We start from the raw sequence: 288358 nt of genomic DNA, 5'->3' as shown, positions 1-288358 counted from the left end.
GATAATAACATGTGGCCTTCTGTAGACAAGTTAAAAAGGGCTCTGAATAAAATCTATTGAAAATAACTTGTAAAATAGGTTTCTTCTAGCCTAAAAAGAAGTAGAAAAAATTTAACTGACACAGCATATACTTTAAGTCTACATATTCAATTATAAGAATAAAAATTTAATTGAAATTTCAATTTACTTTAAAATTAAAATCTCATTTTTGAGACAGAAGAAAATATTTCTAGTTATGTTGATTTATCATTGAATTGTGAATGATAAATTATATTTATCATTGAATTAAGAGTGGTACTGAGTGTACCAAATGTTGTTTTTTTTTTTAATGATCTGTTGAAGGATGGGAATCACTTCTCTCCCTCTATAATCTGAGCAATCTGCTGCTCTGGGAAGCCCATTCTGAAAGCTAAGGAAGTGAGAGACCAAGATCCAAATTACTTATCAAGTGTAAATCACATATCTGGCAAGATGGCACTAAAAATGCCTGCTGAGCTATTGAGTCAGCTGTCAGAAAATAGTGATGTTGGAAACATTAGCACTTGAGTCTCCATTGCAGTTCTGTGCTACTTTCTGCAGAAATAAAGACTGGCCTGAATCATTCCCTTAGCATATCCTTCCTCCAGACCTTCTGCAAAGGGACACAGAAATATAAAGGGAAAATACAGAGTAACATTATAACAGATTGTTAAACCATGTTTACAGGTTAACCAGATAATAAGGCAGCCAGAAAACAGAATGCATTTATACTGTGCTGATAAAGAAAATAACAGTAAATTACAGTGATTTCAAATAATCATAGTTGACATCTTCCAAGGATATACATTAATTCTCTAATAGGGAAGAATACTTTCTTTTCTTATAAAAAATTATGCATGATATTTCGAAATGTATTTGAGCCATAAATTTGACCTTTTTTGGTTATTTGTTATAAACATAAAATATTTTTTGTTGTTGTTCTTTTTAGATATACATGACAATAGAGTGTATTCTGACATACTATGAATACATGGAATATAACTTACTCAAAGTAGGAAACTATTCTTGTGATTGTACATGATGTGAAATTACCTTGGTTGTGTAACTTGATATAACTGTTATATCAAATTAATTCTACTCTCTCTCCTATTCTCTTTCCCCTCCCTTCCCTTCACTCCCCATTGTCTAATCCAATGGAAACAATAACAATTGCTGTAGGGCTGAGGATGTGGCTCAAGCAGTAACATGCTCACCTAGTGTAGCGCTGGGTTTGATCCTCAGCACCACATAAAAATAAAATAAAGATGTTGTGTCCACCGAAAACTGAAAAATAAATATTAAAAGAAAAATTCTCTCTCGAAAAAAGAACAGTCGTTGGAGGTTAACACAATTAATATTTCATGAATCCAAAGTATAACTTTGCCATTCAAAGGATGAGTGCAAACTTATTTCTTTTTATGTACTTTTGTTGCTCATCATATAACAACACAGTTGTTATGGTATATATCTGAAGAATCCCCAAAAAGCTCATGTGTGAGACAATGCAAGAAAGTTAAGAGGCAACTGATTAGTTTATGGGGGTATGACCCCAGTGGATTAACTAGATGGTAATAGTAGACAGGTAGGTTGTGACTGAATCACTAAGGCTATGCCTTTGAGGTTTATATTTTGTCCCTGGTGAGTACAGCTCTCTTTGTTTTCCTAATTGCCATGTGCTGAGGTCCCTTCTTCCTCCAAGCCCTTTTACCATGATGCTCAGCTTTACCTTGAGCCCAGAGCAATGGATTCAAGAATCTGTGGACTAGAACTTCTAAAATCATGAGACAAATTAAACTTTTCTTCCTCTATGCTGTTCTTGTCAGGTATTTTGGTCACAGAGACACAAGGCTGACTAATTCAAAAGTTATTTAATTTCTAACATTTATAGATTATTTCTTGACAATAGCACATAGTTAAACAGTTCAGGATTTTAGTGACAATCCAGTTGAGTAATTCAGTTAAAGCAAGATTACACTTATTGTCTAAAAGACAGTAGATGTATAATTGAAATTGTTTAGACAGAAAATTTAGAAATACCTGCATTCAAATGTTTGTTCAACTATTATTTGACTACAAGTTATTTTACAGAAGACTTTATTATCTCACTCATAAATTTAGTATTATTTTGTAGATATATGTGAGAACTAAAAGAAATTATAAGTTTGTGGCACATGGCACTTACTCATTATACTCTGTAGCTATAAATATTGTGTATTTGAAATATGAAAACATGAAAGTAGGTGTCATGGTAAGAGGGCTAACAGATTTAGATTGGATTGCTGCTATAAGAGTACCACAATGTAATACAACATAAGGTTATTATCTCCCCCATTCTACATATCTGAGTTTGAAGACAGATCTCATTGGAATAGATCATGGAATAAGCAGAATGTATTTTTGTTATGGTTTAGATTTTTTAATGTTCACAGAAAAGCTCAAGTGTTAGACATTTTGGAAATGTTCATAGATGATATGATTATAAGAACTGAAACTTATTCAGTGGATTAGTCCAGTTGATGGGTTAATAATTTGAAGGAACTACTCAGTACTAACTCTAGGTGAGTGAGACTTGGCCAAAGGAAGTAGGTCACTAGGGATGTGGCCTGAACTCTCTCTATGGTCCCTTCTCTTTCTCTCTCTGCTTCCTGACTCTTATGCACTGAAGAGCTTTCCTCTACCATTCCCATCCACCATGGAATTTTTCCACAACTCAGGCTCAGAGCAACAAAGTGAGCCAACCATTAACTGAAACCTCTAAAACATTGAGCCAAATAAAACTTTTCCTCCTCTAAGTTGTTTGGTTCAGCATTTTGGTCACATCAATGAAAAGCAAGTGAACACAATTCCTTTCTAGGGGAGAATATCTTTTTTTGTTTTTTTGGCTTTTCTTGCTACTAGTGGCTGCCCACATTTCTTGGTTCAAGGCCTCTTTCCTCCATCTTCAAAGTCAGCAATATCAGCTTCATCTTCTTTCATATTGCCATCTTTATGGTTCTCACTTCTACCTTCCTCTTCTAATATTAAAGATCCTTGTGAATATATTAGGTCCCACCCAGATAATTCAGGATAATTTTGTCATTTTTAAGATGGGCTGATTAGCAACCTTACTTCCATCTGAAACCTTAACTTCCCTTTGTAATGTAATGCATATAATCCGTCAGTAAGATTAGAATGTGAACATCTCTAGGGGACATTATTCTTCCTACCAAGATGGTGACAGATAAAAGCAATGGTTAGGTTTTGCAAATACAATTTAAGTCAGATATGTGATTCCAGTAGTCATACTGATTTTTTATGTTGTCTGGACTATTTCTGAGAAAAGCAGACTTGGTAATGGCCTGAATTCTTGCAAAATTAAATTCCTGATCTCTTATTTTCATGCTTGAATCATGATTTCATTTTCTAATGATGCCTCTATATTAACCACTCATCAATAATGGACGAATTATAAACATATATGCCCACCTAAAATGTATGTATGTCCTTTCATAGTGCAAATCAATATCAATTTCACTTTGGGGCTTTCACAGGATCAAAAAGAGAAAAGGTATATAGCTTTTCTCCTTCACTTTTTTTGACCTTAATAAAGTCTTAGAGACAAAAAAATTTATTTGATTTGTGTATTTATGACACAGAGTAAAGGATAAAGTAAAAATCAATCAATCATTCTTCTAAGAATTAAAATCTTAAATTTTAATTGTCATTAAAGACATTTAAGACCATCCTTTTAATACCCTAAATAATTTTCATTTATATTGGCATGGTTTATAAAAATACCTGATAACAAGAAGAAGTATTGGTCACAAATTTTGAAAACCAGACAATTTAGAGGATATTATAAACATAGGAATATTCAATTAGATCTGGGATGTGTTCCCAAAGCAACTTCGGGTAAAGAATAACCAGCCATTGTTCTTACTATATATCCACTGCAAACAACACCATAGACTCAGTGAATAGCTTTTTGGCAACTGACTGGTCATAGTAAAGAGATATCTTCTAGATACATTCATTTCTTGCCTAAACTTTACAAGCCTAATGCAGAAATTGGTCAAATTCAGGAACTCAATCTTGAGATTCCTTATCGTCTGAAAGATTTTACTGAGAAGACCAATGACATGTGGAGAATTTGTTACTGAGAAACAACAACAACAAAAACCTCCCTGAAATATATATGATTTTTTTAACCATTAAAAGCTGAACAATTGAGATGAATGATGTATTAAAGCTATCATTGTACTATCCAGATTAATTTTATTTAATGAGCAACAAGTTGGGTTGTATATTTGCTTTCTGAGCTGGTAGCTAAGCAATTGTTCTCAGATTCTTATAGGATCCTTTGGGGAAAAAAAAGATTAATGTCTTTAACTTACCAAGGGTAAATGGTTAAATGGCTTGTAGTTTTCTTTCCTTCCTTTTTAACCTTCCTTTCTTCCTCCGCTCCCCCTCCTTCCCTTCCCTTTCCTTTTCCCTTCTCTCCCCTTCCCTCCTTCCCTCCCTCCCCTCCTTCCTTTCTTCCTTCCTTTGTTTCTTTCTTTTTTTTCTTCCTTTCCTCTTTTCTTCTATCTTTCTTCTCTCTCTTCCTCCTTGCCTCCTTCCCTCCATGCCCTTCCTCCCTCCTTCCCTCCCTCACTTCCCCCTCTTTCTTTTTCTTGTTGTTATATCCCTTCTCTAGTTTTGGTATCAGCAAAATGCTGGTTTTGCTAAATTAGTTTTGAATATCACTTCCCCTTGATTTTTTTTCAATAATTTGAGATAAATTAGTATCATTTCTTCTTTAAGAATTTGGTAGAATTCAGTAGTGAAGTAGTGAAACCATCTATTCCTGGGTCTTACCTATTGAAAGGAAAGTGACCACAACACTCAGAGCAACCAAAAGATCTTTATTGCAGCAGTGCAACAGAGAGAAAAGAAAGAAGAAAAGAGAGAGAGAGAGTGAGAAAGAGAGAGAGGAAGTGCATGCAGGAGAGACAGAGAAAGCAAGAGAGATAGCAAGAGAGAGGGAGCAAGAGAGAGAGAGAGCAAGAGAGAGGGCAAGAGAGAGGGGGGCCTGGCAGGAGGGAGTTTTTATAGCCCAAATCTAATGGGGCCTCTGGGTCTGCAAGCTGCCTTGTTGGCCCAAGGGGGGTTGAGTGCTCAGCCTTGAGCAGGACTTGACACAAACAGGTGATAAAGGACCAGATAGAGGGGGGTTTGAGTGCATGGGCTATCTTGCAGCCAACATCTGTTCAGCCTGCCCTGCAGACAACAGAGTTCAGCCTGCTCTGCACCCAACACCTATATTGGGAGACTTTCTATTATGTATATAACCTTGTTATTCTTTATTTTTCTATTCATGTTTTCTATTTTTTATGACCCAATCATAGGAAGCTTTGTCCAGGAATTTATTCATTTATTCGATATTTTCAATTTGTATGATATATGGCTGCTCAAATAATCTTTATGATCTTTTATACATTTCTGTCATTTTTTGGTAATGTTTCCTATTTCAACTCTGATTTCATTTATTTCTGTCTTCTATCTTTTGTTACATAGCTAAATTTGGGACTTCCATAAATTTTGTTCTAGTTAAAGTTCTACTGATTTTCTTTAATTTTTCAGAAATCAAACTTTTGCTCTATTGATATTTTCTATAATTATTTTAATCTAAATATTTATGTTTTGATCTTTTTTAATTATTTTTCTTTTTTTCTATTAATTTAGGATTTGATTCATCCTTGGTTTTCTAGTCCTTTAGTGTGTCACTAATATTGTTTATTTGAAATATTCTATACTTTTGATGTAGGGATTTATTGCTATAAACTTTACTCCTAGTAAAAGACAGAAAAATAACAAATGCTGTTAATGATGTAAAGGTGAATGATTATATCCCATTGTAGGAATTTTAGTTAGTACATCACTGTGTAAAAAAGTAAAAACTATGTATGTTTCTCAAGAAACTGAAAATAGAAATACCATGTGATCCAACAATAACACAAATGGGTATACATCTGAAGAAAAGGAAATCTATATATCAAAGAAATACCTACACTTTCATATTTATAACATCCCTATTCACAGAAGCCAATCTAAGTGTCCACAAACAGATGGATAAGTAATATATGATATATATGCATATATATGTGATATATTACTCAGTCATAAATATGAACAGATTTTTGTCTGCAGGAAAATGGATGTCATTATATTAAGTGAAATAAGCCAGGCATGGAAAGGAAATACTACACATCTCACTTATTTACAAAAATTAAAATAGATAATCTCATAGAAGTAGAGACCAGGTTTTCAAAAGTTGGGAATAGTAGCAGAAAGAGAGAGAGATAGGAATATTTTGGTAACACGTATGATATTATACTAACATAGCAAGAATACTTTCTAATTTTGTAATAGCATGTTAGAATGACTGCAGTAAAAACTAATTTTTATATATTTCAAAATATCTAGAGGATTATTTTGAATGTTTTCAACATGAAGAAATTATAAATATGTGAGGTGTTAGATATTATCTTGATGTAAGTACATATTTTATAAATGTATTAAAATATCACAAATCCTGTGAATATTTATAATTATTATGGGTTGATTAAAAATAGAATAAAAAAGTAAATAGTCACATGAATCACTCTTGACTTCTTGTTAACTTACTTATTTTGATTTCATAGCTATAAGGAGGATTCTACATTATTGATAAGTTCCCAAAAGTTATAGTATCCTTGTCCCCTTTGACACTGAAGTTGTTCTCATATAAATCAGTATAAATTTTGAAAAAAAGTTTTAGTAAGGCTGTGCTCTTTCCCTCATGGATGCTTGTCTTTAGTCCTCTGTTGCTTGATCATATGAGCTCAGAATGACCAACCTCTGTCTTGTCCATCTAACAAATTGTAATAGACTATAGTGTAGTTTTTTTTTTTTTTTTTTTTTTTTTTTTTTTTTTAGTGGATGAGATAACAGGATGAAGTATACCTCACAACTTGGCCTGATGCCTGCAAGTATTAGGTACATAGTTGGAAGAGTTTTATATCTCTCTACAGTGAGCCAGAGTTACTTTTCCCACGCTCTCATCTCTGATATTGATACCCTCTCATCTCTGATATTTCATGAACTCAAGGATATAGATGAAAGAAATTAAAGGCATAAAAATAGGAAAAGAAGAACATAATTATCACTATTTGCCATTGACATGATTGTATACCTAGAAGACCCAAAAGGGTCTACAAAGAAACTACTAGAGCTAATAAGTGAATTCAGCAAAGTGGCAGGATATAAAATCAACATGCATAAATCAAAGGCATTTCTGTATATCAGCAATAAATCTTCTGAAATGGAAATGAGGAAAAACACCCCATTCACAATATCCTCAAAAAAATAAAATACTTGGGAACCAACCTAACAAAAGAGGTGAAAGATTTATACAATGAAAACCACAGAACCCTGAAGAGAGAAATAGAAGAAGATCTTAGGAGATGGAAAAATATACCCTGTTTATGGGTAGGCAGAACTAACATCATCAAAATGACGATTTTACCAAAAGTCCTCTATAGGTTTAATGCAATAACAATCAAAATCCCAACAGTATTTCTGGTAGAAATAGATAAAGCAATCATGAAATTCATATGAAAAAATAAAAGACCCAGAATAGCAAAAGCAATTCTAAGCAGGAAGAGTGAATCAGGCGGTATAGTGATACCAGACTTCAAACTATACTACAGAGCAATAGTAACAAAAACAGCATGGTACTGGTGCCAAAACAGGCGGTTGGACCAATGATACAGAATAAAGGACACAGAGACCAAGACACAAAATTACAATTATCTCACATTTGATAAAGGGGCTAAAAGCATGCAATGGAGAAAGGATAGCATCTTCAACAAATGGTGCTGGGAAAAACTGGAAATCCACATGCAACAAAATGAATCTGAATCCCTTTCTCTCACCATGCACAAAAGTTAACTCAAAATGGATCAAGGTGCTTGATATCAAAACAGAGACTCTGCGTCTGATAGAAGAAAAAGTTGGCTCCAATTTACATATTGTGGGGTCGGGCTTCAAATTCCTTAATAGGACACCCATAGCACAAGAATTAAAAACAAGAATCAACAAATGGGACTTACTCAAACTAAAAAGTTTTCTCTCAGCAAGAGAAACAATAAGAGAGGTAAATAGGGAGCCTACGTCCTAGGAACAAATCTTTACTCCTCACACTTCAGAAAGAGCCCTAATATCCAGAGTATACAAAGAACTCAAAAAATTAAACAATAAGAAAACAAATAACCCAATCAACAAATGGGCCAAGGACCTGAACAGACACTTCTCAGAGGAGGACATACAATCAATCAACAAGTACATGAAAAAATGCTCACCATCTCTAGAAGAGAAATGCAAAACAAAACCACCCTAAGATACCATCTCACTCCAGTAAGATTGGCAGCCATTATGAAGTCAAACAACAAAAAGTGCTGGCGAGGATGTGGGGAAAAGGGTACTCTTGTACATTGCTGGTGAGACTGCAAATTGGTGCGGCCAATCTGGAAAGCACTATGGAGATTCCTGGGAAAGCTGGGAATGGAACCACCATTTGACCCAGCTATTGCCCCTGGGACTATTCCCTTAAGACCTTAAAAGAGCATACTATAGGGATACTGATACATCGATGTTCATAGCAGCATAATTCACAATAGCTAGATGGTGGAACCAACCTAGATGCCTTTCAATAGATGAATGGATTAAAAAAATGTGGCATTTATACACAATAGATTATTACTCAGCACTAAAAAATTACAAAATCATGGCATTTGAAGGGAAATGGATGGCATTAGAGCAGATTATGCAAAGGGAAGCTAGCCAATCCCTAAAAAACAAATGCCAAATGTCTTCTTTGATATAAGGAGGGCAACTAAGAACAGAGCAGGGAGGAAGAGCATGAGAAGAAGATCACCATTAAACAGGGACTAAATGGGGGAGGAAAAGGGAGAGAGAAGGTAAATTGCATGGTAAAGGAAGAAGACCCTCATTGTTATACAAAGTTACATATAAGAGGAAGTGAAGGGAAAGGGGAAAAAACAAGAGAGAGAAATGAATTACAGTAGATGGGGTAGAGAGAGAATATGGGAGGGGAGGGGAGGAGAGGGGGGATAGTAGAGGATAGGAAAGGGAGCAGAATACAACAGACAATAGTATGGCAGTATGTAAAAACGTGGATGTGTAACAGATGTGATTCTGCAATCTGTATATGGGCTAAAAATTGGAGTTTATAATCCACTTGAATCAAATGTATGAAATATGATATGTCAAGAGCTTTGTAATGTTTTGAACGACTAATAAAAATAAATAAATAAATAAATAAATAAATAAATAAATAAATAAATAAATAAATAAATAAATTTTTGAAACCTGTTCTGTTTCTAAGGGGACACTGGAACTGAGTACAGGCTGTTCCAGATAGGCTCTCCCTATCTCAGAATGTTACATGCTCAGAACATTCAACAATCATTACTGAGAAAAATAAATGAGAAAAGAAAGATAAGAGACTAGATCCAAGTACACTTAGAGAATTGTTTTGAAGGAAGATGTAAGAAAAGGAAGTCTAGAGGTAATCATATGAGCTTTGAACCTGTACTGTCAATATTTGGGCCCCAATTTTGCAACCTACTAATTATATGACCTTAGGAAAGTTGCTCACATTTTTTGCATAGATGGGGATTATGACTCTTATAGTTTAGATCTTAAATGTCCCCTAAATGGTATGTGTTGAAGGCTTGGTTGCCTGTCTACAGTGCTATTTGAAGGTAGTGCATACTTAGGAAGTGGAACCAAGGGGCATGAAGTTCAGACATTGAGGCTATATCATCAAAGGGACAGTAGGACTCCTATGCCTTCCTCTGCAACTAACAGGATATGAGCAGCTTTGCCCTGTCACAGATTTCCCCCATGACATTCTTTTTTGCCACAGTCACAAAGCAAGGTGGCCACGTGATTATGAACTGAACACTCTGAAACCATGAGACAAAATAAATCTTTCTTCCTATTAAGTTTCTTTACTTAGTATAAAGTTTCTTTGACACAGGGATATATGACTATCACAATGTCAAAAAAACTTTCTGATCTTAAAGGGTGACTATGATAATTATTAAATTTTAGAAAAAGTCCATGAGCACCTGCCATATCATCTCATCTTTAAACCAATAGTAGTTATTATCAGAGGACGCTAGTTAAATGAGTACTGTTGTTTTTGAAATTTATACATCCCCGATATAATCTATTTGTTCCCCTGAACTCTGATTCTCATAATACCTGGGTTTGTTTATTTCTGTTTTTTTTTTAACTTTTTTTGGGTAAGAGTTCTATTTAATCACATCTATTACACAAAAGCAAAATCTCCTTTTTCTCAACACAGTGACTAAGATGCATTTAATACAGACAGTCCACTATGCCAAGCAAGCATAAGCATAAAAAGATTCCATATTCAGATAAACACTTTTATTTCTATGTCCATCAGAAGAGCTGTCTTTGATTTGAAATATACCTTATTTCATTTTATGACTCTGTGTCTTAAACCAATTACTTCTCTAAAGTGGCATGATCAATTTTCCTTTGACCACATTGGTCTTCTTCCAGATTCAAAGATATTTAAAGTCATGCCCTCCTTGCTCAATTTTAAAATTAAATGTATTCAGAGCTGAGGCTAAGAACAGAATTATATTATGTGACGGATCAATTTCTATTTCCAGGAAATTACCATAATTTCACAAGTTTAATTCTTTCTGTGAAGTTTGCAAACAGAAAAAGTACATGAAAGGACTTAAGCATAAAACCTTTTCTCACCTGTTTTACAAAGTACAGACTTCTGCCTGCCTCAGCTGGATTCATTTTGCAGGTGATAGGATATATTTTTCATAAGATAATGATTTCTGTAATCTCTGTTTATACCAAATTAAAATATTAGAAATCTGTTAGAATTTACTAAAGACAAATCATTCTGAAAATTGTTATTGACCATAGCTTTATGTGCTGGTATGTGATTAGACCATAAATCAACATAATAAAGGCTATATATGACAAACCACAGCTAAAATCAGGCTGAAAGAAAAAGTTGAATGCATTTTCTTTACAGTCCTCTATAAGGATGTCCACTCTCACAGATGTCATTTAATTACTAGAACTTCAGCCAGAGCAATTGGGCAAGAGAAGGAACTAAAAGATAGAAGTAGACAGGAAAGAAACTAGATGATATGATCCTATGCATAGAAGAACCTAAATATTCCAAGAAAAGACTTTAAGAGGGGCTGGGGATGTGGCTCAAGTGGTAGCGCACTCACCTGGCATGCGTGCAGCCCAGGTTCGATCCTCAGCACCACATACAAGCAAAAGATGTTGTGTCCGTCGATAACTAAAAAAGAAATATTAAAAAAACCTCTCTCTCCCTTTAAAAAAAAGACTTCAAGAAATTGTAGATTTAGTAAAGAATTTGGTTTTCCAATTTATTCTTTACATTTGGAAAATTTTCTGATATTATATTATTGAATAGATTTTTCATTCCTTTAGTTTGGATTTCTATGCCTTCCTCTATCCCAATAACTCTTAAATTTGGTCTTTTCATGCTATCCCGTTAAAATTTAACTTTTAATTTGGTTTATTGTTTCTTCCATTTCAAGTATTTCTCTTTGGTGTTTTAGAACCTCTATCTCCCAATTGAAGTAATTGTTTGCTTCCTGTATTCATTTATGTAGCTCTTTGTCAAAATGATATTTTTTTCCCACCTGTATTTGCTCCCTTATATCATCCTTTAATTCATAGATCATTTTAATTATATACATCTTGAACTCTTTCTCTGTCATTTCTTCTGCTGTGCTGGCCATGAAATCTAGAAATGTGATTCTTGATTTGTTTGGGGCACTTCCTGCCCTTGTCTATTCATGTTGCTTGTGTGTCTTCTAGCACTGTGGATCTGTGTCATTACTGTTTTTACCTATAGGCTTATAGTGCCCCTGTAGGGTTCCAATTCCTCTCCTTTGAGCAGCAGGACAACATTAACTGATCCCAATATAAATAATATACAAACTTAAAAACAAAGAGTTGCTATTAAGATGTTTATGATTTGGTTATAGTGTACAGAAATGAATTCAGTTATTACTTACAATATAATCAGTAGGTCTGTAAAAGGATTTACAGTTTCTCATGGTGGACAAAGAACCAGGAGTGAGGTGTAGGATAATATACTGAGGAGGTAGGAAGTGAGGATATAGAGTTACTATATCTTAGGAAGTGTAAAAGAGAAATCTAAGGAAGAAGGGCAGTAGCAGGAGAATAGAGAGAAAATAATTTTGGATAGACAAGTGAGAGGGAAGTAGAGTACATAAAACAAACACACATATATTAAGAAAAACAAAATGTTAAAATAGTAATAATTGGGACTGGGGATGTGGCTCAAGTGGTAGCGTGCTTGCCTGGCATGCGTGCGGCCCAGGTTTGATCCTCAGCACCACATACAGACAAAGATGTTGTGTCTGTCAAATACTAAAAAATAAATATTAAAATTCTCTCTCTCTCTCTCCCTCTCTCTCACTCTTTCTTTTAAAAAAATTATACAACACAACTGTAATATATTATTCAGATGTCCCAGTCCTCAAAATTTTAACTTATACAAAGTACTAGGTGTATCATATGTTGGAGATGTGAGGGCAGGAGAATAGGGGAGGACAAGAAAAAAATTGAAGGAAGAAATAAGGATTTTTTTGTTTGGAGATCAGTATCTTTCCTGCTTCACTTCTCATCCAATAGGTGGAGTTCTTTGCTCTTAGCTGGCATCTCCACCCTCAGGATGGTGAAACTAACAAGGGGGTCATGGTGCTAGGTTAGTGGTTAGGGTTAGGGTTATGTCCTTGATCCACTTTGAGTTGAGTTTTATGCATGGTGAGAGATAGGGGCTTAATTTCATTTTGTTGCATATGGATTTCCAGTTTTTCCAGCACCATTTGTTGAAAAGTCTCTTTTCTCCAGTATATGTTTTTGGTGCCTTTGTCTAACATAAGATAATTGTATTCTAGTTGGTCTTTCTCTCTGTCCTCTATTCTGTACCATTGGTCTACCAGTCTATTTTGGTGAGAATACTATGCTGTTTTTGTTATTATTGTTTAAGGTCTGGTTATTATAGTTTAAGGTCTGGAATACTGATGCCACCTGCTTTACTCTTATTGCTAATGATTGCTTTAGCTATTCTGGGTCTCTCTTTCTCTTTTTTTTTTTCCCAGATGAGTTTTATAACTGCTTTTTCTATATCTATGAGGAATGTCATTGGGATTTTGATTGAAATTGCATTCAATCTGTATAGTGCTTTTGGTAATATGGTCATTTCGACAATATTAATTATTTATATCCAAGAGCAAGGGAGATCTTTTCATCTTGTAAGATCTTCTTTAATTTCTTTCTTTAGAATTTTCTACTTTTCATTGTAGAGGTCTTTCATGTCTTTCATTAAGTTGATTCCCAAGTATATTTTTTTAGGCTATTGTAAACAGGGTAGTTTTCCTCATTTCCTTTTCAGAGGATTTGTCACTGATATACAGAAATGCATTTAATTTATGGGTGTTGATTTTATATCCTACTACTTTTCTGACTTCATTCATTAGTTTTAAAAGTTTTCTGGTGGAATATTTTGGATTTTCTATGTAAAGAATCATATAATCAGCAAATAGTGCTAATTTGAGTTTTTCTTTTCCTATCTGTATTCCTTTAATTTCTTTCATGTGTCTAATTGCTCTGGCTAGTGTTTCAAACGCTATGTTAAATAGAAGTGAAGAAAGAGGACATAACTGTATTGTTTCAGTTTTTAGAAGGAATGCTTTAAATTTTTCTCCATTTAGAATGATGTGAGCCTGGGGAATATTACTCAGCATTAAAAGAGAATAAAATCATGGCATTTTCAGGTAAATGGATGGAGTTGGAAAATATAATGCTAAGTGAAGTTAGCCAATAAAAAAAACAGAAAACAAAAAAAAATGCTGAATGTTTTCTCTGATATAAGGATGCTGATTCATAATGAGAATTGGGGGGATTAGCATGAGAGAAAGAGGACAAAGGGGAGGGAGAAGAAGGGCAGGAATGGGGGTAGGAAAGACAGTGGGAGGAGAAGGACATCATTACCCTATGTATTTGTATGAAAACATGAATGGTGTGCCTCTACTTTGTGTACAACCAGAGATTATGAAAAATTGGGCTCTATTTGTGTAATATGAATTGAATTGCATTTTGTCAGTATATATAACAAATTAGAATAAATAAAATTAATTTTTTTAAAAATGAAAAATGCACTGGACCTCAGGAAAACATAAATCAAAACTCTAATATAATACCATTTCACTCCCTTATTATAATGACTATTGTCAAACAAAAGCAAAAACAACAACAATAACAAATGCTGGCAAACATGTGGAGAAAGGGTGCTCTAAATAATTGTTGGTAGAAATGTAAATTAATATAGCCACTCAGAAAAACAGTCTGGAGAGTCCTCAAAAATCTGAAAATCTATTTGATTCAGATATTCTATTTCTGGATACATATCCAAAGGAAACTAAATCAGCTTACATAAGACATACATGCAGTCCTTTGTTTATTAAAGATACATTCATAATAGCTAAAATGTGGAATCACTCAGATGCTCATTAACTGATGAACAATAACTAGATGGTCATTAACTGATAACATTGTATGTACTCTCTTACGTATGCAGTTTGCTCAGAATAATGTTTTTGAGACTGATCGATATTATGTTATTAATTCTATATTAATTTTTTCTATGCTGGTAATTGAGCCATGGCCCTTCACATGCTAGGCAAGTGCTCTATCAGTGAAGTACATATCCTGCCATATTATTGGTTAGTACTCCTTTAAAGGAATATGATGATATTTGTTTATCTATTCATTTCTTAAATTTGTTTGGAACTATGTGGTAGTCCCTCTTTCACTCTTGCTACTATATATTAAAATATACATAGCATAAGTACATAGCATATACACACACACACACATACACACACACACACACATATATATATATATATATATATATATATATATATATATATATATATAAAATGTATATATGTGTGCATATAAGTATATATTCTTTTCAGTGTACCTAAAGGTTTATCAGGTCTGTTGATTACAAAAACAAGTTTTGTTAACTTTTTAAATTATAAAATACATGTATAGGAAGGTACACAAATCTTTAAATATTTGATAAATATATTCATTAAAAACTTTTACAGATGAATATGCCCTGATAACCAACACCCTAGTTCAGACACAGAGGGTCACGAGCTATCAGAAACCACCATCTTATCATCTTTCATCCTATATTTAACCCAGAGTTAACCTCTCTACTCACTTCAATTAGTTTTGCCTATTTTGCAAACTCATATGAAAGTAATCATAAAATATAAGCCTGACTTCTTTATGTCAACATATTTGTGAGATTCATCCCTGTTATCATGCATAACAGTACTTGAATTACACAAAGGAAAGAAAAATAAGTCATTGAATGAAAATAGCCCTCAGGCTTTCTTTGTCCTTATAGAAAGTTCTTTCTCACTATTGTCCCACTCATTTTGTGTAAATATTCAGTTAAATTTTAACAATATATAGCATGAAGAATATTTTCTGGGCTTCCCTTAAAATACATTTATAGTCCTGGGCATATGGTTTATTCTCAGTAAAAATTTATTGAGCTGGCTAGAATGGTCAGGATTCTTTAGAATTTCACACTCAGTGAAGTAGAAAGAGTATGATGCCTGGTATTGCGGACCAGTATTGAGACTTTTCTAGTTACCAGCTCTTGACTTTAGATAAGTCACTTAATTTTTCTAAGCCTTACAGTTTTCTTCATAAATTTTACACAATACGACTTTCCTTACTGAGTTCACAAAGATACATTGGAATTAAAAAAAAAAAAAAAACATGTGAAAACATCCTTTGTCAACAGTAATCTAAAAAAATTCTATACAATATTTTATAGGATTTAGGTGCCAAAATGGGAAAATATAAATTTAGGAAAAATTAGAAGTTCCAGTATGCTGTTCATGTGACAGTTCAGGAAATAAAAGGCTATTATGAAATAATAGAAGCAATAAAACTCTTAGAAACAATTCAAGCATTAGAAATTTCTATTTCATTTTTATTTGTATATCATAATATTTTCTCATTTTGATGTAGAGCAAGCTTTTGATTTCATTAATTTTCTTTATTGTTTATTTCCAGAAAATTGTGTTCATTCTTACCATTATAAGTTTCATCTTTTTATTTGTGCAAATTTTCTCCTTTTTTTCTCTTTTATTAAGGGGAGTTGAGGTGGAAGCTTAGCACATTGACGTTAGACATGTTATCTTTTCTAATAAAGCATTTAAATATATTAATATCTAAATACTATTTGAACTATATCTTACATATTTTGATCTCCTGTTTCAATATTTTCCAATTTCCCTTAAGTTCTCTCCTTATCCATAAGTCTTATGGAACTATAATATTTAAATTCTAAATACTTAGGAAATTTCTAGATATCTTTTTTATTGTTTATATCTAATCAAGATATTTAATTTTTATGTGTTTTTTAATCTTTCCTTTGCTGACATATAAAAATCCAATTGTATTTTTGAAAAATATACTTTAAATACTGACACATGTATTTATCTTCTATCCAACAGCTTTACTAAAACATTTTTCTAGCAATCTTTCTTCAAAACTTAAGATTTTTGTGTGCATTTTAAGTTTTTATAAGTAAAGACAGTTTTATTTTACTTTTCTAATCTGCTTTAGTTTATATGTCATAGACCACATTTTATGTAGTTTCCATCCTTCTAAATTTGTGGTGGGTTTGTTTCTGGCCCCCTACATAACTTTTTGGGAGAATACATAACTTTTTGGGAGAACTTTCCATGTTTTCTTAAAAAGATATGTATTTGTTGTCATTGGTTGTTGTTGGGGTACTCTATAAATGTTGCTTGGGTCTTGGGATAAGAATAAAATTGTTCACATTTAGGTTACTTATAATTAATTTTCCTACATGTCTGGTCAATTACAGAAAAAGAGTGTTGTACTGTCCAACTCTAATTGTGGATATGTTAGTTTTTTCTTTCAGCTCCATCAAGTTTTGCTGCTTCATGAGCTTTGAATTTTTTTTCCATGTCTTATAAGTACCACATGCTGATTGGAGCTCCTTCCATGTCTAGGATGTAGGATTGTTATGTCGTCTTGAGGAATTAATGATTTAATGTCTCTGTTATCCCTCGTTATGCTTCTTTCCCTAAATTTGACTTTGTCTGATATTAATCTAATTCAACTTCTTTATGTTCAATGTTTGCATGTTATAATTTTTCCCTTGCCTTTACTATTATGTGTGTGTCAGTATTTAAAGTACATTTTTCCTTCTAAAGGTGCTCAATTCTACATTATCTCTCTCTCTCTCTCTCTCTCTCTCTCTCTCTCTCTCTCTCTCTCTCTCTCTCTGAAAACCGCTATAGAATAAACATTTACAGTTTTCTATTTTTTATAGTGTTATGACAAGTCCTTTACCATTGTTTCTTGTAGTTGAATTTCTACACATATATACACTTTTGTCTTCTGATTGTTGTGAATCTTGCACATTGTGTGTCTATACACATTGTCATCATCATGTTAATGACGATCTCCAGAATATGACTCCTTTTGATAATAGTGTTTTGCCCATTCAATAGCACTTTGAATTCTGTTGTAGGATTCCAAATGAAAAAACAGTTGCCTTTATATAAATGGCATTTATCATCAAGATGCATTTTTAAAAGCCTTAAAGGACTAAACATTTCTATCCTTACACTCCAAAATACGAGTCACAATATATATAAAAAGCTATGGTCTTTTAATAATGAAATATAAGTACAAGAGGTATACTATATCTTAAATATAATAGCACTATATTCAACACTGAATTACAAGTTGATGATGAAAATTTGATGGAATCAAATTCCAAATGGAAAACAATGTTGATTATGCATGCACTTGAATTTTTAAAGTAATGTTTTGCATGAATGATACTCAAATATATAACATAAAGTTTCTGTTATATTAACAACCTCATGGAACTCATATTAAAAATTTATAGAAGCAATTTTATGAAGACTTTTTGTGTAAAATGTTTATATCATTGCAATTAGATATGTCAGCATGTAAACATGACTTCCATATTTAAATTTTTCCTTTTTAACTGAGCTATTTATTTTATACAATAATGCTTAATATTTTCAAATTTGTATCTTAAATTATTATTTATTTATATTTTTCTTAATTCTAATAAAATTTTTTCAGGAATGTTTCCCTAAAACATGTTCAAAAATGCTATTAATTTATTTTTGATTCTTTCATTGTCTTTGTATTCTTCATTTTGATATAGTATCCTTTTAATTTTCTTTTTCTCATACTATGTATATTTTTTAATATAAGTTGGTTTCTTAACCTGCAATTGATTTCCAGTGTGTTTAGAAATAACCATTATATATATCTTTGAAATATATATATCTTTGAAATTTATAAAATAAATAAATAAACTTGTGTATTTATTTAATGTATTTTATGTATTTATTTAATGTATGCATGCACATATAAGCATATACAAATATATATTGATAGACATTGTTGATTATTTTTATTTATTATCTTTTTAAACATTAATCATTTATCTGTGTTGGGAATTGCAAAATTTTCTCAATCATTTTCAAATATATCATAGATTTTTTTAACCTATTTTTGCTTACCTTACTATGTCAAAGAAGAACCAGACATAATTTCTCCACTCTGTGTTTTGGTGCTCCTTAATATATATCTTTCCATTTCCCTTCTCCCTTTTGTTCCCAGTGTCTACTGATCACCATTATATTTCATTCTCCTACAAGACTAATTTTCTTGAGTTTTAAAAATTAGTGAGGACATATTTTTTCTTTCTTTCTGTATCAGACTTCTTTCACTTAACCTGGTGACTTTCAGTTCAAATCATGTTGCTGCAAATAAAATTATTTCCCTTTTTATGGATGAATAGTATTCCATTGTGTGCTTGTGTGTATCTGTGTATGTGCATACTTTTCTTTATTTATGCACCCATTGACTGATGAGAATCTGAATTCATTCCATATTTGTGTTAGTTAGCTTTCCATTGCTATGACTAAAATACCTGATATAAACAACTTAAATATAATTAATTAAATAACTTGATATAAATATATGTAGAAGAGGGAAGATTTGTTTTGGATTTCAGCCCATAATTGCCAAGGCACATAACTATGGGTCTAAGACATAGCACAAGGGCATATAAGAGGGAAGTTTCTCTTCTCATGGCATCCATGAAGAGATAAGAAAGGACTAGGGGCAAAAAAATGACCCTTCCAAGGCATTCCCCCAGTGATCAATTTCTCCAACCATGCCCTACTGCCTACAGTTTTAACTCCTCTCACTAGTTCATTCAGTAATCAATTGATTAACCCTTTGGTGAAGTCAGAGCCCTCATGATTCTATCACTTCATAAAAGTCTCACTTCTGAACATTGCTGCAGTGGAGACCAAGCCTTTAACACAAGTGACTTTGGGAGACATTTTACATTTACTAGATTCACACCATGTACATATTTTAGCTAATGCAAATAGTGCTGTGATTAACTTAGTAATGCAAGTTTCTTTCTGGGTAATGATTATATCTTCTTTGCATATATACACTGTAATGAAATTATTTGATCATATGATAGTATATTCAGATTTTTGAGGAATATCTATATGGGTTTCCATAATGGCTGTACTATTTTACATTCCCACAAATGATATATAAATCCCCCCCTTTTTTTTGCATTCTCACCAGCATATGCTATTTTTTTGTCTTTTTTCCCTATTAGTGTTTATTGATCATATATCATAGTGGTTTCATTGTGCAATCTTTATACATGCATATAATAGAATTTGATCAATTTCACTTCTAATTTCCTTCCCTTATCTTTCCCCCTTCCCTCCCCTAATTTTTCCCCTCTAAACTCTCTTCCTTCTCTGTTCATGAAAACCGTTTTTCCCCTTCTTCTAGCTTTCACATATGAAAGAAAAGAGGTAATACTTTGTCGTTCTGAGTCTGACATTGTGCTTAACACTATGATCTCCAGTTCCATCTATTGTCCTTCAAATGACATATTTTATTTTTCTTTATGGTTGAATGATGCTCCATTGTGAATATACACATTTCCTTTATCCTTGATCTATTAACAGTCACCTTGTCTGAGTATATAACTTGAAAATGTGAATTATGTCATAATGAACATGGAGAAGCTGGTATCTCTAAAGTATGCTGACCTTAATTATTTTGGCTGAATACCTTGGAGTGATAAAGCTATATTTGCTAAAGATTTCTTTATCATGTAATAGATAATCTATTTTGGAGAACATTATATAAACTGTTGAAAAAAGAGTGTGTTCAAAAAAGAGTGTTTTCAGATGGAATATTTTATAGGTATCTGTGAATTCCATTTGCTCTATAGCACAGTTTATACTGCATGATGATGATGATGATAGGTCTGGATTTTAATAGTGAGACTTGGGAATTTAAATCTATAACTATTACTATAATGGGACATATATGTCCCTTTATGTTGAGTAGTGTTCGCTTTATGAAATTAGTTGCACCAATGTTTGGGGCATAAATATTTCAATTGATGTATCTTCTTGTTTCATTATTTCTTTTTTCAATACTTAATGGCTTTCTTTGTCTCTTCTGACCAATAAGTTGCTTTGTCAAATACAAGAACAGCTATTTCTGTTCGCTTTTTGTTTTAATTTACGTGGAATATCATTTTACATCCTGTCACTTTTGGACTGTGAATGTCTTTGTTGCTGAGGTATCTTGTAGCCAACATACAGTTGGGTCTTGTTTTTTAATGTTGTCTGCCACTCTATATCTTTAATTTGAGAATGAATATCTTTTTATTCAGGGCTATAGTAGAAAGGCAAGTACTCATTCTTGCCATTTTGTTTTAATGCTAATGTTTGATTTGTTTCTAATTTTTATTTGCTTTGTTATTTTTCCAATGAGATTCTTTCCCACAATCTCTTCATTTTTTAAAATATAATTTTCTACATGTAGAATTCCTTTAAATATATTCTATAATGTTTGCTTAATGGTACTGAATGGCTTTACCTTATATTATCTTGGAAGTCTTTATTATCTTTCCAAATTTGAAGGATAGCTTTGCTGGATGTAGTATCCTTGGTTAGAAGTTATCTACTTTTGTTTTCTAATCATCAAGGTTTAGAGTTTAATCACTAGCTATTTTCTTTTAATTCTTGAAACACATTACGCCATACCTTCCTGATCTTTAGACTCTCTGTTGAGAAAATTGCTGCTCTTCTGATGGATTTGCCTTTTTACAAGATTTCTCAATTATTTCTTGTGGCTTTTTAATCTTTTCATTGCTTTGAATTTTTGGCATTTTTAATATAATATGTTACAGGGAAGTTCTTTTCTGGTCATGTCTATTTGGGGTTCTAAATGCCTGCAGTTCCTGCATAGTCTATTCTTAATTTCTTATTTTTTCCTTTATTCCTGTATGAATTTCCTGATTTATCCACCTTGTCTTTGAGCCTTGATATTTTTTTCTTATGCTTGACCTTGTCTATTGGTAAGGCATACACTGAGTTGTCTGTTTGACTTATCAAGCTGTTCTTTTCCATTTTTTTCCAGAAATTCTATCACTTTATTGAAATAGTTTCATATGTTTTCTCTTCATAATTTTATTCAGTTTATTTTAATTCAGTGATTATTTTAACAATCAACTTTTAAAATTCTTTGCCAATAATTTCCTCCACTTCAAAATCTATGGATTCATTTTGTGTGGCGTTATGAACTCTTGGCTGCACCACGTGGTCTTGTCTTCTTATGCTACCTGCATTTCTATGCTAAAATTTGTGCATTTGTTGGGATGACTGTCTCTTACACTGTTATATGAGGGTATTTTTAGTGAGCTTCTTTTTCTTTACTATGTGCTCCAAGTTGGTTGTATATTTCTACATCAAGAACACCTCAATGTATTCAATGTGTCATATTTAATCCCCAGCACCACTTGGACATGAAAGAAAAACAACCAGTAACAGTGGTTAACAAACCATATACCTACATAAAATAAAAACATTTTGATCATTTTCTTTTCTACTCTGTTAAACAAAGAAATGAAGGAAGTGATACAACAGACTGAAAAATTAGCTAATAGACAAAGGTCAAATTATCATTAATATGTAGAACATAAAAATGAAAAGGAAAGAAAAGGGGAAAATGTTATAAAAGGAAAGAAAGAAGAATAAATGAGGAGAGGAAAAAGCAGAAGGAATCAAAATTTAAAAAGCAGAAGAAAAAAATCAATTAACAAATGTAAAAAAATACCTAAAATTAGATAAAGTATGAAAACAAATAGTTATGGGAAATAAAACAAACCAACACAGAAAACAATACAAGAGAAGTAAAAAAAAACAAACATTAAAAAGACAATTTTTCCATTATTGAGGTATTTAAGATAAATAGACTTCTTTCAGGGACTTTCAGTTTTGAAATCTCCCAGATATCCCCACCCCATCTGGAAAATGTCTAAGCTTGAAGTGTCTCCTCTGAATGACTGTGAATATACAGTCAGAAACCAAACTATACTTTTTCCCACATCTACATCAGCATCCTTCTTCATCACACTGTGTTAAGCTCAGGTTCCAAAGGCTATTCCTGCAGTTCTCTCCTGGCCCTGCTCTGGTACGAACCCATCCAGGGCAGCTCTGGAAGCTCCTAACCGGCCTGAGAACTATTGAAAGCCCTGACATCATAGAGGGGTGGCCATGGGCCTAATCAAGTGGCCAAATCTCTCCCTAGTGCAGGTATCAGCTCTATGTTCCTGGGGGAATATTTTGATACATGGGGAGGAGTTCACAAAACCATTAACTCATCCTCCTTTGGTTTTAACTAATGTAGCTCTGGAAGCTCTAGGGCAAGACTACACACTGGAGGCCCCTGATATCACAGAAGGGATGGCAACTTGGTATTCCTAGTTGGTAGACAGGTACTTCTCTAATGTAGTAATTGGCTTTGTGTGCAACAGGGGAGTTTTTGGTGCCCATGGGGGGGAACTGTTTGTATGCGTGGTGAAGTGGTTCAAGTCATACTCCTGCTGCTAACAAGTAGTGGGTCTCTTCAGCCTTCAGCTCACAGCAATCACTGTGTATATTATTCAGTTGACTTGTTTCAAAGGTGTTTCCCTGTGGCAATATTTGCTGAGATCTCTAAGAGAAATGAAGAGGTAGGGATATATATCTTCCAAAGATGCAATCTGAAGCACAACTTCACCAAGATATATCCCACCATAGTTCTCCACTTACACGTTGAAAAAAGAGGAATATTTCTCATGCACCAGTCCTCTAAGCAGATCCATGATCAATGTTCAGACTGACCTTTTCTTCTGCATCTGATTCTGTAACAATTTTGTAGAATATGCCCTTTCTTTCCCTTTATACCATCCCAGCTAGTCTACTCTGGCACCACAGTTACAGGTATGTCTCTGATAAACTATTTTTTGCTCTCTATTCCAGCAACAGGAATCTCTGAGTCCAATTCTCTTTCTAATATTTAAGCCAAGAGAATTCCACTTGTTACCCATCTCACTGAGTAGCTCTCCAGCTGTTTTAATTCTAAATTGTGGAGGATCTAGGAAGCACTGCTTGATTCTACTCTGCCATCTTGAGAACCCTCTCAGCATTGTGTGTATGTCTGTGTGTGTGTGTGTGTGTGTGTGTGTGTGATTTTGATGATAGCTACTTTAGCCATGGAGAGAAGATATCTTCTCGTTTTAATTGAATTTCTCTGATTATTAGTAGGATTGAGCATTCTTTCCATGTACTTATTGGCCATTTGTCTTCTTTTAAGAAATGCCTGCTTAGTTCTTTTGCCCATTTTTAATTGTATTTGTATGTGTGTGTTCATCTTGACTTTCATATATATTCTGAATAATAATCCTTTATTTGGATTAGTAGTTTGAAAATATTTCTCCCACTTTCTAAGTTATCTCTTAATTTTCATGATTGTTTCCTTTGCTATGCAGAAACTTTTTAGTAATGTAATACCAATGAAAGGGTCCTAGTACAATACATTCCTCGCATTTACACAAAAAACTGATGTGGTTATAAACACAACTAATGTACTGCCAGTCATATAAAAGTGCAGCACTTGTAATTATGTGCAGTACAGAGTGCTTAATAATGATAAGAAATGGTTGTTACTAGTTTATATAGTATTTAAGATACTATGTTTTTATTGTTAGTTAGGAGTGTATTCTTTTTACTTATTTAAAAATAAAAGTTTACTATAAAACAGCCTCAGACTGTTTCTTTAGGAGGTGTTCTAGAAAAACTTGTATCATAGGGAATTAAAGCCCCCCAAATGCTATTTTCCCTGAAGATATTTATTTGGGAGAAGATGTACAAATAGAAGATTATGATACTTATTTTTCCAGTCCTTATATAGACCTAAGTGAATATTTGAGTTTGTGTCTTAGTTTTAAGCTGAGAAGTTTTTTAAGCTTTTTTTTAAGATTATTTACTTCACAAATATTATGATTTTTCCCAAACTGAATTTGGGTGGCAATCCTGCATTCAGCAAGATATCAGCTTCATTATCCCAACAGTATGTGTTTGTTTCATGTCTCTACATTACATGCTAGTAATTCTTTAAATATATCAAACATTCTTACTATTATTGTATTTGTTGTAATGATATGTGATATGAAATCTCTGACTTTACTTTTGTAATTATTTGGGGGCACTATAAATAATTACCATATAAAATAGTATAATTGATAGGCAAATGTTATATGTATTCTGACTACTCCACCAACCAACCAGTCTCCCATCTATCTCTTTCTTGAGCCTCCCTATTCACCAAAATAAAAAGCACGTCATTTAATAAACCTACAATAGCCTCTAAGTGTGCAAAAGAAAGGAAGAGTTGCATATCTCTCACTTTAGTTCAAATGATAGATATGATTAAGCTAAATGTGGAAGGCTTGCCCCAAAAAAGGAGAACCCCCAAACCAGGTCTTTTATGACTGTGAATATAAAGGAAAAGTTGAGGAAAATTAAAGGTGCAACTCAATTGAATACATGAAGTTTTTTAAAAAAAAGTTATGGAGAGCATTGACAGTGAATGGAAGTTCAGTGTCTGAAGTTGGGGTTTCTGATGACCTCATGGCTGTGGCATGCATGGTGCCTGGGAAAGTTTTTGCACAAAGATACAGGGTGCTTAGCTGCTGTGGTAATGCCCTCAATGTGGAGGCTGTGTGCTAGAGTCTAATCAGCCTTAACCTTGATCCCAGGCACACAGCTCCTGAGAATAAAGAAGCTTTCTTGATAACAGCCACAATGTTTCACCAGCTCCTTTACTCCTGAAGCTACCCCACTAACAGTAACTTTAAACAATGGACTTTCTTGAGAGCTACACAAAACTATTAACATTGCACATTACAACTGTAGAATGTAACTGAAGAATAAACTGTATAATGTTGTGAACTCTGTACCTTTCATGAGTACAAAGAATAATGCTTGCATAGTCTTTAGTCTGATAATGAGACATACAGAAATAAATATTGCTGGCATAATTCTTTAGAGCTGCTTCTCCATCAGAGAGCAGCACTCCAACTGACCCCAGCTGTTATCTTCAAAATCTTAGTCCATGAGTCTTTATTTTTCTTATCCCCCTTTGCCCCTTACCAAAACCTGCTAGGTTGGCCATGCTGGTCACAGCAAAAAGTGAAATAACCTTATTGATGACATGGAAAAAATTAAAAGATTGAACAGTATCAACATTTCTGTAAGTCAAAACCTAACCTAGAGCAATGCCTAGACCTCTTCAACTCCATCAAGTCTGAAAGAACTGAGAATACTGCAGACAAAAAGTTTGAAGGTTTCAGAGGTTAGCTTTGGGGGTTTAAGAAAACCATTACTGTCATAATAATGTGCAGGTACAGGTCAAGTAGCATATGCTAATGTAGAAGCTACAGCAAGTTATCCAGAAGTTCCAATTAAAATAATTGATGAAAGTGACTATAGTAAACAAGAGATTTTCAATATAGATGAAACAGTCTTTTATGGGAAAGAGATGACATATAGTACTTACATAGCTAGAGAGAAGTCAAAGCCTAGCTTTGACTCTTCGAAGGACAGTTTGATTACTGGTTAAGGGATAGTGAATCTGGTAACTTTAAGTTAAAACCAATGTTCATACCATTTGAAAATCCTATGCTTTTAAGAATCATACTAAAAATACTGTGCCTTTGTTCCATAAATGGAACAGCAGATCCTGGGTTATAGCACATCTATATAAAACATGGTTTCCTGAATTTTAAGCCCACTATTGAACAAACTTTGCAGAAAAAAAAGATTACTTTCAAAATATTATTGCTCATCAACAAAGTACCTGTCACCCAAGCATTCTGAAAGAGATTTACAATGGGGTGGATTTTCTTTTCATGTGTGCTGTTATGGTTAATCTGGATTGTCAACTTGATTATATTAAGAGATATCTAAGATTAAGGAACCTCTGGGTTTACCAATAAAGGTGTTTCCAGAAATTATTGATATGTGGTGTTAGCAGCAAACTGAGGTTGGAGACCTGCCCTTAATGGGGATGGTTAAGTCCAATAATTTGTGGGGCTGGATAGAACAATGGGTGGAAGAGTTTAGAAAGCCAACACATGTACAAGCTCCACTCTTCTTGAGTAGGTGCTTCAATAAGTGTTTTGATTGCACTGTGCTCATTTGAGGACATTAGACTCTAACTCCTTCACACTTCTAAAGTGGACTATGAGCAGCTGTTTCCAGGGAGCTTCCAGGCCTTCAGTCTTAGACTGGGGATCCATCATGGTTCCTCTTCTTCTGAGGATCTGGCTTCCTAGTCTGAGCAGGTGTTGGTTCCTCCAGCTCTCTAGCATACAGATGGCCATTGTGGGACAATCTAATAAATAATTCACCTTTTTGTAACCAATAGGAGATATACATACAGTTTGTCCTATTCCTTTAAAGAAACCTAATACACCTGCCAACATATCATCATTTTGGTCACTCATGAGTCAATGATTAATTTCAACTTTCAAGTTCTATCATTTAAGAAAAGCTTTTTCTAAGACTACAGCTGCCATAGATAGATAGGATTTCTCTAATGTATATGGGGGGAAAATGAAATCATTCTGAAAGGAATTCATCATTCTAGATGTCATTAAGAATATTTTTGATTTGTGGGATAAGGTTAAAATATCAACATTAATAGTAGTTTACAAGAAGTTGATTCTATCATGGATGAGTTTAAGGAATTCAAGATTTCAGTGCAGGAATTAACCACAGATGTGATGTAAATAGCAAGGGACCAGAATGAGAAACAGAGCCTAAAATTGTGACTAAATTGCTGCAATCTCACAATAAAAACTTGAATGCATTGGGAGTTGCTTGTTGTGGCTGGGCAAAAATAACTTAGATTATCAAGATGGAATCTGCTCCCAGTGAAGACGCTGTGGACGTTGGGGAAATTACAACAAAGGATTTTGAATATTAGGTAAACTTAGTTGGTAGAGCAGTAACCTGGTTTGAAGGAATTGACTGTAATTTAGAAAGAAGTTCTATTGTGAGTAAACTGCTACCCAACAGAATCTCATGTTACAGACATCTCTCTCTTGAGAGGCAGGGTCAATCAATGCAGAAACCTTCATTATTGTTTTATTGTAAGAAGTTGTTACAGTCTCCCTGTTATGGTTTGGATATTGGGTATTCCCCAAAAGTTCCTGTGTGAGAAAAGGCAGAAAAGTTTAGAGGTGAATTGATTGCGTTATGAGAACCTCAATCCAAGGAATGAATTGATCTCTTGATAAGGATTAACTGAGTGGTAACTAAAAGTAGGTAGGATGTGGTTAGAGGAGGTGGGTACTTGGGGGTTTGTCTTTGGGGTATGTATTTGGTGATCTGAGCTTAGGTTCTCTCTACTTCCTGATAATGTCCTGAGCCACTTTCATTTACCACACTCTTCCACCATAAAGTTCTGCCTCATCTCAATCCCCAGACAGAGGCCTCTGAAACCATGAGCCCCAAAATAAACTTTCCTCCTCTAAAATGTTTCTTGTTGTGTCTTTTGGTCATGGAAGCAAGAAAGCTCACAAAAACACTCCCCAACCTTCATCAACCACCACTCTGATGAGTCAGCGGCCATTAACACCAAGGCAAGACTCTCTGCCAGGAAAATAATTGCAATGCTCTGAGGGCCAGATAATTGTTGGCATCTTTTAGCCTAAGATATTTTTAATTAAGGTATATACACTTTTTTCCTAGACATATTGTTATTGTACAGCTAACAGAAAATGGCATGGCAAAAATCATAATTTTATATGCCCTGCAAAATAAAAACATTGGATACTTCATTTTATTATAATAAAAAACTTTATTTTTATAGTCTTCAATCAAACATAGAATATAGATAGGTCTGTATATTTATCTTCTCATTATGCAAAATAAGTACATAAGGGATAAATAAGAAGCTGAAGAAATGTGCTACCTATACTGGTTGGCTTGGAAAGGAGTAGAAAGCAAGCAATAATGGGGATATTGTAATACAAAAGTAGAGGAATATATACTTTTCTAAGTATACCTCTATGTTTATCTTTAAATGTTATAGTGCAGTGATTTTTCACTTAAATAACAGATAATTAAAAATAACCAGGATTGGTAGGGACAGTATATAAGCAGCAAAAAAATGTTCCTAACTAGATCAGAAATTAATATCATAATACTATCCCCACACTAAATAGGATGAGGAAGAAAATAATTAAGTCATTTTTGAAGAAAGTATTTCAACTAGAAGAGTCAAAAGAAAAAGGTGAACTTTATAAGATACCATACACAAGTTAGTAAATCATTTAGGGTTAAAGTATAACAACTCTACATTTTTTTATGATCAGTGATTCGTAGCTTTATTAAATCAAACATATACAGTTATGTTTATTTTTTAAATATTTAATTGATTTTATTTTTTTAAATACATGACATTGTAATGCATTACAATTTCTATTACACATATGCAGCACAATTTTTCATATCTCTGTATATAAAATATGTTCACACCAATTCATGTCTTTATACATGAACTTTAGATAATGATGTCTATCACATTCTACCATCATTGCTAACCCCATGCCCCCTCTTTTTCCCTCCCACCCTTCTGCGCTATCTAGAGGTCATCTATTCCTCCCATGCTCTTCCTTCCTACTCCATTATGGGTCAGTCACCTTATATCAGAAAAAACATTCGGCATTTATTTCTTTGGGGATTGGCTAACTTCACTTAGCATTATTTTCTCCAATGCCATCCACTACATGCTGTGTATGATTAAATGGAACACATAAGTGAATCTATTTTAGAAAAGGAAAACAAGTTTTCTTAAACTGGTATAGGATTAAAATCAGACATATCAATATGGAATCTTTGCTTATTTCATACATATGCACCCAGAAATTTAAATGGTAAAAATCAATCTAAAGGTATAGATGAATTTTCATAAACAAATATGTTTCCTACCTCTGGTGGAAGGTATCAGGAGGTAGGACTTCCCAATAGAAGGGAAAACAGTTATGTATATGCCATATTGACATTGCCTTCCATCTCTGTATGTAAATTTCTCTAGCAAAGGTACACAGGAATCAAATCTACAAGGCATCAGGCATATCAGGGCGATCTGCCTATCTTTAGATTTTACTGTAATTACATCATGACTGTATAGGGTAACATTCATTTACCAAAATGTGGAGGTTAGTTTTGTTGTTGTTGTTGTTGTTGTTGTTTTAGAGAGAGAGAGAGAGAGAGAGAGAGGGAGAGGGAGAGAGAGAGTTTTGAGGATCAAACCCAGTGCCCTGCACATGGTTAAACTAACCACCAGCTGGTGGTTAGTTTTTTTGTGCCAATGTTTGCATCATGTAGTACCCAAATAGCTGGTTAAATATTATTTCTGGCTTTTGCCTGTGAGAGTGTTTCCAGAAGAGATAAGCACTTGAATTAGTAGACTAAGAAGATAGCTCTCCCACATGTAGGTGTGCATGATCAAATCCATTGAGGACCTGAATAGAATAAAATGGTGGAGGAAAGACAAATTCACTCTATCTGGTTGACATGGGGCATCAGTCTTCTAACTATGTTGTTACTGGTTCTAATTAGGAACTGTTCACCAGATTTCCTAGATATCCAATATACAGATGGGACTTCTTGGTCACCATAATCATGAGATATTTTATAATAAATCATGTTAGCCATTAAGGAATACCTAGTGTTATATATGATTCCATGTTGCTAGATAACCCTTACAAATATATACAGGTATATATTCTTTAAATTTTTTAAGAGAAGACATTTTTTAATGTCTCAAAATATTCATGAGTCCATATCAATGAAAATTATAAATAAGTTTGGGAGCAGGAATAGCTCTACATTAGAGACAAATTCAAACTTTTTTAAATGTAGAAGGAATGAAGAAAACAAAATGACTATAAGCAAACACTTCAGTAATGACTGTTATAGAAATAAAAATCCACTGACAAATGTTAAATCATGGGGACATATTTGAAGGAAAAAAATTTACATGATTTTAAAGTATTTAAAACTATCACAAGTATCTACCTTATCAGTCACAAAGTGAAAAATGGTAATTTTATGTAGAGAAACTAAGCAAATAGAAGTCTATTCAAGTGATCAAAACTAGCAACACCAATAACAAGACATATCAATATGACCTGTCCCTAGTGTGATAAACCTAGAAAGACATAATTATTCCGAGGTATCCTGGCAAAACTTGTACACTCTGAATTCAGTCATGAACAAATATTAGAGAAGTCTAGATTGAGAGACATGCTACAAATTAAACGACCGATATTTAACCAATGAGAAGGAAAGATTGAAGAACTTAGTTTGGAAAAGACTAAGAGATACACAACTATATGGATGGAGTGTGCAATCCTAGATAGTTTCCTGGATCATAAAAGGTTAGTAGTAAAGAAAATGATGAAACTCTAATATAGACTTTAGTACAATAGTTTCATGCCAATGTTAATTTTATAGTTTTGATAACTAATAATTTCACAAGTTCTTAACATTAATGTAATCATGGTGAAGTGTATATGTGAATTTTCTGCACTTGTTTTGCAAAATTTGAATTAGAATTGCATTGCGATATAATAAGAAAAATAAAGAAAAGCAGAAGGAAATAAAATTATTTCGCTCTTACATAAATACATTTAAGTGAATAAAACTGCTGTTTGGGCTGGGATTGTAGCTCTGGAGAAGCACCTTCCTAGCACATGTAAGGCACTGAGTTCAATCCTCAGCACCATATGAAAATTAAATAAAGAAAGATATTGTGTCCATCTACAAGGAAAACAAAACAAAAACTGCTGCTCAATAGATCTCCTTCGGGTCATCAGGCCTTTTGATAGAGCAGCATGAGGTAAACTTGAATATGCTTTGTTTTATTTAACAAAGTCTCTATTCTCATCATAGTCACTCCATAGATATGTAAATGATAGATGTGAGATAGATAAAGTAAGCAAACAACTCTTTAATTGCTGACCAATTTTTAGAACAGACTTTCTCCCTCTTTTGCTCAATCCATTTGATCCCTGAACTCTTGATGATAAATCCAATCTTTTATTTAATCATGGTTTGAGGCAATTGAGCAAAATATCCTTAGAGACAAATTGAGTTCTAACAAATTTATAATAATGGTTTTCTTATCTTTTTCCAGTTATCAAAGAAGTAAAAACATAATTAAATATTTTTTTTAAAAAATGAATGAAATGGACTCTATCAGAGTAAGACATGGCAACAGTCAGTTTCATAATGCTTTCAGGGCCTTGATAACCAAATGCATGATGTTCCATTTTGCTTCAAGAAGATCACATCTTGAAATTGTCAGAAGAATTTCAATTTTGTCTCTCCAAAGTATTCTGCTTCAGCCCAGATCACATGGGTCTGACCACATATTCATGTGACATGGTTCTCTGGGGAATCTTCCAAGGGACAAGTAGAAGCAGAAGTTTATAAGCCTCTCTCTGCTGCTGTTTGCCATGGCGCTGTAGGATACAGGAAGCCATGCTGATTTTAAGCACATACATATGCTTAACTGCCACCAACTAACCAGGACTCCTAGAACCTCAAGTGACAAATGAAGTTTTTTAGCACAGCACACATCTCCTCACATGTTCATCTCTGAATGTCAATTTAGCAGGTGGTAATGATAAAGAAATTGATCTGGGCTCTTGAGATCTCAAGCACTGGATGGTCAATATAGTCTGAAGAAGGAGTAGCTGAAGATCTTAATGCAAAAGAGCCATCAAAGTTAAAGTTCAGGCTGCTTTGGGACCTAATCATTTTGTCATGGACCTGTGAGAGTTTTAACTGCATGTTCTCAGTAAGAAACAAGATTACCAAAGAATACAGAAAAATCTGATTGATGTCCCTTAATTTTAACTGCATCTGTTGTAACAATTTCACTCTATTTTAATTATTCAAAATCTTTCTAGCTGAAGTTCTTTTCAAGAAGCAAAACTAACAAAGCTATTGCATTGTTTTGAAGAGACACTCTCTTATAATCAATTAATTTAATAGCACTTGTGTATTTAATTTTTGTGATACATAATTTATATCATAATTCCAAGTAACTTATTTTACAATCGCTAGGCCTAACAAAATGACCTCTTAGAAGGCATTGCAAGTTTTTGTTCTGTTTTGTTTGTGTGTGTTTGTGTGTTTTGCCAAGAACAAATTTGTCATTAAAAATATTTTTCAAGTGGGGCAGGTGGCACATGCCTATAATTCCAATAACTCAGGATACTGAGCTAGGATGATTGTGAGTTCAAAGCCAAACTCACCAACTTAGTGAGGGCTTAAGCAACTTAGTTAGAAACTGTCTCAAAATTTAAAAAGTAAATATAAAAAGGACTGAAGACTTAGCTAATACACACACATGTGCACACACACACACATATATATAATTATATATATATATAATTATATATATAATATATAATACACATATGTATAATATACATATATGTATTTTTAATACACTATAAAAACTTTTAGTAACTTCTTTACATTAGTGTAATGTAAAATTAGTGTATTGGAATTTTATAACCTTTTAAAATTAAGTATCTACCAGAACCAATCAAATGCTTTCCATACATGGACTTATTTAATCCCACAGTGGTACCCAACTGCAGATCTACAGAGTATATATTTGCTCAAAGTTATACAGCTGGTCAGAATCAGAATCAACATCTTTTGCTACACTATCTCCTCTTTTTACCTTTCCCATGATTTCCTATCTACATATAAAAAGCTGTAAGACCTCTGGCTGAAACATTTTTTTTCCTAGACAAAAAATGCAAAGAGCAAACGAAAGGCAAACGAAATTATTTTTATGCCAACAATATCCTATATTCCTCCTTCCTCAATCAGTTTCTAGGACAAAATACCACTCCATTCCAGAGTGTTTGTTTGTGTTGGGAGATCCTTATATCACTATCATACTCTGAGGTTTCCCAGAGTCCAGAGGATTTGGTTGGTGAAAAAAGTGCTTACTGAAATCTAATTGAATCCTGCAAGTTACAGGCTTGCAGGTGACCATCTCTAAAAGTGTATACATTCTGGGCTAATGCTTCAAACTTCAGGAAGCAAGAGTAGGAAACAAAGAGCAGGCAAATTTTACCAGGCCATTGAACCCATTGCTTTCAATGAATAGTATCATTTCTCAAAAACTGTGTGTCGGAGAGGGGAAGGATTATTGAAGTCTACAGACTTTAGTCATAATAAGATGCAAATGACTCTTCCTTTGTTTAATGACATTCATTGCCTTTTCTTTAACAAACACCTATTGTTACCTATTTCTGCCATATGATTACTTGGGTAAGTTTCCTTTAAAAGGGTGTTTGATTCTAATAAATGTGCAAGTGGTAGATTAAAAAGCCTGATGTTGCAGTAAATAAATACTTCCTGGAGAATAAGCTGCCTTTATCTTTGCAACAAATGCATGTTTGCACATAAAGCTTCACTCAGTGGGGTTTCTGGCATCTGGAATAGTGTAGTTCATTTAATACAAAAGCACAGTTTACTGTCATGGAGGAGTTTACCCACCATGTGACTATAATCACTACATGATTCCGATTCCTTAAAATGGAAATAAGTACATATAATATACTGTGGTGGAATTTTCTGTGTAAATATAAATTCTCGATACTTTTTGGCTATTTCAAAGACAATCATGTGGAAGAAAAGCCAGCAGCTATGATGATAAAGGTAGAAGCACTTACAATAAAGAGGTGCTTAGATTGAATATGCAGGAGCTGAACTGATGATTTAAAATTTATCAGAACATGATACGAGTTCTCATTAACCACTCTGAGCTATTTGTGATAAATAAACTGGAGTAAATTTTGTCCATGTTGTGCTTCATCATGTTGCTTTAATTCCTGGCAAATCCTCCTTGATTGTTTTGCTTTGCAACATGTTTTATTAATGTCCCTGTTAACATTATCCACAATGCTAGTGGCAATGTAGACTTATTAAAAGGATTACATTTCCACTTTTAGCTTTTTACAGAAACTTAATATTTGGATTCTAAAATGATGTCTCTGTCTAAATTTGCAACTTTGACACCTTTATATAATCTGTCCCATGGAAAAAAATCAATCAGCTGAATTAAATTACTCTTTACAGGAAAAATGTATTATTAAATTCATGAGATCCCTATGTTATAAGAAACTATATATCATATCTATATCTCTCTGTACCGATATGTCACTTATAAGCAAACAAGAAAATAATAGACTGTATGCTCAGAAAATATTTAATGTCTTTGCCTCACATTATAACAATTTGATGACATGAGAATAATTAATCTTAAAGATTTGGGGACAAATTTTAACTTTACCACTAACAAACTTGGTAAATTTAGGTATTTATCTGTTTATTCATTTTTCTATTTTAAGCATCAGATTCTCTTATAAGATTAATATTAAGCTATCATGTACAGTAGTATCTATGGATTACAAAATGGCAGGAAAAATGTCTAGCACAGTGAACAGAAAATAATACTGCTTAAATAAGCTATGTCTTCTTTTCTCCCATTTTCTATGACTACATAGGATACATGTTTGTCACTATGAATACTTCTTAAATGGCTTTAAATCATTTACTAATCAGTTAGGTATATATAAATTGACCAATTTATTTGAATATGTTGTAAATGCATTTTTGCAAAAGAAATTTAGAAAAATGTAATTTTAACTTTCAATTTATCTCCCAACATCTAGCTCATAATTAATATGTATTGTCAGGAATTAAATAAGGTATAAAACCATAGTAAAAATATATAACATATATACTTACTCAACATAGACTGCATTATTTATTGTTATATACATATATTTCATAAGTTAAACAAGAGTTTTACTCAAGATGAGAAATATAAGAATGTTCATTGTGACATTTTTATTAACAGTGAAAAATTGAAAATAATCTAAATATGCCTACAAAAATAGTCACATAGAAAAGTAAAAAGAAATATTATGGAAGAAAACATATTTTTATAGTATGTAGAGAATAGAATCTATTTTCTGTCATGTTTTTGTTAATACTAAAGATGAAAATATGTATAGAAAATATGCATACATATATTAAATTAAAACAAATTGAAAACAGACTTTGGAGTTGGGAGGTGATTAAGAGCCACTTTATATTTCCATATTATTTATTTTTCTAATGCTTAAACCTTGTATTACATTGTTTATTGAAGTTTATATTAATACCCTATAAGAAAAAAAAACATGATTTTTCTGACTAAAAATAAATGAAATAATTTGAAAGCTTGTCAATTAAGGCAAACAACCAAGGTAATTTTATTACATATCTCTCAATTTTCTCATCTGACAAATGTCTAATCTACTTTATAGAATTGTAGAAATAATTTGAAATAATAAGTGAAACAAGACTGGGGCCCCAATTAAAATAAGTATATTCCCTGCATATATAACTATATGAAACTGGACTCTACTACTCTAAATAACTAAAAAGAACCAATAAAAAGATAAAAAGGAAAAAAAAAACAAGTGAGAGATCCTGTGCGATGTTTAGTCCCATCTTATAATTTGAAATCTGAAGACAGATTTGCTTTGAACCATTGATAAGATTATCTTGCCACCTCTAATTCAAGGAAGAAGACAGTGCAGTAAATGGCTCTCACAGAGATAAAGCATCCCCTTCCTCTACAGCCTGACCTAACTCCTTCAGAAACAGGCTGTCACCACCAGTCCGGACGGCAAAATAAATCTCTCCCACTTTCAGATGGAAAAGCTGATTCACCATATTGCTTGGAAATCTAAAGTGTAGAGTTCCATCTAACAGTGACCATCTGATTTTTCTTTGTTACTCAATTGCCTTATCACACAAATGTAAGACACATAAATATTCACATTGATGATCTTGAAAACTGGACAGTCATTCTGTGCCATATAGTTATATAGTAATTATAAAGTTCTCTATAAAAGCAGAGCTAGACAGTGAAGAGCTGTGTCAATGTAGGTTAGCACATTTCCAATGAATATTGCTTTATATCCATGCAAATGAAAAAATAAAACAGAGCTGATAGCTTCCTTAGTAGGTTTGTGGCAGATTGAGGCAGTTAGGACCTAATAAGTATGCATCACATTAGTTGTACTAATATTTGCTGCCCTTCACTCAAGAAAATTTCCATAATTATTATCACATATTTACATCATCAAATGAAGTTCACTATTTGCATTGTGATTTAAAACGCATACTGATTGTGATTTGATTAGTCATTAGCATACCAACTATGGAAAATCTGGGCTTTAGAAAGGTTGGAAGCTAGATTTCACTTTCCTCACACTGGATAATTTGTATCTTTTTTACACAAATGTACTCCTGATGACCTCCAATGTGTACATTTCTTGGATTTGTGTCTCCATCAGTGACAGTCTAGGTTAAGCCAATAAGATGTTCAACATTTTACTTCAATGCTCAGAGCAAAATCTTCCATATGTCATAATTTATACTTCAATGAAATCTCAATTATGATCAGGAAACCAATTATAGCTTCCTTGATAGGAGAATAAAACTTATAATATTTTCTAATGTACTAATATTTAGATGCATGCTATTATAATTGTATAGTTTGTTTTCTCAATTTTTCTTTTAGGAACTGGTAGGTATTGAAAACAGAATATTTCTTAGAAACTTGAGAAGAAATGAAAACCTAAATGTTTATTAAAATAAAATTGTATCTTAAAATTAAATTTAATATAGTGTACAATTTTTGAATTTTCTGCACACAGAATATTAGAGATAAAAAGGGAGAAAAATATATGTATTTATGCTTATATTTATATACAAATAGCTACAATTTATTAACACATAATTTTTAATATAGTACTATTACTATAACTTCTAAAATACCAACTCAAAGATCAGTAATAATTTTTTTTTCAAAACATGTACTATGTACTTGGCACCATCCAGGGACTCTAAATAGTATCGTTTTTAGCATGTCCTCAAAGAAACCTATGAAGTTACACACCTTATAATGAGAGAGGAAGCTGAGACTTAGAGATGTTACTTTAACTAGAAATATTTTTGAAATCTGATTCTAAGATCCTATTGGATACAAAAAACTACAAAACTATAGATATATATATGCAAAAAAATGATATATTGTGCAAGAGAATTCAAGCAAAATGTATAAGTACCAAAACAGCAGGCAGCTTTATCTGTTTTATTCACTGATTTATGCCAAATTCTTAGAGCTGTATCTCACAAATAAAAGATCCTCAATAAATATGCATGAAATTTAATTAAATCTCAAGAAAATAAGTTGGTATTCATCACATGTAGAGTTAAGGTGGGAGGTGGGAAGGGATTTGGAATGAGTTCTGAAGGCAGTTTTGAATATCTCCCTGGCAGGGACATGCTGTTAGTTCCTTCTAGTTAAATCTCCTGTCCACTGCAGGAGGTATAATTTTAAGGTGACCTTCCAAGCTCTCTTCGGACACTTTTCATGTAAAAGTTATCTTTGAAATTCCTAAAAGTAGTTGTATTTAGATCAGCATGGTTAGATCCAGAGTAAGAACATGTTAGATATAAGATACTATAGAATTTCAGTGTTCATGAACTTGGCAGGTTATAAGGTTGTGCTTGTGGCTGGTAGAAATTAAATTACTGGAGTGGAGGAGGTTAAGGAACTGTGAAGTGATTGAATTATACCATAGAGCATTAAACTTTGCAAGAGAAAAGGCAGGGGGTGAAAATGCAGACCAGGTGCTGAAATCACTGAGGACAGAGAAAGAATGTTTGGGTAGCTTGGTAAGGACAAAAAAAAAAAAAAAAACCCTGCCAAAATGCACTGAAGGAAACAAGAAGGTAAATTGAGTGTAGTCTGTCCACTTTCAAGGGAGAAAGAAATTTGCACATGACTTCTGTGGCTGTATATTTCTGGGGAGCATGTGAATTAGCTAGATGTAATACTTGGGAAAAATGAAAAAGGTAGAAATGATATTCAAGGAAAAGTCCAAGAATAACTTCCTTCAGCCTGTACATACTGCTTAAGTGCCTACATTATTCCAGTCTCTTTGCCAAGAGGAATGAATGTAGAAATGTTTCTATTCTCAAAATAACAAGTATTCCAAAGGGAACAGTTAAGAAGCATACAAAGGAACACATACAAACTACTTAATTGAAAATAGCGAAAGCAGGAAGAGGAAACAAGTGATATAGGAAATATGAGGGTATGGGATGGACATGTTGCAGTGGAAAGCGTAGAATTTGAAAGCATATATTCAAAAATTATCTTAATATTAGCCGCTTTCATTTTGTAGTTGGATTGCTAGTAGATGTAATTATAAAATTATTATCCAGTAAATACTTATAAGGCATAGGTGATCAACCATAACAATATGATTTTTTATAAAGTTAATCACCCCAGAACAATTTAATTGTCTGTGAGAGTGATGCATAAGAACGAGCTAGACTTGTAATATAATGAGGTCTTAGCTAAGGCACCCGATATGGACTTACATGCCATTTTTCACCAGAAACTTGAAATATTTTGTAAGGTTAGTATATAACTGGTGGGAATATTGTACCCATAGGTGATGATTAATGAGTATGTGAAAAAGAAGGGTCATGTATTGAGAGCTATCTCACCAGGTCAGTTCTAAGACTCTTGTGTTTTTCATATCAATGGTTGGGAAGATAATTTCACTCACCAGTTTAATGAGAACACTATCTGTTCTAATCTTGAAGACTGCCAATACTACAAGGTAGAAGAATGGAATTCAAGTGTTCTTGCTTAATTGGGGATTGGGCCATGAAAATTTAGTGACTTAACTCATAGGAACAGATCCTTCAATTTAGGGGCTGACTGCTAGTCACTTGAGTATAAGCATTAACACATTATCATAGGCCCAGACAAAAAAGACAAGGGAAGTCCTTTATTGTCCACCATATAGTACAATTGGAGTCACCTTAGTAAGGATACTACAATGCCCACTATGTCCTAATTGAAGCTCAGATTCCTTTTCTCCTCTTCCCCTTCCTCTTCCACCTCCACCTATTCTTCCTCCTACTTCTTTTTTAAAAAAAAGTCTATACAAACAGAGATATTCAAAAAATTACTAATTGGTAGAATATGAAAATTAAGGTCGGATTTTTTATTCTAAATAAAATGTTCGTATTCCCTTGCTTTATGTTTTGCAGTTAATAAGTTCAAGCAATATTTGTTAAATGAGTTAAGGATTTGAAAAAACAAACTTGAGGAACAATAGGTAAGGATTGAAGAGAAAATTCTTCATTTATATTCATTTATTCACTTAAATGGAACTATTGTGCTTTTATTATTTACCAGATATGTATTAGGCACTGGAATTACAGTAATGAGTGAGTCACTAAGTCTGCTCAGAGGAGCAAACAGCTCAGTTAAAAAAGAATAAAAAAGAAAGGAAAAATCAGTGAATGATATGGTAGAAATATTCTAAGAGCTGCATAGCAGGACATTATGGTACAAGAGAGAATGAGACATTCTATAAATTGAGACAGCATTGGTATTAGGAATGATCTAACTAATTTAAATTTGAGTAAACTGAAGTTTCAAAAATGAGTCTCTGTGTGTGTGTATGTGTGTGTGTGTGTGCACCTGAAGAATTTTGCTGAGGGATTTAAAGACAATCTCTTCTATATCTTTAGTAAACACTACAGAGATGTTGGCTGAAATGAAATTAAATGGAATTTAAGTTGGGCATCAGAGTTTCTCTCAGTATTTTAACATTGAAATGATATGTTTAGAGAATGTTGATATTTATTCTTGGAAGTTATTAAAAATAGATTTTGAGCATATAACTTTGCCCATTTTATTTATGAAGAAAAGTATTTAGGACCTGGAATTGGTATCTAAAGTCTCCTCTTGTTTTGGAATGAAATATGTTGTTTGAATTATGAATGAGAAAATGCATTTATTGAACATTTATTTAAAGTCTGGCGTGAATACAAATTTTTACACTTAGGATACTTATTTTAGTTTTCAAGTATTTTCAGTGGCTTAATCTCATGAAAGGTTATTTCTCTCTCATGTGACCCACTGTCTTTTGCAGGTTGTTAGGGGATGTTACTCATTGTGTTTATTTAAGGATCTAGGCAGAAAAAAAAAATTTCAAGGTCATGGCTAAGAAGACAACACAGTGAATTCAGCCCCAGTTTTTCTTCACACTTCACACTTCACTGCTGCTCATATTTTGAAGCAAGTCTCAAGGCCAAGCCTATTGTTAAAAAAAAAACCCACAGGTGAAAAGTACAGGCCTATGTCCAGAAATGAGAAATGGCAAGGCTGGAAATATTTGATGATCACAAATTTAGAATTCATATTCCTTGATTCCTGGTTTAAAGAAATACCTAAAAATAATCTGGATCAATTCTCCCCCTCCACCATCACTACTGGTACTTAAATTCAGGAGCACTCTACCATTGAGCTATGTCCCTAGCTCTTTTTAAATTTTTTCCAACTATTTTTTTTCTTCTTTACTTTGAGATAGGGCCTTTTTAAGTTGACAATGTTGGTCTTGAACTTGCAATCCTCTTGCCTCAGTCTCCCAAGTCTTTGGCATCACAGTTGTTTGCCAGTGTGCCTAGGAGATTAAAACATTTCTTGATCATAATCTTACACATTCATTTTTTTTCCTGAAAGTCAGGGTATAATAAAATCACCCAATGTTAACTAAGCAGTAGTGTTTACTTATATAGGTCCAACATTCCTTAATTCCACAAGTCTGGAGTGGTTAATTGAATCAGATTTTTTAATGAGGATAATTAGCCTCAAACTCAGAAGAGTGAGAAAAAAATGAAGAGAGAAAAAAAAAACAGCACACCATGAGAAGGAAGTAGATTTTGATTGAAGAAAAAGTACAAAAAAATACAAAACTTATATCCTAAAAATGTTTAATAAAGTAAAATTAAAATAAAGGAAATATATAGCCTTTGAAGAAGAAAGGAGAAGACCTTACAGTAGAGATGCTGTCACAGTCCAAGAGCATCAGAACAGGGGCAAGGAAGTAGAGGTGACCTTGAGCAGCCAATCTCTCTGGAGTGTGCCCCCGATGGGGAGTGTCCTGTCTGGACTGCTCTGCTTCTCCTTTCTCTTTGCACAGCTTCTGTTGCTGCCTCCTGAGATCTCTAGGAATCTCAGGAGGCCACAGAAGAAATGGAGAAAAGGAGGTGGAGGAAACAGAAGAGAAACAGGGAAGATGGTAGAGAATGGGAGGGAGCTCTAATCTGCCTGCCTTGCTGTTTTGGCAATGATTTCTTCTTCTTAATAAAATTGGGGGAGATAAGAAAACACCTTCATTGGAGCTGACGAATGGGTACAACTGGGTCTCTTGATGGTTTTTCAACTATCATCAATTGTTCATCATGCAACATCATCAAGATTATCTCACAACCCAGTAAATATAACCTTGTTAGAACAGGGGAGTAAGGAGTTGGAACTGACCAAGTGAAAAATAAAAGACTCTATAATTAAATTATTAATAGATACATAAATAATTCAGCTTTTAACTGGCAGGTCACAAAACAAGCTAGTTTGCAGGTAACACACCATATCTGTTCTTGACTCTTAAATCCATCAAGACCCCAAATATACTGACAATTAGATGATGACCTTGTTAGGAATTAAAAAGAGCAACCCATTGTTAAAAGGCAGAGAATAATTGCTTCTAACAACCTTAATTCTCTCATTCCTCATGTGCTTAAGTAAGCTTACGTAAAATTTAGCATAGAAAAAAAATTATTAAATATAATAAATTATATTTATTATATAGTATATGTTAACTAGAAATGTTATATGTTTTATGTACATGTGTTCTAATATACAAATATATATGTAAATGTATATTTTCTTAATCACATTTATATTTATATATAGATTGTCTTTGGAAAATCATAGTCATGCATACATTTTATAAACATATTAATATTTTCTGAATATCAGCTTATCCCAACAGTGAAGACACCTTCCTTGGACTATTTATCAAATTGCAGACAGAATAATCTTGCTGTATATATCTACAGTCACCCTATTGCACAGCAGCACACCAAATATTCTTGCTTCTCTCTATCTGTAACTTAGTACCCATTCATCTACCTTCTCCATGCTCATCACACTCTGTTCTCCCCAGCCTCTAAAAGCCATTGGTCTATTCTCAGCTTCTGTGAGACCAGCTATTTGGGTTTGGCATCTGAGGGAGACCATGCAGTACTTGTCTGTCTATGCCTGGCTTTACAAAGTTAATAACCTGTAGTGGAGAAAAGAGAGTCTGTTTGATAAATGTGCAGGGAAAATTGGATACCCACATGCAGAAGAATGTCTGTCTCTCAACAATTACAAAAATCAACTCAAAATGTATTAAATATTTAAATGTAAGACCTGAAACTACTGGAAGAAAACTTAGGAGGAAATATTTCTGGACATTGGAATGAGCAAGGATTTTTTTTTTATCAAGACTTCAAAAAAATGGGAAACAGAAGCAAAGCTAGACAAATAGGATTACATAAAGCAAATAATATTTAAATCAGGTTAAACATATCTATTTTCTTGAACATTCATGGTTTACTTATGGAGAAAACTTCAAAAATGCTGCCTTATAGCTTTTTGAAATGTATTGTTTTGTTATCTTAGTATCTAATATAATAGTCTTCAGTTCCATACAAATTGCTACACATGACAGAATTCCATTCTTTTCTATAGCTTAATATTATTCCATTGTGTGTATACACCCTATTTTCTTTATCCATTCTTACTTGATGGACACTTAGATTATTTCTCTGTATTGGCTATAGGGACTAGTACTGCAGTGAACACATGAGTGTAGATGTCTCTTAGACATAGTGATGTCATTTCCTTTGGATATATTCCCAGTGAGATTACCAGATTTCATGGTAGTTCCATCTTTACTTTTTGGAGGAAGCTCCATATTGTTTTCTGTAGTGGCTGACCCAGGGTTCCCACCAACACTTTGCAAGGATTCCCTTTCTCCATGTCTTCACTAATTCTTATTATCTTTACTCTTAGATAATAGCCATTTTTACTGGGGTGAAGTGATTCCTCACTGTAGTTTTGATTTGCATTTCCCTAGTGATTTGTTAGGTTGACCATTTTTCATATATTTGTTTTCTATTTGTATGTCTTCCTTGGGAAGTGTCTATTTAGATACATGGCCGACTTTATAATTGGGTTATTTTGAGTTATACTACTGAGTTTTTGGAGTTTCTTATAAGTTCTAGGTATCAACCCCTGGTTAAATACAGTTTCCAAATATTTTCTCCAAATCTGTAGGTTGTCTCTGCACCTCATTGACTGTTTCCAGTGCTGTGAAGAAGCTTTTGTTCTATGTAATCCCATTTGTCTACTTTTACTTTTGTTTCCCGTGCTTTAAGGGTCTTGTTAAAAATAAATAAATAATATTTTTTTAACCATTTCAATGTTCCATAATATTTCTTCTAAGTTTTATTGCAATAGTTTCAGGTCTCACATTTAAGCCTTCAATCCATTTTGAGTTGTTTTTTTTTTTAACTGGTGAAAGATGGGTATCTAGTTTTATTTTGCTGCATGTGGCTATACAATTTTCCCTGAACATTTATTGAAAAGGTTGTCCTTTTTCCAATACAGGTTTTTAGAATCTTTGTCAAAAATCAGTTGATTGTAAACTCGTAGGTGTATTTATAGGCTCTCAATTCAGTACCATTGGTGTCTGTATCTCTTTTGACAATAATACTATACTGTTTTGATTACTACAGCTTTCTAGTATGTTTGGTGTTCAGGTAATATAATACATCCTGCTTTGTTCTTTTTACTCAAGATGGCTTTGTCTATCAGAGTTTTATTTGTTGTCATTGCTGTTGCTGCCTTGTGGTTCTATGTAAACTATATGATTTTTCCCCACTTTTGTGGAGAACGTCATTGGTATTTGGATATGGATCACACTGGATCTACAAATTGCTTTGGGTTGTGTGAACATTTTAATGATATTGATTCTTCTAATCCATGAAAACACTACATTTTTTTTCACTTTTTTTTGTCTCATCTTCAATTTCTTTTATTAATGTTCTATAATTTACATTGTAGAGATTTTTCAGATCTGATAGTTTTATTCCTAGCCTTTTTTTTTTTGGTAACAATTACAAATGGTACAACATATATAGAATTGAATGTACTTATGTAGGAATACATGTGATTCATTAATTCTTACATCAAACAGTATTTTCAAAGACATTAATTGCAAGTAAATTTATAACACACTATGTTACAAAATAATTATAAGCAATCTTTTCTTCCTTACATTCTTATTCCCATTAAGTGACTTTTCATGTGGTAATATTTTATCTCCAATACTGTCTGGATTTTGTGGGAAGCAATTAAAATAATGGGAGTTAGGAAAACATGATTTATAGTTTCCCTAGTTTCAATCCTCTCCATTGATAATCAACTTAATATTTAGACATGATATCTGTGAAAAATATTTTAGTATATATGCATTTTTGAAAATGGAAAATATCATAGAGGCATTAAAAGTTGAAGAAATTACATAAAGTTTATATCTGAAATGATTTGTTTTCTGAAGAATATAATTATATGAAATTAGGATTGTTCTAGACAATGGAAACATACCATAGCTCTATGTATAGTCACTTATATGTTCCAGTTACAAGGATGGCCATGGACAAGAGTGACCACATAGCCACACAAAGAGAAAAGTCTCCTATTTTGTAGGTGAGGTTAATTTTTTTTACATACTTCACTTTTCTTAACTTTCAAAAATAAACATGCATACATTAGTATCCAACCCATATGTCCCCAGCCCCTCTAAATGTCAGTCTAGAAACAAAAACTGGTTCTTCATAGCTGTGACTCTGAATAATTGGCAAGAATCATCCTGACAGAAAATCCCTTAACCTATATACATTAGCATTTATATTCTTGGTGACATGACCCAAGAAATAAAAATTTAGGGGGTTAAAAGACTGAGTGACCCTGGATCCTGCTTCTAACAATTAAGAATTATAATGTGATATCCTCTAGAGATTTTCCTTGTGACCTATTACAAGTAGGTTAATTGTTTTATGCCTCAGTTTTCTTACTTATGAAATGTATGAAAATGAAAACAATCTCATGGGGCAAGGCTGTGGTTAGGTTTACGTGATGAAGTGTGATGTGCATGCTGAGTGAATCCTCATTACTTACATTATGGTCCAATTATGGTCAGGTTAGAAAAGTCTAGCCCATTTATGCATATGCAGAGGTACTGATTCACACCTCTAAAAATCAAAGTCAAAAACATTTTTCAATTGTTGATTTTAAAGAATAATTAAGCACTACAATTATCTAAAACATAGTTTTTAATGTTCTCCATTTTCATACACAAACAGGATATTAGCTAATAACACACAGGATATGAGTCTGACTTTAATTTGTAATAAATTTTTAATTTAGTTTAAATTTTATTCATAATATTTTTTGAAAATTGTATTTTTATTTTTATTGCAATATCTGCCACATGAATGTATTGATTTTGGTGCCAATACCTGTTTTTGTCACAATTTTGGTCATGCAAATTAGGTTTTCAAAATTCAGTACTCTTGTTATATTTTCCAATATACTTGGGCATCTATTACAATTTGAATTTTATATCTTCAAAGGAACTGGGGCATTTGGGGACTGAAAACTCTATGTTGCACTTGTTTTTTCTCATTCATTTTCAACTTATACCTTACGTAAAAGTCTCTTTTCATGTTGTCATTGAACAAAGGTAAATCTAATGCAGAATTTACATTTTGAAGCATGGCTAAATCATCTTTTACAGAATGGTTAAACTAAGGCCATTTATTTAAAAGACAAAAATGACTGTAAAGAGGAAAACTATATCACAAGTTGAATAAAATCCAGGAGTCCACTTGAAGATAAAATTATTATTTGCTGCCAGTTCAGAAAGGTTTTGATGTAGATCATATTTAAATTTTTATAGGAATTTAATGTTTACTGTTATCAGACAATTCAAAAAATGAGTGCATGTCCACAGTTTAATAAAGTGTATACTATTGATCATGTTGGTCTTAAATTAATAACTGGCTTGGAAGAATTAACCCACAATACATTGTTCCAGAATGTCTCAATCACCTGGTCCTCTCTGTTTTATTTAAAGATATTCACGAAGCATCAGTGTTTGCTGTGCTCTGCTTATTTATTTTCACTTATTTCCTTTAATTATTATTAGTTTATGTTTTGGGGATCTCTGTAGTTTTAGACATGGAAGGTTTAATTATTGCTGTATTGCTTTGGGTTTTAAATACAATAGTGAAATTCTTGGGTTAAAATTTATTCAGATAAAACAAAATTCCAAAGGGATATTATATGTACCCTAAAGTGACTGATTTATTCTGTTGCATGATGTTTAAGTGTCTTGTAACTTTTTTTTGTCTATTTGGTCAGCACTTTTCTTTTACTGTCCTCAAAGCACATGGAATAAAATGTAATTTAGAATTTCAAAGAGCATATTTACCATAGTGTTTGCTTTATTTTTCCCTATTCAAACTAAAATGAAAACATGCCAGGTCATTTTATTTTCAAATTAAATCCCCAAATAGCAAAGTTCTAAAGCTAGAAGTAATTGCTCAATTATCAAAACAAAATATAGTTGCAAGTTTTTACTAAGAAATCGATATTCAAAATGAACTCTAAAAAGAACAAATATGCTTATGGTCATCCATTTCACGCAAGAGTCCAGGTCTCAGATCCCAGGGGAAGGGACTTATTATGCATTGGGCTATAAGGCTTGCAATTACCAGATAAAAATAATACGCTTTCAGATCTCTCTTGCACTTGCTTGCTTGCTCTCTCTCTCTTAATATCTCTCTCTCTCTCTCTCTCTCTCTCTCTCTCTCTCTCTCTCTCTTTCTCTCTCCCCCAGTTCAAAACACATCTGACCTTGTGCATTATGGAAAGAGATATTCTACCTGCATCCATATCATCCTTTATGTTCTTCCTTCGTTTATTTGCAGGGGTAGGACACCTTGTTCTCAAATCTACTTCTTGGACTTTTAAGGAGTAGGTACTTTTTCCTATCTCTTAAATTTTCATGGGTTTTGCTTTATGAATCATTAACCATCTCACCTGTGACTCCAAATTCCCCACCTTATATTTCTTCCCTCTCATGAATTAAACAGCTCCACATTTTCATCACTCTCTTCCCCCCCAAAAAAGAATCAATTAAAAACTTGTCAGCTACAAGAGCTGCACCATCTTTCTCTTTCATAGCCAAGGTTCCAGACATTATTTTCTCTTATTATTTCCCCCTTTTCATTTCACATTCTTATTCCCATTATTTTTGAACTCATTATGACTTGGCTTTCAGTTCAGCTACTCAAAAAAAAAAAAGTACTTTTCAAAAATTTTATGTGTCTTCCAAGTTAATAAGTCTCAAGACCAGTTGGGGAGTCTTTCCATGGCATATGGTCCTGCTAGAGTACATCATATTACAACTATTAACATATATTCACCACTGGCTCTCATGACATCAGTGTCTCATGAAACCACTATCTCAATATTTTTCATGTACATTTCTAGACATTCTTTCTCAATTACTATTCTGGGCTCTTCTTCCACATGTCATTTTAGTTGGTGTCCACAAAATGTTCTCTTTTTGACTTAAATTTCTCCTCATCTGCCAAATTTTCCATAAGTGATTTATGAATATTTATATATTATAAATATATTATCTATATCCCATAACCTATTTCTTGAGTTTAAGAGCAGCATATGTATATGTGCATATGTGTGCAATTTGTGTACGTATATATACACAAACACACAAACACACATATATATCATATAGCTATAATTGAATTTCTTAAAAACAGCTCATCTTCAGAATGTCCCAAACTGAATCCATCACCCCTTTTCACTCTCACTGTCTTTTCTCTCTTTAATAATTTCCGTTGTCTGTGTTAATAAGTTGCCAAGAAGTTCATGTAGTAGTCATTGGGCATCAGGCTGCTTGTTTCCTCATCCTTTGCCCTGTAATACATAAGTCTAGTAGTCACATAAACTCGATTCCTCCCTAAGCCTATGACCATTTCCTTACCTCAGATCCTCCCACTCATGCCCCAATTAGCTCTGCAGGCATCTTTTAGATACTCTTCCTCTTGCCCACACTCTTCTTAAAAATCTTCTGTTGACATTTAATTGTTGAGTCTTTAACTACTAAATCATCTTCCTGAAAAGAAATGGAAAATATGGAATTGGAATCCAGTTGAAACATTGGGGCTGAAAGAAACAACCCTTATTGACAAGCACCCATAACAAGGAGTCACTTTCATTATATGATCTCATTTTAATCCTCAAGACATCCCAATGGACAAGATATTACGATTTTCACGTTTTGTATAAAAGGAAACTGAGGTGTAAAAATGTTCGTTTTCACAGCTATGAACACCATTTAATAAGTGAAAGGACTCAGGATTCTTGGAACTACATAGAATCATTGAAACCACCACAGGTAATACTTTTGTTTTCATGGTTAGATATAAGACAGCAAAAACTATTGTATTACACTGTGCTTTGAAATACAGCTGTGTTCAAGAAGGAGCAGAGAAAGGAATAGAGATGTAGAGGGACTAGAATAAAAACCACAAATAAATCATACAGGAAAAAATTTCTTTAGATAAGGATGTGGTCCATAATATTAAGGATTCTAAAATGGTGAATACACAAAGGCTATTTTTAAAGATTTTTCAATATCTCTTAAATAAAAATTGGTGGCATTTGAAATCATGGTATTTGTAGGCTTGTTAGTGTGGGAATAATTCTATAAACTCTGGGTAACAGCATTTTAATATTTTTGTCATAGTTGATTATCTGCCAAAACCAAATAAAACAATAAGATTACCAATATTTTCAACATGGCTCTTTAACAATAAAGTTTTTTATTTGCTACTAAAATAGAAAAAGTAAATAAGGAAAATAGAGAAGCTGTCTCATATTATTTTAATAGCTATTTCAATATGAATGGAATAAAATATAATAAAGAACACATGTTTGCTTGGTGCTAATGACAAAATGTTTTGCAGTTTTATAGATAAAGCAAAATGCATAATATGAACCAGATGCCAAAATAGTTTAGGATTAGTATCTGAAGACAAATATTTTAGAAAATATGTGGCAAGGTAGCCACACATTTGCTACTGGGAGTCTTCAATGAAAGTGTCTTATTTTAGACTTGGTTTCTCAAAATTAAATTGTGATCTGTCCTCAATATTCTATATTTTAAAAAATCCCATAGGAGAAGAAGCAGTTAAGCAAACTGGTTAACAACTCCAGTCCTGTAGGGTATTTTTAGCTTTATCATATCTTGACTGTTAACTTCTTGGAGCCTGAAATTTCTCATTTGATGAGAATGACAATAGTTAAAGCAACCTCACATGGTCATTGGGTTTAGACCAAGGTATTCCCTGCAAAGTACCTTCTCTAAAACTTGGTAAGTGCCCACTAAAAAGTAGCTAGTACTATTTTCATTTTTATTACTAATACTTCCAATTTTAGACTAATAATACACTTTTCAAAATTATTTTGCATTCAAATAGTTTTTTTTAGTTTTACTTAGTGTATACTAAATGTACATATTCATGGGATTCAGAGTGATATTTTTACACATGTACACAATGTGCATGACCAATTATATCTAGCCTGCCTTTATTTGCCCACCCTTCCCATCCACAGTCCCTTCCCACTTTCTATTAGTCACTATTCTGTATTCAGCTTCCATACATAAGAGAAAATATGTAGTATGTGTCTTTCTAAATCTGACTTATTCCACTTATTATAATATCCTCCAGTTCCATTCATTTTATTGTCAATGACCAGGATTTCATCCTTCTTTGTGGATAAATAATAGTACATTGTGTATATATGCCATATTTTCTTTATCCCTTTATATGTTGAGGGCTACCTAGGCTGTTTCTATATTTTAGCTATTGTGAATGTGTCATAGTAAACAAGGAAATGCAGGGATCTTTTAATGATATGGATATGTGCCCCAAAATGGGATAACTGGATCATATGATAGATCTAATTTTAATTTTTTAAAGAACATTCAACTGTTTTTCCTAAAGTCTGAATAAACTTACATTCCAAAGGCAGTCTTTTTCCCCCTATATACTTCCTAGCTTTTGTTATTTTTATTCATTTATGTATTTTCTTGAAAATATCAAGTTGCAAACTGGAGTGATGCAGTATCTTGATATAGCTTTTTATTTTGAATTTTCCTAATGGCTATTGATATTGAGCATTTTTTATATATCTTTTGGCCACTTGTATTATTTCTTTCAAAAAGTATTTAGATAATTGGCCCAATTTTTATTGGATTTCTTTTGCCATTGGTTGTTGTTAGAGTTCCTTACATATTCTGGATACAAACCTCTGTCAGATAAATAGTTGGCAAATATTTTCTGTCATTCTGTATGTGGTCACTTCGCTCCATTAATTATCTCCTTTGCTGGGTATAAGTTTTAAGTTTGATTTAATCTCTTTGTCCACTTCTGCTTTTGTGACTTGTATTTTGGGGATTTTATCAAAATAATCCATTACTTGTGCCAATGTCTTATAGTGTTGTCTTCTGATAGTTTCAGAATTTCAGGTTTTGCATTTAGGGCTTTGATGCATTTTTGAGGTGATATTTGTATGGTATAAGAAATTGCATGTGGCTCTCCAGTTTTCTAGCACCATTTATTGAAGAGGCTAATCTTTTTACAATGTATGTTTTTTGCGGCCCTTGTTGAGAAGCAGTTGACTATAGATACCTGTGTTTTTTCCGGGATACCTGTTCTGTTCCACTGGTCTATGAGTCTATCTCTAAGATACTACCATGCTGTTTTAATTACTGTGGCTTTTTTATATGTCTTAGAATCTGGTGATGTGATGCTTTATTTTTTGTGTTAAAGATTGCTTTGACTATTTTGATTCCTTTTGTTTTTCCATATAAATTTAGAATTGTTACTGCTTGTTCTGTGAAGAATGTCATTAGTATTTTGTTGGGGATTTCATTAAATCTATAGATTCCTTGGGTAACATGGAAATTTTACAAATATTAAAAACAATGAACATGAGAAAATTTGTGGATATTTTTGTATGTATATTTTTTTTCAATTTCTTTCATAACTGTTTTGTAATTTTCTTTGTAAAGGTATTTTGCTTCCTTGGCTAGAATTATTCCTTGGCATGTTATTTTGTAGCTATTTACAATGGAATTATTTTCATGATGGTTTATTCAGCATGTTAGCTATTAGTAAAAATGCTTATTGTTACATGTTGATTTTATATTCTGCAACTTTGCTGAATTCTTTTATCAGGTCCAAAATTTTTCTGATATAGTCTTTTTTTTTTTTTAATATATATATAGAGAATCATAATCTGCCATTGAGTCATTTATTTCCTCCCTTCTTGCTTACTTTTTATTTTTCATAATTTTCATGGCTAAAATGTCTACTATTTACAAAATAATATCAGTGAAAGTGTTTTGTAGTGAGCTGTCCCACAAAAGCTCACTTGTGAGACAATGCAAGAAGATTTGGAGGAGAAATGACTGGATTATGACTTTGACCCAATCAGAGAATTAATTCCTGATGGGATTAACTGAGTGGTAACTGAATGTAAGTTGGCTATGGCTGGAGAAAGTGGCTCATTGGCGGATGGCTATGGGGTTATATACTTTGTATCTGGAGAGTAGAGTTTCTCTCTCTCTCTGCTTCCCGTTGGTCATGTGAACGGCTTCCCTCTGCTGCCCTCTCTGGCCATGATATTCAGCTTCACTTTAAGCTCCAAAGAATGGAGCCAGCCTTCTATAGACTATGACCTCTGAAAGCATGAGTCCTATAATAAACTTTGCCTCCTCTATAGTTGTAGTGGTCTGGTCTTTTAGTCACAGAAGTGAAAAACCAGACTTTTACATGGACACACTTATATTGTCCCTGATCTTAGAGGCAGTGTTTATTCAGCATGACGCTGGCTGTGGGTTTGTCATGTGCAACTTTTAATATATTGAGGTTAAGATCCTTCTACACCAAATGTATACAGCTTTATTCATTAAAGGATGCTGAATTTTATCTAATGCTTTTTCTGTGTTTATTGACATATTTATATGATTTTCCTTATGCTGATTTGATATATTACATTTACTGATTTGTATATACTGACCCATTGTTACATCCAGGTATGAAACCTACTTGATCATGCTGGGTCATATTTCTTGATGTGCTGTTGAATTCAATATGCTTATATTTTGGTGAGAATTTTTTCATTTATGTTCATTATGGATATTGATCTACAGTTTTCTTTTTCTTTCCTTTTTTTCCTCTCTTGTGTCCTTGACTTGTTTGGTTTGCAGGGTAATACTGGCCTTATAGATGAGTTTGAAAGGGTTATCACTCATTCAGTTCTTTGAATCAGTGCAAGAACAATTGATCTTAGTTCCTCTTTACAGGGATGGTAAAATTCAGCAGTAAATCCATCTGTCCTGGCTTTTCCTTGTCGGAAGACATTTTATGTCCTTATGTTTCAATTTTGATAAGAAATCTATCCATTTCTTCAAGTTTTCCAATTACTTAGTGTACCAATTCTATAATAAGCCATGATTATCCTTTGGGTTTCTATGCCATGGGTTGTAAATTCTCTTTTGTCATCTCTAATTTTATGCATTTGAATCTCCTCTTTTTTTTCTTGATTAGTCTAGCTAAAGCCTGGTCCATTTTGTTTACTTTTCAAAATACAACTCTCCTTTTCACTGATTTTTTGTATTAGTGTGTGTGTGTTATATGGTGTGTTTGTGTGTGTGTGTGTGTGTGTGTGTGCGCGCACTCTGATATTTGTATTTCTTTCCTTCTACTAATTCTAGGCTTTGTTCTAATTTTCTATGTCTTTGAGACATCTTGCTAGATTATTTGAAATCTTTCTGTTCTCTTGAAGTAGGGGCTTTCTGCCATAAACTTTCCTCTTAGTTTGCTGAATGTATTCTTTTGAAATCATCATGTTTGTTACCTGGTTTGTTCATAGTTATTGTAATCCTACATGGAGACATGACGATAAGTTATCTCTACCACTTTTAAGGCGTGGTCTTCTTAGTAAGTTGCTGAAGATAAATTCAGGGCTCTCAGTTTGCTATTTAATGCTGGTTTCACTTCCCACTGGGCACCAAGGTGTTTTTCCTAGATATAATTGATGAATTTGGGCACAGTACACACTGCAGCCAAGATGAAGAGACCCACTGTCTCCACGAGTGATGCAGGGGTGCAGATACTCCAGAAGCTCAGGCAGGTGTAATACTGAGAGCAGCGGAAGTGGGTGCTAACTGTGTGACCAATCCTATGATGGTAATGGTGACCCCAGCCATGTGTTGGAGGTGTGTTTCCTCAACACTTTTGGCCCTGGAAAGTTTGCATCCTTAGCAACAATAAGGGGCCTACAGTGCCTTTCCTTAGACCAGGCAGTGGTATGTGTCCAGACACTGTATAGAGAGAGGTGGTCATGGAAGCCATAGAACCCACATTGTTGTGCTTTACTGCATGTGCTCAGATGTGTTACAAGGCTAGGGAGTAGTAGGATAGGGTGCTGGTGGGAAACACATGGGTGGGATTTCACTGGAAACTGCAGTATTTCTCTCAGCTCCTTTGCTTAGAACATAAATCTGGGGTACATCAGTGACTAAGCTTCAGGCATTCAGGCTTTGGTTAAAGCTATAGAGTTCCTCACAGACTGTCTCAGCAAGAATCTAGGGAGTGAGAAGCAGGAACCATGATATTGCCTCTGAGCCCCATTATACCTCCCCAGGCATGGTGGGTAAGAGAGAGGTGGTAGGAACCATGTGGGTACCAATATTCAGTTCTGGCTCTAGAGCTTGGTTTCAGAGAGCAAGCATACCAATCTCCTGTCTCTCATGGGTTGTACCCTCCATTCTATCCATGTTTCAACAATGAGTTCCTCCAATGCAGGGCACCCAGCTGGATTGAGTATAGGGGTCAGTCATTCTTCTGGATCAAGTGGGGTCTTAGAGGCAGTAAACCCCTGTTCCAGTGCAGTGGAATGTCAGTGGTATCCCAGAGGTGGGAATACAGAGGGATTTCTGACTCTTAGACAACATGAATTTAAACAGTAGCTCACTTTTCATGATGGCACCAAGCTAAGGCAGACTAGGAGTTTGCCATGAGGTGATTGATGTAAGTCCTTCACAACAGCAAAAATACTATGCAGATTTCAGGTTGCTCACCTATCTGGGTTGCAAGTTTGTGACTGAAAATTTCCAATAGCTAAGATTTTCCAATAGTTAGGACTGTCACAATAGAATGTTTTGGGTCTCTCCTGTTCAACCTTACCCCAGCAAGAGGTAGTTTGGTGTCCCATAATTATGGAGCTTGGGTAGCAGTTGCAGAAGTGTTTGTTATTTTAGGTCTCTGAGTCTTAATAAATTCTAGCCTCTCCCTTGCTGATTTCCATCATTCTCCCATGGTCATTCACAGTAAAATTCAGCTATATGGGCTGGGGATGTGACTTAAGCGGTAGCGTGCTTGCCTAGCATGCATGAGGCAGGGGTTTGATCCTCAGCACCACATACAAACAAAGATTTTGTGTCCACCAAAAACTAAAAAGTTGCCACAGCCCGGCTGCAGCAAAATAACCGGGGGGGGGGGGGTGGGTGACGAGCAACTTGTGTACGTTGATAGAGCAGGAATGGGAGCCGTTTATTGTAGAATAAGAGCAGTATTTATATATTCCACACAGCTTATCTAATTAACATAAACTAGATACAGCAGTCAACCAATAAGGAATCTCCACACTTAATGGCTAACTGGTGTTACTTCACAAACCACTCCCTCTGGCATTTTGCCAGGTGCCATCCAGACTTGTTTACAGACTCTAAAAAAAATAAATATTAAAATTCTCTCTCTTTCTCTCTCTCCCTCTCTTTAAAAAATTTAGCTATATACTTGTTACTTTGGTTGTTTATAGAGTAGGTAAGTGTCATCCTCATACTCTTTCAAAATTATCTACTTTTAATATGAGCGTTATTTCAGTCTCTCTCAGTATCAGTGTAACTGTTTGTATCTAACAAGTGTGTAAATTGTCTCTTTTAAGTTCCATGGCACTGAATCACTTTGAGTTTTCTTTAGATGAATGGAACTTACTTTAACAATATTTGAGATTTGAGGACGTACAGAAAACTAAGTGGCCTTGGAAGCCACCCTGGATCTAAAATGTCATTTCTTACAGTTTCTCCAACAACTTTAGCTCCATTGGTCACACGCCTACAACTTTAGCTCCATTGGTCTGACTGTACTGATTCAGTGGCATCTCTGCCCATCATTTCTGCAGAAACCATATTGTGTGCACTCTATGGAAATACTTCTGCCAATTCAATATGCTATTGTTGTGCCAAACCTGCTACACCTATACTGACTGGCTGACAGTAGATAAATTAATTTTAATTCAGTCTCACCTAGTAAAGGACAAACAGATTGATGGCTTGGCTAACACTCTCTGCCACAGTGTGTCCCTAGCATGTGGCTTTCTCCTCTTGGTCACCTATCTCTAGGCAATAATACCTCATAAATCAACTATGTAGTCAACAAAAGAAAATAGAATATGGCAAGATCACTATAGAGTTTGAGACTTCTCAAAGGGATTAATATAACTGGTAGGTGTGTTGCTTAGCATTCTGAAACTTAGAGGAAATATGTTGGGCATAATAAGGTTCTGTTTTTAACTTTTTGGCTTCTCTATGAAATTGTTCTGTTGTTTCAAAATGCACTATTTATATTTATAATGGGTTTCTCAAAGAATGTCATAACAGTCTGGTTTCTCTAGGGTACACTTGTTTTGGGACTGCTTTCCATGCTGTACCACAGGATGTCAGTTGTCAACTCAGGCAGCTGTTATTAGATGACCCTGTTCTTTCACCTAGCAAGGCCAGATGGGGCCATCAGATTCCATTACCCAAAGAGGATCACCTAGTTTAAGCTAGATACAGTTCAGTATCAAGAATTTCAAATTAGGAAGGAAAAAGAAATCTGCTCCAAGGTGCAACATGTCACTCTGGGTTCCTAAGTGGCTATGTTATATTGTTGTTTTGATGCACAATCAGGAAAATTAGTTTTTAAGTTGAACTTTGAGAGGAGGTAAATTGAAACAGATGCAAAGAGAGGTATAAAAGTTTCCAGTTAGTGTCTCCAAGTAGCTCCAGAGAACTAAATTGATATCTATAGTTCAGTTAAATAAAATTTTCTTGCATCATTATAATATATAACCCATAATGCTTAAGCTAGTGCCTCTAGTATCTGTAGCTATAATTTGAAAATTAGAGTTCTCACAACAGTACAATTTTTTTTTCTCACTGGCACAATCATGAGGCACTAAGATGGCATAAATTATATATTAACATTCCAAAAAATAAATGTTGCAATCTGCAGTTGTAAAAGAGGAAAACTTACTTTACTGATAAATTCTGGGAATAATATGGTTGGTATAACTTGTTACTGACAAGTATTTTTGTTTCATCATTTTATTGAAATGTTTTGTTTTAACATACATTCTTGGTGAAACATATAAATAAATAAATATTTAACTCTCAAGGACTTTGATAAAAAAGTATCAAATGTTATTATGTAAGATGGATGAATGGATAAAAAAATGTGGCATTTATACAATCATTGGAATTACTCAGCACTGAAAAATGACAAGATCATGGCACTTTCAGGGAAATGGATGGCATTAGAGCAGATTATGCAAAGTGAAGTTAGCCAATCCCAAAAAATCAAATGCTGAATGTCTTCTCTGATATAAGGGGGGGGGGGTGACTCAAAATGGGGTAGGGAGGAAGAGCATGGGAAGAAGTTACCTGTAGATAGGGAAGAGAGGTGGGAGGGAAAGAGAGGGAGAATAAGAATTGCATGGATGGTGGAAGGGGATCCTCATTGATATACAAAATATTTATATGAAGATGTGAGGGAAAAAAGAATAGTGTTAGGTAGAGAGAAGTTATGGGAGGGGAGAGGAGGGGATAGGAGATAGGAAGGATAGTAGAATGAAATAGACATAATTATTACTGTGTGTATATATGTGACTGCATGACCAATATGATACTGCAACCAGATACTCAGAAAAATGAGAAATTATATCCCATCTGATTCAAATGTATGATATGTCAAGGTCATTGTACTTCATGTGTAACTAATTAAAACAAATAAAAAATATATGGATAAAAGAATATATTAAAAAAAAATTCCACTCCTAAAAAAGAATATATGTTTAAACAATATAAGTCAAAATAAGTTTGTGCTAAATAATGGATATATGCATGAGTTTCTTTAGTTGAATATGAATTACTAAACCCAAATGCAGTATGAATGTATTTTCTTGCAATTTGCATTGTTTACTATATGCAATAATTTTTAAATTTCCTATAACTAATGTGGCATACATATATTTGCATTTTGGGAAACAAATGCATAGCAGGCCAGGTGGATAATACTTGTGTCTAATGACTACAATCTAGCCTCAATCATCCCCCAAATCATAATCTTGATGCCACTTTTAACTCCCACTAATAGCTGGTTTTGAACAGTAGTGGTTTAATTAGGAATGATCTATTATTGCTCTTTGGCTTTGGATGAGCCTTGAAAACCATGGAGGAGAACAAGAAACATTTGGAACAGAACTTCCCCATTAAACTAACCTAGCTAAATTCTGTCTAGATCAGAGCCCACAGGTCTGGGTCTCCCCCATTCCTTATGCATTTGTATACTTCCAAGGACAATGATGGTATTCACTGGGGCAGCTTACCTTGCACACCTCTGCTCAGCATGCCATTTATCCTCGTTTTGGAAAGCTAACCTCAAGCATGTTTTGCATGAATGCTTAAAAGAAGTAGAAATGCATGTCAGCCTTTAAAGCCATTGCTTGGAAATGATAAACTCTGCATCATTCTATTAATCAAACCTTCTCAAATAAGTCTTAAAGGGAGAGAGATTCTGCCTATAAGAAAAAAAAACTGCAACCATTTGACAGAGGGCAAGGAAAAAAATAAAGATTTAGAATTATTAATAAAAATATACCCTCAGCCTTTTCCATACCCACCTATATCAAATAGCAGTACAGAATTAGAATGTTGGAAGCCCTTCTCATGGTCTCCTTTAGTTATTCTTTTCACCTTCTTCTCAGTAACAAACCACCATCTTCAGTTCTACTGGCATAGATTTGTTTTCTAACCATTATAAAATTGAGTTGTGGAGGGCTGGGGGTTTGGCTCAGTGGAATAGAACTTGCCTAGCATGTGTGAGGCACTGGGTTTGATCCTTGGCACCACATAAAAATAAAATAAATACATTGTATCCATCTACAACTAAAACAAAAAATATTTTTATAAAATGGAGTGGTAGAGTATATGTTTTTCTGGAGAGGGCTATTGTTTTACCAGAATTCTAGAGAGATTTATGCATATTTTAGGTTGCACTACCGAGTTCCTTTCTGTTGGCTATTTAGTATCATATTTTTAGGGAAAAAGCCACTATTTGTTTGTTAACTATGTAATATTGATGAATAATTGGTTATTTTATATTTGGGACAGTTACAAATAGTGCGGTTATTAAAACATGGTTTAATCAACCATAAGTGTCTCTTTTGTGTATGTATTAATAGTGTATTTGCCACACTTTCAATTGCATCACATCTTCTCTAACAGTTTTAACAGTATTTTACATTTTAGTTATTATAGTGGGTATTCATTAAATTTCTTAAGCTGTATTTAATTTTTATGGTAAACAAATGATATAATTTTAAACTAAATTTCACTTGTTCAATGCTGGTACAAAGAAGGATAATTTATTTTTATGTACTGATAGTGAAGCTACTGATCTTTTAAATGCACTCATTAGGTTTACGTTCATATTCAGACTTAGTCATATATTTTACGTAGACAATTGTGTTATCTATCAATAATGACAGTTTACTACTATTTCTTCATTTTTACCAGTGTTATTTTTTTAATGCACTAACTAGTACCTCTAAGATAATGTTGACTACATTTAATACAGTGTTTCAAAGAAATGATACTTGAAGATATTTTTGCTCATTCGCAAACTGATGGGAAAAATATTTCATTATTTTACCAATATCTGTGATAAATGATGGTTTGGGATAGCTACCCTTTATTGATTAATTCCATTTCCTCCTGTTAGCTTATAAGTCCTGTTACCTTATAATGTCTATTTAGTGTTACCTTAGTGATTACAACATTGTTTGGGCTTACTAAAGCCCAATATAAAATAATAACATTACTACTTCTGTAAAATTATACACACTTTGTATTACTTTAACTTCATTTATTCTCTCCCAACTTTTGTGCTATGCCCATCATGCGATATGTACATTGCCATAATATTTTAATCATTGCTTCATATGATTAATATAAATTTATATTCATCTGTCTGTTTTAATTAGAATTACTTGCACCCTCTTGGCTGCTGTTTTTAAATGAGTCAAAACTTCAGGGAGAAAAATACAGCAAATGTCTAGAAAGAGTGTCTTCTGGAGGACATGGACTTTACTAATCTTGAGGATCATATTATAAACAATGACTTGCTGTCATGATAGCCTTCTGATGTGTGCCAACAGGCACAATTTTATGTATGTTTTTGCATCTTATCTAGCTGTTGTTTAGTCTTAATGAAAGATTTGTCTAAATCAAACTAAGCTCCCCTCTGCTAGAAGCACAAAAATATAATTTGTTTCTTACCTTTTAAGTTTCTAAAGAGTAAGAATTTCCAATTTCAGCAACACTGCAGACCAGAATCCATGAACTCTACCAAAATTGACAACATGATGGATTTAATGAGATGCCCTTCTAGCATGGAATTCTCTGATTACCAACACTTAGTAGAAGTGGATTCTCTCAAAGAGATTAGTGTAACATTGAACCAGATTTCAACAAAGTATTTTATTTTGTCTAATTTGATGATATTATAAGTTAATCTTCTTAGTATAAATCCTAGATGGTGATCATAAGGTTTACCAACTAAAATAATATAAATAAAATAACATATATTATTGTTGTTTTTGATGTTTTGTGAAACTTTGTTTATTTGGTTGTACTATAAAATAAATTGCTTATTTTTTTGTTGTTCTGTGTTATTATCAAACATTTGGAAAACACTCACCTGGCAAACACCTGTATATAACCCAGAGAAAAGTATAAGAATTATCAAATAGCATTGTGTATATTAGAAAAAATTATTAAAATATCTAAATGTTAAAAAAATGGTAAATAAGTTGTGGTATATCCTGGTAATGGAACAACACGCAGCAAAGAGAACCAGTGAATAATATCCAAATGAAATATTGTAAATTTTTTTTAAGATATATATATATATATATATATATATATATATATATATATAGAGAGAGAGAGAGAGAGAGAGAGAGAGAGAGAATTTTTTAATATATATTTTTTAGTTTTCAGTGAACACAACATCTTTATTTTATTTCTATGTGGTGCTGAGGATAGAACCTAGTGCCCCGCGCATGCAAGGCGAGTGCGTTACCACTTGAGCCACATCCCCAGCCCCCTGGAACATCATGAATTTAAGAGCATATTTCCTTTTCTAAATGTCTTTATTAATGCATTTTAATTATACATAGTAGTGGAGTTCATTTTGACATAATCATATACACATGCAATATAATTTGCCTTATTCCAGTGCCCAGCACTTCCTCTTTTCCTCCCCTCCTCTTCTGTCCTGTTTCCCTTCCTTTATGCTACTGTTCTTCCTTATATTTATTAATTTACTTTAAATTGGTGCTTAATAGATACACATGAAGTTTAAAGTCATTGTGATACATTCATACATGTGCATACCATAATTTCATTTTGTGGTTATTCCCTTTACCCATCCTGCCTTCGTCCTCCTATATCATCCTCTACATCATTCATCTTGCTCCTGTTTTCATGTCCCTCTTCCTTATTTTGCTCCAGCTTTCACATGCAAGAGAAAACACTAATCCTTGACTTTCTGAGTTTCGCATATTTCCCTTAGCAAGATGTTCTTCAGTTCCATCCATTTACCAGACAATGGCATAATTTCCTCCTTCTTTATGGCTCAAGAAAAAAAAAACCTCCATTGTGTACAGATGATATATATTCTTTATCCATTCATCTATTTATTGGTACCTGAGATGATACCATGACTTGGCTTCTGTGAATTGCATTGTTTAAATATTGATGGGCATCTATCACTATAGTATTATGACTTTAGTTGTTTTGGATAAACACCAAGCTGGGTCATATAAGTGTTTCCTTTCTTAGTATTTTGAAGAATTGCCACACTTCTTTCCAAAGTGTTTTTAATAATTGCAGTCCCACCAACTATATATGAGGGGTTCTTTTGCCCCATATCCTTGCCAGAATTTATTATTACTTGTATTATTGATGGTTGGCATTATAACTGGAGTGATAGGAAATTTTAATGTAGTTTTAATTGGCAACACCCTGATTTCTAGAGATGTGTAACATTTTTTCACCTTTGTATTGCCTATTTGCATTTCTTTTCTTCTCTCTCTCTCTCTCTCTCTCTCTCTCTCTCTCTCTCTTTCTCTCTCTCTCTCTCTTCTTTCTTTTTTTTGAGAAGTATTTATTCAGTTATTTTGCCATTTGTTGATTGAGTTATTTGTTTTAATTAATTAATTTAATTTTTGGTGCTAAGTATTTCAAGTTCTTTATGTCTACTGGATAATAATCCTGTGTCAGTGGAGCATTTGGAAAAGATATTCTCAAATTCTGTATGCTCTCTCCTCATGCTTTAGAATATATATTGTGACATTTCATTTAAATGCACTCAAACACATTCAAATCTAAACAAAATATTTAGTAAGAAAAAAATATGCAGTAAAACAATTATATGTAAGACAATTATAAGTAAAATTTTACAAGACTCAAAAGACCTGAATTTTCTCAGTTCATTGACTACTAGTAAAAAAACCTCATGTCTCTTAACACCAGCTACAACTACCTAATATGAGGCTGAAATTCAAAAATGCCATTTTGCTGATACTCAAGATTCTTCTTTTCTTATGCTGGGAATTGAAACCAGGATTTCATTCATGAGAGGTATGTGCTCTACCACTGGGCTATACCTTCAGCCCCACTGATGTCCAAATTTTAGATTCATCCAATGCAGTTGAATTTCAATTCATAGTTTTGTTCCATAGGAAACAGTCTTTATATATTTCTTCATGTTTCTGACTTGCGTATAAGGGTATGTAAACTTCAATATATACATAATATTTATATAAATAATGGAACATAGTTGTTGCAATAAGCACTAGGCATAAAAGGGAAATAAAATTAAGAAATTTTGAAGATACAAATGAAAAAGAAAGCCACATTAAATAATAATATCCTGGTGACTTATTGTTAATTTTAGAAAAAAGTCAGTAACTTTCCTAGTGCCATTTATTTTTCAAGAGAAGCAATAGCATTATTGGTGATATTTTACCCAAAATAATAAAATTAGTTACCATGATTATTCCTGATAAGGAGATTTATGTCAATTGAGTTTAAGTGTCTGTCATGATCTTTCAGTTATGACTCTGAACAACTGCACATTAACAAAATAAAATCAAGATTGTTCACGTCTGTTCATTCTGCATCCTGTGGATGGTCTGATGCTCTTTCATTTTGACAAATTCCTTAATTCCAGGCACTAAATTTTTCTCAAATAACAGCTTATGGTTACAGAATTGCTACCTAGTTAGACCAAAATCAGGAACCCAGCCAGTCAGAATAGATAGCATGTTAATTACTATATTACAGAGAAATAGATTTTTCTGTGGAAATTTTTACTTTAAGGTTCAGTCCTTTCCCATCTAATGAAAGAAATAGCACTGATTATGTTTCAAAGCACTTTGATGTTATATGGATTTATTAGACATCAAATAGCTTTTAAAGGAAATTAAGAAAATGATGAGTCAGCTTCAAAAGTTCAGTGTTTTGGTTCAACTGAGTACAATTACTCAGATTTGATAATTCATTATAAATGCCAGCCTCCATATCTCAGCTTTCTTCTAACTATTCAAATTTTATATTCATTCAACAGCTGTATTCAAGGTAAACTTGCCAAATGTTAATCATTTTCTATGCTGCTGGGTCCCAGTTGCTAGGAATGATGCTTCATTGTTTTTCTCTTCAATGGCATCATTAAAACTCGAGTCAGTTAATCATCAAAGGAATTACACAAACAACTTTTTCAATGCACCAAACATAACAAACTTCCCTATAGCATTCCTGGGAGTCTTTACTATGTTAATACGCATGTGCAATAGTAATAAGAAAAGATGAAGAATTTACCAAATTTATTTCCACATTGAACTTTTTCTTTTTGGAAGAACCTTATGGAAGCAATGCATTTCAAGATATATTTTGAAAAATGTTGATAAAATTAATTATTTGGAGAGAAAGAGAATCTAATTTATTTTGGAATATTGCATTTTTAGAGTGATATGACTAATTCCAACTTTATCAGTTCATAATTAGATTACGAAAAAGACCATTTTGAAAACCATAGGGGTAGTTGTGCTCAGGAGGACTCTATTCTGGTAGTGAAACTATATGAAGAAAAGGAGTGTCTGGAAAATAGAAATTGTGAATACTGAGGAACATCTTAGAGTCACAGCAAGGACCAGAACCAAAAGAGCAGAGGGGAGGAGAGCCTAACATGGAGTCAAGATGGCAGCAAATTGCCTCCAGACGTGCTGAGAAAGCCTTGTCAAGGTGACAGACATCAGGTTGGCCCCTCAAGAGACAGACAGGGTCTGAAACTTCCATGGAGATACAAGAATCAGAGACCAATCCTGGGCAAAGAACTTAACCAATGAGTCAGGCAAACCTTGTTCTGCCTTGGTACTGAGGTGGCAATATCACCTGATCAAAGAAATGCATATCTATTTTTGTTCTAAAATATAAATTACTTTCCAAAAGTGATTAACTGGGACCTGTAGGCAAATAGATGTGAGCTTAGCCACATCTTAAAGGATCTCAGAGAAGAATGTGACCACAGGTTAGTGCAAGAAAGGACATGGATAGGCGGACCTACAGTTCTTGGGATATGTACCATGCAGGTGAACTGTGACAGCAGATAAAACAAATGAGACAGAAGAGATTTAATAGTTGCTTCACTGTGCCACGTTTCCTCAACAGAAATGTTAATTTATTAATAAATAGATAATGAATACAATATTTGGTATAAATAAATTATTTTAGTTTGACATTAGCTAACAAATACTTTATGAATGAGAGATATCTATAATACTGATTATAAGCAAAAGTGAATTACCTATTCATTACAGCATTGCTGGCTTTAAAGAAAAATTATGAAGGTCTCTAGGACAAAGCAAAGCATAGGAACCAGGTGAGTTTAACCATTATTAAGACTGCCAGATCAACATTCACTCAAATGCAATAAGTGCACAATAGGCACAATACTGGGTTGTAGGAAGGAAATATTAAAATTTCTCCTCCTGTTTTTTATTTGTTTTATTTAAATAAAAAAGAGTGGAATTGGGCTGGACAGGGTGGCATGTGCTTATAATCTCAGTGAATTAGTAGGCTGAGACAAGAGGCTTACAAGTTTGAGGCCATACCCTCAGCAACTTAGCAAAACCCTGTCTCAAAATAATAAATAAAAAGGAGTGGGAATGTATCAGTGGTAAAGTACCACTGGGTTCAATCCTCAGTATCAAAAAAATAAAAATAAACATAAATTGCATTTCTCATTTTTCAAATATTTAATATTGTGTAGGTATTCAATGTTGAATAATGCTGTAAAGGTTAAATTTTATAATAGGAAACCACAAATTAGTTGACCAGTAGGAGCTGCAGATATACCAGTTGCTCTCATCCAAGATAGGGTAAGTGGCTGGAACTGCATTGGCTAGGATTTGGTGATAGAAGGGATCCCTAATCCAATGGAAATCCTGAAGCAATTAGTCAGGACACTCACTAACTGGTCTAATAAGGATTGTGGTAAAAATTATCACACAAGCCACTTAGCCTGTGTTTTCTTCTTTCCACTATATCCTGGCCATGCAATCTTTAGCAAGCTTCTATGACTCTATGACCTCATTATGAAACAAACATAAGTTAGCTAACTTTGAGGGCTGCTTTAAAGACAATGAGATCGGCAATCAAAATTGATTCCAGTTTTCTTTGAGAGTCTTTACAAAATTCTCATCTTATTTAAAAGGGTATTACCAAATTCTAATTTTTACTCACTGGCATATTTCTTTAATTCATATTTTTAGAAGAGAACAGTTTATCATTCTTGGAAACATATTTTGTTAGTGCAAAAGTATCTGATATGCAACAAATAAATAATCATTTGCACACAAAGAAATCAGAAGTCATTTAATGCTCATGATCATAAAAGCCTGAATGGGCCTGCTGTGCATATACAAATTCTGCTGTTCAGTTTTTCAGTGGTTTCAAATACAGCTTCTAAACAGAACCATACAACTTCCCTTATTTCTGTTTATTGCTTTTTCAATGTTGAATCTATGAAAAGTAGGGCATCAGTAACCATACATGCAGTTAAACACAATGTTGAATATGACTTTCTGTACCTTGCAACTGGCATTGTGTTTTGTTGGAGCAGGTGCCTCAAATATATTTATTTAAATTAAAAAATTATGAAGTCACTCAAAATAACTTCTGATCCACAAGGATTCCACCCAATTTTTATGCACCACCATTCTTATCTTTCCAAGGCTGTACCATTTAATCAAAACTCAATCTTTTTCCTGTTACCATGATGGTTTCCTTCAAATATTTTTCATGATTTTCTATATTTGTTTGTGTATTGGTACTTAATAATAGCATATATGTCTTCTTTCCCAGTCTTAGGGAGTTTTTAAAAGAGGTATTCTTTTTTTTTATTAGTTGCTCATGACAATACAATGATCTTGACATATCATACATTTGAATCAAATGGGGCATAATTTCTCATTTTTCCAAGTGTAAAAGAGCTATTCTTGAAGAGATATAACACACAAGTGACCAAAAATTTGAACTGATGGGAAGGTAAAAGCTACATATCAGAAATTAAGTAGATATGCTATGCATTATATAAAAGTTAACATTTCTGAAGTTAACATTTCTAAAGTTAGGTGGCTATTTCTGTGCCAATCACTAATTATGGTGTCTTTTTGTTAACTTCATGCTTAGATTTCATAATGGAGAAATAAGTTGGTTGTCCTTATAATTTTTATTTCTTTAGATTTAGTCAACTATCATATAGGTACTAGAATTTTATAGACACTAGATACTAGAGATGTGAGAGTTTTTAAAAGCAGAAAGTATACCTGGAGGTGATCTCTTTTGTAATGTCTGCATCTTTAAAATAACAACAAGAAAAAGCTGAGTCCCAGAATATTGATGTGATTTATCTGCCGTCCAGTCCATATATCTGGATTTCAAATTATGATCTCAGTATAGTACATTATTCCTGGCTGAACTTTTCTTTGCCCTCTAAGTATTTCTACACAAATATCCTACTCCATTTTGTTTTGTTTATTAAAAGATCTATCTTTGAATTAGATAGTAGAGAATACCTTTGACAGCATAAAATTATGATAAAACTTTAAGGATGATTTATAGTCTATGTATGGCAGGGGCATTCTTTGATTCATTTAGTGTCATCCAGAATATATCAACACTATGAAAGCAGGGAATAAAGTGCACAAAATAAGGTGCACTGCTTGATCTCTTTCAGAACTTCTTTATTGGCCATCTTTCACATAGCTTACTGTTTACTCTCTATGAAAATACTTGAATTGTGAATTGAAAATCAGAATAATCCTTCACATTGACAAATAATTCCTAGAGGCCTAGTGGTCACTTGATCCTTAAAAACCTTTCCTTCAACTGCCCTGTAAATAAATAGTCCATAGGGAAAGGGAAGTCAGTGGCTTTTTAAAGAGTTGTGAATTTTGTGGCTAGAATATTCCCTTTTACAATTTTGAAATGAACTAAATTACATAAGGCTTATTTAATTTGAAAAGTTGAATTCAATTGCTTTTCTTCACGATTCTACAAAATCAGTATTGAAATGAGGCTCTGTGGGGTTACATGCAATTTTGATAAAGGTCAACATAAAATGTGCAGTCTAACAACTCTATTAATTCTACTAATTTGATTGAAATACTATGTAGACTGCCTTAAATTAACAAATGTCCTGTGAAATAGACCAAAAGGCCATTTCCTAGGTTACACTGTAACATTTGCTTCCTGATGGTCATTTGTATTGTTACTCTTTGTGAATTTTTGCTAGATTTATTTATGGACAGTGATTTTCCATTTTCCATAGTCATCACCAATGAGACAGTAAATGCATACAAAGTGTATGCACTGTGAAAAACGTTAAAATAAGTTTTTAATCAATCCAGGTTCATTCTTAGAATGTCCTTGTTTAGCTTCATGCACCGCACCAAAATACATTAGTGTATTTCTTCATGATTTATGAGATAATCACAAGTGATGCCCCTCTTTCTGATAGAATTGCATTAAACATCTTAATTTCATAATTAATTTTGATCAGTTTGTTTACTCTAAGCATGAATAAAGGAAGAATTTACTGAATCTGTTAAGTCAGTGGTAGTGAATATAAAACACTTAACCATTCTAGTAAGATCAAAGTTTCAGTAGAGAATATTGGTAAATGGTAATAGTAAATTGGAAATACTCATTTTAAATTATTAATATCTATTATTACTACTTCCAGGTAAAGAAGTTGAAAATTCTGATACTACCAGATAAATACATTTCAAATATTTTGTTTACCAATGCCATGTCTTTTTTTTGTGTGTGTGTATGTGTGTGTGTATGTGTGTGTGTGTGTAATACTGGTGATTTAACCCAGGGGTACTCTATCACTATGCTACCTCCCTAGCTCCTTCTTATTTTTACTGAGACAGGGTTTTACTAGGTCACCAAGTCTGGCCCCCAACCTGTGATTCTCCTTCCTTCGCCTCCTAAGTAACTGGGATTGCAGGAGTGTGCCACCATGTGTGGCATACTAATGTCAATTTAGGTAATATATCTACATTATTGGCTATTTGCAGCCATTTTATTGTTTTATTGGAAATTCCATTTTGAATTGAAGAGTACACCCCCCTCACCCCCCCACATTTGCATTCTTAATTGGTGGTATCAAATGTTTTCATCTTAAAGTTACCCAAACCACCAGAAGAGAAAGAAAGGACTTCCCAGTACTGGATACATATACCATGAGCTTATTTAATCCATATAGCAATCTGACACAATTCCAAGCTTCTTTATAAAGAAAGTAACCAGAGAAGCCAATAGTTTGATCCTAAAAAATCTTTGTAAGTGAAATGTCATTTTATTTTTATAACAAGGTTTTAAATCTAATCCAATAATGTGTTGGGGATGACCAGCCATGAGTCAGGAATGAATGACTTAGCATTTTTCCAATTTAAATGTTGATAAGATTTTTGAGAGGCAAAAACTGCAATTTTAAGTTTTAGGAAGCTTTTGGTAAACACATTGTATGGCTTTTGGCTAAAAGTTTTGGTTGAATTTTAATGTTTTGGAGGACATCATAAACATCACAGTGATAGAACAACATTCTTTCAGAGTTCTGAAAAATGCCTCATCTAGGACTGCTGTGGATGTGACACATATTTTAACAAGTTCAGATAGAAGTAGCATAACACATTTATGACTAACAGTAACTCAGGGAAGCTAATCAGTTCCATATGCCCACTTCTTTTTTTGGCACTAGGGATTTAACCCAGGGGCACTTTACCACTGAACTACACTCTCAGTCCTTTTTATTTTTTACATTTTGAACAGGGTTTTGTTAAATTGTTGATGCTGGCTTTGAACTTGTGATTCTCCAATCTCAGCCTCCCAAGCACCACTGTGCCTGGCTGGTCCAGTTTTAAAAAATAACACAGTAGCCTTTAACTTTATAGAAGAGACTGGAATAAATACTAGAGTTGTAACGAGTATACAATGTTAAAATGTTAAAATGATTTGTGAGTACGTGGGAGTTAAAAAAAAAAAAAGAACAGAACAGTAAAACCCCAAACCAAAACTAAAATAATGATTCCTTCAAATATGTCACAGTTAGGTGTAAGAGTATATGAAGGGTTCATTTACAAAAAATATATCTGCAGATCTATTTGATTAGGTTTTGTCAAACACATTAAACTGAAATAACAAAGGATCACATGTATAGTTGTTATATGGAAGAAATTTCTTAAAAATCAATCAGTAAGAAATTAATAATGAAAGAAAGGAATTTAAATGACAGAAATGTCTTTTCTTCTGAAGAGTGTATTTAAAAATATAACTAAATTTATAACTCCAAAAACCTCAATTAGCAATAAAAATTGATCTCTATATCAGCAGTTCCCAAACAAAATCACCCTATGCATTGTTATCTATAAAAATATTAATCTTATTTTAAACAAAGACACTAACAAGCACTAATGCCAACAATGCAGTTGAGCAGATTATATTCTCCTGAGGGGAAAATACTAAAAATAGTCACAATACTGGAGCTTTTTCTTGCATGAACTCAGAAAAAAAAATAAATTAAAAAGAAAGATGTCAATTTAATTTGCCTTGAGGAGTCTGAATATGTTTGACACAACAAAAATTAGACATCTACTGGAAGAACTGGTCCTTGAATTGACAGAAAATCTGTCATCAGCAGGATGAATCGATTCCAGCAGGCAAGAGACTTTAAGGACACAGTTGAAAAGCCATCTGAAACATAGTGATGGATAGAGGGTTTGCAATGAAAAAATCACACCCTGATTCATGTAAAATATTTGTTTTATTTTTATCTTTCTCAAGAAAATTTGCCACTGGCAATTGCTTTATGTGGATACATCTAGTCTACCAGCCTGAGTTACTTTTGGAGTGTAAAATGTTTTGTCTTATTCCAGAAGGCATTAAGACTCACAAATAATATTAGCTATACCAAGTTAGCATAAAATATAACTTGAATATTTACAATTTAAAAATAAATGATAGCAACAAAGAAGTTTAACTTTACCATTGTCAAGTCTAACAAATGGAAGATTTTTTTTTCATGATTTCTTCATAGTAAAAATTCAAAAGGTTATGTATTATTACAATTTAGCAGTTGTATTAAAATGACTGCTTTTTGATACAATATTTCAGATTTCTTTTGTATATGTCATTTTAAATTTTGAGAATATTGAGCTGGGGGTATAGCTCAATGTTGGAATGTTTGCATAGTATGTGTGAGGCTCTGGGTTCTATCCCTAGAACAACAACAAAAAAAAAATGGGAAAAATATATGACAGTTGGGGACTCAAACTTATGTACTCTGTAGTCCCAAATATGCATCTTGAATTATTCTCTGAAATAATCAGTCACTCACTAAGTCAACAAATCTTTAAGGAGTACCTACAACATGCCATATATTGCTTCAAGTATTTCGTTAGGTACTGGACAACAAGTTGAGGGAAGTAAACAATACAGGCAATGTCCTAGTCCTCCTAAAGCAAATGAACTAGGGCAAAAACACAATTTTTAATACAGTGTCATGATGTTACTGTGAGAAAATTATGGAGAATGCATGAATTTAGCCGCCTTCCTTATCCCTGGCTTCACTTCCCACAGTATTAGTTACACAGTCAACCTTGGTTTGAAAATATTAAATGGAAATTTCCAAAATTAAATGGAAATTCTGTGTACTGTGATGAAATACTATGCTGTTCAGTCCTGTCCTGCTCAGGATGTGAGTCATCTCCTTGTCCAGTGTTTCCAACCCCTACCTGCCCACAGATCCATTAGCAGCCATCTTGGTTATAGAGTGACTGTCACAATATTCAAATGATTGTGTTCAAGTGACCTTTATTTTACTCAATACTGACCTCAAAGCTTGGGAGTAATAATGTAAAGGTGGCACTGTGGCATAAGGACAAACTAACTCTGGTAATTAGTGGCAATGCTACAGCCCACATAGGAAAATAAAGACAGTATATGTAGGGTTCAATATTACCCATGGATTCAGAGATCCACGGGGGATCTTGGAATATAACCCACAAGGATAAAGAGAGACCATGGTATATGAGAAGGGATCTAAATCAGATGTGGGTAGGATGCAGCTGGCAGCCAAACCATCACAGAGAAAGGTAGATCCAAAGTGCTCTCCCTATTCTTTTCCTCTAGGAAGAGGATTTATGAAAGAATGGGAAGAGACAGACAGTGTTTCCTTTGAGAAACTAAAGTGAATTTAAAAGACTATCATAAAGACTAAATGGGGCCAAGTCATGCAAAGACATTTAGACTACATTAAGGAATCTTTACTTTATTCTGAGGCTGAAAGAAAGTATTTGATAGATTTTTAAATAAGGGGATAAGAGTAATATTTTCATATTAGATCACACACACACACACACACACACACACACACACACACACACACACAGTAGTTACAGCTCCAGAAATAGATTTTTTTTAAAGGACTCACATCAGAAACAAGAAAGCTGATTAAGAGACTTTAGAAGAAACCCAAGTGAAAGGTTGGTTGTACAGATTATGACATGACAGTGGGGATGACAAGAAGTGATTTAGAGTACTTGAATTCTCTGTATAGTAATTGAAATTGCCAGGATTTTCTAAAAATGTTAATCTGAGTTGATAGAGTTAGTGAAAGAGACATCAGCAGGAGGGTAACAGCGTGGCCTGCAAAGAACACTGGGAAACATCAGCTAGGAGGAAAACAAAGTCTGGTGTCATATAAGTCAAATGAAAGATAGATTTTAAGAAATACATTTAAAGAGCAGGAACAGAGTTGTTGCTGGCTTGTGTGTCCTCACTATTTATCATTTGGTGTTGCCTGGGTGCATCATGAATAAACATTTGTGAAGCAAATGACTTAATTTAATAAACACTGTGACATGCAAGACAAAGATATCAGGTTGGGTGCTGGAAAGACAAAAAATACTTCCTACTTTCAAAACAGTTATAAATGCATAATAATACACAATGTGTGATAGCTAACATAAGGGTTTGATATAAGTGCAGATAAATAAAAATCCATGAAGAATATAAAGAGAAAGAAAGGAAACAGTGAATATTTCTTGTTCCACTTAAAAAAAAGTAAAACCAAGTAAAAAGACTTGAAAAGGGACTATTGCAAATTTCAAGTGGCCTGATTAAATTAGTTTCAGATTTGGCAAAGACTTTTAGAGGGGTAGTATTTGCTATTTTTAAAAATTTAACAATTTCCAGGCATACAATAATTATCACAAATTTTGAACTCATGCATATTGCATAACAATAAATAAGATTTGAACTCAGTTCTAGCAAGAAAAGTGATTATAAAATTGATCTCTCTCTCTTTGCCACAGAAGACATTAAAAAATTCCATGCACACTTAAAATTACTCCACAAATGAGTGCATTTCAAGGTTGTTTTAAAAAGCACTGTCAACTTATGTCATGTGCAAATGATAGAATGACTGTGGAATCTATGCTTTCCTTCTATAAGCAAGTTCTGTCAGGTGAGTATAATAAAATTGCTCCACTGCCTAGCAGTCACAGGTAAAAAGCTAATATGTCATGAGTAGTGATACTATGAGACTACTGCATGTCAGTGACATGATTTCAATGTCCTTTGTATTCCTGCCATCAAACTTTCAAAATCAGTGTTAACACAAAGCATTCAAAAAGATTCAAGTTAATGCAGAAGCTCTGCCATCTGCTACAGTCTGCAATATCAACCTGATAGCATCCATAAGTCAACACCAGAGTGAAAATGGTCCAGGGACATGACTTTATAAGGAATTTTTGTTTTACCAATTTAGGTAAGCCAAAGTCAAACAAAGGCAACTTAAAATTGTGTGAATGTGATGACTTCAATAGTCACCTAACCAACAGCAAATCTTGTAAGGCAGTGAATCATAGGTGGTGAAACAACTTAAAAATGTTACCTGTAACCATTGTGACTGGTCATTGTGGCCAGAGGTCCAGGCATTCACTTTGCCTTGCTTGTCCAGCCGAGCTTTCCTGGGTTCCCAAGTGAACATGTCCATGTTGAGCGTTCTGAAGATGCTGGAGGCAGTGATCTGATAGTCTTGTATGTGTCCTGATTTCATCCCCAGAGGCTCAGAACAGCCTGAAAGAAAATGATAAAGGCTCTGTGAGAAAAATTATTTGTTATCCTGTAGCTTTTCTGCACTCATTTTCGATAGGCAAGAGAAGATTAAACATAATGCTATTCATTCCTCCAAAGAGAGAGCATCTAAATTAAAAAAAAATGGGCCATAATCAGAAACAAATCTAGAACAAAATAGAAAAACAAGATAGCCAATTCAGGCTATTTTGTCTGAATATATTTTGGAAAAATTGGAAATAAGACAGACAATTTGAACTACTTTTGTGTGATAGATGATTTTGCAAAATGAAAACAATGCTGAAATGCTCTCTCCTGTCTCATTACTGGAAGCCTTGTGACTGTTCCCTGGTTTTCAACAGTTTCATTGTGTCTTTAAAAATGGGACATTTTCTCATAAAGTATATTTGGTTTTCTTTTATTTGTTTTCATAATACTGCAAATGAAAATTCCCCCAGTACAAAATCATTTCCACAAACTGTTCTACTGTTATATTCTGAACTGGACAGCATTTTGTTGTCTAAGAAATATTTCCTAATTGTCACCACTGATTCTTACTGTACCAATATGGTTTCTACCCCAAGACAGGAAACTCATGTTTACTCAATGTTTAGCTTGTACAATATGGAATATAAACTAGTAAATGAGATAACAAAAGAAGATAAGCAAATTCTAGAAAAAGCCATTACTAGACACATCTTTTTATAAGTGCTAACATTTTAATCATACCCAATAAATTTTACTGTTAGAATATTCTTGGAAGATTCTCAAATCTACCACATTTTCCAGATTGATATGGTACAAAATTTATGTTTCTCCACCAATTAAGAATGTTTTTGTGTATATACATATATGTATATATATATATATACATATATGTGTGTGTGTATATATATATATATATATATATATATATATATATATATATATATATACAAACATACATAATTTCCCAATCTCAAACTATGACTGACAAAATTTTATTAACAGAGTTTGTAATAGGAAGCATGATTCAATCATCTTTATCTAGTGACTGAGGCTTTCTTAAGTCAAATTGATATATTTTAGCCAACATATTCACAAAGTAAGTTTGACCAAGGAAGCAAAGATAAAAGAACTGACTTATTCAATCTGATACCTTCTTCGTATATTCTACTGTCCCCCAGTTATTGGCTGTGTGGTCTTGTATTTTTATTATTTAGTCGCTTTCAGTTTTGTCATCTATAAAATGGTGATAATAATAGAAACTACATCAAGAAGTGTTCTAAGAAATTAGTTAATAAACATGAAACTTATAACCATTACTGGCACACTTAGCATTTAGTAAGGGTTGGCTATTTTTACTATTTCCATAAAACTTATTCCAACAAAAAACAATGTTAAAAGTCTCCAAATATCAGTTTATTAATGAGTACTAATGATGATCCTGTGACTGACTGAAGTTGCTAGAACTAGGCCATTTTATGTCTAGGCGCTGAGAGATTGGTTTAGAATTCTTCATTGATAATTCTTAAGCACAACCAACTGTCTTCTGTCTTGGTCAATCTAGGTCACTTGTCTTCCTTGGGTCTCCTCCAATTTCGTCTTGACCTCCACTGCCTAGGAATGGCCTATCCTTCCCCACCATGACAAAAAATGGCATGGAGGGTTGTTATCTTTACAGGAGTCTTGCTGAGGAGGAATACATCCTGAGTCCTATGGTAAAGATAGCACTAATAACTAAAAGCAAAATTTGAGTGAGAAAAATATCATAACAACTCTCAAAATTTTTATAAAGTCTTAATACCCCTGTTGGCATAATGCTTATCTAGTTCTAAAGTAATTTGCATTGTCTGCTATAAAGATTTTGGTTAGATTTCTACGCACGCCCCCACCCCACCACTATTTTCTAAGTCTTTGTAAAATGTTAGTTGTCATAGATACAAGGGAAAAGAAAAGTAGTTGTTTTCTCCCCTTCTGTTATATAGAATACCAATTTAGGGATTATATAGAAAAAGAATGCCTTTGACTAATTCTTCTTAGTCATAAAATTAAATTCATACTCATTATATTGTATAGTTCTTAGCCAGGCTGAAATGCTGAGTAATTATTTGCTTAAAGAATAAGTAGTTGAGTTTCATTCCTCTAATTATGGTCTTGTCTATTTTATTCCAAACACATAAGTCATATCTCTTTCAGATAATTTAAAAGTTGTTATTTTCAAGGGTCTACAAAGAGATTAACTACTGATCTTCTTGACAGGGTTAAAGGTTGTATGACAATTTATTGCAAAAAAGCAAAAAACAACAACAACAACAAAAGGAATTTACAGCATTGCATTCCACTAACGAAAATAGTTTGGGTTTTTATGTGTATGTTTCCAAGTATTACAGCTAACTTCTCTGCCAATATACCCTCTATCACAAATTCCCATTTTGTATTATTTTCATGCACATAAAAATAATTAACTCTTTTGCCAGTGTGAACAGCAGCTGAGCAAATTAAGGTATTAACACAGAAACTGGTTATTTCTATAGTAAAATGCTCTAGTTTTTAAAAACAACTACTGCGAGGTATTATTCTCTGCATGCAAGTTAAAAATCAATTTAAAGAGTTGGAAAGTAGAGCATTACTTCTATTTCAGAAAACAAAATCTGTAAAGTGTCAGGTGTAACCTCTTGTCAAACTTGAAAGTAAAATATATTTACACCTTAAGGATGTATCCATGCCATGTACTAGAGACTGATCCTCATGAATCAGAAGACTGAAAAATTGGGGAAGGTGATGTTGAGCAACTAAAAATCACAGGGCTTATAGTGAACCTCATCATATTGAGGCTTCCCCCTGATTACTTTATGATGAATGGCTTAGGGATGGCACTGGCCTCTGGTGATATAGTGACATGCAACACAAACACTACACAGCAATGATTCAAAGATTTACTGACAGCCAATAAACTGACTGAAATTACCAAATAAGAAAAAAAAACTGTTAGAATAATTAATTGCACTAAAGCTGTGTATTGGTTGCTTCATAAAATATGCAGATACAGAATATGAAATGTAATTCTTAAAATAGATTCACTCATCTAGACTAATCAATCTAATTTCTTTAAATGCAATGGGCTAATTAAAAATTGTTCACATTTTAGTGCTGCTTTTTATTTGTTTAAAAATTATTCCCTAGCGTGGAGTGGTGGCTTACTCCTGTAATCCCAGCTACCGAGGAGGCTGAAGCAGGAAGATTGTGAGTTTGACATCATCCTGGGAATCTTATAGAGATGTCATCTCAAGATAAAATAAAAACATTCCCTTTCTGGTATCACAAATAAGACTAAAAAGTGAAATGGATATAAAGTATGCACTTTAATAGATCAATCAAACCGCACAGTTGTCTCTTTCCAAGGACTTAATTTCCTATTTTCTCAAAAGGTATTGTTTTAAGTTGATAAATATTTTTCCATATTTTTGAGGTTATGCTAAGAAGTGAACACACAAGAACTTCGAATTTTCTTCTCAGTTGCTTGAACAAAATAATTTGGTGCTTCTGTGGCAAAGTTGGGAAAAGTTTGAGGCTAGAAACATAAGAACAACCACTAAAAATATATAACAGTGAAATACCTCTAGAAGATTTTATATTTTGTTCAGAATCTATCTATAATGAAATAGGACCACTGTGAGATCTACGCATTAAGTCTTCATCTTTACGTCTAGTATGGATGTTCCCAGAGGACAAGAATTACTTAACTCTGAGTCCTTTGATAGATTATTCTCGAGCTGGATAACCACTATTTGTACAATAATCAGGTTGCTACCTAAGAATGATCCCAGAATAAATTTATAGTAGCAATCTTGGTATTGAAGTACTGTTCCCTAGGGAGGAATGATAAATTTACATGTTTCATAAAATCTAAAAGAAGAAAAAAGCACCAAGTTCTTATGGTAGGTAGACAACGACAAAGCTTACTTTCCTGTACCATATATCATATACTTAACTGCAATTTATGAGGTCACACAGATTCCATTTTATGCTGAACTCCTGTCACAAAACATAAATCACCGTTTCTACCCAAAACAATGAGATACATCCAAATTTGACAAGTTTCCCATGAGGATTATTTGTACTTTATTTGGCCACTCCACAAAATACATTACTATTTCTATACTAATTCTATTCTGTAACATGCTTTTGAACTTGTTTATTTTATGCATAAGTGGCAAGCTGATTGAAACATGCCCTGGACATTTTGAAGCAGAAATTAATTTCCATGGGTATTTGGAAAGCTATAGGTTAGTAGCAGACTACATACAAATGTGCTTTTTATTTTCTTTAAAGACAGTACAGAAAGAGACAATATGAGACTCACCAGATAGTTCACAGCCAAGAAGTTCCATTCGCAGAGTGCAGTGCCTTCGACAAACTTGGGGATAGAGTCTTACATACTGAGCTTTCATGGGGGGTGTGAACGAGTTAGCATAGGGTGTGTTGTTATCAACATTTCCACGGAACACCTGGGCAAAGACATAATACAGAATTTTAACTTATTAAATGCAGTAGCTTCTTTACTTATTTTCATATGCTGACCTTTACCCTCATTGCACATAATTCTTAAAAGATTATATTAAATATTTTTGGGCCTGGAGCATTTAAGAAGTACCTTACCATCAGTAGTGAATATAAATCCCATAGATAAAAAACTAATTAAAGCTATAAACCACTGTGGCCTATGGCATACTTTCTTAGGATGGTCTTATCAATATTAAGGCCAGCCCTTAGAACTGGGAGACTACTTCTCTCTTTTTTGAGAAATGGCACCTTCAATCATTCAACTTAATCTGGGTCTGTCTGTTCATTTTGCAACTCAGTACATTTTTTTGGAGTAAAGACTAGTTTCCAGTAGTGCTTCCTGATTACTTTGTCTTTCTAGTGCTATAATCAGATTTATGATGCTTAGGGTTTGACTGATAAAGATTACCTTTATCAACAAGTCCCAGATCACGGCAAAGAGGCTGACAATTCCTTATATGTATTCTCCAGTAAAAGCTACTTTCCTTTTAAAAATCAAGTAATTCCTTTATATCTCATTTTTTTTAGTATACATTTTATATAACCTGGCAAACAGAAAATCTTACTTAAATTCACTTGAGAGGGTAACTTTAAAAAAATTTCAAAAAATTTCTTAGATTTTAATCTAATGCATGATTTTAAAATGGGATGATTTGCAGTTCTGATATCTCTAATTTTAAAATTTTTGAGAAACAATTAATTTCAAAATTCTGAATATCATATTATATTGCATATTATATCCATTTCCTGTAGAATATTTTTAAAGTAGTAGATTTGATCCACAGTTATTTGATTAAAGATGCATACTGTCTGTAAAATCAGTAATGATGAAATTGAAAGTTGACTTCTGGGAAAGTAAAAGCTTTGCTAACTTTGCAAAAAGTATTGGTTGGAACTCTAGTTAAAATCTAAGAACATCTTAAATAACAACTTTGTAAGTTTATAACTTGAAGAAACTCCTGCTCTTTTCACTTCACTAGCCTAATTAAAAGCAAAAATCACCAGAAACATTTTCAACATAGGCTTCTCCTGAAGGCTCATTTGTGATATAATCATCAGTGATAGAAAATAGCATTTTAATTTTACTTATGTGGGTTAAGGAGTCAGTCTTACCATGTCTTCATTGGAGCCTTTCACTTTGTACATTGTCCAAGTCTTTCCATCATTACTGTAGGCAATTTTGTAGGATTTTATATACTCTGGGCTCCCAATCCTCTTGGCCCCTTGGGTAATCACACCAGTAACTCTCATTTTTCTTTGCAAATTTATCTGAGGAAACAAAAAAGTCAACAATAATCTCATTGCTTCCAGGCTATTCATATTTTGGGAATGGAACATTTTTATTTATCCGTATAGATTTATAAACTTATGAAAAACTAATATTTATCTTAATTTTTTTCAGATAAACATATAAAATAGGCACATATTAAGTTTAACTTCATAATTGCTTTCTATAATGGAATAATATTTTTTTAAAAAGCAAAACAATGCATGTGAGCAGGCTTCAAAAAGTATAATGTGCCCATAAATAAAAGATAGAAAACTTTTGGTTGGTTCTAATGTGCAGGTGTGTCTTAGCAAACTGAAAAATGGGAATATTTTCTTGTCAAAATATCAGAATCATTACTGCTAAAGTGTCTCAACTGACTTAAGTTTTGAGAAATATTCATTTAAAATAAAACATTCAAATCTCACTAAGATCTTTGAGTACTAGAATAAGGAAAGGTAAAAGCAATAATGATGATGAAACCAAACCCAAGTATCTTTGGCCTTTGCATTGCTACAGGGTAAATCTGTTGTGGGTTGTACAAATGGTCATGAGGGAACTATGATTTTTCATCAAATACTTGCTTTTTTCTTAATTTTATTATATGGAGACTTCCTAATTGGCATTTTCTATCCATTCCAAGTCAATTTTTAACAGTTTACAGCAGGAGAAATAAGTAACTAATAAAAATGTTAATGTTCTTTTAATATTTAAATAAGGATCTCTTTCTGATAGTTAAAATAAAATAATTAAATAATATAATGCAAAATATTTTATTTACATAGAGTAAACATCAAATTTTGTTTAATTCACTTTAGAGTGCATTTATACATTCTAAAATGTAAACAGTAAAACAGTCCTGTTTTAATATTCTTGATAAATTCTTTTTTTTTAGAGAGAGAGAGAGAGAGAGAGAGAGCGAGAGAGAGAGAGAGAGAGAATTTTTTAATATTTAGTTTTCAGTTCTCAGGGGACACAACATCTTTGTTTGTATGTGGTGCTGAGGATCGAATCCGGGCCGCATGCATGCCAGGCGAGAATGCTACCGCTTGAGCCACATCCCCAGCCCACTGATAAATTTTTATGAAGCATCCCTTTTGACCAACATAAACCAGGAAAATTTCAGTAGTTTACACTGTATTTTTAATAATTCAGAGACTATTTTCTGAGAAAGAAAAAATTTTAAAACAGGAAAATCCTTAGGTTCATGTAAGTGACCAAGGTTTTCCACTCCATGATCTGACTTCAAGAATCAGCATATGAATGCACATGATGAGACAGTCTCTCTCTAGTCACTGTTTCTGAGTGTTCTAAAGCCCCACCTTCTCCTTCTAGATGTCTTGAGGTCCTTCCCAACTGCTGTTCACAAGGAAGTTTTCAGTTCTACTCTTGGACAAAGTCTGATCATGATGAGTTAGAGTCCCAGCCTCTCAACTGCTAAGCTGAGTTTACTCCATTCATGCTTTCAACACAGATCTTATAAACAACCTTTTAAAACAGAGATTTCATATTTAAAATTCTGGGTATTTGTCTCTTTTTTTCTCCAAAAATGCTGTGTGCATTGACTCAGATACTCAGGTTCAATTTTCTCACTTCAATGTTCAGATATCAAAATGTTTATAGACATGAATATATTTTAAGTCCCATTCTTTTTTGGAAGCTCAAAAAGAGTATATTCTTCATTAAGGTATATATTACTAATTTAATATTTATCTGCATTTATCTCAGCTAACAGCTGATTTTGGAGTTTTATGTGTGAAATTTGGAAAAGGGAACCTCTGAGAGACACTTGTTTTAGTGAGTTAGGTAAAGTAGCACGTTGCTTTGGAAGAGCAACATTCTCTCAGTGTCTTATGAGTGATGTTATTTTTCTTTTGAATCTGAGACTCTTCAGAACCTAAACCTTCCCAACATGTACAACACAAGCAATGGGCACTCTGAATCACATTTCCTCCTATTTTGGAAGCCAAGTTCCATATTTCACATTGCTGAACATTCCTTTTTCAATTATCTTTTATCTCATTTCAATTATCTTGTTTATACCACTTGTAGACAGCCAAATTATCTTTGCTAGATTTTGGTTGATTAGCTATACACTAATTTTCTAAAGCTTAGACTGTAAAAATATAACAATAAAAAATCAAAACCTGATTTCATGTTTTTCTCTATGTCATTAGAAATTATATCTTAAAAGATTCATATTTGCTCTAATACTTAGAAGTACCAAGTACACATTTTAGAAACTTCAGGTAGTAAAGCATTACCCAATTTGAGTTGTCTCTACTTTAAGAATTTGTAATTAAATATCAGCACTATTTTCATTAAACACAAAATAAAAACAAAAAATTGATTCACAAAATACAGATTTTGGGATCACTAAGTTTTAGTAATTACTAGGTTTTGGACTATTGACTTCTTATGCATCCAGCACCATTAAGCCTGGATAATAAAGAATTTAAATAAAGAGGATAGAATTTCACCTTCATAATCATACTTAAGTTTAATGTCAGAAATCTAAGTTGCTTTAAAAAATAAACTAGGCCTTAGAGGAAGGTTATAACATGATTTTAGAAACATCTCCACTTCAACCACCTCCTGTAAGTGATCTCCTTTCATTATATTCCAACATCGTTTTTGATTGCTCACATAATAACAATGGCTAAAGGTAATCTTAGGTTTAGTCTACTTAACTGAACTGTATGAGACACTATGTTAAAGGTTTACTGGAAACTGCACTGGAAATGCCTATATTACTCAGTGGATGGATCTTGGATATAAAATAAAATACTTTCACTTATATACCTCATTTCAAAGAAATTATTGTTATACTGGATGGTAGGTACACTATGTAACCTTAAAATGATTCCTAAAATATTTTTTATCCCTTTATGGATATGAAGAAGAATCATTTAGATCTAGCATGCCTTAAACCTTTGCTTAGGCCAGGCAGAAACAGAAAGGACTGGGTATTTCCGATCGGTTTTGGCACTTCCTACCCAAGTAATCTTGGTCAATATGCCTATACCTCTTGAAGTTTAATTTCCTCATAAGAAGGTTTTAATAAAATTATTATATGTGAAGATTATATGATATACACATGGAAAAATTTAACAGTATCTGCCTTCCCCCAAACTCTTAGAACATTCAATTTTTGGTTTGATGTTCAGCATGTTGTTATTGTTGTTTTAATTAATCAAGCAGTGATTCCAGTGGTTCTTTACCACTGAGCCACATACCTAACCCTTTATATTTATTTATTTTTGAGACAAGGTCTCATTAAGTTGCAGAGGCTGGCTTTGAATTTGTGATCCTCCTGCTTTAGCCTCCAAGGCCGTGTTTTTTATTTGTAGTGATAAGAAACATTCTGGAAAGGTTTATCCATAAGGTTTTATAATCATAATAATGATATAAACAGAAATTTGTAAAAAAAATTCCAGAGCTACATACTGATATTCATTATGGTTATATAGGGCTACAGTAATCAAGTATGTGTATAAATCTGACCATTATCTTAAAAATAGTTAAGAGAAGGGAAAACTAATAGGTTCATGACCAAATAGCAAGTAACATGGACCAGTGTGCCTGCTCCCAAGAATCCTAGCACTAAGGACACTCCAATACAAGAAGTTGCTGAGAAGCTTTTGGGCTTTATTGAAGTGTACCACACACATGCATGTGAGTACACACACACACATACACACACACACCCCAAATTATGAGAAACATTTCATGTAACAGGGGCTCTTTAGATCCCCAGTGCACATCAGTGTATTTGGAGTCTATGAAGGCAAACTCTAAAGGTTGATCATGGAAATTAGACTTGAGAATTTCCTAGATGCACTTTTTCTCATTCTCACTTTGCCTATCTGGGCTGTACTCAGTTGCAAACAGTATGAAAAAGTGGTAAAACATGGAGCCAGGCTGGAATGGAAGCCTGTAGTTACCAGGAGATCCACTAGTTCTACCCTTTTCATCCCACATCCTTACTTTATGGACCTGGGAGGTGAAACAGTGATAGAGGTTCTTGTAACTTCTAGCTGTGTACAGGACTACCTGTAGAATCTAGTTTGGCTGTGAGAACTCTCAATGCCAAATAATCTACCTGCAGTAGCTCAAGCTAGGGTATGAGTTTTACCTCCGTTTTAGGTATACCACTAGCCAAGACATCAATATCAAACTCCTGGAAGAACGCAAGTCCCATGATCAAAAGGGGGAAAACAACAACAACAACACAGGACTAACCCTAGGAAAGCCTAATTTAATGGATCTGCCAGGTTAAAACCTTAAAACAACAAACAACATAATAAATTCTTAAAAAGAAAAAAAAAGATTTTGAAGCATAAGAGAAGAACAATTATATAAATGAGAACTAACTGAAGATATTAAGAATGAAAAATATGGTTGCTTAAATAAAGCTTCTTATGAGGTAGTTTAGCAGCAAAAGAGCAAAAAGACATAGCTGGAGAACAAACCAGGGAGCAGCAAGACAGCATAGAGGACCTTTTCCAGAAAGAAAGAAGATGATACTGAAATTGTCCATATTGGCAGATGATAGAACAATTTATATCAGGAGTTAAAGTTCTGAAATTTGGCTTAATATAGATTAAAATATAATGTATTCCAGCAAGTAACAACTGACAAAATAATATAAATAATTAAAATAGTGGAATATTGACATATGTAGAGATAGATGAACAGAAGAGAAAGTCAATAAATAGATCACAAAATGTAAAGAAATTTTATATATTAAATAAGTGACTTTAAAATCAATGTAGAAAATAAAGAGTATTAAACATCTGGGTTGGGAGAAATAGGTAGATGTCTTAAACAAAATTTAGATAATATCTGTTCCCTCGTCCCAGAATAAATTCCAGTTAAATTGAACACTTAGGTGGAAAAAAATGAAAATAAAGAAACCACAAAATTATCAGAGGAAAATATGGGATTTTAAATCTCTAAGGTAAAAATGGTTTTCTATTCATGACACAAAATTTAAAAATGTTGTTACATTAAACTAAAAAATTCCTTCAAGATAAAAGCTAAATAAAATCAATATACAAGTAATAATGAGGATTAATCTTTCATAAATCATAACAAAGAATTGATTAATTCAGTAAATTAGTAACTTTATATTTCAATAGATGAAACAAAAATAACTCAATAAGGTAATGGGCAAAGAATTTCATTAGGTGACATTAAATGAAATACATATACACATGAAAGAAACATGATCTCCTTCATAATATAAGTTAAATTTAATCTATTGAATCTGAATTGAATTATGATAAATATTATAATTCATCTATCCAAAGAAAAGATTAGAAAGTTTGATTACCCAGTGTTAGCAAGAATGTAGATAAACAAGTGCACTTAATGAATTTTTCTGACAGTATAAATGACACAGTCATTAGGAAGCACATTTGGTTACATGAAGCAAAACGAAAAGCATGCATTCTCTTTAACTCTGCAACTCTATTGTAGGAATGCAACCTACAAGTATAATCATAGCTACCTAAGTTGGCACAGGTTCCCAGTTGGTTCTGTAACACTTCATGTAATACAACACAATTTAAACAATTTACAATGTTATTAATAGAGATGTAAGTCATTGCAATATGGGAAAGTCCAGAAAATAGATATTATTCAGTTATGAAACACAAGAGCAAGAACAATGCAGGGAGAGAGTGAGGAAGGGATGGAAGAAAGAGACCAATAGACCCTAGCACACTAATAAGAGCAATGAGACTACAGTGCAGGACAGTGTTTCATATACTTCCCTAAAATTGAAATAATAAGATTCCCTACTTGACCAAGAACATCACAGGTCAAGTTTATAGGACAGTAACTCCTGGGGGAAGGTATTTGCAACATCAAAAATTGGCATGGGCTTATTATTTAGGAAATCATTTTTCTTAAACTTTGGACACAGAACTCCTTCCCTTCTGAAAAATTATTAAAAGTCCCCAGAGCAAATATGTATACATACATGATATTGTGAGATATTTACCATAGGTATTATATATTCACATGATATATATAAATGTTTTCTGATTTAGAAATTGAAACTAATAAATTTTAGAAATATTTATTAATCCATTTCAAAATAATAAACCAATTAAAAGTTATCATATACAGCCAATTTCTATAAAATTCTATTGTTAGAAAACAAAAACTTACTGAGAAGGAAAGGCTATTTTTTACATTTCTGCACATCTCATTCATATATGGTTTAGGAAAAGACAGGTTCTCATGTTTAATTCTGTAGTGAATACACTTTTATTTGCTGAAAAGAATCTAACTTTACACAGATTTGTAGCAGGAAAAGTATGGGTGTTTTAATATTATTTCTAGATAAATATGGATATTCTTTGTTACCATACCAAAACTTGAAAAGTTTGTTTCTTAATTATTTAATGCCTTTATTTATTTATTTATTTTTATGTGGTGCTGAGAATAGAACCCAGTGCCTCACACATGCTACACAAGTGCTCTACCACTAAGCCACAACCCAGCCCCTGTCATTTACTCTTTGAAATACACATGATGCTGCAAAAAAGAAGAGGGGGCTTTCATAGTAAAGTTCACACAATGTTGCAATAGCTTTTCCTGAGGATGATCATCACACACTCAGCAGAAGTGCTTTATGCATAATTCCCCTTTCATCACACAGAATATGAAAGACCTAATAAGGACTGGCATTTAATAACATTAACTATCATTACTGCTTCATCAAGGGCATTCTTAAACAAATTGGGTATTCTTTTCTTCACTCCCACATGGACATGATAGACACAATTCAATAACTAGTATGGTTTGGTGCCACCATTCAGATACTAAGACATAAGCAGTTTTATTCATCATTGCTGATGGCATCAGTACAAATGTTAGCACAGTGAAAATGGCAAAAACAGCCTTAGAAATATTATGGAAATAGCAATGATTTGTGAACCTCTTGAGTGGGTCCTTGGGACCCCCTACCTTTGCAAACTGTAGTTTTAATTGAGAACTACTGATATGAAATGTAAAAGGGTTATTATTTTGTAAATTATTCACACACACACACATGCATATACTTACCCACACACCTAACTTTTGAGAAAATCAATTTTTAAAAATGGAGTAAAAAGAAAGGATATTAAAAATTAAGTCAGAGAAAATTAAATGGTAATCACTATAAATTATAAGGAGATACTAACATATAGTCAATAGAATGACAAAACAAAAATATCAGACAATATCAAGTACTGGTAAAATATTCTGCTGTTGATGGTGGGAGTATAAACTGGTACAGTCATTCCCATCTGTTAGTTATTAACAAAATTAAGCATTCTCATTTCTGGGCATTTCTTCTCAAAAAATTTTTGCATAGATGTTTATAGAGAAATGCATACACATAATTATTTGAAAATATATTTTATATTTGCAAAAAGGAACAGAATAAGTAGATATCCCCAGAGAAAGAGAGAATTAAAATATAGAATGGTTTTGTGTGCATGGCATGTGTGTGTGTGTGTGTGAGTGTGTGTGTGTGTGTGCATGTATATATTTAAGAGCTCTTGCACAAGAACCAATATTCTCTAAAGACATGAAATCTTGGGGCTGGGGATGTGGCTCAAGTGGTAGCACGCTCGCCTGGCATGCTCGCGGCCCGGGTTCGATCCTCAGCACCACATACAAAAAAACAAAGATGTTGTGTCTGCCGATAACTAAAAAATAAATATTAAAATTCTCTCTCTCTCTCTCTCTCCCCCTCTCTCACTCTCTCTTTAAAGAAAAAAAGACATGAAATCTTGCCCTGAACTTACATTTGGATATCTAAAAAACATAAGAATATGTGAAAAAGTGTAGAATGAAATGCACACAATGGCACACATGTGCATTTTAAAACATATTGAAATATAAAATCATGTGTTTTCCAATAATTTGATAGTCCACATAAACACAGGGAAGGTGAAATAAAAGGGCACAGGTCAACTGTGCTAGACTGGTTTCCTATAAAGGTAAGAGGAGTGGGAAGAAAGTTGGGAACAGGTAACAATTTCATATTAAATGGGAAGATATCTTGCTCAGACTGATAATAATTATGTGCCTCGAAATAAAGAGGTGCATCCTCAGGTCAGTGCTGGCACATGATATGCTAAGGGGTGGGAGGAGGAGTCTTTAGTTCCTCTCATTTAGAACTCTATTCTTAAGGATAATGACTTAATATGGCCCTCCGATGCAAGTACAGGTACCTACCTACAAAAGAAATTTCCTAGCCTTGTTCACTGATATCAGATATTGTACATAAGCATTTCAAAAATACTTACATACTAACATAAAATTATTCATTCAAATTTAGGAAAAAAGTGAAATAAGTAACTAATTTTATGAATAGTTCTGTTTTTCTCTAACTTGACATTGTTGCTGAAAGTTGGGATATATTCAGTACAGTTAAGTGTATGTCTGACAGGTAGTTGGTGTGACTACAAATAATTCCAATATCTGTGTGTGGTGCTACACACCTGTAATCGCAGGCACTTGGGAAGCAGAGGCAGGAGGATTGCAAATTCAAGGGCAGCCGAGGCAATTTAGGAAGCTGCTGTATCAAAGTTTTTTAGAAAATGCTAAATAGACTGAGTTGTTGCTAAGTAGTCGAGCACCCTGGGTTCATTCCCCAGAGCTGAAATAAATAATTAACCAAAATACATACACACACACACACACAGAAATAATATGTAAAATGAAACTATACTTTCTAATTTTATATGGAAAAGGTTTTTAAATTCGGGTTTTTAAATTTTTTAATACTTAGGAATTGAAAGAGAAGTATTTCTTTTTCAAGAAATTCCAGGAATCACTGTCAGTTGAAGACCAATAAGAAAGGAAAAGAAATGCCTGATTCAGAATTTATTCTTTGGAGGAAAGTCAAGTTATAATCAAACACTCAGTGGTTATTTGCTTCTTTTCTTCATAAAAAGTATTTTGTAAGCTACTATTTGTTTAAAAAAATATGAATTTAAATAGAATGTTACATTAGAGCATTATGCAACTATATAGTATTCATATAATAATTGTAACTCCATAGCAATCATGATGCATATGAATATATTTTTAAAATATGTACAAAATCCAGGCAATTTGTTTAAATAGACTACTAAATGCCAGGAAATGGAGATTTTTTTAAAGTATTAATGTTTCTTTTTTAAGTTTGAGGTTGTGTATTACCCCATACATAATAAAGTATCAGATAAAGTAATACAATAATCTTCAAGATAGGATGAGTTTTAGTATATGTTCCATCATTAGAATTACCAAAAATATAACAGGCAATTTGCTATTACTGTAAGTAAGATATACACATATCATCAATGCTTAACCTAAAAGAAGAGTACATTGCATAAGGATAGAAAAAACCAAACTGTTAACTACCTTTAGATCAGTAAATAAATATTCCACTTGGACACCAGGTCTTTCTGTTGAGTTTAAATACTGTTTTTATATGAATGTTTTTAAAAATTTTGCATAATTAAAACACCTAAAATTATAAATCATTATCATTCAGGATACTTCCATCTTGATATAGAAAAAGTACACAACCCACAACACACACACACACACACACACACACACACACACACACACACTTGATTCCTATGACCCAAAACCCTTGTAGAAAAGGGTGGTTAATTGGGAGTTCATAACCATTTTGAATCTTATGTATGAAATATGATATGTCAAGAGCTTTATAATGTTTTGAATAATCAATAAAAAAAAAGAAAAAAAGAAAAAAAAAAGAAAAGGTTGGTTAAGAGAATCTTTTGTTCTCACCTTTGGTTTTTGACACGGACAAAAGCTCTAAATACCTCTGTAATTTCTTCAGTGATAGGAGCATCTGACACAAAATTCCTAAAACCCTTATAATTTCCTGAGTCTTTTGTCCTAAGGTATTCTTGGTGGGCTCCTGCTAGCCTTAGGATGAGAGCTAGTTGCCAGGGAAACCAATTAAATGTGATTAGAGGTTTGGAACTTTCTGCACCACTTTCCAACGTTCAGGGAGGAGCTGAAGATTGAGTTGACCACCAATGGCCTGTGATGTAATCAATTACGTTTGTATAATGAAGCCTCCAAAGAAACCTCAAAGGACAGGTTACAGGTTGCTGAAGGTCCTGGACAGTGGTGCACCAGAGAGAGCAAGGAAGCTTCAAGCCCCTTCTCTCATACCTCACCCAAATCGTCTCTTCATCTGGCTACACATCTGTATCCTTTTTTAATATCCTTTATAACAAACTGATAAACATGAGTGTCTCATTGAGTTCTGTGAGCCTTCTTATTAAGTTAATCAAAACCAAGGAGGGGTAGTGGAAACCTTGATTTATAGCCAGGTAACAGTACAATTTATTGCTTGCAGTTGGTGTCTGAAGAGGTTTTGACAGCATTTAACTTGTGGCATCCACATGACTCAGGTTAGCATGAGAATTTAGTTAAATTATAGAAGACCCAGTTGGTGTCTCCAGTGAGAAGAAATCCCCATACATATCAAAAAAACAGGAGATGGAGTGTTGTGTTGAGCATTAGAATAGGAAAAAGTTTTTCTACCTCAAATACATGTTTTCACCAGTCAGCATGAAAACAACCCTAGTGGGTGCCTTTGTTTAGCAGCTGGCAATGCGAACACACCTCAGGCAAAAAAAAAAAAAAAAAAAAAAAAAGGCAATCATTTGTTTTGTATGATGTGAGAAAACACTTGCGCTTCCAAGCCAATTGTAAATGGGACCCCTTATGACTCAGATTGCAAATAAGCTACTTCAGGGGTTAAAAAAATTATAAAGTTTCCACTTAAAATGATAAGTTAGGATTTAGGCACAGTGCTACACAACAGTAATCCCAACAATTCTGGAGGCTGAGGCAGGAAGATTGCAAATTCAAGGTTAACAGCAATTTAGTGAGGCCCTAGGCAAATTTAGCAAGATTCTGTCTCAAAATAAAAATAAAAATAAAAATATAAAAAGGTCTGGGGAATTTGGCTCTGTGGTTGAACAACCCTGGGCCAACCCTCCCAAAAAAGTTGTCAAAAAATTACAAAGAATCAAATTTCACTGTTCTGTTAGAAATCTGTTGCACCCCCAAACCCTGGTGCTCTCCACTTTTCCACACACTGGAGTATTCTTGGCCAGGTCCACTCTCCTTTGTTCTTGCCAGCTAAACTGTCCACTACCAAGAGTTAGTTCTGTTTTTACCAGTCTGTCCTGTTTTCTTTTTCTTTTTTTTAAATCTTAATATCTCGTGTTGTTATTCTAACAAGATAATTTAATTTAATTAAATGTTCAGTAGCCTCTCCATTCATTTTTATATTTATTATTTTGGTTACCCATAGACACTTGCAATCTCAAAACATAAATGGAAAATTCCAGAAATAAATAATTCATGAATCTTAAATAGTGTTTATTATAGTAATTATTGTAACTGCTCCATTTTATTATTTGTTATTGTTGTTAATATCTTATGGCACCTAAATTGTAAATTAAGTTTTATCAAAAGTATGTTTGAATAGGAACAAATCATGATACATGGGATCAATACTGTCCATGGTTTCAGGTATCTAATGAGAGTCTTGTAACATACCCTCTATGGACAAGGGAGGGAGCAACTGTAATTTAAAAAAAAATGTGAATAGGAAAGAAGAGGATTTTTTTTTTATGAAGACACATAAAACCTCTCTGAAAAATCTCAAAACAGCAAATTACTAAATACAATCTATAATATTGAGAATATGATTAACATCAAGGATTCTACACTGGAATAACTTCACCAATATGTTAAGAAAAGTAATAAACAATAAGGCATCAGTAATGCATTTGTTGGTGTGGTTTATCCAAGAATTATGACATGTAGTTTAAATACTTTTTATTTTAATCAAAGTTTTTATTAATTATCAAACGCTAGTTCTGAAACTCCAGATAAGAGGGGCTGCCCGTACCCTATACTGTCCCAAGCATGGATCAGTCTTCAACATGAGTTCAGTTAACTATCCTCTTTGAATAAAGATGGGAAGAGAACACACACATAAACATTAAAACCATCATCTCTTATGACTCCTTACATTTCGCAGAACTTCAAATTAAAGTGAAACACCCCCTTACTATATAGCATGAGGCAGAAAAAAGACCAGCAGGGGTGTACTTGGTTTGTTGTTCTAGAGTCTTGGCCAGGCATAGGTTTCCTCTGAATCTCCATCTGTTTTTTCGACTATACTATACTCATCTCTCTTGATTCTCACTGTTGTTAGAACTTCTTCACATGCTCCGTCATTTGAGAATGTGAACTCAGTGTGAATTGTGGCTACTTTAAATATTTCAGTTTGGATGCTAAGTTTGGAGGAATAGTATATATTAAGACAATCAACGGCCCTAATAAATAAGTTATATTATCTGAGTCACAGATTTGAGTTCATATGCTCTGAATTTTGAATTTTCTTTTTTTTTTTCTGGTTACCGCCTATGACCAGTGCAAAAACTAAGGAAATATTGGCTGTCAACACAAGCAGATTCAGAGAAATAAAGAAGAACTAAAAGGAGAAAAGCATCACTATTTTCTCTGCATAATAGACTATGAAGAACAAATTAGAAAATTTTGAGAACAAATAAGAATAAGAAGAAAATCATATAAGTGCATGAGTAGAAAAGAGAACCCCAATAAAATCACCTTAGAAACAATGAAAATAAGATTACCTTACTAGCATATATTTTTGAAATAAATAATTGGTGCTACTCAAAAGAAAATAAATCCCCTTGATGCACAAGTACAGGGCCAGTGAGTACTTTGAAAGAGAGAGGAAAGAGGAAGAATTTAAGGGACTTGGTCTTGTCAAATTGCTCAGGGTTCCATGCCAACAATCCATGTCCTTTGAGTGGATGTTTAGTGGACAACGTAAAGACGAATACCAAAAGAAATCATCACAAACCATTTCATCAAAAGAAATAAATGGAGTTTGAAAATGTTAAGTTTATCAATGTAAAAAATATTAAGAGAGATGTGAAGAGGTTCATTACTTCTAAGAGTCAGCCCAGGCAGGAGGGAGCGGAATCTCTCTGTAGGGTTCCTGTAAATATGGGCTTTTGCTTGGACCCTCTCACTGAGTGGTTTTCGAGTTAAAGTGACAGAGGACAGCACTTAGTGCATTGGAAAGGAAAAATAAACACACAATATCCTATTAGTCTGACTAGAATGTGTTACCCACTACCTCCTCCTCTGATTTTTCTTAATTCTATATATTGCTTTTATCATCCAAATAAAATCTATCAACAGAACAGTTTCTGAGTTTTACTATGAAAATACTTTAGACCTTTCCATGTGTGAAAATATTATTGGTAATGGCAACAAGTGTCCTGAAGTTCTAAATGCTGACTTGGGATCAATTAAACTTCAATACAGAAACAAATATCTCCTAATAAAAAGTTAAAAGGTACTTCTGGGAACCAGAAAACTGTGATGCTCTTCATTTTTATGCACTGAAGATAAAAGAAGTCTGCAAAGCAAAAATATCCTACCACAAAGGGTGGCAAGTTTTCTAGGATATTATTTTCTATTATTATGATATGAGTAAATGAACCAAAAAGGGAAAGAAGAAGACTGAATAGGAGGAAGGAATCTACAAAATACACTGTAACTATTACTAATAACTTCACATCCTACACTATGTTCTGGAATTGTTTTAATCTAAATGACTATACTCTTTTAACTGCTTCTCAAAATTAAAGGTAAGATAATACATGTTAGGACTTAAATGGCATTATTGATTTGTATGTATCAGTTCAGAAAAAAAAAAGCATAAAGGACTTACACTTCATGGTTTTTCTTGAGAACTTATGTTTCTGATTAAAAATTTGTATAAACAGGTGAAACTACTGCTTGGATATTTCTTCTTATTATTAAATTTTTAATTTAGACCTAAAGGTAATAGCTAGGAATGTTATTAACTGGGATAACCAGATTATCTAATTTTAGCATAATTTTTTAATTGATACACATTAAATATACCAAATGGTGGGTCTTATTTGGCATATTCATGCATACATAAAAATAAAAACATAATCTGATTGATCTTATTCTACAGTACTTCTCCACCCATCTCTCTGATGCCCTTCCTCTACCTTGCTTGTCTCCCTTCAATTTTCACAGCATACCCCCACCACATTTTATTTTGACTTTTTTTTTTTCTTCCTTTTGGGCTTTACCATATGAGCGTTAGCATAACATTTGTCTAACTCACTTGCATCATTCAAAATTATGGACTCCAGTTCATTCCATTTTCATGCAAATGACATAATTTCATTCTTCTTTATGACTGAATAAAGTTCCATTGTGTATATATATCACCTTTTCAGTGAGTACTTTGAAAGGGAGAGGAAAGAGGGAGTCCATTCATCTGTTAATGGAAACCTAAACTGATTCCACAACTTGTTAACTCTGAATTTTTCTGATAAACATGTATATGCATGTATTTTTTTAGTATAATGACCTTAATTCTTTTTGATAAATGCTGAAGAATGGCATAGCTGGATTATGTGCTAGTTCCATTTTACGCTTCTTGAGGACTATTCATACTGATTTTCATAGTGACTAAACTAATTTACATTCTAACCAACAGTGTGCAAGAGGTCCTTTCCTTAGGGTTTATTTGTATTCTTGATGATTGCCATTATAACGGGAGAGTGGTGGAATATCATTGTAGATTTTTACATGCATTTCCCTGATGCCTAAAGCCATGGAACAGTTTTTTTTCATGTAATTATTCATGCATACTTCTATTTCTGAGAAGTGTCTGTTCAACTAATTTGTCCACTTGTTGATTTGGTTACTTTTTAAATGCTGAGGGTTTTTTTTTTTAGTTCTTTGTATATTTAGGATATTGGTCTTTTGTGGAAGGAGTAGCTGGAAAAAATTTTCTCCCATATTGTTGATGGTCTCTTCAATTTGTTGTTTCCTTTGCTGTGCAGCTTTTTAATTTTTATGCTATCTTATTTATTGATTCTTTTTTTTTATTTCCTGAGCTGTAGATGTCCTCCTCAGGAATTCTTTGCCTGCATCAATGTCAAATATCAGAAACACAGAGATAATATTCCATAATATTTTAAAATGCCACCTGACAACACAGATTCAGTGCTGCTTATATTCAAGTTTCCCTGAAAGAAGTAAAAAAAGAATTTTTTTAAAAAAATCCTTCCAGGGCTGGGGATGTGGCTCAAGCGGTCGTGCGCTCGCCTGCCATGCGTGCGGCCCGGGTTCGATCCTCAGCACCACATACAAACAAAGATGTTGTGTCTGCCGAGAACTGAAAAATAAATATTAAAAAAAAAATTCTCTCTCTCTTTTTCTCTCTCTCTCTCTCTCCCCGTCTCCTCTTTCAAAAAAAAAAAAAATCCTTCCACCCACTTATGCATTTCTATAGTAAGGATTAATTGATTAATTTATAATTTCATTGTATTCATATAACCTTTTTGGGTATTGCACTTAAATATCTGATTATGTTTTATTAAAATGGAAGATAAAATATCCTAAATTGTTTTAACATTTTGAACAAATTTGTGAGCAAAACATACTGAAATTTGAAGCCACAGTTTTTCACAACAAAAGGACTTCAGGAACTGCACATATTTTGGGACCTCACATTGTTAGTGGTGAGAGAGACAATCCTGGTGCTATGAGAACACTGGAAGATGGGAAGCAAAGAGGCAAATGCCTAGAATCAGGGTCCCATTCTAACTCTCTGTAGGGTATGCAAAGAGGCCCTACCTTTGTTGGTGCTGAGCAAAATGATGAACACTAACACACTTGCCTGTCTAGATGGAGAGATATGAAAGAAGAAAAATTAGTGGTGCTATCTCTTACGGCAGAACAGATCACTGTAGTTAGAGCCAAATGCTTATGTTAGGAAAACCTAGGATTATAATTGGCTGTGCTATACACTAGCTAACATGACCCTAGACAAGTTTTTAAATATTTATGAGCTAGAATTTCTGCATCTGTATAATAGAAATAAGACGCTGTGTAACTCTTGAGGTTGTCTGGGTAATAAAGGTGATGATGTCCCTCAGGTGCCTACCATGATTTATCTCTCAAGGACTGTTTTCTATTATTACCATTCATTTCCAGGAAAGAATAAAACCAAGTTCCTCATTTACGAATATAGAATAAAAATGAGCAACAAAATAATTACGTGATTCTTTAATTCACACTGATCAGAACCTTTGGCTGTATACATTTTACTTTTCAAAGTGCTTTTATATAGATGATATATTATTTCACTTGTTCTTTTTATTAACCCTAAGAAACAAATTGGGTAATTCTGATCTCCTGTATGGCCCTCAGGGAAAGATGATGGAGAATATGGGTGATCTATATTCTCTTGGAAGTAAGGAGAAAAGAATAATAATAAAAATAGAGAAGAAAGAAAAAACAAACAGAAAAAATTTCTACTTTCCTGACATGTCACTCCTGTGCAACATGAACTCATTACTTCCTAATGTGGAAATAAAATATTTTTACCCATTTTCAAAGACATAGTTTAATCACTATCAAACAATTCTGTATAGTAAAATATTACATTTTTTGAAAATTTATGAATAATGTGATATTTGTCATAATTTTAATATGATTTTGCTGAACAGAAGTGGGCACCTCAAAAATCTTTTAAAAACTCAGATTGTATTTTAAATAGTTTTATTTCTACTTCCCCTAAGAAGAATAATATAATTTCATCTAACATTTTCTAAACCTCAAAGAACTAATTAATTTTAAATGAGAAAATATGTTCTTTCATTTTTATAATTTCATCAGAGTGTAACCAGAATTTATAAAACACATTATTTTTGATGATCAAAAAGTAACTCATACCACTAGATGTTTTTCGTATAAAATTATATCTATAATTCCATTTCACAGTTAATTTTATGAAAGGTGAACGTAAGTATTTATATGTTTTACATATTTACATTTAATCATATGACTCCAAAATTCTAAGATTCATATGATTTAAAAGTGATGTAAAAAAGTGATATAATAAGTGGTTGGTGGGTGATGTAGCTCAATACTGGAGTGGTTGTCTAGCATGTGTGAGGCTCTGGGTTCAATCCTCAGCATCACATAAAAAATAAATAAATAAAATAAAGGTATTGTGTCTATCTAAAACTAAAAATAGTGATATAACAAAATACTAAGATAATTTTATTAGGACATTCAAAATTATACAAATCAAATTACACTTGACCTTTTTAAAAAAATAAACTGAACTATAGATTCTCTAATTTTGGATAACTTCTCTGTGTTCAAATCTCCAATAATTTCTCTTTCCTACCAAACTTAAACACATACATCTTCCCCTTTGGATCACCAGTTTATGCAGGATCACCACAACTTATTTTTTCAGCTGCATCATTATATCACACATGTTTTGATTTATGCTCTGAATAATTCACTAAATATATTTAACTCATATGATATTTTTTGGATGTCTACAATCTATAAATACCATGATAAATGCAGAGCAAAATATAAAGACAAGAAAGATCTTTGTACTTGTCACACGTAATCTAAACAGGAAAATTCACACAAACAACAATCAAAGACATAAAGCAAAATATTATCAAGTTGTCAAGTGTTATCAAAAGGTCAAGTGTAATTTGATTTGTATAATTATCAATGATACCAAAAAAGGGGAAAAATGCCTTGCCATAGATATAAAGAAAAGATATTAATTAATAGTGACTGCAGACAGGAAGCCAAGATCTAAAAACATCAAGTTGCATAACTGAAGTTGCATGCCAACATTGATTGAATGGTCATTCCAGTGGGGTAAAAGAAAATTCAGAAAGTAGAGTGTATGTCAGGATGGGGCATTGTGAAGTGTATTATCAAGCTAGAAAGAAGGGCAATTTTTTTCTTTTGTTATGGTAAGTCATCTTGAAGAACCCACTCACCTATTCTGGCAGACTGAAAACACATCTGCAATATAAGTTTCATTTTAAATTAGACTTTGCACTTAACAATCTACACTTAATAATTGTTGTGACACTGCTGCAATCCTCTTCGGATCTGATATAAAACCTGCTATTTTGCAGACTCACTTGAGGTACAATTAATTTCAGATTCTAGTAACTGAAAACCCAAATTAACAGTGGCTTAAAATGTAAAAGAAGTTGCATCCTACCTTGTGAGTAAACATGTGAGTAGGCAGAAGGGGCCAATATACCAGGGCTCCAGATGCCTTCTAATTTATTTCCCACTGTATGTAACCTGATGTCATGGCCCAAGATGGAAGACTGAGTTCAGGGAAGGATAGAGAGATGGATGAAGAGAGGAAAAGAGGCCTCTGATTGCTGTGTCTCAGGAAAAGTTTCCCAAACCCACCATATGACTTTGTGTGTGTGCCTTTGGCCTTTTTGAAAATCCATTGACCATATCTATTGGAATGGGAGGTGGGGTAAAACATGCTTAGCTAATAATCCACTTACTATGGAAATAAGTTGAAAGGATATTGGGAGACAGTTAAAAGTCTTGGCTACAACTTTCAATAAATATTTGTTACATTGATGAGAATGTGCTTTATTAATTACTGGCCAATCTGTGACTATATATCCATTGTATAATCCTCACAACCACTCTAAGAGGCTGAACTAATGTTGTTGATGCTTTAAAGAAGCCCTACCTTAGAATAGTTCAATAACTTTGTTCAAGATGACAGTTAATGGCCAGCTGAATCCAGAACTACTGATCTTGAACATGATAGTGCTTTACAACAGAATAACAACTGCTTATGCAAATGTGATTCATCTGTATTATATTAAACACCAAGAGAACAGGTAATGTGGCTTATTTATCTTTGCACTATTTGTTAATTCATTTAATACATAGTGAGCAAATAAAATTTTCCTAAGTGTTAGGATACCAAAAATTATAATAGCATATATTTTTATTAATTAAAGTTTAGTCATTGGAATTGGTAAGAATACAAAGTAACCGCGACAAGTATTATGCATGAAAATAATAAGTTACAAGAACATATAAAAAAGGACCACATATAGTCCAGGGTTGTGGGGTGATTGGGAAGGCTTCCCTGAGGAAGTAGTGCCTAGACTTCCTCAGGAAGGAATGACTGGTATATGGGAAATGCTGAATAAATATGTCATATGAATAAGTGAATTTGTGAATGTAAATGGAGTTATGAATCATTCTGGAAGATTCTTTTTCCAAGCCTGGAAAAGTTTCCTTCTTCGAGTCTGCTCAAAGAAGTCCCCTATGGCTGGAACTCATAGAGTAAATTCTCTTTATTTTCCAGAGCATAACTGTTGATCGAATTAAATCAAGTGGCTTTTTCCCTCTCCAATGTCACAGAATTAAGTAGAATGTTTTCACATAAGATGATTTGAAATGTGTGGACATACAAAACCTGTTTATTGTACAAATAACTCTACAAGTAGCAACTCAACAAATAGTAGTTCACATATCACAGATTTGAAACTAAGAAAAGCATTCTAAACTATATTAGATAATGTACCCTTCTTTCACAGTTTGTGTACATCTTTCCAAATCTAGGCTAATGCACCTATGAAAGGAAAAGCTAAGATCCATTGGCAATTATATTAAAATGCCTGTCTTGTTTGTTCTGCGAGATAATCACATTTCGATTTAAGAGCTTCTTGAAAGCTGCCATTATGTTCAAATACCAGCTTAGGTTAGGATCCAGCTAGGAGAAATCTAAGATAGTCACATCTACTTCTAAAATTCAGTACTTTATCTCTTAATGGCACTAATGATAGTAATAAACTAAAGAGACCTGAGTTTAATATAGTTGTTTAAATCTGAGAAATGAAAATATAAGTCACATATTATAAACACAGGGAAAAATGCTTCAAAGCTATTGAAGCATTAAGTATATAATAGAAGCAACAAATCTGATAGTCCATTTGTGTAAAAAAAAAAGGAGAGCTTTATTATTTTTTCAAGAACCCGAATCATAACAAAATAAAGCAATCTATACTAACTACACCAATGTTAGGCTGAACAGCTACGATTTTAATTAAATATATCAATTCTGGTGAAAAAAGCAGCAGCAACAACATTAAAAACAAATACATGAGAAAACGTAACCAACATGTGATATAAAAATAAAATGCTCTGGAAAACAAACTAATGGAGAATGGATTCATTTATTCATAAAGTCAAAGTTCAGTTCATTTCTTCCTGAGTCCCACACCAAGGTCCCCTCCTCCCTACCCAGGTAAGCTGTCTAAAAAAAGATTTTGGTAGAAATGAAAACAAGAGAAAACTAAATTTTATCTTGGGATTCCCATTTATTCTTTTAAATATCTCTTTCAACTCTATCTCAGGGCTCCGGTGAAGCTCAGCTGGTAGAGCATTTGTCTAGCGTGAACCAGGCCCTTGGTTCAATCCTCAGTAGCAAACATAAACAAACAAACAAACAAACAGAAACCCAACAACAACAACAACAAAATCCCCCCAAAACTCTAACTGACATTACCCAAAGTCCCTTCCACTAGGTGTAGCCATGGGACACACAGAGGCCCTTGGCAAATAAGCAGAAGCAACATCTGGCAATGGTGCAGCATTGTAGTGTTATCTACTTTTAATCCACTTACACTCTATTCAAAGTATCATACTCACTTTTCCAACTTTATACTGAACACCATTATCAGGATTTTCTTCAACTGAATAAAAAAAGTGGGCCAACTCCTTCTCCAGAGATTTATATCTGTGTCAATGATACCACCATCATTACCTGGAGCTGTGTTTAATTTTTCTTAATTTTTCTCCTTCCTCTAACGCACAATTTAAGGAGTTGTTAATGCTGTACTCCCAAACCCTTTACCATTTCATCTTTATTTTATTTAATATCTGCCAATCTAATTCAAGACCTTCTTACATCTATCTACCTCTGGGCAAGTCAGGCTGGTTGGTAAGCTCCCCTCTCTCTACTAAAGTTCAATTCAACATTTATTCAATGAAAATTTACTGAATTCTTCTTAGTACTAGGCATTGTGTTGGGTACTCATAATACAGACCACTAACAAGTCATTTTCTTAAACTGACAGTGAATATGCTGCTAAAATCCCATCAGTAGCCATCCCAAAACAACCTTAGTTTCAGTCTGACCATCATGTGTTTTCACACTTTTGCAGATGTTTCTTTTTCCAGAGTTCTTCCTCCTCTTGCTCCTACTTATGCCCAGCTTTTCAGTATAGTAAAGCTTGTCCTTGATGGTCCTGGAGCTTTCTTCCCTCTTCCTTGTAACTTGTTCATCCTGTTGTCTGCCTGGAATAACTTCTTCCTTAATGCCATTCTTAAAGATGCTGAATATGCTAAATTCACCTTTAATAATTAAAATGTAAATGACTTTTCAGTGTTTTCATTATAGTCTGATCACATGGAAAATAGCAACTTCTCCTTTAAAGACTCCTAAGACACAACAGAATTTAGCAATGAAACATTCAAAGCCTAGTCTTTAATGGGGATGTAGATACTTTTACAATCCTTTTGCTTTTTAATTATGACTTAATTATTGAAGGCCTTGTGTTACAGACAAAAACCTTTTAGAAACAATTAAACATTGCCATTTTCACTTTTTGGAGGAATATGAATTTCTAACTAAGGATGACACAAATATAGGCAGGTAAATAACAAAATAGCACCAAGACAGCTCAGAAAGGTAGGTCTTGGATTTGTGATGTCTTGATGTCATTCACTCCCTTGAAATGTTTCACACTGCCAGATGTTAAGGCAAACACCTATAATCCCAGGGACTCTGGAGGTTGAGGCAGGCGAATCACAAAGCCAGCATCAGCAACTTAGAGTGGCCCTAAGCAATTTAGCAAGACCTTGTCTCAAAATAAAAGAGAAAAAGGGCTGAGAATATGACTGGGTGGTTAAGCACCAGTTGACGGTACATAGAAAATAAATAAATAAAGCTTCATACTGATATCTCATTTTGAAGAGCAATATGCTATTTTTCAATATCTTAGTTTATTTAATTAAATTTGCTTTTAATAATAAAAGAGAGACCCTCCAAGGTAAAGTGTGTCTCTTTTGCTATATTGTGAGCTTTATCAAGGCTATGATTATCACATTTTCTTATCAGGATCATTAACCTGATAAATTTCTTTGAGGTTTCAGCTTCACAGGTAATGAATGCCCAGAGTTACCACTCTTGACATACTAATTCAGAAACTCTGAGGATAAGGACCATGTTTAAAAAGCTCCTCAAGTAATTTTAATGTAAAGTTTAAGAACCATTGCTCCAGGCTAGAAGTGAACTACTTGTTTATGAACATGTATATATTTTATAGGATCGGACAGTTACTTTTACAAATTTTAAGAAAATTCAAGTCTCTTGCACACCCATTATATGCTAGCGTACAGTCCCCCCCAAAAGTATATGGGAACTACCAAAAGCTGTCAAAGAAAGGACATTGCAGAAGTTATAAATAGGGTAGAGATGGTCTCTCAGAACAGCTGCTAGAGTTGGAATCACAGCAGTGTAAAATAAATACCAGTTTAGTAAACTTAGCCAACTTATCTTTATATGTCCATTTTCCAAATCTGAATTATGGGGATAAGAATGATACTGATTCAATGTAATTTCAGTCAAAACAGCTGAATTGGTACATAGTGCTAAGCATTAGCTGTTAGGTCATAAAGCTAACATGCAATACGGTAGGCAACAAAGCTAATTTCTAAGCTAAGTATAGGAAAATATATGTCTTTTTTGACAATTAAATCTAACTACACTCATTAGTTTTAAAAAACAGCATACTCCTACAGATAGAAATAGTTTCAAATTAATTGCTGCCTCAAGAAAATAAAGCTTTCAGAATCAGGCCAGGTGGCTTGGTACTGGGTCACATTTTCAACACAAGGAGGTTTTCAGGGAGGCATTGGGGCAGAACAAATTAGTTCAGTGTCTACTGTGGAAATAAGGAATTCCTTCAGCCCAATCCAAATAGTAATCCTACTAGTTCCCAGAAGATAAACATGAAAAGACAATCAAACCTTTAGTTCAGACTGGCACTTTTCTCCTGCTTCTCAGCATTTCTCACCTCCAGGGACTTGAGGACAGGCTGTCAGTAAATCTACTGTGTTTCTGCAGGAGACACTATGCAGCTCTAATTGTTGCATTAGAGGCAGTGAGTGGGTGACTCTAATTCATTAGCCATGTCTCCCATAGGCAGGTCTCATAAGCAGATTTAATGCCTTAGGTTGAAGCTGGATTCAGAGTCACAGGGGAATACAGAAGAGTGCACTTAGATATATAGAAGAGTTGCAATAAGAAACACTGAATAACAGGAACTCAGAGTGCAATCTTTATTCCTGAGTGCCAGAAATGGGGCTATGTAGCCCAGAGGTTGCATAGCTGGTCCATGTAAAGAGACATGCAGAGGGAAACAGAGGAAATTTGCCATGAATACAGACAAGGTACATTGGAAATCCAGATTTTTTGGATTAAATTTTGGAATTTTTTTTTTTTTTCAGGGGGCGGGTAAAAGAAGAGAGTTGCTATATTCAGTTAATCTTTTTTTTTCCCCATTTCACTCCAACAGTATCATAAAAAAATAACTTGTAATATTCATGAAACAATGGAAACTAACTGAAACACAGGCATCTAAAACTCGAACTTTTGTAAATACAAGTCAATTTAGAAAAGCTTTTCTCATGGTTAAAGTATATAGCAATAATAATGAAAGAGTGTTTTATCTAAGCATAGTTTAGTGAATTATCAAAGACTTTAGTACAGGCAAAATATTGTGTTAAAGTAAGTCCCTATAAATCTATGTTCTGCATTTTATGAGTGATAATATAACATACGATTTGTTTGTCTTTGAAATTTTTGCAAGAGTAAAATTTCACTGAAAAGATACTACCATTTAAAAATATTAACTTTTTTTCTTGCCTTTATTTTATTTTTTTTTTTTTTTATGTACAGAGAATTGAACCCAGGGGTGCTTTACCACTGAGCTTCATCGCCATTTCCATTTATTTTTATATTTTTTTTCCAAATTTTAGACAAGATATAAGTTGCTGAAGTTGGCCTTGAAATTGTGATCTTCTTGCCTCAGTCTCCTGAGTCCCTGAGGTTATAGGCTTGCACATACCAGACTAAAAAAATTTTGAATTAAATTCATTTTAGAGGGAGAAGATACATTTATATTAACAATAGTACTGTCCAACAATTCTAAACTATTAGAAGCTAATATAGAAAATTTTAATAACATTTTAGGAATGAAACAAAGGGATAGGAGAAGGTGAACAGTGTGATGTCTTGTACACAGTCTGTGAGTAGCAGACGTCTTGACAAGCATTTTACAAATATTACACATTCCTGTCTAAGGTTACTTGTAAGAGTGTCTTGTAGTGATTAGGAGTCAAATGCAGGCCACTGGGATTTATAGAAGTGTGGTTCCTCTGTCCCTAGACAGGTGAGACATTCCCTGTGTTCAGATCATTATATTACATGTGGTATCAATGAATGTATACCAGCTGAACAGAGTGTCTGAATTCTTTGGCATTCAACTACTCAATACAGTATGATCGCCATGTGAAAACAATCCCCATCTTTTCCCTATTCCTTTGTATCACATTCCTTATTCTCTTAATAGTCGATTACATCTATCCAACATAGTTTTTATACAAGGTACTATTGTAATGAATTTAAATCAGGTTTAATCCTTACTATTAGTTGATTACAGGATAGGAGGCAAGGAAAAGGCAAACAATGACTGTGAAGATATTTTAGCTGCTATGATGGAAATATATAAATGAAAGAGTGAGAAAATAAGAATGTAGGCACTTCTATCTGTGGAGTTAAGAGACAGGAATTGCTTCCTATAGAAGGCAATAATGGGATGAACTCAGAGAAGATTAGCAGATGATCAGTACAGGAACCATGTGGTGCATGTGCCCAAGCATAGCAGCATAATAAGTCACATGAATTTGAGTAACAGCAAAAAATCCAGGTCAGTGAGGCCTCTGCTGCTGCAAGTCAGGAAGGAGGCAGCTCAGAGCAGAGGAAAGATTCCAGGGGCAGCTCCTTTTCTACTAAAGCACAATTGACATGCGGGTAATCATGCCCTGTAGCTCAAGGAATCTTGAGTTAAGATTCAAAACACATCTTTGAAGGCTGGTAAACAAGCAATATGAACTAGGATGGCATAACTGTGGTATGTGACTAGAAAATTCCAGAACAAATACATGATTTTTCAGTATAAAGACATCAAGTCATTTTTAATGCAAATGCTTTTTAATTAAACTAAAATGTTTGTTTTAAAAATGCATGACTATGGATGAAAATTCATTTCTAATAAAAAAAAACTTAAATGAAAATGGCAAATTTCCATTCAGGATCACAGTTTTTACAAAAAGATCATTAGAAGTAGCAATGTATTAAAGTCTAGATAAATTAGCCTTAGAGAGGCATTTATTATAACAGGACTACATTTGGGAAAGTAGTTTGTATTCAGGAAAAAAAGAATACATTCTAAAATATTTTTCAATTGAATGAGAAGATAATTTAGATGGATTAAATGCTAGGTGATGCTGGTTCTAGAACTAGAAAACAGCCGGAAAAATGAAAAAAAAAACAAACCACCTTTAATTCTGGACTTTACAAAAATTATTTGTGTACCTTGAGGAGCCCCAGGTATCTTTGAAAACCAAAAATTTTTCACACACATGTACAAACTTTTAAAATGAAACAGATGATTAGTCTATTTTTTGGTAGCATTATCAATCCCACTCTGAATGCTTAAAAAAAACCCAAATTATTATTTGTTAAATAACAACAAATTATTAAGTATTATTTTGATAAAAATGCAAAAGTCAGATGATTTTGCTTTTTAATATTTTAAATTTTGTAACAAAGAGAAATCCAAGAGTCATTTAGGAACTTTAACTGACTCAAAACAACCATAAAACTTTCTTGTGAATTGCTACCAAACCTGAATGCACTTCTGATAAAGATACATAGCTTGGGGATATCTCTCCCTGGTTTAGAGACTTCATTGAGCTGCCTATTTTCCACTGTTCTTCCTTATTTTACTTTACTGTTCTTTCCTCTCTGCTTCCTAGTAGTTATTGGTATTTGTGGTTGGAACAACAAAGTGCCCAGATCACCAAGCAGAGTGCTTTTTACTTTGTTTATCTTTTTACTCTAACTCAGGCAGTACAAATCCATTGAGACAGGTTTTTACAGTGTAGTCTGAGGATGACCTGGAGGAGATCTGGGGAGCAATCCAGAAATTTCTACTTTTATCAAGTGACCTATGATTTCTGTGCACATTAAATTTTAAGACTTAGCTATCTTTTCCCCTCACAAACTCTGTGGTTTATAGAAAAGGGACATATTAAGAGCATAGCCACATTTTCTTAAAAAAAATTGAGAAATAATTTAAAACAGATCATTCAAACCCTATTTTTCCAGTGATAAAATACTACCAACAAAACTAATAGTAAATTAACTTTCAAATTAAAGTTTGATATGTATTACACTATATTATACCTATCAAATATATCAGCATGCAATCATCTAGTTATGTAATATTATAATGGGAATTTTGCTCTTTGTATTCCATAAATATTATGTTACTCTAACTTTAAATTTAATAAAGTTTCCACTAAAATATTATGATTCAAATGGAATAGTTAGCAGACCATGTAAGACAAAGCCAAACATTGTTTATGGTTATTTTTGCCCTGTTCATTTTTCTGTTTCGTACATTCAGCATATCTGAAGGCACTATTTATTTTTTCTAGTGACTAGTAGAGGGTAGAGAAAAGAACACACATTCATTTGGTAAAATTTTGTTAAATGTATAACGAAATGGATGGCTAGGTAGTCAATGCATATGCAACCAAAATCACCTTAGAGGTTAAAAAGAAAAAAAATTTAAAATTGCAACATATTGTTATAAAAGAAAAACCTCACTATTAGAAAATAGATAATAGTCATCTTAGCTAACTGTACTTAGCAAAACACCCAAAAGTTTTCAGTAATCTTTGTATTTTTCATATGAGATAATTAAAGATATATTTATGTCATTGGGTAAGGTTGATATTTCAAATCCCTGGGTCAGAAATAGAAACTTACATTCTAGAAAGCTAATGAACTAATGTTTAATGTGGTCATTATTTAATAGTTGGAAATAAATCTCAGGGAGAAAATACAGTTCAGAAAAACTTTGAAAAAGAAAAAAGAAGTTTTGTATGACTGCATTTTCTCTACCAACTCTTTACACACAGAAACAACTTTGAGCATTACTATCAATAATCATATGTTGAGCATGTAAATTTAAAGTGGTAATTTCAATTTTCATTTTATCAACACAAAGAAGAAAATAAAGCTGAATACTGCTTAGTTAGTCAGTGTCAAACACCCGAAAGATTATAGGAATACTATGTTCATTACAAGTGAGTTTATATGAAGTTTGCAAATGTTTCATTTGAAAAACTAAATAGAGATAGAAGATTTAAGTGATAAGAGAAATTAATGATGAATGCTCCAATACTGAAAGTTTGGTACATGACTAGAATTCTGAATCTTTGAAATATGATTTTTCTTTTAAAAAATTGATGAAGTTTTTATTTTTAGGAAAATAACTAGGAAAATAAAAATTATTATTAAAGAATACAATAAAAACAATATTCCTTGAACATATCACTAAATAGTCATTGAGTAGCAATGACAAATTTTTAGTTTTTCATCCCACTATGTGTAATTTCTTCCTCTAATAAAATGTTTACATTTATTTTACTATTTTTCCTCTAAGAGTTCATTATCATCTTCAGAGAAAAAGCAAAATCATCATCATTGTTACCATTTTTGCCATCAACTCACAGCCCTTAAAAGGAAGTTTTTGTTCTGTTTACAATAATAAATTAAGTTAAACTACTTTTAGATTAAATGTCTCTGAGATGATCATTGTCTTATTTTCTTGAAATTATTTCCATATATTGTTTCTGGAATAAAGAAGACAATTACATACTTTGAAAGTCAGAATGATGTACTGTGTTATTGAACAATAAACCAAGGTGAGATAAAGTGAAAAATAAGGACATAAAATGTAAATTTTTTTTTAAATTCTATCATGAGTGTGATTCTGCAAATGCAGTTCAGAACTATCAACTAGATTCACTAGAAGTGTCTCTGGAATGATTATTTATTCTGTATCTCTTTTAATGCTGAATTGGGTTTTCAGTAGCCTATAATCAAAACTGTATATGGTTGGTGATTTAGCTCAGTGGTAGAGTGCTTGCCTAGACTAGGCAAGGTCTTTAGTATGTGTAAGGTTCATTCCCAGCACCAAAAAAAAAAAAAGAAAAGAAAAGAAAAAGAAAAAGGACAACAACAACAACAAAAAACCCTGTAGATGTGCCATTTTCTATATCTGGAATTCTCTTTGCACACATGGGTATAGATTGAAAAAGTCAGGTGCAATATAGGAAGAAACTTCTGAAATGCATGCAAAAAATTCATAAAGGACTTTAAGTAACTCTACATAGCTGCTTATATAAAATAATTTTATATATAAGGACACATACACATCATCATATACATATATGTGAACTACAAGCATTCCCAAGAAACTTCAACAAAAAAAGTTTATGAAGGAGATTTTGGTGCAGTTCCTAAAGTTTAGAAGTCTTGTTATTTTGTCAGGAATCAATTTTCCTTTCTATTAAAACAAACTGTAAAGCAAACTTCATGTTTTTTGCACTATTTATGTCACATCAGGGACTTCCATGTTTCTCTGACTCAAAATATGTAGTAGACAGAGAAACAGATAAGCCACCTAATCAAAACTCTGTAGCAGCTCCCCACTCCAGTGAAACAAAGCCAAAACCTTTTAGAATGATCCTGTGACAGAGCCAACTCACACTAAATTTGAACAAATCCCTCTAGCAACTTTTAGTTGTCATGAATTTCTACATGCTGCTCCCTGGACGCTCATGTAAGCCTTTGATCATGCTCTTTCCTGGTAATCTAATCTCTATTGAAAACACTTCCAAGGCCTTCCTCAAAAGCTGTCTTCCCCATGTATCTTTATAAAGATAATTAATTACTTCTTCCTCTGACCTCACATATATTGGATTTTTCTTCCCTTCAGCACATATCAATGACTAGTTAGACAGTTATAAAAAGAGAGTGTCAAGGTATTATCATAGCCTATATATTTTATATTTTTACATGTGGAGATACTTCTTAGAAACAGAAAAAAAAAAGACATTTTTTTTAAAAAATTCTTGTAGTTTAAGGTGCTGCTAATATAGTGTGGATGAGAAGGCATCCATCTTAAATATGACTTAAGATAGTGCACTTATACCCAAGAGTTCTAACACTTTGAATCCCCTGAACACACTTTCAAGTGGAACATGTACTTTTCCTTCATTTTTAGAGTCTGTAACCAATTTATGCCCTTAATTACATCACCCTTTCCTCTGACTATTAGGAAGAGTCATGATGAATTCCTTCTTGTTTTCTCTGAACAGTGACCCAGGTCATTTGGACAATCACTGCCTCCCACATCATTGTTACCTGAATCCATGGCCATCTGTCATTTTCTGCAGCTGTCCAGGCATTTATAAGTCCCTTCTTACTTAGACGTGCATAGTAGGGATACCACTTCTGGAGACCAAAAAGAGCTCTGTGGGTGGATGAAGCTGTGATTTGCTGATTTGATATGATGCCACCTTCAATTCCCAATGGGCCTGAGCATTCTGGGAACAAATCAGAAAAAAAATGCAAATGTATTAGAAATAATACATATGCAAAACATGGTTATGATTTGATAGGAAATATTTGAAAAGTAATTTTAATTTGTACATCCATGACATTTAAGTCCCAGTGGACTGATCTATATTGATTCCTATATTAAGGAAATAATTCTTGCTTCTCTTGAAGCTTTTTTTCCCTATGTTTTGGAAGTGGCCTCTAAATAGGCACTTTCTTTCTGTATTTCTATTCTGCTTGATGTACTGTTATCTTTTTGGTTGTTGATCACGTCAGCAAAAGCATAATGCTCTTAAAAGACGTATTTCTTGTCAATTATAAAAATAAAAAATGTAAGAGCCCCATCTCATATTTTATATTCTCAGAGATTCGTGTGCCTCATAAATCATAAGCCCTCAGCAAATATCTGTGCATCTATTATTTCCTGACCAGCATACAGCTGAGTTTTGGGTCAAAATGATTTTCGTACTAATAGCATATTTTCACTATTATAAGCTATTGACCTGAAATTTTACAACTATTCCAAGTTATCCTTTCACAAAAAGGCATTGTGTAAATTTATCAGTGTTTTGAAAGATTTGTTACCTATGATATATAATAAATTATAGAAGTACATAGAAAAAGTGTTTTATAATGAGAGAAGATGATACTGCAATATAAATGACAGTGTGTGTACTCATCAATAAATGAAGATGCTAAAATATTTATTTTTCCAATATATTTAGTTCAAAATCCACAACTCGATGTGAAAGTATCTGCATTTACAACTTAAATTGTAAAATTTTCTCTATAAATTTTTGCCTTGGAAATTTGTGAAAATTTCCTAATAAAAATTGACAACACTATAATTAAATAATAATAGATACAAATGATATTTTTGATGATATCAGATGTGTTTAATTCCTAAAATTAGAAATGGAAGTAAATTCACCTAAAAATCATATGTATATATTATATACAGTTGTATATATTATGAATGTTGGATTTCTTAATCATTTTAGAAAATTTCACTAATTTTAAATTTAATTTTAAAACTTCATTGTAAGATTACAATATAACTAAACTAATACCTGATTTTCTTAATTTTACCAACATTTTAAACCTTATATTCAAAATTTTGCCATATTAGATTTGAATAATAAATATGAGAATCTTATTATAGAAAATCTATGACAATGTTTTTGGAATTCCTGAAAATATAAAAAGAGTGCATTGCTATCATTATCAGCATATGGGTGTCAACTGGATGGGTGATTGCTACCAGCACACATTAATTACTACTAAAGCCCAACATTATTCAGTAATTCAATGTTTGTGATTAGATTGAGTTTGAAACTATAAAATGAAGAATTCCTATGTTGGATTATAATATTTTTAGAAGTAGGAAATATTTCTCATTGATAACCATATTTTCATTGCTATATGCTTCCTTTTCCATTCCATGTTTAATAGTAAGCAGCTTTAGGCACATTATCAACATTTCTCTAGAGACTTTGACACCTTTAAATGTTTTTTTTTTTAAGAAAAGGATGGAAGCATGTGGATAAGTAGTCATCACATTCAGTTTGCATTAATGAAGATGATTAATATAGTAAACATTGTATCTTTTGAAGTTGACAAGAAATAATGTATATGCTCTATCTAGATAACAAAGTCTGTTTCAAAAGACTTTAAAACATGTACTTAGAACTTTTCAACACTTTACACAGTACTCTCTATCATTTTGAAGTCATTAAGAAGTCATTCATTTTCAGAATTGTACTATTAGTTGCAGATAATACTCTGATTTTCACATTTCAAAATACTTAACACTAAAATCTCAAATATTGATTCGTCAGATTCTTGTTCTGCTTCCCATTTTAAACTTCAAGATCTTTATAGACTTCATAAAAGCCCTAAGAAACTTTCATGATGACACTCAATCTGATTTTAAAAACTGTAGGAGACTGACCTTTTAAGAATATTGCCATTAAAGGAGTCTCAAGGATCCTTGTCCTTGCTTTGTGCAATGTTTGGATAGAAAAATGTAGCAGGCAGGGAGGTCATTTATCATGGGCCATTTATTGTAGGTCACTAAATAGACTGGCAGAGCTACAGAGTCGGGCTTGATCAATTAAACTGCTTGATAGCCTTAGCAAGGACTCAGTGCCATCAGGCAATGTGCATCTGAAGACCTCCTGCTGAACTGGACATCTTCATTGAATTTGCAGCCAGTTGATAAGCAAAAGTAGATCTCAAACCACCATTATTCAGCAAGTCTACTTTGTCAATTCTCTTAACCTATCACCTACCTTTTATTATTGAACACATCAGCAAACCTACTGGCTGTGGGCTGTAGCATTATCATGGAATCCAAACACAAAGAAGTGACTTTTACAAATTTGCATGGTTTGTCTGCCATAAGGCTCCTCGTCTTTATAATGATCTCAATCATTAACATTCATTCATTTTAAAAACATTTAAAGGGCTGGGATTGTGGCTCAGTGGTAGAGCGCTTGCCTAGAATGTGGGAGGCACTGGGATCGATTCTCAGCACCACATAAAAATAAATAAATAAAATAAAGGTAGTGTGTCCAACTACAACAAAAAGAAATTTAAAAAAATTTGAAACATATACACTGACATGTTTTATTGATCTAGAGCTTTAACAGTGTATCACGTATTGTCCCATGAGGTTTCTCACTTCTTGTTAAATTTACAAGCACTAATGTCCCCAGTCCTGCATTCCATGTTGTAGTTGTTTTCCTTTAAACAAGCTATAACAATTCTAACTACATACTCTATCACCCACATACAGTCAGAAAAGCCCACCACAGAAAACACCACTGTGGCCGAGATTCTTGAATAAAGCCTGAGTCTGATGTATCAACTTCCTTATTGGCTAATGATCCTTGGTTATTTACTTTTTAACAATCTGGGTTATTTTTTTAAAGAGAGAGAGAGAGAGAGAGAGAATTTTAATATTTATTTTTTAGTTTTCGGTGGACACAACATCTTTGTTTTTATGTGGTGCTGAGGATTGAACCCGGGCCGCATGCATGCCAGGCGAGCGCGCTACCGCTTGAGCCACATCCCCAGCCCCAATCTGGGTTATAATAACACTTAATTCACCATTTGTGAGGAGGATAAAGATAAACTGGTTTTCCTTTGTAACTATAAATTACTTAAAAACAAGGAATATGGCTTTGTAAGTTCATTTTAAAGGACTTCAATTGAGGTGTTCCTGGCATTTTAGCCATTTCAGAGCAACACTGGGTTTATTTTACTGCTAAATGCTCATAGGCACAGTTTCTACTACACAGAAAGAGCTCAATAAATATGTGCTGAGCCTTGTTTTTGAGGCTTTTCTTTCTTACTTTTTTGGTAAGCAGTAAACTAATGTGCAAATTAAGCTTTATATTTACTTTACATTGGAAAGTTGTCACAACAGCATCTTTTCTTCACTAATCATGTGGACCACAATCAACTGGATGTCATCATAATAAAAGGTTCAAAATCTAATTTCCTTTTTGCCTGTGCTATCCACTTCCCCAGCGTCCTATTAAACCTAACAGTTATACAAACCAATGAAGGAGTTGCAATTCAGAGTGCGAATGATTATATACCTAAGAGTAAGTCACTTTAAAAAATCAACAATAAGATGCTTAAAAAGAAATAACATGGAATTATTCTTTGCCATTACTATCAATAACTGAAGGAAGGAATATGAACAAATGATTAATGATATAATTAATATCAAATGAGAACTCTGAAGTTTGAAAAGAGCATCCAAATGAGTTTCTCACATATCTTCAAAATAATACTTTCAGGAAAAAAAAGGTTATCAACCCTATTTCATAAATGAGGACACTTGTGGGGAGGTAAGTTAACAATGTCAAAGATAAGCCTGCAATTCAGATGAAGTGTTCATGATTCTTCAATGGTCGACTCTGATATAAGTCTGCTGTTACTATATTTGGGGGGAATCTCCTACTACTGGAAGAGGGTGGGAGAATTAATATGGAGGGAATATGAAGAATATCATGAATGGCATTCAGGATAAACAAAGCATTCACAGATTGGGATGTATTAAAACTGTCACAAAAGTAAATATGGAGGATCTATGGTGTTCTACACCCCTTGAGATGTTAAAAATTCACCTGAGACCATTATTGGCCTATGTATTGCCAATTTAAGTGTGAGTTACTGTTTCGAACTCTTTTTATGTGTCCAACCATCCATCAGTCTATTCATTCATCCATATTCCATTCATGTAATTCAGTTTTAAAAATACATATTTATTGAAAGTCTGCTATATAATAGGCACTTTCTAGGCAGTGGTGATACCAAGGGATAAATAAGACAGAAGTGTCTTTGTTGGCAAGGAATTCGTATTTTAGTTGGGAGACAAATTAAAAATACTTAAATAAACAAGAAAAGACCATTAAGTTGTAAGTACTATGAAAGGGGAAAAAAAATTTAAAGGAAGGTGGGTCAAGCAGTCATTGATGGCTTTCTTGAGAGGTGATATTAAATCTGATCTCTGAGTGGGAAGCGAAAGCTGCCTACTATGCTACATTTATAGTATTCATTTCCCCAAAGCACTTTCAGTTCAGTAGGGAAGACACCCAGAACAATAACTTTTTTTTTTTTTAAATAGGATATAGCCAATGATTGTGGATTGGTAGATGCACAGAGATCAATGTGAGAATGGAATGAAAATCAAGTCTTAGGTTCATGGAAAAAAAAATTTCAAAAAAGAACGGGGACTAGCAGAGTAGAGAAGAAACATAAAACAGATACAAGTGGGAAACAAGCTGGTATCATGGGGGTAGAGGTAGTTCAGTGTCATTAGACCAACATGGTTCTACAGTGGAAGTTCAGAAACAGTGTGAAGAAGCAGAGATAGTTTAGATGATTTTGCTGAAGAGATTGTTGATACCACTTAATTCTGTCACTTATGGAGAGTTTTTTGAAAGATTGTAATGATGGCCACATTACCATTTATTATAGATCATACTCACTGTACCATGAAAGGGAGAATTAAAAGGGAATAAACTATCACCCCAAACACATAGAAATAGCAGTTGTCTAGGTAAAAAAATGATGTGAGTATAAAAGAAGAGTAAGAGTTAAAAAAAATATTTAGGAAGTAAGAATAGGCAGTCCTAGTAATGATTAGTTATAGGGTAGAGGAAGGAAATGAAGTATGAGCTTCAAAAACTGCAGGCAGCTCAGAGAATGCGCCCTTTAATCGACATTGGTCAATTGGTGTGTCTAACAAATAATAACAGTGAACCTAATTCCTCCCTTAAAAATCTGTCAAGAGTCATTCTTATTGCTGGTTTGAACATTGTTCCATGAGTTTGTGATAACCACTACCCTGGGCCTGACAGGCTCTATCAACCAGGTTTCAGGGACAGGACTGAAAAGTGAAAATTGTTTCTGCTCTCAAGCTGCCCTCAGTATGTTCCTGACCTGCAACTTCCATTGCTCCATAAGATGGGAACCCCTTTGCAGGGAGGAATTATATTCCTCATTATCTCTAACATCAAACTTCAATTTTAGAAGGCTTTTAGAAAGTATCTGTAGAAGGAATTAATTAAAAAAATACAAATGTAAGCAAATGGTACAGATTACAGGTGACATCGTAACATTTTATATAATTCATTTTAAATTTTTTAAAAATCATTTTTCATCTGTACTCTCTAAAGAGTTCAAGGATACAGACGACTTCTATGGAAATTGTGCTGAAAAAGGGGAAGTGCATTTGTTTACTAATGAAAAACAATGAGACTGAGAGTGGAGTGGATCTATTTTTCAACTACCTGCCACATGGCATTACCAGGTATTTCTGAAATACCTCTTCTTTACTCCCACAGTGGACACAGTGGTAATTTGATCAGTGCTGAGTCCAACAGTGGAAGGCAGTAGTGGAATAGAGTGGCAGAACATAACAGTTCTATATTTGTTGGCTGTGAGATCATGTTTATGCACCTTTGGTATTGGCCTTGTTTCTGTCAGGTATGACAATAATCCTAAATTAATGAGTCCATTTAACATTGATTAGCAGAGGCTTTAGGCATCATTTACAGAGTCATTTAACAAAACTGCTTTATCTGAATTGTCTGGGTGGACTGGAAATGCCTTCTGACCTGAGACCTGCTGTTCAGACTAAAACTGAATGAACAATGTCACCTGGGAGGTTGGGCTGGAGCAGCTGGGCCAGCTGGTGCCAAGCCCCAAATGCCCTCCTCAAAGTAACTTTGCATGTGAATAAATTAGCTTCAGAGTGAAGTCCTTCCCACTCTGCAAACTCATTCTTTGGAGTGTGGCAAAAAATAGTGTCTGCATTTTATTGATCTTGCAGCTGACAAGTAAGCAGCGCCACAAGATGCCTCACATCTTGCTCCTGAGTGTGCTGATTAAGCCTTTCAAATAAGTAAGATGCATGGCTGAATCTGTAACAGGAATCCACTGCTTTCATTTGCTCTATCTCAGTATCCAGACATCTTCAGAATGAAACGATTTCAAATTAAAACCATGTAAGAAACAAATCTCCTTTAAACATCTCCAGTCCTCCCTTTCTCTGAGCATCTCATCTTCTTATGGGAGTGAGTCCTCTGCTGGTGTTTAGCATAGCGTGATAATTGTGCTGAACATGAAGATTGGTGAATGAATTACTGATGACCTCCAATACTGCAGAAATTAATACTGATTCAAATGTAAGCTTCCCTCTGTGTTGTCTAGATCATGCCTTGGCTTCATTTTCCTAATGTTTGTTTTGTGTGAGAGCAGTCTTCAGATCAAGTTTTACATTGGTAAGGGAGGATCAAGGCCACCATCTCTCACACTGTTCCCATAAAAGGAGTCCTGAAGATTTTTTTCTCATCTAAATCGTCATGCATTTGATCTGATTTCTCTCTAGGCAATTGTTTTTCTAGTGTGAGGAAGTTGTATTAGAAGAGGGTCAGGGATGGAATGATGACAGGAATTTAAAAAATTTTTAAATTTAAAAAATTTAAATTTAAAAAAAATCAGAAAGATTGATCTCAGGGAAAGGCCCTGAATGTTCCAGTGTAACTGGAATGGGGAGATGGTAAAGGAGGCTCTGGGATATAGAATGCAAATGTGAAGGTGAAGGCACACACAGCCTTCCCAGTTCCCACTCATTTACACATTTCTAGAGAGCATCCTCTTAGGTGTCAGCCTTTGGTCATAGCATTGAGCGTGATCTCCCTAAAAGAACCTGGAGTAGAAATCCAGATATTTGTTTCCCTCCATCCTGGAGACTACTTCTTTGTACCAGGGTACAAATTCAACACAGAGCCATAGCCAACTTGCTTAGGGAAAACTAGCAATTGAAAAGTTAGCAATGTTCTTCCAAAACATCCATTAAGCTTATTTGGATTGCACATAAAATGTATATGCACCTTAGGAAAAAAAAAGTCTATTTATTTATATCAAATGGGCTTCTCAGTTTAGATAAATGCTAATTTTCTTCATAAACATGAAGGCTTTTTTTCTGTAATATGTGGCCAGGAAAGCATTTCTGCCATTCTGTTGGAAATTGTGTTCTACTAATTTTCCATATTGGAAGTCTCAGAAGGTGTTCAGGTTAAAAAATGAGAAACAACTACTTGTGCATATTTTTTTTTTCTGTTAGATGACAAACTTCTTGAAGTTATTCCCTTTGCATCATTTGTTTCCAGAGCACTTAGAACAGTGTTCTACAAACTAGCAGTTTTCAGTATTATAGGTTAATGTAGATTAAAACAAATAACAGTATTTCGGAGTTACTTCTCTTCCTTATTTGAAACTGAATTAATCTTTTGAATATAAATATTATCACTCTAAGGATTTATCATACTTAAAAAAATCTTTTTTGGTATGCTGAAATACTTATAAACATGAGTCAATTCTTAGAGGTAGAGGAAATATCATGATTAAAATGAAAATTGCATTTATAATGTTACTAATTCAATTATCAGCAATCTAGCTACTTTCCTATAAAATGTGGTTATGCTTTTCTTCACACTTTGTTATCTCAATTCAATTATGAAACATTATCAGTTTAAATTAATTGATTTGAATTCAGGAAAAGTTAAATTTATGAATAAGCTAAATTACAATAGGAAATTATCCACTATTATTTCCCCAAGCTGACTTATAAGAATATTGCTGCAGAATATCAATGTTATTTAAGTAGTAGGGCCTTTGCATTCTAGTGTTCAAAGGCGATAATTCTTATTGAGATAATTCACAAAAGTCAACCCAATCTAATAAGATTATCATTCTACCACAGTGAACAGTGCTCCTGGAGGACAAGAGAAAAGAGTGTTTTAGTTTGCTTAAGATGCAATTTTTTTTTTCAAAAACAGAAGAGCATATGGGGTTTTCAAGTGCTAAGTGCACTTTTGCAGCCAGGCAAGATTTCAGTAACTTGTACTCAGGATTCCACTTAAACTGCACATCCATCTTCTACCAACTATGAAGATAACAACATGGTTTGATGAAACATTTGTCTGTATAGTCAAAAGCCTGCAATTCAAAACCAGTAGCTGTATATCTATTCTTGCTTTCTGACAAAACAGGAAAGAGCTAAAAAGGGGTTTAATGCCAAGGTAAAATGCTAAAGAAGGGATTCAGTTGCTTGAAGAAGCATGAACTGAATACCAAATGTAAATATTCAAGCATTGCTATGCAGAAGACTCCTTTTTGTGCTTTTAAGTTATTTATATCTTTTAAGATTTTTTGGCAAATGCATATCTGGGTAAATGATACAAGGCATTTCCTCTGATGTTTTGTTATAAAGCAATATTACTGGCATGTCAGACACTGATTTTTATTTTTGAGATAAATCATAGTTTCAAATTCAATTACCAGCTCTATCTATCCATCTTTTCCATACAATATTGTTATACTTTTCTTCACACAGGATGTCATGTCAGGGTGAGTTTGAATTCTCAGTGTTCCAGAGGTCAAAAGAAACCCAAGAGGTGAAACAAAAAGCCATTGCAGATGACAAGGTATAGCATAATGAGCCCTCTCTAATGTTAGAACGTGTTGAAAACTCATGGGACAAATGATGAAGAGCCAAATGGATCCTGAAAATGTGTAGAGGATGATTGGTTCATTTGAACTGTAAACACATGTATACTACATATTTCCTCTTAAAAATGTAAGGACATATTTGTTTAATTTAGAAGATAAACACAAAAAACTGTACAAAGAGAGAATTAAAATTTTCTCTTTCTCTCTTTCTCTGTTTCTTTTTTTGGGGGGCAGGGGGATGCTGAAGATTGAACTTAGGGCTTCACGTATATTAGGTGTTCACCCTTCCACTGAGCTATTTAACTAAACCCACAGCCTAAGGGACTCAATATTTTTGTAAATGATTTTTACATCTGCCCTTTAAGTCACAATCTGAGCTATTTATTGTTAATTAAAACATCTCTCTCTCTCTCTAATTATATTCAGGATTTTCAGAATAGAGCTGGAACATAAGATAAATTTTTGATAATATTAATTTTAGAAAATGAACATGCCTACAGACAAAAAATATCACAAATTTTCTGCATATTGTATTCATAAATGGCTTTTGTTGTCCTGAAAGGGATAATTCAGTATAGTATTCTGAATGATACTGAATGTAAAGCTGCTAACACAAAGGATATTTTAGTAGTTTTGTGGGAAAAACTTTCTAGGAGAATTTAATAGAATAACATATTAATTATGAATTTGTAGAAGTTGAGCCAGTTTTTCATACATTATCTCTCATTCAACAAAGACTCATACCAGATCTGTTTTACAATGTAAAGAATATGAAATATCCTAGAGAAATAGTAAATATGACTCTGGATTCTTTTTAAACTTATAAAGTATATTAAAATAAACCTTGATATTATGTCATGTCCAAGTTAAATGCTTATTTTTCTTGGAAAACATTTGCAGAAAAAAACAGTATCTAGAATTTGTATCAGCACTACTAAATAATATAGACAAGTAAAGCCATTTAAAAACCTCAAGTCTGTATTTACATTTTCAGTTGCTGAAATAAGTGTGAAATGTTAGCTATGTTGAATAAAATATACATAATGGAATAAATTGCTATTTTCTGACATATCATAATAGAATACATTACTCTATATAACTCAGCATAATTATTAAAAAGACAAACAATATGTTTCTTATAAATATATTAAATATAATACAGATGCAAATTTTTAAACTACAAATAGTCCTATGTATGCTCATCATGAAGTTGTAAGTTTTGAAAAAAATTAGTCAAAATTAGAATTCTATGCTTTTTAAAAACTTACAGAAAAGAGAACTTCATGTTTCTCTCACTTTGGAGTTACAGAAAATATGAGGTTCTCCAGAAGTTTGCATCTTGTAAATGTTGAATGAGCTCACCACCCTCATATGTTAATTTCTATCAGGATTCAAGAATCAGGTAAGACCATCAGCCTCAAACATAAGATATTGCATGTCATTAAACCAAAATGGAGATAGGAGAATTAATTTCACTTCTGAAATAATCTTGTATAACTGAAAATAATAGTGACTTGCTTTTCTTGGAAATATTTTTTTTGTAGTCAAGTGTTTAAAAATAGTAAACACAACTATTTTCTAATTTAATAATCACAAGGACACAGTAGGACATAGTGACTGTTTCTAATATAAAGAAAAGATAAATTGGATAAAATATACAGAACTAGAGAAATAAATTCTACTTTACATTAATAAGAAAATATTTAATCAGTTGAAAAATTTTCCTCAATTACCATTAACTGTGTGAACCATAAATTGCTCAGGCAGGGGGTAAGGACAACATATCCCTCACATCTTAGTAGCTTGAAAAATTATCAGTTCATTTTAATAAAAGTGGCAAAGATAAAAGAAATAATAGAAACATTCATTTTAAGTTTGGTTGTTTAAAGTGCATGACTTCATTAGATCATAAAATTTTCAAATGTAGGCAATATTTTACGAAATAACTAAGATAACAAGTATAATGTTATGCAACTTATTAAGTCTTAGCAAATTTTTAATTGTGTCAGTTCGTGGAAACTGCTCTTCATTTTAATTTTGGTTATGGGTGTGAAGGTAAATATAGTTCTAGAAGTCTCCACTTTGAATAGTACTGAACACAACCAACAAGATGCCCTGCTTCATTGAAGACTGAGTTATGAAATGAAGAATGTTTGGGTTTGAATTCCTATACCAACCCTTACTAGCTACGTGGGCTTGGGGAATTTGCTTAACGTTTCAGCAGTTTCAGATGAATCCAGTTTCCAAAATTTGCTGCACATTAGGATTACATAGGAGGCTTTTAAACATCCCAAGGCCAAGATGAATCTCAGACTGATTTAATCAAACTTCCTTGGAGTTGGAGCCAGATAACTTTATTTTTAAAAGGTCTGAATAATGCCAATAGAACACAAAGCATGTGAACTGTGGGGCTAATCATGAGTATTGCAGGGACTATAATATTCATCTCATAGGTTTTTTTCAACAAGTTATGAACAGCACAACATGACATTGACACACAATACATGATACCCAATGTGCCTAGCATGAATAGGAGCCCTGTTTATCTGTTACAAAACAAAAGTAAAAGATAAAAATTCATGGTTGGTAAAGTCTGACTTCTACCATAACTACCTGGAGCTAATGATTAAACAAATGCCACTGGTTTAGACAGGTTTTGCATGTATTCATTTCTTTTCAGAGGAAAATTGAAAAAAGAAATAGAACACCTATGCCCATTTCCCATGCAAAAAAAATGTCCTTTAATAAAAATTTAAGTATACACATAAGCAAACTTATTAATCCTGTACAGTTACTGAAAATGATTCAAAATATCATGTCACTTGCCATCTCCTTTATTCGTATCCATCATCAGATGTTTCTGTCACCAAAGCATTCAAGTTGTCAGATAAAACTCATTGCCTGGGGGAAATATAAGCTATGGCTCTTGTAATGAATGAAAATGAAATGATTCTCCATAGTGTATTGCCAGACTGACTGGAAATAAAAATAACTAATTAAATAACCTCCTTTTAAAATAGGTTTGTGTCTGGCAGGCCCTTTTCTTCACTGGGACACAAAATGGGGGTCTCCTCTAGAAAGCTCCTGTTAACCCTTTGACAAGCCAGCTTACAACTCTGAAAACATCTTTATGATCATGCTTTTCCCCCAGTTTAACATCTGAGCAATTTTATCTTTAGGATAAATGGAAATGAAACTTTAGCTGCTGGCAATTTTGTTGGAATAATCAAAGAAGTCTCATTTCCTCAAGTACATAACTGAGAAAAGTAACAAGACGTTTCTGCCCAAATGGAACCCCCTGGATCCCATATCTTCAGCATTGCCTTTTCTGTTTCATCCTGACTCATATGTCCAATTAACATGAGGAAAAAATGTTAATATTCATTCTATTTTAGGTTTCCAAGGGCATAAAGAGGATATATTGGGGAAAAATGATCATGCAAAACTCATTAGCACCCAACCGACTCTTTTCATGATCCAATTGGGAGACATAAGAAAACCATGCACACATACTGGTTTCTTAAGAATTGTCATGCAGAGAAAGTAAAGTGAAGAGACAGTTTCAGGGGAAAAAATAACTTTGTGATAAATTAAAAAAACACTTTGCACAGTGTTTGTTAGAAGAACATGGTTAAAACACAAGTAAATGTTAGGGTCTGTAAACAAGTCAAGATGGTGCCTGGCATTTTGCCAGAGGGAGTGGTTTGTGAAGTAACACCAGGGAGCCATTAAGTGTGGAGATTCCTTATTGGTTGACTGCTGTATCTAGTTTATGTTAATTGAGATAAGCTGTGTGGAATGTCCTACAATAAACTGTCCTACAATAAATGGCTGTCCTACAATAAAAGGCTCCCATTCCTGCTGTATCAATCTACACAAGTTGCTCGTCACCCCCTGGTTATTTTGCTGCAGCCGGACTGCGGCAAATAAACAAACGAACAAAACTTCAGAAAGTCAATAAAACATTCTTGTGGAGTGACTTCAGTCTGTGCTCTGGGTGCATATGTGCTGAGCAATCCTAAGAACATGGATGGAACCCTCCAATTTTCTTGTTTCTTTACTGTCTTTATATAGTTGCTAAAAGTTATAGATTAAATATTGATAAATGATCCACTAATTTATGTCTTTAAATTACTCCAAAATACCACAAATTAATGTTTTGAAATCGAGCTGTAAATAAATGTTACTGGTTAGTTATTAAATTCCATGTGTGCTTTAGCTATTTAAATGATTCTTTTTCTCATCTAGCTAGTACCGCCATACACAGTACCCATTGCTTGCATGAGCCTCTTTGTTTCTCAGCTAATTCCCTCACTGATCCTATACCTTGAGTTTAGAGTAAATCTTTAGAAAATCTGACTTTTTCACTCTTCTGTTAATATGTAGTTTTTCCTGGGTTCCCATTGCTCAGAGGGTAAAGGTTATCCTCCTGGATGTTGGAAACTTTCTTTCTAGCAATACCAAACTACACACCTTAGAACAGATTTTACTCACATGGCAGAAAAAGAAATACTTCTGGCAGTTCGTGTCTCTGACTTTTTCTTTCCTCTCCAATCTTCCTCCAAGCTTAACTAATTGTTACTATTCTAAGTACAAAAAGATCCTAAGCATACTTGTAATCACAGATAGAAGCACTTGGCATTTAAGTATAATTTGATGTGAATTTCATAATTTATTTACTTAATTAATTTTATTTAAGCCTATCTTTCACCTTTTCCAAACAATAATTATATCAGGATTTTGTTTGGTGAAACAATACATTTCCCACATCTTTCATGGCGACTGTCACCAACAGTGCTCCCAAACTTTATTGAGCCATTCAATTAAGGCTCAACATAATAAAAAGTATAATCCTCTGGGGTGGTTCTGTACCTGGAAATGCATACATTATCAATTCAAGCTCACTCACCCTTTTTTTATCTCTTTCAATATCTTTCACTCCTCCAACTGAGACAAGTAACAGCTAAATAAGCTGAATTCTTCTAGATGAACTTTCAATACATTTTCTCTGCTCTGTCATCCCCTATCCTGCATTGCCCCAAAGGTATGAATCTATTTTATCTCAGAGACCTCCCTGGAGATTACAAATGAAATCTATACAGAGAAAAACAAAATTGTTGGACATTTCAACATAACCTCATGAATAGTATTTTTATTCTCAGTTTTAATTGAGGCAACTGAGGCCCACCAAAAGTCAACACCCCCTCTACAGTCTCAGAACAAGGGTTTGGAGTCAGGCACATTCATTAGGAGTGGGTCATTACTAACAGTTTGATATGATGGGTTGGCATTCTTGGAGCAGCATATGCTTTAAGGAGTGCAGAGAAGCTACAAAAAGGGTGAATGGGATTCTTGGCCATCATGTTTATAAAGATGTAGACCAGTGGCTAGCTCATTGTGTTTCTGCTATGGCTTAGGGACTGAAGGATCAACATAGGCTGTCACTCCTTCACCTCTGACCAAATATTCCTGGAGCCTCTTCTCTGTACAAGGCAGAGTTAAAACTTTATACTTAGTCTTTTAATGTTAAATTCCTTTATACCTGGGAACCGCTTAGTAGGACCTAGTTTAAATTTAGCATTATTTTATAACTAGATATCCATAAAAAAAGAACTATGGTAAACTGCCTTGCCCAAGGATTTCCATTGCTTTCTTCTTCCTCTCTTTAGCTTTTTACCTTCTCACTATAAAAGATGAGTTTCATATGTCCTCTTATAAGAAAGCCGGTTATCATTGTGCATTCTTCTCTGTTTAACACATGCCTCAAGATAACTTGTGGAGGCAATCATTTTCAATGTTAACACATTTTAAATATGAAGTCAGCACCTGTGCAAAAATCATAACACTAGTCTAACTACGGATGAAAAGATAAAAGTTTATGTATAATTTTCAACATTACCTTATGGAGAATGTTGTGTATTAACCTAGAATTGTTTTTGAAGTTGTCATTTTTTTTTATTCTAGTATCTTTGTATTATAGGTACACAACAATCCATAGAATGAATAAGCAAAGGCCAGTTAAACATTCATGTGCACAGAACTTTGAATTTTCCCAAGATATTTTTCTTTTTCTATGATGTTCACTTTAATCTGGATTTAAGGTCCATTATCTGTGTTAACAAATTTAAAAGTAAATGTGAGTAAAATGAGTCAATTGATTATATTTACCCCCTAAATCTTGTAATCATTTTAAAAGTCAGTTTCTACTCTTAAGTCTTATAAGCATGACTAATTAATAACTTGAATTATTAACTGAAGCATAATTTTTATGGGTTTTAACTTCTATCATGTACTGTCTGGTTAAGGTAGAATACTAAAAAAAAATTCACTTCAGTCAGTAATAAAAGCAGCCTTGTTGAAAATATACTTGGCTAGCCAGCTCCTGAAATTTCAAAAACTGTATGTACTGTTATATTCTTGGGAGTAGAGAGGCTGTGACTCGAATGTAAAACAGTAGTTCCTTTTTACTTCTGTGTTGCTAAAAAGTGTCAGACTAATATTATAAATTTTCTAATATTTTTCTTTTAAAACTTCAGTTTAAATTTGGATTCAATGAATCTGGTTGTCTCTTCATATGTTTAAATAAATGACAGTCTGCTTCCATTTTTAAATCAATTAAAGTAGATGAAAGCAACTCTCTAGAGAATTGTTATTAAACTAAAAATATCTTAGTTACCCACTCAGCTGACCAAATTTGTCAAGTGTCCAATTTTTTCCATTTAGTTATTTTAGGTGTTGTGGAGTGGAGGACAGTAAATACATTGAAGAACAAGGCCTCTTCCTGAGCATGATGAGATCTGAAAGAGATCTGTGCTTCAGACAGAGGGGCACACACTGGGAAAGAAGGAGTGACTCAAGTCAATGTCATGTACATTGCTGTTGGTGGTATGTTGCAGGTGGTGGATTTAGCAGATTCCATTTCAAAAGGAAAGGAAATTAAAACATTAATTTTGTGTCTTCCAAGTGCTCTTTTAAAGGTATTTATTGCTTTTTTAATTAGAAAAAAAAGTTATAAGGAAAATATTAAAGGGCCATTCAAAACAAGGGTCCCTTAGCAATTCCCCAAGCGAAGCTCTCACACTTCATGAAGTAGAACAGAGATACTCACTAGAAATTACTGGGTGTGAACTCTACCTTAGGAAAAAAACTCCCCTCCCATTACACTCATTTATCAATTTCATTGAACAAAATTTTACATATTATTTTACAATATTTTCAGGATAGCAATGCCATCAATTACAGTATAAAAAATAGTTTTGCTTATTATGATTAGACTAAATAACAGAAGTTCATAGTTAATAGTTGTGTGGGGACTTTTATAGTGTTTTGCATAATGAACAAATTTACAGAAGCTTCCATGACAGAATCCACCTAACTACTCCAAAAGGTTAAATGTGTATAAACAGCTGGTATTTTCCCATACTGATGAAAGGAGTTGAGAAATACCAAACAAATTGTTTTCCTTCTCAGGTACACTTGTAGGATGACTGTTTTTCTTGTTTTATAAGTAAGATTTTCTAGTACAGTCTATAGAACTACTTATTGTGCATCACAAGAAGCAACTTCAAATTAAAATATTGTTATAAATGAGAAGTATCATTAAGTTAACTTCATCATTCATGCAGAGAAGGGAGTACGAAAATAAGGAGAAACAATAATTTTCTGAGACCATATGACCTAGACATGGGATCAAAGAGAGAAAGACAGAACTACACAGAACACCAAGTAGTGAACAAGACTTCTTCATAGTTCTGGTTCATGGTTCTGGCCATCTTTTTACCTAGGTAAATTGAGGGGCTCTTTTGGTAAAAGGCAAACTGAGTATGCTCAGCTTCATGGGCAGTGCATAGGGGCAAGGGATGAGGAGGGAGGAGAATTGGAGGTAGTTACTTAATTTGGCTCTTTCTCTTGTCTTTTAAATACAGGTTAGTGTTCACAGGGTAGGTACCTTAGAATACATCACATCTCCAGAGTTTAAAAACTTTTTAAATCTGTGCTCTTGACTAGAAGTAGAAATGGGTTCAATCATAAAACCTCGATCTTGTTAATAAAACTTCTGTGAACACAGTGACAAAAATGTGGCTTAACAATGTGGTCTTCTGCTGTTGAACCTTACATGTTTTTAACACATAGAACTAGAGAACAAAACTCAATAGACAGGCCAGGAATAAAGGTTAAATAAAATTTGCTCATTGATTGCTTTCATTTCTAAAAGTTTCAAGCATATTATAGGGGGAAAATCATATTTTCAGACAGATAAAGCATTAACTTGGGGTTATTAATCATTTCTATGGATGAAACTCTTTGTCAGTTTGGGGAAGCCTAGGGACCTATTTCAGAATAACACATTTAAATGAGTAAAATGAAATGTAAGGAAATACAAACAATTGAAATATTTTAAAATGTATGATATGTTAATATATGCATTTATCTACTAATGCATTAAATAAAAGGCAGATCTACTAGTGAAAAAATGTAAATTAAATTTTTAGATATTTGCAACAAATTACAGTATTTGTGATTTCTGTTTGTCATAGGTATTGCTAATTCTAAAGTTGTCATTGCCTATATTTGCAATTGATAGAAATTCTAAATTTTAGGCAGTCCTTAATAAAAACGAACGTTTTATTTTTGTTTTCTCATCACACAGCCACCTTCATCCTTCCATTGAGAGTCTTATACCTTGGTTGAAAATCTTGCATTGAACACTTAAAGATTAGGATTGAGAACACTCTTAAATCCTTGTAAAAAAGCACTCATGCTCTGTTAAACTAAAGACTATTAACAATGGTAAAATCCAGGAATAATTCTAGTGGAAAAGGAAATGGCATTATTAAGATTCTGCCAAGTAAATATAAAGAAATATTTATATTCCAAATAGTCATTTTATGAATGTTTAAAAAATTGTGTCTGTGAAAGTGTTCCAGAGAAAATATGAAATGAATTTCATTTTGAACAAACCACCATGATATCTCTGGATTCTCTGAGCTAAAAGTTGCAGTTTCCATTCCTTGGTGTTTTGTAGTTAGATAATAGTGCTGAGTATTTATAGGTTTCTTTATATAACTATAGTTCTTACCATTTTTTCTTGTCAGAATAGTTTATTTTCTGTCCATGCTCCTGTTTTCCTTGAATTTTAGTATTGGATTTACTGACTTTTCTCTGGCTGTACTCTTTTTATAGAACCATATTCCTCAAGTTCAATTTATTTTTAAGTTGGATACTTTATGTATCTATTCCCTTTAGAGCTCTAAAAAGAAAGTGTATTATCGACTAGATAAAGCTATTAAAGTAACTATTATGAAATTTATTTTTAGGACCTTGGTCACCTCTGTGGCTCTTTAGGGTTTAAGATATGCTCCAAGTAGCATGTACCATAACTTGGGAGGTATGGTCTGTGGTTTTCATTGCTTACTCTGCACCTGCTCAACATGAGCACTTGCAATCCGTCATATTTCTCCTCCACCCACTACAATTATGTAAGGACCATTAAGGGTTTGAGCCTCCAAATTAAGACATCTTTTTTTTTAGTCTCCATTTCCTGTCCAGCTCCTATTCCAGAAGCACCCTTTACCTTGCTTTCTCAGTCTTTATGCTCTATTTCTCAGATTACTGCTATTCTATTTTTTGAAACTTTGCAGATAAACAATGATTTTTATCTGATGTAAACTCTATTCTTAGCAATCTTCCACTCTTTTCATTTTTTTTTCTCTTGGCAATGCCACCCCATTTTGTCACTTTACCAGTCTCATCTGACTTTATCAAATCTGAATCTTCATCACCAAGGCATCCCTGAACTACCATCTGCATTTTAGTAATCATCAGCATTACCTCATCTGAGTATCTCCAATGCACCTATAATTCCACCAGCCTAAATAGGAAAGCAGTCTGTTGTGCCCTGATTCTTCAGTTGATGAAGACAGCTCTGATGATAAAACTCAAAATGTGGACTTGGCTCTTTGTCTTACATGCTGCTGGAAGCCATCACTTCCAAGTGTGCCAATTCAGTTGAAAACTGTGGGCAAGGGTCATGCCAGTTGTTGCTGTCACTGCCAAACTTAGCCCCAGGTTGCCAGTAAAATTTTATTGCAACCATTTGAAACCCTTGAGAGCTCAGGAAATCATGTCATCATTTGGAAAACTGTGCACATTCAGAGAAGATCAGGAACCATCTTTATCCTATCTGAGAAAGGCATTTATCTCTGCTGTTCTTGAATATTATAGAAGCAGAAATCACTGTGATTTGTGCTGTAATTTTTTCATTATAAAATATCTATTTCAGGCTCACATTGATGGTTGGATCCCAAATTTCACCTTACTATCCAAGAATGCTATGTTAGCATTTATAGGATAATTGTCTATCCCATAAATTTCACTTGAACCAAGTTCTGAGTGTCCATTTCTAGAATGACTTATTTTCTTTTTTCTTTCTGTTTTTCTTTTATAAACTGTAAAAACTTTAAGTTTCCCCATTTTCTGCAAGGGTGGGGACTGTGAAGATGTTTGAAAATATTGGTATTTTCAGTGAGAAAAATACAATAATTTTCAAGGATTCACTATAGTTCTAAATTTTATGAGCACTAAATCAAGTTATGCTATTCCCCAAATCCTTTCTCTGAGTACTTAATCTTTCTTTGAATTGGGAAACATTAGGGTACATTTTTTGAAAAAAACCAAGAGAATAAATTTAAGGTTAACTTACAGACATACATGTTTTAACATGCATTGGGAATGCTGATATAATTTGAAAATCAAGAATACATAAGAATGTCTTACTTATAAATTATTTTGCAATCAAATAAAAAAAAACTACCAGGTAATAAGAATCCTATTCAATTTGTTAGAGGTATTTAATAAATCCTAGAAAGTCTATTTGAACATTTTTTTCTGATATTTTCCTCTTTCTTTTATTACATTATCATTTTAAGGTACAGCAGGTGAACTTTCAAAACATGATATGTCTGCACAAAACTGTTGGGTAACATTTGAAAAGATATAGCCAGAGGCATCTGACTGAAGATGGAACTTATGTGTCAGACACAGAAAATCCAATTCAGTTTTGTCACCAAGTCAATTTTTTCTGTTTATTGTTGCAAAGGCTTCACCCTGCAGTAATGTAGGAATCATTTATTTTCTTGAGAACTACTGATACATTTGCACAGCATTGTTTTCAAACTTCCTGTCATACTCTTTAAAAGAATGTGAGAATTTGAAATAATTATATGTATTTGAGAATATACCCCTGTGATTATTTATATGTGTAGACCTGCATATTCATTGGTAGACTTGAAATATTATGTATCTTGGATTTAATATTTATATGCTTAGTGCTGAGTATACATCAACTCACAATTTTATTTTTTCTCTTATGTTCATAAAAGGTGGAAGCCTAGGAAAATAGTCCTTTTTCTATTATACTGGAGTGCCAGATTAATATTTTTTTTTATTTTTAATTTGTTCTTTTAGGTACACATGACAGTAGAGTGTATGTTGACATACTGTACATACATGGACTATCACTTATTCTAATTAGGATTCCATTCTTGAGGTTGTACACGATGTGGAGATTCACTGTGGCATATTTATATATGAACATAGAAAAGTTATGTCAAATTCGTTCTACTGTCTTTCCTATTCCTGTCCCTTCTCCCTTCCCTTCATTCCAGTTTGTCTAGTCCACTGAACTTCTTTTCTTCCATTCCCCACCCTTGTTATGTGTTAGTATTTGCATATCAGAGAGAACATTCAGTCTTTGGATTTTGGGGATTCGCTTATTTCTATATTATATGTTTCAAGGAAATAAAGCAATCTTAAAATAAACTAGGACATGTTTTCAAAGACATCATTACTAAAGAATTGCTTCTAAATTTCTAAAATATATCAAATATTAATTACCTGAAATAAAACAAGGATCAATGGTAAATGGTTATTTTTCTGTTTCTATTTGATTTCTTGCTATATTTCTCAGACAGTAACATTTACTGTTTGAGTTAAACTCTATTTAGTGTTTTACAAATCCTTTCTGGTTGTAAAATATGTAGTTTAAAATGTTAATTTTGGAGTGCATAAATATTGTTTTATCTTGATCTCCAAATGAAATTTCTTGACTCCATAATATTTAGACCTAAAAATTAGGTGATCCTTCCACAGATGCTATCACATGATGATTACAGATCATTCTTAACTCATCACTGAATTTTAGAATTCTCAAGGACAAGTAGGTTGTTTATCCCTGAGGATATTATCCTTCCCTTTGTAAAACTCTCATCTCCACCACCTCCCCCTTTGTTAAGGTACAGACTACACATTCTTCTGCTCTCAGTTCAAATGTCTCTTCTTTAAACCCTCAACCAAAACAGGTATCCCATCATAACTTTCTCTTCTCCTCTGCCTTCATGGCACTCATTAGATTTTATAATTAGGTATTATGTCACTCTTGCTCTTTTATTCCATTAATCTGTGTAATGCATGAGAATAGAAACTGGATGTAATCTAATGACATTTTTGCCCCAGCTTTAGACATGGTAGCTAAAGTTTGATATAAGTTGGTGAATGAATACATTCATTCACATGTGTCCTAAAAACCTTGTACATAGTTATGCTAAGAAAAGCTCAATACACATTTGTGGCTAGTTTATTTAATCACAGAGTTTGATATATTCACTTATGTGTGCTTCAATTTGCTTTTTCACTTCTTAATTAAAAAAAACTCTTGATTTAAAGCTATTTTATATCAGATTTTATTTTTAATTTATTTTAAATGACAAAATTATAAAATTATACATATTCATATAGGGTGCCATGTGCTGTTTCTATACATGTACACATCATGTAATATCTGAATAAAGCTAAGCATATCTCTCTTCCCATATTATCTTCCTGGAGAAAATTTTCAAGATCCTTTGTTTCTAGCTTTTTGAAGTATGCAGTTATTGTTATAATTGTTATCTACAGCCATTGTGCAAGAGGACACCAGAACTGTATTCTCTCTTCTAAATATAAGTTAGTACCAATTGATCAACTTCTTCTCTCCCTCCCTTCTCCTTCCTCTTGAAGCCTCTGGTAACAAACATTTTACTCTGCACTTATCTGAGATTAATATTCTTATACTCCACACATGTGAGATGGTGGGTCTCTATGCCTGGCTTATTTAACTGGCAAATTTCTTTCATATTTTGTTTTTGGGTCTATGTCCTACCTGGATAGAGAAGAGTAGGAAATTAGTGTTGTATTGTAAACTTCCATAAAAATTATTGTCAATTATGTATTCTCAGTTACAAAAGATAAGTGAGCTGTTTGACCATATAAAATATCTAAATTATACAAAAAGCAAATGTAGGGGTACACTGGTTTTAGCTTTTCACACAACTCCAAAATGTGTATTTACTTACCCATTAATTTACTTACAATATTTATTGACCTAGGTATTTTACATCTACTATTAATTTTAACCTGTTCATCAATACGAATCAAATTAAATTGTTAAGTTCGCTTACAGATAAGGAACCCGAGGAACAGAAAAGGCAACTAATTTGTTCAGGATATAAAGATACAAATAGAAAATTCATAGTTCTCTTTAAATGCCAAGACTGTGTTTTTCCCTCTAATGCTGCTGACACTCACCAAGACCACTCATCACGTGCAAGTGTTTTTAATATATGCAGTGTAATAAACAGTTTCCTTTTACCCTGTAAGAGACAGGATCATATCATACTTAGATCTGCAGGCTCTGCAGCTGCAATGACTGGGACTGAGGCCAAGCTCTGCAGTTTACTAGCCATGTGAACCTAAGCAAATTATTTAATCACTCAGTAGCTCAATTTTCTCTGTAAAATGGAACCAGTAATAAATAGCACCTATTCCAAAGACTGCTGAGAGGATTAAATGAATTAATATTTAAAGTACTTAGGACAATTCTTGGCACACAGTGAAGTCTAAAATTAAAATCAACATTATAATATGACAATTGGTGGCAAGACAGTCTAGCAATGTGTTTGCCATTACTTATAAATTCATCTTTATAAAGCAACAATTGCATTGAATATATACAATACATATCACATTATTTACTTATGTATTTTCATTGAATAAGCCTATACTTACATAAAGATATAAGGTAGTACACACTGACATTAAAAAGAATATATATACATGTATATATATTCTTTATATATATCACACACATATACTACACATATATGTGCATTTGTAAATACTTGTTCATTTTTATTATGCTTAAAGAGTTATGAGTGCTCAAAAATGAAGATAAGAAAATATTAATTTACAGTTTTCAAGAAAAGCATGAATATTTTTGATATTTTGAAACCTTACTTTGTTTTCAGTTGAAGATTTTAGTTTTTATTTTTAATAAAGCCCTCTGAACTCATCCAAGTCTTAATTCATTTTGGCATAATAGTTTGGCAATGCATTTTAAGAGCTCCCTTGGTAACTATCTTAATTTCCAGAAATAGTGTCAGTGATGAAAATGTATTTGAGTGCCATTCCTGAAATTTAATCATGTCACATTTAAGCAGCCAGGAGGGAATTGTATATGGCTATTGTGGGCCATATAGCCTGATAAATGAAAACAATTCTAGTTATTTTTAGATTAGTTAACTAATGAGCTATCAATTTCCATTGTACTTACTATGGTTTAACCACCACATGCTGTTAAACATACATGGCAAGGGGCCGGGTTGTGGCTCAGCAGCAGAGTGCTCACCTCGCAGGTGCGAGGAGTTGGGTTCTTTTCTCAGCATCACATAAAAATAAATAAAAATTAAGGTATTGTGCCCAACTACAACATATATACATATATACATATATATAAAACATACATGACAAGACATATCTGTTCTTATGAGAATACATTTCTCATTCCAGTCATCATTTTCCTTTCAAGCTGTTTATGGAAATGACTGTCTGGACACTTGAGCTTTAATCATTTAAAAGAATCAAGGGAGTCTAAATGAGGACTTTAATTAGAAGAATTGTTGTAATGCTGTAATAAATATGGTAGGAACACCTAAATGACTTTCACATATCAATCAATAGCAATTTCATTTAAAATGAAATATAAAACTGAAAGATAATTAAGATCTTTCAAAGGAGACGAGTAAATTATATAGGCCATATCTAAAAATCTGATGTGAACTTAAAGTTTCATTTCCTTAATACACCTATAAATGTAATTATTTACTAATTACTGGAACCTTTACCTGCAAATTTTATGGCAAAAATTAAAGGGTTAATTGTCAAATCAAAGAAAAGCAATTCAATTTGCATCAATATTCATTGAGTACAATGAATGCTAGAGTACCAATATGTATCAATGGTGTACCAAGTAAGTACCAAAGTGCTGAATTACATTTTATTATATTGCCAAAGGCAGTTTTATAATGCTGCTTTAAAAAGGAAAGTCAAATAAAAATAACTTGATAGTAGTTGAAGACACTGAGAAAAATAATATCTCATTCCTATTCTTAAGGAAATAAAAATGCTAGGTTCATTCATTCATGAGCAGATATTTTATTGAACACACACTATGTGCCAACACTCTTCTGGCAATTATAAAATCTCATGGAGCACAAACTCAATTGAGGGAATAATCAATAAACAACATATAAATCTGAAAATAATTGTTAGTGATTAATGTTAAGGAGAAAAAAAACAAAGCAGAAAGTGTGTTCCACTATGCTGAGGTCAAGAGGAAGGCTTCATTGAGTTTGGTGGTTTTTTTCTTTTTCTTTCTTCCTTTCTTTTTTTTCCCCAATTACCTGAAGGCAGGATGGGGATGTGTCACAATATCAAATACCGCAGGGGGGAAAAAAAGGAATGGGAAAAGAAATATTCTAGGGCAATAATACCCTAGGTATATGCTAGAAACAGCTAGGAGATCAGTGTGGCTACAGTTGTGCATAAGAGTGACCAGAAATGGTGTTGGAGAGAGAGGAGTGAGCAATGTTGGGTAGAGATGGGTCCTGTGAATCTCAGAAAAGAGGACTATAGCTTTTACTCTGCCTGACATCAGCAAAGTGAGAGACTGGGCTGTGAGTTGGTGCTTTCTCAACTATTTGTTTTTTTTGTTTTGTTTTTAAAGGTTGCTTCTAACAGCTGGATTGAGAATAGATTGGAAGGAGCACATGTAGAAGCAAGGAAATACTCCTTTAAGTAAATTTGCAAAATGAGGGTTCTTTATATCTTTGAAAAAACATTTTTTGTCACCTCCTTTGTTAATAATTTCCCTCCATGATTAAGAACACATTTCTTCCTGGCATCTGTGCTTGTGAGTGTGGACATATAAGCATGTGTGAAGGTGTGAGGAGCTTGTGGATCCCTGTAGAAGAGTGTGTGCCCCTATCAGAACTTCCTCCTGAGCCTCCTGCTCAGCATGCGATCCTAGCTTAAAACTCCCACCCTCTCCTCTTCTCACTCCCAAATGAGAGGGAGTAGATACAAGGCAGGGGAATAGGCAATGAGAGAGGTGAAGTCAGTCTTCATTTTTCACATAGTGCTCTCTCTTTAAATTTCATTTAAAATGTAATTACACTTTCCAGATTATAAAGGTAATATAGGAAAGTTTCAGAAAATTCAAAATACACCAACTGTAAGATGAAGACACAATTCAACTCTAAATATTAAATTGCTTCCTTTATGGAAAATTTTTTTTCATATTTTTGCCATTTGTTTCCTGCTGTTATGTTTAATTGTATGAACTGAAAGATATAATAAACTGAGGATAATTGATACTCCTCTTCTGTCTTTATTTTAAATGTTCCACAGTTTATTTTTGGCTTTTACTATTTTATAGTTATTATTATTATTATTGTTAATTATTATTTTATTTGGTACTTGGTATTGAACCAAGGTGAACTTAACCACTGAGCCACATCCCCAGCCATTTTAAAAAATATTTTACTAGAGACATGGTCTCACTGAGTTGCTAAGTGTCTTGCTAATGTGCTGAGGCTGGCTTTGAAATTGTGATCCTCCTGCCTTAGCCTCCCTAGCTGCTAGGATTACAGGCATATGCCTCCACGCCCAGATAATTATACTATTTTAAAGTCAGTTCTAGTCCTTTGCAGTTTCTTCTATTATTTACTATTTTTGAGGGTGTTGAAATGATTTCACAATGAATGATTTTAAAAATAAATCACAAATGTAAAATTCCACCAAAATAAATTGAACTTAAGCCATTGATAGAAATATGAAAGAAGTAAAGCAAAGAAATGGAGTACACAAGCCCAAGATTAAACTAACAACCGTTGGGTTTGAACACAAGAGCAGCCATGTTTTAGTACAGGTATCCTCTGACACTAAGTACCTAGCAGTTAGTCTTCCTTCTTTGTGACTTATCCCAAACAAATAGCTTCTCGGCCATTCTTACAGGTGTAAGCTGGTCAATAGTAACACTCTGGGAGTGATGCAAAACACAGATGAAAATTTATCAATTTTGCTGCAGGATGAAAGTTGTCACATTAGGTATAATCTATCTAATGTCAATTCCCAAGATCCTAACTTCAAGCAGCAAAGAGTTAGTGCCATCTGTAACATGAAGGTGCTTCTCTGTGGTGAATTTTCAATGTTCTCAATGTGTAGAACTAAATCTTCAGGTCAAGGAAGACAATTCACTATTGTGTCCATGTTCAAAGGAAAGTCTTAAATATAGTGTATAAATACAAAACCAAGTCAAAGAAAAATAGAATGTTTCACTAAACACAATATCAAAAACTGATTGGATGACACCAGGTACAAACTGATGGCAAGTAAATGGACAGCTGATTTCAAAATATGCTTTCCATAATCTATCAGTCATCTTTTTTCTCAAGGGCAGTTTCAGATTCAGTAACCTCAACAAAAGTCTCTTGTGACAGTATAAACAGGTTTTAGCTCTTGGTTTCAAGATCCAGCTCACACCAAGTCTTCTTTGATTTCAACATGTTGGCAGCCAGTTGTGTGTTTAGTTGATCTTTGGGCAGCAAAGGCATCTTTCCCTCTTTCCTGATGTTAGTGTTTATTTCATAAGCTCCACCTCCCCCAGCTATCAATTCTAAGCTCTACCCCAACTCCTTAATGCTCTACGGCTTGGTCTAGAATGTTCATATCTTCAGAGGCTAGTTCTTCTGAATCTGATTCAGAGAGCTAGGAATGGATCAACTCAGAGTGACAGTCGTCCCAAGGCAGTTCTCATGAGTCCATTAAAGAAAATGGGAAGGCCTCTCCCTCCAGTTGCTAACTGTCCAGTCTTCCTATGAATCAGAAGTGTGGCCTTAGCATGCCTGGATGAGCTAAGCCAGGTGCCATTTTAAGCTCTGCTTAGTTCCAGTGCTTCTCGGAAGATACTCTATTCTGGTCCCAGAACTATTTTTGCTACACGAATGTAATATAGTTCACTGACATTGGTTTGTTCATTCTTCACCATCTTAGTAAAGTGTTCATTTGTAGACATCATAGAGGTAGCTCTTTAGCACAATTATCAGCACTGACCAGGCAGCCATCTTCATTTTCCATGAAACAAAAAAAACAAAGGATCAAAGTTCTGTGCCTGGGGTTGGCCAAGAGCTGAATCTGCATCTGAGTTAATGAAGGTGGTCAGGTAAGTGCTCTATGGGAAGGTTGCTAGACTAGCTGCTTGGCTGGCTACTGGTCTCTGGTTGGATGGTCTATCTGTCCTCAAGGTGCCCTTTCATCCCTGTGGCTTTCCTCATCAACCCATGCTCATTATCCTTCTCCAATCATTTGGAGCCAAGAAAAATTTCCCCCTCAGTCCATCACTTTGTACCTGGTGTCTTCCAATCAGTTTTTTTTTTATATTGTTTAGTGAAACATTCTATTTCTCTTTGACTTGGTTTTGTATTTATACACTTTATTTAAGACTTTCCTTTGAATATGGACATGATAGTGAATTGTCTTTGATATTAATAACTTGACTATTTTAGTGTAATTTTTCAGGTTTGGATGATGGGTATGTAGCTTTTAGATGATCATTTGTTTGTACATATAACTCAAATAAATTGTTCAATATAATTCCCTATTTTTTTTTATAAAGACCATTTTGGAAGGGAAAGGAAGAAGGAGGAAGTGGGAAATGTGTGACAGTGTCCAAAGAGAGAAAAAGAGGGAGAGAAGTAATGGTTTTATTGTATGTTCATTTTGATCATCTGTATCCGAAGAAATATCTCAGGTCAGAGGAAAATGCACTGAATTGGGAATACAAAGCCTGCATTTTTATTAGTTCTGCTTCTACAACTAACTAATTGACTAATTGTGAAAGCTTGGACAAACCACATCACATATGTATCTAAGTTTCTACATCTGAATTCTTTATTCTGAGTTTGAATGATATTGTTGTGATGCTCAGATAGTATAATTCACATAAAATCTGTAGCATATGAAGTTTCCTAAGTATCCAACAATTATAAAGTGATATTATTAGTGCTCTTATTTACCTGTGTTTCTGCCTAATTTAAGTCCCACACCATTGATGATAGCCCTGTTACTTCTTTTAGCCTCCTTTTTTCTATTTTTAAGGAGATTAAAACTTTCTGCCTCTTTTTAAACATTTCACACAAATTATTGTCCTGACATTTGATAGACTATCTCAAAATGTGACTGTGTTAGGCTTCCAAGAAGACAAATAAATTAGATATAAAATCCTTGCTGATGTAAGGGAGGCCAACTAAATCCTTCTTTATCTCTACCTTTATTTGTGATAGAAGCTCTTTGGTTCCAATGTCTATCAAATCCAAAGTAACCACTCTGTTGGTACTGATCTAGGTTATACACACTTTCAAAATCAAAATGGGATTATTTGGAAAAACAGATTTGAGTATCTTCAGGACTGTTGCCATTCTTTTCTGACCACAATGCTACTTCTCTGCATACTGTGAACTGGAAAATATGTGTGTGCTAATAATATTATGTCAATAAATATGGAATGTACCATTTTGACCAATTATGCACTCTGAAAGGAATGGTATTGATTTTGGCCAGATTCCATAATAAATGAAGGATACATAAATAAAATCATTCATGTATGTGTATGTATATATCCACATATGCATATAAATGGATATACATATATAATATATATACACATGAAAATACTTACTATATTGACAATTTCTTCCCATAAATTCTCCTGGACACTCACAGGAATAGTTAGCAACAAGGTCCGTACATATACCACCATTTTTGCAAGGTTCAGCTTCACATTCATTTATATCTAAGGAAACAAGAATAAAGGAAGAGGGTTATTGGTAAAAAAAATGATTAGATATTAGAAAATTTTAGACATTTCAAATTAAAAAGTCTGAGTGATGCTATATCCTTTGGTGTTTGTACTTATACACGTCAGTGATACAAATTCTGCTTAAACCAACAGTTCATTAAAATCAAATTTAATCAAATTCAAATAGAATTGAAAAATCCAGATGAAGGATCAACAGAACTAAACCATTCTCAAATTCTAAAAATACGTATGATAGTTTGGGGAAATATTCAGTATATCCTTAGAATTAAATCAAACAAATTAACCCTCATGGAGAGATGAATTGGTTTTACTTATAAGATCTAGAAACCACCCCACAGCAACTGCCAATTAACACTGTCTCATTTCATCTTAATTCATTAAAATTCTAACTGACGGAGATGTTTTAGTTTTTAAATAGTTTGCCTTTGATGAATACGATGAGAATCAAATTAGAGTTAATCGCTAAAGCTCATTACATGCAAAGTATAATAAATGTAAATGATGATCACTTCCTAATCTCATTCAAGAGTTTCTAAAGTTAGGATGACTAAGGGGACTTACCTTTCATATACCATTATCACACATGATACAAAACTGTATGTAATAACATTCATCAAATTATACTAATTTCCATGCTAATTTTAGACAACAGAGAAAATGAATATGAATTGAATGCAAAAGGGAAAAATGACTAATTGAGTCAAATATCAATCACTGATATTTCCAAATAATTCCCTGTAGTACAACACAGGGTTCTGTAGAGCTAGTAAGGTAGGTGGAGAGCAGGCTGCTCTCTCATCTCTTTTTCCTCCTATCATCTACTCCAGTCAACTCCCTGTTGGTCCTGAATCTGATAACTCTGTTGCTGTTTTATGTTTAACCAGTTTAAGACATAAACAGTATTAGTTAGTAGTCCTCTAGGTATATGCCTTTCACCCTTCCCCTAGTCAGATGGCAAACTTTCCACATGCAGCTCCTGTACTCCCTGTTCTTTATACTCCAGAAATATTACACTCTACTTGAAGACCACTGGTGCCCATAAGTGTTTCCTGCTACACTTCTAGCAAAATAATAGAAATAGTGACATGTGCAACCTAAAAATATAGTTTAGATTTAATGTGCCTTCTGATCAACTATATTAAAAGGTGTATCTGAAGTCCTAGGTTATCACAGTTGCTTAAAGCAATTTGATCACTAAATTATCCCCTCAAGACCAAACAAGGAAACAAGTACCAATTTCTGTCTTCTAAACACTATCCCCTTCTGAAAATTGAGTTTGTCACATTCCCATTCATGGTGCACTATTGAAAGTGAGGTCTTATATTCCTTAAGCGACTCATGACTTTCTCTGAAGGCAGCTCTTTTTTGTTGTTGTTTTTAGGTGTCCCAAACTGAAAGCAGAGATAATTCATGACTATGTTGAAAATAATCTCAATAATTTCAGTATTCAGAAATGCAAAATACAATAAATGTAGGATCTGACAATGTCTAAAAAGAACTGTGTGCTGAAAATTATGACAAGCTCTCAAATATTTGATACTGAAACTCTCCTGAGAGAGAGGAGAGGGGAGGGAGGGAAGGAAAAGAGAGTAAAAAGAAGGGGAAAGAATGAACCTAAGTCATTTCTTCACTTTTCTAGCTGATGAAATGTTCAATTCTTCTTGTTATTATCAAAACTTCAGTTACTCTAAGTGGTATGAAAATCTCTGTGTTATTTATTTTGTTGAAATTCAATTTAAGACAATGGCAAAGTTTGCTTACTTTGGAACATGCCCACTATGCCTTTTCCTAGACCACATTTCCTGTAATTTGTTTTAGATAAAAACATGTTATGGCTGATAAATTAAATCTTCATTTCTCAGAAAAAGCATTTCCTTATTTTATGAAGCTATTCATAAAAAGGTTATTTGTTTACATATGCATATAGAAGAAACTGAGTACTGATGCCTGAAGAACACATAGGGAATATATCTTGATTTTCACCTTGAAGGAAAGTTTTAATCAGGATTAATAAGGACAAGTTGGACAGTGTGGTGTACTTCCAAGCAGGGAACTGGAATTGATGACAACTTTGAAGATCTGATGGTCGGTTTAGATACATGAATAGTCCACTTTGGAGCAGAGAATGTGAGGGGGAGTATTGACATCCCAAGTCTGAAGATGCAGGAAAGGGATCAAATTACAATGAACCCTTAGCTCCAGTGGAAGGAATTGCAGTTTGTCTTTTGGCACTGAAGAGGTGGAGCAGGATAGGAGGATATCCCCTTTATCCTCCTGCTTTAGAAGGACCCAGTGAGGCCATAGTGAGATAGACTTGAGAAATGAATAGAAGGCAGGAGAGAAACCTACACTAGATTTGGTGTTAATAGTACAAAATATGACTTAGTACTCAGGTAAAAAGCCCTAAGAAATTTCTCATTTTAAGAACAAAATACATCATGACCAAAATCAAATCCAACTCTTGCCCCTTTGAAATCTTAGTAGAACGAAGTTCCCTAGTCAATAATGTGAGAACAACCAAGAATTGTATGTACTGTTATTAATATGCAGACACAGTTGTTCTTCCCTAAATCATCCATGTCTTTACACAATAAATAGTGTTTAAAAATATGTGAATGTGCATCTAGGACAAATCAACCTTTGAACCTTTTAGCTATAGGTCCATAAGACAAATCTAGAGTCATCAACAAGCAAGTTATAATTAAGGAATTCTGGTTCCAAAAAAATCAAGCGTTAACACCTTTAGCCAGTGTTAACATGAGGTGGAGTGAATTGGAATTACATTTGCTGAAGTGGAAAGGCTTTATAGACATACTTAATTTATGTTAAAAAATAACCTCTTCATTGTTTAAATATTCACTTTGCAATGTTTATTTTTAAAACTCAAACTACTTAAATCTAAATTTATAAAATGTAAATGTTATTTTAAATGAATTATATATATTCTGTAGTTCAGTATCATATTTAGCAAAACATTTTTACATGTGCACATATCCAGTAACATGCGGGCTCAGAGAACATATGCAAATTACAGAGAGGCGTTTATATATTAGTATAATGCAATTCTTTCAGCAGTAAAGGCTATTCACACTGTGATTAACACTGCAAGCAATCTAAATGGAAAATGACCTCAATTTGTATAAATCATGCTTAATTAAAGTCTTATAAATGTTCACACACTATAATGTAATGAAATGAAAATTAAACATCTTCATAATAAATTGTACATATTTGTTTTTGTCACAGATCAAGTCATTATAATTTCCAGGAAAAAAGGGTCATATCTATTCTAAATATAGTGGAATACAGCAGAATATTTTTTAAATCTTAGAACAATTTCACACAGTAGTCCTATATTTAAGAATTTCTATATTTAATCAATCTTATAGCTCATTTGTAATAATAGTAATGATAGTCTTAAGGTCTGAAGGTCAATGGGTATACTTATTTCTTTGGAAGTTTACTTAATATACATCTGCATTCAGAAAATTATTTACTTATGCGTTGTCTTTGTTCTGGAATTTTGTCAAACCTAATATTGTGCAAATTATAGCCCAAAGTCATGACTTGCAACAGCAGACTGTCAAAAAAATTTTTTGAAGTCAAAATTGCATTGCTTGTTTCTTATTTGGGTCTTTGAAAAGCAAGGCATAATCTTTGCTATGGAAGACATTTTGCTTCTTTTCAGAGAATTATATTTAAATATGCATTTATCCCATTCTTCCTTAGACTGCATGATATCTAGACTAATTCTCTGGAGCCTCCTCTAGAAATTAAAACAATAATAATAATAATAATTAACCAATTAATCAGCTAATTAATTCATGACTTTTTCTCTAAGTCACCTTTGTACTAGGATCACAGCAGTTTTTATTCTTGGGTTATCATTGTCTTAATTCTTCCTTGAATTCCCTCAGAACTTTTTAGGTGGATGCTGAAATCCTAGTAGTTGAGGTACATTTCCTCTTTCAGCTTGGCTTACAATATTTTAAGTATTGAATACCTTTTACACTAGGATAGCTAAACCTCTGGGAACAGAAGTCCATTTATCCTTTCTGTCAGTCAATCTATCCTCTTATCACAGCCAAGTATGTACCAAGCCCCAACAGCATCAAGAAGTAATACTTTGAGTGTTATGGTTTAAACAAAGGTGTTCTCCCAAAAGCTTATGTTTAGCCAATTTTGAAAGAATTTTCAGAGGGAAATTATTGGTTATAAGAGTCATAAGCTAAGTAGTGGATTAATCCATTAATATGGATTTACTGTGTGGTATCCTTGGGCAGGCAGGGTGTAGCTGGAGGATGTCGGTCACTTGAGGCATGCCTTTGGTGTTAATATTTTGTCCCTGGTGATTGGAGCTATCTCTCTGCTTCCTTGTTCCCATATTCTGAGCTGCTTCCCTCTACCATGATGTTCTGCCTTGCCTTGGGCCCAGAGCTACGGAGTCAACCTTTTGTAGACTGAGAAATCTGAAACCATGAGGCAAAATAAACTTTTCCTCCTTTATCTTGGTCAGATTTTTGGTCACATAAATGAAAAAGCTGAGTAAAGCACTGAGATTTTGGCTTAGCACCTTGTTTTGATACTAAAAGGACACCACTGTAGCATGTTTTTGCTTTTTTTTTTTTTCCATTTTGCAAAGATATGATTTTTTGGTTTCCTTATTCTTTCTCTTGGGTTATCTTTCCCTGAAATATTGTTATTGACTGCTAATTAACTGGTGAAAGCTTATTTTCAAGGGTCTACTATTTTTGATCCTTAACAACACATCTTCCCTGAACTCCCCATTAGCTGTTAAATATTATCCAGACCTCCTGTGAGTGATTACCTTTAAAGTTTGACCTTTAATTTTTTTTTTACTTATCTAAAGCCTATGGTTTTTCATTTTCTCTTTTAAGTCTGAATGACTTTATGATGAATTTCTAGAATACTGTTCTTCCACTGTAATATAGAATGTAACTATGCCATAATCAGAATTACCTATAGAATTTCCCAGTCATTTCAGGGACAAGTTTAGTATATTTTTCATCTAATAAACTTGAATTTCCTTTTGATATAGCTTTGTTCTATGTTACCTGTCATTTATTTTTCAGTATCAAATTAAGATCAACATTCTCCAATCACATCAGTACACGTATAATATTTTTATAATGACTTGTTGGTAACTTTTACTTACTAAGAACAGTAAGGTAACAAAAGTTCCAAATCCAAGAGATATTCACCTATCACCTCTTTCAAACAAAAGAGCTGTATTCTCTGCCCATCTCTCTCTTGGCATCCTAGCACTTATTTTAATATCTCAATTTTGATGCAAATGCCTTTTCTATTTGTATCAAAGTGGTATCCATTCCAATTCTTTGGAATACTTTCACATAAAATTATTTTATTAAGGCTTAAGGCTTATTTGCTCATAATCAGATATTTGGCTGGTGAGATAAGACAGCTGTTCCAAGGTACTTGTAAAGCCAAAACCAGCTGAGAAGCAGGTTAAGGAAGGGATAACTGAGAGGGGTTGTGATGTCTCCATAATTGAAATATTTGATGACTTGAGGGCATTCCTAAATAAAAGCATACAATATAAGCAAAAAAAGAAAAAATCAAACAAAACAAGAAACCCAAATGCATCCTTCACTGAAAATTTTCATTAGAGTGCAAACTGTCTTCAGGGATGTGGGCATGCAGCATAATGACTTGTCCACAGTAAATATTTGTCGATTGGTAAGAATGAACCGGGAATACTGGAGATGCGTAGACCTAAGTACTATAACAAGGAGTTCACTGATTAAGATTGGGAAAGCAATTAGGGATCTAGCCTCTTTCTAAAGGCATTATATTAGGGAAATAATGGAAATTGAGTAATTTTTTTTTTCAATTGATGTGAACTGAGTGACTTCTCTTTTTGAAATCAGAAAAGTCACACAAAAAAATGTCAGAGAAATATTTCAAATGTCTTTCTTTTGTAATAATATGGCATCTCATGCATGATATAGCATGTGTTATGTATTTCAATATTTGTCTCAAGATGTAGCATACCTACATAATCAGAACTTCTGATTCTTGTGTGAAATGGAGGTAAACATGTTATTTTAAAAGGAGTTCAGGTGATGCTGAAGGATAAGCCAGGTTAGAAAATGTTGAAAAGAACTTCTTCTTCTTATGAAGTTTATTCTTGCACTCATCCATCAATTTATCTATCCATCTATCTAACCACCAGTCAGTCCTTCCATCCATCCATCCATCCATCCATCCATCCATCCATCCATCCTTCTTTGGTTCTGTGCTAGGTACTCAGAATGCAGCTAATGATTTATATGTCATGGTCCCTTATTTTTTTTACTACCTTATAGCTGACTAAATATAGAAGGGAATAAATAATTAGCTGCAGTGCAAAATGATAAGTGCTACACAGTAAAATGCAATCCCTCAAAACAACTCCAAATATTGGAAACTAAATTGGTTTTGCAGGCTAGGAAATGTTTAGTTTTGCAGTTTAGTAGAATTAGGAAAATTTTGGGGGGTATTCTCTTATACATACTATACTCTATGAATTATTTTTCTCCATGAACATGTGCTTCATTATTATTCATATCAGCAATCTGTAGGTCTAAGTGTGACTTCTCAATATCTCATTGTTCTTTGATCAAAGTATGAAAAGCATATATTCCCTGGTTCCCTACTTTTATTATGGTATATTATCACTTATTCATTTTTGCACTTTCTAGTGCCTTATCCAAAATAAATCCCTCCATCCTATCTGCTGAACCAAATTATTTCACTTGCTCCTCTTTCTAGTTTTAGCAGTCAACTTTGATTAACCATTCTGAATTTTTTATAGAGAATTATCACAAACCCATAACAGGATAGGTGTAATGGGATTCATATTGGAAGCAAAGCTCTGATTCATATAATCTGCCTTCATCCTTTCATTCACTCATTCAGTTATTAAAATTCTATGAGTACCATCTATGAATTGGGCACTAAAATACATAATTGGGTGCATCAGTGAATTGGAATGGTTCCTGTTCTAAGAGACAGCATTTCTACCCTTTTATTTAGGAAGGAGATAATTATAATGCTATATAGTGAAATATATGCCTTAGAGTATTAAGCACAAAATGTTCTGTGATTATAGCAGGGAACTTTGTCTACAGGAGATGTGGAAGATTGTTTGAAGGAGGTAATAACTGTGGATGGTGTTTAAAGAATGAGCTGGAGCTTTTTTTTAAGATTGTTAAATTAATAAAGAACATAAAAGCACACAATGTTTTCTGAAAGAACTGAACACCTTAAGTGTCTAGGGCATGTAATTTGACTGTGGGGAGGGGACATGGATTACAGGGGATCATGGTTACTAAGAAGATAGGAACCAGATTTCGGCTTTATAAATCAAGTTAAGAATTTTAAACTTTATTCCTGTGTACTGGGGAGTTAATAAAGAACTTAACAAATGTGGAATGGGGCATGATTTTATACAAATGTTTGTTTTAGAGAGCTCATTAATGTACTCTAGAATTACATTTTTTTGGCAACATTTTGGAAATGTATGCTGAGTCTATATAACTTGGGTTATGTATGATCTAGAGTGTTTGGATTTTTAAGGTGGTTTGGAAATTGCATATAGACTTCCTAATATTGAGGGTTGCTACATAAAGCAAATAAAAACAGAGGATACCCATGAAATATTTGTGATATGCTTACAAAAATTAGTATGAACTTGAAATTCACATTTACCTTGGCATCTTTTATTTTATTCAGGAACTTTATTTAAATTGTCAACTAGAATGTGATTTGCTCATGTTTTATTTCTTTTTCTTTCTATAAGCATTTTAATTTTTAGCATATGGTCATGTTTTCCATTTTGTATTTTCAGCAGACTCCAAGGAAAACCACCTACAGCAGAAAATCCTTCATAACAAAGAATTTTCCCTAGGCGCTTGCTCAAACTAAAATTTGTTGCTTGCATTCTGTAAAGAATTTCATAATCTTTTGAGTTTACCTCTATGGAATCTCTAATAATAACAGTATGGCCAAACAGCACTTCAAGATAAAAGCTGATTGATAACACTTAGCACAACCCCAGAGTTACAATTTCTGATCTACATACCAAACATTATGGTAAGCCTTTTATATGTATTAGTGCATGCTATGAACTAGTTACTGTTATTACAATTCTTTAGGAGATGAAGGAAGAAAGGGAAGAGAGACAGAATGGGAGAGGTTATTAGCTCCTTTTCCAGCAGGGGATTAATGTCCAGGATATGCAAAGAATCAAAAAATCTTAACACCAAAAAAGCAAATAACATAATCAATAAATGAACAAAAGAACTAAACAGATACTTCTCAAAAAAGAAAGAAAGAGAGAAATACAAACAGCTTGCAAATAGATGAAAAAATCTTCCAGATCCCTGGGAATCAGGGAAATGCAAATTAAAAACTACATTGAGATTTCATCTCACATCAGTTATAAAGGCAATCATTAAGAATACAAATAAAAATAAATGCTGTTGAGTATGTGGGGAAAAACACACTAATACATTGTTGGTGAGATTGCAAGTTGTTATAACCACTCTGGAAAGCAGTATGGAGATTCCTCAAAAAAGTAGAAATGGAAACACCATATAATCATGCTCTTCCACTCCTTGGTGTGTATCCTGAAGAACTCAAATTAACATACCATAGAAATACAGGTACACCAATATTTTTAATAGTGCAATTCATAATAACCAACTTATGCAAATGGCACAGGTACCTATTAACAGATAATGGATAAAGAAGAGACTCTGCATCTAATAGAAGAAAACATTGGCCCTAATCTCCATCTCATGGGGTCGGACTCCAAATTCCTTAATAGGACACCAATAGCACAAGAGTTAAAATCAAGAATCAACAAATGCGACATATTCAAGCTAAAAAGTTTTTTCTCAGCAAGAGAAATAATAAGTGAGATAAATAGGGAGCCGAAATCCTGGGAACATATTTTTACCCCTCACACTTCAGATAGAATGCTACAAAGAACTCAAAAAGTTAAACAACCAAAAAACAAATAACCCAATCAACAAATGGGCCAAAGATCTAAATAGACACTTCACAGAGGAGGATATGCAATCAATCAACAAGTACACACACACACAAAAAAAAATTCTCACCATCTCTAGCTATCAGAGAAATGCAAATTAAACCACTCTAAGACACCATCTCACTCCAGTAAGAAAGGCAGCCATTATGAAGTCAAACAACAAGTGCTGGCAAGGATGTGGAGAAAAAGGTACACTTGTACATTGCTGGTGGGACTGCAAACTGGTGCAGCCAATTTGAAGGGCAGTATGGAGATTCCTTGGAAAGCTTGGAATGAAACCACCATTTGACCCAGCTATTCCCCTTCTTAGACTATACCCAAAAGAACTAAAAAGAGCATACTACAGGGACATAGCTACATCAATGTTCATAGCAGCACAATTCACAATAGCTAGACTGTGGAACCAACCCAGATGCAATGGATCAAAAAAATGTGGCATTTATACACAATGGAATATTACTCAGCATTAAAAAATAACAAGACCATGGCATTTGCAGGGAAATGGATGGCACTAGAGCAGATCATGCTAAGCGAAGTTCGCCAATCCCTAAAAAACAAATGCCGAATGTCTTCTCTGATATAAGGGAGGTGACTCAAAGCAGAGTAGGAAGGAAGAGCATGAGAAGAAGACTACCATGAACCAAAGAAAAGAGGAGGGAGGGAAAGGGAGGGAGAAGAGGAATTGCACAGAAGACGGAAGGAGACACTCATGGGTCCACAAAATACATATATGATGGTGTGAGGGGGAAGGGAAGAAAAAAAGAGAGAGAGAGAGATAAGTGTCACAGTAGAATGAGTACAGAATAGTGATGGGAGGGGAGGGGAGGGGAGGGGGGATAGGGAGGGAAGCAGAATACAACTGACACTAGTATTGCTGTATGTATACACATGGATGTATAACCAATGTGATCCTGCAATCTGTACACGTGGAAAAATGAGAATTCATACCCTATTTGAATCAAATGTATGATATGTCAAGATCATTGTATTGTCTTGAGCAACTAATAAAAAAAAGAAAATGTGGCATGTATATACAACGGAGTTTCACTCAGACATAAAGAAGAATGAAATTATGTTATTTGCTGGTAAGTGGATGAAACTGGAGATCATCAAGCTCATTGAAATAAACCAGATTCAGAAAGTCAAGGGTCAATTATTTTTTCTCATATGCAGAAGCTAAACCAAAATAAGAGGGAAAAAAGAAGGGACCATCCTCATGAAAATAGATATCTGTGGAGTAAAGGAAGGGGATTGAGGGGGAGTGAGAAGGAATGGGAAGAGGGAGGAATTCTGGAATGAAACTGACTAAATTAGGCTATGTACATATATGAATAGGCTTCAGGGAATTTCATCCTTATGTATATCTGTACAACACTAATTTTTAAAACTATAAATAAATAGAAGGAAGATCAATAGAGTAGAGAAGAGGAATTTAGTAAGAGAAGGGAAAGAGGAAGTATGGGTGACTAAAGTGAAGCAAATTATAGTTTATGCTTGCATGATTATATGAAAAAAGAACTCCAAAATTATAATGCACTAATAAAGACATAAAAAAATACAAATATATTTCTCAGAGTAATACTGGTGATAAAACTGAGATCAAAACTCAGATCATTTGTCTCTAAAGTCTTTGCTATTCATCAGTGTGCTTCATGACCACCAGGTCAGACTAGCATTCCTTCTCCACCAGTACTTCACATTTGCCTTCAAGGTACTGCATGCTAAGGGGAACACATAAGGGACACTCCACCATCTTTTTTTCAAGTTATCATCATAACCTAACAATATTAGTATTTTTCTTCTAGGTCAAAGACTCCACTCCTCAAGTTTTAATTTGGAATACCCCCACCAAACACTTTATCATTCTTAATAATTTTCCTAAAATCTTGAGTGGACATTTGTTCTAACATTACTTTCCAAATCCACAACTGCTTTTCTATGTAGAAATGTATTTATTTGGCTATTACATTCTTTATTACATGCCTCTTAGTTTTATATTTAGATAAAAAGAATACATTTGTCTTGAAGTTTCCTTCTTTATAGGGGACAGGGATACATTTTATATCTATGTAATTAAACTAACTGTTTTTCCTGAGAGACAATCCACATAACATAAAAAAAATCTTTATTTGAAAGATAACATTCATACAGAAAAGTATACAAAATAATAAATTAAATGAATAATTATTAAGAGACAACCTGTGCAAAAAGTACCATAGTCAAGCACTAGAATCCTGCCAGAACATCACAAGTCCTCACACTCCCCTTCCATTCACAACTTCTCCTTCACCCTCACAAAGGTAACTGGTTTCCTGCATTTTATGGGGTTCACAGTTTTGCTCTTTGTATAGTTTACAGTTTTGCCACTTAAATATATATTCCTAAACAGCATCTTTAACTTTTACCTGTATTTGCATGTCACAGTTAAAAGGCAGCTAGCTATTCAGTATGTACTTTTCTCTTTGTGGCTTCCTTCCCATCCCTGTTGCAGGAGGCCATGGGTTCATTTCAATTGTTGTATAGTTTGGCACTATGAGAATAGACAACAGGAATTTTTCTTTTCTAATGTTAATGGTCTTTGTGTTTTTGGAAGTAAAATTATCAGAGAATATGCTTATAAATGTCTCTTGATGCACAAATGTAGTGAATTTTTCCTGGTTATACTGAGGAATGAAATGACTGAGAAATAAAGATGCATCTATTCCACTTTAGGAGAGAATGTCAAACTGGTTTTTAAAGGGGTTGCAACAATTTGCACTCCTATCAGCAATTTATTTTATAATGTTTTTGAAGATATGAGCTGTATGAAACCTGCAGGTAACCACTTATTTCATTTTACATGCATATTGTTAAGAAGAGAGGCATAACACCAACATACCTTCTAAATATACATTTTTACCAAGAGGGACTTTTAAGGGGATGCTTTCAAACCCTCAATTTGCCAAACTAAATTACAACTTTATTTTCAAGGACCTTGATATTTGTAAACATAGATAGAAACTTATACTAAAAATGTTGAACCAAAGAAAATTTGCAAGTGATGTTACATTTAAAGAATAGGCAGTCACTGATACACATACAGTCACATATTAATATACACAGAAAAATAATTTTCCTTAACCCTTGAATTAACTTCCTAAAAAGAATGCTATCAATCAACTCTCACATACAGATACATGAAGATTCAGAGAATATAGAAAAAGAATATGTCAGGTTTCCACATTTGATATCTTTAAAATTTTGTGTTAAAGCTATAATTAACTACAACAATGTTCCCAAGTGAAGAATTATATCATAATTTCAGGGCTACTGTGAAGAGTAAATAAGGTACTTGATGGTAAAAAAAAAAATCTTTTCAACTTTGAAGACTATAAAAAGAACTAACTATTCATATTATTATGAGTTAAACCATATTCATATCATTCCATAAAATGTTTCTTGATTATGTCACTGGAGGAAAATACAGATAAATTTCTTGTGAGGCTTTAACATACACGGAAAATTCTACTTTGGGAGTATTGTCAGAGTCAATCATGGGGAAAATTTTTATAAACACTGTATGTAAAAGTGGCTCTGCCTTAGAGTGGAATGACCAACAAAATTGTAAAGCCCATAGAAATTCAACCCACTGAATGGGATAATTCAAGAAACACTCTTGTCTCTTTTCAAAATGGTGACCTTTACTTAAAAAAAATAGCTCATCAGTTCTCCATAAATTCTGGCAGATAGACCTCTGAGAGCTATACCTGGTAGATATAAATTATGGCTGGTAAATATAGAAAAGACTGTTTTTGAAACTCTTAGGTATTTCAGTCCCCATAAAAGTGAAAGAGCTGGCTGGTTAGATTTCTCTCATTTCAGAATCTCATCTACATAATATTAGGATATTTTGTGGGTTCCTGATTCCTGGCAGAGATAGAGGCAATGAAACATCTGCCAGGGAAGAATCAGCTTCAAGCAACCAACTCATTACTCAGTGCCAAAAAGCACTGCTTACAAGCCATTGCTTCTTGTATTTTATTTTGTCTCCCATATTCATTCTTAAGCATGCCAAATTGGCTTATTTTCTTCATTAAAAGTGATAATGTTGAAATTTGAAAGAAGTCTGTTTTTGGCCAAGACACTGGTACCAGGGACCAAATTTTTCAGGTAGGTTGCTCCTGCCTGAAAAACAATGTGTGGGAGACAACAATGTTCAAGATTGTGGACATTAAGATGTAAAAGACCACCATAAACCAGGTGACTTCTATCACTTACTGTCCTGAGAGGGATTTCAGACTATGGGATTAGGAGGAAGAATCCAAGTGGAGCCTGGTTAACTACCTGGGCTAACGAGAATTGTGAATGTAAGTTAGTACTTCTACTGTGAAAATAGTATGGAGGTTCCTGAAATAAATAATAGTATTATTATATGACCCAGAAGTCCCACTACTGGTAAATATTCTAAAGAAACAAATTCAGTAGGTCAAAGAGAAACCTTCATTCCATGTTCATTACAGCACCATTCAGAAAAGCTAATGAATGGAAGCAACATAAATATCCATTGACTGATTAATGGATAAAGAAAATGTGATATATTATACACACACACACACATACATACATATACATACATACATGCACACTCATACCATAGAATACTAATCAATTATGAAAAAGCGTGAAATCATATTCATGTGACATCATGGATAGAACTGGAGATCACTGTGTTAAGTGTGTTAAGTAAAGTGAGTCAGATGTAGAAAATCAAGTACCACACTGGCTCACTCAAATGTGTAACCTAAAATCATTGAAATCATAAACGTTGACAGTAGCATAGTAGTTACCAGAAGCTAGAGAGAGAAGTGATAGGAATAGGCATAGATTGATGATGGATACTACGTTATAGTTAGACAGAAGTAAGAAATTCTGGTGTGCTGTTGTACAGTAGGGTGACTAAGATAACAATTATGTATTATCTATATTTCAAAAAGCTGGAAGAAAGGATTTTGAATCCTTTCACCGTACAAAAGAATGTTTGAGTAGATATGTTTACCCTGATTTAAACATTGCATGATTTATATATGTGTTGAAATATCAAATGATACTTATGATACACATGTGTATGAAACATCAAACATACTTACGATACCCTATAAGTATGTAAAAAAAAAAACCACTTATGTTTTAATGTATCAATTAAAAAAAATTTTGTAGTACTTGGGTTCAAACCTAGGGGCTTGTGTATGTTAGGCAAGCACTCTATCACAGAGTTATACCTGCCTCCAATATATTGAATTACAAAACAAGGGAGATGAGAAAGAGCTGTGAGTCTAAAGAGGTCACGGAGACTATGGTTTATAGGATAGAATAATGTTACAGGCAATGACTACCCAGAGAGAACCCACAGAGATCTGGGGGGCATGTCCTAACATTGGAGTGTCCGTCATTCATTTAGGAGAACACTCCTAAGCACTGGCTTTTGAGTGACCTATTGGTGAGAGACCCATCTGAATTGACCAGAGGGAACAAGAGTTGCAGCTCATTCTGGGTCAGGAAAATGACAGTTCCGCCACTCAGCCTGGAAAATCAACGAACATATGCAGTTGGGCAGAAGACAAGGAAGGGTCTTACTTCAGTAGTGGGAAATAATAAGACTTGGACTAAATCCCCTAATTGGTCCCACCTCAAACATCTAAAGCAAGACCAGAATGATCAAGCTGTTTCCATGTAAGGAAACTATATGAAACTACTAAATTGAAGAGAATATATAGGACCACAAGGCAGCCAGCACTCAACAAGGCAAATATCATGTCATGATCATTGAACCAAGATCAATAGGTATGCCAAAAATCAGAAGAAAATCTGTATGTTAGAATGAGCCAAAAAGAAAATTATAACTGTGTTTCAAATGTTGAAAGTGTTAGAGACATGGAAAATATAAAAGGAGAGCCAATTAAACTTGTAGAAATGAAATTACAATGCATAAAATAAAAAAAATATATTAGAAGGGAATAGTTTGGACACTTCAGAAGAAAAGATGTGTGAATTTTTAGGAATACCACTAGAAAATGCACAAAGTAAAACAGAGAGTGAAAAACAAAACAAAACTAGACAGAAAACCTGTGCATTGGTGAGTTGTAGAACACAGGCAGATGACCTAAAATAGACGTGACTGAAGATTCTGAGAGGGAGAAGGAAAAATATATTTTAATAGGTAATACCTAAAATTTTTCCAAATATGATGAAAATTTGCACTTGTAGATCAAAGAATCTTAACAAATGCTAAACACATGAAAAACACAGAACTACAGGAAGGTACATCATAATTTCAAAATATACAAAACTATTTCTCTAAATATATAAATAAATATGACTTTTCAATAAATGATGGGTATTTATATGTTAAAAAAAAAAAGAAATTTAAAGAAGTATCTTACCCTTCACAGAAAATTCACTCAAACTAGATTGTAAACCATAACACAAATCCTAAAACTGTTTCAAAAAATCTAGAAAAATCATAAAAGAATATCTGTTTGAACTCAGTTTGGGCAAATATTTTGTAGGTCCATTAAAAGTGTGAGTCAGTAAACACTGATAAACTGTACTTTGCCAAAATTATAAACTTGTGCTCTTTAAAATCAATTTTAAGTAAAACAATTTAAAGTGAATTCCAATTGCAATTTGGAAGAATATATTTGCAAATCAAATATCTAATAAAGCATTGTATCTCTAACATATACATAATTCTTACAGTTCAATAATGAGAAAACTACTGATCTGATTAAAATGGGGCAAAATATCTAAAAGTATGTATTTAAGAATGGTCAATAAGGCTGGGATTATAGCTCAGCGATACAGTGCTTATCTCGCACATGTGAAGCACTGGGTTCAATCCTCAGCACCACATAAAAATGAACAAAATAAATAAAGTAAAGATATTATGTTCATCTTAAAGTAATCTTTAAAAACAGAATGGTCAATAAACTTATGAAAAGATGATCAACATCATTTGTCATTAGAGTAATACAAATTAAAACCAAAATATCACTACACAACTATTACTATGGCTAAAATGCCCATATCCCTGCTGATGAGAAAAAGGAGAAATTTAACAGTTATGAACTGATGGTTTAATATAAAATAATACAATCAGTTTGGAAAATAACTTGACAGTTTCTCAAAATCTTACACATGTGTCTCTCCTTCAATCTAGCCCTTAAATCCACTCCTATGTCTTTACCCAGAACAAGCCAGAGTATGTCCACATAGACTTCTGCAGATATTCATAACAGCTTTATCTACATTAGCTAAAAGCTTGTTGTTCATCAATTAGTGAACGGACAAACCAGCTGTAGCACATTCATGAAAATGTGCACTATCTATCCATAAGAAGGAATAAACTATTGATACGAGCAACATCATTGCAGGAGTCTCAGAATAATTATGCTGAATGAAAGAAACCAGACAACAAGAATGTCATCTGATTCTATGTAAAATATCTAGAAATATAGCTAATCTGTAGTGACAGAACATAGATCAGTGGTGTGTGGGATGAAGTTACAGGGGCGGAAGGGAGGGATTACAATAGGGGCAAGAAAATGCTAAAGGTGAAGACAATATTAACTATTAAGGATGATAGTTTCACAGGAGCATATACAGGTCAAAACATATCACACTATATATTTTAAATATGTGTACTTTATCAATTTTACCTCAACAAGGCTGCTAAAGAAGGAATTTCTTGAGGATTCTTTTGATAATTCACATACTTACAAACTGTGAACACAGAACTACACACAAACAAACATGCCTATGCATGGTCACACATAGAACCGCAACCCACAGACAAAGCATAACAATAACTGACCCATAAAAATAATGAGGAATATCAGCCTTTTCAAAGTAACAACAGAGAGGGTTCCCCTCCACCAAGATAAATTTTAACTAGAAGTAAAACCATTCAGTCCAAATGAAATGAGGCAGGCTGTATAGGAAAGACTTCAATAAAGCATACTAATAGGAGGAGCTGTATTCATAAAAATGAAAAGATACCATTTTTTTTCAAGGCAGTTGTCCCACTGCTTTGCAGGTTACTTTCATCACTCAAGAAAAGATTTCCAAGAAGCTTTAAATGCAGATGAAGGAAAACATAACTGCTAGACTTTCTATTGCTTTTGTATTTTTGGTTTTAGATTGAATTTTTTTCTGGTAAGATTGACTACAAGAAATCTAAAGTACATTAAAGTATAACAGTGGCTAGTGAAACTTTTAAGTTTTCTGAGATAAGTTTATGAAATATATTGATGTGTATGTTTCCTGTGCTTTATGATTTATTTAAAAGACTTTAGTTTCCCTATAGGAACCATGAACTGATTTACTCTATGTCTCTTTGCTCCTATGAAAAGTACAACTTTCAAAAATATATATATCTGTGTAAGAGAAGACATTTATGATCAATTTCTCTTCATATACATTAAGATGGGACTCTCAATTCCATTAATTACTCACCATGTAACTTTACATTGGAAAAGTAAGCCTTGAGGGCAATGATTTCCATCATATCTAGTGAAACCTGATTAAAATAATTGGTTGTTTCCATAACAAGTGCTTTGGCAAATGCTCCTTCTTCTGTTAGTGAGGAATGGGTTTTATTAGAAACTTCATTGTTATAGAAAGCTACTACAAGATTAATGTATAAAAATGAAGTTTAGTTCCTTTTAATAAAATTCAATGACTTGTGAATTAGACTAAGTATCAGTAAAGACTAAGTGTAAGTATAGCCCCATCCACTTAATTTGGCTATTTAATTTGGTCCTGAGTATAATGATTTTAGTTTATGCGGCATCTTACTTCCCCACAGTTATTAAACTTTCTACTGTTGTTCAGAGGACAAAGAGAACTTAATGTAGTCACAAGTAAAAGAGCTACAGAGCCATCTTTAGAGATGATATTAATATTTTCCCAAAGTAGAATCCTTCCACAATGTACTGCAAAATTTAAAATCTTTGAGTTGACATGCAGTGATAGAGAAAACCTAAAAGTTTTTGATCAACTCATTTTACTAACTATGCAAATGGATTTTTAAAAAATCTGCAGGACAGTGTTCAGGTACTAAAACTGTACTAAATTCACATATTATGGAATTATAGAAATCATTATAGTTTTGTATAGTTAAGCATAAATTACATCTTATTTTCATCTGTTAAACACACATATATACACACATCCAGATCTACACACATATATATAAAATTCACATATACATATAAAATTCTGTTGAGTTTGTACTTATTTACCTCATGGCTTTTATTCTATTTAATTCATTATTTTCAATAGATAACTCACTATACAAATGAGAAAATAATCCCCCCAAACCCTTCCTGCTATTAACCCCACTAAAATCTTTGTTATATAAATATTTTAGTATTTGCACTGATCTCCTTTCCAACCTTAAATACGATAACATTTTTAAACTTACTGTTTGCTCATCAGCTTTAGACATTAAATCTGCTATGCTACCCTTCACATTTCTTTCTTGCCTCTAAAGCTGTATTGCTATTTATCATTTGTGTTTTTACAAGTTCTGTTTCATAAATGTATGTCAGTCTTAACTAAAGCTACAATCACAAACCCTCCATTCTTACTACAACAATATGTGTGTATTTATTTCTCAGACTTCTGAGAGTCATTGGGGCTGGTGGCCTGCAAACTAGTGCTTCACAGAGAAGCTGGTTCTCCTGAGGTCTGTGCTCAAGTCTCTGCCCTGTGGGATCATCTGTGAGGTCTAAGCTGAAGGGGCAGCAACTATCATTTGTACCTCCAATGTGACAATAACAGAAGTTCAAACAAGCAAGTGAAATATGGGTGACTTAAGTCGGCTTAGAAGTGACTCATTGTCTTTTGCTCCATTCAATGGCCAAATCATGACCTATCTCCAAACCCAAAGCCAAGGGGTGAAGAAATGCATTCCTCCTTCACAGGATAATTTCAAAGTTATATGACAAAGAATGTAGACATAATTTGGTGTGAAGAATTTGAGCAATAAAATCATCTGTACATTGATTCTTCAATAGTAGGGTTTATAACTGATTGCAAACATTAGCAAAAAAAAAAAAAGAATATTTACCATACTATGATTTAAAAATTATTCTTCATTGTAGAATAAAGTATAAAAAATGTCCTTGTTCTTCACCAATAATGTATCAAACTATTGAGGTTATTTTAGTATCACAGTCAAATGAACTTTCTTTTAACATATTTTCTTAATTGTATTCTCTTAATTATGACTCATTTACATATTTGGCTTTATACAGTTTTTATTGCTTTTCCTGGAACATCAAATTATTTTTTAATGAAAGAAGTACATGTTTCTGCACCATGTGATCATGATCTTTCCATATTTGAAGTGTATTAACAATCTCTGGAAGAGTTGCCTTGAACTCTTTGACTTCTTGCTCTGAGTTGAGCTGTAAGCTACATCCTGGCATGTCTTTTTCTCTTTCCCCTGGGTTTATTCTACTCTTCATTGATTCTAGATTTCTTCTTCTTACATCCTCTTTTCATATGCCTTAGGATATTTTCAGGTAATTTTCATGAAAAAAGCAAGGAAAAGGTCATTTTGAGCCTTTGTCTTAAAAACTGCCACCACATTTGCATGAAATTAGCCTTCTAATAGAAGTCTAAGTACAAATTCATGTATTCCCAGAAAGTAAATAGTACAAGAATTCATTTTCTTATCTTCTAGTGTACACAATTGCTACCTAGAATGTTTGAAGCCAATATAGTGTTTGCTTCAAGTTAATCTGTTACATCTTGTGATGGCATCAACTTGAATGGAGTAAGAGATAAACAAATAAATGGTAAATCATTATTTCTGAGTATATCTGGGATCAGGTTGGCAAAAGAAATTGGAACTTTAACAGTAGATGGAGTAAGGAAGAGCCCTTCTCTATGTGGGCAGGCAAAACCTAGTTGTTTGAGGGCCTGGAGAAGACGTTAAGTAGAGGAATGGTGAATTCTCTTTCTGCCTTCTTGAGCTGGAAGACCTTTATTCTTGTGCTTTGGAAATTAGGACTCCAAGTTCCCCAGCCTTCGGACTATGGGACTTGCACACCCTTCCCACCCAACTGATCCTAACCTTTTTGTCTTGGACTAATGGTGGCACTACTGAATTCCCTGGTTCTGAGGCTTTTGGACTAGAACTGAGCCATACAACTGGGATTCTCTGGAACCCTGAAAAACCTTATTTTCATAGGACCATGGAACTTCTCAGCCTCCCCATAATGATGTAAGCTAATTCCTCTAAAAAAATCCTGTCTATCTTATCTACTTATCTATGTAGATATGTCTTACTGATTATTTTCTCTCTGGAGAACAATAGCATTCATTTTTGGGGGGATTATGAGATTTTATCTACATACAGATTTCTTTTTAAAAAATTATTTGTTCTTTTTAGAGAGACATGATAGTAGAAGTAGAATTTGATATATTTATATAAACATGAGGTATAACTTATACTAATTAGGATTCCAGTCTTATAGCTAGACATGATGTGGAGATTCATTGTGATGTATTCATATATAGACATAGAAAAGTTATGTCAGATTCATTCCACTGTCTTTCCTAATCCTATTCCGCTCCTCTTCATTCCCCTCTGTCTAATCCATTGACTTCTAGTCTCACCCACTCCTTATTATATGTTAGTATCCACATATCAGAAGACCTTAGATTTGGGGGATTGGCTTATTTCACTTAGCATGATAGTCTCTAGATCCATCCATTTATGAGCAAATGTCAGAATTCTTTAGAATTTGTTTTAAAATGTCTTTTGTCATTCACTGTGTCTGCACTCATATATTTATTTCACACAAGGATTTAATTATTATTGCCTCCAATTTTTCTATTTTCTTATAAATAAAATATAGTTCTGTGTGGAATTTCTTAAATCAACAACCCATTGTTTATTAAGCATATAACTCATATTTTCCATTTATTTATATTTTCATCTAAGTTTTTAAGGTGTCTCTGAATTTTACTTCTTACTATACTAAAAAATTCCTCCAATCCAATTTTTCATATTCACGAACTCTTTTTCAAAGTGGCATATTTTTTGTTATATAAACATCCTATTTTCTTTATCTTTATAATTAAGATGTGTTGATGAGGTCTCTCTATTCCATGAACCATACTTTATTCCTCTTGCATCAAGTATTTTATGTATTCATTTTGGATTTTCTGTTTTGTGTAGTTTACCTTAAATGTCTGGTGAAGCTTAATTGTCTACTTATATATATATGAGAGAGGAGATTAAGAGATATTCTTATATTATTTCTCTTCTTCAATACTTTTACGGGTTTATTTTCACCAACAGGCTTCTCCCCTGTATTAGAAGATTGACTGCCAATGCTTAGTCCAGGACCCATAGGCAGAGTGCAGATATCAAGGCTCATCCCATCTTGCAAGAGAAGATTCTCTTAGTGTTTTCAAATTCCACATTTGGAACCCAAGCTCATTCCTAGGAAACCTTAATTTTTTTTAGACAGAACTATTATAGTTTTAATGGTGAAAATTGTGCTGTTTTGGGAGAGGGCATAGAGAGGGAAAGGAGGGGCAACCAGAGCAGCCATTTAAAGAAAGCTGTTAGTTGACTAACCTGATTTCTGTCAGGTCTCTTCTCTGAACTTAGCTAGGACCTGTTCTACTATGTGAAGAACAGCCTTGTCTCCATTTCAGCCTTTGCTGTGTCAGGGATGTAGGCTCTGGGTGGCCTTCTTTATTTATGACGTAATGGTCTCCCACACTCCTTCATCCAGGAAGATAAAGGTCCCTCTCACTGATTTTAGATCATTAAATATTATATTATCTTTATTTTATTTAGAATTCACTGTCACTTCAGTGAGCTTTCAGGGTAAAGAGATCAAAATACATATGTCCAATTTGGCTTATTAAACACACACATAACACATACACACACACACACACACACACAAAGAGAGAGAGAGAGAGAGAGAGAGACAGAGAGAGAGAGAGAGAGAGAGAGAGAGAGACAATTCACTGTTCATCCTATTTTCAAACATTTCAAACAATGAAACTAAAATGTTCACTATTTATTCCAAGTTTCCTAATGGAGAGCCTTTTTTAAGACTTCAAATTCAACCTCTTACCACATTCCCTCTAGGGAGGCTACCAGCTCATACAAACAATTTCTTCTGACTGCTCAGTAAAATTAAGAAGAGTGTATTTCCTGTGAGAGCAACAATCTTGGTCCTAAAGATTGTTAAGGAAAGCATCAAGAGAAGTTATTATGTTTTATATTTGGCATCCACTAGATAAAAATCTTTCTCTAGTATATATGCTTTTGAGACATCAGGCCAGAGTAGCATTGGCACATAGTATAGACAGAATGAGAAGGAGAGAGTAAATACTGGAGTTTCCTCCTTCTCCAGTATCATATTTATCAAAAATTTTTATGCCAGAAGTTAGTATCCATAATTTTTTAAGAAAATTTATTAGTAGAGAAAAATAGTTTCTTAAAAATATCAGAGACTATATCTTTCATTTTGTTTAAAGAGTATTTCTTTTACCTCTATTTTCACTTAAAGGTTACAAAAATCTCTATATAATATTTTAGCTTTTTCTTTAAAAAGAAGCAGGGGATTTACTCACATCATTGATTGTGAAAAAGTCTTACATATATTCCAGATGTGAAATGAGAAGCCCATTAAATAACATTCAAATCTTTCTAAAGAAACAAGATGGAGAAAAGGTTGGCGGTGGGTCATAGGATATAGAACCAAACTTTTCAAATTTTTTAAAAAAAATGTAAATTATACACATATAATGTTTGGCATTTTTGCAGATCAATTTTTAAAAACATAAATTCTGGTTCTATATTTTCTCAAAATCTATTTTTAGGCCCTTTTCGATCTGCCCACCATGTGCCCACAGAACTTAGTGTTCCTGATAATGATAGAGCTCCCAATCTGTCTGATCTTTGTAAAAAGTCTTTGGAGAGAATGATGGAGAAGAAAGTGATGAGGATTTTTAATCTTTCTGAATACTTTATGGCAAATTTGCTTTTCCCTTGTAATTATTTCTTATACAGATGTATTATGAATTTAAAAATAAGATCATATAGAAAGCTAAATGCATAATTTACTAAATGCATAAATATTCAAGAGATAATTAAAATATAGCAATACTTCAGCCTTAGAACATTGAATATTTTGGTTCCAATGAAAGGGGATGTTCTGAAAATTTCTAGACAATGATAGCTAGAATATATTACTGAATAAAGAAGTGTTTCTATAACAAAGCAGCATGCTGCATACAATTAAAGCATTAGAACAGCATACAGACAAAACTGTTAGGCACAACAAGCTTCATTGAATATGAGGAAAGACATAAAAGAAAACGTTTATAAAACCAGATGTCCTAATGATGAAAAATAAAAGTAAATTGAAATCTGACTGGTTTATAAATTTATCAATTATATTGGACAGAGTCAAGTAACATTTTGGCATTCTTATTTCACCACTCTCATCTAGCAATTCACAAGAATAGGCAATCTTCAGGGTCTTACAATGTACTTCTTAATTCTACAAGTGAACACTGCTCTGAGATTTTAAAGAATAATATCTGCACTAAAAGAAATTACAGTGAATAATGGGAAAATTTCCAATTACCACTAGCAAAATAGACATACATATCTAAATATGTCTACTTTTATTTTACAGACACTTTCCCTGGATTATGCTACAAAATAGAATACCTGGGAATGGAAAGGACATTCAGAATCTCAGAAGAGATATACATGCATTACTGAAGCATATTTTTAAAGTGTTTCTAGCATGCACAAGATATATTTATATCCCTCAATTGCAGGGGGAAATTGAATAGTTAAAAATAGAAGAACATATAAATATAAAAATCTTTCATTTAATGTCTTGAAACCCTCTATCTAAGATGCTTACAAAAATTCTCACTCAAAAAAATTGTATTTGTGATGAATTCTTTCATTTACCTTTATTTTTTGGAACTTTCAGGTTAGGGGATTCACTTTCATAATTCCATGCTTTTACATTTCAGTTCCATTCTCAACATATAGAGTATTGATCTAGTAATCATACTCCTTCAGATTTCTATTTTTTTATGTTCCCCCCAAACTCATTTATTACAAAATCCATAAAATCATTCCCTGTGGTGCCTATAAAAAAAGGAACAAACAGAACAATAAAATGAAACAATGTACATTTTTATTATGTTTTAATGATATCCTCATTGCCTGTACATGAAACCAAGTGGAAACATTTTGGCCACAGGCATCTCCAGAGATTCACTTTCTGCCATTCTGCAATACAAACTAATGGGTAGAAATTTCCATTAATAAAAATGTTGAAAGTCAGCTAGGTATTTATTTTAAATAAATAGTGAATTTTTGAGTTAACTCATCTTAAATTACTATAGGAGAGTAAGGGCAAAGACACAGCCATAGATATTTTTCCAAGGGCTTCAAATATCCCTTTGATTGAATCTTTATCTTTATGTTGTTTCAATAATCATAAGTAGAGTGCAACTTTGTAGGCATAAAATAGTGTCTTTAGGGTTAGATAGAAGCAGAGGAAAATGGTTAATATAAATATAATAAAACATCTGTTTATTGGTTACTTTTACAACTTCAAGCTTAAATCAGCTTCTATATTGTAAGTACATCTTTTCTTTCAAAAACTCTAAACGCCTTCTAGGTCCCACTAGTCATGCCCACAAAACACTTGTGCATACATCTCTATAATCTTAATTATGATATGCACTTCTAATAAATATATAGTTAAGTAGTTATAAACTATGTGAGTATTACATAAAAGATTGCTAATATATTGGATACATCACTGAATGTATATAGAAAATGCAAATCAATAACATATATCAACGTGTTATATATCATAATGAAAGTTTCAATATGAGGAGCCAATTTCTTATTGGAAACAATTAGTTTGACACACTTTGTCTCATAACATTTTGTTTAGCTCATAATACAAGAAACATTAGCTTCCATTTTCTTCTTTGCTTGCATTATTGGTATTTTCTCAACTTGACATTTCTGTGCAGAATTTTTAAGCCAATTGTGGATTTGGAGAGAGAACATTTTATTTTAAATAGATAATATAACTGCCACATTGTGCCTGGAGTGTTCTGCTTTGTAAAACTCCTGCTCTATCCTGAGCACCTCTGCACTGGTATATTTTGACAGGTAATCCAGACTAGGTGCATCCTTCATGTGATTAAATAACTTCTCACTTAGTGTATCTAATTTTTAACAATTCAAAAACATAAAAGTAAGTCCTCTTATTTTCTTCCTCTCATAGTCCTGTCTCTTACACTCTCCTGTAACACATGCAGCCCAACATGGAAACACTATAGCTCTATAAGTAAAGTATCTAGGGAAATGATGTAGGGATTTAAACTATGTCCTATTTATTTTGGACATAAAATGAAGCTCAGTTACTTACAGTTCCCAGATAATAATTAATGGTTGATAGAATTGCATATTCCATATTTCAATCCTAGATCTAAGGAAATACTCCTGATGTAAGGTAAGGGTAAAGGAGACATTTCTTTGTCTAGCTTCAGGGTGACTGCCTTTGTAAAGCCTAGGGATTTTTTATGACTAATTCTTTTCTCAGGTCCAGATATCTTGGATAGATGTAAGATCATAGGATCACAGGATGCCTGTAAGAAAATGAATCACCAGAGCAAACATAATGAACACTGTGTTCTTTGTGCACTAGATTTTCTCAGTCTATAAGACTTAAATCAAAACAAAAATCTTTCACCTAAGATTAGATATTTGTTTTTTTCTGATACTGAATCAAGTCTTGAAACAACTTTCCTGGTTTTTCTTGTTACTTTTAGGTAAGAAAAATACCTTTATCTGAGTTACAGTTAATAAACATTTGCATATATCTCACACCCTAAAACAAGTCTTGTCTTGGGCATGTAGAAATCCATGATTTCTAGTTTGGATCTTCTCCTCCTCAACTCAGGCCTGCTGAACAGTGGAAATGAAGTGGGCCAGAAGCAGAAGTAGGTTCTCTCCTAATAGGGGCAGATCTGGATGAAAATAGCAGCCATCTTACAAATCTACCTAATTAAAAGTTACAAATAAGATGAACAAATATTTAAAACATTTCCGAACATATGGAAGGCTGGGTTCAAATTTAGAACTCTCAGACATCTCAGGGTTCCATAAAATACAGTGGGGACTGTATTTTTAAAAATTCTCATCTCACACTTCTTTAAAAATATTCCAACCCAAATACCTAAGCTCTGCCTCCTCCATACAGAAAACTGAAGCCCCAGGTTTTGTCACCAAGATGAGCATTGTAGACACTAATGTCATGGTCATCCGTGGAGGACAGACATGGAGAAGAGGCCCATTTAGGACCTGGACCTATTTTCAGCATCATTTGACCAGAATATTCTGGCATCAGGAGTTCCTTGAGCATTGTCTCAAAGAGACCACAGATCTCTAAATGAGTATGACCCCCTATACCTGCAAACTCCTAGCCCCATAGAAGGGATGATGCTAGAGGAAGTCAGAGAAAAGTCTCCAATGTGAGACTCAGGGCAGAGTTCCCTCCAGGCAGTGACTTAGGAAGAAACTGGGAAGGAAGTTATGGACTAACTCTTTTAAACCCATCTAATCCTCTTCAAGACAATAGCAGTATTTTGATGTGTTCTATATCAGAGTAGATGAAATGAAAAATCTTGCTTGGTGGTTGGGTTGAAAGATAGTATTGGTAACCCCTTGGATTAAGAAGATATACAACTGTGTGCTTTTCTTCTCCTGGAAGCAAGTTTGAAGATTCTTGAATGCCATTTTAGCTCTGGGAATTCCTCATCTGTATCTGCCTTCACTCTTTTGGGACACCCCGTACATCCACCATGCACTATCCATCCCTCCTAAGATAATATAGCTGCTTGGTTTTGAGAGTCCCACATGGCCCACAGAAAATCCATCCACATTCTTTTCTTGTTACATTCTGGAACTTCAGCCCTGTCCCTAAACCTTTTCCTGTCCTTGCTCTGTATCAGCCACAGCTTCTTGTATTCAACCTCTCTAGGCAGGCATTTAATCACCAGTCTATATATAATTGACCTCAAGAAATCATAATAAATAACAAAAGGAAAACTCAGTTTTTAAATTTCATTCTGAACTCTTAGCCATCTTATTTTCCCTTTATTGCTAATTATGTACTTACCATCAATCATAGTTTAAATAAAATATTTGGAGAAAACAAGATGGTTTGCTTTCAAAATCCATCAAAGCTCTCGAATTTGTATTGAGAACGCTTGAGAAAAATTGGGCAAGAAATGTGAACTTCAAAGAATGCATCTACTGTCAAATGACAAAACCACATCATGTCCAAAGTCCCCGAGAAACAGGAAATGACCAGGAGGTTCATTTTAAATATACTCTCTGAGCCATTTGAGAATGGCAGGCCATAAACTACAGCAGATAGATAGGTGGCAATAAATATTTTTCTTCAATTCAACTACTCTGAAGAGAAAAGAAAAATACTATGTTCTCAGATAAAAACGTCCTCTATACTCTTACAAGAGTGCACTCAAGAGAATTTGAAATAAGTTTTATTTCTAAAACTCTCAGAGACAAATTAAAATTTATGACCTATTATTAAGAATTAAGCTATTTCAAGGAAAAAAGGCAAGTCCATGTTTGTTTAGTTTTTAGTGTAGAAGACTAGCAGTGGAAATATATACTAGATATCACAGATGGCTTCATAAATTTTTAAAAAGGCATCATTAGTCCAGGAAACTATCTAATCAGATTACCACTAGGACTAAACAATTCATTTATAGAATTTAGGGCAAAATTGATTGGAATGTGTGTCATCATTTATAGGAAAAGAAATGCGCATGTTAAATTACACAAATACATAATATATACGTGTGTGTGTGTGTGTGTGTGTGTGTGTGTGTGTGTGTATTCACATTTCATTGGGCTTTACTTAGATGAAGATACAAGAAAAAATGATTATTGGAGCCAAGGTTGTGGGCTCAGTGGTAAAATGCTTGCCTAGCATGTGTAAGGCCTTGAGTTAGATCTTCAGCACCACATAAAACAAATAAATAAAGGTATTGTCTCCATCTACAACTAAAAACAATTTTTTAAAATTGATTATCCATATTGAAAAATATCATCCATACTGTCATCAAAATAATACCTCATCCACTTCAAAATAGATTCCATTGCTTACTCCCTTCAAATATGGTGACTATTTTATATGTAGCTCCTTAGAAACTTGGAATAATTTCCTGCCTCTAAAAGGCTGCCTGGGACTTCTGCAGCTATCCATAGAGACATAACTTTATTGCTGTGCATACCTTGTTTTGCTATCATTATCAATTCAGAGCCAACTGGGAAGAATTGGGAATATTTATCTATTTTTGATGTATACTATGTTTTTCAACAAATCAATTGAAAAAGTTTGAAGTAAAATCTCTACATATTAAAATACTCAAAACTAAAAACAGACATCAAAAACCGCAGATTAAAATGGGAGCTATAGGAACCTAGGACAGGTTACTTATTAGATTTTAATGTTAAGCTTTTTTATGCCAGACAAAATAGCTTTTATAGGTCTCATTCCTAATAACACGGAATATTCCTGTACTTTAAAGTTGATAAATATGTGTGTCATTATGGTTAGATATGGAATTATCTCCAAAGGCTCATGTGTTGAAAGCTTGCTCCCCGTAGCAATGTTCAAAGGTAGGCTTTGGGGATGTGAGTAGATAATGAAGGCTCTTGTCACAAGAATTGATTAAATCCACTGAGGGATTCATAACTGAAGGGATTGTTGGGCTCCTCTCCTTGGGGACTATATCTTGTGCCTGCCCCCTTCCTCTCTGGTAGGTTTTTTTTCAGCTTGCTGAAAGCTACCATGAGCTGAGCAACTTTCCACCACCACATCCTTCCACCATAATGTTCTGTCTTGTTGCAGTCTATAGCAATAGATCAAATTGACCATAGATGAAAACCTCTGAAACCATGAGCCAGATAAATATTTTCTCTTTTAAGTCTCAGGTATTTTATCACATTGACAAAGAGGTAATACAATGTGCTACCTTATATTTAGTAAAAATGAAAAAATAGAATCCAGATAACAGATACCCTCACATTGATTCATTCAACAAATGCTTACAGTACATTGACCATGTGATAGAAACCTTGCTGAACATAAGGGATCATTTTGTATGTCACACAGCCATATAACCTGTTCAGTAAGGGCAAGCAAGCCCAGAGGTCTGGTCCAAGAGACCAGAAAATTGCAAAGATTTCCATGCAGTTCACCATTTTTTTTCTAGATTTCTATTTTAGTAGTCAAATAATAAGCAAGTATTTACTAAGCCCTACTACTCATTAATTTGTCAAATATATTTTCGTTACCTACTATATGCAAACAGTATTCTAGGTTATGATCATGAATCAAATATGAGTCAGGTAGAAATTGCCTTTAAGCTACCTGGGGTGATGAGAAATATACAAATAAATACAAAACAAGTTAGAAGGAAAAAGAATAAGTGTTGTATTAGGTAGAAATTAGGAGATTCTTTTTGCCTGATAATGAGTGGGAAGGGTAGAAGTGTTCATGGATGATCTGCATCTGACATTTGTATACAAGAGAAGAAGAGAAAGGGCTTTACCAGCACAAAAAGCACAAAATCAAAAGCAGTACCTGGGGAATCACAGAGTGTGGAGGGGGCATGGACAGTGGCATACATGGGTGAAGCATTTGGTATACAAACGGGGATGTGGAAATAAACTTGGAATGTTGGGTCAGTAATAGATTTTAGTAAGACATGAGGTTCAGAATATGAGATTCATCTGGTGCCTCTAACTATGCCTTTGCTATGAAAAATGCAAAGGACATAGATTTCATGATTTAAAATATACATGACTGGACAGTTGCAAGATGCTCGCATTGAATGCTTCCTGTACACCTTTCTTAATCTGACATATAGGGTCCTAAAAAGAAAGCAACTACATACTCAGTACAGCTGTGAGAAGGGGACATATTCAGAGCTGTCTGATATGAGGAAGAATCACCTCCGATATTCACCTTTCACATGCGACTGTGGGTTCAGAAGTGTAGTTCCTCTGCTGCATGCCCCTCTTAGGTGCCACTAGTCCTGACTTACAATATTGCTCTTGAAGGATTTACTGCCTGGCTACAAGAATGCAGCTCACAGGAGCCCTCAGTTCACTCTGTGGAGATGCAGCTTCCAGGCATAGACAACTGGGAAAAGGCAGCTGAAAATGGACTGAGGGTATACAAAGAAAAGTGACTCCAAGAAAAACAGTATGCTGACTGTACACCACACATGATGGAACAGATTCGAGCACCAAGAGTGGCATAGGATGTGTAGATAATCTTGATGGAAAGCATTGTTCATTGCTCCTTCTTCTCTCAGACAAAGGAAGTTGCTTCACAAAGAGCAATATTAACATGTCAACATAGTCACTATATCTCTGGGGACAGCCATAGCACTGACTGGATGCTGTAGTTACGTATGTATGGGTGATTCTTCCTCCTAGTGTGAATTTGTAATAAGACATGCATTTGTGCTGATACAAAGAAACCCTTTATTAGCCTTTAGTCTCACCTCTGCCTCCAACATGCTAATCACTCCTTTAACAATAACTCCCTCAACTTTTCATGTCTCTGTCTCAATTTTGTTTTCTGTCCTTTCTTCTTTATATAATGATTGAGCTCTCCCTCTGAGATTTCCACGCCACTCCTACTTCTATCTCTTTTAGGCAATTAAGTTAAATGATATTAAACTCATTTTCAAAATTATCCAACAATTACTTACCTATAATTCTTTATCAACTGGAGAACTCCTGTTACTCCTGAGAACCATCAATAAGCCAATTAACACTGACTATCTCCAGAAGAAGAAAGGCAATGTACACTGTTCCCAAACTCATTTGGCCCATTAGGTGAACTACTATTTTATTCTACATTAATTTCATAAGCTCTTAAAGGCACATATTATTTCTTAAAAGTATTTTTGTTGTTTTTGTCTTTCTCAGAGTCTATTACCATGGAAGGTAAAATGTTATCAGAAGATACATTTATGGAATTACTGTTTACCAGACTGATGATTCATTCATTCATTTATTTATCAAATATTTATGAGCTGGGTACTTTTAATCATTTTGAATATAGCAAAACATAAATGAAAAAAGTCTTGGCTATAGAAAGGAAGCTTATTTTCTACAGAGGAAAAAAAACAGTAAGAAATAAATGTATTATACGGCATCAGGTGAGAAATTCTAAAATAACGGAAGGTAGAAGAAGGGAAAGCAAAGTGAAGAAGGTGTTACAGAACTCCATTTCATTTGAGGCAGTCAGAAAATGTACCTCTGGAAATTTATCACTTGAGCCAAGATCTAAGAAGAAAATGAGCACATACTATGGTAATGTGTGTGTGTGTGTGTGTGTGTGTGTGTGTGTGTGTGTGTGCAAGGTCCCCAGACTGATATCAGGCTCAGTATGTTTGAGGACAGCAAGGGAACAGAGTGAATACAGTACAAGCAGCAGGAGGTAAGGTCAAGAGCAATGGACAGGAAAAGACATGATTTAGTCAGTTTCATTCCCCTGTTCCTCCCTTTTCTGTCCCTCTCTCCTTCCTCTCTACCCTCTTCCTTTACTCCACTGGTTGTTCTTCTATTTTCAAGAGTTCCCCTAGACACATAGTACCCAGCTCATAAATATTTGATGAATGAATGAATGAATGAATCATTAGTCTGGTAAACAGTAAGTCCATTAATGTATTATCTGATAACATTTTATGCCACATGGTAATAGACTCTGAGAAAGACAATAGCAACAAAAATACTTTTTCTCCTTATTTAGGGCTACCTTCTGCATATAAGAGAAAACATTCATCCCTAAACTCTTTGGAGCCTGGCTTCTTTCACTTAGCATTATGTTCTCTAGTTCTATTTAGTGAACAGCAAATGCCATAATTTCATTCTTCTTCATGACTGATTATAAAACTCCATGGTGTATATACAGCACATTTTCTTTGATTTTCATCTGCTTCTAATTTGTGTGTGTGCATGCGTGTGCATGTGTGTGTGTGTGTGTGTGTGTGTGTGTGTGTGTGTATGCGTGGTACTGGAAGAGACCACAGGGGTGCTTTACTAATTAATTCTTCTCCAGCCCATTTTATTTTTTATTTTGAGACAAGGACTCCCTAAGTCGCTCAGGCTAATAGTAAACTTGTAATCCTTCAGACACAGCTTCCCAAGTAGCTTGATTACAGGCATGTGCCACTGTACCCAGCTAGAAGATAATACTTTTTAAATCGAGGCATCTGATGTTCCTAACCTTTCTGCCATATAATTAGGTGAGATAAAAATCAGTGTTTATTTTAATGTCAATTTCTTCTACCATGATTAAAGTATTTTGAAAATCAATAATAGAAAAAATAATAAATTTATGAAAATACAGAATTTCTAATTATACAAAACACTTTCATATATTTTAAATTGCGTTGGCATAATGAACTAGAACCTAACTGGGAGAATGGCCCAGTTACTTATATTTGAAAGACAAGGAAAACAGGGCTTCAATCAGCACTTGTTGAAGTTCATATGACTTGTTAAGAGCATACAAGGAATCAAGGTTCAGGTCCCTTGCATTTTAGTTTTCAATTGTGTTAATAATCACACCTTCATTATCCAAATAAACTATTAACTTATTTAAAAAATGGCAGAAGTAGTTCCTTTACCACTAAATGGTTTTTGTTTTTTTTTCGGGTGGTCAGGTTGGTAAATTTTACATTAGAAGTATTCTAATTTAAGATGTACCTTAAAAATGACTGAAACCTCCTCACAGCAATGACTAATTTAAAGATGTATATGGTGCCTTAAAGTTCTCAAAAAACTTTAATTAGCCTAGGGTGCAATAGTGTTTTGCTCCCTGATAAGCTTCCTGAGTCTCAAATGTCAATTTGAGGTCTGAGGAAACTTCTTTGGCCATGTTACAAAATAATACCCCTGAATTACATGTCCCATCCTGATAAACACACATGGATACTAGATATTACATATTAATGCTTTATGTTCTTTAATTAAAATTTTCATTAGTTACACTCATATTCATTATAAAAATAATACAAAGAGATCCATGTACACTTTGCCAATTTTTGCAAGTGAATAATAAAAGTATAACCAAAATATTATTGACATTATTAAAAATATGGCAATATTATCCAGATGTAAAGAGTTTTACTTATTTGCATATGTAATTAGTTCTATACAATTTTATCATGTGCATACATTTGTGAATCTATCATGGCAGTATGCTGAACAGTTTCAGCACCACAAAGATACCTCATGTTGCCCTTTCATAAACCACACTCACCTTCCTCCCTTTCTATAATATCTGGAAACCACTAGAATATTCTCCATTTCTAAAACTTGGTCATCTCAAAAATGTTATAGAAGTGAAGTATTTAGTATACAGCCTCTTGAAATTGACTTTTTTTTTTCTTTTCACTCAGCTAATTTCCTGGAGATTTATCTAAGTTTTTATAAGTATCAATAAATAGTTCCTACCTTTCTATTTTGAGTAACAGGTATGCATGTACCAAAGTTTGTTTAACCAATTACCTGTTGAAGTACATCTAGGTCAATTCCAATTTTAAGCCATTACAAATAAAACTGTTATGGACATCCATGAACAGATATTTGGGTGAACTTAAACTTTTAGTTCTCTGAGATAAGTGCCCAGGAGTTTAATTGCTTGACTTTATGGTAAAGCAAGTGTTGCTATTTTTTTATTATAATTTTTCCCATTAGAATAAAAGCCCTGAAACAGCAGGGATTTGGTTGTTTTGGTTCAGTGCTGTAATCAACATACAGAACATTGCTTGGTTCAAAGTAGGCATTAATCCATACCTGCTGGATAAATAGGCTTCAGATCCATAAGGAGATTTATCCTTGTGTGCATAGATGCTTTCAGATCTAAGGAGAAATGAGTCTGCAAAATAGCTTTGGGGGAAGATGATAGATATAGGGATAAGAGGTATAGACATATTGCCTTCTGACCCTAACAAGCCTGGGGCATCTGCTTGTGCCCTGAATGATAGAGCAGCTCCAGCAAGAAGGTTGAGTTCATAAAAAGATTTGTGATGTTCTGAAAATAGCCAACACCAAGGAACACAGTAAGACCCAATGTGGCTAAAATGACTAGACTCCTGCTGCTTCTTCAGACCATGTACACTTTAGCTGGTGAGGTAATCATTTAGCTGGGGACAGAGTAGCTTGCCCCTGAGCAGTATGTTCCAGGAGGGGTCAATGGCAGAGCTAAGTACATGACACATATTCACCAAAAAGTAAGTTCTCAATAAATACTTCCTAAATGTGTGAATATATAATTTCCTGATGTGGCTGGGGGATACTCTAGGAAAGAATGAGGTCCCATGGGAGCTACAGGGAAGTTCAGAAGGTAGCAGCAAAGAGCAACAGTGATCAGAAAATCAATGTTAACATCACTGGGAGACTGTGTAAATTCAGATTAATCACATTATTTTTAAAAACTGCTTTTGTGGTTTTATTTGTGTTCCTTTAGAGAATCTTCATAAAACATGAGTGAACCCATTCTAGAAGCTCGAGCCTATTAGTATAAATATGCTCTCTTTATGAGTATAATCTTGTGGCAAAATTTTTAAAAGATATTTCTGTTCAGAGTTTATTATTTTGGAACAACCAGGTTTCTTTTAATAAGTAAAAGGATAAAAATGTTTTTCCTATTATCTAAAATAGCCATTTTAAAATATGAGTTTTATCAATATCAGAGTTTGTTTACATATTTGAGTAGTGTTTCTGTGCAAATATCTATTATCTATGTTGTCCAAGACCATGTTCTTTGTTGGCCTCTAGCCAAAAAAGGAAAATAAGAAAATAAAAATGTTTTGGAACTCTGGCTAATATAGATAGATTAAAGAATGATGAATTATAAGAAGAATAAGCTAACAACTTCTTCTGTCTTGATTCTTTCACTTAGTTAGGAATTCTTTCTGTAAGATGATTTGCATGATTTTAAACAAAGGTTAAATGTCACAATTCAATAAGGTTTTGAGAAGCTCATTCTGTGTGAGCTTTTAATTAAGTATACTAAATTTAGTTTCCCTTTGAGTGTATCTCTGCTTATTGGGCTTAGATTCTGCAATTCCTCACAAGATGGTTCTAGAACACTGATTTCCAGCTTTGGTTGCACATTAGAATCATCAGGGGAGGTTTTAAAACCCCTAATGCCTAAACCACACCCTGGACCAATTAAAAATCAGATTCTGGGGTAGAAGTCAGCCGTTACTATTTTTTATAGGTCCCCAGGCAGTTGTAATGTGCAGCCAAGGTTGAGAACCAGAGTTCTAGGAACATTTGTGTCACTTTTACTGGGGGACTTGTTAAATACACCTGGGTCCAAAACTAAGTCTATTAAACTGGAATCTCTGTGGATGAACAAAATAAATCTGTGTATTTCTTTGGACGTCCACATGATTCAATGTTTAGTGAGTTCCAGGACCTCTGGTTTATATACTTAAGGGGCCTCACACTGACCTGCAAAGTCATCAGTGAGCAGGAATATTTCAAATCTTGACCTCAGCTTTTGGGATTGGAAACAAGTCTATTTTGAAAGTCTTCTTGGAGATATTTATTTAACCAATGGAGTTACATAGTTTGCATGTATAAGTAATAACTCCAGGTAAAAGTTTTTACAAAATTTGGAAGTGAATTCTTTGTTAGGACAAATGGACTCTGTCGTGAAAAAGCTAAACTAAAGAAGCCAGGAAGATAAAAATTATTAAAAATTGATTTAAAAATAATAAGAATTATCTTTAATTAGGATGTTAAGAAAAATGTTTATAGAAAAGCATAAAGTTCTCTTTATCCCACAATACAGATTTTTTTTTCTTAAAAAAATAAAACATTTTTAAAGGAAAGAAAAATTCACAATCAATAGGAATCAGTATTAGATTGTAAAACATTAGACCATCAGGCATATCTAATTCTTCCAATTTTGTAAAGTATGTTTTGAAACACCTCATGTGACTCTAATGAACATTTTTTTAAGCAAGCAGGTTAAAGGGCTATTAAATCCAGTTTTTGCAGACATGTTATTTTGAGCATACAACACAGTAAGCTCTCAGTAAATGTCTATTGCATTGAATTATTAAATGAGAAACCTGTAGCACAGAAGCATTAAGTGCCAGCTGACCCTTCCTCTATAGATCAAGATAGAGCTGCATCAAAATCCAGGTCTTATCCAGAATCCTGCCCCTTACATTATGCCTCCTCCAGTATAATTAAGATACTTAAGGTTAATGGTCAGTCTTTAAGCCAATGGTCCTTACGTTTAGTGTACCTCAAGATCATATGGGTATTTTTAAGTCCTAAAGCATTAAATCCAAGGCATTGACCAAAGATTCCAATTCAACAGGGCTTAGGTAGACTATGAGTCTGCATGTTTAACAAGTATAAAGTATCAGAGAAAACACAAAATTGCCAAATATGCAATTAATCCTATTAACAATGATTATTGAAACAGCAAATATCATTATCTAATTCTAAGAAAAGTGGAAAAAATTTTTTTCACACAAGTGAAAAACTTCAAGGCCCCAGTAGATTTTTATTTGTTGAATGTATGAATCCATTAATCAATAACATAAATCTAAGACCAAACTGATTTACAGTATTTAGCAGAATAAAGAGGAAAGCCTTAGGTCTGTTTTCCTGACTACCTTTTATAATGAGGAAAAGGGCTAGTGAGAATTTTATCTTTCCTGAGCCAGTCTGATCACATGGACCACTTCTTTAAACCATTCCTTTTGCTTATAGGACTTGGTGGGCTCCTAGACCAGCTATTCTTCACCAAAAAATAGAAAATGACAATTTGTTCTTGAAGGAAATAATGGCTGTGAAGTTGTGCACTGACTGGGAGGGAAGAATGTATAGAGAGTCTGCAGTGGGAAGACAGGCAGAGTCCTGGGAATGAAGCAATAGTCCTTCTCTAAGGCATTAGAGTTGTTACTAGGCAACGAAGACAATATGATTACTTCTAGCATGCCCCAAATGCAGCTCCCAGTAGAAAGCTGCCTGCTTACAAATGCCTTTCAAATCTTAACCTCTGGACCATTTTGGTGCTCAATTTATTCTACAATGTATATCCTTAATTTATATACATACATACAGTGTGTATGTGTGTTTCAAATTATTCTATGGCATTTTCAAAACAAATACAATTTGATAAATCTATATGAGATCCCTAATGATTATTATAAAATTATTATAGAGTTATAATCTCATGCTATTTTTATTATGACTAATGTTGATGAGTATGTTGAAAAACAGGGACTCTCATTAATTGCCAGCAAGCAGGTAAAATGGTACAGTCCCCATAGGAGGCATTTTGGCAGTCTCTTATAAAACTGAAGGCACCTTCCCAGATATTGCTCTCCTAGGTATTACCCAAATAAATTGAAGACTTATGTTCACATAAAACCTTGCATGTGAATATTTATAGAAGCTTTATTTATCATTGCCAAAATTTGAAAGTAACCAAGGTATCCTACAAATGGTGAGTAAACTGTGATAAAACTATAGAATGAAATATTAAGTGTAAGAACTAATGAGCTACCAAGTCCTAGAAAGATAAGGAAGGACCTTAAATGCATATTGTTCAGTGAAAGCAATCAATGTGAAAAGGTTACATTCTGGGGGATTCTAATTATTTGAATTTCTGGAAAAGGAAAAACTATAGAGATAGTGAAAGATCAATGGCTGTCAAAGGTTGGGGCAGGGGAAGGAAAGCATAAATGGATAGAGTACAGGGGGTGGTTATGTCAATGAACCTATTTTGTGTGATTCTATAATGGAGAACACCTGAGCTTATCCATTTTTAAAATCCCAGGTAATTATAAAATAAAAAAGAAATCAACCTAATGTAAATTATGGGCTTTAGTTAATAATGTTGTATTAATACTTGCTTACAATTGTAATAAATGTATTGCAGTTCAATATGTTAATGCTAGGGGAAACTGTGTATGGATGTGAAAGAAAGCTAGATGGGAACCCTATATTTCATGCTCAGTTTTTCTATAAACTTTATACTAAAATAAAACTTATACCATTAAAAAATCCAAAAGGCATATGTAGATATTAATTATGGAAATAATTTTCCTAATTTGTAAAACATTGGTAACATAGTTGTTAAACTGAAATGATTACCTGTATATTCATCACTGGGTATCATAAAACTTAATTAAGTGTCTAACTATATTCTAGAATATTTAGTGAATATTCTATCACATAGAACTGATTTAGTAAGCATTCCCCCAATGTCTATCTGCAGGATTTTTTTCTATTCTTTTTCCAAATGAAATATTCATATTAAATTAATACATCTCTAATTTTTAGTAACTTTCAATGAAGTCTTGCCTTTCAAAAACCTTTAACATTTTGCTCTCATCTATTTTATGCAACTGAATTCAACAGTTGCTATCAGTGTAGGATATGATCATACTTAGCTATTCAAAACTTTGTATAGTAGTTCTCAAACTTTCTGATATGCAAGAGTCACCTGGGGATTGTTATGGAGTGCAGATTCTGATTCAGTTGACTTGAGGTGATGCTTGATAATCTGCATTTCTAAAAATCTCCTAGGGACATTCTGAGTAGCAAGGCTCTAGAGAATATCTCGGTCATGAAACTGTTACCAGTGTGAAAAATAAACCCAAACACATAGCAGTTCTTGCAGGGGATTAAAGAGTTGTATTTCTGTTTCTCCTACAGAAAGATTTCCAGAGCTACCAGCACTTCTTAATCTGCTTTCCCAATTTATAATCCTTTTCAATTTCATCTATAAAGTGGAAGGCTTGATAACCTTTATACAGTGAGTAAGCAACCCATTTAGTCATAATATTTTCCTGGTTCATGAGAACCAAAGGTCATCTATTTCTAGTTCAATTCCTCAATTTATGTGTCTTTGGTCACAGAAAGGTCAAATGACTAGCTCAAGGTCACTTATCCAATAACTTTAAAGGTCAGGTCTCAAATCTAGATTTCTGATTCCAAATCCAAATATAGTCTTCTTTCTTCCATTGACTCTTGCAACTAATAATGATGCAATCTACAGAATAGAGGCAGGTGATTTGACAATAAAATTCTAGTTCTGAATTGAATCTCTCAACCTCAGGTTTTCTACTGCAATACCTAAGATGAATTTAAGGTCTTGGGGAAGGGGTCAGTTGCAGAAAGGGGAGCAGTTATTTGGTCTCCAAAATAAGCTTTGAAATTTAATGAATTTTCAGTGTGATGCAAGGGTATAAGGCAAAAGACTGGGACATACAAAAGATGACTTGATTTTTTTTTTTCTGAGTTGCTTAGGGCATCATTAAGTGGCTGAGAGTAACTTTGATCCTCCTGCCTAAGCCTCCTGAGGTGTTGGGATTATAGGCATTTGCCACCACACCTGGCTGACTTGATATATTTGATGGAACTTCTAAGTGCTTAAAAACAACTGAAATGAAATGGAACTGCTCAAAATGAAGAAATTTAGGCCTAGAGATAATGAAAATAATTTTGTATTACTGTATAAATATTATTTGTCAGAACTAAGATATTGAGTTTTCCAATCTCTGGCTTAAAGGCAGGCCCCAACTTCATGCTGCCTTCAACAGTAGGTTGAGGAAAAAGAATGAATTAATGTGGAATACATGTGACATTAGGGGTCTATACATGCCTTCCAAATATAATCCTTCCAAACTCTAAGGATTTCTTCTAACAGTAAGAATCTGCTTGTATATACTCTCAGTTTCTAAAAAAGGAAATCAGAATAATTTGACCTTACATTTAAGGCCCATGTCTGAACACCAGAAAACAGTCCATCATGAAAATCTGGTTCCAGGTGGGTCTTCAGTGTGTATGTGTACAGGCTACTCTGAACTGAATTGAAGGAGGTGGGCAGATTGTCTCCTCTGGGCACAGCTCTGACACTGTATCTCAAGGCATTGTGATTAAGGATTGCCAATATTCTCTTCATTGGATTAAGTGAATATCTAGGCACCTGGGATGCTGGGTTCCCATCTTCAGAAATTCTACAAACTCTTGGACATGGGAAATGTCCAGAAAAGTACAAGATGCTCCCAAAGATTCAGGTTTGGGGGACCCTATGCTTGATGCTATTGGGTGGAAATCAGGCTCTGGCTGACATATCCAGATTTGCCTTACTTATTTTTAAAACCATCACTTAACTGTCACTCTGATATTCATGGCTCACATAATCCCTCTCTACTCTTCCCACCACCTCCCTCTGATCAATATCCAGTCCCTTCTCCAATACTCAGCTTGCATGTGACACCCCTATAAAAACTTTCCTTGAGAGCTTGCCTGCTGGGATCCTGTGGTAATCTGAAGTCCACACCACTCATTTGACATTTTTGTTCAGTTCTGCTTCTAAGAAGAAATCATCACAAATGAATTTATTTTGATGAAATTTCCAGGATAAATAAGATTAGAGATAAAAGAAAGAAGTGCAGATGGCATGCTTGTTGACTTTTCAAAGATTTACATGCTAAAATGACAATAAGAAAGAAGGAGATCCCTGTCTTATAGATAGGGCAGAGTGGACAGTGCTCTTTTCTGGGTATCATCTCTGAACTTAATCACCAGGATAATTCTGGGAAGCTTGAAAAATGTAGCTTTAATGTGAATGTGAAAGGGAGACAAATATCAGTTTTACAGGAACAGGAATATTTTGCAATTATGGTTGAACAATGATGAAAAGGGCAAACCAGGATATTACGAACCCCCCACATCCCTGGAAGGACTGCAACATAGTCGAGTCCTCAGCTGAGGACCTGGTGTATTCAGTGGGAGAGAAGCAGTATAGCCAAGTGCTAGGGCTCTTTGCTGCTCAAACTGCTCAAAGAATCTATGATTCTACTACAAACAAAGAATGGTAATGACTTGTACACTTTAGATCAATAATAATAAAAGCACAATGACTAGAAATAACTTACTGTGCTGACAGTGAATCCCATTAAATCCTCGGGGACATTTACAAACATAGCCTATGAAAGTGTCCCCTCTGTATGCTTCACTTATTTCACAGGTTCCTCCATTATGGCATGGATTCGGAATGCAGGGACCTGAAAGAAAAATAAATATCGCTGCATGATGCATATGCTTAAAAGTAGATCAACATTTTGCAATTAACAATTTTATAGAAAAAGTACTTTAGATATTAACATACAGGAAATGTACTGGTTGTGTAAACTCTGAAGACCTGGGTTGGAATTCTGGTTTTACCACATTATAGTCCATGTCACCTTGAAATTTATTTATTTTCTCTGTTGCCTCAGTTTACTCTTGTGTTAAATATTAATATTAATAATATTTATCTCAATGGGTTCTGTTACCAATGAAAAGAGTTCAGGTACATACAAAATATCAATGAAAGTCTTTACCACATATTAAGAACTCAAAAAATATAGCACTAAGTTAAATTTTCAAGGCATCTGAATTGTAGAATAGCTTTTGCATATTTAAAAATTAATATCAAATAGTAATTTTTTGAAGTTATGAACACTGAAGAGTTTTTGTCCTCTGTTATAGCATAAGACTGTAACCACAGAGACCAAGAAAAATTTTATAGACTACTTTTGAATTTAAGGTAGAACATGCCTCTGGAAAAGCATGTTTCTTGCCAACCTAAAAGGGGCAGTTAACCAAAAGTTGCACCTTTGGAGAAAAAGAGTTTAATCATCACTTAGGAGCTTTCAGGAAGTAACTTCAACAGAGTGACCAATACCTGTGGCAAGTGACAAGGTTGTGCTCAGATCTCCCTTGGAGAGAACCAGACTGCCAGCAATGTGGTTAGTTGACAGCAGCCAGGTACTGAATGGCAGGATCTGCTACAGTAGCATTCATTCCAGGTCACACTCCTTAGCTGAGCACCATGGGGCGTGTCAAGCTGGGCCAGTCCCACTAACCTAAGACCTTTCAAGTGCACATTTTGTACTCTGGAGTGCTCCACTAGTGAATCTGAGGTTTTCTTTGAACCCTGGGTGTCTGAGGGTTTTTCTACGCAATGCTCTTTCTTTCCTTTTTCTTTCTTCAGAAATGTCAGGGAATGTCACCATCTGAGTACTCTACCCTTTGTCCATTATAGACTTTCTCCCTGAGAATTTTTTTCTACTTATTCTGTATTATAGTCTGCTTTCTGGAGAATATTCTTTGATGACAGAATCCAGACTCGAGATTTTGAAGAAGGGTAGAGTCTAGTTGAGGAAAGAAAAATTCTCTCTGTGAGATAAAGAAAGACCAAACAACAAAAACAATGTTGTTTTTTTTTTTCCTACTTTTTTTCTTTTCTTATTTTTTTTTTAACCATGGAGACTAAAGCACATTTCAAAGTGAGAAAAAATATCATGTGTATGCATGAATGCATGAAGACAAATCCCAATATTATGTATGGTTGCAATGCATCAATAAAAATATATGGAAAAAAAGAGAAAATAAAGTTAAGGTGTACATATTAGCAAAGGAGAGTACATATACGAATGTACTGGTGAATTTTACCTTTATGTATATCTAGAAAGCATCAATTTCAAAACAGCAAATAAATAGAAGAAGACCAGAAGAATAGAAGAAGAACAGGGATGAGAAGGAGGGAAAGGAAGTATTGGACGCTGAAACAGAGCAAATTATATGGAATCGTGAATGTATGATATGTCAAAATGAACTCCGCTACTATGTATAACTATAATGTACTAATAAAACAAAAAAAAGCAAAGTAAGATTAATAAAAAACTAAGTGTCTATGAATAAAAAGTGGATTCCAGAGTCCTGAAGGAAGATGCACTGAGAAAAGGAGCTAATTCTTTCAATTGAGACAGGAAGGAAGGCACAGGGTTGGACACAAGAGGCCCCAACAGGGAGGACTAGTCAAGGAGTGCAAAAGTGAATGGCTACTTGAATATGGGTCTGTCGAGAGCCAGCCATGGGCTATGTATGTGAGCTATGCTCATTTGAGTGTATGAGGGAACTGGACTGATGTTGCTGCTCTGACTGGACTATGTGATATATGTGTCCTTTTCACTAGCTCTGCCTATAATCCCCACACAGCACCTGAGATGGGTGTGACTTTTCAAGATGACAGTCAAATTGCTGACAAGAAGACATCACCAAGCAAGACTCTACCCTCCAAAACCTGACCCTTGGCCCTATTAGAATAAAATGTTCTATTGAACAGCTCTCCCCAAATAAAACTGGGATTTGGGATATGCTTGCTCTCTCTTTTGCCTGCCTCTCTGGCCTCCCTTGTGAGAGCTGAGGTAGAGGAGCCATCTCTGAACCCCAAAATAGTTACTTTCTGTTTCTGTGTGGTTATTTAGTAGCCAGCCCAATTCACCTGGAGCGACCCTGACTGATTTATTCACATGTCATGACATGGGTCAAAGTCCTTTTTGGAACTATGGAGAGGTAATGAAATTTATTATCATCATTTTGCAATAGGACTTCAACAACAGGTAGCAAGTCCTTAGTCCTTAGCAATGTCACTCATTGCCCTGCCATTGGAGCAAAACTTCATGATTGTATTCCTTCGACCAGCAGCTTTATATCTGAAAGTATCTTTGATGATCCATTCCTTTCAGTTTTAACTTGTGTGAAGTTCAATGACTCTAGAGTCTAATAAAGGTACAGTTAGACTAGGAAACAGCATGGCTGGATTGTAAAAAAATAAGTAGAAATCATGGGAGCTGTCATTCCCCACCCCCAGCTGTCCCATTTTAATTACAAAGAATGACCAAGTCTAGAGACTTAGCAAAAAGACTAAAATTAATAAGTTATATTAGAAATTTTGGTGAAGTATATTTTAGCTGCTTGCTAACAAAAAAGAATTTATGTGAGATGATAGTTATGTTAATATACTTTATTATGATAAAACATTTTATTATCTCTATGTACCATAACATCATGTTGTAAACCTTAACTATACATAATAAAATTTATTTTTGAAAAATCAATATATTTATTTAAGTAGGCAGTTTTATGCCATTCAGTACATATCACAAATAAATTATCTAACCTCTGCCCTTAAAGTGATGTATTGCCAATATTGGAGACAGAGAAGAAAGTGCAAGACCAATGACTAGCTTGAGAGGAATTTGAATCATTTTCTTCCATTGCTAAAATGTATAAATTGTGCTAAAAACCCAGATCTATTATTTCTCAGTTTTCACTTTTGTCCTCACTAATTAATTACTATATGGTAGTGTCTTACAATTTCCAAATTCTTTCTATATAAATGTTCTCAAATATTCCTCAAAGCAATTTGGCAAAGTAGTCACTATCATTTTCTTTTGTGGTTATAAAAAAAAAACAACTGAAGATCAGAAAGATTAGATATTTCTCAAATCCACATCTCCTACACACCTTTAGGCCTTGAACAAAGAATATATGATTTCAGAAAGGGATGATGAAATAAATTGGGTGTTAGAGGTTTTACTCATTGATTCATTTCAATATCAGATAAAAAAGACTTAGATATTTTAAACTGATAACCATACAGATAATAATTGTTAGAGAAAGGTAGAAATAGATTCAAATAAATAAATACTTTTAAACTAATAAGGAACTTTTAAAATTACCTTATGCAATCTCTCAATTTTACAGTTGAGAAAGCAAAACCTAATAGGAATATATCTAGAAAACACTTAAGATGAAGAAAATTGAGTTTAACAAATTATATCTAGGAGGAAAAAATAGTTATTAAAACCAAAATTAATGAAGCTATTCCTGTCCTCTCAAGAGAGTGCTGTGATTTACATCAGAGAGAAAATATTTTTCCATGCTCCCTTAAACCTTCAGAGTTCTATTAGTGATGACTAAAAAATACAGAATAAAGGTACTTCTACCAGTTCTTGGGTGAGTTAGAACATAGATTTCCAGGAAAGTGGTCAGTGGAAGTCACTCTAAGGAACACAGGGTGAATCCAAGCCTGGAAGAGATGGCTACCTTATGCATACCTACATCTTAGCAAAATAGACTCATGAGACAGCAAACACAGGGAGATGAGCTACATGAACCTGTGTAACAAAGGGAAGAACTGAGGAAGGGATTGGGAAGACCCAGGAGAGGAGATCTTCAAAGGAAAGCTGAAAGTAAAGTAAGTCTTCAAGGAGAGAGGTGGGTCAAGCAATAGACTGGGATGCTGTAATATTTTGGAAAAAGTGGCTGGTAACAAACGTAATGTCTCAAATTCCAGTTTAAGTTGTTTTCACTGATGCTATGTGAAAAGTCTTTGCAGGAGAATCCAGCTCTACACAGACATTGGCTAACCATCCATGCCTGTGAGTTGTACCTAGGGAAAATAAAGGGAAGCGGCTGTGCTCTCCATCCATCTGGTCCTGCCAGGAGGGGAGAAATGCTCTCCATTCAGCTCATCCTGCCAGAAGTAGAGAAGTGCTGCTGCACACAAAGCCCCAGGGGTTCCAGTGGAGACAGGAATCTGAAGGTAGAGTTGACTGGGGTATGTTAAGTCCCAGGCACTCTGGGCGCTTCCTGAGGGCATAGGCGAAACTTGCCCAGCAATCCTGGTGTAGCCTCTCGCATTCCTAAAAGATGAGAGCTAGTGAGTTGGAACTCATTTCATTCACATCCCAGAGGACATCAGACCTCAGCTGACATATGGGTTTTAGAAAAGACTAAAATAGAGACTGCTGCTATTATTTTTCCCATCCCAAGGTATTCAGTGACTTTCATTTAAAGTAGGATGAAATAAAGTCAACAGTATAAAGATTTAATCTTTCTAGAGTCTTTACAAGCTAGCAACAGGAAGTATACATTTTTCTTTATATTACTTTCTAAGAATATATTCTTGTTTTAGAGATTTAAAAAAAAAACAGGCTTGGAGAGGTTAAAGTAAATAACGTGTCTAACTATAAAAGCAACAATTTTAACGCATTCTTCCTAACTGCAAAGTCCACATCCTTTCCATAAAGCCAGGTTGACAATCTATATACTAATATGTTAGCTATGACAAATGTAAACAGAATTAGCATGAATTCACCAAGCACATTCCTATAAATAGTATAGCACTGCAAAGCCTCCCCACATGAGAACATCTCAGAGTATTTTCAACAATTGTGTCACGAGGTATTACATATACAGGCTCTACTATGCTAACAATACTGTTTCATTTCAGCTATGTTCAAAATCAACTGTCAAACACAAAAATTTCCCCAGTATTGTTACTCAATAAATATATGTAAAACTGATAAAATGCTAAATGCCTTGTCTTCTTTTGGAGTGGTCATGACAGAGCTGAAGTGAATGGTTCCTTGTCACTTTTCCCCAGTATATCATAAATGTCACTTGGGAAGAGTCATGGTCAGCACACAGCAGGTGTTTGGTACATTTTTGAATTAACAAGTATATGACAATAATGAGTAATAACAACTATATCTATTGCTTAAACCCTATTTTAATTTTAGGTTTATAGGGGGTCAATAGCTTTAGGCTTTTCACTCAATAATTACTATGGATACTTCCTGTAAATTTTCTACATCTTTCAATCATTAAGTCCTTTAAAATTTAATTAGGTTCCAATGTTTTTGTCACTAATATGGTTTCATCTTCAAGAATGTTAAACAGAATTGTAAATAACAGACTGTTTGAATGTGTACTTTTACATAATGATTGCATGTATCTTAATTCTTAGGCAAATATACAATCAAGAACAACATAAATTTTCACAATCTCATTAACAGTGTTTTACTCTCCCAATTTAACAATTCTTATTAAATAAAGACATTCACTTTAAAAATGAGCAAAATGAAATAATGAGAAAATAAGTTATTACATAAATAAAACAATAAATGAAGTACCAGGAATCTACTCAATAAATGTGTTTGATAGCCAAAAGTGTTTTGGGTTTTGTGTATGATTAAAATGCATATCAACAGTTTCTTTTTTCTCCAAGCAATAAAGGAATTTAATCATAAGAAAAATAGAGGCATAGAAAACTTCTATTTTTCTTTGTTTTTTCCCCACAACATAATTCTCAGCTCTATTTTGATATTGAAAGTATCATATTAAAGTCCCACTCTGACAAATGATAATAATCATCTACAGTATAAATGATGCTACTACAATGAGGATAAGAAATAAACAGACCCTGACAGACATAGAAGAATTTTCCCACTAATTTTAGGCTAAGTACTATTTATTAATTAGGTACCTAATGTACTAGTAATATACGACAAATACTTTGAGTGGAATTAAAATTGTTGGCAAAGACTAAACTTGCAATATCATAATATGTGTAGTTCTCCAGTTTATATGATTAATTTTTAAGGTGAATTTAGAAGCTTTCCTTCACTTGTGAATGTGGTACAGATGATATAAACAAAGTTCCTTGTTTGTATAGTGGTGTCTGGAAATGCATTCTAAAATCTCTCAATGCCCTCATATTAATAAGTTTTTAATAGGTTATGTTTTTAACTTTAGCAGTCAAAACTGCTAAAGGTATTCAATATCCTGAAGATATTAAATATCATTTCTGTAGCATGTCAGCACTAATATAAATATCTTACCTATAGCTTTGAAAACAATTTAACAGCAGAGCAAAGTTTGAAAACAAATTAATATTACTCAATCAGAGCAAATAAAAACAAAAAGAAGGCAGTCAAGGGTGATCTTACCTCCTTTCTACTTTGATAGTCTCTTAAAAGAAGTTTGCATCTTCTTGTATTATAAATGTGCAGAAGAAGTATACAGACTGGTGGGTATCTTTATTTCTTATTAGTATTTATAAATTACAGATTATCTGATTAGACAACAAGGTTTGGTGATATCACTCTTAAAAAAAGCATAAGTGGAGTTTCAAGAGGCTTTAGGGAATTTTAAAATCGATAGTGCTGTTAATAATTTTGTAGGTAATCTTTAAGTAGTTCCAAACGCAAATGGGGACAGCATATGATCAATATTAATGAACAACAGAATTCAACAGCATGTTTTCCAGGCATTTTTATGCAAGTTTATATAAGTATGTCAACAAGATTAATTGCTCACAAAAGCAATAGATCTATACAATTTACTACTTTTCTACATCTACCTCCTCACAATTCCAATAGTAAAGTTATTATGTGTAACATGGTTAGATTCTCACACATTTGGAGATTGTGCTCCAAATCATGAATACTTTATGGTATATACCCCTATTATTAGGAAGTGAATCCTCTCCTGTGATAATGTGTATCAAGATTGTGTTAATTATGCAAAGTACACCTTCCAATCATTGGCAGTTAGATATTAAAAATGAAGATACACTCACTTTAGATTATGCAGTAGAGAAATGCCAATAGGACAATTGCAAGAGCACAGTTTCCCTATTCTAGCAGAACAAATACATAAGAATAATTATGACCCACGTCTACTCTAAATTCTGGTTTTGAAAGCACACTGAAATTCTCTCATAGCATTGCCTTTACATTTAATAATGTCTGAACACTTTGGCAGTTGCCAGTTTGAGCTATTGCCACTCTATTTTAAAACTAGTTGAAAAGAAGAAATTATTCTGGGCACATTCATATGACTGATGCTTTAAATTTTTTTTATACTATTTACTTCTTTTTCTCCTCTTTTCCTTCCCTCCTCCTTTATTCTGTTCTTCCACGATAAATGTAAATGTGCAAGATTCCATCATTTGAGGAGAAAAATTGTCTATGGATATTTTATATTTAAAAAGAGAGATAAAATATTCTAATACAATATCTAAACATCACTTTCATAGAGGGATAATTAACTTTTTTCTTTAAACTATGAATACACTTAGAAAGATTATGAAAATTAACATCTGGATAATTATGAAAATTAACATCTGGGGCTAAACAGATTTTTTTTCATACCTATTTATAACTTTTTCCCTCAAGTATTAAGGCTGAGTATAACTAATTAGAACAAATTTAAAAAAGAATGAATGATGGGCTCTCTTTATAACTGTCTGTAGGAAGGCATGGAGGTGATAGAGTCTAGAAAGGTTACTTCAGAGCACTTGAATTCACTTTTCAGTATTGCTATGTCAAATTATCACAAATTTTGTAGCTTTAAACAACAGAAATTTTTTTTCTTCATAGGCATAGAAGCTAGAATTCTGAAGCCAAAGAGTTAACAGGGACACACTCTGTCTGAATATTTTATAGGAAAAATGCCTTTCTTGTCTATTTCAGCTGCGGGCAGTTTCTGGCATTCCTGGGTGTGTAGCACCACAACGCCAATCTCTGACTGCCTTCATATGCTCTCTTTCCTGGATTTTCGGTGTCCTTTCCTTTTCTGATAAGGACACTGGTCACTGAATCTGGGGCCCTCTCTACTGCCAGTAGGATTACATTTAGATATCCTTCACAATTCACGTCCACAAAGTCCTTGTGAACAGGTGAACTGTGCTCAGCTCAAATTCACATGTTGATGACTGAGCTTCAGTACCTCAGAATGGCACTCTCTTAGGAGACAGCACCTTGAAAGAAGTAATTGAGGTTAAATGAGGTCATACCAGAGCGCCCTAACCCAATCCAACTGGCAACCTTGTGGGAGCAGGAAATTTAGGCACACAAAGAAACCCAGTGATTCTGTCACACAGAAAATAGCCATGTGAGGACACAGACAGAAGGTGGCCATCTGCAAGCCAAGGAGAGAGACCTCAGAAGAAATCCAACCTGCCAACAGTGAAGTTGCTTTCCTTTCAGAAGAGAAGTTAATTAAGGAAACCAGAGTCTTATTTTATAGCCAGAATTGGATGGAAATATGCTCATATTTATCAATGTTAACATCTTAGCTAAAATTAATTGCTCTTGGTTGTCACATAGCAGTGGCAGATAAGTTTGGTTGGTGGTGGAAATGAAGAGAGAAGTCTATGTTAGAGCCTGTGATTAGGAAGAATACAGAAATACTTATGTAGGTGGAAAGAAGGAAGTATCAAAGAAGGAATAAAGATTCCTTGGAGTTGATCTTTATTCATTTGAAACTTTCATCTGAGCTAGGTTTGCTGATAGTAAGTCATCAACTTTTTGAAAGAGTCATGGTGTGTGTTAATTCTACAAACACAAGTAATAATGGTGTCACAGTTGTCAATACCTTCCCCCCCAGTGGATGAATATTGGTATGACTTTTTAAAAATGAGTTAACATATTAGAGCAAAAAAAGCTATTGATTTACACAGTGATGACTGTATCTTAGTATGACTCACTCCTCCATTCTCTTTCCTGTCCATTCATCTTGCACACTGCTTCCCAAACAAGCTTTCTATAATACTAAGGGCATCATGGAAATTCTCAGCTCAGAAAGCTTAATTTCCCCAATACTAATATATAGTCACATTACATATATGTGTGTATTTTCTTTTATCCTTTATAACATTATATCACTTGGGGCATATTATGGTTTACCATTAATATTTGTTGATTGTTTGATATTATCATTGCAGAGCAAATACAGTGATTACAAGACAAAAACAATGTCATCCCTTTCAAAGACTAAGAAATCTAGATCTGATATAATGTGCTTAGGAATAGAAAAAATAGTATATAGAAATCTTTTATTATAAATTGATGAATGTTATGAAAATAAGCTTTATCATTATTAAATTTAGTAAATATAAGGTACAGATGCAATTCAAGGTGTTGGGTCAATGAGATAAACATTCCCAAAGTCTAAAACAGACATTTTTTTCAATGCATAGACTATCACAATAACCAATATTTTAAATGCTTTAATTAGTGCATTTGTCATATATAAAATTGGGTTTATTTTGACATACTCATATAGGCATGGAATATATTTGTCTTCTCCTCAGTCCCCAGGGATTTCTCTTTCACTCCTTCCTCCCCACTTCCCTTCCTCTATTCCACTGGTCTTTCTTCTACTTATTTATAGTTTAATTTAATTGGTGTTTCATAGATATAAAGGCAGAATTCACTGTAGTATATTTATTTATGTACATAGAATGATTTGGTCAATTTTATTCCACCATTCCTCCCTTTTTCCATCTCTCCTCCCTCTACATCTCCTTCTTCTGATTACTATTTCACTTTCATGGTGTCCTCCCATCCCCTTTCCCCTCTTATTTTACTCTAGCAGTCACATATGAGAGAAAACACATGACCCTTGACTTTCTGAGTCTGAGTCTGGCTTATTTCACTTGGTTTAGTGTTTTCCAGTTCCATTCATTTACCAACAAATGCCACAATTTCATTCTTTCTGGCTGAATAAAATTTCATTGTATATATAAACCACATTCTCTTTATCCATTCATCTGTTCATGGGTAACTGGGCTGGTTCCACAATGTAGGTATTGTGAATTGTGCTGCTATACACATTGGTGTGCCTGTAAAGTTTCTATACAATAAGGGGAAACAAGAGCATGGAGAGAGAGCCTACAGATGGGAGGATCTTTGTCAGCTACTCTTATGAAAGGGAATTAATATCTAAAATATATAAAGAACTAAAAAACTTAACAACAAAAATTAAATAACCCAGTCAATAAATGGGTAAAATAACTAAGCAAACACTCTCAAAAGAAGAAATACAAATGGCCAACAAATATATGAAGAATGTTCAACATACCTAGAAATCAGGGGATTTGAAAATCAAAACTACACTGAGATTTCGTCTTACTTTATTTAGAGTGGCAATAATCAATAATACAAATAATAATAAGTGTTGGGGAGGATGTGAGCAAAAAATCACACTCACACTTTGTTAGTGATACTGCAAATTAGAATAATCACTCTGGAAAGCAATGTGAAGATTTTCAAAAGACTAGGAATAAAATGAATATCTGATCCATCTATTCCACTCCATAGTATTTATGCTAAACAACTAAAATAAACATTTTTATATTATTTTGATGGCTACTATAATAATCATGTGAAAATATTTTCCATGTGAAAATTCCTATGAAAAATTCAGAAAACATAAATGAAATATAAGCTGATTGATATAAAAAAAGAAAAAAGAGAAAAAAATTAAAAGAAAAATTAAAAAGATACTCCATAATTTTGAAGCAATCTAAGAAAATTCTTTTAAAAACTCTTCTTTAATCAGGGAACCAAACAAAGATATTTTCCATGTGCAAATAACTAGTTTAAAATGCATATAATTCAGAATTCACAAGCCATTCCCTGCAAAATACAGTTCAGTCTTGAGGATACACACCAGTGAAGGGGTGGAAAATGGTTAGATATCATCCAAATTTGCCTTTAGCTATCATAGTTTGGTTCATGTAAATGTAATAGGACATAGATAAAGACAGAATAGACACCACTGTTTTCTATATACATTTTATAAGAAAATATCTGAGCCTAAGTTTCAGCAACATCAGGCAATCTCACTCTATCACATGGTGTCTCTAAGCAACTACAAAATTTCCATGTTCTTCATCAATCTTTTTCTGACAGCTCTTCACCTTTTTCAGGTTCCTCCTCAACTTGCTGTCTATGCAGCATAATTAGCATCTCACTGTACACTGCTTTGTTCTTTCATTATTCTATGGGTCTCTTTTATTCCCTGACTGGATTATAAACTATTTGTGCACATGCATGCTGACTTCTTATATTTTTGTACCCCTATAGACTGTAAAATGCTAGGTATCTGGATATTACTTCATACATTTGTACTCATTGACATATAGTTTTGGAAATGTCAACATATAACCAAAAATACTAACCATAATCTATAACAAAAAACAAAGTTCAGAGATTAGAAACATTTTTTAACTGTACCCCTTTTAATTTGCATTAGTAAATTGTGACAACCCAATTTTAAGCCTATAGCCTAGCCAAACTTTCTTTGCCAAATGCTGTAGCAATCTATAATAGATTGTGACTAGTCTTCTAATATAAATAAAGGGGCACACTATTGCAACAAAACTAGAGCTCTTTCTCTTAAAATTGGCTAGGTGATTTTGATCTTGGAGACAGTGATAGGAGGTGAGGGGGGTTTCTATTTCTACTTTTGGAATCAGTCCTCCAGGACCACTATCTTAATCATGAGGCGGAGAGATCCCTGCTGGAGCTGTTTCAGCTATGCTTGGGTGGGAACTGCCCCCACTCCAGACTTCACAGATGAGAACACTGGAAGCACAGCTGGACAGGCAAATTGCTGTTTGCATTCCCTCCTCAGTCTTTGCATGTGGCTTATTTGTGGCTGACTTCAGAAGGCATAAAACAAAGCAGGCATGGATTCTGGCCAGCTGGCCATCTGTTCCTTCACCCACTGTGATAATTTGGTCTTGTAGAATTTTGTTAAGTGAGCATTAAGTAATGACCATGTCAAACAGGGTACATACTGACTATTTCTTAATCACTGGATGAAAGCTTAGGGAATGTTTGCACAAACACAGAAAAGGTCACTAAAGCTTAGAGGGAAAAAAAAAGCAGTGAAATAGATGCATAACAGCAACAATTAACTTCATCTACATTTTTACTTTCCACCATGTTGAATCCATGTCAAATAGAACCGGGTAAATGTGGTATGAGGAAGCTTTGTAAATATCATCAAAGTTCCTAATGATCCACTATGCATGTGGCAATGTGTACAAACTAAAGGAAGAATTTTAAAACCAAGAAAAGATGGGAGGGACTTTATCATCCTGACTGAATTAAAGGCATTTATAGTCATTGACATCAAACGTTTCAAAATCATTCCCAAGAATAACAGCAAGTAGTCACTTATTGGCCAGAATACTTCCTGTGCTGGTGTTTTTTAAAAGATCATTTGCAGGATCTCACTCTGAGACAGCAGTTTTTTTCTCATATATAATTGAACTGCAAAACCATAAGCTTTTTAAATCCCCTGAATGGATACTTACTGATACATTCAATGACCTATATATTTGGGATCCTTTTCCTAACTGATCTTAAACAATATTAATCCAAAATTTCTGTTGGCTCATACTGCCTGGTATTGCAAAGTCTATACATTGGGATGAATCTGAGATGTTATCACCACTGTTTGCAAAAATTAACCAAATGCTTCACCTCGTTATGTTGCCTTGAACTTCTATGACATAAAGGAAATATCTTCTCCCAGAATTCTATTCAAGTAGTTCTCCAGTTCAGAATACCTTTCTTTACAACCTTACTTTGACTACTCTAAGTTTCATATCCTCCATCAATCCTTCCCTATCATTTATTCTTATTTTCTTCAATGCATTTCTATTACTTTCTGTTATATACTCCTTCCACTCATTCACTCATTTATTTACCAATATAATCATTTAGTTCATATTTGGAGCTTGCTCCTATTGAGTTCTAGAAGTAGCTTGGTACCAAGGTTCAAAGCAGAGCAGTTGCATGTTCTAATCTCAGGTAATTTTAGTCATATGGGAGGACTGAAACTAATCAATCTTATTTAAAAAAAAAAAAAGAAGGAAGGAAATTGTCCAAATTACATTTTGTGCATGTGTGAATATGTAACAAATCCCATTAATAGGTGTAGTTACAATGTACCAATAAATACCTTTTAAAACTGAAATGTAATTATTCAAGGAGTCATAAAGGAAAGGCATATTATGTCCTAAGAAACTATTAATGGGAAATTTCCTGAAAACTTAACATAAACTAGAAGTTTAACACCAAGTAAGGCCAGGTAAGGGAAAGAATAAACGGAGAAACAGTGGAAAGTCAGGGATTAAATCGTGAAGGCCTTCAAAATCCATGTGTGTAAAAAAATCCTGTTTTGTGAACTGCATTCACATCTTTCAACAATAGAACAACAGACCTGGATTTCAAAACTTTACAGAAAATCTGTTTGTTCTATAGAGTACTCTTGAAAAGGATCAGCATAGATAAAAGCAGACCAGTTAAGATCACCCTGCTAGACCAGGTAAATTGTGACAGTCTGGTAGATACAGACCAAAATGGGGCAGATTTCAGAGAAAATGTTCAAGAATGACTACACCGTGTCTCGATTTCACATCCCAGTGATAAAAGCACCTATTGGTGATGTTTGCTGACACTGCCATACAGGAAGAGTTTCTAGGTTGGGAGGGATGATCATGAGTAATCTTTGCTGACATGTTATTCAAGAGGTAGTATCGAGTAGCAGAGGATAACATGGCCTGGAAACAAAAATGGTGGTGTTCCTGGGAATAGATGGTAGTTTATGGGCAGGGATATTGCTATCTGATGAAAGCTAAAAATAGCAGAGGGAAAAAAGCTGAGTGTGGCGGCACATGCCTGTAATCTCTGAGATTTGGCAATCCAAGGCTATAGGATCACAAGATCAAAGCCAGCCTCAGCAACTTTGTGAGGTCCTAAGCAACTTAGCAAGATCCTGTGTCAATCAATCAATTTTTAAAAAGGGCTGGGGATGTGGCTCAATAGTTTAATGCCCCTGGGTTCAAAACCCTATACCACACACACACACACACACACACACACACACACACACACACACACATACACACACAGAGAGAGAAAAGGACAGAGAATCCAAGACCATGCCTTAAGAAATGCTGTCATTTGATGGCCAGATAGACCATACAGTAAAAGCAGTGGCCAGAGAAGTGAAAACAATTAGTAGGAACAATGTATCACTGTGGCAGTTCAACTGTTCAAGATATTCATATCTCATCATTGAGAATAGATGCTCAGCATCTGTAGCTGTGGGATTTCTGTTTTATGCTTCTTTGTAAGCCACTTTGTTTTGTAAACCTCACAGCACACAACAAATATGCGCTGAATGAATGTGCTTATGACTCATAGACCAAGTACACTGGCAATGCCTATTAAGGAAATCTTCTCTGTAGGTGACATTATTTCATACCACAGGACATTCTGGTTGATCCCTTTGCTTACAAAGAATCACATTCCCATAAACAAAGAAACACCAAGTTGGAGAACTAGCCAATGCTTTCTGCTCCCAAAAGAAGTCTTATTTGGCCTATAGGAGGAAAAGCAAAAACATGGGAACAAAAAGAGAAATATCTGACCACAGGGAAAAAGACAGAGAGAACATGTGGAGTGACGATTCATGTTTTCAGATTTGCTGAAAGTGTTTCTGGCCATTTTTGTTTTGCTGAAATCTCTCTCTCTGGTGCTGCTGCTGCTCATTGTGGACTCTCCTTTACTAAGCTGGATGCCTTTTGTTTGATGGTATATCTAAGACTGGTTCCTGTGAGATCATTCTGACTATGGAGCTGACTATACTGATCTATCCTGAGGATAAGAAAACATCTAGAAAACTTTGCCTACAGGGTTAGACAAAGCATCGGGAAAAAAAAAATTAGGAATGATAACTGCACACCAGCATACTTTATGCAGAGTACTTGTCTGTACGCTTCCCAGTAGGCATGAAAATGTAAGAATAAATATTTGAAAAGTCTTGAAATTCACTTAAAATACATATAACAATTTATTATCATTGCAAACCAAATTAAAAATGTTCAACTATTAAACACAATTAACTTTCTAAACCCACAAAAGTATTAAGTGTATACAGCCAGATTTGTATTACTATAAAAATTTTATTTCTACTTTTCCAGTATTATGCATTTAAATTTGTAAATTCTATGTTACATTAATCACATGAATATAGATGGGCAAATTTTAGATGAAGCTATAGTAATTACTGTATTCCCCATAAAAGAAATCATTCCTGCTGACAATTTTTGTGGTGGATATTGTTAAAGATTGACTGTAGTTCATAAAATGGCAAGGCTTCTTTCATGAAAGTTATTAGACATTTAAGCTCTCCTCAGTTTGATCAAAATGATAAAGCAATTAAATAGGATACTTTAATATCACTATCTTTAGACTCTGACACTGTATTTAATACTACATAGAATATGCTCATTGAACCATTAAAAGAAGTGGCAATAATCCAGGTTTGACTGAAATTTAATATTTATAATGTTTTAACATTCTAAGTAAAATACACTGATTGAAATTATCAAGATGTCACCATCTCGGGATCAATAAGAAACTTGAATTCAGGGAAAAATACCTCGCGTTATTTCTGCCCATTGTATTTTCTTATTTCCAATAAATTTATCTTTGGTTAAATTTTTTATAGTATAAATAAATATTACACAAAAGAGAAACCTTTAGTCAATAAACAAATATATCAAGGAATTAATTAGACATGTTATTACCAACAATCTATTAAATAGAGTAGGTCTGGACTATCACTCTTTATGACCAGGATAAAAAAAAATGGTATAAGTTTTTTAGAGTATCCAATAATTTACTGCAAGTGGCAGCATTTGTGTTTTTCACTTGGTCAATACTGAAGATTTTAGTGTGATTTTTTTTTCCTGCAAAAAGGTTTTTTAAAAGTTATTGATAAGTCTAATTGTGGTAGGTCAAACAAAATAAGGAGATTTGTGATTATTTAGTGCTAAAATAATCAGCATAAATACATAGACAAATAATTTCCATGGATTCAACTAAACTGTGACCTCACATAGTTGTGTAAGACATGATGGTAGCTTTTATTGATATGTTGAATTCTAACAGAAGATTGGTAAGCAGCAAAAATATCTTTAAATAGAAATTTGGAAGATAATATACTTTTCAGGATTAAATATCTATATATGTGCTCTGAGGCTCACCCATGTATTATTATACTTGTTTTCAGGATGAAATAATTTTAACTATCTGTATATCATAAAACTTGAGGGCTCACATTCTTTTTGATCTATGCGCTTGAAGGAAACCAGAAAAATCTCAAGGTTAAATTTAGCTCTTCCCATAGGAGCTACCTCAGTTCACCTGAACTAAAATGTGCAATCTTTGATGTAGATACCTGTGTTTGCAAGGCCATTCATTTTCTTTTCTTTTCTTTTTTTTTTTTTTTTTTTGGTTATGGGGGCAGGGTATGATGCTGGGGATTGATCCCACAGCCTCATGCATGCTAGGCAAATACTCTACCACTGAGCTAAATCTCCAATACAGGCCTCTCAATTTTCATTAAGTGGATGCCATTACTACCTCTGCCTATGCTGCCTTTCAGAGAATAAGGGAACATATGTGTTCATCTTGCACCCAACTCATTAGGAAATGCTTTGAACTTTGCCTTCCAAATACTGCAAGGCCAATAAGTCAGAAAATACATGAATGCCAACAATAAATAATTCATTAATATTGCATTGCAGATACAAATAGTTTGAGTACATGACCCTTGTTGCTGTGCAGAACATGCAAGAAAGACTTTGTATTCCAAAAACTACACTGGCTGCTCCCTCTAAGGAGCTGTTCTCTAATTCCTTCATCTCTATTGAGCCTTTGTTCAAAAACATCTTCTCAACAATGGTTATCATGAAGCAGACTACTTAAAATGACTAACCCTACCCCCAACCCAATATTTCTGTTTCTCCCTTACTGAACCTTGTTTACTTAGTAGTATTTATAAGCTTTTAACGTCAAATATAATTTACTTATCATGCTTTTGGGGTGGTGTTTATTTTCTGACTCCTCCAGATAGAATATAAGTTCCATGAAGACACGGGTTTTGTTTTGTTCACTGATGTTTTCAAAGTGCCTAGAAATGATGTATTTATCTCATCCTTTTATTTTTCTTAAAGTATTTTTTTTTCCTTAGGTATTGATGGACTTTAATTTAATTCATTTATTTATAGGTGGTGCTGAGAATCTAACTCAGTGCCTCACTCATGCTAAGCAAGCACTCTACCACTGGGCCACAATCCCAGCCCTTGTCCATCCTTGACTGAATATGTCTCTGCAGGAAATAGAACCTTAAACTTGCTCAATATTAATCAAATGGTGAATTTAGCCCTGCGTTATGCCAAAATCATCTAGTCATGTACATTATATCATTTTGGCAAATACAGAAATGCTTTTACAGGATTCTGTTTTAGTATTTTCCCATGAAACCATAAAAATCAGGAAAAAAATACCCTGCTTTAATTTATTTACTTCAATTGAATTATATTACCTAGGTAACAAGGAGAGGTATCTCTGAACTTAAGACCAAGAATATTCTTGTTTCTTATGAGCAACAGGTCTACTTTATTCTTATGGACAATTTGATCTTATAGCATGGGGTCATTAGTAACTTGTTAAGCATCTCCTGTGGTTAGTGACCAACATCAGAATATAGCCAATGGCCTCAAGAATCTTATATTCCAATAAATAGTAGTACAGACAAATAAATATGTAACCTAAATATAATAAAATTAGTGCTAAAACAGAGTAAATACAGAGAGTTATGATAGTGCCAACACTCCCTATATACTTGATAATCTATATCTTATACTTAGTGAATTAATATATTTTTCTGGATTAGAAAGCCTGTGACCAAAGCACAGATATAAAGGCTCTGAGAATATGTTATCATTGTTCTAGAACTCACCCTCCTTTACCTACACTTTTTTATATTATTACCAAATTCTGATATTGGATAAAATCTCTGATTTATATAAGGCTAATCTGACAATCCAAGTTTTTTAATTAGCTCAATTCCATTAAGTTAGACTTAACATAAACCAATTCCAATGCTCACAAATTAAGGAATGACTAGATAATCTACAATATAACTCTGAAAGGGAATAGTATGGTGACAGTTACATTTAAAAAATTAATATATGCTAAAATCACATAGAATTCTATGTAATACAAAAAAAAAGCACAGTATATGGTGTGATTAAACAAAATCATACCAAAATCGAGGATATATCATTGCAGTATCACCCAATGACAGGCATTAGAAAAAGTAAGCAGGTTTTGAAAACAGGATTAAGATGGAGAATTGCATTATAAAGAGTTTGATAAAAGAGAAGGTCAACATTGTCAAGGAAATCATTCCTAAAGTCCTTGTAATTGCTAGGTGAGTCTACATCACCAATGTTCCAGCTCTCATGGACACAAGGAAGCATAGCATATCATCCCTTTTCATCTCAGAAGTATGTATGTGAAATTCTTTGGCCAATCTCCACTGTGAGAAGAAATAATGTGTGCCACTTCCAATAGAAGTTTTAAGAGCTTACAAATGATTAACCATGTGTTTTCCCCACTGCTTTGGTAACTGTGGGAAGTTGAGTTGTATCTTTGTTAATCTGTCCCTAGGTGTTCACAGTGAACAGAAATCCTCTACTGACTCGTGCCAAAACTTTTGTGTTTTAAGCCTCTGGTATCTGGATATAGCTCGCTCGTAGGGCACAACCAAGTTCATCCTGACTGATTAAGCATGAGAGGGGAATTGGGAGTCTGAGGAATCTCTTCTGTTGTATTTTTTAAACTATAAAAGTAAAGCAAAGTTTGTGTAGGCACAGAGGTTTAATACTATGTCAGTCGGGAGTACACAAAGGAGAGTGAACTTGACAGTATTGGAAACAAGAACCAAATGAATATAGAAGGTAAGGGTTGAAGAAGAGAGAGAATAAAAGGTGACTTGGGATTTTTATCCTGACATAGCTATTAGTTATGCCATGTACTGAGAAAAGAAATGTATAAAGGCAGAAGTTAAGAATATTCAGTTTTTGCATAGAGGCCATTAGACATATGTAGCTGTGACTGAAAATGGAAGTTTAAAATTTAAGAGAAGGGTCAGCAATATAGAAGGGAGAGAGGAGAAAGTAGATTCCTATATACTGTGAACTGACAATTCTTGTAGGTCTTCTACATATAGTATCCCTAACAATTTTATTTTTTACCATCTTGCTGAAAGAGCTGAAAGTCTAAGATGTTTAGCTACCTAGATTTGGGAGTGCTATTCATAAAAGAGTTAATGAAACCTGAGATAAATTACACAAAGAGGAACAAGGAGACCATAAGACAATATCCAAGAAGCAGCAAAGTAAGTGGGAAACAAAGTGTAAGAGACATTCTTAATAGCAAAGGTACAGTACAATGCCACTTAAGCTAAGGAAAGAAAATGTAAGTAAGACATGGATTGTTGATCATGTTGAATGCTGCAAACAAAACCAACTACATTCATCATCTTTAAATTACTTGATTTTGAGGGCTGGGTTGTGGCTTAGTGGTAGAGTGCTCACCTAGCATGTGCGAGGCTCTGGGTTCGAATCTCAGCACCACATTAAAAAAAAAATACTGGATTTTGCCTTTCAATGGTTAATTTGTGAGGCACAAAAGCTGAGAAGGACTCTTTTTATTGTATATTAATAGTTTGCACAATATTAATCTGGACAAATCTCACATGTGTGGTTTATGAGCATTACACCTCATGTTTGCCTAAATTAAAATCTAGGGAATTAAACAGATACTACCACTAGGAATATATATATATATATATATATTATTTCTTTAGGTAAAAGACCTCTAGGAAAGATGACCCAACAGATGTTGAATGAACCCCTTAACAGGACTAAATAAAATAGGTAAATTAATTCCACAAATTGCTCTCAAAAGGAATTTGAATCTCAGTGCTGATTTTGGTATGCCAACAGCACATGTGTCTGGTGGGTCATAACACTTAATGAGATGCATGGGAACCTCTGAATTGGATGAAGTTTAAAGTGATGTTCAGGGAATCCTGAATTAGAATGCACTCTGGTAATTTATTTGAAAAGTCATATAGGTGAATGGCTTTTATAAAATCTATAGCATAAGGGAAGTACTGTATTCTCAGGAGACAGTTAAGAACTTTAGGTCAAGGGCTCATCTCATTTTTAGACTTGTAATAAGACAATGCTCTTTACTTTAAAAAAATATCAACTTTTCTCCAAGGAAACAAAATTCCACTCTTCTTACATAAATTAAGAGAAAGTATTTGCATTTTTTCTTTTACAAACTCTCTCAGAGGAAAGGCAGAATTTTAAGTAAGAAGGGTAAACATTTATAGATAATTTTTTAAAAATTGGTGATAAATGCTTTTGCCATTTGCTTAGAAACAATAATTCTTGAATACAATGTTTTCATCATTTAAAAATATAGCTTTGATTTGCTGTTTCAAAGAGTTCTCCACTTTGTTTTTTATTTTTGATATATTTATTCTAAAAAAGCCAAAGAAACCAGACTTCAAACAAAACCTCAATTTAGTGAAGAATATTTACAGAATTTTTAAAAATTTTGTAATACCAAAATTATGAAAATTATTTTAAATGTTTTACTAGAAAGTGATGGTTTACAAAAAAAAAAAACTCCACATTTATAGAGTCCTGTTAGTCAAATTCACTTTCACATACACCACAGAATAAACTCCATTGCTTGTCATTTGAAACTAACAATATAGAACACAACCATTTTAAAATTAAAATACTTTAAACACTGTCTACTCTGATTATATGTTACTGAAAGTCCTTTTTTTTCATCAAAATGTACATAAAAATAAAAGAGAATTCAGGCATCAATATAATATATTTTTTACAATCAAGTTCCATGTCTTTGATGTTCAGCCTCTTCTTCATATGTAATTAAAAAATTCTTCCCTTTTCTTCAATTATATTTTTAAATTTTCCTGCATCCACTAAACCCCCAGACTTACTCATTATCCACTTATTTTCTTTCTTATTCTACATATAACTTCTCCTTCTCTCTTCTGCTTGTGTTCCAATTAACTTGGAAATTCTGCAGGTCCTTTATGACTGTACATCAGCATCCTTCAAAGAGTCTTCTGCTCTTCTTTGAAGTAACATATTAGTGATCTCAAAATCGTTCTTAAAATTCTCTTTTCTATTATGCCCATTTATGAGCATAAGTTAATTGGCCTGATACAAATTTTCAAAAAAATACATCAATTAAAAGTGAAGTGTTATTTTTGGGTGGCTTTTAAATGCAGTGTGTCCTATAAGCAGGCCTAATCATTAAAATAGTAACTATTGGGGCATGCATATATGTTTGTACTTATCTACATCACTTTTTTTTTTTCAGAAACAATCTTAAGCAGTCCCCAAATGCTTCATGTTTAAGCTACAAATATTCCAATATTTGTAGCTTAAACATTTCAATAGCGATGGATGGTAATCTTATAAGGAGAAGAAAAACAATAAATTCATATATATTATTTTAAAAGAACCTCACAGGAGCAATTTACAATGTGTAATAGTTATAATATTTAAGATTGTATAAAGAAGCTGTGTCTACTGGAAGAACTTGACTGTTTAATGACAGGTGGTGAACAGTAAGGTTATTCTCAACTTCCATCAATCACTGGGTAGAGAAATTAGGAGTGTTGTAACACTCAGCAATAGAAATACACGCATTTATTAAGTATCCAGTTCACTGGTAAATAAAGTGGAAGAAATCCCATTAAAATGTTTTCTTGACATATTTTTCACAGCAATCCATTGGTATTTTCTCCTCTATCCCTCCAGTTACTCTACATGATGATTTCCCAAGGGTCATATTCACATTGCATTGAGATACTTGGCTCTTGTATCTGAATTTGGAAAGAGGTTAGTCGTGTGTCTAAGCACGTTATACTTTGCCCTTTATCATCATGTCCTTCAAAGGAGATTTTCAAAGCATAAGAAATTTACTAAGTTATCAAAAAAAAGTGTGTTTAAATTAGCCTGAAAGTAAAATTTAAAATAACAATAGTAATTAAATTCATAATTAAGCTTCCACTCCCAATTGTTAAAATGAATTTAAACAATTAACAGTTCTCATGTACTACGGAAAGTATGTGTTTTCAATTCAAAATGGATAAGCTATACTGAGTTGATTTTATACACCACTGATAACATTGAAATGGAAGTAAGATTGGGTTTAGTTTTATGTTTTACAACTCTGTCACTCTAGTTAAGATTACTAGATAAAATAAATGCACTTATTTTATTTTTCTGCAGTCTGATGATCTGTGTTTATTGTTTTGCAATGACTGAATCTATAATTAAAGAACCTATAAAACATGAAATAGTTATAAAATCATGTTAAAATAGTTAAGAATAAATTTGTGAACTTCAATTTTTTTCTTTATAAAACAGAAAGGAGCTAGCTTATAATGTGCTTAAAACATTGTTTATCTCTGTGTTTTCCTTGCCAGATGTTTTCTAGGCATATGTTTAAAGTAATATAAACACTATCATAGTCGCTGCCTAATTTTTTATCTAGGACTCGCTTCTAAAAATATACAGTTGTCACTGAATAAAGGATTGCTTCATTATTATTAAATTGTGTTGGTTAAGGCACTGAAAATAACTGTAGGCTTTTTTTTCAGTTTACTCCTTTTAATATTTAAATATTTATATATTCTTTGGGTTTTATGTATGGAATCGGTGATGCCTCATTGAGTAAACCATTGATTCCATCATTATATTTTATAACTAATTTTCATCTAGGAAATGCAAACCATGAAAGTTACAAAAATAATCTCACCCATTCTTATGAATGTTTCAATACACGTTAACATGTTTATTTACTTAAAAATTGCATATGCAGAAAATACCAACCTAATTCATTGTAGGTTTACTTAGCACATCTACTTTTATTGTTGTAGTAGTTTGAATGGACCCCCCACCTCCCACCCCACCCCATCCCACCCCTATTCACAAAGTATACCCATCTCCAAATGTTGGAAACTATGAATGTTCTTATTATAAAAATGTTTGTTTCAGATATAATTAAGGATGTTGAGATGGGATGTTCCAAAATTATACAGATGAGCCTTACATCCAATAAGAAGCACCCTTCTGAGGCAGTAAAAGATATTGACAAAAGAGAAGGTGATGTGAAACTAGCGGTATAGGTTGCAGTGATGTGTTGGCTTCAAGGCAGTGGAGCCAAGGAATGCCAGTAGCCACCATGAACTGGAAGAATAAAGAAAGTCTCTATAGAGACTACAAAGGGAACATGGCCTCTTTGACACCTCGATTTCAGAAACTCTGGTCTCAAAAACTGAGAAAACAAATTTATTTTAAACCACCCCAGTGGTACAACAGTCTTCCTTTAACAGCAGATTTGCTTTCTTGGTTTCAATTACCTCAGTCAAATGCAGATAAAAAATATTAAATGAAAAATTTTAGAAATAATTCACAAATTTTAAATTGCATGCAGTTCTGAAGTCTCATGAATCTTGTGCCACATTGCTCCATTCAGGCTGGGAAGTGAATCATTCATTTTTCCATTGTGTATCAATGCTATATATGCTACCCACCCATTAGTCACTTAGTAACTATTGATTATCAAATCAACTGATTCAGTGTCACAGTCTGTGTTCAAGTAACCCTTATTTTACTTAATAATGTCCCCGGTATAAGAGTGGTGATTCTGGCAATTCAAATATGCCAAAGAGAAGTTGTAAAGGGCAGCCTCAGAAAACTAATAAATCAGTAGACGTCAAAAGGTTTAGGGGATGATATAAGTCAAGGAATGTGACTAACATGAATATAATTTGTACAACTCAAGAAAATATACTACCTTTCCCTCTCACTGTCTTTCCTATCTCTTCAGTCTCTGTCTCTCTCTTTCACCTTATAGGATGCCAAGAGATGATCTTACTTTACATATATTAGCCTGTTGGTCAAAACATATATACATATTCTGTCCTCAACATTGCTGGGAATGCAATGGAAGGATGAGTCACAGTCAAGAATGAATTCCAAGTCTAGGTGGAGAAACAATTCCAATCATATTGTATGTGATAAAGAAACTCAAACCCCTTTGGACAAAGAAACTATTGCTTCCCTTAACCTCTGTCCTATTCTTCTTTCGTATTCACAGAAACATGATTTACTTGGAAAGCAATAGTAGAGATCCTGTGATCTTACAGAGAACAGAACCCTTTCCCAGTCATGCTAATCTTTGTTAACTATCACAGAAAACATTCCTAACAGTTATACAAGTTAAACTTTGGAAAGTGAGAAATCAGTGTGGTTTATAGCAGATAGGGGTAGGATGTGAGATAAGTGTGAAAGGACTGAGAGATTCTGCAGAACCGAAAGGAAAAGAAAAGCTCATTCTAGACAAATATAAACAGAAGCTTCGAGGGGAGAATGAACAGAGCATATACAACCTGGCATACAGGAGGCTGTGCTGCCTCTCTGGAGAAGAAGCATGGATGTGAAGGGTCATTTAAACTAGGCAAAGGTTTCATGTACTGAAATTAAAGAATAATTTAAAGGACTCATTTTTATTGATTTTCACATTCTCAGAATAAGAATAAAATTTTAAATGGCTAACAAATACAAGAGAAAATGTTCAACATTCCTAGCAATCAAGAAAATGCAGATCAAAACTATACTGATATTTCATCTTATCCCAGTTCAAACGGTAATCATCAAGAATACAAGTATCAATAAATTCTAGCAAGGATGTGGGGGAAAGGTACACTCATACATTTTTGGTGGGACTGCAAATTAATACAACCACTTTGAAAGCAGTATGAAGATTCTTCAGAAGACTGGGAATGGAACCAACACATGACTCAGCAATCCCACTCTTGGTATTTATCCCAAAGAACTAAAATCAGTGTACTACAGTGATACAAGTACATTAAAGTTTATAGCAGTGTAATTCACCATAGTCAGGTGACAGAACTAGCCCATCTGCCTGTCAAAAATGAAGTGATTAAGAAACAGTGGTGTATAGGAGAATAAAGAGAAGGGAAGTGGAAAGGAATAGGAAAGACAGTGGAATGAATCAAACATAACTTTCCTATGCACAAAATATATGAATACACCACAGTGAATTTCACAGCATGTACAACCACAAGAATGGGATCGTAATCAGAATAAGTTATACTCCAAGTATGTATAATATATCAAAACTTACTCTACTGTCATGTACTTCTAAAAGGAACAAATAAAAAAGCAAAGAAGAAGGAAATATGGTATATATATATACACAACAGACTTTTACTTAGTCATAAAGAAGAATGAAACTATAGCATGTGCAGGTAAAGGAATGGAAATGGAGACTGTCATACTAAATAAAATAAACCAGACTCTGAAAGTCAGGGGTCAAATGTTTTCTCTTGTATGTGAAAGCTAGAGCAAAAAGGGGTTTAAGAGTTTCTAGTAAACTTCTATTTATTTAAAGGGTGGGAGGAGAAATGGGAAAAGTGAGAAACTTCAAAATGAAATTGACCAAATTATGCTAAGTTATACATATGACTATAACACAGTGAATTTTGCCTTTAGGTATAACTATAAAACACCAGTTTTAAAAAAATAAATAAATAGAAGTATGACCAGTAGAGTAGAGGAAGGCAGCAAGGCAGGGAGGAGAGGAAGGAAACAGGAAATATTGAGAACTAAATGGAAAAAATTATATTCCATATGGGTATGATTATGTCAAAATGAATCCCACTATTATGTATAACTATAATACATTAGTTTAAAAACTAAAAAAAAAAAAAAAACTAAGACGAGTCAGTAGTTTAATCTTAACCTTCTACCAGTTTCACAAGGGTCAAGGAACACCATTCACTGGGTGATACAAAAACAAAAATCACATTCTGAAAACTTGAGGTACTTCAGACTATGCTAAACTCTCCAATCTGTTGCTCTATAAATTCCTAAAAAACTTAAAATATGACAAAAGTGTTTGAATATTCTGGCTAAAGAATACCAGATTAAGGGTTTATCATGCCTTAAGAACTTAACGTGGATCTGATTTTTCAGTGGTTTCTTGACAATCATATAAATAAGACTTAGTATAAAGCTCCTGTGTTTACATAGGCAAAGATGTGGAATGTTCAAATGTTTCTGAAAAAATCCTTACTCCCTTACTCTCCAGACAATATTATTTTAGCTTTGTTCTTAGCAGCTGAGCACTTGCCCAATTCCTTCCAAGGCATTGATACACTAAGGCCTGAAAGAAAAGGGGCTCAGAGGGCTTCAGTCTCAGGTAGGTTTCACAAAATCCTCTGGACAACATTTCAAGCTGCCTCACAAACCATTGGCTAAAATGTACCTTGGTTTTTATTCCTCACTTTTGTTATTGAGAACTGTATTGTTTGTTCTTTTTCAAGAGCTTCTAGTAAACTTTCAAAACAATCAACAGATTCTTCCTCATTTAAATTTATTTCTAGTGAAGCAGAAAACTGAATAGATATGGCATATCCAATGTTACTTAGTTCTAACACTTGAATAACTGCTTTGAATAAATGTAATTTTCCTTAAAAATAATATCCCTGAGAATATGCTACCTATGTACATTTTATTTTATTTTGAAATATATTCCTAAATGTATTAATCAAGGATTTTTTTTTTAAAAATGGACTATTCATGTAACCTTGAAAAAGAGACAATGCAATAAATCATAAAATATTGTTAAAAAGTACCAGCCTTTATATTATTAATCCTGGACCTAAGGCTAAGGAAGCCTGGTCGATCCTCAAGTCTGTCTTCTTGGAGTCTGCCAGGTGCTCTGCACTGAGCTATGTCCTTGCTCTGACCCTGCTCACACTCTAAAGCCAGCACTAAGTAGATGGTGTACCTAACATGCCTGAGGCTTCTTACAATCACCTTTGTGGTTTCCAGCTATTAGTTACCATCAATGGCTAAATTTTTGGCATTGTTAGCTGAAAGAGTTACTGAGCAAAAAAGTACTTTATTCTATGGCAACAAAAGTAGAAAGATGAAGATCAAACTAAAGGCCCCTTTATTTCTGCCAAGGAATCCAAATAATAATTCAAAAAATCCTTAATACTCTATCAAATAGTCAGTGTTAGCCTTTTATTTCTTTCTTTCTTCAGTTGGGAAATATCTATGATCATTCTTGTCTTTATACCACTCTCCTAGATGGAAAAAAATGATATGGGCCCTTTGGTTAACAAGAAAAATCCGCATAAAATAAGTATGGCTTAATTTATTCATTAATGTAGCCATACAGCAATGTTCATGATCTGCTATGTATCAAACACTTATTGTAGCAGTGGAGACTCCAGTAGTTAATAAACTAGATTAAAAAAATCCCAGCCATTGGGGGGCATGTGTACTCAACCTAAACAGAAATAAATAAACTACATAAACATTATGTGCAGACATTAAAAGATAAACATTAATATCATAATATAAGGGAAGGGGGCAATGAAAGGTAAATAATGGTCTGAAATTTTTAGCCATGAAGAAGAACAGGTGTTTTTTGGTCAAAATATGAAGGATGTGAAGAAGTAGCAGGCAGAAACCTGCCAGAGAATTCCACAAGGCAAAGGATTTGAGTGCTCAGTAGGGCCTGAGGCAGGGGAATGCCTGGAACTTGTGTTTGTGTTTATTTTACAGAGAAGGAAGGGCCACATAGCAACAGGAGGAAATGAAGTCAAAGACTAAGGGAGAAAAGGTGCAAATAATAGTCCACCTTACATCTACTGGAGGAATAGATGAAAGATGGGGAGGCCGTGAGGCAGAAAATTCATGCAATCTCACAGCCTTGTAAAAATATCACCTTGGCAGCTCTGTTGGAAAAGACTGAATAGATGCAAAGGGCACAGCAAGGTCAGTTGTGTAGTACTAAAAGTGTAGGAGAATGGAGTCTTAGACTAGGGTATGGGCAGAGATGATGGCAGGAAAGGATTATATTTTGCATTTATTTTGAAGATAGACCTAAGAGGATCTGGAGAGGACTGAATGTGCAGTAGACCTTAATGAGTTTGGCATTGAGATCCTGACATGGTGAGGACTTTAAGAGAAGACTGAAGCAGTGTAAGAGGCTGTATATTTTTAAAATGTGTGTGTGATGTGGATGAAGGCAATCAAGGAATTTTTCCATTCCCTGCTTCATTCTTTCCCAAAGTGTCTACATGGTCCAGAAACTACAATAGTAATATGGTAAGCATTTAAAATATATAAAATTTTCTTCATGTTATTACATATAATTTTATACTACATGCATAAAAAACTGAAAAATTCTGTAGCTTTTACAATTAAAAAATATCATATTTAAAACTCTTTGAAAGGGAAAGGTAGAATTTAACGCATTAGAATAAGAACAAGTTTTTTAAAAATTTTTTTCCCCAGAGAAACTGAATTGACTTCATGTAAAACAGATGAAATGGGACAATTAGATGTGGACTTCCTTCAATTAGTTGAAGACCCATAAGTTCAAAAGCTGAGATTCCCCAATAAAGTAGACACTTTGGTTCAAGACTATAATTTAGAAGTCCTGCCTGAGTTTCCAGCTCCTCTGCCGTACAGATCTCAGACTCATCAGCTCTCACAATCAGTGCATACACACACACACATATAATAGGTTCTGTTTCTTGGAAGAACTAGAGAAATCTCAGAAGCTCTCCTTTTGCCTTTATAAACTTTTCCATTAATATTCCTTTATAACTACTAATAAAACCATCTTTATTATTATTATTTTAAACTTTAATTCTTTTCATACTTGATTTTAACTTTAAGCAAGTTTAATTTTTGGCCCTTCTCCTAGTATTCTAGAGGTAAACAACACAAAGTCTAATCATCAACGATGTACTATCATGAAATTTCTACAAATATTTAATAAATATTTAATTTACATCTCTGGGGGCAATCTTTCTACACTATAACATATGTTTCATAAAGTTGAATTGAATACACACACCCCCACACACACACAAAGATTATTACTTATTTTTCTTTCAGGTTTAAAAATTTGACTAAATTGGAATGACCATTCTTTACTATTTTAAACATAAAATTGTTATATTTCGGCTGTAGTTTCTTGAAAGCTTTTTAAATCTCTCATATAATAATAATAACAACAACCTGACATAGACTGTGAATATCTAATAGTATTAGATAATGACCAACATTATCTAATACTATTAGAAAAGGTGTAGAAGATACAGTCAGGTATTGAAATGTGAGAGAGGAGGGCTATATTCAACCATATCTAGGAAACAGGAACACTTAAACTTGGTAGATCCTGTAAAAACAAATCATTAAAATTAAAAGGGAAAGATCAGGTCAGTATTGATGAGGCACATGAAGATCTTGGACAAGGATGAAAAATGTGTTTATGAACTTGAGGAAAGACTAAACATTACAGTAGGTAGGATTTTAAGAGTCACAATGTGTAACACTGCACCTAAGAATATACACTTTAATAATACTGAGATGTGCACCAAATTTATTTGGCAGCAATCAGATTTCTAAAGTCTCATAGGATATTTTATAAACTGCCATGGAAAGCATGCCAAGGTGTAGAATATCTATGAAGATATATAGAATATACCATGAAGCAACAAAGGTGATACATCTGTTAATTCCAGTTGGCTTTGCTAGTTGTTGCATTGACCTATCATGCACTTCCCATTTCTGTTCTAAAGGAGTACCCTCAATGTTATTCATGTATTCACACCTCAGTGTGAATATAGTTCATGATCTTCATGAAAGCTGACATAAACCTCATGCTTCAGCAGAGGGTCTATTTTTTTTTGCCTTATTGGTGTATTATTGTTGTACATAATGGTGGGATTTGTTATTATATATTAACACATGCTCATAATATAATAATATAATTTGGCAAATATCTCTCAGTGGAGAATCTTGACTCACTTTCTGCTTCAGGGGTGGCAGGAGGAAGCTAAGCCTATCCCATCAGAATTGTCTCAGGACTTTTGCTTTGAATTCAAGAGAACACATGCAATATTTGCCCTCTTATGGACTAGGTAAGGATTCATACAACCTCAGTAGCTGTTGTCAGATATATCATAGCCACAAGGAAAGCCTTTTAATATAAAGATAAACTTTAGAGTACAGAACACAGCACAGAAAAAATAGGAGAAAGTAAAACAAAAATAAGACTTTCATCATCATCATGGAGTCATCCATTCTTAATTCTTCAAGTCAACTAAAACCCTAACTATTTAACCAAGATCAAAGTTTCTGATATTTGCAACTCAAAAATTATGTCACAATACATAACAACTCTTTTTGAATGTATGTATTTCTAGATACTTATATATCCTACTTAATTTATGATGACTTCAAGCTGTACAAAGAGGGACTTTAGCTAATTTACTTAAAAATAAGATTTTAATCTGTTTACTTCGGTTTTATACCTTGAGGGACTATAATAGATTATGTAATTACATATATGTTCAGAGATATATAGGTGAAGACACATACAGATCTTCATAGTATAAAGACACTATTTTTTCCTCCTTTGATTATTTCATTCTCAAGCCTAAAGAGAAAGATATAGAATATACAATCTTCCAAATTCCCTACTGGTATCACAATCTTGTTGTTCAACAAATTTTATCTTGTTAAAAATGTGAAAAACACCAGGTAGACAAAACAAGGATTTAAATTATAATCACCTTTTCCTACAGTTCAATATCACTGATACCTATCAATAAGGAAGTTTTGTTTTGTAAAAAAGAAAAAAAAGAAAAGTAAACACTAATTTGATCACTATATTCATGTTTTAGAAAACTAACCAGGCCATCTCTTCAGGGGTAATGATTTCTTCCCTATTACACTGAGGATCTACTCATTTTTTCTTTTTTGGATATTGTAGGAATAAACTTGTGTTTTTTATGTATTAAGTTTTAATGTTTAAGACTACATAAGATATATTATGAACAAGAGTATACTTGATAAAATAATTAGCAAAATTGATCAATGCAAAACGGGAAAAATAAGCATTTCTGTACAAGAGAAGGGAAATTTGTAACAAATGTAAGACAAACAAGAATAAGGATGCACAGCTCTATTTCAGACCCCGAGGAAATAAAGTACTAACATCAAAATGCAGAGCAACTCTTATTCATTAGAAAATAATAGGGTAAGACATCATTCCTTTTCAAAATGCATGAGTTGTAGAATAATTGAACATAGTCGGCCTTGCAGAATTAAATTCCACAAGAAAATGGGAATGAGAGCTAAAAGAAATCTGCAGCATAGTTAAGGGGAAAAAAACATAAACAAAAGTCATAATTTTTATAGGAGTAACAATGAATATTTCAAAAGTTAGAGAAAAATATCTAATCACTGTGTCCTGTTTGTAGCTGTACAGAATATACCTTGTTTTATTACTGGTTTTTATCTGCTAACCTACAAACAACTGCAGCATCAGATCTTTACTAGTGCTAGCCAGCATTCTATTATCTTTTTTAATGTGTAGATTATTAGTGTTCTTAGGTGTATTTCCTCAATGGCCAAACTGGTGCTTTAAATTATTAAAAATTTATTAAAAACTTTACAAGAAACTGTTTAAAAATTCTGAAACAGTGGTATACTCAATTACAATTATCTCCATTTGTTTGCATATCATAGAGTTCACAAGAAGTCTTTCTTTTTTTGTTTTTGTTTGTGTTTTTGTTTTCTGGCACTGGGGATTGAACCAGGGGTACTTAACCAGTGAGCCACATTCCCAGCCTTATTATTTATTTTTGCAACAATGTCTCACTAAATTGCTTACAGCTCTGCTAAATTTCTGAGGCTGGCTTTGAACTCACAATCCTCATGCCTCAGCCTCCGGAGCTGCTGGGATTGCAGGTATGTGCCATCATGCCTGGCTAAGAAGTCTTTTATACACTATTGTATCTGGGTGGTGACCTCTACCATCATGAATCATTGGGATCAAATTCATACACACAATTTTGTATATTAGAAAATTACTAACATTTTAATATTATAATTATATGCAGACTAGTACACTTTTTATAGTTTCATAGTTTAATACAGCTGTGATTGCCAGAAAGATTTTACCTTTTTAACAACAGCCATCCTAAAAGATGTGAAATAATATTTCACTGTGGTCTAAATTTTTACTTCCTTAATGATTAGTGATGCTTAGCACTTTTTCATATGCCTGTTGACCATTTTCTTGTCTTCTTTGTAGGAGATTCTATACAAATCCTTTGCTTACTTTTTTTAACTGTTTTTTTTTTATTGATTGATTGATTGTTACTGCATTGGAAGAATCCTATTTATATTTTGGATATTGTCCATAGTTTGGACATGAGATGTCCCTCAAAACTCATGTGTTAAGGAAGGAATGTTCAGACATAAAATTACTAGACGGAGAATTGTAATCTCATTGGTAGATTACACCATGTGATGAATTAATAATTTTAATGTACTACTCTGTGGTAACCGCAGGTAAGTGGGTCATGACTACAGGAAGAAGGGTCACTAGGGAGGTTTCCTTGGGGATTATACATGTTCCAACCCCTTTCTCTTTGTCTTTTTATGTCTTGGTCTCTCCTTTTCTGCATCGTGGCTGCCATGAGCTGAGCAAGTTTCTTACTTGTTTGCTTCCAGACCCTTCCATAATGACATTCTGCCTCACCTCAGGACCAGAGCAATGGAGTCCATCAATCATGAAATCTCTAAAAGCATAAGCACACAATAAACTTTTCCTCCTTTATGTGGTCCTTCCCAGGTTCACAGAGGTAACACAGAGGTTAACCTTGTATCAGATATATGGTTCATAAATATTTTGTCCCAATCAGTAGCCTTTTTATTTTGTTTATTGTTTTCTTTGCTATTCAGAAGTTGTTTAGTTTGATAAAATCTTACTTGTTTATTTTTGTTTTCATTGCCTGAGATTTTTATTGCAATACCCCCCAAAATCATTGTCAGTGTCAATTAGCTTTTGCTCTTTTTATTTCCAGGAGTTTTATGGTTTTAGAACTTATATTTAAATCTTTATTTAAAATTGATTTTTTGAATATGGTGTAAGATAAGTGTCTAGGGAACCCTTGCACATTGTTGATGGGTATGCAAACTCGTGCAGCCATATGCAACAGTATAGAATTTCCTCAATAAATTAAAGGTAACACTATTATACCCATGGATCCTCCTCTGGTTATATAAAATTTAAACTTAATAAGATCACTTTCAAAAACACATAGAAATATCTGTACTATCATTATTAACAATAGCCACCATATGGAAACTACTTAGTGACTATACACAGATAAATAGGGAAGTAACTTACAGAATATGCAAATATATGGCATATATTAGAATGTAATGTAATATTATTCAGCCTTAAAAAAATGGATCCTGCCACTTGTATCAACACAAATGAATCTAATTTGAAAAGCTGAATTCAAAAAGAGTAGAACAGTGATTATTGGGTATGAGTGTGGAGTTGAGAAATGGGGAGATATGTCACAGAGTATGAAATCGCACTTATATAAGAAGAATAAATCTAAAGTTCTAACATACAGTCTGAGGATAATAGTCAATAATATTGAATAGTGTACTGAAAAATTGCTATGAGGGTAGAATATAGATGTTCTTATTACATTCCAACAAGTAGTAATGATATGAAGTAAAGAATGCTGATTTGATAATAAAATGATTTCATCATTTATATATATATATATATATATATATATATATATATATATATATATGAAACATACCTAAGTATGTTTCATATATATATGAAACATACCTAAGTATGTTTAAGTATATAAACAATATAGAACATAAAAGGTTTTAGCTTTTACCTATGTCTGAAAGATTCCACTTTCTCCATACATATTTTTCATTATTATAAAAGTTAATCCAGTATTAATAGTGACTACTTTTTATGGAAACTGAAACTCAGTCCCTTGCCTGATATAAAAAAAAAGACTAACTAACTAAAAATTTCCCTCAAGCAAGAGATAAGAATAAAAAATAGGTGTTTTTTTTTTTTTTAAATTTGAGGTGATATAAACAAGTAAATTGTAGTTAAGTTAATTTTAACTATAGACACTGTTTATCTACAAGATCTACACTGTGTCATTTTCAGACTGATTTTGGTTTCATTTAATAATATTTTCTTGTTCTTGCCCTATTCTAAATGTCATAATAATTTTCTCAATTTGATAAATAAATGACATTTCTCAAGATGTAAAACTAATAAAACCATAGAAGTTAAGAACACTTTGAAAATTTAATTGGGAATAAGCTTCATTTAGTATACCTTATAGTTAATAAATTATATTTTATATAGATTATTTTAGCTTTAGCAATCAATTTTCTAATATAAATTACTTGATTTCTTAAAGAACATAGAATAAGTTTTGGAAAATGAAATAAAAGATAAATAAAAATTGTTTTTGTGCTGCTTAGAAGCAGCCACTGATTTAGCTTCATTGAAGAATGTTATTTACTGAAATTTAAACTTAATATGATCACTTTAAAAAAAATGAAGATCAGATATTCAAGTGAAAGTTGTTAATGTCAAACTTGTAAACCTAGCATTTCACATGAAAATACTTCTCCCTTCTCTCTCTCTCTCTCTCTCTCTCTCTCTCTCTCTCTCTCTCTTAAAAAAAAATATGAATCTCAGTGTGGAGCAAAGGCAGGCCGAGTTGGCCCAGTCAATAAACGCGGAGCCTGCACTGGGTCTGAGCTGCATCTTTAAACACACTGCACAACACCATCCCCCTATCACTCCATCGCTGAAAGCATCTGCCTCCATCTTGGAACCCCATAGTCACAATCTTTAGTTGTGGCAATTCTCAGCTTGGAATACTGGCTGGCCAGTATAGTGTCTTCAACCATGCAGGGACCCTATAAGTCTAAAGCATAAAAAACAGTAACGCTGCATATCCTCAGTGCTAGAAGGAAAGACACACGAACAGCATGAACAAACAAGGGAAAAAGGTTCCTCAAACAAATCAAGATACTACATTATTAGAATCCATGGTTAGCACAATAGAAGAAATGACACAGGAGTTCAGGATGCACATAATTAAAATGTTCTGTGAATTAAAAGAAGAGAACAAATATAGGCAGCAAAAGATCATTTCGATAAAGAGCTACATAAGCAAATACAGGAAGCCAATTATTACTTTAATAATGAGATGAAGGGTCTGAAAAACAAAACAAAACAAAAAAAAACAGAAATCTTTGAAATGAAAAAAACAATAAACCAAATTAAAAGCTCAACAGAAAGCACCACCAACAGATTAGACCACTTGGAAGATAAGACATCAGACAATGAAAGCATATTTTATAATCTCAAAAAGATTGTAGATCACCCAGTGAAGATAGTAAGAAAATCATGAGCAGAACATTCAAGAAATATGGGATAATATAAAAAGACCAAATTTAAGAGTTATTGGGATAGAGGAAGGCATAGAGTTCCAAACCAAAGGAATTACCAATCTATTCAATGAAATAATATTAGAAAAATTTCCAAACATGACAAATGAATTGGAAAACCAAGTGCAAGAGGCTTACAAGACACCAAATGCACAAAATCACAACAGATTCACACCAAGGCACATTTTAATGAAAAAGCCTAGCATACAGAATAAGGAGAGAACCTTAAAATCCATGAGAGAGAGGAATCAGATTACATAGAGGGGAAAACAATTAGGATATCTGCAGATTTTTCAGCCCAGACCCTGAAAGCTAGAAGATACTGGAACAACTTATACCAAGCTTTGAAAAGAAAATGGATGAAAATCAAGAATCTTATATCCAACAAAATTAAGCTTTAGATTTGATGATGAGATAAAAACCTTCCATGATAAACAAAAGTAAAAGAATTTACAGCTAGAAAGCTGGCACTACAGAACAGCCTCAGCAAAATATTCTATGAGAAGGAAATGAAAAACCAACAATGAAAATCAGCAGAGGGAGGTATTATACTAAAGGAAAAACTAATCAAAGGATGAACCAAGTCAGTTAAAAACCAAAAGTAAACAAGAATGGCTGGATAAAAATCATGTCTCAATAATAACCCTGAATATTAATGGCCTAAACTTACCAATCAAAAGACATAGACTGGCAGATTGGATTTAAAAATATACCCAACAATAGGCTGCCGACAAGAGACTAATTTCATAGGAAAAAACATCCATAGGAAATGTTGGGAAATATCATACCACTCACATGGACTGTGGAAGCAAGCAGGGATTTCCATCCTCATATCAGATAAAGTAGACTTCAAACCAAAATTAATCAAAAGGGATAAAGAGGGACATTTCATACTGCTTGAGGGAACCATACATCAACAAGACATAACAATTATAAATATATATGCCCCAAACAATGAAGCATCTACATTCATAAAACAAAAACTTGTCAAGTTCAAGAGTCAAACAGACCACAACACAATAATTCTGAGTGACTTTAACACACCTCTGTCACCACTGGATAGAATTTCCAAACAAAAGCTGATAGATTAGCTATACCCTAATCTAAAGATACTATTAGCTATTATTCTAATCTAAAGAAACTATAGAATTCAATAAAACAATCAATAATAGACTTAACTGACATGCATACAATATTTCATCCATCAACAAGTGACCACACTTTATTCTCAGGAACACTTCTCTAAAATAGATCATATATTATGCCACAAAGCAATTCTTAGCAAATACAAAAAAAAAATAGATTCTACTCTGCATTCTATAACATCATAATGGATTGAAATTAGAAATCAATGATAAAATAAAAAATAAAAACTACTTCAACACCTGGAGACTAGATAATATGCTATTGAATGAGCAATGGGTTGCAAAAGACATTAAAGAACAGATTTTAAAAAAATTCTTAGAGATAAATTAGAACACTGATACAACATTTCAAAATCTCTGGGACATTATGAAGGCAGTATTAAGAGGAAAACTCATTGCATGGAGTTCATTCCTTAAAAGAAGAAAAAGTCAACAAATAAATGAACTAACATTACATCTCAAAGCCCTAGAAAAAACTTTTAAGAGCCAAAAGCCGTAGACGACAGGAAATATTTAAAATTAGAGCTGAAATCCATGAAATTGAAACAAAAGAAACAATTGAAAAAATTGACAAAACAAAAAGTTGGTTCTTTAAAAAAATAATAAAGTGGATAAACCTATAGCCATGATAACAAAAAAAAAAAAGGAGAAAGCAAACTCAAATTACTAACATCCACAATGAAAAAGGAAACATCACCACAGACAATACAGAAATATAGAAGGTAATTAGAAACTACTTTGAAAATTTGTACTCTAATAAAATAGAAAAATACTGAAGGCATCCACAAATTTCCAGAGTCATATGATTTGCCCATACTGAATTAGGATGATATACACAATTTAAATAGATCAATTTCAAGCAAGGATATTGGAAGACACCATCAGAAGCCTACCAACCAAGAAAAGTACAGGACCAGATGGATACACAGCTGAGTTCTATATGACCTTTAAAGAAAAACTAAAACCAATACTCCTCAAATTATTTCATGAAATAGAAAAAGAGGGAACACTTTCAAACTCATTCTATTAGGCCAATATCACCCTGATTCCAAAACCAGGCAAAGATATATCTAAGAAATAAAACTTCAGACCAAGATCTCTAAAGAACATGGATGCAAAAATTCTCAATTTAAATTATAATTGTAAAAATTAAAATTTTAAATGAGTATTTGAGGAAAGAACAACTTTTTTATTTTTAAACCTGAATATATACCTAATACTGGTCTCATAGTTGCTATAGCAGTATTCTATCATAGATGGTTACATTTCTGGATGTTTACTTTATCATTTTTCTTTTTTTGATATTTTTATCATCCTCATATTATTTTGCTGTTTTATCTCAATGTTTTCATTTTCCAATTTTTCTCATTCTTTAATAATGATGTGCCATTTTTATTTATTTTTTTGTATTAGTTATTTTTTTATCTATTTCTTTTTATTCAGAAGTTTTAATCAACATCATTCTGTCTGGCACAGCATACTGGGTCCAAGACACAAAAAAGTAAATATGCTTTGCCCATTTTGGTTGAAGTATATATTATTGAAGTCATTAAATTAAAAAATGGCCTTTAATTTGTAACATAAGAACTTTACCTGCTGAAGTTGGCTCTTCTTCATCTGATGCTATGTTAACAGGAAAAGAGGTGAAGTTGGGGCAGGTAGAGAATTGAGGTAAGGGAAAAAAGGGGAAGAGAGAAAAAGAGATTGAACATAAATGTGTTTTACATATTCAAAAATAATCCCCTGACTTATAATTTTTTGCATACATTATAAATCATTCATTATTTAAGGACAGATTCCTGAGTATCTGTATCAAATTAAAATGTATACACACTTATTCTTTAATATACATATTTATTAGAAAAGACCACTGTGTTGTCTGAAATTTATTTTCATTTTTCTTTGAAAACAAGACTGATGTTAGTTAATATACATGTATAATCATAAACAATGTTGTTTAAAATATACATTGTATGTGGTACCCCCAACCATCAATTTTTTTTTGAGAGAGAGAATTTTTTTTAATATGTATTTTTCAGTTTTTGGTGGAAATAACATCTTTATTTTGTTTTTATGTGATGCTGAGGATGGAACCCAGCACCCTGTGCATGCTAGGCAAGCGCGTTACCACTTGAGCCACTTTCCCAGCCCATCATCAATTTTTTTTATTAGCAAAGAGTAATTAAAAGACATTGTCAATGGTCAAAAAATTAGGTATTATCTGAGAGAGAGTCAAAATCACTTTGGTTTTTTGTTAAATATGCAGATTCTAGCACACATACTCTCCTTTTCTCTTTCTCCTCTGTATCCTCTTTTGTTCTTCTCCCCAACCCTCTGCACCAAAAAAAGAATTCACACACATACACCACATACTTTAAGATTCAGTGAGGATGATTCCATGATAAGGACACAGGAACATTATATTTTAAAGGTTGACCCTAGGTGGTTTTCACTTATGTGTTCTGCAGCCCACACACACACACAGATAAATATGGATCTTAGAAAAGCAGAGGCCACAATGTGAGTATACAATTTATCCTAGAGTAGTGTTTCACAGCCCTGGTGTTGACAGAATGCCAAATTCTGTTGTCTACCTCAAACTAATTAAGTCTGAATCTCTTTAAATGGTACCAATTTGTAACCAAGATTGAGACATTACTAGATAATATCTACATAAGGTAAAATTAACTAACTCATTCAATAGTGAATCATTTGGGTTCCAGTTTTCAAACTAGAGATGTTTGAGAGAAGCAGGACTCCAAGGACAATAACCTTCCACTGCATGTACGTGTGAGATGGTGCAAGGCAATTGCTAGAGTGAAAAACACAGTTTAACTTTGCAGTGTTGCCTAAAACCCACCTATTCACCTTTCCACTTCCACCCATCCTCCAGGAGGAAGGCTTTCTGCTCTGGACACAAGCGCACTTTCCTGGAATATTACTGCTGAATTACATGATATGAGCCACTCCTATTTCACTTGATTCATGAAGTTTTAAAATAAAAATCGGTTAGCTGACTTGCTTACAAAGGAACTTTGTTCCCAGCTGATTTGTTAATCAAGGCATCCCTGTGCAGCCAGGGAGCGGTCTCCAGTCTTTTCCATTAAGGTTACATCTGCACAGAGCACACACTAGACAAGCTTACTTTGTGTCCTGACAGTATTTTCCTCTCACACTGTTTGGCTTGTCTCCTTGGCACATAAAGAAATAAAGAGAGCAAACACAGTTGGCATACATGGCGTAGAGAACATAAATATTTAAAAAGCTCTTTGCTGCTTTATCGTGTCCAAAATATATCATAACATGTTCGAAGAGGAAAGTCATTGGTAGCTTCCAGGAATTCCCTTTTAGGAAAATACCAAAGAGGCTTGCACAAGTGCTGAAATAGATGGGTCATTATAAAAGTCTGGAGATTCAAAATGGAAAAAATTAATAAACTTATAGTTACGATTGATCACTTTAAAATTTGAACTCATGTACTTCACAAAGCAATCAATGACCAACGGGACACAAATTAATAGAGGAAGTTACAAAGTTTGAGTGACCAAAAACTTTGTCAACAGTCAAAATGAATTTGAGATTATGTCAGTTTGACTTTAAAATCAAACTCTTACCATTATGCCTAACTCACCAAAACAGTGCTGATTCTGTGAATGCTTAAACAGGGAAATCTAAATGACAAAGAATTTATTAGGATTTGGGTACTGCTATTTACAAGTGTTGCCTCAGGATGGAAACTGGCCAAATCCCTGATAATGTTAGTTTTTTGTTGTTGTTGTGTTTTTAATTTTTTTTAGTTGTAGATGGACACAATACATTTATTATTATTTTTTTTAATGTGCTGCTGAGTATCAGTGCCTTACACATGCAAGACAAGCGCTCTACCACTGAGCTACAACCATAGCCCCTGATAATGTTAGTTTGATAAACAAAACAGCAAAAAGAAAGAGAAAATAAGCAAAAGAACAAAAATCTGATGGAGGGCTTGAGGAAAGAACTCTCTTCAAGTAATAAAGATATTTGGAAACTCCTCCAGATTTCTTACAATTCAGATATAAAACTACGCAGGTGAGATCCTGACTACTGATTAATAAAGCTCCCTCAGGACACAATAGCTAAGAAATGAAGGTAACAAATGCCAAAACTTTACTTTTCACTGTGGATATATAAGCAAGAATACTTAGATAGGAGGTAGCAAGCCCAAAATAAGGACAATTATAAACATATAGAAGTTATAGCAATCAGATCCTTTTAAATCCAAAGCCTATAGAGCATGAAGTGTTCTAAGTCATGGTTGAGCTTGCAATACTGGAAAGCATCTTTGTAACAAATTAACAAGATTAGAGTCAGCAGGTACACAAGTTTTCAGAGTCCTATTTTTGTACAGCATGTCCTTAATAATGCTTCCTTATAATATGAACATGTCACTAACTACTACTATTTATTCTATTAAATTATGCACACAGTCTCAAAACCACATACATTCCCAAGGGTTAGTAGTGGTATTAATTCTCAGCTTTAACTGTGTGGCAAAGACAGTAAACTATAATACTGAATGAAAACCTCTCGAACAATTAACAGGTGGCAACTAGAGCCCCAGAGTAATAATAAACCTCAAAGTGGGCACTAGTGGCCCATATAATGACATTTCAGTGAAACAAGAATCACAGAAGACATCGTCTTACTACCCAAATGATTCTTAACTCTTCCTATTTGCTGCTTAGAAGTCATGAAATCAACAATTAAAAGAAAAAACAAACCCTGAGTCTACACCACTGGGACTTCCTTTAATTCAGGCAACTAAAGCACAGGTACAAAGCAAAACAAAAATAAACAATCTAAAAAAAATGTTGTGCTGTACAAATTCAGCATTTAGAAGGATGTACTGAAATTTCTACAATGGAGGGAAAGAGACAGCAAAGACATGTAACTGATGCATAGGATTTAACTAAATATAGCTCTCCCATCTCCCAAAACAGAATCTCCCTGGGTATTTATTAAAATGCTATAGATGTACTTGCTTGAATTTTGGGTGGAAGCCCAGGCTTCTGCATTTTTAAAAAGCTCTTCAGGTGATTGTTATAAACAATAAATGTTGAAAAATATGACTGCAGCCCATCAAAGTTTTGTATCACTAGGAAAGAACTTTGGATCCAGCTGTTAGAACTATAGCAGCAAATGAGGAAGCTTACAAAAGCCCTTTGCAGTATATGCTGTAGTGGCTTCACCAACTTTCAATGCTTTTCATCTTGCAAATCTTTAGGTTTTATTGGATATCTCCATCAATACTCTGGGAGAAGATGACTCTCTTTGAGTTAGAGAGAGGCCTATATCTCAGAACTAACTAAATCTATTTCTTTTTGTTGACCATAGTCATTGGTCAACATATAGGTAGAAAATTATTTGCAAATTGGTTACAAGAGTCCCTCAGATACCAAAATCATGGATGCTCACATCCTTTATATAAAATGGCATAATGTTTGCATATAATCTGTGCACAACCTTCCTATACTTTGAGTACAATTTCTCTAGATCAATTATTATACCGAACATGATGATTCTTAACTATGTAAATAGTTGTGACAAGGAAAAATCTGTTCATGTTCAGGTCAGAAGCAATTTTCTGTCTGTGGCTGGTTGAATTCACAGAGGCAGAACCCACAGATGTGAAGGCCAACTGTATCCTGGTGGAGCTATATGTAAGGGGTGGGGGTTGGTGTGTTTGTATTGTGAAAGGCAACTGCAAAGGAAGAGCCTCCATTCTTCTGAGAAAGTGTCTGGAAAATTACTGCTTTTCTCTCTTTTTATATGTAGACAAGTAATCCTGTGACCCAGTAAGTAACTGGCAAACACCTTGTAAAAAAAACTGGGAACCAGCTTTCAAAGAAAGCTGATCCTGTTCAAAGGCAAGGTTCAAAAACAGAAAGAAATTGGATTCCTGATATTATTGAGCCATTGAATCATAGTCATGAGTTAAGACCTCTGGACTTATAGTTCTGATGAAAGATAATTCACTTTACTGTTTACCTAGTGTGAGCTGGGCTTTCTGTGATTTGCAACCAGGTGGAATTCTGCTACGACCTTAATCAGTTTTGTCGTTCCCTTTTATAATATATTAGGATACATAAGAAATTGATTATTTGAGGCAATTGAGACCAAAAGTACACACGGCCTGGGACTGAGCTTTCAGAGGGCAGACGGGACTCCAGGGCTTTGCTGCACTGCACTCCCCATCCTGCTTTGATACAATAGTCTGTCTTGTGACTTCAAAGTTAGTCACCACCTTTTCAGCCAGCCTAGCTGTGCTCATGTTCAAGAAGTGTGAAGGTGCTTGGAAGGAAAAAGCACTATGCAGACTCTTGTCTCATTCTTCATTTCTCCCCTTCCCCCTTTCTTCTATAGATTTCAACTCTGAAATGCAGCAACTACCCAAACCCAGTGGTCTGTATATTGCCCTGACTTCCATAAGATGCAAAACTCCATTAGCATCTTTGTTGGACAAACTTCTATCTGTGTGGTCTCAAGAATTTTTATATATTCTGTTTTTTTTTCTTTTTCATCCTTGTATGTTTTAAGTAAATTTGTATAACTTGGATATTCAACCTATTAAAAATAATTCTGTACCCAGTGTAGCCTATTATCAAATAGGAAAAGCTCATTATGAAATATAAAATATACATTTCTTACTATGTTATACTCTTTTATATATGGCTATTACTCAGTTTTTAGTGACTGATCATTTTATTGATTACATCATACATTTAGTTAATTGTATACCAAATATGCTTTACAGTATACAATTATCTATGCAATTGTTTCTAAAGCAAAGTAACAATAAATATGTAATACTATATCATGACATATATTTTGGAATGCTTTTATTCAACTGCAGTGAAACAAAAATAACAATTATGATATGTGTGCATGATAGATTATGCCTTCTGAGTTGTTAAATGCTATAAATGTGTGTATGTATGCATGTATATATTTTCAAGACAAAAAAAGCAAACAATCATTTCAAATTTGTGATCTCAGTCATTAAAATAGGTTGTGGAGCTGCCTCTGGAAGTATTCAGAAAAGTGTTCAGAAAAAGGTTTAAATTATTTGGTCCTGTTTTCTTGTTTCTTGACTAAGGATTTAAATGTTTAGATTACCAACTTCTTACATGTCAAAGTATGACAAAAACAGTGATTTTCCTCCTGGTTGAGATCTTAGACATCATAGGATGTAGTTGATTGTTCAGCCTCAGAATTGCAGAGTATAGGTCACAGTGAGACACAGCAGACGTTATATTTGTTCAAATATTATTCAGAGAATAAAAAAATTCTCTTCTTTATCAGACTTTTATGCATTTTTTGTTACTCTACTAGATTTGGGGGGTATCACCTATTTAAGTATACTTGATACTATATAATATATACAATATAGTCATGTATGCATGCAATTAGTATGTAGGTCTATTTGTATGTCTATTTTTGTTACTGTACTATATTTGGGGGTAGCATCTATTTAAGTACACTTGATACTATATAATATATACAATATAGTCATGTATGCATGCAATTAGTATGTAGGTCTATTTGTTTGTCTATCAATCTGTCTCTTTAGACTCAGTTTTATGAAAACAGGGATGAACTTTCTTTGCTCACCAGTTGATCTATAGTTTTTAGAACAGTTCCTGGAACAATGTAGGGATTCAAGGAATATGTGTTAAAAGAAAGTAAATTTGGACATATTTTTAATACAGTCCTATTACTTAATAAAGTTCAACTGCTCCATTATGCAACATTACTAAATATCTCAAAAGAGATGACCTTCTATTTTTATCTCTTTCATGCTATAAATCTAGGAAAAATTGTTTATATTGTTATAATTTATATAAAAATATGTAGGGACTGGGATTGTGGCTCAGTGGTAGAGCACTCACCTAGCATGTGCAAGACCTTGATCTTCAGGGTCTGGAAATTCAGCACCACATAAAAATAAATAAATAAAATAAAGATATTGTATCCAACTACAACTAAAAAATAAATATTTAAGAAATATATAATTTTCTTTCTTGATGCAGCAAGAAAAGGAATAATATTTAAAAAGACAATGTTATTCTAACAACCATTTGATCATTTCATAAAGAATTAAATCTGTAATTGTTAAACTTATTTTTACTTATTGTTTAACTTATTACTAAATTATAATTGTTAAAATCATCAAACTATAGTTTAATAATTACATAAATTCATTGCAATGTTCAGTAGTGACACAGCTTACACAGGTTTTATAAGCTACTTATACCATGAATCATTTTAACAGCAATTAGTAGTACATTTGTGTTTTTCTCATTTTAGAAAGAGATACAAATGAGTGAATGGAAGCTTTCATTTTATTCTTTTGCCAATGAGTAAAAAATGTAAAAGTTACAGATATGGTAAAACTGAGCCAAGAAAGCTGGAAAGAAAGTCGGCTCATGTAACCTGCTTTCATAACTTATTTGATATTAAAGGTCTTTGGAAACATAATTGGGACATATTTTGCTACTTAAAGGAAGGATTAATTATCCTTCATCTAGATGATTTGACATCAAAAAGAAAGCTATAACTCAATATTTTGATAGCTCTCAAGTATCTCTTATTTATTCCAGCTACCTTCCTTTCCTATCCAAATTCATTTCATCCTTGTAGACTAAATTCAAACCTCACCACCTTCAATTATTTAATACCCATGTCAGTCTCCAGTTTTATGTAGTTATCCCCTTCTGCTGGGAGCCATCAGCCAAGTAGGTATGACAATTTCCTTGCCAGCGTACCCCCATGTTTCTTTAGTGGAAGGACTCATGGAAATAGGACATTTTGCAGTGACATTGCATGTAAGGTGACCTTGCTCAAGGACCAGGGTGGATCCCTGTTTAGGGTGTTCCCGGTTTAGCATAATACAAGATTAGGGCATTCCCCATTTAGAATAGGGCGTATCCTGCTGCCTGAGTTCCTCTTGAGTTCTTAGGGTCAGACAGTATATTTGGGAGACAGAAGCCCAGTGGATATGGATTTGAGCAGAGAACGTGGATTTCCCCAGAACATGTTTGTAGATGGCTGGTGTGAGATCGGGAATAAAGAATTGCTATTTGAATCTACAAGCTGTGTGGAGGCTGGTGATTTGTGCCCAGCCATAGACTGCGGCACCCTTCCATCCTCAGCTAACTTTTAAACTATCACCTAAAGCCTGTAATAAACAAAAACAGCACATAATATTTTCTGGTCTTGTTTCCCAAGCTGGACATTATCCTTCTTTCAAGGGCAAATGGTTATGTTTTAATTTTGAGCCATGTATATAATTGGTACTGGGTAATATTTTTGGAAAGTTATCCAATTTTAGAGATGAGAAAATTAAGTCCAGTATGTGAATTTAATGACTGTTTTTACATTATTATTAGCCATGTAAAGTTGGGATTGGAAATTAAACCCAAGGTATCCTAAGAGAATTCATAAGCAAATAAAAAGAAGAAACTTGCAAGGGATAAAATAGACCAGAAGTTAATATAAAGGTTTTCTCAGATTTATCCATTTTCAATAAAATTAATAAGTTCATAATCTTTGTGAAAATTTAATACAGGAAAAGAGGAATCATTTTACAATGAGAATGCTGCCTAACATGCCTAGAGAAGACAGAGCCTGTGGTTGCCTGCCTGCTACATGTGAGTTGGGGATGGTCCCAGTACCACAGCATTTCCTTCCACCTGAGAGTGAGGAGCTAAGACCATCAGATTCATGTTCCAAGGATTTCTATTTTATTTCTCTGTGGGAAATTGGTCTTTTCAACCTCAATTCATTTTCCTAAGTCTAGACAAATGAGCTAATCTAAAAAGCCAATCTGTTAAAACCAAAGGAACAAAAAACTAAAAAATAATGGATAGATCCGCAATATTGGCACAAGTCTCAGTGAGTGCGTCCACATAAGAAAACCACAGGGTGAGTGTACATAGAATGTTAATGCTAGAAGAGACTTAGTAATTAAGATTGTTGGCAAAATATCCATTGTTAAAATAGGTGAAGGTCTGCATTAGAAAACAGAAGTATATTCATTAAATCATCTAAATTGCCAACTAAGACCTCACCATGAAAGAAATTTTTAAGAAAATTTATATAAACATCAGAACACATATACTTGTATGTAATAATAATTGTGTTTTATGGCATAATGAATAAAAATACACTGCACATACTTTTCTATTATAATCAATGAATATGGATAATACTGAATAATATGTTATTTATGGACATAGCATACTATTTTTAACTAAGCCTTTAGTGAATATTACTTGGATGGATTCCAGGGTTCTTCTCTCCCAAATGAGGTTTGAATAAATAATCAGATTTCATTTGAATCATGGTAGAAATATGAAATAAGAAAGTATTATCAAATTATTTCATTAAATAAACAGAAACCCATGATCCTAACAAAATATATGATATTCTTTTTGTATGTTAAGGTTTTTAATGATTTATCTATGCCACTAGGCTGTCTTTAGTGACATGCATCTTAAAAATATTGAATAATATTACATTTCTGCCTTTTCCTATGAGAATTACTTTTTGCTTTAACAAAGTTTTCATAATGGAGATTGAGTCAAATTCTCAATGTCTTCCATCAAGTAGCATAAAGCAGATAAAAATAATTGAACCATTTGCCTTGGCAGACACAGACTTTAACATCCCTGTCCATCACCATCATCTTGGGGTGGGGGAGAACATAAGAAAAAATAAAGGTTGAAAAGCTACTCTAACTCCCATAAGATCTCATGAAAAATGTAATTTGTACACTAAACAAAAAATCAAAGCATAATTTATTAAGTAAATACAGTCATTAAAATAAAGGAATAGGGACATTTAGAGTTAAATACTGAATATTTTACATCCTCTGGGATATGTGTGTGTGTGTGTGTGTGTGTGTGTGTGTGTGTGTGTGTATAATGAAATTTCAATAGTTTTATAAACTAAATGGTGACTACAGACAAGAACTCATTTCAGTGCAAAATCATGGCATTCTTTGTGTGTATGTGTGTGAGATCACAAGCAAGTATTTAATATCATAGTTATTTCAAAGTTTATTTAGCACTTTTAAAATTTATGAAGCTTTCTTAGTAAAATATCATTTTAATGTTTATATTCCAAAGAGGAATTCAGAAATTTTAAGATTACTTTGAAATGATGGCTTTCCAGAATGCAGACCCACACATTTGGTTTAATTAAAATACCTTTTGACTCATTCTACAGTCCTTCCTATCTCCACAGCCTCACCCCTCCCCTCACTCCCCTCTAATTAGAACAATTTTTTTTTAAATGGGAGATCAGTAGAATAGAATAAGGGGATCAAGGTGAGAGAGGGGGAGAAAGGGGAGATACTGGGGAATAAAATTAATCAAATTATATTGTTTTATCATGTGTATGTATGAATATGTTATAATAAATCCTACTGTTATATATGATTATAATGCACCAATAAAAAGGAAAAAATAAAATATCTGTTGAAACACAAAAGATGAAGGTTAAAAGAGTGGGAAGAAAAAATTGGGGGAGGTAAGACATTTCTGTTGTATCTGTTTCCTTTTGTGAAAAGGAATTATTTTCTGCATGTAGTTTTAATTCATCCCAAGCACACTAACTGTAAAAGAAGATAAAACACAGCCTCTATTTGCCTACATAGAGTTTGACTAATCTAATGTGCCCCTGCACTGAGTTAATGATTGCTATAGAAGATTTTTTCTGCTTATTAAAAAAGAGCTAAAATTAAATGCTTTCTTTTCAGAATCATTAGGACCTTCTTTAAAAGAAAATAATCAGTGTATATGTATCCAGATGTTAATCAAATGACATTGACAATGTAATTTCCCTCTCTGCCAAACTTGTCTCCCAAAGCTAAATTTTTCCTTAATTGGAATGTCTTTAAGAACTCAACTGATAAAAAAGTAGATGGGTCTAACTTTAAGACAATGGAATTACATAAAGGTGGAGGGTTAACCAGGGAGGACCCAAGCCTCATTTTTTTCTGATCTTTTAGATTGTTTTCTTTAGAGTTCCAGATGTAGCTTAGTAGTAGAGCATATGCCTAGTATGCACTAAGCCCTGGGTTTGATCTCCAGTATTGTGAAATGAATAAATAATTTTCAAGTTGTAAATGCATGTTATTAATTTCTATTCTTTCAAACCTTCAAGAAACAGTGAAGAAAACAAACTGTTCAGAATAAAGGATGTTGCAACTTTTAAAAATAAAACTTAAAACCCAAAGCAAATTTAAAGGTCACAGTACAAATTGACAACCAAAAATACAGATATCATTCAAAATTTCCAGCACAGGAGGAACTCATAATCTCACAAAGGAACAGGTCACATCTCTCCCAGAGTTAGTTTCTGGAGAACAATGGAATAATGTGAATCTTTCTTTGATATTCCAGCCTCTCAAATTAATTTTGACAGCTATCATAACCCCATAATTCTTTTCTTAACTGATACACACATCCTCACATAATTTTATATGCCATGGTTTTATATGTCCTGATCATCATTTTAGGTGACCTACTCTAGAAAAAGCCAAATTTCTTAAGTTATTTTAAAATAACTTAAGGGGCACTAAGTAGCCCTAAATACAACTGTGTTCATAACATGTTGAGGCTGCTCTAACCCAATAAGCAATCAAATCTTACACACACACACACACACACACACACACACAAACACACACACACACACACACATACACTACTAAAAGAGTAGGAATTATTTTCTTTTCCCTTCTTCCTTCAGTTTCATGGACAAATTCTTTTTTTTTTAAGAGACAGAGAGAGAGAGAGAGAGAGAGAGCGAGAGAGAGAGAGAGAGAGAGAGAGAATTTTTTAAAATTTATTTTTTAGTGTTTTTTTTTTTTTTGGCGGACACAACATCTCTGTTTGTATGTGGTGCTCAGGATCAAACCCGGGCCGCATGCATGCCAGGCGAGCGCGCTACCGCTTGAGCCACATCCCCAGCCCTCATGGACCAATTCTTACAGTACTGGATACTAGTAATCTTATCCCCTCTTGCCTGGAGACAGGTTGGGGGAAGAGGGGAAAAGAAGATGAGGTCATGCCTTTTCCAGGAAGGTGGAGGAACAAATGAATGGCATGCAATAATGTCATATAAATATAGATAATTAGAAACTATTTTGAAAATTTATACTCCAATAGAAGAAAATTTTGAAGACATCAACAAATTTCTAGAGACACATGACTGACCAAAATTTAATCAGGAGACATAGAAAATTTAAACAGATCAATTTCAAGCAATGAAGTTGAAGATGCCATCAAAAGCCTATCAATAAAGAAAAGACCAGGACCAGATGGATTCTCAGCCAAGTTTTAGCATATCTCCCCAAAATGACTAACAAAAATCCTCAAATTATTCCATGAAATAGAAAAAGAGGGAACCCTTCCAAACTCATTCTATGAAATTAGTATAGCCATCATTCCAAAACCAGAAAAAATACATATCAAGAAAAGAAAACTTCAGACAAATAAATACACCTTTTGAACATAGATGCTAACCATTCTTAATAAAATACTAGCAAATCACATACAAAAATAATGTCAAAGGTATCTTGATAATGGGAAAGAGATATAAAATTTGAAACCAAACTAAGCTTTGAAGATAATCTTCCAATCTTTCAGCAAAATATCTAGTTTGCATGTATCTTGTATGTAGGTGACAAAAGTCCACAGACAGGAACAGCACACATTTGTTCTCACAAAAACATTGTCCTTAATGTCCAGGATGAGGTGGCCATCTAGCTGAATAAAAATATTTTGTGGCTTTTCATGGGATTTTCCATATCAGCTGACATTTCTAGTTGTAATGGGGTCTCTTGAAAAATGTCTTTAAACTTTTATAGTTGTTCCCTCTAATAATTATTTTCTGTTTAGAAACTGGAAGTTAGAAATCAGCACTTATTTCAGTCAATGAGCCACATTCAGCTCTTTTCAGCTCAATTACTTATTAGACCAAGTCCTATTGAAAACAATTGCAATAATTAATGGATTGAAAAATAGACTTATCTTGAAGGCAGAATAAAAATGCAAGAGAAAGAAAGTACAATTTCAACAATTTAATCCTCAAAAGAAAAGCCTGAGGTAGTACTTAAAAATTACCCCAAATACTGTTCAGTTGAGATTTGTATTATTTTGTTTTTCTAATGATTATATGCCTCAATAATGTATTATTAAGAGAGGTTATGAAATCATGTCCCTGGGTTAATTTTGATATTAAGAAAGAAAACTATATTATGGGAACAGTTAATATAGATGTCTAGAGGTTCTATACATCTTTGAAAACTTCTTTCCCAATCTTGTTCCCAATCCTTCCCATAAACACCTTATATTCTGAGCAACCACTAATACTAATTCTCCCTGAAAGATCCTGCCCTTTCTATCTGTTGTGCTTTTTAACATTTTGTTTTGCTTACAATATTCCCATTGAATAACTTGCTCTATGGAAATGCATTTCTGCTTCAGGGTATCTCAGAAATCACCTCAGCCATAAAATCTGAACTATAGTACTAGAAGTGATCTTTTCTCCACTTGATACTCAAACACTTTGTTACTGTCTTATAATTATTATTTTCTGCATTGTGTAATGATTATTGATGTGTCTATTTTTTCTCAACTATAAGTATCCCAATAGCAGGCTCTTCATCTTGGGGTCTTTGTGAAGGGTATATTACCCTTTGGGGTGAGGAAAAGCCATTCTGGGAAGCTCAAAATACATTTGTTAAATGGAAGATTCTAGTGGATCCCCGCTCTCACAGAGACTATTCTTTCTGCAAAACCACAAAGAGCTTAATGTTGACCTATCACACACAAGAATCTAACATTAATATGTCATCATAAATTACAACTTGGTATTTCTTATTCCTTTACAGGATTCCTGTTCTACAATCTTACAAAGAAAAATCAGTTCCTAAGTTATTTGTAGTAAGCATAAGGAAAGCTATTTTCCTAAAGGGTTGATTCCTAATCATGCAAACATTACTTATATTACTCACAATTTCCAAGTAATAAAATACAGGGTTCTCTTTTTTCCATACCAAATGAGGTGATTTGTCAAATTATATGTTGAACTCAAAAGCTGACAGATAAATTATCCGTAGTTTGCATAGTCAAACAAAAGCAGAAAAAATCCTGCCATAAAAATAATAGGTCAGGATTTATTGGACACTTCAGTAATGTTATTAGTAACTGAAATGATGAAAAAATATTCAAGACTTATATGTTTGATTTCTGCATGTAGCTTTTGAATTGTATATTAGGTTTAATTATTTATATTACTTGATAACTTCTAGCTGGCTCTATAAATTAGGCATTGTTCTAGAACGTTACATGTGTTGATTCAGTGAATTTACACAAAATCCTTTTGAAGTTGATACTGTTGCTGTATTTTTACAGATGCGGAAACTCAGACACAGAAAGATTAAGTAACTTTTCTAGTCACAGATATAGCATAGTTTTCCGTTGGTGTCCAAGGTTCCAGGGCCCCCTGCAAATAACAAAATGTGAAGATTTTCAAGTTCCTTACATAAAATAGGATAGTATTTTCAGTTACATGGCACAAAGAACTTTGTGGCTAGGCACACTGATATACTTTAAATCACATCTAAATTACTGATAATAAATAGCAATGCAAATACTATGTAAATAATTGTTATACTGCATTGTTTCAGGAATAATAACAAGGAAAATCTTACAATACAGTTGCAATTTTTAAAAATTTTTTTCTCTTTGTATTTGTTTGAATCCATGAGAAGTGCAAATACTGAGGATGAACTGCAGATAGAAGAGCCAAGATTTGAACACAGTCTGGCTGGGTTCTTAACCACAACACTGTGATGAATTCTTTAGAGAATGGGTTTCTCCAGATCTCTACAAACTATAGAATTCCAAAAGAGTGTGTGATAAACACTGGGATTAAATGGATGATGATGATGATGATGGTGATGAATATGATGATGGTGATTTTCAGGTTCAATTAATGTGTGTGTGTGTGTGTGTGTGTGTGTGTGTGTGTGTAAATGATAGTATACTATAAATATACAAGGCAGTATTAAGAAGAGAATTAATTTCATGGCAATCTGGTGATCAGTAAACTGCATAGAAAGAGCATCTGCCCACACCTTTCCTACTCCTTACATGACGCTTGACAACCACCAAGCTGGTTGTGAGGTGAGACTCACCAAGAGTTTTGTGTCCGGAAATCAATATGGAGAGTAATGCTTCGGACCTCCATAGCTGAACAATTAATGAATTCTGACCTTTGAAGCCAGAGGCTATTCTGTGATGGACCTCAATTCATCTATTGGTTTGGGAGGCAAAACCATTGATTAAGGCTGAGTTAACATGTAAAGTGTCTGACTTGTTCTTGAAAATGTTTGTAGTTTCTCAGGTAACTGAGGAACAATGAGTTCTGTACCCAATAGTTCTCTGTGATTTGAATGAAGCAATTGGGCTTACTTTTGCAAGGCAAACCTCAATGGATAAAAATGCTGTAGGACTTTATCAAATGCAAAGAAGATGCTAACTCTTATTTGAAATTTGTTATATTTTCTATGAATTGGTACTTAAGAACACAGATATCCTTATCTTGGTTCTGTCTTTCACTGAAATATTTAACTTATACTCTATTTTAGTTTTCAAGCTTTGACTAAAATAAAAGAAAGATAATAAATATGAATCGTTGTCCACTTTAAAGTGTAGCTTGATGAATTTTATAATATAAAGAGAAAAATATGCTCTGAGGATGATTCAGCCCAAATTCTCTCTCATTATGATTCATTTAAAAGTTATGTGTTGCCACTGTACTTTAAGTAATATGGATTATAGAACTTTTCTTCATATAAGTACTTTGATATATGTTGGATAATAAATTTTCTAAAAGCATAAATTCACCCCTGGTTTTCCCTTAGCTTTAGGGAATGTGGTCAAATAAGCCTTCAAAACAATGGAATCTACTTTAAACCCCTTTATAAAAGATTCATGCCTTGTTTATTATTTCAGTAATGCTTTATTCTAGTAATTTCTCATAACAAATAGCACAATTCTAGAACATAGTAAGTACCAATAAGATTATGTTAAATGCTACAGAAGTTTCTAAAATTTTTAACTGGTCAAAATACTTTTAATGAATTCTTAATGTTTCATCTCTTTTTCTTCATTCCATCTTCTGTGTCACTAATGCATGTTTCTGAAGAGGAGAGCAAATCTTGTCACTCATCCAATAGCCTTCCTTCCCATCAGAGTGATATTAATCATGTTCCCACTTCTTGTCTTTATCTAATTTTCTTATGCTCTCTATCAGTTATCTTAAGCCTCTCCATAACCTAGATGCTCTAGAATGCTTTAAGTTTTGATTAAATGCCTTTCCTCTCTTACTGGTTTTAATTTTATACAACTGTTCTTTCCTTGCAGGTTTCATCAATCAAACTAGACTATACAGATGCCTGGTTTTAGTCATTTCAAAATAATTTATGCCCTATAATAATAAAGTATTTAAGGGACAATAAAAAGGGATGGAATCTTTATATGTTATTTTAAAGCTATATTTGATAAGATAACATTCTTTTCTTGCAGATAGGGTATCACTATGTTTCCCACGTTGGCCTCAAACTATGAGATTCTAGTACTGTTGAATCCATGTTTCCAGAAATTATCATAATGAGAAGTATCCTGCAAGGACTGAAATAATTTCTCAAAATCTGTTAGCTATAGAAGACTGAGCTTCTGGTAGCCTACAAAATCAGCCACCAATCCCTTCCCGACTGTCATTCTCATCTTTGCTATACAAAATTGTGTATCTTCCCATTAAAATTTTTGTTAGCTACTGTGATAAAAGCTAAGATTTGAAAAATGCTTGTAATTAGGATTTGGTATTCCTCACTACTTTCGTCCTTGTCTCTGCCACCATGTAAGGAAATGCAGTCCAGTAGAGATCGCTACCTAGCAACAGGGAATCATTTAGCTGACTTGGCTGACGCAGGAATGAGAGCACTAAAGACCTACAAGGTGTCCCAGATAAGGTCACTCACTTAATTAATTACATCACAAAATTTTACAATTCTTTGTTAAGTAGTAAAAGCTTACTGATACATGTCCAATGTCATTTCATACACAAAAGTATCCCTAATTAATCAGAAAGGTAAACTATAAAAAAGAACAGTCATATAAATGGTATACACCAAAATTTTTAATGCCTATATTGTCTTTTGCTATAAATGAAAGTTTTAGTACAAACTGGTTCTTGTGTTTCAACTGAGAAAGAATAGCTTTCTGTATTCCTAATTTCTAAGGTTCTCTGATGTTCAACTTTCCCCCCTCTGAGTTAACACATAATTGCTAGAGCTTGGAATTGCAAACAAATTCTAATCATTATAATTAATGATAAATTAGAAATACTTTAAAATCAATGAGATTATGAGTTGATAAGCCATATTACAGGAATACATATAGAACAAAATTACTTTCCTGTAGTATGCACAAAATGAACACAAAAATCATGCATTAAATTATTGGCTGCCACTTAACTGTATAATTCTTTTTATAAACACATTTCATTTTCTTACTTTTTGGAAAGAAATTATAACTTTGAGAATAATTTCCTTTAGCTCTAGTTAGACTGGGAAATCTCTTATCAATCTTCTATGGCTAGCAGATTTGGAGAAATTATTTCAGTCTATGCAGAACAGCTCTCATTATGATAATTTCTAGAAAGATGGATTCAATCATGAGTTATCCTTCCTTAGTCCAAGAAGTAATCTTAAGAGGGAAGAAAACCTGACAAGTACTCATAATTTCACCTACTGTATGAATAAGTGAAATTTTGAATCCTTCATTTGGTAACCAAACTCTGGAAATCTAAAAATAACCTCACAATACCCAAGATAGTTTGCTAACATTCTGATATTTCATGATCACTAACAAGAACTATTTTAGACAGAGTCAGACTGTTAACACTTCTTGATATTCTGACACTGATCACTTTTTAAAAGATAAACATGAATATGGTTATTCACAAGACAGCCACATGTACAGTCAATCTGTAATTTTACTTCCAATTTCTTCAATAGTCTTTATGTTTCTGAGATAAGCATAATCATTTTTTTTCATAATGAAATGGGAGCAGGGGAACAGATTATCAGTGATGAGACTGAAAAGTCACAAATTTAATAGAATCTGGGAAATAGGTTTGGATGTGAATAAGATAGAAGAATATAGGGAAGAATACAATAGGATAATGTACCATCATGTTTATTTATTTATTTACTAAAAATGAGAAGACTTCTCAGAAGCCAAATATGACTACAGAGAAGAAACAGAGGCAGAGAGATATAAATAAAATTATATACTGACTTTATTATCTTTACTAAACTATTCTCAATAATGCATGCCTGTAATCCTAGTGGCTTGGAAGGCTGAGGCAAGAGGATCAGGAATTCAAAGCCACCCTCAGCAAAAAAAAACAAACAAACAAACAAAAAAAAAAACTAGGTGCCAAGCAACTCAGTAAGATCATTTCTCTAAATAAAATATAAATAGATCTGGGGATGGGACTCAGTGGTCAAGTGCTCCTGAGTTCAATCCCCAGTACCACAAAAAAAAAAAAAAAAAAAAAAATACAGGTCCTTTCCAAAAGTGATGAACGGTCTTACATTACTACAACCAAATTCCAAAGTTTATATTCCTTGTTTTTATACTGTAGATTTAATAGGTTAAATGTATGCTAATTACTTGTAAATTTCTCTAAGACATCTAATAGCTTATTTTCAGAAAAATACCAACTTAATTTTTATGTATTATATCTGGACCATAATAACATTAGAATCTTTAGTTCTAAAGGAAAACTATTCCTTGGTTCAAATTCCCCTTTCAGCTACCATTCTCATTCTCCATCCCTACTTATCTCAGTTTTCATCTCAAAACCATTTTTAGGTTTTTACTCTCTGTTTAAATGGTAACTTTTCAGTCTTTCAAGCATCACCTTCTCAGTCTTTGAGATTCATGAACGTAAAGACTATTATTTTTTAGGGGTTATATCTTCAGTGCCAAAACCAGAATCTGGTACAAGGTAATTATTAAAATATCGGATGGATGAGTGAGTAAACAAATATATTGTTGAGTGCTTATTTTAGCCATTAAAACTTTCCCCCAATTCTTCTATGCACCAATGTCTAGTGCTTTCTCCACAACTCAAGCAAGACTGATCATCTATAAAGCAACAAGATCATCCATAAAATACATATAATCAATATAAATGCTTATCTACTTTTCCAGCTGGACAGCAATTTCTGCAAATTTCTTTACCATGCATCTTCAACATTCAAGAAACTGTTAGTAAGTACTCAGTAAATTTTTACTTAAGAATACAAGTAAGCTAAGATTTAATTTATGTATATATCTATTGATTTATTTATTTTGGGTGATGGTGGAGATGGAACCTAGAGCAGTACACATGCTAAGCATACGCTCTACCACTCAACTACATCCCTAAGATTTTATTTTTTAATAAAAGTTTGAACACTTATTTTGCCCCCTTTGATTTCATTAACACATAAGTATCTGAGCTGGAAGAGTTTATATTTGTTATTAATTTACTGAATTAGTATACAATATAATAACTACCAAGATTTCTGTCTAGATCTCTAAAACATCCACTGGCAATGGAAATTTGCTATATGAAATGAATGTATGAACACTATATTCCAAACAACACAGTGCTGTCTAGACATGTGAGTAGTTAACTGAAAAGTAATTTGGGATAAGCCACTGGAGGTCACTCCTAAGGTGCCCTGGAAAGGGAGACAGCACGTAGTGTGTGTATCTGTGCACATCTGTGCCTGGAAAATGTCTACACATTCAAAGATGTGAAGAAGGTGTTGTTGTTGTTGTTTGTTTTTCTTTTTTGGGGGGGAGTTGTTTTGGTTGCTCTCAGAGAATTTTTTCTATTGGCTTTTGCAGATACCAGAAGTGAGTTTTAATAACTCTAAAAGCCTGGGCATACTAAGATATGTGGGTTCATGTGGGAAGAGTTGCATATGTGGGAGACAGAAACACAGAACGAGTGAGGGAAAGTGGATATTGGAGTACACAGAAGAGTCCAAAAGAAAGAAAGAAGAAGAAGAAGAAGAAGTATCCAAATAAAGTTCAAAAGAAGCAATATTGTCTAATGAATGAAGTTCACAAAATGGAGCATGCCAATTTGGCTTACTATAAGAATGTAAATGATGAGAGGACTGATTGTAAGAGTTGTAAAGCATTTTCTGCATATTTGACAAAAATGTACAAAACTGTACAAATATTTCTTTTAAAATAGGTAGCATCAACTTATAACAAGGCTAATCTAAAGTATTAAGGTTTGTAGTGAAATATTGAAGGGAGATTGTTCTCTAAGCATGCATTTGAAACTCCTTTTCAGATGAACTGCAATGAAGGAATATAAGTTTATCTGTAGAATGAGCAGGGTAAATGTAATTTTAAAAATTGAGACTAAAACCTAAATTTTTCTAAGCAAATATGAATAAGCTTCTTTTCTTGCCTTTGGAAATTAAAAAGAACATTTAGAACTCCATATAATCATAAAATTTATGTGTTTTGAAAAGGATAGAAGAAACTTTGGATGCAAAGAAGAAACTTCTATATTTGATGTAGTAATGAGTAAGTAAAACAAAGCAATGATGACAGTTCACCTATTCTGTCTTTTAAGATATTACCTTAAAACACCCAGTTTCTTGTGTAAAATATTGCTATATCCTATTTTCTTCACTGATGTTAATTAAAAGTAGAGAAGAGTAACCACAAAAGTTTCAGCAAAGCAGATCATTTTCAAATTGAGAAGGCAGAATGGGCTTTAAGAATCTAATGTTCTTTTTTAAAAAAAATTTTTTAGTTGTAGATGGACAAAATACCTTTATTTTATTTATTTATTTTTATGTGGTGCTGAGGATCGAACCCAGTGCCTCACACGTGCCAGGCAAGCGCTCTGCCACTGAGCCACAACATCAGCCCCTAAGAATCTAATGCTCTGCTGAGCAGTGTGGTACAGCTGTAATTCCAGTGGCTCAGGAGGCTGAGATAGAAGGAGGATTGCAGATTGAAAGCCAGCCTCAAATACAAAATAGGGCTAGGGATGTGGCTCAGTGGTTGAATGTCCCTTAGTTCAATTCCCAATATACTCCCCCCTCCCCAGGGAAAGAATCTAATGTTCCAAGTATTTGGTCCCAATAATTAGTTTTGAAAATATGAAGAAACCTAAGGTAGGCTAGATACTAAAAGCATTACTGCTAATTATTTGGATTTAATAAATAAATTGTATTCTTTTAATATATGCGACTTGAGAAAGAGGATATATAGAAAGATAAGTAACGTAATATGACTATCCTATAGAGGTATCTAACTTCAAAATTGTTTTTGATTTCCCCTTACATTCTGACACCTCAAAAAAATTTAAATAGCAAAATTTATATAAGAAACTACAGATGTTTTAATTTTTAAGATTCTTGTTTTCTATTATTTTAATGGTATAACACCTATATGTGAAATTAAGATTGGTATAACTACTATACTATTTTAAATAACAGTGCAAATACTAACACAAACACATTTATTCCAAGTAACATATACCTGAGTATATCTTAAGAAAGAGTGCTGTTGCATATCAAACAGACATATAGCTTAAGTTAGTTAAACTATACAATGTCTGACTATCAGAGGTCTTTTAATAACATATCACAATAAATATGAATTAAAGTTAATTATATTGCTATCTGAGTCCCCAAAGACTCACTGAATTAAATGAAATATGATAGGGTACTTAGTTTTCAAAATGTTACTGTCCTTAAAAACCTCTCTTCTAATAAAATGATAAATATTGAATTAATGTTTAAAAATATGGCCCAGAAGTTTCAAGTATTTACATAAAATTCTGTGAAGATGCCACTTTTTAAATTATTTAAACACATTTGTCATCGATTCTATATTTTTTTTCAAAGTACTGACAAAAACATAGACTACAAATTTAAGATGTTGCAATTTTTGGTAGTTGGGTTAAAATATAACACCAATATTCTATTCTATTCATATTGTCATAGTAGGAATATTTATAGCTAAATTTTCCTTCAGAAATATATACTCTGAAAGAATACCTTTTTCATTTTGGTTCTAAAAATCAAGTGTATATATTTGAAGATGGGGTCAAAGTGGTTACAAATTTTTATTTCTGTGGCACTTTGTCAAATCTCCTAAAATACCGTGAGTTAATGAAAACCTTAAAGAAGATTTATTTTTGAAGTGAATTAAATGAACAAAGTACCTTTCAGCAATAATTTAATTAACTCTTACAGATACAGTCAGACCAATGTTAAAATCTCAAAATGAAAGAAAAATACATTTAAGAAATAAAGTACATGAAAACCCAATAACTAGATAACTAGTGACCAAATATGGTAAATTAATGGTCCTATTTAATTGTTCTACCTTTATTTAACTGACAGTTAATGGGCTCTTACTATGCATAAGTTAGTATTAGAGGTAATCATTAATAACACAAATTGATTACTGACTAAAAATAGTAATGCTTATCTTCTTCAAAACCATTTTCCAAAAGCTATTAAAATACCCAAGTTTTCCAAGGACCGTTATAGTTAACAGATCTTTATGAAAACATATGGTTTCCTTCTATAGAACAGATATAGTCAATTTTGTACTCTTCTTTGTACAGATGTAAAAAATATAATTGTTTTTCAGACTTAATTATAATATTACCTTTAATCAGAGTAGAAAATCCCTGTACAAGTTTACGGAGTATCAAATTGTTTTAAAGTACACCATTTCCCTAATGGAGAGCTATTTAGAAATTCTAAAAGTTACCCTCAATCCATAACTATACATATCAATGAAATAATGCACAGATTAAAATAAAACTTCATTTTGAAATGCAATCAGTGACTCTAATCAATTTTTTCAAAGCAAAGTTTTTGAAAAGATCATGAAGAGTATTGCAGTTGGAATACTGTCCTGTTTAAATTCTTAGAAATATAATGTGTATTTATATTCTAAGAAAAGTAATTATTTAGAACAGCTACAAAGTACAGGTACATATTAACAGGGCCTAAGAAACATACTTTCTTTTTCAACTAACTTAACTTGGAAAAATTAACTTGAAAATTATTTGTTAAATTTGAGAATAAAAAGTTAAGTTAACTTTTGAGATATAAGGATTGTGTTATATTCAATTATTATTTATAGTGTCTTGAATTATAGTATGAATCACCAAAAATATAAGAAAAAATTTACTTTAGAATGCCACTAATGGAAATATAATTTAATTTAACTGGAAATGATAAAGTTGAGAGTCCTACAGATAAGTAAATCACACTGCAGTCTAACACATAATCTTCATAACACACCAGCCAAATTTGTCAGTCATTCATGAAAACTAAGAGGATAACTACTGAAATGCTTAAATCTTGCACTTACCAACCTCCACAACACTAGAACAGTTGGGATCTGTGAAGCCATCTGGACACTCGCAGGAATAGGAGTCATCAGCCAACCCTGACAAACAGATGCCTCCATTCTCACATGGATTGGGATCACAGATATCACCTGAGGAAAAAGGAACAGAGATTGACTTTTTGTGTTTCAGGAAGAATGAGGGGTTGGCATTGAAACACACACACACACCACACTTATGTTCCTTGGCAAAGTCACTTTAGTATTTGAATTTGCATATAATGTCTGTAAAATCAATTTGAAACTGTGTGCTTTTAAGACAAATGGTATGTAACAGAGGAAAAATTACACCACAAAAAAAATTATTGCATCTGCAAGTTATTAATTCAGTTTGGGATTACTTCATTTTTTGTTAAAGAAATATTGTTTAATTCATTTTAAAAAGCTTAACATGAATATGTTGGGTAGACTGGATTCAGAATTAACTATAACAAGTACCTTCTTTGCATTCATACACTCAGCTCCTTAACTCTGTAACTCCTTGCACCAAAGGGGTATAATTTATTTCTGGATACTGAGAAGCTGGACTTGTCCGTATGATCTGCTCTGGCTAGATCTTAACAGAGATTTGAAAAAGCACATGAAAGTTCCCACATCCTCTTTTGGAACCTCACCCTTGTCATGGGTACCCATTCATGTTAGCTTTCTTGAAAGAAGTGATAGAAACAGAAGAATAAGACAGAAATTGCTATAGAGAAATTAATTACATAATAAGAAATACCTAATATATATAGCCATGGCTTTGGTAGGTTGTAGATGGGATCTGGAATAACAGTCAGGAATGAGCACAGATCTAGAAAAAGTAATTACCAAAGTCACATAGTAAGAAGTAATTGGTAATGGTGTCACCTAATGTAACCTGGGGAATAGAAAATATACCCAGTGAACTTTTGTGTATGAGTAATGAGATTTCTAGGTAGACTGTTACAATATCACACTTCTTATTACTTGCATGCAATGTGGTACAATAAGAAAGAGAGAGGCTAAATAAAAAGTCAGTTTGAAAAGAAAGAGAAGGAATATAGAGGAACCATGACTTGTGCCAGAAAATACAACTATTTCTCATCTCTAGCCTCTCAAACTAGTAAATGACCAAATGTAAAACTTTTCCAGTTGAAGTTGGAGTTGGAAGGATAATCTCTACTAAATAAAAGTGCATCTAGAGCTAGGTGCAGTGGTACACACCTGTAATCTCAATGACATAGAAGGCTGAGGCAGGCAGGAGGATCGCAAGTCCAAAGCCAGCCTCAGTAATTTAGTGAGGCCCTAAGCAATTTAGTGAGACAAACATCTCAAATTTTAAAAACAAGTAAATGAATAAAATAAAAAGGACTATGATGTGGCTCAGTGGTAAAAAGTGCTTTGGGGGCTCAATCCCCAGTACCAAAAACAAACAAAAAGCTATCTAGAAATCTTAAGGATTATTCCTGAGCTTCCTGGCACACCTAACATAGAACTGAGTAAGTTTGGAATGAAAAACCAGTTTTCAGACAGAATCATAGGTGTGCTTTACTGCACAAGGTTCTTAAATCATATTCCTAGAAGCCCCTTCAGTTTTGAAAGGTACTCCATAGGTGCAAGTACCACCTCCTGTACTCAAAGAGAATGGGGCTTTTCAAAATTCACAAAAGCATTTGGGCCCTAACGTCATGCTAATATATATTTCTTAGGAACTGTATTCCCTCAGAAGAGCTTTCCCAACCAAAAGTCACTTCAATTTTCTTCAGATTAACCACATTAAAATTTTAGAAAAAAGTAAAAATGGGAGTTGAAACTTTTGTCAAAATTATAAAGCATTTTATTAGCTACAATAAGATAATCAACAAAAATAGTATATTAGCACTAGTGCAGATATTAGAAAATAATAATAAATGAGGAGTAAATGAGCAAGTAAAATGATAGTGTTTGGGAATGTCAAGGTATTTACTACGGTTGGGACATGGAGTGTTTGCCTGGGAATGACTGAAAAAGTGTACATATCTCTGATCAGGGAAGATTAAAAATTATGTTGTAATTTATGAGGAGTCAATTAATGTTTTGGCTTGGTGAGATCAATTTGTGAAAACGACTTCAGCAGTATTTCACAGAGTACATTCTGAATGGGAAAGTTGGTGACTAATGAAGATATTTCCATAGGCTTTCTGTTTATATGTGTAGCTAGCTATCTAGCCTCTTGACTATCCTTCCATTAGTCTATCCCTCTGTTCTCTGAGTATCTACTGAAGTAAGTACTGAACATATCAAACTAATGAGAGCCTTCACCCTGGAGAAGTACAGAGCATAGTAGAGGAGAGTGAAAAATGCAGAAACAATTACAATTATAGCACAGAGTCATAAGACCTGTGTTTATTATAGATGACTGAATGAGGGATCAATAGACACTTCAAAAGGGATTCACTACTGTGAGGTGAGGAAAATAAGGAGAAGGTACATGCTCAACATGCAGGCAAAGGGAATAATATATTCAAAGAAAAAAAAATCACGGCCAATTCCAGGAACTTCACATAGACTGATACAGCTACGGCAGAGATGTGTACGAGGGACAGACAGTGATGAAGTAAGAATAAGATAATACACAAAAGGATTTGTATGTAGTGTCAGAATTGTTGGCATTTATCTCTAAGTGATGAAAAATCACAAAAGGACATTAGGCATGGGAAAGGACAGCACTCCATCTATGTTGAGGAATGATCCCTCAGATGGCAGCACTGTGTTGGAATAGATGAAGGAAGCAAAGCTGATGACCAAAGAACAAAGCATTAAGCTTTTGAAGTAGTCCCAGCAAAAAAATTATGAGCATTGTCTTGACTCAACTTAAAGGTGACTATGGAGAGTGAAAGCAATAGTGGCATCATTTTTAAAGTATTTTTTAGTTGTAGATGAACACAATATCTTTACTTTATTAATATTTATGTGGTGCTGAGGATCAAACCCAGTGCCTCACACGTAAGGGGCAAGTGCTCTACAACTGAGCTACAACCCCAGCCCCTAGGGGCATCATTTAATCTCAAATACAGCTAATAAATGCTAGGTAGTGAAACAAAAAATGAAAATCACTGCCTACCGGTTAAGTAACAAACCTAAACACACAGGTATCATTGTTGAGATATTTTTGGTAAAGTTCCCATCATTTATATGTAATATCATGCCAGTCTAACTTTGATGTAAGCAGCACAGCTTTACAGTTAGACTGACAGCACTTCCCTCACTAACTCCCAATAGCACATGACGATGAGCATTAACCCCCCAAACATTTTTTCAGTGTCAGTCATAATCCTATATATTTTCCACATTTCCATAAAGAGGAGTTCTACATTCCCCAGACCAGTATCTGTTGGTACAGCAATGTCCATGGGGACAAGTCAAGATGTAGATGTTTGTATTGATTTATTTATGCTGACAGAAGCAGTGTCTATGGAAGAAAGACAAAATCCAAACAGTATTCTAGAGGCTTTCTGGCATACCAGATTGTATTAACATATTTATTCAAAATCAAGTAGCTCTGATTGAGATTTCACCCTCTCTTGCAGCCATTTTTTCTGCTCAGTGCACCTACTGGTGTTGGTGTACAGTCCTCAGACACCCAGGCTACGTGAGGCTGGCGTTTCTTGTCCCTTTGATTATCCCATCATTCTGGAAAATTTTTTGCTATCTTAAGAAAACTTTCATGGCACCCATCCTGTCCTTTCTAGACAATAATACTCAATCTAGTTAGTCTCCTACCACACATGCGTGTTAGTTATATGATGCTTTTGCGGTCAGAATGAGACAGAATGGTTATACTCTTGTCATGTCTTATAGATGCCACCTATTGTTTAGTTGACCTCTTTTTCTCTTTTGTCTTTACACTTTTTTGTTCTTCCTTTTTTCTTATGTCTACTTATTTCTAATACAATATAAGACTTGTGAACATTCATTTTTAAGAGAAAAATTTATATGCATTTTTATGTACATCTTGATATTTTAGAGATTATGTATACCTTGTGGAATGACTAAATCTAGTTAATTAACATAATCATTACCTCACAGTTACCATTTTGTGGTGAGAACCCTTTATATACACTTTGTTAGAATATTTTAAGAATACAATATATTGTTAGCCAAGTGCAATGGCGTATGCCTATAATCCCAGCAACTTGGGAGGCTGAGACAGGAGGATATCAAGTTTAAGACTAGGTTCAACAGCTTAGAGAGGCACTAAGAAACACAGTAAGACTCTTTTAAAATAAAAAGTTAAAAATAAAAGGCACTGGATATGTGGTTCAGTGGTTTAGTGCCTCTGGGTTCAATCCCTGATACAAAAAAGAAAACAAACAAGCAAAAAGCCAATATATTGTTAACTGTAGTAACCATGCTCTTTCTTATCTCCATCACTAATATTTATATAGTATCTTTTTCAAAGGGAGAAAAGAGATGATAGATTTGTCCAAAATGATCTTGTGTCCAAATTGAGAAGGGGATTGAAGGAGGACAAGAAATATAGTGCTTACCTACATGACAAGATGTGTAACAAGTAATACATCTTTATGAGGATGTATAACAGGTTCAGTTTTAAAGAGTATTATATTTGAAAAGCCTATAGGATACCTAAAATAAAATATACAATAAAGCTATTGAATATGCACATGTAGAATTGGAGACATTTTGCTTCAACATAAATTAAGTATGAATGTTAACACCAAATGTCCAGTGGGAGTTTGTAGGAAAGGAAAGGGAGGTCAGGAAGGGAGAGAAAGGGAGAACTTCCGGCACAGCAACCAATATGTGAAGAAAAGAAGGAAATTAGTTTGGGGCCCTTTCCTCTTCAACATAAATGTTCAGTTTATATCAAGGCCTGCCTGAGATTAAGGAAGGCCCCACAAGTAATGGTATTAAATGGTTAACGGCTGCATAAAACAACATTTTTGGCTCTGGACAAAGTAGAGAATAGACAATAGCAGCTCACAAAATATACCCAGGGTAATGGTAGGTTCTGCTTGGAATCGGTTTCTCTATACCCAGTTAATAAAAGCATCCCTGTGCCAGTTGGGTTGTCCGGAGAGTAAAAGCTAAAATGAAGTTAAGAGTGTAAAACGTTTATAAGAGGTGATGACTGTGAACGATAAAATAATAAGGAAGCCAATATGGGCAGGAAAAGTCTCCATCTGTGACACAGATCTGCCACCTCTGAGAAGAAATAAAGAAAAAGGGACAGGAGTGATAGAAACAGGATTGAACAGGAAGAGCCTCCGTCCACAAGACAGACTTGACAAAGTCTTAGCCAATTCAGCAGGAAGCTCCAGCGCAAAAGTTCTCTTTAGAGGAATCCCAAGAGGTCTGGAATAGCCAGGCAGGTGCCCTCTTACCACATACAATAATTGGCTGGAAGCAGTCCCAGCAGAGACTCTCAAGTTCAAGTGAGATTCCGAAAGTTCTGCACAAGAAGACTATCAGTTCTCTCAATTGCTGGTAACTTTTCAGCATGTTTTCACTTAAAGGGAAGTTGGAGTAGTGCACCTCCGTGTAACATCATGCCCTTCACTCTAAAAGCTGTCCTGTTTCCAGTAAGTGATGTAATTTTATGTCTTAACCTGTTATTTTCTGTACAGTCATTATCCCAGTGGGTGACACAGATGTAGGTTGATACCTTCAGAGAAAACAAGCTCTCCCTGGCTGGAATTTGATGTTCAATTAAAATACACTGTAGGGACTTCTGATTCCCTGTAATTCAAATAATCTAAGGTATTATCAGCTCAGGAAAGAAATCCTGATTAAAATGCAATAAACTCCTGGACTTTAAATCAATGATTTTCTCTATTGGTTTATTTCTTCATAGGTGTGTTGGTAGAGTCTTAAAACTACAATGGCAACCAGCACAAAGCAGATTCAATAAAGCAAAACAAAGCAATACAAGATTTCAGGGTTCTCTATCCCACTGTCAGCAATCTCTTAAAATACACCTCTCCATATTGTAATCTGTGTGCAGCATTATACTTTGATGTTTCTTGGCTGCCTGGCCTTACCTGCTTTAGATTAGGACAGATGTGTTTAATTTTATTCTAACTATGTTTTATGGTTCCATCTGCAGTTTATGGCAGACTCAGGCAAATTAAGCTGATGCCGGTTTCCCTTTTGGCAATGGAACGAAGCAATTATTTTTCCCAGGGGCAAGAAATCATTGCAGGCTAAATTTAACTTACTGTTTGCCTGCTTTATCCACCCACTCTTCAGGGTTCTGAGCGGACTGGATGATCAGCATATATTCAGTATTGACGTCACTCTTCTTACTGACCTACTACTTGTTGCCAGTCACCTCATGCTTAAAGGTGGTTCATTTCATTTCATCATCTATTTGCAATTCAAGATCTTTTATTCTGGACAGCAAAGTGTATAAGCATCCATAAAATATCATGCATTACCACAGAATACAATGTGAAGCAAATAAAACCCCTAAAATCTGTACCTTTATTATTGTGGTTGTACTTTTTTGGGGAACTCAAATATATTATATATATATATATATATATATATATATATATATATATATATATATATATATATACACACATACATAAGACTATGCAACTTCTAATTCCATCTAAAGAAGAAAATTCTATAATAGTTACACTCTGGGAATCAGTTGGACAAGACAGCTAATTTATTTCACTGACATTTAAGCTCTCAGATGGTTTATGTTTTCAGGCTTTTGATATGTTATTGTCTGTCTCCAGTTCACATATCAGAGAATCACTGACTCATTCATCATATATTCATGCACCAGGCACTGCAGTAGACACCAGGAGTACAGCTGAGATAAAGCACATAAGGTCCCTGCACTTGTAAGAATTTATATTAAAGTGCAGGAAAAGTGTTGCCCACTGTAATAATAGAGGAAGGAAACAGACTGATAAGAGAGTAAATAGAACTGGTTGCCTAACACAGTCAAGTAATGTCTTCATTTGAGGTGAAAATCAAAGGATAAGCATAAACCAGCAATATTAAAGCTAAGGAAGAGTATTCTAGGTCAAAGGAACACAAAATGTTCAGCTATATTCTAGGCAAGAGAGTGATGACATCGGGGGAACAGAAAGGAGGCCAGCCTATCTGCTGAACAGTAAGAAAATGCCTGAAAATGTTTATTGTCTGAAACTCACGTTTAACAGAAACTGATATGTAACTTAATGATACTGGCCAAATGATGTTTTGTATTGTGTGCATGTACAAATATGTAACAACAAATCCCACCATTATGTAAAACAAACTATAAAGCACCAATTAAAAATATGGGGAAAAAAAGTCTCACATTTGATCTTCTGTGTTCATGACAGTCAAGGACAATTTGCTAAATTTATTCTTTATAGGTATTAAACACTTTCTGAAAATAGACTCTTTTATTTTAATGTTAATGTATTTTACATTTATATTTTAATATCTTTCTTAAATATTAATGCAATTATATAGTATGGCTAATGTGTTTCTATATTTAGAAAGTCAAATTAATATTAGTAATTTATTTGAAAGAATGCATGTTTCTCTATATTCTCTGTTCCATTAGCAGTACTAGCACCTACTTGAATATGTCTGTATGATCATTCCTGACTTCTCTCCACTTGTGCAAATAAACCTGTGTACAGATGTAAATTAACAACTTAAACATGGTAACATATCACTCAAACATTTTACTTCACTGACACAGATATTGCTTAATTACTTCAATAACTCTGAAAACTAAATGTTAAGGATATTAGCACACATATTTATATGCAAGGAACTAAAACACAGAGATCATTTAAGTTCAAGTTCTACACCTATGACAATGCAGGTCCGAGTATTACAGCCTCATCTTCTATTTACTGCTCTCCCATTGAATTTGGCAAATATAATATCATTTCATTAAAAAACCAAAACAAAATAAAAGCTTTGCTTTCAATGGTACAAGTCAGAATTTTGAAACATACATAAATAAAGTACTTGGCAACATCAGCCAACTCTAGTACACAAGTGAGCAATAACTCTACTTAAAATGAGATAAAGTACATAAGAATTTGCATAGTTAAACTGGAAAAAACTCACAGAAAATGTTAGCACCCGTGTGACTTATTGTCTATGAAACTGTGTGAACAAAACAAATGTCATTTTTGAATCCACAATAGGCCTCTCAATTTATGTCCTTGCCTCTTGAGAAAACGTTAGTGTTGAATATTAACATTTTAGATGTATACACTGATGAGTTTAACTCAGATTTTCATTTTAAAACTTTCTCTCACAAACTAAAGCTTCTGACTCTGGCCAAAACATATTTTTTTTAAAAAACTAGTTTAAAGGTAAGATCTGACTCTTACCTTTATATCTGCTTAAAAATTAAATTCTAGCTAATATAGCATACCATCCTGCAATTAAGGAAGAACAGAGAGGAAAATAAAATAAAAATTTCAATAGATATAAGTGTATCTGCATTAATAGGATCTGCCATCTTAATGGTAAATCATTTGACATTCTTGTAGTGAATGACTATCCAATTTATAATGTACTTCCATTTCCACAGAATCCATAGTCAGTCATGGAAGACTCAAATCAGATACATGAACAAATAAACCTCTTAAACTTCAATGTACTCAAAACCACACTGGTGCTCATTTAAAGCAGGATGTAACTCAGTTCTTGCTTACAAGTTTTTCTCACTATTTATTAAGTGATTTTCTTTTTAGATAATTTTCTAAATGCTAATAGTATAGTGGCCTGAAAAAAAAAATAGAAGAAAGTCAGCAACAATTATCAAGTGATGACCATTTGAATTTTACATCTGACAACATGAGGCTTCAATCAAGCTAACTAGATAAAAAGACAAAATATTTTGGTCTCTAACATTTTGAAAGAGAATCTTCTGGTATGTTTCGTATTTTAAAAACACTCTTGAGACTCCCTTAAAATAACAGAACCTAGAATTTTTAGAAGTGAAAAGTACATTAGAGACTATCTAACCCAGTGGCTCTGAAACTTAGCTGCATTTTAGAATCACAGGGGAAGTTTTCAAATGCCTGATGCCCAGTTGGATTAAATCAGGAACATAGGAGGTAGAAGCACGTTTCTTAAAGCTCACCCAAAGACTTCAAAATATTAAAGAAAGAAAAAGAAATAGGGGAAGGTGAAAAAGGAAAGAAAAAATATAAGGAGAAAGGCAGAATGAAGGATGGAAGTTAATTTTCATTTTCCTGCTTCTGATAACATTTCTTTATGAGAAACTATTCTTTATTATTTTCCTAACCATAAGTTAGAGGGAAAAAATTATTTCCAGAAATCTACAACTGACAAATCACATGTATATGGGCACTCACAATATTAAAACAGAAGAACTACTGTTTAATGTTAACATGTATTGAATCCCTATAACTTGAATTAGCTTAAATTTGATAAATATTCCGATAATTCAACATATAGTATAATTTTCAAGGTTTTCTAAAATTAATTTATGTACTTATTTCCTTATGGTACTGTAGATTGAACTGAGTGGTATTCTACCACTGAAATGCATCCCAGCCTTTTTTCATTTTATTTTGAGAGAGGATCTCCCTAAGTTGCCCAGGACCAACCTTAAAATTGAAGCTTTCCTGCCTCAGCCTTCCAAGTCACTGGAATTACAGCTGTGTACCACCAGGTCTGGATCAAGAATTCTTAACTTAAATATTGCTACCTATGAAGAATATCCATGCAGTTATTAGATGATACTATTAAGTCATAATTGCATCACATACCATAATTGCATCACCACGGACAAACACATGTTCTCAGAATCTAGTAAAATATACAAATACACCAAGAGGTAGTTACCACTGCACGTTAAGGCTAAAGCAAGCACAAACGAGGGGCATCAAACTCAGAGTCATTGACCCTCAATTTGAGAACAACATAAGAGTGTCACATGCTGATTGATGCTAGCTTGTTAGTTTTGATTAAGGATTTGATTTCCTTTGATGACCTGGATGAAGGAGTTTTGGGTATCCATTCCAGCCTGCCCTTGATTGAGGAAAAAAATGGGAATAATGTATCAGAATCAATGATTCATAACTCTTTGAATTTAATTAAAAACATTTCAGCTTGTAATGTGGAACACACCATTGGATTAAGAAAGTCAGAGGGCTAGACTTGAAATCTTATTCTGCCACTCACTATTATAGTTATTTTGTTCTCTGCTGACTTGTCTAAAAAGTGACAATTGGTAAAAATCAAATGCCAAACACGTGTTACACGTTTTAGCAAAGCTCTTGGCATATAAAACATTCAATAAAAGTCATCAAAGTTGATATGAAAGTTGATGGGAAATAAGGTTGTAAATGTATTCTAAATGGCAGAAAACTGCTGGTGTTTTGGTGCTGATGAGAGGCAGCTACCGTAAAAGGCAAGATTATGGAGAACTCTGTAGAAAAGGGATAGTCAGAAGGATGTAGGAATGTTGGGGGGGGTAATAAGACGGATGAGTCTTTTTGCTCAAAGGAAGTCATTAAGTGGAATAATTCAATTTGACCTGAAGGGACAAAATTTAAGAAGTTTGTGCCTGGATCTGTATGTTTGTAGATGGCGGGACACAAAGAAAGGACATCCCATCTGGTGTTGTCTGTAAGGTAGGCAGCTGAAACTGTGATGGGATCAGAAGTTTGAGAGAAGTAGAAAGTAACCTTCACTTCCAATAGTTAGTAGATCATTGCCTGGAGAACAGAAAAAAAAGAAAAAAAGACCAAAGGGCTGAAGTTCCAATTGAAATGGGAGACAGGAACTGTCAATGGCACCATGTACTCAATCACATATCTGGTTACAGCTCAATAGTTGGGGTGGTGGAAAGACTCAGTAGGGCCTGATCCAGCCTTGGGGCTTTATCAGACAGGCATGGTAAGGATCAACAGAGGACAGGAATGATTTCTGACTGCTTCGAATTAAAAAAAAAAAATGCAGAAGATGGACTTGCAGAATTGTATTGAGAAACTGATGTGACTCCATTTTTGAGAAACCAGCCTCTACCTCAGAGCAGGGCCAGTCCAAAGGAGGGGGTGGGGAATGACCCTAGTCCTTGGAAAACCCATTCCTAGGCACATAAAGTACCCTGCTGAGTCATTTGTCCATACCAGATGTCCTTGACTCAGCAAATGCAAGTTCCTGAAGAGACCAAAAGAATGCTTGAGGCCTAATTCGGACCACCAATCAGAGTGAGACAGGGAAAATATCTGAAATGCCAGGTGACACTCCCAGTAGTTTTGATAACAAACAGTAGTGATTGATAACATGATTAGGTCACCCTTCAGTTTAGCCTATACACTCTTGCAACACCTCCCAGCCTAAACCAATCAGTTCAAATGTATCCACCACTTGAATTAACCAATCACCCCTACTGGACTAGTTCCTCTAATGAATGTGCTAATCAATGTTAAGAGTTGTTGTTTGATATTCCTGCAGTGTGAAATGATTTGCTGTTTGATATTGTGACACATAAAGTATCCCCACCTATAAAATCTCACTGAACTAAGGGTCAGGACTCACTCCTCAGGACCGCTTCTTCAAAAATGGTTGTGAGTCCAGGCTGCAGCTTGCAATAAACACTCTTGTGTGATTGCATCGGATTCGGCTCCTGGAGGTCTACTGGGGTCCCATGAATCTGGCATTACAGTATGCTTTTAAATTATATTTTTATAATGATACAAAAATATAAACCTAGTGAATTTTTCTTCCAGATAATACTACAGTTCTTCATTTGACAGGAGAGGGCAAACTAAAAGAATTTGGCTGCTGTATATAAAGAATGCAGCACAATCATGTTGGTACCAAATAGTCCATCAATCCCTGTCAAGCACACAAACTCACATTGACTTTATAAAAACAATCAGGTGCTACAAAGATGAAATTCAGTGTCATGTCCAACTGTGGATGTTCATTTCAGTTTTTTTCCTTATCTAGATCTTAGATCACGCATTCTGCCTTTTCAAAGTGTAAAGATGGTCACCCCAATATAAAAACAATCTAAGGAAGACAAGTCATTCACAAATCAGCTAACTTAATCACTTATCACGCATCAAGTGTTGTAGGCCAAACAGAAAACAGGACATTTTATTAATCACTAGATAAACATTCTATTATTTTTTTAAATTTCTTTAAAATATTTTTTTAGTTGTAGATGAACATAATACCTTTATTTATTTATTTATTTTTTATTTTTATGTAGGGCTGAGGATCCAACCCAGTACCTCACATATGCGAGGCAAGCACTCTGCCACTCAGCTACAACCCCATCCCTATTCTATCAATTCTTGAGGAAAGATATGTCAAGTGAAAATTAATGAAAAAAATTCAGCCTTTCTTTTCTCTTTAGAATATATTTTTAAATTTCATAATTTAAGATAGTGGTAGATGAATCAATTTATAATTGTGGCATATAAAAATTGAAGAATATCTTTTGCTGCTTTAAAGGCAGTCCCAACTACTTATTGCCAGTATGTCAAAACAGTCTCCTCACACAACAATGTAAACTGTGACACCAAATATGACTCCACAGATTTATCCCCTTTGGTAGTTGGAGGAAACAAACATTACAACTGGACATCTTCCAACATCAAGCAAAAAAAAAAAAAAAAAAAAAAAAAAAAAGACCATAAACACTTAGTTAGGTTATAGAATTGAACTTGTATTTTAAAAGTCAGATTTAGATCTGTGTAAAATTTTGTTAAAAAGGAATGAGTTTATATTGATATTTTGCAGCAAAATTTTTACATGAAGTCAGTACTTTATAAAATAATGGATGCATACTCTAATTGGAGAGATAGTCTAAATTTCAGAATTTAAATCTCTTTATCCACAGCCACAACAGTCTTAGGTAACAGAAACATGAATCATTTCAACAGGGCACTCCTCTGTAGATGTGCTTACTGATAAGCATGAGATCAAATGAGCTCTTTACTTCTTCAAACAAACATGGAATTTGTTATTCAGATTTAATGGCTATATAGACAATGTGTTTTCCTAATTTAAGGGAGTTTCTGACACAGAAAGACAACTGAGCAATTAACTCAATGGTAGTCAGGAATTATGGGTGTTCTTGGTTTGCAACCCATGTCAAGTTATTCCTGCTAACACTCCAATTTGCATCTTTATAGGGACCAAGATGACTTTAAGGAGAGAAACAAAGTGACCTTTCTTCAGTAGTTCCTGACGCCTTAATGGAACTCCATTTAGAATATTAGTACTTTCCTATTACGTAGACCTAAGAAATACCCTGGAAGTGAGACTTTGCTACCCTTCTGACCTACTAAACAGAAATGTGACTTGCTCAAAGGAAGTCATTAAGCACAGAAATGAACAACTATTTTACAGAGCCTGTATTCATTTTAAAACCCATTGCCTCCATCCTGTCAGTAGTCTCCATGTGAGACTGCACAGATATTCAGTCTCTGCAGGACCCCTGTCCTCATTTTTGCGAAATTGATACTCACCAGCTCCTTCCCAATCCCTGAACCAGCCCTGACTGTAAAGGGAAGGATTTAAGCAGTCATATTCCAAACCAGAACCTAGTACCACTTTTTCTATGATCTCGTTTGTCTCTCCTTTTCTTGTGGGCTAAATTACTCTCAAAAACATTTTCCCAGTCATCCTCAGGAGAGCAGTGGTCTGAGTGCAGATTCGCACAATGTGGGGCACAGGACTTCAAAGCCTCTAAACCCTTGGGAAACTCCCCATTCCAAGTCCTGGGTAGTTCTCCCGCCACATGCCTAAAGCAGCAAGTAATTAACACCGATGAGAATACCTTCTGTCCCCCCAAAGTTGGAAAACAAGAAACTATCTTGAAGCACTTTTGTAAAAACCCTCTTTTGTGCTTTCTCCTCTCTCCATTCCCATGATTCATACCTATCCTTAGGCCTAAAATCAAGCAAACTTTTTCTCAAATATTTTTCAACACAAATCTTCTCTATGCTCAAACTTCCAAATTTAATTTGACCTTCAGTTATTTTGCTCCATTACTTACGCTGTTATAAATTTTCATTATTTTATAGTAAGAATTGACCAGAACCACTGTAGAGGAAGAAAGGTTTATTCAGGATCTCACGGTTTCAGAGGTCTCCATCCTCTGTTCCTCAGGGCTCATGATGAGACATGAGAGGGAGAATGTGGCAGAGGGAAGCGGCTCACATGTTAATCAGTAAGCAGGGAGAGACTCCACACTCCAGATACAAAGTATATATCCCATAGCCATGCCCCCAATGAACCACTTCGTCCATCAACACCTCACCTGTCTCCAGTTACCACCCAGTTAATCCCATCAGGGACCAATTCAGGGACTGATTGGATGTAACCTAATCTTTTCTCCTCCAAACTTTCTTGTATTGTCCCACACAACACAAGCCTTTGGGAAAACATCACATCTAAATCATAACAGGTTGGTTAATATTTTTCATTGTAATTGCATGCCAAACATTTTACTAGTAATTTATGGGTATTATCACATTTAATTTTTATAACACCCCTATGAGAAAACTTGCTGATATTATTAATAAATCTGATTTTATATATGGAAATATTGATATTTATTAAAGTTGTTACTGACCAAAGGTAAATAACCAATGGCAAAATTGGAATTGATTTGCAGGCAGCATGGCTTCACATATAAGAAACTATGTGTGTTGGGATGGTTTCTCTTGCCACTATTCTCTTTTACCTTCTCCCTTCACCTCTTCAAGTTCTTCACCATCGGAGATCTTTGCATTCTCTGCCTGGTGACCAGTTATTTAGCTGTGTGCTGCCCAGCCTTCTCATCCTTAGTAAAACAGAGCCTCTTGGATAATTCCTCTCAACATTTGCACATCCAAACCTCCATTTGCTAAAATGATAATAATTTTATCATTTCTTGCTGCAGTTCACATAGCTGTCGCCTTTAAAATGGCATTTTGTCATCCTCATGTGGCAGGTATATAACATGAGGAGAGTAACTAAAATTGAACTAGTTGCAAAAATATGTCAAGCTACTGATTCCTTAAAGACACATTTATTGACTATTAAGTATATATTAAGTATTATTATTAACTAGTATTAAGCAAATATCTCTCTGGAATTTCAGTATTATAAAAGGAACCCATCTTCCAATCTTACCTTCAAAGGCTTGTAAATGACCAAAGCATAGAAAATTGGATTTAGAACAAGGATGACAAGTCCTAGAACAATATTGGGTCCAAAGCAGGTTCAACAAACCTCTGGGCAAGGTATGTCTCACATATACTTGAGTGCATTTGAGCATGTGCTCATGTCTAAAGAAGGGCTGTGATAAACATACAATCCTGTGGAAAATAACACCTTTAGTGGAAATACCACTTTCCAAAGTTTGAAGTAGTGCATCTTAGTAATAATTCAGAGTTTACTGCCCTCTGTAATAATCCTGTGAAACTACATATATAAATCACTAAATAAAATAGAGCTATTAGGAGAAGTAATGAACAACTTCTCTACTATGTGGCTTGTGACTGCTTTTTTTTTTCAGTTGTAAAGGATACTTTAAGAAACAGTAAATGATATTCTCTCTGTGAAAACACCAAAAAAAAAAAAGCCAGCTCATTCATGATGGAAAAATGAAATAATTCCTCATGACAAAAGTAAGAGCATTACGACTTACAATAATAAGAACATTCCAGACATAGATATGAATACCATTTTAATCCTGTTACCTACTTCTCTTTACTTCACTTTGTAATTAACTTAATCTATGTTGCACATAAAGCTGCTCAGACCATCAACATTTTTCTCCTAAGTTTTTAGGTAAACATAACAATGACATCTCTGTTTTACTGCATATCTAAGATGATTCAACCACTATTATTATTAGAAAAAAATTAATAAATTGCCTTTATTCACAGTGTTTGAATCCTATCAGCATAATTCAGGAGCATGTACTATAAATCACCACTTCCGTTTTTAAATTCAACATTTTCTCTAATTCTAAAAATAGTATGTGCTCATAGTAAATAATTCAGACAATAAATGAAAGAAAGCAGAAAAGTTCTCCATAATTTCATTACCTAGTTAACAAGCATTACGAATTTGAATTGTACCCCACAAAACCTTGCCCTCTTTAGCCTATTGATTCTAATCCAATATTTTCAACTATAAAAGAAATCTAGACACAACTTTGTTTAAAAGCTAAAAAGTTATTACCTGAACATCGAATATCCCCTTTTCCTACTTTTCATTCTCTCTGCCTATAAATAGACCTTGTTAGTTCTTTCTTATATATTTATTTATATGTAAATATTTTTATGTCTGTTTAACATAAGTGGACAGATATGAGACATTGTCCTGTACCTCTTTTTCTTTCTTTACCACATATTCCAGAAGTCTTCAACATAGGTATTTCATTTTGCTTAACATGAACAGGGTATCCAAAAATATGAATACACTATAATTTATATGCAGCTACATACTATTGGACATTTAAGAGGTTTCAAATTTTTCCTATCCCCAAACATCATGAAGCAATCACTCATATAAACATCTCTGTGAACTTTTACCTGTACTGGAAATATAAACAGAGAAGTCAACACTGCCTAATACCCTTTTGGAAATATTATTCTAATTTAGAGTACTACTAATAGTCTATAAGTCTTTTATGTTTGGAGGTATTGTGTTGTGACTGTTTCTGAACTTATTTACATTACTACAATTACTAGTACATATGATTTGGTTTGCTCCTCATTTGGGGTAATTTACAAGATCATTTTGAACAAGATAAACCCTGAGTTCTTTTCTCCTGGGAAGAAACAATGAAAGATGATTTGCTTTACTTCCTTACTAATCCAAACTATACACAAATTTAGGGGGTCTTAATGCTTTAATTCTATTCTGAGCGTCAGCTACAAAGTTAATGTGATTTTTGTTGGCAATTTTCCCAGACCTAGGGTTAGGAAACTCAAGAGACATATCAGAGGACATGAAAGATCCTGCCATCTTTCCTTCTTACGCTCCTGCCCTCCACCTTGGGTTGGGGATAACCCTACAGGAGATGATTAGAATTGTATCGCAGGATCACTGCACCATACAGCAGGATCTTGTCAAACATGACTAAAACAGTGTAAGCTCTATGACCTCTCTCTAGAGTTGGAGAGAGGAAAAGATATGTAAAGATATATCTGGAAGGAGACATGTAAAGATATCCATAGGGGTAATCTCTGAATAGTGAGTAATAGGAATAATTAAATATTCTATATTGTGGTATTTTAATGTTTTCTATGTTTCATGCACTATTTTTCAGTAATAAAAAACAATTTAATTGAAAGACTCATGATATTTTAAAAAACCAATTAGCAGTTATGTAGAAGCAGAAATGATAACTATCAAGGTCGAACTGAAAGAAACAGAGGTTAGTGAATATCCTGATGGGCCATGAATATTTAATGTTTACTTAATGCAGGGAATACTAAAAATGTGATCTTCAGGAACTCAGCACATTCTCATCACACACACATTACAGGTGTGAACTGCCAAGTCTATCATAGCTGTCGGAGCCTGAGGATAGGCAGATATTTGTCAGCAAAATGTTGGTCTTGTTTGCTTACCAGATGTAGTGTTCTTTGTCAACTGCAACTCTTCTTTGTCAAAATTAGTGCAAAATACAATTCTCAAAAAAATTTTCTTTACACTGATATATATCCTGAGAGGGTAAAATTTTTATTCACACTTCACTTAATGTTATAGTTTGAATCTGGAATGTTCTCCAAAAGTTCATGTGTTGAGGAATTTGTCCTTAATACAGCAATATCCAGAGGTGAGGCTTTGGGAAAGTTATTGAATCATGAGGGCTTTAACCTCATCTATGTGTTAATCCATTTGAATGGATTATTGGGATTTTGTACCTTATTAGTTACTGGACAGTGTGCCTTAGAAGGGTTTATCTTGTCCCCAGCCACTTCTACTCTCTCTCTGTGCTTCCCAGGTGCCATGAGCTTAACAGCTTTCCTTTGCCACGTCCTTCTACCATGATGGTTGTGCCTTGAAATCAGCCATCCATGGAGTGAATCTTTTAAAACTGTGAGCTAAAATAAATCTTTTCTCCTCTAAGTTGTTCTTGTCAGGTATATTAGTCAGAACAATGAAAACCTGACTGACACACCTAATTTGCAAAATTAACAATAATACCAACAACTATAAAAGCAAACCATTAATAAATAATTTTATGCCAAGGACTGATTTAACACTTTCTTGATTTTATCTTTTATTAACTCCACAATAATTGTAGGGCATAAATGTTAGTGTTACTATTAGAAGAAACAGTTATTATTAGTGTTATTATTAGTGTTATTAAAGAAACAGTAAATGTCAAGGTTCAGTATCACACTCAAGATTCCACATCTAATAAGAAATGTCACTATATTTAAAATTATTCCATCTGATATCTTATTCCCTGAACTTGCACATGACAGAAAGAATGAAAAGATATCCATGGAGAAGTCCATGCATGAACATACCACTATGAAATCTGACTTATATACATAATTATAATGTACCAATTAAAATAATAATAATAATAATAATAATGAAAGGGATATAAGTAGTAGAGCAAGTAGATCAAGGGAAGGAGGGAAAAGGAGCATACTAAGGAATGAGATTAATCAAATTATGTGTGTATATGAATATGGCACAAATGAATCCCACAATTATGTATAATTCTAAGACACTGAAAAACTAAATTAAAAAAAAAGACCTAAACCACAAACTTGTGAAGCAAATTTTCTCTATACAATCTATACTTAAAACTTTATAGAGGTAATTTAAAATTTTTTTCTGAGTCTCTCTTAGAAGGGAAGTAGGAAAATTGACTCTTTGAAAATATCACATTATTAATGTACAATTTAATGTGGAATTATATGGGGAATGAAACACTCCCTTTAACTGTCATTTAAAGGACTTAGTTTGCTACAGAAAGAAAACTATGTTCACAGGGTCCCTTATGAATGAATGATTTATGTGCCTTCAATTTTCTCCATGAAGCCCCCAGTTACCAATATATGGTAAGCTTGATATTTACTTACTTCTGGAACAGAAACCTACTTTATGTTCACTCAAGATGCAATCTTTTAACTTTGACTAATGAAATTATGCTTCATAGTTTTTAATTTAATTACTTAATTACTCAATCAGCTACACTCTAATACTCCTAGGAATAAAATTCAATTTTATTGAATTTATTAGTAGGGTAAAATCTAGAAGCATTTCCAGAGTCTTTATAGAAACTCTTCTGGAAAGCTAATATGATTGACAGGAGCCAAAGGAATTCCAGAATATAGACTCAACCCCACAGTCTCAGGTCCTCTGCGACTGCTATTTTCCCAGAAGAGTTTCTTGGAGATTTTCTCTTCCTTGGCAAAACTTTTACAAATTTTATTTTGTTCTTTAGTAACAAATAGAAAATCTGGAACTCCTTACAATTTATATGACCTAGGAACATGGAGTTCATTGCTCAGAAAGCACCCAAGCATATAGAAATGACATCACTCACACTTGAGCTGGTCTTTGTACATTTTTTAAAATTTTTTTAAATTTTTTTTTAGTTGTAGATGAACACACTATCTTTATTTTATTTATTTATGTTTATGTAGTGCTGAGAATTGAACCCAGGGCCTGATACATTTTAGGCAAGTGCTCTACCACTAGGCTAACTCCCTAGCCCCATGGTCTTTGTATGTTTTCACTCAACATTGTTTTTTGATGTTAAGAAGAAAATATGATTATTTACATTTTGAATCAAAATATGGTGGTTTTCTATAAGGATGAAAATCAATTTAGAAACTTGGAAATGCATGAAATCAATTTGAATTTGCAATCTTCTAGTTAACATCTAGGGAAATAATTTTTCCAAATCCACGTTTTACAAGTAAGGAAACTAAGGCTTTACAGATTAAGAATCTTGCCCAACAAAAACAATTCATAAATAGTGTAACTGAGTTTCAAACACCAGGCTGAAGGAGCTATTCAACACTTTAATGTTCAGGTGCCAGTTCCTCTGAAACAAAGAACTTGAATATTCAGAGAGAGAAGCAGCTTCCATTGGAACACCTTTTTAAATAGCATGAAAATTATTATTAACTTAGGAATTATAAAATGAAAGAATACATTAGTTTGTTTTTCTGGAAGTCAGACACTATGAATGTCTTGTTTATTTCCTAAAGGAAATGGAGTGTAGGATTGCTGCATGTGTTAATGTCATCTTATTTCAGAAACTCCTCTGGGAATTCAGAGGTGGGGTGACTTGAGGCAGCCAGTGTCTTAGCTTCTGTTTATCTATAGTTCTCTTGGCCTCTGGTACCTAGTTAGGATCAGAAGATTACTTATATACTGCTTCAAAGACCAAAGTTGTCAATAGGATCCACCATCATGCCCCATGAACTCCAGAGGACTGCTTCACAAACACCCTCTCTAGTAAGAGCCAGAGGATGTCTTTCCCAGAAAGTTTACTGGACCTGCATTCTTGATCTGTTTCCTGTCTTTGGGGGGCTGCCTTATGCTGCTGGCCTTAAGTCTTCAGTTTCAGAGCTTCTAAATCACACTCTCTGCAGAAGAGGATGGGTTTTCTTTAAAAACAATCAGTCTCACTCACTAGTGTGATAGGCAGAGCAACAGGGATCTGCTAATGATGACTTCAGTCACCTTACCATATACTAGGGTAAGTCCCCTCATCATCACAGAGAAAAATGGAAATAATAATAGTACCTAATGTTAGGTAAAATATGAGATCATTTAAAGAAAAGGTAAATTTTTACTTAGAATTTGTGATAAATGAATATTCTAGAAATCAAAAGAAATGACTGATTTTTAGAAACACTTCACCAATAAAAATAAACAACAGTAATAGCTATACATACACATAAGGAAAAAGACTTTCAGAGCACAATAGTGTTCAGTGTGAATAATAAAGAGTTTGCTGAATTTTATAAAAAATTATTCTTTCAGTGAATTCTCACAAATGTTTATTTCCAATATTGAAAAATAACTCTTTAATTTAGTATAATTTATAGTCCTAAAATTTCAGGGACAAAAAAAAAAATTCCTGAGAATGTATAATCCATCTCCCTTGATCATTAAATGAGGTGAGGGGAGGTCTAGAAACATAATGACAAGCCGCCCAACCAGAGGGTGACATGTTTTGGATTGAAATCTTAATCTTCTGATCCCCAAATCAATTTGTTGATTTGTTGTCTTATGGTCCTATGCCACCTATTCCATAGTAGGTTTGTTTTGTTTTGTCTTGTTTATTGAGGATGGGAAAAAATGAGATCCTAGTGCTAATGAGTAACTAGAAACCAATTTTCATGAGTCAAGCCCCATACCATTTCAAGAGTTCACAAGGTCTCACAGATGAGAATGTAAGAGGGCTGGGATTGTGGCTCAGTGGTAGAGCACTTGCCTAGTAAGTGCGAGGCACTGGTTCAATCCTCAGCACCACATAAAAAGACATAAGTATTGTGTTCATCTTCAACTAAAAAAATTTAAAAAAAGAGAATGTAAGGAAGTTCATATTCCAGTTTACATTTAGTAGAGCTTTCATACTGTCAAATGTGCGAAATAATTTATTTTCGTAAATGCTTTCTACCAGTTTTTATTTTCTACCTAAAACATTCTTATTTATAATACTCTGTTCTGTTAGCAAAACAAGAAGAAAATCAGAGGGATCAATGTGAAATGCATTAACACATTTTTAACAATCAATCTCACAAGAATAACTTTTAATTTTTTGATTTCATTTACAAACTGAATTCCCATTGAATGGTTTCTCTCTTATTCCCAACTGAATTGGCTTTACAGTGGGGGTATGTATTAAATCTTAAAAAAATGCTCTGAGAATTCTTTAGTTTTATTACTGAAGCAATATAAAGAATCATAGAAGTGATGATTTAGAATATCTGTAGCTCAAATGTGTGATTAAAGAACCATCATTATTCATTGACAGTGGATATGAAAGGATTATAACAACTTGGCAAACATATTAACTGAGTCCCTAGAGGGAGGCAGTGAATGATTTTGATAAATGCATGCTCCAAAACAAAGATCTGATAGGTAAAATGCAAAAGGAAATTTTAAGCATGAACATTTTTCATGTCAAATAGAACTATTAATAGTAGCTCAGGGCCTCATTATGGCAATACCGAATTACTTTTTATTCATTGAATTTATATATTTGCTGCAGGGTGGTTTCCTTGTTTGCATTTTTCATTGCATGATTATTCAGTAAGTTTTCCCTTTGTATTGATAGGATCTCACTTACTTTCTGACTGAAGTATTTGGAAGGCAGCCTGATTTCCCACACTCCTATTTGAGTGTTTATGGGGTGGTCCTTTACCACCTTATCTAATTGTAAGGAACACTGAAGTTGGCTGTTTATTCATGTGCTTCTCTCTTTGGGAATTTCAGTTTCCTTCAAGTTACAGAGGAAGTCCCAAGATGAAAAATAAGGCTCTCTAGTTTGAATCTAGTTTTAGAACATTACATTTTGAGACTATGTCTAAACTTACAGACAGTAAGTTTATGAATTTGAGAAAATATTTACATGTTTTTGTTTATAAATTCAAACAAAAATTCAAGATGTGTTTTCAGATCTGTCAGTTCTGATTGTTAAATCTCCCCATATATTTAATCTCTATCTGTGCTTTAGTTGCTTTTTCTGTAACTTTTAAAGATTTTCTTTCATAATCTGTCCACGCTAATTTATTTGTTTTGGGATCTATTTTGTTCACCAATATTTCCTCTTGTTGTTCCTTTAATGATATACCTCATGACTTCATGTCAAGTAGTTTTAGTAGTGTATAGCACACTCTAAAATAAATAAACCAACTGAAGCATTTTTTAATATTTAAATGCTTCAAGTATAAGACACATAACCATCAGTACTGTATCATTCTCTAATTTTGGTCCTTTAATGTCAGTAGTCACTAAGACACTGTCTATCTGACACAAAATAAAGAAAAATTCAAAATTCAAAAAGCTGTTTACTTTTGGTCTAAACATTTCAAACACTGACCACAATGAACTTATTTTTTATTTTAATCCCAAATTCACATTTTGAAATTCTAATTCCCAAGGTGATGGTATTAAGAGGTGTGGCTTTTATGATATGATTAATGTCCTCATAAAAGAGACCCCAGAGACTATCTCCTCATTCTATGATATAAGGTTACAGTGAAAAAAAGGGTTATGAATGAGGAAGCAGCCCTGACCTGCTAATGCTTAGATCTTGCACTTCCTAGTCTCCAGAACTGTCAGATATAAATGTCTGTTATTTGTAAGCCACCCAGTCTATGATATTTTGTCAAAGTCATCTGAAAAGAATTATAACATGATAATTTGCTATTTTTGTTATATAAAATTTTATTTATTCTTAAAAATATTATAATTTATCCTGACTCTTAAGTATGTGGATATAAAATTTGAGGTCAGTGTTTGAAATAACTTACACTGTTTACTTCCTAATATTTCATAACATAGTTCAGTATAATTGTCATAACATTTTCATTCATTCATTCAGCATATATTTTAAGAGTCCCTGCCTATCTCTCATATAATGAAACAGCAATTTATAATATTACAAGTATACTATTTGCATGAGGACTTTGCTAAATATTTTTTTTCCTGAGAACATTGGACTAATATATGTTAAATTAAAACTGGTTCTTTTAAGGCAAAATTCCTTTTTGATGAAATTCAACCCTAGCTTTGAAAGTTAGTTTACATCATAATATACTTATTGAAAATAACTCATGTTCTTCTTTTGGTATTAGATCCTCTCAAGTACTGTCCCTACAGACTCAACTTTTAATGTCTCCATCAGTACAGCTGGAATTCTAATTATATATGTTTGTTTCTAGCATATTTCTCTAAATAACTCAAAGCAGTTATACAAATACCTCTTTTTTCTGTCACATCATACCGATCCAAAAGTCTAAGTTGATGTCTCTATTTTATAGGTGGAAAGGAATATGCAAATAGAGAGCAAATATATGCCTAATGAAGATTTTTAAGGATAAGTTAAGAGCTTATGAAAAATGGATAGATGGAGGGGGAGAGGATTAAAAAAAATGTGAAAAAATGAAAGTATAGTATCACATCAGGTGTGTCTGTTTCATGTTTCACTGTGCATTTCATTTATTCATCCATTCAAATTACTGTCTGTATTGGTAGTAGAGTGTATAGCTTGAATATATGGGATGAGTCTATTTTTGTGTTTCTAGAATCAAACCTGGTATGAAATAGGAATTCAAAAATTATGCAGATTTCCACAGAATCAAACAAATAAAATTACTGCCTCAAAGTTACAAACGTATGCTGTAAGGTTGAAAACTCTGAACAACTTATTTTCATTCTTTCAACACAAATCAGCAATATTAAGACCTACTATGCTCCTGATAGTTTATTAGGCATATGGAACAATAAAGACTGCCCAAGAGTCCTCAGGATTGAAAAAAGGGGGCTGATAACAAGTGCAAGTTCACTGTTAACTTTAGATTCTAACCTTACCTTAAGGAGAACTAATTTTTCTTCAAGCATTGAAAAAGGACAGTGCAAACTGTCAGTGAATAACTCACTTGCCATGCTGAAATGCCTTTGTATGAGAAACTGCAGATCTGTCAGCCTTTCTCTTGGAAGAGCAGGGATTCTCTATCCTGTCTTTTAGTGTTCTCTAAAAGACATACAGTGGCCAATGCTGCTGTTCCTTATATTCCCATCTGCTCTTGAGAGCATGCAAATGGTAGTGTGATGTAATTTAAGGGATATTGGCTTTTAAGAGTCAGATCAATCTTATTTTCCATCCCAGCTTGACTACCTGTAGCCAAGTTACCTTGGAAAAATCCCCACTTCCTCAATTTCTTCTTCATTCTTAAATTGAGAGGCTTAATTGGGCTAGCAGGATAAAGCTTGTAAAGCTACACACACAATGCCTGGTACAATTGGTACAATTGCTATAAATTTCTCTCTTTTCCTTTTTCATGAATGAAGAGCTATTCAAATTTGCATTAGAATAAAAGTCATTAAGTCCAACCACCTACAGAAAGAATAAGTAAATACATAGGGGTAATCACATTAAAACACTTTCTTATCTATTAGACAACCCTATTAATTAAAGAAAACCTATACTCCTCTTAGAGAAGGTCCTTCAGCATCCCACTGACATGCTCAAAACCAAAAATATAAGAAAATTATATTTTCCTTAGACACCTGCCATATAGATTACCATAAATACTGTAATCTGCATTCTACATTGGAATTCTTTACTGGTATGCAATGGTATTTACAGAGATTACTCTCGTTGCATGCTACTAAATTTAAAACTGGTGGATGTTTTATGTTCAGAGTATGTGGCACTGCACATATCTTAAAATTGTTTCATTGTTATTTGGAATTAAAGCTACTATTTAAAGAATATTTTGCTCTTAGTAACCCTGCCTCTCAGGATCTAATTTGGACAGATGCATTGGAATGAAAAGAACTTTGATCTTTCCTATTGCCTTGTCCTTTTGCCACTACTGTGACCCACTGCCCAGAGCAAAATACAGAGGAGATACGTCTCTAAGATATTTCTCCTGCCCTCTGCTGACACTTTCTCGTAACCAACTCCCACTCCAAAATTATCTGCATGCTGTACTGCTGCACATTCTCCCGAGACATCCAAGAATTCTGGACAACAATAAGCATTTCTTTATTGTCAATGTATAGATACACCCCAGTGTTAAATCCCTGGGGTCTCTTTTCTGCTATTTAATGTACCACTGCTTAAGAAGTGATGCTGTCCAGCTTTCACCAGAGACTGAAAGCTGAACATTGCCTTTGCTTTATGGTGCTTGACGCTTTGGTTGTATTTGCTTTTCACTCTTCCCACATGACTGGCATCACTGAAGGGCAAGGGGCTGGGTGAGATAAAGGTAAAATGTAATATTTCTCTGCCTTCACTCTCTACAAAATGCCTGGCAAAGATTAATTCCTTGTGATGCCCTAGCACTCTGTCCCTCATTGTTCTTTCCTCTCCTTCACCTTTACCCAGTAGAGTGTTAGAAATGTAAAGGATGACAGGACAGCAACTCTCAACAATCTAATCAGACATAGTGAGACTGTTAATGCCCAGATAGTATATGCTGTGGCAAAATGATATGGATTTAGGGTCCAGAGATTTGTGCTCAAATTCCAGTTGCACCAAGCATGAGGTCTGAAATTTGAATTGATTCATTACTTTTTCTAGTGTTCAGTTTCATCTCCTTGAAAATGATCATCTAGCAGCTTTCGTTCAATAAAGACTGCTCTTTTACATCCTGATGATCCAGTTTTCTACAGTGTTTCCTGTTACTCTTCATTTTGTACCTCCTTGTATTTTTCTTGATAGCCTATATTCTTATAGCTATTAGATTATGATTTTTGTCTTGTCTTTGTTCAGAATCCATAATCTGCAAATATGTATATTTTATCACTTTTTATATTATATCTGTCAGCACTGAATGGTGTCTAAGAATCTGAGCTTTGGAAGTCTGTCCTCATCACAAACCGGTTTTGTGACTTTGGTAAATTTATTTGAAATCTTTGCTTTGGTACTTGCTTCAGAAAAGGAGAGAAATCTGTCCACATTACTCACAAAATCATTACAAGTGTTGGGAGAGTAAATATTTGGAAAATCCAGAGAACAGTGGCTCACTCACAAAAAATATGCAGTAAATGACCAGTGTCATCATCAACTACAAATTTGCTGAACTCTATTTAAGGGATTTGGTATGTTCCTTACATGTTTTCTTATCAGTTCATTTTCATTCAATTCTATATCTTACTTCACTGTGATCAACAAAATTCAGAAAGTGTTTCAAGAATTCTGATATTTATGCATCAGATACCAGCGAAATTAGTTGGAAGTGATAAAATTTTTAGACTACAGAGTAGTGTGGGGTCTCCTATGTCTGACATCCCTTCATCCCCACGTGCATTTCTCATTTATTTTTGAATAACTTTTAATATCAACATTCTCTTTCAATAATGGGCAATCAATTATAATGAATTCTAGATCTTATTTAAATTTGACTAATGATTCCATTTTATCCTAATGCCATAATCCACATAAAACACTCTGCAAAATATCTAATCAGTGCTTTAAAATGTTAACTATTAATATGATTTGTGGGCAACAGCTGTGATCACAGTGTAGAAATGGAAAGTGCACACTGTTTTTTCTGCATGGGCAGTTGTGTATCCACACTTGACTCCAGCCTGTTCGCTTTTGATTATGACAACCAGATGCTCTCTCTACTGGCTTATTAATAAAGAACTATAATGCCAGGAAGTCTAAGCACTTTCCCAAATTATGACACATTTGAAAAATACAGGGATGTATGGAGAATACCTTAATTAATACACATATACCTGTGTCCTAAATGCCATATTTTAGCATTTTTGTCTTTCATTACATTTTTTAAAGGAAACAGAGTTTTAAAGACATAATTTTGAGTCTACATGCCTCTTTCATCCCTTTCCTTTTACTCTTTCTGCACAGGAAACCATCAATACAATTTCTGTATTTAGCATTTTAGTACATGATTTATACTTTTGCAACATAAGTACATATCCAGACATATCTAGATGTTTATTTTACCTTCAGAATTTTACATACAGTACCATAACATAATGTATCCTTCCACATTTTGCTTCTTATCTGAAAATATTTTTGATATGTACCCCTGTTTATCCACAAACTCTGTCTTGTGCATTTTAATTTCTTGTAGCATCCTTTTATATAAATGTGGTATAGTTCACTTATTCATTCTCTTGTTCATGGATATTAAGTTTTGAAGTATTTTCTTGTTTTCACTATTATATTTTGGTATTTCTCTCCTTTTACACAATGCAAAAATGTTTTTAAGATGTACACCTAGAGGTGATTGTTGTGCATGAATGATAGGCATTTACTAAACTATTCTCAAATCACCTCTTCAAAGCAGTGATGGCTACTTATATTTCTAGTATAATGTGTTAAAAAGTCTCTACCTCTCTATATCCTATGCAACACTTAGGATTGTCAGGCTTTGTATTCTGTGCAAATCAGTAAATATAATGTCAAATCACTGGATGGCTCTAGTTTGTAAATTCCTGACTACTCTTCATTTTTATTTTGTTTAAATTGTGGAAACTGACATCTGTAGTTAAATGTCCAATATTAATGTCCAAGGACTGCCTCTCTGTTATATACTTTTCCATCAATTTCATACTTTTTGAAAAAAAAAGTACATATAGATCATATTTTAGCAATAAATTGTTTGGGGAATTATTTAATAAATGTCATGTAGGAAATATAAAAGGGTAAAAATAGATTACATCTACTTCGTGATTTTTTTTTTTAACAAACATTCATGCAAAATTTTGCATTTGGCTGGTGTGTTTGGTTTCATATGTTGGAGTGTATATGGTATTGTGATTTGGATCTGCAGTGTCCCCCAAAGGTCCATACGCTAGTGTTGATGACCAGCCTGTGTCACTATTGAGAGGTGGTGAAACCTTCAGGAGGTGAACCTACTGAAGGAATTTAGGTCATAGGCGGCATGCCTTTTAAAGGGATATTGGGACCTTGTCCCCTTCCTCTGTCACTTTTCTTTCCATTTACCGTAAGCTGAGTGGCTTTGCTCCAACACACACTTTCTGCAGTGATGTTCTAACCTCACCACAGGTCAAAAAGAGTGGAGCTAAAGGACCAATGCCCAAAATGTCTGAGAACATGAGCCAAAATATGAGTCTCTTTTTAATTTAATTTTCTCAGGTATTTTGCCCTAATGATAGAAAGCTGACTAACACCTATGGAGTATGAGAAGTGTAAAAACCTCTGACTATTAATGTCCACTAAGCAAGTGATAATTTCTTCCCAAATGTGCTGCCCCATGTGAGTATTTAATAAATGGCTGCTGATGATACAATAATTACAGCATCCTGGTAATAATTATTAAGCTATTCATGATTATTAATTAGGCTTAGAAACCACTGAGATACATTGAATTTCTCTCTTTAAAAGCATTTTTCTTCATTTTGATTTCATTTTTATTCCATGTAAATAAATTAGACAATTGGTTTTGCTATGATATTGTTAAAAGATTGGAACATCCTCTGCCAACATTGGCCTTATCTACCTCCAGGCCCAGCTTGTGGACACCCAGAAAGGCTCTCCAAGCCTGATGTCAGCTCTGGTATACATAAGGAACATAAAAAGGAATCTCTCAGAAGGGACACTTGGCAGTAACTGTTAAGAGTCTGTAAACAAGTCAGGATGGCGCCTGGCATTTTGCCAGAGAAATGTTAGAGTCTGTAAACAAGTCTGGATGATGCCTGGCAAAATGCCAGAGGGAGTAATGTATGAGGTGGTGCCAGGGAGCCATTAAATGTGGAGATTCCTTATTGATTGACTGATGTATCTAGTTTATGTTAATTAAGATAAGCTGTGTGGAATGTATAAATACTGCTCCTGTCCTACAATAAAGGGCTCCTACTCCTGCTGTATCAATCTACACAAGTTGCTCGTCACACCCCCTCCCCTCCCCCCCTCCCGGCTAATTTGCTGCAGCCGGACTGTGGCAAGTAACTTTAAAGATATTTTTAAAGCTAAATGTGATTCTAGGTTTTCCTTCAAAGGCCATTTTAAATTAAACCAGTTTATTGCTTAAAGTCGTTCAGTGGTGCATCATTGACCTTAAAACAAAATTTCAATTATTGTGAACTGCACATACATTCCTGCCCACATTTCTGACCTTATTAAACTACTGTTTGTAACTCTCAGATCTTTTTCAATGTCTCATCGCTGTTCAGCACCACAGTACATCATCTCCTCTGTAAAGGAATATATGTAAGCTCTTACATGTATTCCCAATTTCTTACTATATATTCCTAGATTTTTTCCAAGGCCAATTTTTCTTTGTTTTCTTTACCAGCTAGATATCTCAGTTCATAAGTCCCTTTGGCACCACAAATTTGTTTTATTCAAAAGTGAACATCTGCTTTCTCTAATCATCCCCCACAACTCTTCAGTGAAGAGTACACCACTCATCCACTTGGACAAAGCAGAACCTTGCAGATGTGCTCTTCCTTCCCTCATCCCCAGAGTTTAATCTATTACCAAATGCTTTTCATTCTGAACCTCCTAAGTCATCTTGGGATCTATCTCGCTTCAATATCATCATCAGACTGTACTTCTGCTTTAGGTGATCCCTTTGCCAAGATTCTCCACCCCTCCTTAAAGTTTTCTATTTTATTTTAATTTTTTTGGTGCATTATTGCTTTAATTTGCATTTATGTGATTTTTAAATTAATACAGAGATAGTATACCTTTTTACTTTCATGAGTCATTTGGGTAATTTAATGTGGCTATTTTAAAGACCAAATACTTCGTCAACATTTGTAAATAAATATTCAACATGTAAATATCCTACTTTTAATCTCCTTTTCAAACTGTAGACTAACCTTGTCAAATCCCTGCTGCCATCCATACCATTAGTGGTACCACTTCTCAGACACCACATAGCATTTCTCCAACGATATTGCTAGCCACATCTGTGCCCACCTCTGTTTACTGCTCTCCTTCCCCACTGAACCATGAAATATTTGAAGACAAAAGCCTAGCTTTCATCACTTTATTGCTAGCACTAACCATGGTACACAGAGCCATCATGATTATTCAAAATATACTTGCTATAAGAATTGATAATAGACCCAATGAGACAGACATTTCTAAAGAAAGTAGCTTTAGAGTCACTTGGTTGGTTTTCTTCTTTTGTTGCTTTTGACTAATTTTTCCACTTAATAGAACAAAATGCAAACTTCTAAAAATCTTTAATACTTTTGGCCCAACATCAAAATTAAGAGTGATGCAATAAAACAAATGACTGAAGGAATTCAAAAACCAAAAAAGCATAATTGAAAATAGATAACTCAGCATACTGCTGTAAAGCTATCTTTGTTTTTATATAACAAAGAAAATGCTGTCCTATTCCTTTCTGAAAGATATATATTTTTTGATTTGCAGTTAAGTATCAGTTACCATCTAGAAGACACTGTGAAAAAAAATCTATAAAAACTATTATTTTCAGTGACATCCTGTGTATCAGAGAAAGCTCTGTGATGGGATGGAATTTCGTTTAACAAACAAACCAAACAATTGTCACAAGAAGTCAATACCTACAAGAATGTTTCTAAAGGCAGGTGTTAGTGAATCTGTGTTAAAATAGCACTACAATTAGAATACATTTAAACTATATACATAAATAAGTATAAATGTGAACTTGAACATTCCTAAGTAGGTCCTTTCTAAATTTCAAGTAATCATTAACTCCCACATAATCTGAGTCATACTTTTGAAATACATTGATTTTTTAAGGACAAGATTACTGGTTAAATGCTATCATTAATTAAGCACCGTAACTAAATTTTCACATTCCAACAGATAAATGTAAGTATATTAACTATATTGTACACGTGTGTGTACATGCCACTTTGCCTACATAGAGATTTGCTAATCTGAAAGCCCATTAGGAATTTCTAATTATCTCATGTATAAGAAGTTCTTACTCAGTAGGCACCGTGCTGGGAGCCTTTCATCTCTCATGCATAGCACAACATCTGGTATATAGTTGATATGCAGTAAATGGTCAGTTGAATGAATGAAACTGTTTGTTTTTACAACACTATAAAATTAATGTTACTCATATTACCTGAGACAATGCACACATAAAAGAAAACCATAATTGAAAGGTTAGCTTATGTTAGACTGAGGTTTCCAGGTTAGTGAAAATAAACTCACATGTGGCTACTGAGATGTTTGGCCCCACTTGGTATGCATTACTGCACTTCCAGTGCTAGCTTCTGCTTTCACCATGGATTTAATGAAGGGAAGTGATGGACGGTGGAAGGCCTCAGATAGAAAGCCTTTAAAGAAAAAAGTGTCAGGGTGACTGTTCTGTCAGTGGAATGAGGGATCCAGTAGCACTGATTAATTTCAGTGCCAGTACTTTATATGGAAATGGGGAGGCACTCGGAGCACAGAATTGAAAATATACATGTAGTCCCTTTTGAACATTATTGCTGGCAGCCAGAATCTCAACCTATATAATTCCATGGGAATTTTTTTCCATGGATTTACCTAAGATGAAACTCTTGTTCTGTATTTTTAAATTCTTGCTTTAGCTTTAGGCTCACTGTGAGCTCTGTAGTCAGGCTGCATAAATATTCTTGAGCTTTGCTTTGTGCACCAAGCTCTCCAGAGAATAGCACAGGCAGTGGATTGTAGTTAAGGATTTTAAAAATGTTTTTAATTCTCTGATATCGTGTATTCTCACAAAAACTGATGTGTGTTTCAGCTTGTTGAACTCCCTCCACCCTGTACTCTTAAGATGGAAGAGATAGCAGGGAGTAATAATGTCTGCCCTCAATTTAAAAGGAAAAGACATAGATGTCCACAGGAAGAACAGAAGATTTATTAATGGAAAACAGAATAAATAAAATACTCTCTAAAGTATAAAAAGACTATTCAGCAATAAATCTTGCAGTACAGGCTGATATGCTGTGCTTAAGTTCTTATCAAGCCGAGATGGAAGGAATTCAGTAGACAGCCACACTGTGGATCAAGACAATATGTGTAGTTCTATTGGTTTAAGCCTATTTTCATCCATTTGTCTTATTTCTATGAGCTATATGTAATAATCTCATTTCTAAAGAAAAGGAACTATTTTAATCCCTTATATATGAATAGTAGCTTATTTTAGATGTAATAAAATATATGAAATTACTTTTAAAAATATATTAAGAATGTAAAATGTGGATGCTTGACTTCTATCAATAGCATATCTCCATATCATCATGTAAGAGAACCGAGTTCAACAAGACTGAATAAGACAATGTTCTTTTTCAGATTCTGTGTATTTCCAATACTAATTATAGGTCAAATCAGCATTTAAATTTTGTCAAAATGGTTTATGATACTGCTTAAGAATCCAGGTTGAATTCTGAAATTAGTCAACAAAATTACACACATGCTTAATGAACAATTGTGATTAAAATGCAAGAATTTCTGTATAATAGAAGGACACATACATAGGCCTGATTTTTACATGGTGATAAAGGAACTAAAGTAAACTCTTTAAGCACTGTTTAATTCAGCTGTCAATTCTTAATCCTCATTATATTAGACCAATCAGCAGCATTTGACCCAGTTGAGTACTTCCTACACTCTAAAATATTTTCTCTATTGGCTTTCAATACACTTTTCCCCTTAGTTTCCTTCTGACTTTTACAGCTATTCCTCCACACCACCTGTTACTCTCAGTACTGAAGGTTGAAACTCAGGTTTTAAACTTGGAAGGTAAGCACTCTACTACTGTGCTACATCCACAGCCCTGGCTATGCCTTCTTTGCAGTTTCTTTCTTTTTACTCAAATTCTTAATTTTAGAGTGCTGCAGGGTTCCGTACCTGGACTTCTTGTCTTTTCTATCTTTACTCACTCCCTTTGTAATTTCAAGCAGTGTCCTGGCCTTTAATACTTTCTATAAACTGATGACTCTAAACATTTCAATCTCCAATCTAAGATATCCCCTAAAACTCCAAATCTATAATTACAGACTCACTTGAATGACTAATGGACATCTGAAATTTAACAAGTCCAAGCTCCTGATATTTCACCAGACCTACTTTTCCTGCTGTCTTTCTCATCTCAATTAATGTCAACTTCATTCTTCCAGTTATTCAGGCCAAATGCCCAAGGGGCATTCATGACTCATTACTCTCTTTATACTGATCCTCTCAGTCATCAGTTCCTCTGAGCTCTACCTTCAAAATACACCCAGAATATGCCCATGTCTCACCCCTGCACTGCTAATACCAAAGAGCAATCCATACTCCTCCTTTGCCTCAATGATTTCAATAATCTCTTATCTGGTTTTTCTGTTTTACTCATGACACTTTCTGGATCTTCTCAAGATCAGCTGCAGTGATGCTATAAAAGCATTTCAGATTATGCTACCCGCTGCTCAAAATTCTCAGTTTAAGGACAACACTCCAAAAATTTAACCCAATTGAAACATATTCCAGCATCAACAGGTGAGATTGGTCCTGTACCTACCAACTATCTATCAACTGTTCTCCAATGGCTTCCTATCTTCCTGTCATTTCTCTAACCATATCTCCCAAACTTCCTTCCATCTCCATTTACTCCAATCATTGTCTCCTTGGTATTTCTTCTGGTATTTCATACACCCATGTGAAACACTTCTCTGTACCTGCAATGTTCTTGCTTTGAGTATGAGAAGACCTTGTACCACTGTGTTCTCTAGGTCTTGAATCAGAAATTCCCTGCTCAGAAAGGCTTTCCCTGACTTCTCAACTGAAACTTGTTGATCTTTAAACCCCCATACCCTGCCACTTTTTTCATAGCACTTATCACCAACTATCATCCCACAAAATTTATTTAAATATTTTGTTTATGTCTTTCTTTCACACTAGAATCTCCATGTGGGTAGGATTCTTTGTTGTTGTTGTTTAAACTTCTAATCTTACTACTTAGACATGATTTTCACATAATTGATGCTCTAGAACTTTTGTTGAATGGAAATTAGATGAATGAACAAAAGAAAGAAAAACTATATACAATGTAGACCTGAGAAATACACATTAAGACTTGTAGATTATGATATAAACATCCCTATACTGGTGGAGAATGCTACATTTTAAAATGGGTTTGTTATGTTCAGAGAAATTGCTAAATACAGCAACTTCCATCCTCTAGATTTCTAAATAGAGCTGAGAATATAGAAACAAACAAACAAATAGAATGTCAAAAATGTTAAGTTTGACTTATTGGTTTTAATGTGATATATTTAGTGTCCTGTTCCCTTAAACAAGCATTTTAATTTAAAAAAATTTAGTTGTAGATGGACACAATACCTTTATTTTATTTATTTATTTTTTTGTGGTGCTGAGAATCAAACCAAGTGCTTCACACATGCTAGGCATGCACTCTATCATGGAGCTACAACACTAGCCACAGCACTTTAAATTTTAAAACAATAACAGAGGTTTTGTTTTGTTTTGTTTTTACTTTAAATTAGCAATTACAGATTCTTTAATTTGTATACCATGTATCCTATAGAGAACTTACCCCTTTCTACATCCTCCATTGGGGGAACATGTCACCATCTTCAGTACTCTATAATTTTAGTTTTGCATTCACAAGCTCTTTCTGTCGACAGATACATGCTCAATTGTCAAATACACTACTCTTTTATTATCATCTTGTTCACTTCTTCATTCCTTTTAGTCTGTGTCTGTCCTCTGCTTATCACCTAACAAGGAATCAAGGACTCCTTGTTGGTGAATGTAGTGGATGTTTCTCAGCCTTTATCCTACCTGATTTTCTCAGCAGATGATATGGCTGACCACTCTCTGATTCTGAAGACACTTTCCTTCTTGGTAGCTTTCATTCCTTTTTTCTTCCTCCATCTCTCTGACTAAACTCCCTAGCTATTCTTTCTGACATTACCAGAAACAAACATTATTAATAATAATTCAGATACTTCCAATTTTTAAGTTGAGAAATTGTTTGCATACTACACTGTATTGAAGAAACAAAAACCTGATTAAATTTGTTGTATACTCTTCTGCAGATATAGCCTGTCTATCTTAAGTAATAAAATTTTCATCCCCCAGTGCCTACTCAAAAAAATTAAAATATCCTCTTCCTGCCTTCTGAGTAGGACTTTGTGGAAAATGCTGTAGTGAGATTCTCAGGTGCCTCTTCTGGAACACAGCATTAATTTTCCCAGCCAGGAGTATCAGCTCCTGAAAATACAAAAAAAGGTACTTCTTCCCCACTAACTTTTCTAGCCATGAGACATGCCTCATCAGAGGCTTTAGCCCTCCCATGGAGACAAACCACATCCAATGGCTGCTTGGTTCTAGGATAAAAAACACATCTCCTTCGCCTCAATACCCAACAACTCAGAAGAGCCATTCCAGCCTCACATGATGTTACCTGAGATCTCCCACAATGACATCATAGCAAACCTCTCCATCTATCTGCCCAGTCCTGCTTTCCTTATTCTTTCCAAATATGCTTCCTACGATGTGAATCTCCCTTTCAGACTCTGGTTCCTGCAGTATCCTATATACGGGATACTTAACATACTGAACTTTTATACTATTGAAGAATGGCAGAATATGCCACTGCAAAATTTTGGAATAAGGATTATTTTTAGCTAAAGAAACTTGATAAATAGAAAATGGAGAACAAATGTTCTAACCTCCCTTTTTCTATGTACAAGGAGAAAATAAACATTGCTACCAGAGACAGGGAGTTGAGCCCAAGAAATACCTGTACAAACAGAGTTTGTTGAAATAACTTATTTTCCTTAGCCTTTCCATACATTTTATTGCTATCTCATAGTTGTCATTTTTCGTTCAACCTAGTATACCATAAAGGATTTGGGCTTTGCCACTGTTTTGGGTCCTCTCTATTTTGTGGGGATTTCCATGTTCATGAAAAATAAAATCTGTATGTTTTTCTCCTATTAGTTTGTCTTATGTCATATTCATCCAGTCCCAGTAAAAGAACCTAAGGTAAAGTTTTACTTTACCTGCATTATTTCAAGTTGTTCAGTTTCAGTCCTTCAACAGACTGCCACTAAACACTCGCCAGTTTGGCTTTACTCTGGCTGCAATCTTCAAACTAAAAATATACTACACCATGGAACATTATAACCAAGAAAGCTTGATCATATTGTAATCTGCCCAACAATTTTCTTTAAAATTTAAATATATGATACTAGAAAAAAAGATGCATGGTAAAACCTTCTCAACAGCAAGAGAATGTAGAATCATATTAAGGTCTGGGGCTGTAGCTCAGTGGTAAAGCTCTTGCCTGGCATGTGTGAGGCACTGGGTTCAATCCTCAGCACCACATAAAAATAAATAAAGATAGAATCATATTTATTACTGAGTAGCTGCTTGTAGAACTGAACAGAACTAAAGGAAGAAAAGATCTCATAGTTTTTTATTCAGCTAAATCATTTAAGTCATATAGTTTCTGCTTACCAAATTGATTTTAATTATCTGCACAAGAATTTTAGCCAAATGATATTGAGACACTTAATTATATTTTAGTTATATTCATACACACACATGCACATGAACTGGCTTGTCTGAATATAATCTCACTTTCTAAGAGGAGTTATCAGGTTCGATTTTTGAGCTCAGGTACATTATTTTTCCAAAAATGTACATTTATTTAAAGGAAAATAACCCTGAAAGAAAACAATATAATGCAGTATATAGAGAAAAAAAATCCAATTCCAGAAAATAAATATAAATATCAAACTGCCACCATGATCTTGGACACTGTCCTCCAAAATTATGAAAAAAAAAAAAAGTTTCTGTTGCTGAAGTCACCCAGTTGGTGGTACTTTGCTATAGTAGTTCAAGCACACTAATACCTCAGGCTTGACTTTTGTTATAATGTTCTCTCTCCTACAGGTCTATTGAAAACACTTGGAAATATCAATAATATGGATGATTATTTTAAAAAGTCAAACTCCTGATATTCAAAATTTAGAGCTTATTTTCAGGGGAAAAAAACTTTTACAAGGCATTGAGAATTTCAGAACTTATTTCATGCTGAATGGAATGTGGTGTTATGCAGCCAAGAAAGCATTCACTTTTATAAATACTCTTTTGTTTAGTTTGCTCAGCTGTGTGCAGAAGAAACAGAACAAGAGAAAGGCACAATTGTCAAGCCAATAGCAATGACATGGCAGAGGAGAGGGTGCTATGAGGATTATCACTGATGGCTGCAGAGAGAAAGTTAAAAAAATAATGCCATAATTGCATACTTACTATTTTTATACATTTGAAAATAGATTTCAATAGATTTGAAAATAAACTACCATTAAAATATGTGGCTCTGAGACTAAACACTTTTAGTGATTTTAGACTGAAAAGTATATGAGCTACATGAAATGCATGTGTATATTAAATAAACCCAGATATTAGAAATATACAATATAGTTGTTGACATTTTTACCTAATGAACAGAAGCACTTTCCAAGGTCAATTAACTTAATTTTCCTAACTCTGTAAACTAATACTATTATACTAATTTTACAGTTGAAGATCTGAAGTGCAGAGAAGATAAAGAACTTTCTCAAGGTAACTCAGCCATAGTCAGTGTTTCAATCCAAGTTTTAACAACGTGAAATACTTGAGTTTACAGGTGACTCTGCCAACTCCTGTTTTCAAGCACAGACTGACCCACATGTAGGCATATGCAGGGGAAAATGAATCACATCAAGTTCAATCCACATGCATTCCAGCTAAGTGTTTACATATAAGTAAAATCCTAAAGCTGGCAAATCTACAGCTTTTAGGGGTACATTTTTGGGTTGTAATTTGATGATACAAGTGACAAAGTGACTACTATAATCAGGAAGATCAGTGTTCTTCTCTGTCAGTGTGGGAAGGTCATGGAGGGTAGACTATGGTTGGGAATGCCTCTCAAATACAGAAATTTGACCAAAAGAGTGGTTTTATGAATTTCCTCTTTAAAACAATCTATTATGATGTAAATTCATTTTTATCACTTTTCTGTTTGTAACTTTTCCATAACAAAATCAATATATTTTTATGGATACATAATTACATCTTTGGGTTTGTTTGAAATAATGCCATATTTCCAACCCATCTTCTTCTAGTGTTGATATGAAATATGTGAGGTATGGTAGTATACAGAAAGGAAGTCAGACTCACAGATTCTTTCTCAAAACTTCATGCACTGTAATGATCATAAAGTTAAATCATTATCCAGATGGAAGTGATCATACAGATGGAAATGCTGTGAAAATTATCAACTAGCCATATGTACTTCACAAATATTCCTGAGAAATAAAATGTCCTGAACCTAATTCATTATAAAATTTTAGTCTTTGGCTAAAGTATGTGTGTGTGTGTGTGTGTGTGTGTGTGTGTGTATGTTTATCTTACTCAAGTATTAAGTAAAGGGACTCCAACATTAAAAAATATATAAACCCAAACCTATTCATATTGGCTGAAAGCATTTTGAAGAGCTATGTAGGCTCTTGGTTAGGAAATCTATCAGTCAACATTTACTATTTAATCTTTACTCAGGGCTTACAAAGTGTCAGCGGTTGTGATAAAACATTATGTCCATTATCTTTGTAAACCCAAACAGTAAATCCAACACCATCCTGGTCCTCCTCTTACAGAGTCCAGATATTAGTTACTTGAGCAAGTTACACTGCTGATATATTTAGAGTCTAGGTCTAGATCAAAGCAGCCCCACTTCAAAGGTACAACATTCCTACACTGAAGCAATGTCAACATGAAATGTGTCAGTAAATTGTATGTATGTATATTGGAGCACAGTGCAGTTTCATATTGCTACATTTCAACACGGTATCTGTAGCATTTATCTAGTTCCCTTAGATGAATACAAGACATATAAAAGAATAAAGACTCAATGTTCACAAAAAATAGAAAATTTAATACTCTTCCTTTTACCACACATCATAAAATAGAGGAAAATACTGTTTTATATGTGTGTGCATGTACATGCATGTGACATTTTTAAATAACATCTTTGTACGTATGAATATGTAGAAGTACCTATTTTAAGCAGTTTATCTGGTTAATATGTTATTGGAAGCAAGGATATTACTTCACCTAAAATAATGTTAGAACTCATTCATGCTAAGAATATGAATCACAAAAGGGAATAATCTAAAGTAATTCACACAGTAGTATTTATACACAAAGACAGTTAGCAATATTACCACGGGAAGTCTGCCATCATAACAGTAGGGTATTAAAGCATACCCATCAGAAAAATTAACTCAATTAAATTGTTAAGACTTTATGTATTCTTTTGAATACTCAACAAAAAAGTAATTTGTAAAGGCAGACATACAGTTTTCTAAATTTAATGACTAATTTCTGAAAGCTATAATCAGAGTTCATTGCTTCATTTAAAAAATAGCAATGAGTAGTAATTAACAATATGACTCCTTACTTTAAATATATTATACCTAAAAGACACAACTACAAAACTGTGCCATATAACTTACAAAACAGTAACACAGACTCATATTCACTAATCTTGTTTATACATAATACTTGGGTTGAAATCTCCCTGTCGCTTTACTACAATATAAGCACTACCTACTATATTGTAACAGAAATATTTTGAATTCCCAAAGACATTATCTTCATCTGATAAATAGTAACTCAAACTGTCAGCAGGAGTTACTACCTCTTATTACAGGCATGTGACATGCATTAGTATGCCTTTACTCCTGAGTCAGATGCTACCATTTTTCATTTTGGCCATATTTATAATAACTATCTCTCCTAATCATAGTTTCATGACTAAAATAGGGAAATTAAAGTTACAACTTAATTTGTTGTAAGGATAAATTCATACTTCACCAAAGGAGCAAACTTTGTATCTGACACATAGTAGGTATTTTATACATGTCAAGTACTTACTTTTTGCCAACTTTAGCACTATGTTGTTGCAGAAAAGACACTTCCTTCCCAAGTGCACCAATATTTCTTCCAACTCTCTACATGGAATTCCAGGCAGTAAAGTTCAGACCAGCTAAATAGTTACCTTATTACTAATGTACCAGCATTCAATTTTACTGTAGTTATTTTGTGGATAAGTCAATAAGTCAATTTTATTCTGAATTCCTATAGGATCTAGGAAAGTGACATGTATTTAAGGAACTTTGATACATATTTTCAAATTAAAATGAAGTTGTATTTACATTTGAGGCACACAAGGTATTATTTGTTTTTAGAAATTTAATGTGTATTTAAACAGATCACACCAATATAAATGTAAAATTTTTATACCACCCAAAATTTGAACAATTTCCTTTCTCACCCACTGAGAAGGGCACCTAGCTACGGGGCTTTTTGAAATCCGCTCTTGCTAAGTCCATACATAATCTCTGCACTGTGAAAGTAATGGTTACAACTTTGCTCACCTTTCAAATTAAATGTGATTCATCCCTCCATCCCTGAAACCACTCACTTCTCTTGGCTACCACTGTCCACTGGCCTGTTTTCTTTTCTCATTGAATATTGCTTCCCAGTCTTTTGGGGTTGAATCATAGCAGGGATCAGCCCTGTGATGATTCCTTTACCCTCTACTGCTTCCTTTCTAGGCCACCCCAAATAGCTTCATTTGCAAATTTCTCACTGATTACTATATCATTTCATAACATTATAGCTTCTTGATGATTTACTATAACATCTGCCTTCAAATGCAGACAGTTTCATTTCAATTTTACTTTCATAGACCCTGTGGGAAATGCAGAATCAAACTGACTTATTCTGCAATATAACTTTTATCCACAAACTTGCCAGCAAAATCTCTAACAAAGATCAAGGGGGTGTGGGGGGGTGGGCTATAACCAATACATGAAATCTTTAACAACTCTCAGGAAAACCAATAATCCCATGTTGAGCAGTGAAAGGTTGTGAAGGACAAATTGGTAAAGAATATTCTTTTAATGATTTGTAAAACCGTCAAGAGAGGACCATCTTCTTGAATCTATTAATAGGCAGTGTGCAGAAAAACAGGTATAAGTCTGGAGTGGTGGCACATGTCTTTAATTTCAGCAGTTCAGAAGGCTGAGTGTTATGGTTTAGATGTGAGTTGTCCTCCAAAAGCTCACATGGGAGACATGCCAGAGGTTTAGATGTGAAATGATTGAGTTGTGAGATTCTTAACCCAATCAGTGAATTAATCTCCATATAGGAATTGACTGAGATGTGACTCTAGGCAAGTAAAGTGTGGCTGAAGGAGGTGGGCTTTGGGGACTGGGACTTTGGGCTATAAATTTTGTCCTTGTTGAGTAGAGCTCTCTCTAATTGCTTCCTGGTAATTCCTAAGCTACTTCCCTTCACCACATTCTTCCGACATTATGTTCTGCCTCAACTTGAGCCCTGAGGAATGGAGACAGCCTTCTATGGACTGAGAGCTGTGAAACAGTGAGCTCCCCAAAAAACTCCTCTAGATCTAATTCACCCCAAATTAGATCCTCCTCTAATTGTCATTGTCAGGTCTTTTGTTTGCAGCAACAAAAAATCTTACTAAAACACTGAGGCAGAAGGATCAGAAGTTCAAGACCAGTCTTGGGAACTTTATGAGACCTGTCTCAAAATAATAAATATAAGGGGATAGGGATGTAGTAGTAGAATGTAGTGGTAGAATGCCCATGGGTTCAATTGTCAGTACAAATAAATAAATAAAAATAACAAAAGAAGAAAGAAAAAGAGACACAGACAGACCTAGATGTAATCCTTATTAAAAATAATAAGAATTTGATGTCCGTAGCTATTGAAAGATGGTGGTATACATACATTTAAAAGAAATTATGTAATCTAATACAAGAAGAAGGAGATAAAACAGGTAAGAACAGCAATATATCCAGAAGTAGGATGGGGGTAGTAGCAAAGGACTGTTTTCCTCTGATAGGACTTTTACTGTTATAAGATATAGTTTAAAAACAACACATGCTATTGCTTGGAAGTAAAAAAAAAAGAAAAAAAATATATATATACACACACACATATATATATACACATGCACACATATATGTACCTATGCATGTGTGTGTGTAAAATCAGTTAGTGTAAGTATAATAATTTCTTGAAATTCTGTCCCTTTGAGATCCATACTTCCTAATTATCCTTATAAAATTTTATGTTTCCAATACAGCTGGCCCAACAGTTCCTCCTTTTTTTAATTGGCTTTTTGTTCATGACAGGAATTTTAATTTTTACTTTCGTTTGAGTCATTTTTCCATTATCCAAGTACAAATTCAAACCCATCTGTTTCATTTTTGTGACTGTAATTTGTTTTCTGCTGTTCCAAGTAGCCCCAACTTACTCTATCTCATTTTGTGTACAAAGTCCAGTTTTTCCTGGAGTTAGTAATTAGTTTTTAAACACATCGACACCTTTTTTGTGTATCTTTATTTCAATTATATGTTCACAGTGGACAAAATTTGAACACAGACAATTTGTTAGGCACCTTGACACCAAAGATCCAATGTGTTATTTCCCTCTACATTAATCATTATTAGCCAATAAATTTGGAAAAAACTTGTATGTCGTATTTGAAACTCATTGTGTTACCACATAAAATATACTTAAATTTCTCCTTCCTAGTCTGAATTTTCCAACATTACTCAGTGTATTAGTTTTCTATTGATGTCATAACAAATTACCACACACTTAGTGATTAAAAAAACATCAATTTAATTTCTTTTAGTTGTATTGGTTAGAAGTTCACTCTAGTTCTTATTGGATTAAAATCAAGGTATCCCTAGGGATGCAATCCATTCTAGAAACAAAGGGAAGAATGTGTTTCAACCTCTACCCAGATTCTACAGGCTGCCTACATTCATTGGCTCTTGACTGTCTTTGCATCAAAAACCTTGCATTTCTCTGACCACTGTTCTGTAACCACATGATCTCTCTCCTGATTTCAGGTGGAAAGGATTTCTGATTACATATGCACATGAGTTCATTGGGTCAGCCTGGATAATTCAAGATAGTCTCCTCATTTCAAATATTTCAACTTTGACCTGATATGCAAAATATCTTTTGTGAAAGAGGGAAAGATATATACAGACATGTAGTATTAGGAAGGATACAAACATCTTTGAGAGGCCACTATTCTTCCTAATACTCAAAGTATCAGTGATGTAATCTAATTCATAAAAACACTTAGCAATTCTTTTTATTTCCTCAGTTAAATGTCTATATCAAATAAGTAATTATTATTGTATAGAAAATGAAATATTATTATAACCAATAGCACACAAATTTATCCTCAACAAACATTTCTTAATTAAAGAGGAGTATACATAATAACTCAGTTCCATAATACTTGTATTTGCAAAGTAATTTTACATTTTATCTTGAACAAAACTACATTCTCAGGTAAACTGTATCTTAATTCATAGATAAGAATGCAATCAAGTTTACTTAATGTAGTTATAGTCATAAAATGATTAGATTGCAAGAGTTCTGTACTATCAAGAAGTGGTAGAACCCAAACTAGATATAGAATTCAAGTATGTTGGTTATGTTTTCCTCATTGTGACTAAAACACCTGATATTCTTAAAGGAGGTAAAGTTGATTTGGAGAACATGGTTTCAGATGTCTCATTCCATAGTCATCCAACTCCATTGCTCTAGGCCTGAGGTGAGGCAGAAAAATATGGCAGAAGTATGTGGTGGAAGAAACCTGCGCAGGTCATGAAAGCCAGGAAGCAGAGAGAAGGAGGAACCAGGAAGGCAAGACAGAATCCCCAAGGTATCTCCCCTGAGACTGACTTACTCCAACCATGCTCCACCTGCCTACTGTTACCACCCAGTATAGTAGTTCTTTCAAATTATTAATACATAAAATGGATTAATCCACCGATCAGGTTACAGGACTCATAATCAAATCATTTCACTTCCTGCATTAACACAGATACTTTTGGGGACACCTCACAACATCCATACCATGACACCAGGTATGTTGACTCCAAGTCAAGCATACATGTGCATATGTATACACATCCACATACACGCAGATAGAGGTTTCATAAAATGGTATCGAAATTTTACAGAATAATGTGGACCCAAAAGAACAAAAAGTCAAATGAAAACTCATGAAGCAAAATGAATCTAACAGCATGAACTATAAAAGACAGTTACTATGACAGCATGAATTTTAGACTTGCCAATCTCAAACTAATACTATTACATCAAGTCATATGTAATACAGCATACTCTTATTCTTGCCAGGCCTAGTGTTGCTTGCTGCAGTAGGCCAAATACAGAAATAGAATGGTCAGATCCTTTCCTGCTAAAATATGTCAGCCTCCATCTTGTCATATAAATCACAATTATCCCGATTTTGAAAAAGACCTGTCATAATTTTATTGCAGGGTAAAACTCCAACTGTACATCATCAAGTGGCAAGCCACTGTGACTTATGGCCTAGCAAAGCAATCATCAATCAAATTCTGTATCAAAATAAAATACCAAGAAGCAAGCTTTTGCTTGTGATAATTTTGCTATTTTTTAAAAAGGAAATTTTCTTTTTCTTTTTTTTCTTTGCATTGATTGGTCAAAAGCAGATAGAGAAAGTAAGAAAAATGTAAACAAAACAGGAATTCTATGTGTTTCTTCATTAGAATTCAGATGTTTGTGTGTTTGTGTGATATGTTTTTCCTGATCAGAGGTACCATACATTTTATTATATAATCAAAAGAGATATGAAATAAGGCTAGTTAAAAATCCATCCTAGGATGAGGGCAACATGAAAATAATAGTCATTTAGTACAATTACAATTCTTATTGGTAATTGCCTAAGGAATTTAATATTAATCAGAGAGCATTCATTTTATTCTTCCATCTGTTCCATTTTAATGTTTTATTAGTTTTTTTCCCTGAAGCTTAAATTATCACATTGACAATGATATGTAAGAAATACTTCACAATCATGACTAACTTTTAAAATTTATTTATTTGTTTGTTTATTGATACTGGGTATTGAATCCAGGGTGGCTTAACCACTGAGTCATATCCGCTGGCCCTTTTGTTGTTCTTTTTTAATCTTGAAATAGGGTCTCATTAAATTTCTGAGGCTGACTTTGAACTTGCAATCCTCCTGCCTCAGCCTCCCAAACCTCTGGGATTACAGGCATATGCCACCTTGCCCAGCATGACTACTTTATTTTAAATAAAACCCTAGTGATGTATACAAGGTTTTGTATAAATGGATCCCCTTCATTTCTCGGAAATACCCATGAAATATTATTTTCCAAAGCCTTTTCTGCATGATCTATTATGTGTCTTTTATTCTAGATAATATCCTCACCTTACCTGCTGTGATTTTGAACCACAGGGACGACAGTAAAAAAGCAAATAATTCAATTAAGATAGAAAGTGTTCAGTTCCTCAAATTTATGAACAAGACCAAGATAATATATCAAAAAATCAATGAATATCATTTATTTTTACTTGAGGCAATTTCTTTCTGGTCTTCTGATGTGATTTTAACTGTGTTCTTCAAACTTTATATGTAAGAATCTCCTTATTGAGCCACTTTTTTGAGAGAAAAGTGTTTTCTGCTCAAAAGAGAATCCCTGTACCTGCGTTCTGGATCTCACCTCTTACCTACCTGTCAGACTTTTACTTCTGCCATCAGCACACCCAGACCTTCCATTGTTCTCTTATCAGGAATTCTTTTTATCTTGAGCCTTTCACATGTGGTCTCTCTTAACTTTAAAAATAAAGTATTTTACTTAAGTCCCATTACACATTCAGTTTCTTTGTAAACATCCTTAAAACAGAAGTCTGTATCATCATCACATCCAGGCTCCATTTCAGGGTTTGTGTGAAGTTCAATCACTGAATCAACTGTTAATTTACTTTGCCCAGCGAATAGGCTAGACTTTGTGTCTATTACAGCCACTTCCTTCCTAGTTTGTGGTATGAGCCATGACGTCTCAAAACACAAGTGAAAGGTGTTGTGACACTTTATTTGAAGTGACTGTGATCCAGACTGCTGATCTTCAGGACAGTTTGAACCACTGCAGTCTGTAACCAGACAGCTCTGGCAAGCCACACATCTGGTGTGAACAGTGCTCGAGGCAGCTGCATGCAGTGGTGTGACCACCCTGTTCTCATTAGACTTCGGCTTGTGTAACTTCTC

At 33.7% G+C, this 288358-nt stretch overlaps 1 protein-coding gene across 1 annotated transcript; it reads right to left on the bottom strand.

Annotated features, from left to right (window-relative positions):
• Window positions 1-71393: 71393 nt before the first annotated feature.
• On the bottom strand, window positions 71394-242203 carry LOC143390060 (EGF-like repeat and discoidin I-like domain-containing protein 3). Its single transcript, XM_076842683.1, has 10 exons — window positions 242195-242203; window positions 241545-241698; window positions 218599-218628; window positions 179976-180104; window positions 138659-138772; window positions 109321-109502; window positions 79589-79744; window positions 78276-78420; window positions 73749-73933; window positions 71394-71450 (listed from the first exon to the last, which is right to left on the bottom strand). The coding sequence occupies exons 1-10, from the start codon at window positions 242201-242203 to the stop codon at window positions 71394-71396; spliced, it is 1161 nt and encodes a 386-aa protein (XP_076698798.1).
• Between the last annotated feature and the right edge of the window lie 46155 nt (window positions 242204-288358).

The sequence above is a fragment of the Callospermophilus lateralis genome, unplaced genomic scaffold (genome assembly GCF_048772815.1).
Source record: "Callospermophilus lateralis isolate mCalLat2 unplaced genomic scaffold, mCalLat2.hap1 Scaffold_147, whole genome shotgun sequence".
NCBI lineage: Eukaryota > Metazoa > Chordata > Mammalia > Rodentia > Sciuridae > Callospermophilus > Callospermophilus lateralis.
This window is presented reverse-complemented; position numbering and strand designations above follow the sequence as displayed.

Coding starts and splice junctions, on each gene's coding strand:
- LOC143390060 (XM_076842683.1), bottom strand. Junction 180,105..218,598: donor AGAAGAGCCAACTTCAGCAG/GTAAAGTTCTTA, acceptor TTTTTCTTTCAG/GTCCCTGCATTCCGAATCCA. Junction 138,773..179,975: donor TGGGATTCACTGTCAGCACA/GTAAGTTATTTC, acceptor TTGTTTCCTTAG/ATATAAATGAATGTGAAGCT.